Source organism: Ranitomeya variabilis, chromosome 2, assembly GCF_051348905.1.
Source record: "Ranitomeya variabilis isolate aRanVar5 chromosome 2, aRanVar5.hap1, whole genome shotgun sequence".
NCBI lineage: Eukaryota > Metazoa > Chordata > Amphibia > Anura > Dendrobatidae > Ranitomeya > Ranitomeya variabilis.
The window spans coordinates 685,672,028-685,934,174 of NC_135233.1; the positions used below are offsets into that span (position 1 = coordinate 685,672,028).

Sequence of the window (262,147 nt, forward strand, 5' to 3'; positions counted from 1 at the left end):
ATGGACGGTGAATGATTCGAAAACTGATGTTGTAAATAGTTTACACCTTCTTAAAGGTGCTCTCTACTGGTTTTAAACAAGGAAAGGACTCTTTGCGAAGACACTGGTCTAGGAACCAGCACCGGAGTCCTTGCTGCGTACGGACTTGCAGCTTGAGAAGTTGCACTACCTCATAGAGACTTGGTCCCCTCTTAAAGGGGATGTTCATTGATAGTACTTAGAGAATGATGATGCTCTAAAAGAGAAAGTACTAATGCTGATATGTGAAAGTTGAATGTAACTAACTAGTTGATTGTAAGAAATGTTTAATGATGTTGACAGAAGAACGAGGACAGGAAGTGAACCCGTACGGGGTTAGTTAGTGAGTCCTCCTAGGAGCCATACAGAGATGGCTCAGTGATCTTGAACTGAAAGAAAAATGATATGTTCTATACTGTGTATAGTAGTGGAAGGACAGTAGGCCCGGGCGGAAAGGGGCGGTCCTGTACAGAAAGGAGAGGCAGTAGGTCTGGAGCAGTTAGGACAGGCGGTCCTGCAGACGTAAAGTAGGAGAATGCAAAAACGTTAAGTAGCCTTATAATGTCTTATAAGAAGGTCTTTAGTGGATTTAGCGAGTACGTCCTTAAAGGCAATGTTAAATTATTGTTCAAAGATTTTGCACTTAGTAGAATACCCGGTTGGGTAAGAGAAGTTATTTATAATCTGTTATTGAAAGTATTTAACCATGTTTGTAACGTTCAAGTGTCCTCACCTCCCATAAAGGGAAGCTCTGTTAAAAAGTTTACTTGTACTTGCATTTTCAAAATTGTATGTCTTTTTGCTGACATGTATTGTTGTTTTCTTCCCAGTCCAGGAGTACTGGATTTAACCGGGGGGGAGTGCAGCGCCCCAGAGTCCTGGTCGTTGCAGTACTGTTGCTCCGCCGCTAAGGGGGGCTATGGTACGTCTGATGGCACTGAAGGAGTTCATCTGACTAGGTATCACAGACACCAATACATTTCACAGTCTGGCCTTCAGGGGGAGCTAAGGGTTCTATTTATTAGGCCACTCCTCACAATCTGGTAAAACTGGGGGTTAGGCAGGAAGTTAGAGAGAAAGCTGACTGGGTTGGAACCAGGCAACACCTTGTGGCAGAGGGTGTTGTAGGGGAAGATTCAGAGGGGTCCCTGTCAGGGGTGGGATCCTGACAGAGGCCTAGCAACCAGAGAGAACATTATGGGACCACGCCTGCACGATATAGCGGCGGTACCCCAAGAAAGGACAAGAAGCGAGGTATATTGTGCTGAGTGAGAAACGAGATCAACGCAGCAAGGAGAATACCAGTTGGAGTCGTGCTGTAAGACGAGGCAACATCCTATTGAGGCGCATAACCGGTGGCCGGAACGCCGAGGAAGTATAGAGCTCCAAGCCATACTTCAAACCTACGGCAGGACAGTCAGTTACAGGCAGGCTGTCTCACCCAGACCCAGGAAGACACAGGGGGGTAACAACAGGAGTGGGGCGACGCTGGAGTCCCGGAAGAGCTCCGAGCCTCCCCGTCATACGGGTGCGTCCTAACCGTAAGATCAGGGGGACGTAGAGGGAGAACATCAGAATCGAGTTGTGAGGGAACACGAGAAACAGACACAACAGTTGTGGGTACTATCCCATAAGCACAGCAGGGGAGGACCACAACACACAAGTGCAGGAAGGTAGGCACAGATTTCCACCTGCAAAGGGAACTCTGGAGGTGCCATCGGACCGGCCGGACTTGCGCAGCCCGGTTAACCGTATTCCGGATTGAGGACTAAGAAGCCTTCAGTAAAGAGGTAAAGAGACTGCAACCTGGTGTCCTCGTTATTGACCGCGACCGGCACTACACCGCACCATAACATCAGCACCATACCACCACCTTTCATTGTACGCCCCTCAGCAGGGTCACAGACCGGGTCTAGCCACCGTGACAACTCCAGAACAGAGACTCAGAGACCCGGTACCGGGTACCCCTCGGCCCTGCGACAGTGGGGGCGCTGCACAGGTGCTTCTCACAAAATTAGAATATCATTAAAAAGTTAATTTTTTTTCAGTTCTTCAATACAAAAAGTGAAACTCATATATTATATAGAGTCATTAGAAAAAGAGTGATATATTTCAAGTGTTTATTTCTGCTAATAGTGATGATTATGGCTTACAGCCAAAGAAAACTCAAAAGTCATTGTCTCAGTAAATTAGAATAATTAACAAAAACACCTGCAAAGGCTTCCTAAGCTTTTAAAAAGGTCCCTTAGCCTGTTTCAGTAGGCTCCACAATCATGGGGAAGACTGCTGACTTGACAGATGTCCAGAAGGCAGTCATTTACACACTCCACAAGGAGGGTAAGCCACAAAAGGTCATTACTAAAGAAGCTGGTTGTTCAGAAAGTGCTGTATCCAAATATATCAATGGAAAGTTGAGTGGAAGGAAAAAGGTGCATAAGCAATGTGGATAACCGCAGCCTTGAAAAGAATGTTAAGAAAATGCCATTAAAATATTTGGGGGAGATTCACAAGGAGTGGACTGCTGCTGGAGTCATTGCTTCAAGAGCCACCACACACAACTGTATCCAGGACATGGCCTATAAGTGTCGCATTCCTTGTGTCAAGCCACTCATGACCAATAGACAACACCAGAATTGTCTTACCTGGTCCAAGGAGAAAAAGAACTGGACTGTTGCTCAGTGGTCCAAGGCGTTGTTTTCAGATTAAAGTAAATTTTGCATTTCATTTGGAAAGAGTCTGAAGGAAGAATAGAGAGGCACACAATCCAAGCTGCTTGAGGCCTATTGTGAAGTTTCCACAGTCAGTGATGGTTTGGGGAGCCATGTAATCTGCAGGTGTATGTCCACTGTGTTTTATCAAGACCAAACTCAACGCAGCTATCTACCAGGAAATTTTAGAGCACTTCATGCTTCCCTCTGCCGACAAGCTTTTTTGAGATGTAAATTTAATTCTCCAGAAGTGTCCACACTGCCAAAAGTACCAATAGCTGGTTTAAAGCAACAGTATCATTGTGCTTGATTGGCCAGCAAACTCGCCTGACCATAATTAACCCCATAGAGAATCTATAGGGTATTCCCAAGAGGAAGATGAGAGACACCAGACCCAACAATGCAGATGAGCTGAAAGCTGTTATCAAAGCAACCTGGGCTTCCATAACACCTCAGCATTGCCACAGGCTGAACACCTTCGTGCAATGCCGCATTGCTGCAGTAATTGTTGCAAAAGGAGCCCCGACCAAGTATTGAGTGCATTTACTAAACATACATTTCAGTAGGCCAACATTTCAGATTTTAAAATCATTTTTCAATCTGGTGGTATAAAGTATTCTAATTTTCAGAGATAATGACTTTGGGGTTTTCATTGGTTGTAAGCCATAATCATCAACATTAACAGAAAAAAACACTTGAAATAGATCACTCTGTTTGTAATGACTGTCTAATATATGAGTTTCAATTTTTGTACTGAAGAACTGGGCGGGTTTCGTCAGTGTTCTCCGGTGTCTTCCCACCCAGGGGTGGACACAGACAGCTTTGGGCCACTGTGCAAGAAATGTGTCTGGGCCCCCTCATTTTTTTGGAGACAAAGCTACAGATAGATATATGTATAATATATATATATATATATATATATATATATATATATATACATATAGCCACACACACATACATATATATAGCTTACTACATAGTCTCCATCTCTTACATATCAGAATCAGATTATACATAGTAACATAGTGAGGCAGAAAAAAAACTTTTGTCCATCCAGTTCAGCCTATTTTCCGTCAGAATAAATCCCCAGATCTATATCCTTCTAAAGAACCTAATAACTGTAAGATACAATATTGTTACCCTCCAGGAAGACATCCAGGCCTCTCTTGAACCACTGGACTGAGTTCACCATCACCACCTACTCAGGCAAGGAATTCCAGATTCTCACTGCTCTAACAGTAAAGAATCCTCTTCTATGTTGGTGGAAAAACCTTCTCTCCTCCAGATGACCATCACAAAGAAAAATGAGCCGCACAGCAAGTGCAATTATACATCAGCTGCGGTATGTACCAAGCATGGCCGACAGGAAACCTGATGTCCAGGGGAGGTGCTCGCATACACCAGATAAACGCTGAGAAAATCTTGTAGAAAAAAGCGGCAACACTCACCAATCCGGGTGCGGTCCAAATTCTTTATTGGGGTGTACAGAAAATCATCACACCATCCTCATCACGGCACGGCACGGGGTGTTACAAAGGGAAGGAGGTGAGCAGGATGTGACGGCGGCCGTTTTGCGCCTGTATCGGCGCTTCTACGGGTCTGCAATGGCCGTTTCGCGTCTGTACCGGCGCTTCTACGGGTCTGGGGTGCAGAGGAATGACGTGGACGTAAATAGGTCAGAAGGAGACAAAGCCCCTCCCCCCCTCCAGTTCCACGCCCATTCCCTCTTCCATCCCAGGACAAAGTGCAACATGTGTACAAGTAAAAACTTATTAAAAACAAAAACCACACCTATAAACAAGCTTCCTACTATCAGGATCCCGAGAGTCTGTCAGGAATATCACAACTACGGGAGATATTTGGTCATACGAAGTTGCCGCTCACACGCAAAGCACCCTGTAGGCATTACACGAACTCCTATTTCTCAAATAGACACTCTCACGGGGTCCAGAAGGGAGGGAGGAGTGGGAATAGAGAAGGGGGAGAGAGAAACGGGGAACCCATCGCCCAAAGGCAACTCACCCAAAAGATCGTGAATACCTCAGGTCCCCCCAGAAACTTAGAGAAAGACCGACATATCCAACCTGTCATTCAGGCCGGCCGGACCCATCGTGCGCGTGCGCATTATCCATTTGGCCTCCTTTCTTAATAGTAGTTTCTGCAAATCACCCCCTTGTGCAGGTAAAGTAACCCTCTCCACCCCCGCAAATCTAAGAACCTCAGGGTCCCCTGAGTGTACGTCTCTAATATGTTCGATTAACCTGGGTACTCCTTTGCCTGTTCGGACCAATCTGAAATGCTCCCTAAAACGAACACATAGTTGGCGAATGGTCTTTCCTATGTAAAATCTCTTACAAGGACACAATACCACGTAGACAACATAATCGGTCTTACACGAGATGAATTGCTGGACTGTATGACTAACAGGACCTATAACGAGTACTCGTCCGGTAATATGATACCTACAAGAGACACAAAAACCACAACGATAATTACATTTAGGGACTGATTGTTCTAACCATCCCGATCTGGGGTTGGACACACGATTACGGACCAATACATCCCTGATTCGTGTGCTTCTCCTGTTGGAAATGAGAGGCCCGCCCCCCACCCTATCTGACAAATCCTTATCACTCGCTAATATGTGCCAGTGCTTCCTGATAGATGCCCTAATCTCCTGGTCCATTAGACCATAACGAAAACAGAAGGTGAAACGTTGCCCCGCCGGGGTCCTGATCCCATCGACCCTGCCTCGTTCATGTCCATTCACACGTTCAACAGCCTCCTGTAGCATATTAGCTGGATAGCCCCTCTCACGAAGTCTCGCACACAGCTCTCCGGATTGCTCCTCAAAACCCGATTGCGTGTTATTAATCCTTCTCGTACGGAGAAGCTGACTGTAAGGCAGTGAACGCTTAGTATGTTCCGGATGAAAACTATTGTAGTGCAGGAGTGAATTAGTGGCGGTAGGCTTACGATAGACGGAGGTACAAATTCCTCCATCTTGGATTTCAACCGCCACATCCAAAAATTGCAAACTGGTGCCTCCAAACACAGAAGTAAAAGCCATCCCCATGGTGTTGGAGGAATACAGATACTGAACAAATGACTCAAACTCCCCCTCGTCACATCCTGCTCACCTCCTTCCCTTTGTAACACCCCGTGCCGTGCCGTGATGAGGATGGTATGATGATTTTCTGTACACCCCAATAAAGAATTTGGACCGCACTCCGATTGGTGAGTGTTGCCGCTTTTTTCTACAAGATTTTCTCCTCCAGATGAGGTGCAAAAAGATCCTTGGAGAGATATTTGTATTGTCCCCTTATATACTTATACATGGTTATTAGATCGCCCCTCAGTCGTCTTTTTTCTAGACTGGATAATCCTAATTTTGCTAATCTATCTGGGTATTATAGTTCCCCCATCCCCTTTATTAATTTTGTTGCCCTCTTTTGTACACTCTCTAGCTCCATTATATCCTTCCTGAGCACTGGTGCCCAAAACTGTACACAGTACTCAATGTGCGGTATAACCAGGAATTTGTACAGAGGCAGTATAATGCTCTTATCATGTGTATCCAGACCTCTTTTAATGCACCCCATGATCCTGTTTATATTATTATATTTATTATATAGAGCCATGTTCTTTATTACATACCGTCCTGTCTTGTTAGATATATAATGCAATGACAAATGATGGAGCATGGGAAAGCCTGTTACACAGTTAGGCTGTTAAATGGTTCATGCAGCTTTACATGAACACCCGATCCTTACGCTATGGCTGGTCCGAACAACGAAAGCAATTGTTACCATCCACCTCTCGTGTCTCCCCTTTTTCCTCATAGTTTATAAGCTTGCGAGCAGGGCCCTCATTCCTCCTGGTATCTGTTTTCATCTGTGTTTATTGTTATGCTGTAATGTCTATTGTCTGTACAAGTCCCCTCTATAATGTAAAGTGCTGCGGAATATGTTGGCGCTATATAAATAAAATTATTATTAATTATTATTATTATATAAGCCTCTTTTCTAATGGAGGAGCTGATGGACTGGTCGCCTGGTCACTGGCTGCTCCATCAGCTCCTCTATCAGCAGCCATTTTATAACTAACAAGAGAGGGTACTATGTAATAATATATGGTGCTGTGAATAACAAAAATAACAAGAATACACTATGTAAGAGACAGCACTGTACATAACAGCAGAGAAAGCTATCTAATAAGGGACAGCACCATATATGACTAGAGAGGATGGTACCTAATAAGGGAGGTGTTATACATAATAAAAGAGGAAACTATGTAACTAAGGACGGTTATGCATAATAAGTAATTACCCTAGATACTGAGGGACTGTGCTATACATAATAATTGAATACACTATATACTAAGGGACTGTGCTATACATAATAAGTGATTGCACTATATACTAAGAGGCTGTGGTATGCATAATAAGGCTATATTCCTTTATCAGTGTGCAGTGTCAGTGTGCTGCAAGCTTTTACAGACGCATTGAGCATGTCCTATTCTGGTCCTCAAAATCAGACCAGAGTAAAACATTCTCTTACCCTCGCGGATCTCATTCTCAGATCAGCGATTTTCACGGATGTGTGAGTGGACCTATAAAACTCTACGAGCCCGTGTGCCATCTGATAAAAAAATCTAGCACACAAACATTTCACACAGATGTGAGAATGTAGGATAAGGGATTTTACAAATAACATTATCACTCCAAGTCACACAGTGCAGATACAGAATAATATTTACTGGACCCATAGAAGCGCCGTAATAGCGCAAAACGGCCGTCGGCCATCAGGCTTGTTCACCTGCTCACTCCACTGTCTCCTGCATACCGCGCCATGCACTTTATTGAGATGTTGATATCATCCAAGACGGATTAAAGGAAATTCAACAAGAAAGACCTAGTGAGTGTTCCATTTCTATTCTTCTTGTCTGTGCAATATACCATTACTCTATGTGGGAGCACTCACTGAGAAGAGATCTTTAACCCCTTCATGACCCAGCCTATTTTGACCTTAATGACCTGGCCATTTTTTGCAATTTTGCCCAGTGTCCTTTTATGAGGTAATTGGAGCGGCCCCCAGACAAAGGGCAGCGGGGTACTCGGTACCGGGTCTCTCGGTTCTGGGGATGTCACGGTGGCCTGACCCGGTCCGTGGCCCTGCTAAGGGGCGCCCAATTAAAGATGTAGGTGACGGTGCAGGTCGCAGTAAATAACGAGGACACAGGGTTGCAGTCTCTTTACCTCTTTACTGAAGGCTTCGGCATCCACAATCCAGAGCACTGCTAACAGGGCTTGCGGAGACCGGCCGGTCCGAAGGCACATCCAGAGTTCCCTTTGCAGGTGGAAATCAGTGCCTACCTACTAGCACCTGGGTGTTGTAGTACTTCCCTGCTGAGCACCACGGGATAGTCCTCACAACTGTCGTGTATGTTTCTGTTCTTTCTCTCTCCGTCCCCCAGATGATATGGATAGGACGCACCCGTATGACGGGGTAGGCCTGGAGTTATTTTATAGGGACCCTAGAGACGCCCCTCTCCCACAATTGCCTCCGTTGTCTTCATTAGGTGAAAAAGGTGAGACAGCCAACCTAAAGTTAACTGTCCTGCCGTTGGTTTAAAGTAATGCGTAGAGTCTGTTACTTTCTCGGCGTTCCGGGCACTGGCTACACGCCTCAGTAGGATGTTGCTGATCTCGGGGCACGACTCCTACTGGTTCTATCGCCTTTGTGCTGTGATCTCGTTTCTCACTCCTCCACAATATACTTCGCTTCGTGTCCTTTCTTAAGATGCCGCCGCAATGAGGTGCAGGCACGGCTCCGTAACAATCTGTCCTTTCGCTAGGCCTCTGTCAGGATCCCACCCCTGACAGGGACCCCCCTGAATCTTCCCAAGCAACGCTCTCCTCTCACTAGATGTTACCTGGGCAAAACCCAGTCAGCTTCTCCCTAACTTCCTATCCAACCCCCAGTTTTACCAGAGTGTGAGGAGTGGCCTAATACATAGAACCCTTTGCTCCCCCTGGTGGCCGGAGTGTGAAGTGTAATGAATGACTGTGATACCTGGTCAGGTGAACTCCTTTAGTGCAATCAGATGTAACATCGCTCCCCTTAGTGGCAGAGCGACATTACTGCAACGACCAGGACTCTGGTGCGCTGCATAATAACTCAAGAACACTTCAACGGATCGTAGCGATTCTGAGAATGCTTTTTCATGACATATTGAGCTTCATGTTAGTGGTAAATTTAGGTCAATAGTTTTTGCGTTTATTTGTGAAAAAAACGAAAATTTGTCGAAAATTTCGAAAATTTTTTTTGCAATTTTCAAATTTTGAATTTTTATTCTGTTAAACCTGAGAGTTATGTGACACAAAATAGATAATAAATAACATTTCCTTCCCACATGTCTACTTTACATCAACATAATTTTGGAAACAAAATTTTTTTTGTTATAAGAGTTAAAACTTGACTAGCAATTTCTCATTTTTACAACAAAATTTACAAAACCATTTTTTTTAAGGACCACCTCACATTTAAAGTCAATTTGAGGGGTCTATATGGCTGAAAATACCCAAAAGTGACACCATTCTAAAAACTGCACCCCTCCTGGTGCTCAAAACCACATTCAAGAAGTTTATTAACCCTTCAGGTGTTTCACAGCAGCTGAAGCAACATGGAAGGAAAAAATGAACATTTAACTTTTTAGTCACAAAAATGAACTATTAGCAACAATTTTTTTATTTTCCCAAGGGTAAAAGGAGAAACTGGACCACAAAAGTTGTTGTACAATTTGTTCTGAGTACGCGATACCCCAAATGTGGGGAGAATCACTGTTTGGGCGCATGACAGGGCACGTAAGGGAAGGAGCGCCATTTGACTTTTTGAATGAAAAACTGGCTCCAACCTTTAGCGGACACCATGTCACGTTTGGGGACCCCTGTGTGCCTAAAGATTGATGCTCCCCCAAAAGTGACCCCATTTTGGAAACTAGACCCCCCAAGGAACTTATCTAGATGCATAGTGAGCACTTTCAACCCCCAGGTGCTTCACAAATTGATCCGTAAAAATGAAAAAGTACTTTTTTTTTGCAAAAAAATTATTTTAGCCTCAATTATTTAATTTTCTCATAGGTAAAAGGATAAAATGGATCCTAAAATTTGTTGGGCAATTTCTCGTGAGTACATTGATACCTCACATGTTGGGGTAAACCATTGTTTGGGCACACGGCAAGGCTCGGAAGGGAAGGAGCGCCATTTGGCTTTTTGAACGAAAAATTAGCTCCAATTGTTAACGGTTACCATGTCGCGTTTGGAGAGCCCCTGTGTGCTTAAACATTTGAACTCCCTCACAAGTGACACCATTTTGGAAACTAGACCCCCCCCAAGGAACTCATCTATATGTGTGGTGAGCACTTTGAACCCCCATGTGCTTCACAGAAGTTTATAACGCAGAGCCATGAAAATAAAAAATAATTTTTCTTTCTTCAAAAATTATTTTTTAGCCCGCAATTTTTTATTTTCACAAGGGTAACAGGAGAAATTGGTCCCCAAAAGTTGTTGTCCAGTTTCTCCTGAGTATGCTGATACCCCATATGTGGGGGTAAACCACTTTTTGGGCGCATGGCAGTGCTCAGAAGGGAAGTAGTGATATTTTGGAATGCAGACTTTGATGGAATGGTCTGCGGGCATCATGTTACGTTTGCAGAGCCCCTGATGTGCCTAAACAGTAGAAACCCCCCACAATTGACCCTATTTTGGAAACTAGAGCCCCCAACGAACTTATCTAGATGTGTGTTGAGCACTTTGAACCCCCAAGTGCTTCACAGAAGTTTATAATGCAGAGCCGTGAAAATAAAAAAAATCATTTTTTTCCTCAAAAATTTTTTTTTAGCCCGCAATTTTTTATTTTCACAAGGGTAACAGTAGAAACTGAACCCCAATAATTGTTGTCCAGTTTGTCCTGAGTATGCTGATACCCCATATGTTTGGGTAAAGCACTGTTTGGGCACACGTCGGGGCTCAGAAAGGAAGTAGTGACTTTTTGAAATGCAGACTTTGATGGAATGGTCTGCGGGCGTCACGTTGCGTTTGCAGAGTCCCTGATGTACCTAAACAGTAGAAACCCCCCACAAGTGACCCAATTTTGGAAACTAGATCCCCAAGGAACTTAGCTAGATGTGTGGTGAGCACTTTGAACCCCCAAGTGCTTCACAGAATTTTATAACGCAGAGCCGTGAAAATAAAAATCTTTTTTTCCCGCAAAAATAAATTTTTACCCCCCATTTTTTAATTTTTCCAAGGGTAACAAGAGAAATTAGACCCCCAGAATTGTTGTACAGTTTTTCCTGAGTACGTTTGTGCCCCATATGTTTGGGTAAACCACTGTTTGGGCGCACGTTGGGGCTCGGAAGGGAGGGAGCACCATTTGACTTTTTGAATGCAAGATTGGCTGGAATCAATGGTGGCTCCATGTCATGATTGGAGACCCCCTGATGTGCCTAAACAGTGGAAACCCCTCAATTCTAACTCCAACACTAACCCCAACACACCCCTAACCCTAATCCCAACTCTAACCATAACCGTAATCACAACCCTAACCCCAACACACCCCTAACCACAACCCTAACCATAACCCTAAACACAACCCTAACCCCAACACACCCCTAACCCTAATCCCAACCCTAACCACAACCCTAACCCCATCACACAACCAACACTAATCCCAACCATAACCCCTAACCACAAGCCTAGCCCTAACCTCAACACACCCCTAACCCTAATCTTAACCCTAATTCCAACCCTAACTCTAGTTCCAGCCCTAACCCTAAGGCTATGTGAGGATTTTTCCGGACCATTTTTGAAAATTCCGCATTTAAAACGCACTGCGTTTTACTTGCAGATTTACTGCGGATTTCCAGTGGTTTTTGTTCGGATTTCACCTGCGGATTCCTATTGAGGAACAGATGTAAAAAACGCTGCAGATTCGACACAAAGAATTGACATGCTGCGGAAAATACAACGCAGCATTTCTGCATGGTATTTTCCGCACCATGGGCACAGCGGATTTGGTTTTCCATAGGTTTACATGATACTGTAAACATGATGGAAAACTGCCACAAATGTGCAGCGGCCAATACGCACCGTGTGCACATAGCCTAATTCTAACCCTAACCCTAATTGCAACCCTAACCCTAATTGCAACCCTATCCCTAATTCTAACCCTAACCCTAATTACAACCCTAGCCCTAACCCTAACCCTAGCCCTAGTTCTAACCCTAACCCTAGTGGAAAAATAAAAATAAATATATTTTCTTTATTTCATTATTTTCCCTACCTATGGGGGTGATTAGGGGGGGCTTTATTTACTATTTTTTTAATTTTGATCACTGTGATAGAACCTATCACAGCGATCAAAATGTACCAGGAATGAATCTGCTGGCTGGCAGATTCGGCGGGGAGCACTGCGCATGCCCCCGCCATTTTGATAGATGACAGCACCCATTGCTGAAAACGGACTGACACCGGGAGGGACACTGGGTCTCGGTAAGTATGGGGCGGTGGGATCGGACAGCGGGGGTCGGAGGGGAGGCCGGGGGCAGGCGGAGGGGAGAGGAGGGCAGCGCGGAGCACAGAACGAAGGGGAGGAAAGACTGACAGCGGTGGCAGATCGCCGCTGTCAGTCGGTGGAGGGGAGAGATCGCGGTCTCCAGCCATGGCCGATGATATTGCAGCATCGGCCATGGCTGGATTGTAATATTTCATCAAGTTTTACTGGTGAAATATTACAAATTGCTCTAATTGGCTGTTTCACTTTCAACAGCCAATCAGTGCGATCGTAGCCACGTGGGGGCAAAGCCAGCCCCCGGGCTAAAGTACCACTCCCCCTGTCCCTGCAGATCAGGTGAAATTTTAGTTAACCCTTTCACCCAATCTGCAGGGACGCGATCCTGCCATGACGTCACATAGGCATCACAGGTCGGATTGGCACCGACTTTCATGATGCCTACGTGGCGTCACAGGTCGGGAAGGGGTTAAAACTATAAGTGTGAGGTATTACTTGAAGTGGAAGAAGCATAGTCATCAGCCGATATATTTGGGGCCTAATCTTCCAAGTGGACAGAATAATATTAAAAATAGTAATAAAAATATGCACACAAAAAATATGCAAGGTTTTACAGTACAAGTGAAGTGAATGAGATCCCTGAAGTCTCATGCACATGCTGCTTATTTTTTTCCTTGCAGATTTGCAGCTGATTAAAACCTGCATAAAGTCAATTCTTGCAGCGTATTTCACCCGTACTAATGGGTTAAAATACGTAACAAAAGCATGGAAAAATGTGGAAAAAAATAAATGTATTTTACACAACTTTCTTCCTGCCAGCACATTAGGATATGCAGCAGAATTTTCTTCTGCAAATCCTGAACGTGTGCACATAGCCTTAGTCCCTCCCTATCATTTATTATAAGTCCTTGATATCATCATATTGAATTTGGGGGTGGGAGAAGATGCCATCAGGTACACCTTGCAATTCCCTGACAGCATCTTCTCCCACCTTTCAATTCATTATAAAGGGTCCTATGCACCTTATCGCCTCCTCTCCCACTCCCCAATAAATTTTAAGTCGCCAATAGCATCACAATGAATTGTGAGATGGGAGGACGCTATCAAGGGCTTAGTACCCTCCTCCACCACCCAATTCATTTTACATCCATATCTAGCATCCTCCTCCCCCTGTTCGTAAGTCCATTATAAGACGCCCTTCCTCCCATCCCAATCCCCCACATCCCTCATTGTCCTTCTCCCCCCGCATCCCATCATTGTCCTCTCCCCCAACTCCATCATCCCCTCTCCACCATCTCCATCATTGCCTTCTCCACCACCCCCATCATTGCCCTCTCCACCCCCCATCATTTCCCTCTCCACCACACTCATTATTGCCCTCTCATCACCTCTATCATTGCCCTCTACACCACCCCAATCATTGTTCACCCCCACCAGCCCCATCATTGCCTTCTCCCCATCTCCATTATTGCCTTCTCCCCCACCTTCATCATTGCCCTTTCCCGAACCTCCATCATTGCCTTCTCCCCCACCTCCATCATTGCCTTCTCCACCAACTATCATTGCATTCTCCCCATCCCCAACAAGGCCTACACACACACACACACACACCACGGCTCACCTCATTGCACATTCCCCAGCAGCTTTCTATTTGACACAGTCTCACGCTGAATGCAGTCATCATCAAGCTGGGTGGCTGAATCAGACAGAAAGTGCTTGGCAGGAAGTGGAGGACGGGTTCCTGCAGCTCCACTTCGTTGCCATTTTCTCCTGTAGGCAGCAGAGCTGCAGGGAACGGCCCGCTGCACATGAGGGCAATCTGGTCAGGCCCCCCCATAACTTCAGGGCCAGAGAAACAGGCCAGATTGCACTCAGTGTTAGCAGCCTTGCAGGGGCCCTCCTCCATCTCCAGACCCTAGTATGGCTGCAGCGGCTACACATGTGGTATGTCCGCCCCTGCTCCCTCACTCCAAATACATACTGATAGAGAATTTAGATTGTGATCTGCAATAGGGATAGTGATGATGATGTAAATGGTGCTATATGGCCACGTTCACACATTCAGTATTTGTAAGCAGGGAAGGAAAAGTTTAATAGAAAAACGTGTGCCACTTATGAATTTTTCACAAACTCCAGGTTTTGGCTTACAAGTACTGATGTAAAATACTGAAAGTGTGAATGTGGCCTATAAGTGAGTATAATAAATAAATAAAAATGAATCTTGGCTTGGCCGATACCAGGAGAACGTTACCTACTAGACTGTATTGTGCCAACTGTAAAGTTTGGTGGAGAATGGAGAATGCTATGGGGTTGTGTCTCAGATGTTGTCCTAGGTCCTTTAAGCCCAGGGTGTGAAATTCATAATGTTTCATGACATTTTGGTCTATTGTATGCTTCCAAGGCTATGGGAACAAGCCTTCTCATCCAACATCCGCATCTGACTTCACAAATGCTCTTAAAAGCAAATCAGCAAAAATTCCTGCAGACACACTCCAAAATCTTGTAAAATTCTTCACAGAAGACTGGAAATGGCTTAAGTGCCCAGAGGGGTCCATTCCGTATTAATGCATATGGATTTAGAATTGGATATCATAAAAACTGAATGTGTTAGTGTCCTAATATATATATGTAAAAATATTCATATGTGTAGGCAGGGGCGGCCATATTACTGGTGCAGCTGCACTGGGGCCCTTGCAGGGCAATTAATAATTAGATCAATCTGGCCAGAGGCTCTGAGGGGCCCAAGGCTAGATTGTCCTCATCAAAGGCAGCGTGCTGATCCATTGCCTATGGTCAGGGCCGGTTTTAGACAAATTGGGGCCCTAGGCAAAATTAAAAGTGGAGCCCCCATGTCCATATAAAACACGTACATGTTACGCCGATATTGGTGTCGCTAGTGTTTTCAATCAGTGAGCCGTCCATGTGCCATCCGTGTTTTTCCGGTATGGATAATGGAAATGAAATTACAAAGCTTCTCTTATACTTTCCATGTTAAACACAGACGGCACATGGACGGCACACGGATGGCATGTTTACACGGACTCAAAGACTTGTATTGGCCCTTGTCATCTGTGCTGCTGGGAAAACACGGACATGAGCGCAGCATGGTAGGTCAAATAGGGCTGTGAAAAACATGATAGGTCTTGCAAAGGGGGCTGTACAGTCACCTAAGAGAAAACAGCAGAATTGCAGTCTTTTTCTACATCCTACCTCACAAACAGCAAAATAAAAAGAGAATAAATAAAAGTCTTACATGTCCCCCAAGCTACTCTGCTAAATCCCCTCTGGCTCCGTGGCCGATAGTTTGGGGTCCCTGATGGTTATTATTCACTTTGCAGCTATAATATAAGGTAAAGTCACGAGACCCCCGCAGCCCAGTGCTGAGACTGGCGGAGACCCCCGGAGCATTAGTGCTGGAGCCGCGGGGCATTTATCATTTCATGCTCATTATTTTTACATTCTCAGAAAACTCCTGTAGTGTTGGTTCACACCCACCATTTTTGCTGCGGATTGATCTACAGTGTTGGCATTTGAATAGGGAAAGAAACGCTTAAAGACGACAGCAACAGATTTATTAAAAAAAATAAAAAAAAAGTGTCTCCTGGCCAGTTTCCGTGTCTGGCTGCTGTACTGGGACAGCGGGGAATAGTATAGTAGACTGCACTATTCCACACAATAGGATATTAAGCCCTGTTCACACTGTGCTTCTGCAGTGCGTCCGGGGGCTCTGCCTGAATCCCCTTAAATAGGATTCACATAAATCCCCAACTGGGCAACAGACTGCACCGACACAAGCAGAGGTCAAAGGAATTCGTTTTTTTTTCTGAAATTGACTGATTTATTTTCTTAGGCCAGGTGCACCTGATCAGGAATTGACAGCGCTTTGGACGCAGCACATGTCCGCTGCCGGCTACTGAACACAGGTGACTCCTCATGTGACCACTGAACCGTGCGGATTCACTGCATCCAATACATTGTACGGGTGACATTTATCGTGTCTCTGCAAGATAAATAGACATGCTGCGATCTGGAAAGACGCGCCACATGTCCGTCTCCACGGATGAGCTGTGGGCGTTGGTGTATGCATAGTGGGACATGGGATTTCTTGAGATCCCATCCACTATGCTGTAACATCTGGATGTTGCACAAGTACACAGCGTCGTATCCGCAGCGATTACTGACCATGTGCACCTACCCTCAGAGTCTGTTTCTGTTTTTTTGTCTAAAAGTGTCCACTTTTCTGTGGCTATTGGGACAGAAGGACAAGTTCAGAAAAAAAAACATCACATGTGGAATTCATGTGAGCTCCATTCCTGTCATTGCAGTCTATGGTTCTATACAGGATTCAGGCAGAATGCATCGGGAGCAGGCCCTAATGTAAAACACAGGCATTAGACATACCATATTTTTCAGATTTTAAGATGCACTTTTTTCCCCAAAATTTTTTGAGGAAAATGGGGGTGCATCTTATAAAGCAGATATATCTTACCAGCCGCAGTGGAGCAGGGTCCAGGGTCTCTGCAGGCCGCAGGCTGTGATGAAGGGGTGATCACACGTGTGGTGCGCCGCTGCGGGTGTTCAGTGTTGTGGGTGTACGGTGCTGCTGGGACTCTGCTGACATTTTGTGAAAGGCCAGAGTCCCCGCAGCTGCATGGCATGGTTTCCTATGCAGTAGACTCCTGGGAAAATGGCTGTCGGGGGGCGGCGCATGAGCAGATGGAGATCTCGGCACCAAGATCTTGGGAGATGAGATTTCACCACTGAGATCTCATCTCCTGAGATCTTGGTGCCGAGATATTGATCTGCGCATGCGCCGCCCCCGGCAGCTATTTTCCCAGGAGTCCACCGCATAGGAAACCGTGCCATGCAACTGGTCTGGCATGGTGGCTCAGTGGTTAGCACTGCAGCCTTGCAGCGCTGAGGTACTGGGTTCAAATCCCACCAAGGACAACATCTGCAAGGATTTTGTATGTTCTCCCCGTGTTTGCATGGATTTCCTCTGGGTTCTCCGGTTTCCTCCTACATTTCATAGATAGGGAATTTAGATTGAGAGCCCCATTGGAGACAGTGCCACTAATGTCTTTAAAGTGCTATGGAATTAATAGCGCTATATAAATGAGTAAAAATAAATAAACTGCGGGGGTTCTGGCCTTTCACAAAATGTTGGCAGAGCCCCCACAGCACCATACAACAGCAGTGGTGCGCAGCACCAAACACCCGCAGCGACGTGCCACACATCCGAACACCCCCTTATCCCAGCCTGCAGCATCGCCCCACTCTTGCCTTCTCCAGCAGTGAGCCTGGGACCCCTCTTCACCGCAGCCACCATCCCCGGTAAGCAATAAGACGCATGGATTATAAGAAGCACCACCATTTTATTAAAAAAAGTTTTTTTCCTATTTTTCTCCTTAAAATTTGGGATGCGTCTTATAATCCAGAGCGTTTTATAATCCGCAATATAGGATAAACTACTGATTCCTATTATAGCGACACTACAATTACACAACTATATATGCAGCACATATACAGTACAGACCAAAAGTTTGGACACACCTTCTCATTTAAAGATTTTTCTGTATTTTCATGACTATGAAAATTGTACATTCACACTGAAGGCATCAAAACTATGAATTAACACATGTGGAATAATATACTTAACAAAAAAGTGTGAAACAACTGAAATTTTGTCTTATATTCTAGGTTCTTCAAAGTAGCCACCTTTTGCTTTGATGACTGCTCTGCACACTCTTGGCATTCTCTTGATGAGCTTCAAGAGGTAGTCACTAGGAATGGTTTTCCAACAATTTGGAACAATTAATTTCTAAGAACAAGAATAGACTGTTGAGTTTCACATGAAAGTTCTTTTTTTCTGACCATTTTGAGAGTTTAATGGAACCAACAAATGTAATGCTCCAGAATCTCAAATAGCTCAAAGGAAGGTCAGGTTTACAGGTTCTCTAATCAGCCGAACTGTTTTCAGCTGTGCTAACATACTTGCACAAGGGTGGTTTTCAAGGGTATTCTAACCATCCATTAGCCTTCTTACACAATTAGCAAACACAAAGTACCTTAAAGGGAACCTGTCACCCCCCCCCCCCCCAGTCGTTTCAAACTAAAAGAGCCACCTTGTGCAGCAGTAATGCTGCAGTCTGACAAGGTGGCTCTTTTAGTTCTGGGTGCTGTAACTAGAGAAATAATCCGCTTTTTAATTTGTCAGAAATACCTGGTCTTCAGTCAAGGAGGCCGGCGTTTCCCCCCTGCTTCAAACAGCACACAGCTGTCACTCACATCTTCTTGGCGCTGGGCGCCGCCTCCTCCTCACAGCTGTTTTCAAAATAGCCGGCGCCTGCGCTCTTTTCCCCTGCCTGGTGCAGGCGCAGTGAGCGCTGCCCGTCTGTCCTCATATGAAGCCCTTCTGACTGCGCCTGCGCGGCCGCCCTGAATGTGAATGAATCATAAGTCACTGCGGGGCTGGGAATCACAAGCAGGGCGGCCGCACAGGCGCAGTCAGCTGGGCTGCATATGAGGAAAGACGGACAGCGCTCACTCTCAAGAAGATGTGAGTGACAGCTGTGTGCTGTCTGAAGCAGGGGGGAAACGCCGGCATCCTTGACTGAAGACCAGGTATTTCTGACAAATTAAAAAGCGGATTATTTCTCTAGTTACAGCACCCAGAACTAAAAGAGCCACCTTGTCAGAATGCAGCATTACTGCTGCACAAGATGGCTCTTTTAGTTTGAAATGACTGGGGGGGTGGGTGACAGGTTCCCTTTAAGAACACTGGAGTGATGGTTGTTGGAAATGGGCCTCTATACACCTATGAAGATATTGCATTACAGACCAGACATTTGCAGCTAGAATAGTCATTTACCACATTAACAATGTATAGAGTGTATTTATGAATCATTTAATGTTAGCTTCATTGGAAAAAAATGTGCTTTTCTTTAAAAAATAAGGAAATTTCTAAGTGACCCTAAACTGTTGAACGGTAGTGTACACTCACATGCACCACAGATATACACAATCATGCTATACACTGTATAAATGCACACACATGCTATATACACATATACAGACACATACACTGTATACTGCACATATACACACACAGATACACATATCTATATATATAATTGTCTAAGGGTTTTTCTGTCTGTCTGTCTGTCCGTCCCGTTTATTCATTCGCTGATTGGTCGAGGCCGCCAGGCCTCGACCAATCAGCGACGGGCACAGCATGGCGACGATGATGTCATAATGGAAATCCCGCGTCTCTGATTGGTCGGGGCTGCCAGGCCTCGACCAATCAGCGACGGGCACAGTATCGACGTAGATGTCATAATGGTTGCCATGGCGACGATGATGTCAAAAAGGTTGCCTCGACCAATCAGCGACGGGCACAGTCGGAATCATCATTGTCCATATACTACGGGGACATGCATATTCTAGAATACCCGATGCGTTAGAATCGGGCCACAATCTAGTACATATATACTTACCAGGTTCTCAGGCTTCACTTATACAGATCCATTCCCAAGACAGTGCTAGGAGCAGCCATGATGAGGGATCAGAAGGAGATGACACACACACACAGGGCTGCAGGCATCTTCCTGGCCCAGCACTGACCTCTGTCTGCTGTGCTGTAATCAGGCCCCTCCCCCTCACTCTTCTAGCCTGACTGCAGGGAGATAGAGAGAGAGAGGGGGGCTGGAGTGGGTTTTGGGAGAGATGCTCCAAGACTTCAGAGGGTGCACAGCGTTATTCACTGCTGTACACCCTCTGGGCACTTCATAAAGGGGTTGCAGATGCAGGGGACCCCCTTTGTGAGTGGGGGCCCCAGGTGTCTGGCTGGTCTGCCTGCCCCAAACGTTGGCCCTGCCTATGGCAGAAAATTGCAGCGGAGATGCAGGAACATGTCCTTAGCTTCCTGCCTGGCACTTTCATTGTGACACAGGTGTACGGGTCATCACTTTGTGCGCTCCTGTGTTATTTAGAAAGTTCCCTGCAAGAAGAAGAAAGCGATGCTGCAATGGAGGAAAAGACGGAGATGTGAGTGAGTGAATGAGTGCTTGTGTGTGTTATGTTTTTTTACTATACAGTGGAGAGCAATATACTGGGGACTGAAGGCAATACACTGGGGGGAGCAATAAACTGGGGAGGAAATACACTGCTGGAGAAATAAACTGGGGAGGAAATACACTGGGGGAGAAATAAACTGGGGACTGGAGGAAATACACTGGAGTAGCAGTAAACTGTAGAGACAATACAGTGGGGAGCAATAAACTGGTGACTAGAGGCAATACATTGGATGAGAAATAAACTGGAGAAACAATAAACTGGGCGGCAATACATTGGTTAGAAATAAACTGGGGACTGGAGGCAACATACTGGGTAAGCGATAAACTGGTAAAGCAGTACACTATTGGAGCAATAAACTGGGGGGCAAGACAGTGGGCAGCAACAAACTGGGGACTGGAGGCAATACACTGGGGAGGCAATACACTGGGGACCAATAAACTGGGGGGCGATATAATGGGGAGGAATAAACTGGCAAGGCAATACACTGAGGGAGCTATAAACTGGTAAACTGGGGAGGCGATACAGTGGGAGAGCAATACAGGCGGGAGTAATAAACTAGAGGGAGTAATACACTGGAGGAGCAATACAGTGGGCAGGCAATACAGTGGTGGAGCAATATAGTGGGGAAACTACGATTTGGTAGAGGGTTGGGATGGGAGTAAGACACTGATTAATTTATATGTATTGGGAGTTGGAAATTATTTTTAAAGGGAGAGAGAGATAGGTTATCACTTTATATTTTTAATCGTCCGTGGCTGATTGTATATAAATGGTGGGGTACATGTCTGTAGTCAGGGGTGCAATGTGGGAGGAGTCAAATGTATATATGCAATATATGTGACCATGTTATTTTCAGGACTGTGGTGATCATCGTGACAAGATAAGTCATGGCTGGGAGATGTCGACATTAAGGTCCTACCAGATGGAGAAGAAACAACAGAAAATGGCTCTAATCAGATAAGACCTCACTGGTCACTGGATGTAAGTATTATTCTGTATCTGCACTGTATGACTTGGAGTAATACTGTTATTTGTCAAATCCCTTAGGCCATATTCTCACATTCGTGAGAATAGTCCGTGAGCTGCCAGATTTTCTTATTGGACAGTACACAGACTTAGAGTTTCATAGATCCATTCTAATATCTGTGAAGATCACAGATCCGAGAATGAGATCTACGAGACTCACAGCATGTCTTGTTCTAATCTGCTTTTGAAGATCATAATAGGAATTGCTCAGTAGGTCTGTGTGCTGTCTGAGAAAAAAAATTGAGAAGCACATGGATGCAGAACTGCAGTCTTCTATATATATAATGGTCTAAAGGTTTTTCTGTCTGTCTGTCTGTCTGTCCCGTTTATTCATTCGCTGATTGGTCGAGGCCGCCTGGGCCTCGACCAATCAGCGACGGGCATAGCATGGCGACGATGATGTCATAATGGAAATCCCGCGTCTCTGATTGGTCGAGGCCGCCAGGCCTCGACCAATCAGCAATGGGCACAGTATCGACGTAGATGTCATAATGGTTGCCATGGCGACGATGATGTCAAAAAGGTTGCCTCGACCAATCAGCGACGGGCACAGTCTGCCGCGAATTCTGGAATCATCATTGTCCATATACTACGGAGACATGCATATTCTAGAATACCCGATGCGTTAGAATCGGGCCACAGTCTAGTATTATATATAGTGCCATCCCTTAGTGTATAGTGTACTCACTTATTATGTATTGCTGTCCTTAAAGGAGTATTCCCATCTCCAAGAACCTATCCCAATATGTAGTAGGTGTTGTAATATTAGCAAATACCTCCAATTGTGCAGGCTTTGCAGTAGCTTAGTTATCCATGGTTATGGACACACACATAGTGACAGTTGATTAGTTGGTCTGGTCAGCTGTTAGTGGTCGTAACCATGAATACATTGATACTGCAATGCCTACACATGAGGTAAGCCACATAGCTAATTAGGAGAACTATACTACATTTCTAATTGAAGGTATTTGCTACTATTACTACACCTACTACATATTGGGATAGTATCTTGGAGATGGGAGTACCCCTTTAATTACATAGTTTCCTCTTTTACTAAATAAAACACCATCTCTTATTACGTAGCATCCTCTCTTTCTACGTTTGCCGCATCCTCACTAGCCATGTATAGTGCTGTCCCTTATTACATAGTGCCCTCTGTAATGTTCAGCGCTGTCCCATTATTACGTATCATCTCTTTTTATACAGTGGGAACAGAACGTATTCAGACACCTTTACATTTTTCACTCTTTGTTTCATTGCAGCCATTTGGTAAATTCAAAAAAGTTCATTTTTTTCTCATTTATTAAAAAAGAGAAACTGAAATATCACATGGTCATAAGTATTCAGATCCTTTGCTCAGACACTCATATTTAAGTCACATGTGTGGCGCCCCAGGGCACAAAGCACTGCGGAATATGTTAGCGCTATATAAAAATAAAGATTATTATTATTATTATTATTATTATTAATACTTTCCGTACCCACTGTAGCCTTCTCCTGCTTTGTGGGCCTCCACCATTTTCATTTTTAGAGTGCTACGCAGCTGCTTAGAAGAACCCATGGCTGTTGTTTTCCGGCACAAGGTTAGATGAGGCTGGGTTTTTATAAACCTGGGAAATTTGCATTACATGGCCTTCCCTAATGATGATCATGAACAAGCCATAACCCTAACAGGCTAATTAAGGTCTGAAACTTTGGTCAAAGTTATCTAAGTACACATATCTCCAAGGGTGCCCAGACTTTTGCATTGGTCCATTTTCCTTTTTGTAATTTTTCCAATGAAAAAAATGACAAAGTGGAAGATGCGTGTTAAAATAGCAACATCGGAGTGGTAGCCATGACGCATGCAGACTCCATATTTCTTATGGCTGAAAGTAAAAGCACATTGCACTTTAAATAGATCCTGCTAGCTACTTTAGTGTTGCTCACTGGTTATAATTAGCTCCAGGGCAGCAGAATACTCATTGTTTTTTTTTTACTTGCACTTGCACTTTATTTCTATTTTCATTGATATTTCTGCATTGAGATCGATACTTGTGCATTGTATGTCATTTACCTGTGTATATTCTCTGCATGACATCTGTATACTACCATTGGGTAATCCTTCCTTATTTTTAATCTACTAAAATTTTATATGAATTTTCAATAAGGAATGTATATTTTAACAATATGTACAGCATATGTGCCTTCTAAACCTGAGATTGAATGTCCCAGGTAGTGGATTTGACTTCAGTTACGAAGGATAATGCATAATCACGTAAGAATTATGGAGGTCACTGTGCTCTTAGGAACCTTGAGTACTGCAGAAATTCTGTTGTAACCTTGGCCAGATCTGTGTCTTGCCACAATTCTGTCACTGAGCTTCTTGGCCAGTTCCTTTGACCTCATGATTCTCATTTGGTCTGACATGCTCTGTGAGCTGTGAGGTCTTATATAGACAGGTGTGTGCCTTTCCAAATCAAGTCCCATCACTTTAATTAAACACAGCTGGACTCCAATGAAGGAGTAGAACCATCTCAAGGAGGATCACAAGGAAATGGACAGCATGTGACTTAAATATGAGTGCCTGAGCAAAGGATCTGAATACTTATGACTATGTGATATTTCAGTTTTTCTTTTTTTATTAAATTTGTAAAAATTTCTACTTTTATGATTTTTTTCAGTCAAGATGGGGTGCAGAGTGTACATTAATGTGAAAAAATGAACTTTTTTGAATTTACCAAATGGCTGCAATGAAACAAAGAGTGAAAAATGTATAGGGGTCTGAATACTTTCCGTACCCATTGAATATAGCACCATCCCTTTCTTGTTATTTTTGTTAATCACAGTGCCTTCTCTCTGTCACATAGTCCTCTCTTGTTAGATATAAAATGACTGCTGATGGGGCAGCATCTGACCAGATGAACATTCCATCAGCTCCTCCATCAGAAAAGAAGGTTTCCCATGCTCCATCAGCCATCATTGCATTGTATATCTAACAAGAGAGGACGCTATGTAATAAAAAAAAGGGTGCTATAAATAACAAAAATAACTTGAGAATGTAAAGAACAAGAGAGGGAGCTGTGTAAAAATTATATTACATACATATAGCTTTGTCACCACAAAAGGAGTTGAGGCCCAGACACATTTCTTGCACAGGGGCTCCAAGCTGTTAGTGTCCGCCCCTGTGCATAGGGTACCAAGGTTTTGCATATGAGCTCCTAAAATTGTTCAGGATTTATACAAACAGTTAAAGATTTCTACAAACTTTGGCTCTTGTTGGGAACACTGACATCTGGTGGCTAAGTAGGAATCAATGAAGGACTTTGACTACACTCTAAAGTTAGAAGTATATGGAGGTCTTTGATGCTGTTTTCTGAGGTCAGGTGCATATGACGGTGAGCAAAGGGGTATAAACAGAAAAGTTTGTTGGGAGTAGTCCATGAAAACATGAGAAAAGGACAAACATTACTTCACATCAATGTGTTTGACTCCTGCTTCCGATCCTCAAGGCCTGCATGTAAGCAAAACAAAGTGAGGCTTCAAGGCAACTACCACATCCTGTTTCAGGTTTATTTATCAATGTGTTGCTTTGCTTGTTTTACTCTGTCGCTACGCATAGTTGCCAGTATACTCAATTATTTTCCAAGGAAATCATACAACACACTTTTACTGTGGAGTACATTGACCTAAGACCACATCAAGCGATGAAGATTAAAAAAAAATATATATATATCTAAGGCTGCTTTCACACTAGCATCGGTTGCGACGTGTGGCACTGCGTCGCAATGCGTCGCTAATAAAAGTCTATGGAAAAAAACCGCATCCTGCGGGCAACTTTGCAGGATGCGTTTTTTCTCCACAACGACGCATTGCGACGTGCAGTGCCCGACGCTAGTGTGAAAGTAGCCTAATATATAAAGCTGAATGTGTGTGTGTGTGTATGTATGTGTGTATGTCAGGGATTGGCATCTGCACTGTCGCAGCTACAGCCACAAAATTTTGCACAGTCACACGTCTGGACCCCGAGAGCGTCATAGGCTATGTTGTGAGGCGAAATTTTAACCCTGCGTGTTCCAATTTACCAAACAATTTTGCCCCTATCTACATAATGGGTAAAAAGTGAAAGGAAAAGTGTTGGAGGCAAATTGACAGCTGCCAGATGTGAACAAGGGGGACTTAAAGAGTGAGAGCGATGGCACCAAAGAGTATATACTGTACAGTTGCTAAGGTGGGGCCCCGACATGGGATACTCACCACACACGGGGATATGAACACACACACAAAATGCGCCACACACTACCACGTGCTTGAACACATATACCACCCTCAGCACACATTTCACCACACATACACCTCTGTTATGACCCCAATGGCAGAGGGTCTCAGAAATAATTACTAAGTCTGCAAACACAAAAAACCAGCTCATAGGGCAGTGGTAACTGAGCTGACCATATATCTAATCCTAGCACCACAAATAGCAGCAGCCGGGGAACGTGCCTACGTTGGTTCTAGACGTCTCGCGCCAGCCGGAGAACTAACTAACCCTAGAAGGGAAAAGAAAGACCTTTCTTGCCTCCAGAGAAAAGACCCCAAAAGTTGGATACAAGCCCCCAACAAATAATAACGGTGAGGTAAGAGGAAAAGACAAACATAAGAATGAGCTAGGTATTTAGCAAAGAGAGGCCCACTAGCTAATAGCAGAATATAGTAAGATGACTTATATGGTCAGCAAAAACCCTATCAAAATATCCACGCTGGATATTCAAGAACCCCCGAACCGTCTAACGGCCCGGGGGGAGAACACCAGCCCCCCAGAGCTTCCAGCAAGGTCAGGAATCACAATTAGTACAAGCTGGACAAAAATGAGAGCAAGCAAATAACCAAAAAACAAAGAAGCAGGACTTAGCTTAATTTTGCACGAACCCGGACCAGCAGACAGGAGCCAACAGAAAGGATCTGATTACAACGATGCCAGGCACTGGACTAAGGATCCAGGAAGCTTATATAGCAACTCCCCTGGACTAACGACCCAGGTGGGTGCCAAACTGAGGAAAGACAATCCCAGAGTCATATCACAAGTAACCACAAGAGGGAGCCAAAAAGTCTAATTCACAACAGTACCCCCCCCTTAAGGAGGGGTCACCGAACCCTCACCAAGACCACCAGGGCGATCAGGATGAGCAGCGTGAAAGGCACGAACTAAATCGGCCGCATGCACATCAGAGGCAACCACCCAGGAATTATCCTCCTGACCATAGCCCTTCCACTTGACCAGATACTGAAGCCTCCGTCTGGAGAGACGAGAATCCAAGATCTTCTCCACCACGTACTCCAACTCGCCCTCAACCAACACCGGAGCAGGAGGCTCAACAGAAGGAACCACAGGTACAACGTACCGCCGCAACAAAGACCTATGGAACACGTTGTGAATGGCAAACGACACCGGAAGATCCAAGCGAAAGGACACAGGATTAAGGATTTCCAATATCTTGTAAGGACCGATGAAGCGAGGCTTAAATTTAGGAGAGGAGACCTTCATCGGAACAAATCGAGAAGACAGCCATACCAAATCCCCAACACGAAGTCGGGGACCCACACCGCGGCGGCGGTTGGCAAAACGCTGAGCCTTCTCCTGTGACAACTTTAAGTTGTCCACCACATGATTCCAGATCTGCTGCAACCTATCCACCACAGAATCTACCCCAGGACAGTCAGAAGGCTCCACATGTCCCGAGGAAAAACGAGGGTGCAAACCAGAGTTGCAGAAAAATGGCGAAACCAAAGTAGCGGAACTAGCCCGATTATTAAGGGCAAACTCAGCCAACGGCAAGAAGGTCACCCATCATCCTGATCTGCCGAAACAAAACACCTCAAATAAGCCTCCAGAGTCTGATTAGTTCGCTCCGTTTGTCCATTAGTCTGAGGATGAAAGGCAGACGAAAACGACAAATCAATGCCCATCCTAGCACAAAAGGATCGCCAGAACCTGGAAACAAACTGGGATCCTCTGTCAGACACAATATTCTCAGGAATGCCATGTAAACGAACCACATTCTGAAAGAACACAGGAACCAGATCGGAAGAGGAAGGCAGCTTAGGCAAAGGCACCAAATGGACCATTTTAGAAAAGCGATCACACACCACCCAGATGACAGACATGCCCTGAGACACCGGGAGATCTGAAATGAAATCCATGGAAATGTGTGTCCAAGGCCTCTTCGGGACATGGACCATTTTCGAAATTTTTGGCAATACACTTCAGCTTCATCCTGGCCCTGAGAAATAGCCAGCAAGGCTTTTTCTGCCTGAACTTCAAGATTGGGTTCCTCGTAAAGCAATCCGAGCGCCAGAAAAAACGCATCAATATTTGCCAATGCCGGATCTCCTGGCGCTAGCGAGAAAGCCCAATCCTGAGGGTCGCCCCGTAAAAAAGAGATAACAATTTTAACTTGCTGAGCTGAATCTCCAGATGAACGGGGTCTCAGAGATAGAAACAATTTACAATTATTCCTGAAATTCCTAAACTTAAATCGGTCTCCAGAAAACAGTTCAGGAATAGGTATTTTAGGTTCAGACATTGGACTACTGGTAACAAAATCTTGTATGCCCTGCACACGAGCAGCAAGCTGGTCTACACTTGTAATCAAGGTCTGGACACTCATGTCTGCAGCAAGCACAAGCCACTCAGAGGTAAAGGGGAGGAAGAGAGGGAAAAAAAAACAAAAACTCAGAATTTCCTTTCTTATAATCCCACTTCAGCAATGCATTAAACATTCAATGTTGGCCTGGCATACTGTTATGACCCCAATGGCAGAGGGTCTCAGAAATAATTACTAAGTCTGCAAACACAAAAAACCAGCTCATATGGCAGTGGTAACTGAGCTGACCATATATCTAATCCTAGCACCACAAATAGCAGCAGCCGGGGAACGTGCCTACGTTGGTTCTAGACGTCTCGCGCCAGCCGGAGAACTAACTAACCCTAGAAGGGAAAAGAAAGACCTTTCTTGCCTCCAGAGAAAAGACCCCAAAAGTTGGATACAAGCCCCCAACAAATAATAACGGTGAGGTAAGAGGAAAAGACAAACGTAAGAATGAGCTAGGTATTTAGCAAAGAGAGGCCCACTAGCTAATAGCAGAATATAGTAAGATGACTTATATGGTCAGCAAAAACCCTATCAAAATATCCACGCTGGATATTCAAGAACCCCCGAACCATCTAACGGCCCGGGGGGAGAACACCAGCCCCCTAGAGCTTCCAGCAAGGTCAGGAATCACAATTAGTACAAGCTGGACAAAAATGAGAGCAAGCAAATAACCAAAAAACAAAGAAGCAGGACTTAGCTTAATTTTGCATGAACCCGGACCAGCAGACAGGAGCAAACAGAAAGGATCTGATTACAACGATGCCAGGCACTGGACTAAGGATCCAGGAAGCTTATATAGCAACTCCCCTGGACTAACGACCCAGGTGGGTGCCAAACTGAGGAAAGACAATCCCAGAGTCATATCACAAGTAACCACAAGAGGGAGCCAAAGTCTAATTCACAACACACCTCGCCACATAAAAGTCGAAACACAAAAGTCGCCACTCAAAACTCGCCATGGACAAAATTCTCCACATGCAAAACTAGGCTCACGCAAAACTCGCTACACGTGCAAAACTCACCTCATGGAAAACTCGCCACACGCAAAACTTGCACACGTGAAAAAATTGCCACATGCACAAAAGTTGCAACACATGCAAAAGTTGCCTCACACAAAACTTGCACATACTCAAAAAGCACCACACATAAAACTCGCCACGCGCAAAACTCGTCATGCACACAACTTGCTACACTAACCTGTCACATGCAACTCGACACACAAAAAGTTGCTACACGCATGTCACCACATAAAACTAATCTCACAAAAGTCGCTACATACATGTCGCCACACGCAACTCAACACACACAACTTGACACATGAAACTCGCCCTAAAACACACACAAGTCTGGTATTATCCTTCAAAAATAAAAATCTGATTAATAAGCAGACAAACTACAAGAGCAACAAATGTACCATATAGGAAATACGGCAGCTGTCAGTCACATGACCTGTCTATTATGTGTATGTGTGAGCTAATATATGCTGCCAGGGGGGAGGGCTTCCTGTTGGCTGGGGATTTATCAGGTTGCCAATTTAGCTTACAAATACTGAGGTAAAAATACTGACCAAATAACATGTGAACAAGGTCTAATACAGGAGGAGATGACACACATATATACTATATACAGGAGGAGATGACACACAGGTATATACTATATACACGAGGAGATGACACACAGGTATATACTATATACAGGAGGAGATGACACACAGGTACATACTATATACAGGGGAGATGACACACAGGTGTATACTTTATACAGGAGCAGATGACACACAGGTATATACTATATACAGGAGATGACTTACAGGTATATACTATATACAGGAGGAGATGACATATAGGTATATACTATATATAAGAGGAGATGACATACAGGTATATACTATATACAGGAGGAGATGACTTACAGGTATATACTATATACAGAAGGAGATGACATACAGGTATATACTATATATAAGAGATGACACACAGGTGTATACTATATACAGGAGGAGATGACATACAGGTATGTACTATATACAGGAGGATATGACATACAGGTATATACTATATAAAAGAGGAGATGACACACAGGTATATACAGGAGGAGATGACATACAGCAGGTACATACTATATACAGGGAAGATGACATACAGGTATATACTATATATAGGAGGAGATTACATACAGGTATATACTATATACAGAAGAGATGACATACAGGTATATACTATATACAGGAGGAGTTGACACATAGGTATATACAATATACAGGAGGAGATGACACACAGCAAGTATATACTATTTACAGGGGAGATGACATACAGGTATATACTATATACAGGGGAGATTACATACAAGTATATACTATATACAGGAGATGACATACAGGTGTATACTATATATAAGGGAGATGACAAACATGTATATACCGAGGGGAAAATGAGAGGTGTGAGGTGAAAATGAAAAGGTGTGAGTGCAAAATGAGAGGAATGAGGGAAAATAGTGGAGTGATCGGAAAATGACAGATGTGAGGTCGAAATGACAAGTGTTAGGGGGGAATGAGAGGAGGGGGGGAATAAGAGGAGTGAGGGGGAAAATGAGAGGTGTGAGGGAGAAAATGAGAGATGTGAGGGGGAAAATGAGAGAGATGAGGTGCTAAATGAGAGGCGTGATGGGAAAATAAGAGAAGTGAGGTGCTATAACTAACCACAGATATTTACTATGCCCAGGCAATGCCGGGCTCTTCAGCTAGTTTATTTATATATATATATAAAGCAGAAATGTTTCTGTGTTAGAGAGGTGTTGATAACAACCATACCCAAAATTGTACTACGTTTGCTTTCATCTCTTGAAAAAAGTTTAGATGCGTCCATTCACAATTTGTTAAACAGCTCTATATTTCTGACTTATGGCCCAAATGTGAAATGAAAAGAAAGTAAACCAAAGATTGCACAGTTTACATATGGCCTGGTTCTAAAAGAGTTAAAACGCATATAAAAAATGTTTTGCATGGTTTTTTTATTACATGTTATTCATGCATTATTTCTGCCATTTTTGAAACCTTAAAGGGAACCTGTCACCTCGTTTTTTCGGTATGAGATAAAAATACTGTTAAATAGGGCCTGAGCTGTGCATTACAATAGTGTATTTTGTGGACCCCCGTTCCCCACCTATGCTGCCGAAATACGTTACCAAAGTAGTCGTTTTCGCCTGTCAATCAGGCTGGTCAGGTCGGATGGGCGTGGTGTCTTCCCCCAGATCTTGCGTAGTTTTCCGTTGGTGGCGTAGTGGTGTGCGCATGTCCAAGGTCCCGAATCCTGCACAGGGGTGTGAAAATAGCAGCGATGTCCGTTATTCCATTGGTGATCGGTGGGCGCGGCCATCTTGCTTTGGCCGCGCGTGCGCAGAAGCGGCGCTCTGCTGGCCGCGGCTTCAGGAAAATGGCCGCCGCGATAGCCATCTGCGCACGCGCGGATGCCCGCGGCCATCTTCCTGAAGCCGCGGCCAGCAGAGCGCCGCTTCTGCGCACGCGCGGCCAGAGCAAGATGGCCGCTCCCACCGATCACCAATGGAATAACGGACATCGCTGCTATTTTCCCTCCCCTGTGCAGGATTCGGGACCTTGGACATGCGCACACCACTACGCCACCAACGGAAAACTACGCAAGATCTGGGGGAAGACACCACGCCCTTTTGACCAGACCAGCCTGATTGACAGGCGAAAACGACTACTTTGGTAACGTATTTCGGCAGCATAGGTGGGGAACGGGGGTCCACAAGATACACTATTGTAATGCACAGCTCAGGCCCTATTTAACAGTATTTTTATCTCATACCGAAAAAACGAGGTGACAGGTTCCCTTTAAGGAAAAATTAATTGGAAAAAATGCAATACTTAGTGCATACTGGGTTTAAAAAAGAAAAACATAACTGACTCTAAAGGCTCGTTCACACTGGTGAATAAATCAGACAAGTGCAATGCGAGAAAAAGTCAGATTGCACTTGGACCAATGTTATTCAATGAGGCAGTGCAGATCTCCTTTTTGTCCTCACCTGTATTCAGCTTGAGGAAAACTTTGTGTCATGATGTGAGTGGCCGCTTATATCGGCTAAGACTCTCCAATGCAAGTCTATGGGTGCGAGATAAAAAAATGGAAAGCTCACAGACCATGCATATGCTGTTCAATTTGCTCGCAGTAAAAAAAACACAATATTAAATCATGCCATGACAGGAAGTCATCATGTGAGGAAGTGTTTACACCCTCCCCAAATTGACCCCTAATTTCTAGACATGCAAGCCTCTACAAAGACGTAGGGCAAGGGTCTCAAACACGAGACCTGCATGCATCACTTGAGGCTCCGTTGTGGGGAGCACAGGCAACGAGACAATCTCGTCCAGTGAGCCATGGGCCCACCGGTGTCAGCATTTATTTTCAACTGAATGTGCGTCACTCGGACCCACTCAATTGAAACGTATTGCGGCACAGAGACCAGCTCTCTGCACCGCAATACCCATACAAGCCACTGACATCAGTGTTCAGGCGCGGACGCACATGACGTCATTGCTAAGCTCCCTGGTTGTGCATACTGTGGAAGGTCGACTCAGCTGCTCCTCGGGGTAGATACAGGACCACGTTTGGTTAAAGTCTCTGGGTGGTTTATTATTTCATAAACCAAAACATAGAAAATCAGCCTGGCTCAAAAAAAAGTAAACAGTTCGTACACAGTCCTGCCCCATGCCTCTGGGACAATACATATGGCAGCTCTCGCAGGAGCTAGCAGTCTGGAGACTTCCTTCCTCCACACAACACAGACAGAAAAAAAAGCTAGCTGGACAATTAACTCCCTCCAGCCTCACAATGGAGGCAGAGATATGGTGGGTAGGAGTCCCGCCCATCTCTGACCTACCCACCATGAAAGTCAGGCCTATAAAGCGACTGGATTGCTCTCAGCACATATCATGCTGGAGAAAACACTAATGGCTTTTACATCATGCAGGAAAGCAACCTTTGTGACACATATCTTCCTTCACGTATGACACCAGTGACCCTGTGACATATTCCCCCCCTCTGCCAAAAGCCGGGGGCTTTGCCACCTTCAGACACCAAACAGGGAATTCGGGAGAGGGCATCTGCGTTCCCATGTAACTTCCTAGGTCTATGTTTTACATGGAACCAGAAATCCTGGAGGCCTAAGAACCACCTAGTCATCTGGGCATTCTTACCCTTTTTCTCCCTTAACCATCACAGAGGGGCATGATCGGACACGAGTTTAAACCTCCAGCCTAGTAGATAATACCTCTATGTATCCACGGCCCATTTTATGGCAACTTCTTGCTGAAGTCTGGTGAGACCATAACCAGATGTTTGCATAGAGCCTGCTTCAGCTCCTGGAACACCATCTCTGTGTCAGCAGTCTATTTAGCTATGGTCGATTTGGTACCTTTATGAAGATCCATCAATGGTGCGGCGATTATAGCAAAACTTGGGATGAACCGCCTGTAATAGCCAAAATTCCAAGAAATGCCCTCACTTTCTTCTTGGAAGTTGGTCACGGCCACTTCTGAATTGCCTCGATCTTATTTATCTGCAGTTTAATTTTGTCCCTTCTGACAACATAGCCTAGATAATTGGCCTCTTCCTTCCCTATGGCACATGTTTTCAGATTTATGGTGAGTAGTGTTGAGCGATACCGTCCGATACTTGAAAGTATCGGTATCGGAAAGTATCGGCCGATACCGGCAAAGTATCGGATCTAATCCGATACCGATACCCGATACCAATACAAGTCAATGGGACTCATGTATCGGACGGTATTCCTGATGGTTCCCAGGGTCTGAAGGAGAGGAAACTCTCCTTCAGGCCCTGGGAACCATATTAATGTGTAAAATAAAGAATTAAAATAAAAAATATTGCTATACTCACCTCTCCGACGCAGCCTGCACCTTACCGAGGGAACCGGCAGCGTTGTTTGCTTAAAATTCGCGCTTTAACTTCCTTACGTGAAGTCCCGGCTTGTGATTGGTCGCGCGCCGCCCATGTGGCCGCGACGTGACCAATCACAGCAAGCCGTGACGTAATTTTAGGTCCTTCAGTATTTTAAAATTACGTTCCGGCGTTGTGATTGGTCGCGTCGCGGTCACATGGGCGACGCGACCAATCACAAGCCGTGACGTCACGGGAGGCAGGAGACGCGCGCATTTTAAAATGCGCGCGTCTCCTGCCTCCCGTGACGTCACGGCTTGTGATTGGTCGCGTCGCCCATGTGACCACGACGCGACCAATCACAACGCCGGAACGTAATTTTAAAATACTGAAGGACCTAAAATTATGTCACGGCTTGCTGTGATTGGTTGCGTCGCGGCCACATGGGCGGCACGCGACCAATCAGAAGCCGTGACGTCACGGAAGGAAGGAAAAGCGTGCATTTTAAGCAAAGAACGCTGCCGGTTCCCTCGGTAAGGTGCAGGCTGCGTCGGAGAGGTGAGTATAGCAATATTTTTTATTTTAATTCTTTCTTTTACACATTAATGTTGTTTCGATACCGATACCCGATACCACAAAAGTATCGGATCTCGGTATCGGAATTCCGATACCCGCAAGTATCGGCCGATACCCGATACTTGCGGTATCGGAATGCTCAACACTAATGGTGAGCCCCACACATCTTAAAGCATTTAGAACCAACTGTACCTTTGGCAGATGACTAGCCCAGTCAGGGCTAAAGACCACAATGTCATCGAGGTACGCTGTGGCCGAGTCTCGCATGTTAATACCCGGCATTGCCACCATCACTCAGGAGCGGAGCATGCGGCTGCATGTATTGCTATGCGGCCACACGCTCTGCTCCTGAGTGACGGCGAGAATGCCGGGTATTAACATGTGAGACTCGGCCATATTTCTCGCATGTGTGATCCCGGCCTTTGGCTTTGGTACGAGGACAATGGGACTCGACCATCCACTTTTCAACTCCTCTATCACGCTGAGGTCTAGCATCCTATTCACCTCATTGGATATCAACTCTCTCCATACTTCCAGAATTCTATAGGGCTTGAGGTTCACCCTTACATGCGGTCCTGTCAACACGTCATGCTCGACCACCTGCGTATGCAAGGCAAGTCTAAGAATAGGTCCCGGTTCCGCTGCAACAGCTCCTGACACTGTTGCCTCTGGGTGGGTGTTAGAGTCTCTGCAACGGTGACATCGTCCATGGTGACTTTGGGACTGGCTTCCAGGGAAGGGGTGTCCACACTGTCCAGCGATTCTCAATCCCACCAGGGTTTGAGCAAATTTAAATGATAGACCTGGTGTGGCTTCCTTCACCCCGGCTGGTGTACCTTGCAATTAACTTTGCTTAGTTTTTCCACTTGGCTAGGAACTTTCTCTCGACTGTGGGTATAAGCACTAGCACACGGTCCCCTGGCTGGAACTGCCTCAGCCTCGCTGATCGGTTATACACCCTTGCCTGTGCCTCCTGTGCCTGGAGAAGATGCTCTTTCATGATAGGCATCACTTTCGCCATTCTCTCCAGCAGCTGAGCTACATGCTCTATGATGCTCCAGTGTGGCCTGACCTCAGCTTTCCCCGTTTCCTTGGCAATGTCCAGGAGCCCTCGTGGAAGTCGACCATACAGTAGCTCGAACAGCGAGAAGCCAGTAGAGGCCTGGGGAACTTCCCTGATGGAGAAGAGCAAAAACAGAAGCAGGTAGTCCCAGTCTCAACCGTCGTTCTCCATGAGCTTTTTGAGCATGGCTTTCAAGGTTTTATTGAAACGTTCTACCAGGCCATCGGTCTGTGAATGGTACACTGAGGTTCGCAGCTGGGCAATCTGCAGGACCCTACACAGTTCTTTCATTAGCTTGCCCATGAAGGGGGTTCCCTGGTCTGTCAAAATCTCCTTTGGCAGGCCTGTCCTAGCAAAAATATGGACAAGTTCCCGAGTGATATTTTTAGCCAAAGAGTTCCTTAGGGGTACCGCTTCAGGATACCGGGTCACATAGTCCATGACCACTAGGATATATTGGTGACCTCGTGCAGACTTAACTAAAGGACTTACTAGGTCCATGGCAATTCTCTCGAATGGGATCTCTATTACCAGTAATGGAACCAGAGGACGTCATAAGTGAGAAGAGGGAGCAGTTATTTGGCAGGTGGGGCTGGACCTACAATAGTTCAGGATCTGGGACAACACATACTGTATAGCAGCTCTCACAGGAGCTAGCAGTCTGGAGGCTTCCTTCCTCCACACAACACAGACAGAGAAAACTGGAGAAAACACTTATGGCTTTCACATCACACAGGAAAGCAACCTTTGCGACACATATCTTCCCTCACGTATGGCACCAGTGACCCTTTTACAATATGTATATGCAGCGCCCCAGAGTCCTGGTCGTTGCAGTACTGTGGCTCCGCCACTAAGGGGAGCCATGGTGCGTTCGATGGCACTGAAGGAGTTCCTCCAATCAGGTATCACAGACACCAATATGTTTCACAGCTGGGCCTCCGGGGGGAGCTAAGGGTGCTATTCATTAGGCCACTCCCCACCATAGTGGGTAAACTGGGGGTCAGGCAGGAAGTTAGTAGAGAAAGCTGACTGGATCGAACGAAGCAACACCTAGTGAGAGAGGGTGTTGTGGAGGAAGAGACAGAAGGGTCTCTGCCAGGGGTGGGATCCTGGCAGAGGCTTGGCATTGAAAGAACGTAACGGGACCGTGCCTGCTCAGAATAGCGGCGGTGCCCTAAGAAAGGACTAGAAGCGAGATAGATTGTGCTGAGTGAGGAACGAAATCAAGCAGAAGGAGAATACCAGCAGGGGTTTTGTTGAAAGAGGCAGCACCTTGCTGAGGCGCATTACCGGTGGCCGGAACGCCGAGGGAGTGGAATAATATACAGCTTTAAGCCATACTCCAAACAGCGGCAGGACAGTCAGTCTCAGGCGGGCTGTCTACCACATATCACCTATGAAGTCTTGGGGGGCAATTGCGGGAGAGGGGCGTCTCTAGGGTCCCGGAAGAACTCCAGGCCTACCTGACAAACGGGTGCCGTTCTTACTGTAACATCAGGAAGGGACGGAAGATTAGCAGAAGATCAGTTAATCGAGTTGTGAGGGAACTTAAGAAACAGACACAACAGTTGTGGGGTACTTTCCGTAAGCACAGCAGGGAAGGACTACAACACAAAGCGCTAAGAAGGAAGGCACTGATTTCCACCTGTGAGGAGAACTCTGGAAGTGCCATTGGACCGGCCGGACTTGCGCAGCCTGGTGGACCGGATTCTGGACTGAGGACCGAGAGATCTCCAGTAAAGAGGTAAAGAGACTGCAACCTGGTGTCCTCGTTATTTACCGCGACCTGCACCTCACAACTGCACCGCTACACCACCGTTAACAGCACCTATTTGCAACGGACGTCCCCCACTGACAGACAGGGCCACGGACCGGGTCTAGCCACCGTGACAACCCCAGGACTGAGATCCCAGAGGCCCGGCTCCGGGTACCCCTCGGCCCTGCGGCGGTGTGGGGGCGCTCCGCAACTTGGCGTCACGAACAGGATCTACTTAAGCCTGAAGAATCAGGTAATGTGTGCCTAGAGACTGTGATTTGTCGTGCTTGAACTGTACTTTATTGAGAGACTGTGTGCTACCACTGACCAATAGAAGTTCCCGCCAAAAGCCGCCGCCATTGCTACTTTGGAGAAGAAGGAGGGCGTGTCATGGGAGGAGACTACCAGAATGGCGCGAGAAATGGATACCGCCCTCTGCGCTTCGGGCTGCAAGGAGATGACCTGCCCCAAAGCAGAAGACAACCTCCTGATTTGCAACGGCGGGAAGCAGGAGATGGAGAAGCCCGACCTCGGAGAAATGGCGGAGTCAGGTGCATGCACTGCCACTGACTATCAGGCAGCGATGATGAACAGCAAGTGCCTGAGCGAGGAAGATGCGACTCCGGCTTGCCCCTCTTCACCGGAGACGGACTTATGTCCCCTGCAGCCGGAGGACCTGAAACTCCGGGAACAGATAGCAGAGCTGAGTCCACCAACCCCGACCTTGGAGTCCGTGGAGGAGGAACCACAGCGAGCGGAGCAGCGTTCGGGGGCCGCATCGGAAGAGCCGCGGTCCGAGCAGCAGCCGACTCCAGCGTTCTTGTCAGCGGACCGGATCGACATCGGTGGAACCACATCAGGCGTAGGTACGGAAGACGCCCCTGCTCCCCCTCACGAGTCCGCTTCCACGACCCACCTCCATCTCAGTAAAGGTCGACCCTTCTCGGCAGGGTTAATGGTGTTATCCCCTGGTGACCTGGGGAGGATGGTGCCACCGCTGTCGACTAGAGTGGGAGAGCCCGTGGATGTGAGTCTAGATGGAGTAGTTCTTCGGTGGGACAGCCCCTGGGTTGGGACAGATGGATCCCAGGAGAACGGGTCCACTCTTGCGGTGCTTACGTGGGAACAATATAGACAGTGCTTGATTCTACAGTGGAAAGGCCGGAAAGAGGCCGAGCCGATGGGTCCATCGAAAATACAACAATCCCCTCCGGCATGGGATGACAGAGACGTGATAAGGCGGGGCACTGTGTTGGCCTACCATGCAAGAAGGGGGTGGGGCCTCATACACGAGCCGGGATTGGATACTGACGTTTTTGTTGCGCACTGTAACGTGAGGGCTCCCTGCTGTGGCCGAAGTGGAGAACCATTGCAAAAGGGGGATCAGGTGACCTACAGCCGCCACCAGAACCCGCTCGGGTGGTATGCACGGAATGTTCGGCGGTGTATGTTTGGAGCCGCGACCCTTACCACCTCGGACCTGGTCCCAGGAGCACCCGACCTTGTCACCATCGCGACAGTGCGCCTGGTAGCGGCCACCGAGTTGGCCAGTCGAGTTCATTTGCACGTTCGAACCGCGGACACTGGCACCACGGTGGCCGGGGGGCAGGAGCCCAAGCCACCTGAGCAAGAGTAAACCTCGGAAACCTGAAAATGTAAATAGTTACCGTTTGTTCTTTAAGTTGCTGCTAAACCCGTCCAGGGTAAACTTTAAAAAGGTGACCCCTTTGTTGACCCGGGGTCACTATTGTTGTTTTCTTGAAGTTTTGCACAAAGTTACACAAACTGCGAAATCATGGACTGTGCATGATTTGAACTTTCTTGTAAATAGTTTGCACCTTCTTAAAGGTGCTTCCTACTGGTTTTGTTTAAAGACATTTTGCGAAGATACCATTCCGGAGCCTTTGCATGGACTGGTAGGCTGAGAAGAAGAGCTACCTCAGAAAGACTTGATCTCCTCTTAAAGGGGAGGTTAGAATTGAACTTGAAAGTGATACTGTTTTAGAACAGTAATGTCGAGATGATGCTTTGAAGAAAATGTAACTGTTTTTCATGGAAAAGTTATGTGTGTTTAATTTGTTTAAAATGTGAAACCTAGATAATGTTCTTTGAAGAGAAAGATGCAGAAAGCCCGTAGGGGTAGATGTAGAGTTCCGTTTAACTGAAAGTAAAGAAGTAATAACGAAGGTGAGGATAGAAGGTAAACCCTGCGTCCCCATAGAAAGTTAGTTCGTTACTAAGGACAGAAAGTAGACCCGTAGGGGTTAGTGAGTGAGTCCTTATAGGAGCCAAGCAGAGTGTGCTCCATGCTCTCAAATTGAAAGGAATGTTATGTCTATACTATGTATAGTAGAGAAAGGCAGTAGGCCCTGGCTGAACGGGGCAGTCCTGTAAAAGAAAGGAGAGGCAGTAGGTCTGGTGCCATAGGGACAGGCGGTCCTGCAGGTTCAAAGTAGGAGAATGTGAAGTTACCTTGCCCTGTAATGTGATTATAGGAAGGCCTTTGATAAACTAAGAGTGTATGTTTCTTAAAGGCAATGTTAATTTATTGTTCCAGCATTTGCACTTAGTAGAATACCCGGTTGGGTAATGAGAGTAAATTGTAGCCTGTTGCTATGATATTTGATTATGTTTTGTAACGTTAAAGTGTCCTCACCTCCCATAAAGGGAAGCCTGTTCAAGTATGCTTATTGTTTTGCACTCAACAAATTTGTATGTCTTTTTGCTAACCTGTATTGTTGTTTTCTTCCCAGTCCCGGAGTACTGTGTTTAACCAGGGGGGAGTGCAGCGCCCCAGAGTCCTGGTCGTTGCAGTACTGTGGCTCCGCCACTAAGGGGAGCCATGGTGCGTTCGATGGCACTGAAGGAGTTCCTCCAATCAGGTATCACAGACACCAATATGTTTCACAGCTGGGCCTCCGGGGGGAGCTAAGGGTGCTATTCATTAGGCCACTCCCCACCATAGTGGGTAAACTGGGGGTCAGGCAGGAAGTTAGTAGAGAAAGCTGACTGGATCGAACGAAGCAACACCTAGTGAGAGAGGGTGTTGTGGAGGAAGAGACAGAAGGGTCTCTGCCAGGGGTGGGATCCTGGCAGAGGCTTGGCATTGAAAGAACGTAACGGGACCGTGCCTGCTCAGAATAGCGGCGGTGCCCTAAGAAAGGACTAGAAGCGAGATAGATTGTGCTGAGTGAGGAACGAAATCAAGCAGAAGGAGAATACCAGCAGGGGTTTTGTTGAAAGAGGCAGCACCTTGCTGAGGCGCATTACCGGTGGCCGGAACGCCGAGGGAGTGGAATAATATACAGCTTTAAGCCATACTCCAAACAGCGGCAGGACAGTCAGTCTCAGGCGGGCTGTCTACCACATATCACCTATGAAGTCTTGGGGGGCAATTGCGGGAGAGGGGCGTCTCTAGGGTCCCGGAAGAACTCCAGGCCTACCTGACAAACGGGTGCCGTTCTTACTGTAACATCAGGAAGGGACGGAAGATTAGCAGAAGATCAGTTAATCGAGTTGTGAGGGAACTTAAGAAACAGACACAACAGTTGTGGGGTACTTTCCGTAAGCACAGCAGGGAAGGACTACAACACAAAGCGCTAAGAAGGAAGGCACTGATTTCCACCTGTGAGGAGAACTCTGGAAGTGCCATTGGACCGGCCGGACTTGCGCAGCCTGGTGGACCGGATTCTGGACTGAGGACCGAGAGATCTCCAGTAAAGAGGTAAAGAGACTGCAACCTGGTGTCCTCGTTATTTACCGCGACCTGCACCCCACAACTGCACCGCTACACCACCGTTAACAGCACCTATTTGCAACGGACGTCCCCCACTGACAGACAGGGCCACGGACCGGGTCTAGCCACCGTGACAACCCCAGGACTGAGATCCCAGAGGCCCGGCTCCGGGTACCCCTCGGCCCTGCGGCGGTGTGGGGGCGCTCCGCATATATATAAAAAGCAGTCAGTAGAATGGGGGTGTCATGATTCCACCATTTATGGTGGTCCTAGGGACATTCTGAATGCAGCTCTGCTATCTTATGGGGGTCGAGGGCTGACTGAACTGTCAGGATTGTGAGTGACTGCTCTACTGCCCAATCTGAGGCAGAGGTATTAAAATTGTGAATTACAGCTCAGCCATCCTATCTAGCTGGGTCTGTGGGATCTCCTGCCGGTGTCATCCATTCTCGGTGATTAGAGGGCTATTTAGCACTCTGTCAATTGTCAGACCTTTGCCTATTGTAGCTTTACTTAAGTGGTGTGTTAGTGCTTTCTCTGTACTCTGAGTTGTATTCTGATCTCTGTTGCCGACCTGTGATTTACCTTTTTGACCATCTGTCTACCTTACCCCTTTTTTCTTGAGCTGATATCTTCTTGATTCTCTGACTTATCTGACTACTAGTGATGAGCGAACGTGCTCGGATAAGGCGTTATTTAAGCATGCTCGTGTTATAGCAAAGTGTTTTCAGCGTGCTCAAAAATATGCTTGGGTCCTCACGGCTGCATGTCTTGCAGCTGTTAGATAGTTAGATAGCTGCAACACATGCATGGATTGCTTGTTTGTTAGGCGAGACATGCAGTCGTGGGGACATGAACATATTTTTCGAGCACTCCGAAGACACTCTGTTAGCACATTAGTGTAACACCCCAGGTTACCGGTTGTTACAGTGGTATTGCCTTTCTCACAGTGAGGTTGATGCCATGCTTTACCAGGTATTCAGCACATGCAACACTGTTCTGACTCCAGGCCAGAAGGGGGAGCTCTGATCCAGTTTGTGGGTGGCTTTCCTAGATATATTTTGGCTGGAAGAGGAGTTAGTCAGTAAGTCTGAGAGGAGTGAGGAGAGAGGAAAGCTGGGGCCATGCAGACGAGTGATTCTGCAGCTCCTGGGAAGGAAAGAGAAAAACAGAGCAGTCTGTAGGAGAATGGAAGGGAAGAGAGGCAAAAGAGAGTAAATAGCTAGAGGGAAGCTGCAACTGAGCTTCCTCCACGCTGAAGTGCAGAGTACCGGTAGCCGGAAGACAGAGGTTGTGGGGGTAACTTTATGCCCCACGGCAGAAACCGGCGGACAGAAGGATTTCAAGTCACCTGTCCACCATTAACACCCGAAGGCACAGTAACACATAGAGCCCGGGTCATAATTAGAGATCCTGTAAAAAGGCTCGCATTACCTGCCATGCGGGTAGTGTTCTACCACAGGTGGCATCACGAACAAACTTTATTCTTTATTCAATAACCCATTTAAAGACCTTCCCTTTGATTTGGACACCCGGGGCCACAGACCGGGTCACTGCCACCGTGACACATCCCTTTAAGAACCAGCCCGGTTTTGAGTACCCCAAGGCCCTGGCGGGCGCTCCAAAACTTGGTGTCACGAACAGGATGGACCGACCTATTATAATGGGATTTGTAAGCCTCAGAGACTGTGCTTTATTGAGAGACTGTTGAACTGTAAATTGCCACAAAACTGCCGCAATTACCGCAGCATGTGGCGTGCAGGAGGATAAGGGAGTGTTGTCATGGGTGGAGCCTGGATGAACGGCGCGAGAGCCCTGGCCGCCCCTCACCAATACTACTATGTGAGAGAAGTATGCCCATTAATGAGAGAAATCCTCCTTCTGGTCTGGGATGGCGGGAAGAAGAGGAAGAACCACCCACGAAGACAGGCGTGGTGGAGTGAAACCGCGGGAAACCAGACTGAGGAGGAAGTGGCAGAAAGCAGCATGGTGGAGGGAGGTGAGCGAGCATCGGACCATGGGGTGGAGGCGGAGGACTCCCCCAGCTAGGACTCTCAAGAACTGTACCAGCCACCGACGTTGGATCAGGACCTCCTATGTGAGGAAGAGGAGGAACTTACCCGGCAGCTCTTGCAGATGAAGCTGGAAGCTGTTGCTGGGTGGAAAGAGGCCTTCCTAGGAAACCTTACTGGGCGACCGCCAGCAACCTTGTCTGGCCTGAAACGGGAAAGAAGATCCGGCACTCTGGATGAAAAAGTAAGGGGTGCGACCCTGACCCCGGCAGCGGAAAGTCCAATGGCTAGGCCCGAGTCACCCCCACCGCTGTACACACCCGACCAGGGTTTTGGGTCCCTCGGTGAAATGTCACCATACACTGAGGGTACCCCGGCCTCAAGTCCCGCTGCAACCCCTGCACCAGACGACACCCTGATGGGCCCCTTACTGACCCCGCCGACTCCAAGGCCCAGAGGAACAGGCCATTGACTACACTGGGATCGGGGGTATGGCACCTTGGGCCAGATGACAGCCCTGCTAGTTCCAACCAGTGGGCCCCAGTTTAGCTATACTGAACCCGTGGTGTTTGAAGAGGGCCATGGGGAGGAGGATATGATAGCGCTCCAAGGAGAAATCCCCATTATAACGTGTCAGGAGCACTATAGACGGTGGGAGGAGCAAGAGACAGCAATCCCTGGCCCAACAGGCAGCGTATGAGAAAAGGAATATGCAGGCCAAAGCCCAGACCCCAGATACTGGACTAAAATCATTTGAGTCTCCTGTAGTGACATTTGCAGAAAGCTTTTCCCGGTCAGGGAGTAGCAGTCCCCAGGAGCTACCCTGGCAGAGGAAATAGACAGCTTCTGAATGTTATGATAATTGCTGAAAGTTCAAAAAGACTGATGAAGTTTAAAAGTTCATTTATTTGAAAAGACACTGAGGCCATGGACAGTGAATGGCCCACAAACTTTCCACTGTAAATAGTTGGCACCTCTTAAGATGCATTCTACTGGTTTTACAAGTAACCACTGAAGATCCTGTCTGTTGTTTACACTAAAAAAAAATTGTTGCTTGTCTTAAAGTGACCGAGAAGAAAAACCCATTTGGTGTAGCCGAAGAAGTGGTCCAGAGAGGTGGCCATGTAAGCATTGCAGCATGCCCAAGACCTATGTTGGGGGTTTAGAACGGGTCCCCCGCATCAATGCATCATTGCTGATGTTAGTGAGAGAGATCTCACAATTTGCTGAATGAAACTGAAACTGTTATAACTTATAATGTGAAGAACTTGAATGTTTGCACTTTTAAAGGTTGCACTACTTCAGAATAGAAAACATTGACCTTATTGCACTGTATTAAAGTGATAGTGTTAAATATTGCTAAAGAAGTTAACCCGTAAAAGGAAATTGAATAGTAATTTAAATGTCAGATAGGTAAAATATGCATAAGTAATATTTTGTGTTACAGGAGTTTCATATATTTTTTGTGAAGTTAATGTTTTGCACTTTATATATAGTTATGTAATATTTAAAGCAAAATAACCTCCCATAAAGGGAAGCAAAAGTTTATATAACCTGTTGTATGCATTTCAAAAACCATGCATATGTCTTTAACCTGTTGTTGTTTTTGTTTTCCCAGTCCAGGACTACTGGATTTACCAGGGGAATGTAACACCCCAGGTAACCAGTTGTTACAGTGGTATTGTCTTCCTCACGGGGAGGGTGATGCCATGCTTGGAAGCAAGGATGGATACTTTTAACAGGTATTCAGCACATGCAACACTGTTCTGACTCTAGGCCAGAAGGAGGAGCTCTGATCAAGTTTGTGGGTGGCTTTCCTAGATATATTCTGGCTGGAGGAGGAGTTAGTCAGTAAGTCTGAGAGGAGTGAGGAGAGAGGAAAGTTGGGGCCATGCAGACGAGTGATTCTGCATCTCCTGGGAAGGAAAGAGAAAAGCAGAGAAGTCTGTAGGAGACTGGAAGGGAATAGAGGCAAATGAGAGTAAAGACCTCGAGGAAAGCCGCCACTGAGTTTCCTCCACGCTGAAGCGCAGAATACCGATAACCGGAAGACCGAGGTTGTGGGGGTAACTTTATGCCCCATGGCAGAAACCGGCAAACAGAAGGATTTCAAGTCACTTGTCCACTATTAACACCTAAAGGCACAGTAACACATAGAGCCCGGGTCCTAATTAGAGATCCTGTAACAAGGCTCGCGCTACCTGCCATGCGGGTAGTGTCCAACCGAAAGGGGGACAGAGAGAAAGTGAGGACCTTGTGTGAAGCCTAAGGCAGCAAGGGACTACAACATAGTGCAGAGAGGAAAGCTTCCAATCCCACCTGTCTTTGGGCATTCCTGAGTCGCTTCCAGGCCGCTGGACCACACCAGCACCCGTGATCTGTACCCTGGACTGTGGCTGCCTTGCACCAGTAAAGAGGTAAAGAGACTGCAACCTTGTGTCCTCTAGTTCTTTCTGGCACTACACCATCTTTATCTACTACACTGGGAGCCCTGGAGACCCAGCTTCACCTGTGGGGAGCCATACCATCCCTGCTGCCATAACATCACCCCAGTGGACCTCTTTAAGCAGCGCCGGTCATCCCTGACCGAATACCACAGGTGACGTAACGAACAAACTTTATTCTTTATTCAATAACCCCTTCAATAAGACCTTCCCTTTAATTTGGACCCGTGGACCGGGTCACTGCCACCGTGACACATCCCTTTAAGAACTGGCACAGTACAGAGTACCCCGAGGTCCTGGCGGGCGCTCCAGTAGCATGCTCGGATAACACCTTATCCGAGCACATTCGCTCATCACTACTGGCTATGCTTTAGTCTCTACTCTCTATTTACCTCTTGACTATCCTGCCTCACAGTAAGTTTGTGAGTAATGAGTAGTGTCTAGTGTTGAGCATTCCGATACCACAAGTATCGGGTATCGGCCGATACTTGCCGGTATCGGAATTCCGATACCGAGATCCGATACTTTTGTTGTATCGGGAATCGGTATCGGGATTAATATCAATGTGTAAAAGAAAGAATTAAAATTAAAAATAGGGATATACTCACCTCTCCGGCGGCCCCTGGACTTTACCGCCGTAACCGGGAGCCGTTGTACCTAAGAATGCGCGCTTGAAGGGCCTTAGATGAGGTCACTGAGCTCTGATTCGTCCGTAGCGGTCGCGTGACCGCTACGCGACCAATCACAAAGCCGTGACGTCACCTAAGGTCTTTCAAGCGCTTGAAATACCTTAGAAGACGTCACGGCTTTGTGATTGGTCGCTCGGACCAATCAGAGCGCAGTGACCTTATCTAAGGCCCTTCAAGCGCGCATTCTTAGGTACAACGGCTCCCGGTTACGGCGGTAAAGTCCAGGCTGCGCCGGAGAGGTGAGTATATCCCTATTTTTTATTTTAATTCTTTCTTTTACACATTGATATGGATCCCAGGGCCTGAAGGAGAGTTTCCTCTCCTTCAGACCCTGGGAACCATACAGGATACCGTCCGATACTTGGTGTCCCATTGACTTGTATTGGTATCGGGTATCGGTATCGGATTAGATCCGATACTTTGCCGGTATCGGCCGATACTTTCCGATACCGATACTTTCAAGTATCGGACGGTATCGCTCAACACTAGTGTCACATTTAGTAGTGACTAGTGTCACATTACAATTACAATTTGCCCAAATACTTTTTTTGTTCTCTCCCGCCAGTATGGAACCATTTTGCACATTTTGCGATCAGGTGATGAACCTGACCCAGGTGGTTCAGGATCTGACCAGGGAGCATCCAAAATTAAAGAGTCAGTCTCAGCTACAGGGTCCGTTTTCAAACGCGATGATTGCTATTCAGAACCCTATGGTGCAAGCAGTAGCTATGTACCTTCTGATATACAGTTCAGCGATCCTGAACCAGTAATAGCTCTCCCTGATAAATTTTCAGGGGAGAAAGATCAGTTCAAAGTGTTTAGGGAGAGTTGTAGGTTATTTATTTACCTTGCGACCACCGTCTTCAAGGGATGAGTTTCAGTGGATGGGAATAATCATGTCATTAGATCAGAAAAAGTAACAAGAAAAACAGCACTCACCCGATCTTTCTTTCAAGAGGTGGTTTTAATCCATAAAATTGGCTACATAACATTGATATTTGCGGAGGTGCAGGTATCAAGGGAGTTTTTTCATGAATGAGGTCATGAGACCTGCCAGACTACGGCCGTTTCACGCCTTGCTGGTGCTTCTACGGGTCCATTAGCAAGGCTATTTCTGAGGATTTCAGTAGAAATAACACACAGAGAAAAAAAAGGGACTTGGTGACTGAAATAACCCTTCTGTTTTTGCAGCACCCCAGAGTCCTGGTTGCTGCAGTAGTATTGTTCCTCCACTAGGGGGAGTGATATTACGTCTGGAGGCAATAAAGATGATCTCCTGTCCAGGTATCACAACGACACACCACACACTTCACGCTCCAGTCCACCAGGGGGAGCAAAGGTTCTATCTATTAGGCCACTCCTCACAGATAAGTAAAACTAGTGGGTTGGTTAGGAAGTGAGACAGAAGCTGACTGGGCCTCGCACAGACAGTCAGATCCCGACGGAGTTTGGCAGAAGCTGGCTGGAGTGGGTTCCAGCCAGATCCAGACTGCGGTCTGTGGAAGACGAGGGTCCACGGAGCTGCGCCTGCCCCACGTGCGGAAGCATCCAAAGAGAGAGACATTGAAAGGAAGCGTGTTGTAGTGAGTGAGAAACGAAGGCATAGCAACAAGTGGATACCAGAGAGGATAGTGGCTGAGAGAAGTGGCATCCTTCTGGTGCGCGTTCCGGTAGCCAGAACACCGAGGGAGTAAAGTGTTCTACGCCATTGCTTCAGAGACTGGCAGGACAGTCAATTCCAAGTTGGCTGCCCGACCTTAATACCTAAGAAGACAGGTGGCAACTTGTGGGGGTCGGGGCGTCTCTAGGGTCCCTATAAACAAGCCTCAGGCCATCAGTCATACGGGTTTTGTTCTATCCGACCACGGGGAACAGAGAGAGAAGAGTAATAACAGTGAGGAGAGGACCTCATTAGAGCTTAAGCAAGTGAGGACCTACTATGTTGCTGTGTGCATAGGAAGGCTATTGCATTCCACCTGGATAAGGAGACTATGGATTTGCCTTCAGACCAGCCGGACTCTGCCTACCCTGTGATCCGGTGCCCAGGACTGTGGACACTGAAGCCTTCAGTAAAAGGTAAAGAGACTGCAACCTTGTGTCCTCGTTATTCACTGCGCCTCACACCATCCACCACCTACACTCTGGGAAGCCCTGGGGACATACTTCACCTGTGGGAAGGTATACCATCTAGCTGCCATAACATCACCCCAGTGGACCCCTAAGCAGCGTTGGTCACCCTGACCGAATACCACAGGTGGCGTCACGAACATCATTCCTATAAACTCTTGTCCTGTCATAACTGGACGCCCCTCAAAGGGCCACGGGCCGGGTCGGGCCTCCGTGACATTCCCCCGAACCGAAGGACCCGGTACCGAGTACCCCATTGCCCTTGCGTGTGGGCGATCCATCTTGGCGTCACAAACAGGATCTACTTAAGCCTGAAAATCAGGTCATGTGCGCCTAAGAACTGTGTCAGAACTGCATTGGAACTGTGAGTTGCTTAAGAACTGTGTATCGCCATTACCGCCAAAATTGCCGCCATTATAGCGCCACGAGTAGCGCCGGAGAAGAAGAAGGGCGTGCCATGGGAGGAGACTACCAAAGCGGCGCCAAGAGTGACGACCGCCGCCTCCGACTACTGCTATGGGATGACGACGTGCCCAGGAGCCAAGGAGGTCGACCCCCTGATTTGCAACGGCGGGAACCGGGTGGAGAAGAAGCTCCACCCCCAGAAAATGGAGGAGCTGTGTGTGTGGCTACCACAGGTTCAGAAGCAGAAATGGCGACCGGAAGGTACCTGAAAGAGGACAAATCGACCCACAGCAGTCCCGAGCCATTGGAGGAAGAGTGCCCAGGCATACCGCCGTTAGAGGAAATCGACTTCGTGCAGCTATGGGTGGAGCAGCTATGTCGACTGTCATGGCACAACGGCTTTACGGCACCGAGGAAAGCAAGGCCGATCCTACGCCAGGAGAACGCCCAAGCGGAAATACCGGTCACGCCGCCACCAACCCCAGTATCCGAGACCGCGGAGCGAGGCGGCATCGTGGGGACCATGTCTGGTACAGGTACGGAGAATGCCCTCCCCCTGATGACCAAGCCGACTCCAGCGGCCGTACAGCACCCGGGCTCTGACTCGACACCTGCACTTCCGGTACGATGGGGAGTGGTGGTGGTCTCTCCCCTCCAGAATAGGAAGGGCTACATCCAGGAGATAGAACCACCAATAGGGGCCCCCGCCACCGAGAAGGAAGTACCATCCCCCACGGGAACGGACTGTACTGACTACGAGCCATGTAGGGGGGACATAGTCACTTACACCCGTTACTGGACAGATGCCGGTTGGCATACCCGGGAAGTAAAGAAGACTACCCCTCTAATGATGTCACCTAGCGTCAGGCAGATTGATTTAGCTGCCCCTGCAGCTATCAAGGATGTGGCAGTAACTGATATGCGCACGCAAGCCACTCAGACTGCAATTGCGGCCCATGACCTGACAATGCATGAGCAACGGACCCATGGGGTCGACGTAGATGAGGACATATACACGAGTCATCCAAGGCCAAAGGTTACCAGATATCGTATAAGGTCCTGGATGCAGTTTGACCAATAAACGTCGAAGAAACCAGCCATAAAATGTAAATAGTTAACTGTTCTTAGTTTTGCTGCTAAAACCCGTCCTGGGTTAACTCTTAAAGGGATCCCTTTGTTCACCTGGGATCCCTGTGGTTTCCAGTTTTGCACAAGTTTAATCAATGCCTTTAAAAAACAAACAAATTGCTGAATCATGAACTGTGCATGATCACAAACTGTTCCTGTATATAGTTTGCACTTTCTTAAAGGTGCTATCTACTGGTTTTACAAGAAAGAGCTTTGCGAAGAGACTGTTCCTAATGACATCGTGAAAGTTCTTACTGTTTTACAAGTTGATAACTGACTTGCATACTGATTGTTTGCACTACCTCAGAAAAGACTGGAGATTTCCTCTTAAAGGGAATGTTAGTTGTTGCACTTTCTCCAAGAGTGATAATGTTGCCTTAAGAAGTTAGATGGTAATAATGTTTATACATAGCTGATAGTATGTAGCCAAGAGTAGGAAATGTTTAGTGATGTACTTTGAATAAAATTGAAGTTAAAGTAAATGCTAGGTTTGTTAGGAGTAAACTGAAGAAGAATGCAGTGAGCCCGTAGGGGTGGACAGATAGTCCTGCATACGTGAAAGTGAAAGAAGAATAAGGAAAATGTTAAGTTGCACTTTGAAGTTTTATAGTACACCCTTAGAGGGTATTTGCACTTGAATAAAGGTTATACTTGCACTTAGTAGATAGTATACCCATATGGGTGATGGTCATTCATAGCTAGTTAAATTTATAATTGTTATTTAAAGTCGTACGCACAATGTAAATATGTCATTGTTTGCAACGTTCAAGTGTCCTCACCTCCCATAAAGGGAAGCACTGTTAAATTAATTTGCTTTATAGCATTTCAAAAATTTTGTATGTCTTTTTGCTAATGTATTGTTGTTTTCTTCTCCCAGCCCGGGAGTGCTGGATTTAATGGGGGGGGGGATGCAGCGCCCCAGAGTCCTGGTTGCTGCAGTAGTATTGTTCCTCCACTAGGGGGAGTGATATTACGTCTGGAGGCAATAAAGGAGATCTCCTGTCCAGGTATCACAACGACACACCACACACTTCACACTCCAGTCCACCAGGGGGAGCAAAGGTTCTATCTATTAGGCCACTCCTCACAGATAGGTAAAACTGGTGGGTTGGTTAGGAAGTGAGACAGAAGCTGACTGGGCTTTGCACAGACAGTCAGATCCCCACGGAGTTTGGCAGAAGCTGGCTGGAGTGGGTTCCAGCCAGATCCAGACTGCGGTCTGTGGAAGACGAGGGTCCACAGAGCTGCGCCTGCCCCACGTGCGTGTGGCAGCATCCAAAGAGAGAGACATTGAAAGGAAGCGTGTTGTAGTGAGTGAGAAACGAAGGCATAGCAACAAGTGGATACCAGAGAGGATAGTGGCTGAGAGAAGCGGCATCCTTCTGGTGCGCGTTCCGGTAGCCAGAACACCGAGGGAGTAAAGTGCTCTATGCCATTGCTTCAGAGACTGGCAGGACAGTCAATTCCAAGTTGGCTGCCCGACCTTAATACCTAAGAAGACAGGTGGCAACTTGTGGGGGTTGAGGCGTCTCTAGGGTCCCTATAAACAAGCCTCAGGCCATCAGTCATACGGGTTTTGTTCTATCCGACCACGGGGAACAGAGAGAGAAGAGTAATAACAGTGAGGACCTCATTAGAGCTTAAGCAAGTGAGGACCTACTGTGTTGCTGTGTGCATAGGAAGGCTATTGCATTCCACCTGGATAAGGAGACTCTGGATTTGCCTTCAGACCAGCCGGACTCTGCCTACCCTGTGATCCGGTGCCCAGGACTGTGGACACTGAAGCCTTCAGTAAAAGGTAAAGAGACTGCAACCTTGTGTCCTTGTTATTCACTGCGCCTCACACCATCCACCACCTACACTCTGTGAAGCCCTGGGGACATACTTCACCTGTGGGAAGGTATACCATCTAGCTGCCATAACATCACCCCAGCGGACCCCTAAGCAGCGTCGGTCACCCTGACCGAATACCACAGGTGGCATCACGAACATAATTCCTATAAACTCTTGTCCTGTCATAACTAGTGTTGAGCGATACCTTCCGATATTCGAAAGTATCGGTATCGGATTGGATCGGCCGATACCGGCAAAATAACGGATCTTGCCGATACCCGATACCAATACAAGTCAATGGGACACAAATATCGGAAGGTATCCTGGATGGTTCCCAGGGTCTGAAGGAGAGGAAACTCTCCTTCAGGCCCTGGGATCCATATTCATGTAAAAAATAAAGAATAAAAATAAAAAATATGGATATACTCACCCCTCCGGCGGACCCTGGACCTTAGCGATGTAACCGGCAGCCTCCGTTCCTAAGAATGCAGAGTGAAGGACCTTCGATGACGTCGCGGCTTGTGATTGGTTGCGTGACCGCTCACGCGACCAATCACAAGCCGCGACGTCATCGCAGGTCCTACACTCACTGCATTCTTAGGAACGGAGGCAGACGCTTGCAGCGGTGAGAGCCAGGGGCCGTCCGAGGGTGAGTATATCCATATTTTTTTTTTTTATTCTTTATTTTTTACATGAATATGGATCCCAGGGCCTGAAGGAGAGTCTCCTCTCCTCCAGACCCTGGGAACCACACACTGGGAACTTCCGATTCCGATTTCCGATATCACAAAAATATCGGAACTCGGTATCGGAATTCCGATACAGCAAATATCGGCCGATACCCGATACTTGCGGTATCGGAATGCTCAACACTAGTCATAACTGGACGCCCCTCAAAGGGCCACGGGCCGGGTCGGGCCACCGTGACATTCCCCCTGAACCGAAGGACCCGGTACCAAGTACCCCATTGCCCTTGCGTGGGGGCAATCCATTTTTAAATAAGTAATAACCATGTCACTACTGCTAGGAGGCCCTCAGACTTGGGCATTGTCTTTATACCCATAAGCCTCCGAACGGCCTGTGGTTAACACCCTTGACGCATTATGGTTAATCTATGATGAAACTGACAGAATTCAGGTCCTGGATGCAAAAATTATGAATCTGACAAAGGGGGCAAAATCACTGAAGATTACTGTACCAAGTTATGGCAATGATCTGTAAGATGCTAGCAGGTGCGTAGGACGTAGTGACACATAGGAGGCAGAGCAAGGGTTAACAGGGATTTTATGTAACACAATAATAAATCAAGCAGGGTGGTATTAGGCCGGGGTCACACAGGCGACTAAAACGGACGAGTGCAATGCGATTTTTTATCGCATTGCACTCGGACCAATGTTAAACTATGGGGCAGCTCCCAGCAGCTGATTTTTTGTCAGCCGTTTTCCTCGGTCTGATAAAATCGCAGCATGCTGCGATTGTCACGGACACTCGGCTGACTCTCGACTCACTCACACCCATATAAGCCTATGGGTGTGAGACAACGCACATCACTCGGATATCATCCGAGTGATGTGCATTAAGCTCTGACCCCGGCAATGGAGGAGATGGAGAAATTAGTTTCTCCACCTCCTCCGCAGCTGTGCTCCGATCCGCTCTGTGCGATAGGCTCGGAGCACAGATGCATGACACTCAGCTCACGCTCGCAGAAGAGCAGGAGCTGAGGGTCATTAGCATATCGCATCCGATGCTCTCGCATTGGATGAAATCAGCTAGTGTGACTCCGGCCTTATTGTAAAGGTAACAACATTTCAACTTATCAGTCTCTGGGCCTTGGTAGGAGGTGGCTGGAAGATCCCTAGGTGGCGCCGCAGGCGGCACGAGAAGTCTCCAATCCGGTACCTCAGAAAGGCAATGCACTGGCTCCTTGCGGTGGTGAATCCTCCAGGTCCTTCGGCACGTGGTCTCCTGATCCGGGCACGAGATGTTGTAGAGGTGTTGGTCCGCGGCACGGCGGACATAGCAAACAGTTCAGCAGACAAGGCCTCAGAAGTAGTATGCAGTCCAGCGGCCACGGCCACAGGAACAGGCCAGCACTCAGTAGGCATTGCAGGGATAGGACTGAGCGGTGCTTCTGCGGTGGTGAGCGAAACGATGCTCTGAAGTCTGTACTAGTCACTGTACGGTGTGGGGAACTCTCTGGGCCCTGGGTCGTCAGTCGGGATGGCACTGCTAACCGGATGAGAAGGCACAGATAGCTGGCGTGGGTAAGTCGAGAGGGAGTCAACAGTCTCTGCGTTCTCACGCTCATGTAATAGAGTGCAGGGTTGAGTATGTCACCACGGAACAGACAGACCAACTGTTGAGGGGAATTTATTAACAGGAGTAAGATCCTCCTCGCAGGGAGTAAACAGGGGGTTAATAAAGGTAAATCAAACAGTAAACAGCTAAGCGAAAACAAAAGGGTTAACAAGTGTTCTTGTAACTTATCAGTCCAGGGAGGTCCTGACTGGAGGGTACTAATTCCAGCGTGGGTACAGTCACCAGCAGAGTCCGCTTTCATGTACTCACAAGATGAAGTCTTTAGCTTTTACAGCACAGCCAGGAATCAGGGGCTCCGCACTGTTAAGTCTCTCACCAAGAATCACAGTCTCTGTACTGATACTGCGGGGACCAGGGCATCAAAGTCTCTTCTCTGTTTCCTGGAAACTGGAAGCTCCGGGGTTAAGACTTTTCTCCCAGTGAAGCTGCAAGCAGGAAATCACACAGCCACTTTGCTGCGAGTCTCTGTGCACCAGGCTGACAGTCTCTCTCTTTCTGCAGCAAGAATACACACTGAGCAGTTTACTTGTCACACTCAGGGGTCCTGGCTTGTCAGTGTGGTCAACGGGGCTGCGCGCTCAGGTCACTGTAAGGGGATATGTTGTCTCTGATTATGGAGCCTTCCAAGTCCCCACTCTCACTCCAGCCTTAGTGCCCTCACGGGGAGCACTCTATCATGGGGAGCATGGCGCTGCAGCCTGCTTTCTCCCTGGCACGCTGTCCCCTCTGTCTGGCGCGCTCTGCTCTCCCGCACTTTTCTTGCCACGCCCCCCTCTCTTCCTCTCTCCCCCTTCAGTCACATGGTCCCTTCTGTCCAGGGCAGAAAGTCTTCTCCCCGACACCCCAGCTGTCTGACTAAGTGGTTTCAGGTAAGGAGCAGGGAAAGCAACCTCCTTACATTCAATCCCCGCCAAAAGCCTGGTCTTCCTGCGCACACCGCTATTTAAGTCGGACCCGCCCCCATCAGTCAGGTTTCCTGAACTGCTCTGGTCATAAATCTCTTCCCCCCAAAATAATGATGACAGCCCCAACAGTTCCGGCCCAGACATGCAAGAGGGACCATTAGCCTGGCTCTCCTCCCTACAGATCCATCAAAGTGCCGATTAACTCCTCTCAGCACATAGTGTGCAGGAGCAGTTTTTCAGTGGGTACGGAACGTTTTCAGACCCCTTTAAATTTTCCACTGCAGCCATTTGGTAAATTCAAAAAGTTCATTTTTTTTTCATTAATGTACACTCTGCACCCCATCTTGGCTGAAAAAAAAAACAGAAATGTAGAAATTTTTGCAAATTTATAAAAAAATAAAAACTGAAACATCACATGGTCATAAGTATTCAGACCCTTTGCTCAGTATTGAGCAGAAGCACCCTTTTGACCTAGTACAGCCATGAGTCTTCTTGGGAATGATGCAACAAGTTTTTCACACCTCGATATGGGGATCCTCTGCCATTCTTCCTTGCAGATTCTCTCCAGTTCCGTCAGGTTGGATGGAGAACGTTGGTGGGCAACCATTTTCAGGTCTTTCCAGATATGCTCAATAGGGTTTAGGTCAGGGCTCTGGCTGGGCCAGTCAAGAATGGTCACATAGTTGTTCTGAAGCCACTCCTTTGTTATCTTAGCTGTGTACTTAGGGTCATTGTCTTGTTGGAAGGTGAACCTTCGGGCCAAGTCTGAGGTCCAGAACACTCTGGAAGAATGAGTCGCCCGCCAGGGCCGTGGGGTACTCGGTGCCGGGTCCGGTGGTGTTCACAGGGGAATGTCATGGTGGCTGAGACCCAGTGGCGTAACTACAAAGTTATGGGCCCCGGTGCGAACTTCCAAATGGGCCCCCCCCCCTGCAGCCCTGCCATACAACTCAATGTAACCCCCATAGAATACAATGCAGCCCCCCTCATAGTATAATGCAGCCCCTCCATACAGGGGCAGTGAGAAAGACACGAACAAATGGTGATGAGGGGGCAGGGGAGAGGGCACAAGGGGGCTAGGGGAGACAGGCACAAGGGTAACATAGGGGGGCTAGGGAGCAAGGAAGACAGGCACAAGGGGACACATGGGGCTAGGAGGCAGGGGAGAAGGTTACAAGGGGACTAGTGGGCAAGGGAGACTGACACAAGGGGACAAGGGAGACTGACACAAGGGGACTAGTGGGAAAGGGAGCCTGACACAAGGGGCACACGGGGACAAGTGGGCAAGGGAGACTGACACAAGGGGCACATGGGGACTAGTGGACAAGGGATACAAGCACAAGGGGACACAGGGACTAGTGGGCAAGGGAGACTGACACACAGGGACTAGTGGGCAAGGGAGACTGACACAAGCACAGGGGGACAAAGGAGACAGGCACATGGGGACACACACAAACTACGATATCACACACACACACACACACTACAGATATCACAAACACACACACACTACAGATAACACACACTGCAGATATCACACACACACACACATACTACAGATATCACACACACACACACACTACAGATATCACACACTACAGATATCACACACACACACACATACTACAGATATCACACACACACATACTACAGATATCACACACACACACACACACACACACACACAACTCACAATCTCTCTGGTACTGGGGTGGCTGATGTAAAATTGGCTGCAGCTCCTCAGCTTCTCCTGATTAAAGCGGCTCTGTCGCGCACCTCCCCCCTGCTCTCACCTTCTGTCCCGGGGCTGCAGAGCAGAAGCTGACAGTCTCACCATGATGACTGGAGCTGCTTCCTGTCTCTCACGTGCCCCGGCTGCCCCCTCCCCCTAGATACACCTCGGACTGTTGCCGTGCAGGAGGAATCTCCTGCACTGCAACATGGTGTTGGGTGCCTCTGACCTGCCGGGCCCGGGCCCCTGACCTGCCGGGCCCGGTCGCACTGGCGACCACTGCGACCGCGGTAGTTACGCCCCCGCTGAGACTCTGTCCATGGCCCTGGGCGCTCATGTAATGGCGCCGGTTTTGGCTGCAATTTTGGCTGTCTTTTCCGATACACAGTCTCACAAGAAAATACCGTTCAGTTCTGGCACAGTCTTTTAGGCGCACATGACTCAATTTGCTGGGTCAGTCGATCCTGTTCGTAACGCCAAAATGGGTCGCCCGCCAGGGCCGTAGGGTACTCTGTGCCAGGCCCGGTGGTGTTCACAGGGGAATGTCACGGTGGCTGATACCCGGTCCGTGGCCCTGGGCGGTCATGTAAAAGGGGAAGATTTTTAAAGGGAATAAAGTTTGTATTTGTGATGCCACCTGTGGTTTTCGGTCAGGGTGACCGACGCTGCTTTAAGGGGTCCGCTGGGATGATGTTATGGCAGCTAGATGGTATACCTTCCCACAGGTGAAGTATATTACCAGGGCTTCCCGGTGTATAGATAGTGAATGGTGAGTGGCGCAGAGAAGAACGAGGACACAGGGTTGCAGTCTCTTTACCTTTACTGAAGACTTCAGCATCCACAGTCCAGAGCACCAGACCACGGGGCAGGCAGGTGTCATGAATCCCCAATGGCTAGGGATAGCACAGGACAAGCAAGGTACAAATAAATAACGGACGAGCTCTAGGGTGATGGAACCTGGGCTGACCGCTGCCCTACGCCTGACAAACGCAACTAGAGATAGCCAGGGAGCGTGCCTACGTTGGTTCTAGACGCCACGCACCAGCCTAAGAGCTAACTAGTACTGCAGAGAAAATAAGACCTCACTTGCCTCCAGAGGAATGGACCCCAAAAGATATAGTTGCCCCCCACATGTATTGACGGTGAAATGAGAGGAAGGCACACACATAGAGATGATATATATAGTTTTAGCAAATTGAGGCCCGCTGTAAACTAGAAAGCAGAACGATACAAAAGGGGACTGAGCGGTCAGCAAAAAACCCTAATCAAAAAAACCATCCTGAGATTACAAGAACCCATGTGCCAACTCATGGCACATGGGGAGAACCTCAGTCCACTAGAGCTACCAGCTAGCATAGAGACATAATAAGCAAGCTGGACAAAAAACCAAACAACTGAAAATCAGCACTTAGCTTATCCTGAAAGATCTGGGAGCAGGTAGGCAGGAACCAAACAGAGCACATCTGAATACATTGATAGCCGGCAAGGGAATGACAGAAAGGCCAGGTAAAATAGGAAACACCCAGCCTCTGATGGACAGGTGGAAACCAAAGGCCGCAACCCACCAAAGTCACCCAGTACCAGCAGTAACCACCAGAGGGAGCCCACAAACAGAATCCACAACAGTACCCCCCCTTGAGGAGGGGTCACCGAACCCTCACGAGAACCCCCAGGGCGATCAGGGTGAGCTCTATGGAAGGCGCGGACCAAATCAGTCGCATGAACATCGGAGGCGACCACACAGGAATTATCCTCCTGACCATAACCCTTCCACTTAACCAAATACTGGAGTCTGCGTCTGGAAACACGAGAATCCAAGATCTTCTCAACAACATACTCCAATTCTCCCTCCACCAGCACCGGAGCAGGAGGCTCAACCGAAGGAACAACGGGCACCTCATACCTCCGCAACAACGACCGATGGAACACATTATGAATAGCAAACGATGCTGGGAGATCCAAACGAAAAGATACAGGGTTAAGAATCTCCGAGATCCTATAAGGACCGATGAACCGAGGCTTGAACTTAGGAGAAGAGACCTTCATAGGGACAAAACGAGAAGACAACCACACCAAATCCCCAACAAGAAGTCGGGGACCCACGCGGCGACGGCGATTAGCAAACTGCTGAGTCTTCTCCTGAGATAACTTCAAATTGTCCACCACCTGATTCCAAATCTGATGCAGCCTGTCCACCACCACGTCCACTCCAGGACAATCCGAAGACTCCACCTGACCAGAGGAAAAACGAGGATGAAACCCCGAATTACAAAAAAAAGGAGAGACCAACGTGGCAGAACTAGCCCGATTATTAAGAGCAAATTCGGCCAGTGGCAAAAAAGCAACCCAGTCATCTTGATCAGCAGAAACAAAACACCTCAAATAAGTTTCCAAGGTCTGATTAGTTCGCTCCGTCTGGTCATTCGTCTGAGGATGGAATGCAGACGAGAAAGACAAATCAATGCCCATCTTGGCACAAAACGTCCGCCAAAATCTAGACACAAACTGGGATCCCCTGTCAGAAACGATATTCTCCGGAATCCCATGCAAACGAACCACGTTCTGAAAAAATAAAGGGACCAACTCAGAGGAGGAGGGCAACTTAGGCAAGGGCACCAAATGAACCATCTTAGAAAAGCGGTCACACACAACCCAGATAACGGACATTTTCTGTGAAACCGGGAGATCAGAAATAAAATCCATGGAAATGTGCGTCCAAGGCCTCTTCGGGATGGGCAAGGATAACAACAACCCACTGGCCCGAGAACAGCAAGGCTTAGCTCGAGCACACACTTCACAAGACTGCACAAAGGTACGCACATCCCTAGACAAGGAAGGCCACCAAAAAGACCTGGCCACCAAGTCTCTAGTACCAAATATTCCAGGATGACCAGCCAACACAGAAGAATGGACCTCGGAGATGACTCTACTGGTCCAATCATCCGGAACAAACAGTCTTTCTGGTGGACAACAATCCGGTTTATCCACCTGAAACTCCTGCAATGCACGTCGCAAGTCTGGGGATACGGCGGACAATATTACCCCATCCCTAAGGATACCAGTAGGCCCAGAGTCTCCAGGAGAGTCAGGCACAAAACTCCTGGAAAGAGCATCTGCCTTCACATTCTTTGAACCTGGCAGGTATGAAACCACAAAATTGAAACGAGAAAAAAACAACGACCAACGAGCCTGTCTAGGATTCAAACGCCTAGCAGACTCAAGGTAAATGAGATTCTTGTGATCAGTCAAGACCACCACACGATGTTTAGCACCCTCAAGCCAATGACGCCACTCCTCAAACACCCACTTCATGGCCAAAAGCTCCCGATTACCCACATCATAATTGCGCTCGGCGGGCGAGAATTTTCTAGAGAAGAATGCACATGGCTTCATCACCGAGCCATTAGAACTTCTCTGTGACAAAACCGCCCCCGCTCCAATCTCGGAAGCATCAACCTCAACCTGAAAAGGAAGTGAAACATCTGGTTGACACAACACAGGAGCAGAAGAAAACCGGCGCTTAAGTTCCTGAAAGGCTTCCACAGCCGCAGGAGACCAATCAGCAACATCAGCACCCTTTTTAGTCAAATCAGTCAAAGGTTTAACAATACTGGAAAAATTAGCAATGAACCGACGATAAAAATTAGCAAACCCCAAGAACTTCTGAAGGCTCTTAACAGATGTAGGTTGTGTCCAGTCACAAATAGCCTGAACCTTGACGGGATCCATCTCAATAGTAGAAGGAGAAAAAATGTACCCCAAAAAAGAAATCTTCTGGACTCCGAAGAGACACTTTGAGCCCTTCACAAACAGAGAATTGGCCCGCAGAACCTGAAACACCTTCCTGACCTGTAGAACATGAGACTCCCAGTCATCAGAAAGCACCAGAATATCATCCAAATACACAATCATAAACTTATCCAGATATTCACTGAAAATATTGCGCATAAAGGACTGAAAGACTGACGGAGCATTGGAGAGTCCAAAAGGCATTACCAAATACTCAAAATGGCCCTCAGGCGTATTAAATGCGGTTTTCCACTCATCACCCTGTTTTATCCGCACCAGATTATACGCACCGCGAAGATCTATCTTAGTGAACCACCTAGCCCCCTTAATGCGAGCAAACAAATCAGTTAATAATGGCAATGGATACTGGTATTTGACTGTAATCTTATTCAGAAGGCGATAATCTATACAAGGCCTCAGGGAACCATCTTTTTTTGCCACGAAAAACAAAACCTGCTCCCAGAGGGGACGAAGATGGACGAATATGTCCCTTTTCCAAGGACTCCTTAATATAATTCCGCATAGCAGTATGCTCTGGCAGTGACAGATTAAATAAATGACCCTTAGGGAACTTACTGCCAGGAATCAATTCTATAGCACAGTCACACTCTCTATGAGGAGGGAGCGAATTGAGCTTAGGCTCCTCAAAAACATCCCTATAGTCAGACAAAAACGCAGGGATCTCCGAAGGAGTAGATGAAGCAATTGAAATCGGAGGTGCATCATCATGAACCCCCTGACATCCCCAGCTTAACACAGACATTGTTTTCCAGTCCAGGACAGGATTATGAGTTTGTAACCATGGCAGACCAAGCACTAGTACATCATGTAAATTATACAGTACAAGGAAGCGAATCACCTCCTGATGAACGGGAGTCATGCGCATGGTCACTTGTGTCCAATACTGTGGTTTATTCATAGCCAATGGTGTAGAGTCAATTCCCTTCAGAGGAATAGGAACTTCCAGAGGCTCCAGACTAAAACCGCAGCGTTTAGCAAATGACCAATCCATAAGACTCAGGGCAGCGCCCGAATCCACATAGGCATCGACGGAAATAGAAGACAGTGAAAAAATCAGAGTCACAGACAAAATGAACTTAGGCTGCAGAGTACCAATGGCAAAAGATTTATCAACCCTTTTTGTGCGTTTAGAGCATGCTGATATAACATGAGCTGAATCACCACAATAAAAACACAATCCATTTTTCCGCCTATAATTTTGCCGTTCACTTCTGGACTGAATTCTATCACATTGCATAGTCTCAGGTGCCTGTTCAGAAGACACCGCCAACTGGTGCACGGGTTTGCGCTCCCGTAAACGCCGATCAATCTGAATGGCCATAGCCATAGACTCATTCAGACCTGTAGGCGTGGGGAACCCCACCATAATATCCTTAATGGCCTCAGAAAGATCATTTCTGAAGTTTGCAGCCAGGGCGCACTCATTCCACTGAGTAAGCACCGACCATTTCCGAAATTTTTGACAATATATTTCCGCTTCATCATGCCCCTGAGAGAGGGCTAATAAAGCCTTTTCAGCCTGAATCTCCAGGTTAGGTTCCTCATAGAGCAATCCCAATGCCAGAAAAAACGCATCCACACTGAGCAATGCAGGATCCCCTGGTGCCAATGCAAGTGCCCAATTCTGAGGGTCGCCCCGCAGGAAAGATATTACAATCTTGACCTGTTGAGCAGGGTCTCCAGAGGAGCGAGATTTTAAAGAAAGAAACAATTTACAATTGTTCCTGAAATTCAGGAAGGTAGATCTATCTCCAGAAAAGAACTCTGGAATAGGAATTCTAGGTTCAGACATGGGAGTGTGAACAACAAAATCCTGTATGTTTTGAACTTTTGCCGCGAGATTACTCAGGCTGGAAGCCAAACTCTGGACATCCATGTTAAACAGCTAAGATCAGAGCCATTCAAGGGTTAAGAGGAGGTAAGAAGCAGCTAGACAGCAATTAAGGGCTAGGCAGCAAAACTCTGAAGGGAAAAAAATAAAAATAAAAATTTCCCTTAAACACTTCTTTTTCTCCTGCTTCAGCCCAAACAATTAACACTTTGTGGCCGGCTATACTGTCATGAATCCCCAATGGCTAGGGATAGCACAGGACAAGCAAGGTACAAATAAATAACGGACGAGCTCTAGGGTGATGGAACCTGGGCTGACCGCTGCCCTACGCCTGACAAACGCAACTAGAGATAGCCAGGGAGCGTGCCTACGTTGGTTCTAGACGCCACGCACCAGCCTAAGAGCTAACTAGTACTGCAGAGAAAATAAGACCTCACTTGCCTCCAGAGGAATGGACCCCAAAAGATATAGTTGCCCCCCACATGTATTGACGGTGAAATGAGAGGAAGGCACACACATAGAGATGATATATATAGTTTTAGCAAATTGAGGCCCGCTGTAAACTAGAAAGCAGAACGATACAAAAGGGGACTGAGCGGTCAGCAAAAAACCCTAATCAAAAAAACCATCCTGAGATTACAAGAACCCATGTGCCAACTCATGGCACATGGGGAGAACCTCAGTCCACTAGAGCTACCAGCTAGCATAGAGACATAATAAGCAAGCTGGACAAAAAACCAAACAACTGAAAATCAGCACTTAGCTTATCCTGAAAGATCTGGGAGCAGGTAGGCAGGAACCAAACAGAGCACATCTGAATACATTGATAGCCGGCAAGGGAATGACAGAAAGGCCAGGTAAAATAGGAAACACCCAGCCTCTGATGGACAGGTAGAAACCAAAGGCCGCAACCCACCAAAGTCACCCAGTACCAGCAGTAACCACCAGAGGGAGCCCACAAACAGAATCCACAACAGGCAGGGTCCGGCCGGTTTGGAGGCAAGTTTAGAGTCCCCTTGTCCAGGTGGAGAATAAAATAACAAAAGTGCATCTTCTACTTCTTTCATATAATACTATTTAACTTCAACTCCCCATTTTATTATCATTGACTATATTAACTGTAATATATTTACTTTCTCTCTTGCATCATATAAGTCTATCTGGCAAATTGCAACGATTAAACATTCCCTTTAAGGGTTCAAACAGTATTCGAGTCTTTCAATATTGAGGTAGTGTAAATGTATCAATCACATTAATTTTCAAGTCAATCAATATTTTTAGAGCAGCAACAATGAAGCGAGGGACCCATCATTGGCCTTAGACGGGCTACAAGGCGTGTATCCAGACCGGGAATCGTGCCGCGCCAAACGGGTTTTTCTTCAGGTCTCTCGTAAACAAAGCAGTTCTCGCAACTATGTTAGACGCAGTCTCTTGTCTTTAAAATCTTCTTTTGTAAAACCAGTAATAAGCACCTTTAAGAAGGTGCAAACTATTTACAAGCAAAGTCTTGATCATGCACAGTTCATGATTCACAGTTCTTTAAGGCAACTTGTGCAACTTGTGCAAAACATAGGATCCCTTAAAACAGGGGACCCCTTTAAGAAGAAACCCTCTTAGGGTTTGTGAACCTTTAAACAGTAACAGTCATTTTAAATTTGCAGTGAAGAGTTAAATTAACTATGTGCAGTCATTTTCAGACTTGTTTGGTTGTTCTACTGGGGTAGCACTGGCAAAGGCAGTCCCGTTGGATACGGGCGGCTACTGGGCACCACATAAAGTGCGTCTGCACTCCGGATGGGAGTCTGAGTACTCACTGTCTTTTGTTCCAAGACAGCCCGTGTGCATCTCGAGCACAGAACAACATGTGCTCTGTCGCAGATAGGGACGTTCTTCACCTGGCCAGGTGGGGGCAATAATGAGCAATATGGAGCCACTAGTGGTATTGGCTCCAGGCCGCGAGGTGGCGATTTCGGCTCATTTAGCTCACATTTGTGAACATGGAGAGCGTACCATCCCTTGTCTCCCCAATGTCTAGTGTAGGTGACGCGGTCTCCAGAATAGAGGTCACTGTCCGGGTGTCCCTCCATTAGTTGCACCTCTACGTCCTGCCTAGTCACAAAGACTTCGGGGTAAAGGTCTGGCTCCTTGATGAAACCCCAGCCAGAATTTAGGTGGAATGTGACTACGGTTCCACACCTCCGCGGGCCCCGGTCCTCACGACCCACCTTCTGGGCCTGGGCTTTGGCCTGTACGTCTTTTTCATGGGCAACATGGCGTCGGCGCTCCTCCTCCAGCTCTTTCTGTTCTCGTTGGAGCGCCCGCTGCCGGTGGTACTCCTGTTGGCTGATGACCTTGATTTGCCTCCTCTGGGAACCCGATCAGGTCGGTACTGGTATGGGTCCATTTGAAGGTCACCTACTCTCCTTGGATGTCCACGTTCCTTTTAATGAGCTGCAACGGGGCATCAGAAGTCTCTAGAGTCTCCAGGGCCAGTCCCATGCTAGACAGCTACACACCCGTCCAGGTGGTGCTGGTGGGGGCAAGTCTAAGGCCACTAGCGGGGTGGTGTCTTCGGCTACCGGGGCAGGGTCAGTAGGCTTACCCGCTGCCGTGGCATTTCCGGTGCCAGTCTCCTCCTCTGCTGGCTGAGGCTCTGATGGCTGGTTGCACTGCCGCTCCTGGATACTGGCAGCCGCATGGTACCATGAGCTCCGGAGCTGACGACACAGCTCCTCGACATCTGCGCCAAGAACCTCCGGGTTCATGAGTGATGACGGGGCCTTCTCTTCCTCCAATTGGTGCGAAGCGCTGCGGGCTTTCTCCCCCTCCTCCGGGTGACCTCCGCTCACCATCTTACCAGCCAGGTCTGTGTTGGCGACTTCCTGTTGTTCCGGCTCCTCCTCTTCTGGAGGGCAGTTCCTTCTTCTCCCTCAACCATCCCAGACTAGGAGGCGGATCTCTTTTGTTGATGGGCATATCTTTCTGACATAGCAGTATTTGTGAGGGACGGCTTCCATTTTCGCGCCGTTTTTCCAGGCTACGCCCACGATGACACGCCCCACTCCTCCTGCACGCCACATGGCGCTGTAATGGTGGCGGTGTTGGTGGCAATTTTGGTGGTCTTTTTTGATACACAGTCTTACAAGAAAATACCGTTTAGGCACAGTTCTGGCACAGTCTTTTAGGTGCACATGACTATTTGCTGGGTCAGTCGATCCTGTTCGTGACGCCAAAATGAGTCGCCCGCCAGGGCTGTGGGGTACTCGGTGCCGGGTCCGGTAGTGTTCACAGGGGAATGTCACGGTGGCTGAGACCTGGTCCATGGCCCTGGGCGCTTATGTAAAAGGGGAAGGTCTTTAAAGGGAATAAAGTTTGTATTCGTGACGCCACCTGTGGTATTCGGTCAGGGTGACTGACGCTGCTTTAAGGGGTTTGCTGGGATGATGTTATGGCAGCTAGATGGTATACCTTCCCACAGGTGAAGTATATCCCCAGGGCTTCCCGGTGTATAGATGGTGAATGGTGAGTGGCGCAGAGAAGAACGAGGACACAGGATTGCAGTCTCTTTACCTTTACTGAAGACTTCAGCATCCACAGTCCAGAGCACCAGACCACAGGGCAGGCAGGGTCCGGCTGGTTTGGAGGCAAGTCCAGAGTCCCCTTGTCGAGGTGGAGAATAAAAGCCTTTCCTCTAGTGCCGTGGTGGTGTAGTCCCTTACTGCTAAGCTTCTCATAAGGTCCTCACAGATGTTATCTCTCTCTGTCCTCTGGATTGGATAGGACATATCCATATGACTGGTGACTTGAGGCAGTTTATAGGGACTCTAGCACGCCCCAGCCTCTGAGAGTTGTCACCGTGCCTCCTGGGTGTTAGGTCGGACAGGTAACGTAGAGTTCAGCTGTCCTTCCAGTCTCTGATGTAAGTCATAGAGGTCCTTACAACCTCGGTGTTACGGCTACTGGTCTCTGCACCTCAGAAGGAGGCAGCCTGCTCGGGCTGGTCCCCTTCTGATATCCTCTCCTGTGCTTCCTCTCCTGCATGCTCGCTGCAAACAATTCAGCCTTCAAAATGTCTCTTTCTGGGAGCTGCAGCTCTGTGGGCATGCACAGTCCGTGAACCCTCTCCTCTGTCCTCTGACAGGAATTCGCTCCTGCCAGGAACAGCTACCCTCAAGGACTGACTAACTTTCCCTACAGACTACCAGTTATATATGTAGCGCCCCCACCGCCGCAGGGCCGAGGGGTACCCGGTACCGGGCCTGTGAGGCTCTGCTCTGGGGTTGTCATGATGGCTAGGCCCGGTCCGTGACCCTGCCATGGGGCGTACAGTGAATAATAGATATGGATGATGGTGGTGTTGCTGTAGTAGTGAGGCTGTGGTGGTGCGGTGCAGTAAATAACGAGGACACCAGGTTGCAGTCTCTTTACCTCTTTACTGAAGATCTCTGGGTCCTCAGTCCGGAACACGGTTCACCAGGCTGCGCAAGTCTGGCCGGTCCAATGGCACCTCCAGAATTCTCTTCACAGGTGGAAATCGGTGCCTTCCTTCTAGCGCTATGTGTTGTGGTCCTTCCCTGCTGTGCTTACGGAAAGTCCCCCACAACTGTTGTGTCTGTTTCTTAAGTTCCCTCACAACTCGATTAGATGATGTTCTGCTAATCCTCCGTCCCTCCCTGGTGTTCTGGTCGGGACGGCACCCGTTTGACGGGTAGGCTCGGAGCTCTTCTGGGACCCTAGAGTCGCCTATCTCCACAAGTTGCCCCCCCAAGACTGCATAGGTGATATGTGTTAGACAGCCCGCCTTAGACTGACTGTCCTGCCGCTGTTTAGAGTATTGCTTGAAGCTAGATATTATGATACTCCCTCGGCGTTCCGGCCACCGGTTGTGCGCCTCAGTAGGGTGTTGCTTCGGTCTTACAGCACGACTCCTACTGGTATTTCTCCTTTGCGTGATCTCGTTTCTCACTCAGCACAATCTATCTCTCTTCTAATCCTTTCTTGGGCACAGCCGCTACCCGGATCAGGCACGGTCCCGTTACGTACGTTCTTGTTGCCAAGCCCCTGTCAGGATCCCACCCCTGACAGAGACCCTACTGTATCTTCCCCTACAACACCCTCTGCCACAAGGTGTTGCCTGGTTCCAACCCAGTCAGCTTTCTGATCTAACTTCCTGCCTGACCCCCAGTTTACCCACTATGGTGGGGAGTGGCCTAATGAATAGCACCCTTAGCTCCCCCCGGAGGTCCAGCTGTGAAATGTATTGGTGTCTGTGATACCTGATCAGATGACCCCTTCAGTGCCATCAGACGCACCATAGCTCCCCATAGTGGCGGAGCCACAGTACTGCAACGACCAGGACTCTGGGGCGCTGCATATATATGGGGAGTCACCTAGTAAATAGGATCAGAAGCTCCCCCTGGTGGCCTGGAGTGTGAAGTGTTGCATGTTTGTGTGTCATGGTTCCCAATGGCAGGGGAACGTCAGGACACATAAATAACGAACGAGCTCTTGGGTGATGGAATCTCGAGCTGACCGTGAGCTAAACCTATCACACAACTAATAGTGGCCGGGGGGCGTGCCTAAGTTTTATTCCTAGACGTCTCTCGCCAGCCGGAGAACTAACTTACCCTAGTAGAGGAAAAAACAGACCTGGCTTACCTCTAGGGAAATTCCCCCAAAAAGGAGACAGAAGCCCCCCACATATATTGACGGTGAGTTCAGAGGAAAAGACATACGCAGTATGAAGGTAGGTTCAGCAAAGCGAGGTCCGCTTACTAGATAGTAGAAAGATACAAAAGGGAACTGCACGGTCAGCTGAAAACCCTTGTAAAATACCATCCTGAAATTACTTTAAAACTCATGTGTCAACTCATGACACCGGAGTGGTAATTTCAGCCCACAAGAGCTTCCAGCTACAGAGAAAGACTTAACTGTAAACTGGAACAAAAAATGCAAACAAACTTAGGACTAAGAGTCCAACTTAGCTGATCAGTAGTCTAGGAGCAGGAACATGCAACAGAAAGGCTCTAGTTACATTGATGGCCGGCAAGGCAATGACTGAAGAGCAGGATTAAATAGGAACACCCCACTACTGATGAAAACAGGTGAACTGAGAAAGAAAACAGACCCGAGTCACCAGTACCACTAGCCACCACCAGAAGGAGCCCAAAAGCAGATTCACAACAGTACCCCCCCCCCTCAAGGAGGGGGCACCGAACCCTCACAAGAACCACCAGGGCGATCCGGATGAGCCCTATGAAAGGCACGAACCAAATCAGAGGCGTGAACATCAGAAGCAGTTACCCAAGAATTATCTTCTTGACCATAGCCCTTCCACTTAACCAGATATTGTAGTCTCCGTCTGGAAATACGGGAGTCCAAGATTTTCTCTACAACATACTCCAATTCACCCTCAACCAGCACAGGAGCAGGAGGCTCGGTAGAAGGAACAACCGGCACCTCATACCTCCGCAACAACGACCGATGGAAGACATTATGGATAGCGAAAGATGCCGGAAGGTCTAAACGAAAGGATACAGGGTTAAGAATCTCCAAAATCCTATAAGGACCGATGAACCGAGGCTTAAACTTAGGAGAAGAAACCCTCATAGGGACAAAACGGGAAGACAACCACACCAAGTCCCCAACACGAAGACGAGGACCAACACGACGACGGCGGTTAGCAAAATGCTGAGTCTTCTCCTGGGACAACTTCAAATTGTCCACCACCTGTCCCCAAATCTGATGCAACCTATCCACCATAGTATCCACCCCCGGACAATCCGAAGACTCCACCTGACCGGAAGAAAAACGAGGGTGAAACCCCGAATTGCAAAAGAAAGGAGAAACCAAAGTGGCAGAACTAGCCCGATTATTGAGGGCAAACTCTGCCAACGGTAAAAAGGCAACCCAGTCATCCTGATCCGCAGACACAAAACACCTCAAATAAGTCTCCAAGGTCTGATTAGTTCGCTCAGTCTGGCCATTAGTCTGAGGATGGAACGCAGACGAAAAAGACAAATCAATGCCCATCCTAGCACAGAATGCCTGCCAAAATCTAGACACGAACTGGGTCCCCCTGTCAGAAACGATATTTTCCGGAATACCATGCAAGCGAACCACATTTTGAAAAAACAGAGGAACCAATTCGGATGAGGAAGGCAACTTAGGCAAGGGTACCAAATGAACCATCTTTGAAAAACGGTCACACACCACCCAGATGACAGACATTTTCTGAGAAGCAGGGAGATCAGAAATAAAATCCATAGAGATGTGAGTCCAAGGCCTCTTCGGAATAGGCAAGGATAACAACAATCCGCTAGCCCGAGAACAACAAGGCTTGGCCCGAGCACAAACATCACAAGACTGCACAAAAACTCGTACGTCTCGAGACAGGGAAGGCCACCAGAAGGACCTAGCCACCAAATCCCTAGTACCAAAGATTCCAGGATGACCTGCCAATGCAGAAGAATGAAACTCCGAGATGACTCTGCTGGTCCAATCATCAGGGACAAACAGTCTACCAGGCGGGCAACGATCAGGTCTATCCGCCTGAAACTCCTGCAAAGCCCGTCGCAGGTCTGGGGAAACAGCAGATAATATTACCCCATCCTTAAGGATACCTGTAGGTTCAGAATCACCAGGGGAATCAGGCTCAAAACTCCTAGAAAGGGCATCTGCCTTCACATTTTTAGAACCTGGTAGGTATGAGACCACAAAATTAAACCGAGAGAAAAACAACGACCAGCGCGCCTGTCTAGGATTCAGGCGCTTGGCAGACTCAAGATAAATCAGATTCTTGTGATCGGTCAATACCACCACCTGATGTCTAGCCCCCTCAAGCCAATGACGCCACTCCTCAAAAGCCCACTTCATAGCCAAAAGCTCCCGATTACCAATATCATAGTTTCGCTCGGCGGGCGAAAATTTTCGAGAAAAGAACGCACAAGGTCTCATCACGGAGCAGTCGGAACTTTTCTGCGACAAAACCGCCCCAGCTCCGATCTCGGAAGCGTCGACCTCAACCTGAAAAGGAAGAGCAACATCAGGCTGACGCAACACAGGGGCAGAAGAAAAGCGGCGCTTAAGCTCCCGAAAGGCCTCCACAGCAGCAGGGGACCAATCAGTAACATCAGCACCCTTTTTAGTCAAATCAGTCAAAGGTTTAGCAACATCCGAAAAACCAGTTATAAATCGACGATAAAAATTAGCAAAGCCCAAGAATTTCTGTAGGCTCTTAAGAGAAGTAGGTTGCGTCCAATCACAAATAGCCCGAACCTTGACAGGATCCATCTCAATGGAAGAAGGGGAAAAAATGTACCCCAAAAAAGAAATCTTTTGAACCCCAAAAATACACTTAGAACCCTTCACACACAAGGAATTAGCCCGCAAAATCTGAAAAACCCTCCTAACTTGTTGGACATGAGAGTCCCAGTCATCCGAAAAAACCAAAATATCATCCAGATACACAATCATAAATTTATCCAAATATTCACGGAAAATGTTATGCATAAAGGACTGAAAGACTGAAGGGGCATTTGAAAGACCAAAAGGCATTACTAAATACTCAAAATGGCCCTCGGGCGTATTAAATGCGGTTTTCCACTCATCCCCCTGCTTAATTCGCACCAAATTATACGCTCCACGAAGATCAATCTTAGAGAACCACTTAGCCCCCTGTATTCGAGCAAACAAATCAGTCAGCAGTGGCAAAGGATACTGATATTTGACTGTAATTTTATTCAAGAGTCGATAATCAATACACGGCCTCAAAGAGCCATCTTTTTTAGATACAAAGAAAAAACCGGCTCCTAAGGGAGATGAAGAAGGACGAATATGTCCCTTTTCCAGAGACTCCTTAATATACTCTCGCATAGCAACATGTTCAGGTACGGATAAATTAAACAAACGACCCTTTGGAAATTTACTGCCAGGAATCAGATCTATGGTACAATCGCAATCTCTGTGAGGAGGGAGTGAACCAAGCTTAGGCTCCTCAAAAACATCACGATAATCAGACAAAAATGCCGGAATCTCAGAGGGAATAGATGATGAAATGGAAACCAAAGGTACGTCCCCATGAGCCCCCTGACATCCCCAGCTTAACACAGACATTGCTTTCCAGTCAAGGACTGGGTTATGAGATTGTAACCATGGCAATCCGAGCACCAAAACATCATGTAGATTGTACAACACAAGGAAGCGAATCACCTCCTGATGGTCTGGAGTCATACGCATAGTCACTTGTGTCCAGTATTGTGGTTTATTACTAGCCAATGGCGTAGAATCAATACCCTTCAGAGGTATCGGGACTTCCAGAGGCTCTAGATCAAACCCACAGCGCCTGGCAAAGGACCAATCCATAAGACTCAAAGCGGCGCCAGAGTCGACATAGGCGTCCGCGGTAATTGACGATAATGAACAAATCAAGGTCATAGATAGAATAAACTTAGACTGTAAAGTGACAATTGAAACAGACTTATCAACCTTCTTTGTGCGTCTAGAGCATGCTGATATAACATGAGTTGAATCACCACAATAGAAGCACAACCCATTTTTTCGCCTAAAATTCTGCCGTTCGCTTCTGGACAGAATTCTATCACATTGCATATTCTCTGGCGCCTTCTCAGAAGACACCGCCAAATGGTGCACAGGTTTACGCTCCCGCAAACGCCGATCAATCTGAATAGCCATTGTCATGGACTCATTCAGACCTATAGGCGCAGGGAACCCCACCATAACATCCTTAATGGCATCAGAGAGACCCTCTCTGAAATTCGCCGCCAAAGCGCACTCATTCCACTGAGTAAGCACAGACCATTTACAAAATTTTTGGCAGTATATTTCAGCTTCATCTTGCCCTTGAGATAGGGCCATCAAGGCTTTTTCAGCCTGAATCTCTAAATTAGGTTCCTCATAAAGCAACCCCAAAGCCAGAAAAAATGCACCCACATTGAGCAACGCAGGATCCCCTGGTGCCAATGCAAATGCCCAATCTTGAGGGTCACCTCGCAGCAAGGAAATTACAATCCTAACCTGCTGTGCGGGATCTCCAGCGGAGCGAGGTCTCAGAGAAAGAAATAATTTACAATTATATTTGAAATTCAGAAAACGAGATTTATCTCCGGAGAAAAACTCTGGTATAGGAATTCTAGGTTCAGATATAGGAGCATGTATAACAAAATCCTGTAAATTTTGAACTTTTGTGGCAAGATTATTCAAACCTGTAGCCAAACTCTGAGGATCCATATTAAGCAGGTGAGATCAGAGCCATTCAAGGGTTAGAAGGAGAGGGAGACAAAGACTGCAATTAGAGCTGAAATGCAACTGATTCAACTATAGAGCAAACACAGAGGGAAAAAAAAAAATTTGCAGACTTCTTTTTCTCTCCTTTCTTCTGCCAACAGTTTTAACACGTGGCCGGCCATACTGTCATGGTTCCCAATGGCAGGGGAACGTCAGGACACATAAATAACGAACGAGCTCTTGGGTGATGGAATCTCGAGCTGACCGTGAGCTAAACCTATCACACAACTAATAGTGGCCGGGGGGCGTGCCTAAGTTTTATCCCTAGACGTCTCTCGCCAGCCGGAGAACTAACTTACCCTAGTAGAGGAAAAAGGAAAAAACAGACCTGGCTTACCTCTAGGGAAATTCCCCCAAAAAGGAGACAGAAGCCCCCCACATATATTGACGGTGAGTTCAGAGGAAAAGACATACGCAGTATGAAGGTAGGTTCAGCAAAGCGAGGTCCGCTTACTAGATAGTAGAAAGATACAAAAGGGAACTGCACGGTCAGCTGAAAACCCTTTTAAAATACCATCCTGAAATTACTTTAAAACTCATGTGTCAACTCATGACACCGGAGTGGTAATTTCAGCCCACAAGAGCTTCCAGCTACAGAGAAAGACGTAACTGTAAACTGGAACAAAAAATGCAAACAAACTTAGGACTAAGAGTCCAACTTAGCTGATCAGTAGTCTAGGAGCAGGAACATGCAACAGAAAGGCTCTAGTTACATTGATGGCCGGCAAGGCAATGACTGAAGAGCAGGATTAAATAGGAACACCCCACTACTGATGAAAACAGGTGAACTGAGAAAGAAAACAGACCCGAGTCACCAGTACCACTAGCCACCACCAGAAGGAGCCCAAAAGCAGATTCACAACATTTGTGGTACCTGGATGCAGTTATCCTTCCTTGCCTCCAAATGTAGCATCACTCTCGCCGGGAGGAAAGCGACACTACTGCGATGACCAGGACCCTGGGGTGCTGCAAGAAGTTTTCATCCAGGATATCTCTGTACATGGCAGCATTCATGTTTCCTTCAATGGCAACCAGTCGACCTGTCCCTGCAGCTGAAAAACACCCCCATAACATGATGCTGCCACCAGCATTTTTCACTGTTGGGATTGTATTGGGCAGGTGATGAGCAGTGCCTGGTTTTCTCCACACATACCACTTAGAATTATCACCAAAAAGGTCTTCTTTGTCTCATCAGACCAGAGAATCCTATTTCTCATAGTCTGGGAGTCCTTCATGTGTTTTTTAGCAAACTCTATGCGTGCTTTCATATGTCTTGCACTGAGGAGAGGCTTCCGTTGGGTCACTCTGCCATAAGGGCCTGACTGGTGGAAGGCTGCAGTGATAGTTGACTTTGTGGAGCTTTCTCCCACCCCCTACTGCATCTCTGGAGCAACAGTGATCTTGCGGTTCTTCTTTACCTCTCTCACCAAGACTCTTCTCCCACGATTGCTCAGTTTGGCAGGAGGGCCAGGTCCAGGAAGACTTCTGGGGCTCCCAAATTTCTTCCATTTAAGGATTATGGAGGTCACTGTGCTCTTAGGAACCTCGAGTACTGCAGAAATTCTTTTGTAACCTTGGCCAGATCTGTGTCTTGCAACAATTCTGTCTCTGAGCTCCCTGGCCAGTTCCTTTGACCTCATGATTCTCATTTGGTCTGACATGCACTGTGAGCTGTGAGATCTTATATAGACAGGTGTGTGCCTTTCCAAATCAAGTCCTATCAGTTTAACAAAACACAGCTGGCCTTCAATGAAGGAGTTGAACCATCTCAAGGAGGATCACAAGGAAATGGACAGCATGTGACCTAAATATGAGTATCTGAGCAAAGGGTCTGAATACTTATCACCATGTGATATTTCAGTTTTTCTTGTTCAATAAATTTGCAAAAATTTCTACATTTCTTTTTTTTCATTCAAGATGGGGTGCAGAATGTACTTTCATGAGAAAAAAAATCAACTTTTTTGAATTTACCAAATGGCTGCAATGGAACAAAGAGTGAAAAATTTAAAGGTGTCTGAATACTTTCCATACCCACTGTACACAGCACAAACACCTGTGTGACAGCGTGGAAAACAGCAGTGCGGTGGTTCTCATCGGCGGTAATGTTACCACTGGTAGATCGTTACCAACATCAGAGCGCTGCGGGGTCCTGCTGTCAGTTGTTGGCGTGACCCCACAGAGATAAAGTGACCCATGGTAAAAAGCTTACTGAGGCCCTTGTCTCCTATAAAAAATGTAAAATAAAAAAACAACATACACTCACCTACCTTAATGCCCAATCCCCAATGCCCATGTCTCACGGGGGATTTTGGATCCACCCGCACCTGTTAGAGTTACTTGAAGCTCAGTGTTGGAGCTCACATCAAAGGCAGTGACACAACCTTTGACATACCTATACATCAAAGGTTGTGAAGTATTACACTCCAGAGCTCCTTCATAGACTGAACAACCAGCTCCCAAATATTTGCTGGCATTGTTGCTCAGCATCAAGTTCTCAGTTACACAATGTCTGGTCTTGTCCTGGGCTGGCTGGATTTTGGGAAAAGGTGAAAACCTTAATACAAAAGGTTCTATATGTGAAGGTTGAGCTGGATCCTGCTATATACCTACTAAATGTTTCCTCTAGAAGGATGGGGAGGAATTCGACCAGACTGCTGTTACATCTGTTGATGGCAGCTAGATGTTTGATTGCCTCTCATTGGAGGTAGACTATATCATAAGGTTTTGGATAAAATAGCCAAAATCCGCGGGATGGAGCACAGGGCAGCCTTATTGAATGCGAGTTTGGACAGATTTGAGACCGTCTGGGCTCCCTGGGACTATTTTAGGGCCCAAAACAGTTAGGAGCATGTTATGTTAGTTTTTCAACAGGTTTCTTCTTCCCTTCCCTCCCTATGTGTATGTCTCATATTATTTAGTATTGTGGTGTTATAATACAGTGGGGCAAAAAAGTATTTAGTCATTCAGCACAGCAATAGTGCAAGTTCCACCACTTAAAAAGATGAGAGGCGTCTGTAATTTACATCATAGGTAGACCTCAACTATGGGAGACAAACTGAGAAAAAAAAATCCAGAAAATCACATTGTCTGTTTTTTTATCATTTTATTTGCATATTATGGTGGAAAATAAGTATTTGGTCAGAAACAAACAATCAAGATTTCTGGCTCTCACAGACCTGTAACTTCTTCTTTAAGAGTCTCCTCTTTCCTCCACTCATTACCTGTAGTAATGGCACCTGTTTAAACTTGTTATCAGTATAAAAAGACACCTGTGCACACCCTCAAACAGTCTGACTCCAAACTCCACTATGGTGAAGACCAAAGAGCTGTCAAAGGACACCAGAAACAAAATTGTAGCCCTGCACCAGGCTGGGAAGACTGAATCTGCAATAGCCAACCAGCTTGGAGTGAAGAAATCAACAGTGGGAGCAATAATTAGAAAATGGAAGACATTCAAGACCACTGATAATCTCCCTCGATCTGGGGCTCCACGCAAAATCCCACCCCGTGGGGTCAGAATGATCACAAGAATGGTGAGCAAAAATCCCAGAACCACGCGGGGGGACCTAGAGAATGAACTGCAGAGAGCTGGGACCAATGTAACAAGGCCTACCATAAGTAACACACTACGCCACCATGGACTCAGATCCTGCAGTGCCAGACGTGTCCCACTGCTTAAGCCAGTACATGTCCGGGCCCGTCTGAAGTTTGCTAGAGAGCATTTGGATGATCCAGAGGAGTTTTGGGAGAGTGTCCTATGGTCTGATGAAACCAAACTGGAACTGTTTGGTAGAAACACAACTTGTCGTGTTTGGAGGAAAAAGAATACTGAGTTGCATCCATCAAACACCATACCTACTGTAAAGCATGGTGGTGGAAACATCATGCTTTGGGGCTGTTTCTCTGCAAAGGGGCCAGGACGACTGATCCGGGTACATGAAAGAATGAATGGGGCCATGTATCATGAGATTTTGAGTGCAAACCTCCTTCCATCAGCAAGGGCATTGAAGATGAAACGTGGCTGGGTCTTTCAACATGACAATGATCCAAAGCACACCACCAGGGCAACGAAGGAGTGGCTTCGTAAGAAGCATTTCAAGGTCCTGGAGTGGCCTAGCCAGTCTCCAGATCTCAACCCTATAGAAAACCTTTGGAGGGAGTTGAAAGTCCGTGTTGCCAAGCGAAAAGCCAAAAACATCACTGCTCTAGAGGAGATCTGCATGGAGGAATGGGCCAACATACCAACAACAGTGTGTGGCAACCTTGTGAAGACTTACAGAAAACGTTTGACCTCTGTCATTGCCAACAAAGGATATATTACAAAGTATTGAGATGAAATTTTGTTTCTGACCAAATACTTATTTTCCACCATAATATGCAAATAAAATGATAAAAAAACAGACAATGTGATTTTCTGGATTTTTTTTTCTCAGTTTGTCTCCCATAGTTGAGGTCTACCTATGATGTAAATTACAGACGCCTCTCATCTTTTTAAGTGGTGGAACTTGCACTATTGCTGAATGACTAAATACTTTTTTGCCCCACTGTATTTGTAATATGAGTATGGAGATGGAGTCATCATAACTTGTCACTTAGAACTGCTGTTGGACTTTCTGTCTTTTTCTGTTCTATTACACAATATGTTTTGATGCCAATAGGGGGAAACATCTTCCAAGAGTTCATTCTAATTATACTCCATTTTTTCTGATCCTCTAATTTGTAAGCCAAATTGTGATTGTTTTGTTTCATTTACGATTGTAAAATTGAATACAAATTACAGTTAATAAAAAAAGGTTGCAAAGGATATAATCAATAAATCTTTGAATAATAATAATTATCCACAATTGGATGTGTTTAAAAAAAAATGTTCCTGCACTGAGATAATCTTATAAATGGGCAGCGCTTTGGCTTAGTGGTTTGCATTGCAGCACTGGGGTCCTCCTGGGTTCAAATCCCACCAAGGACAACATCCGCATGGAGTTTGTATGTTCTCCCTGTGTTTGTGTGGGTTTCCTCTGGGTACTCCGGTTTCCTCCCATGCTCCAAAGATATACTGAAAGGGAATTTAGATTGTGAGTCGCAATGGGGACAGTGCCGATAATGTATGTAAAGCACTGCGGAATAAGATAGCACTATATAAACAAAGTGGAGCGCCCCCAAGGACCGTTGGGTACTCGGGCCAGGTACGGCGGTACTTAAAGGGGTGGTCACGGAAGCGGTGACCCGGTCCGTGGCCCTGGGTGTCCAATTAAAGGGGATGGATAGTAGTGGGAAATAAAGTCTATGGAGAAATGTTCGTGAGGCCACCTGTGGTACTCGGCCAGGGATAGCCGACACTGCTTAAAGGGGACCACTGGAGTTGATGGTGTTGCAGCAGAGTTGGTATAGCTCTCCACAGGTAGTGCTTATGGATCGCCCCCAGGCGCAGGGCAGTGGGGTACTCGGTACCGGGTCCCTCTGTCTCGGTTCTGGGGATGTCACGGTGGCCCGACCCAGTCCGTGGCCCTGCTAAGGGGCGCCCAATTAAAAGGTGTAGTTTGTCAAGTGTTTCTGACGCCACCTGTGGTATTCGGTCAAGGTGACCGACGCTGCTAGGGGTCCGCTGGGGTGATGGAATGGCAGCTCCTGGCTCCTGACTGAGCTGCTGTTATTCGTCCTACAAAATCACCAAGTCTCAGCATTTTGCAGAGCAGATTTCCTTAATCACTACTCGCACTTTCCTGAGCCATGTGCGCTTGCTCAAAGGTCACTTCTGTTATCTTTCTATACAAATATAGTCATAACAGTGTAGACGTCAGACCAAGGATTGACAGATCATTAATGTTTAACAGTAGCATAAGCTCAGAAATAGGCCAAAGCTACTGAACCAGAACAGTAACTGAAGGTAGCATGTCTGCGCCCCCCAGCAACAGGGAAATAAGGAGACTGGAAAACTGTGCTGCTCTAGACACTTAACTTAAGAACAACCCTTTAAAAGAGAAGGATTTATTTTACCCTTTGCAAATAAAATTAATTACAACCCAAACAAATAAAATGACAATATACCCAAATATATTAATTGAGCATGGAGCCTATAATTACATTTTGCATGTCATTCTACAGACTTTAATGAAGTCATGAAGTCAGAATAAAAGACAAGAAACACATTTTATACAGAAAATATACCAAACAGCAACAAAAGTTACATTTATCACACAATTATGTAGAAAGGCACAAAATAAGACATACATACAAAAACACATTCGTAAATAAGATGGCAACATAATTTTTTTTTTTATTGTATTAAAAGTGCAAAATAAATATCAAATTGTAAAAGTTACAACAAAAATACATAAGATATATTAGGATATATTCATGCGTCATTTTTCTCAGTTTTTCATCATGGTAGGAAATCATAGCAGTGGTGAGCGTAGGTTTGATTTTCAAGGGAAGCTACATTTTTTTGCTCCACAAGTCAGCTCCCGCGAGTCCGATCATATTGGCCCTGTCTTTTTTGCATGTGAAACAGTTGCTCTTGATAAGATTCTATATGGATGGGATGGAGGAGGAGCTCTTCCTGTAGCTCCTCCCAAATCATATCTCCATATCATCTTATCAGTAGCAGTTGTCATCTCTTATCTCAGTAATGCAATATTCTGTTTTCAATGAATACAGATTTTATCCCAGAATTGAGGATTTCGAAAAAGAATAATAAGTCCTGATGGAGGAAGAAGCGGATTTCTCTGATATCACATGTGGCAAAATTACTTCTTTTCATGCATACTATTAGATTATGAAATAAACATTAAAACAACAGTTACTCTTTAACGCTCAAATGTTGCGGCATTTCAGAAAAAAAAATGTATAACCGCCACGGACAGAGTAGAGATGATCGAATTTGCTCGGGTTCCCTCTTATTCCGCAAGCTATAGCGCTTGCTGAATAAGCTGCAAAGGAAACCCGGCTTCCTGGAGCGCTCCCGATAGTCAGTTGATCGGCACCGCAGCTGCATGTGTCGCGGCTGTGTCAGTCACAACACATGCATGGAGAGCCCAAAAAACAGGCTCTCCATGCATGTGTCATGGAAAACCACACAGCTGCCTAAGCTTGGGGTTGCATGATGTCACAGACCTGGCATTGTATTAATTCTAGTTCAGTTTATCAGGGGTTAATCTTACTGGAGGCTTAGCAACAGCTTAAATGAGTTTGTGTTGTTTGATTGGTTCTTTTCTCTCCTCAGAGCAGGTCTGTTATGATTGGGCCAGAGAAAGGGCGCCAAAATGTAAGCTATAAATGGACCGACATTCCTGTCAGGATTGCAGGCCAACTGAAGAATTCTTTAAGTTCCCGCCCGCCCTCCCTGATTTTTATGGATATTATTATTTTATACTGTCGAGGTCCTTTATCAGTGAGAATAAGTTGCCTATAAGGTGGACAAGTTTCTGGTTTGTTATTGGTTACAGGTGAAATCACCCAGTAATCTGGGTGGATTGGATCTGGTAGTTTATTAAATTGATTACTTAATCATTATTTATCCCATTTATGGATTTATTAAATTAAACTCATACTAGTATTTTCAGGTAATCTCTTAATAAAGGCACCTCGGCCAATTTTTGACACCACAGCAGTTGTCCTGTGTCTTATTTCGTATTAGAGTTAAGTGGGGTTGGTGCAATAGGTCTTGTGTCATCATGACTGTCACATAGCCGCGGCACATGAAGCTGCGGCGCCTATCAGCTGATCGGCCAGCGAGATCCAGGAAGCCGGGTTCCCTCTGCAGCTTATTTGGCAAGCGATAAAGCTTGCTGAATAAGAGGGAACCCGAACAAATTCGCTCATCTCTAATTGAGATGCACAGAAAACCAGTGAGACAGGCAGGACCCCTGCCCTCATGTGATAGGTGTCTCGTTATAAACTCATGCATCTTCCCCGGTTTCCAGCACTGCTACGGTCTGGTCCTCTTCTGTGAAATGTGACAACTATTCTTACTAGTCAGCTCACACTGGAGTTTATGTGGGTCCCTATTACAATGTAAACCTATGGAGTCTTGCTCCCATGCACCTTAGACATATTGTAAAAGCCACTTCTGGATCACATATAGCCTTGCATCAGAACTTCAGCCACATGGCTCAGATGAAGACAGAAGTAATTCTGGATACAGGAGAAGACTGCGATTGGCGAGTGTATTAAAACATCTACACCATACTACATTACATATACATTCACACAGGTTTAGCTCATAAAAATGTTGTCACAAGGCAAAAGGGATAGCCAAGCGGATAGGTGAACAAAACATTGAAGCTCCGCATATCTCAATCCCATTGAGAACCTGTGGTCAATCCTCAAAAAAATGGTGGACAAGCAAAAACAAAGAAATTGTGATAAACTCCAATTAGGCAAGAATGTGTTGTCATTGGCGCCAATTCATCAATACAATTTTGTTAGAATTGTGGCATAACTTGCTTTGAAAATAGCAGAATTTTGTGCAGCAAGGAGATGTGCAGAAATGTTGTGACATTTGGCGTTTTCTCGACAGTTTCTCCCAGCTCCAAAATGGACCACATCTCATCTAATTCATGACATACTATGGCGTACCTTACTCCAGGTAGAGGCTGGGGTAAGATTTCTAGAGTGGTGCACAGAGATGCAAGCCACTTGTCAGAGGCTCCTGATTTATTAAGAGCTGTGTGCTTCCTAATGAACCAGGAGCATCTGACTCCATCACGTTCCCTCTTCAAGACCAACGTGAAAATCGCCGATCTTGAGGAATTGGGCCAATGTTGCAAATTATCAGAAAAAATCTTTTTGGATTACAGAGAATGTGTTCAATGGATGTAATTGCAGCAAAATTTCAGGTGTGAAAAGTATTAGGTCTGCGCAGGTTTTTGCCCCATGGATTTATAGAAACAAGCAGAGATCTTTGAAATGGTGAGGAGTTGGACTTAATTCAAAACATATCAGAAATAACTCTTCATTGTATAAAGAACTAACTTTATTTATATAAAACTACAAACATTAAGAACTTTCGAAAATGTGTCAGACATTTGTCTTCATGTCATCAATTACATCTTTACTTATAATAATGAAGGATTGCATTACAGCTTTATGCAACTTCTAGGTTGTATGTAGCCATAATATGGCACCCATATACTTGTATGGGACCTTAGGATACTTCCATATCCCAGTTCTCATGTTCAGTGATGAACAAGTCAAAATAGGTTATGGCACTACTCTAGTAAGAAAGCTTTGGTTTATGGAACTACACATGCTTTTGTGTTGCAGCTTCTTGGACTACAATATGCCATTGTATGACCACATAGCATGTATAAATACTGGAATTGTTTCACAGGGGTGTTATATTCTTGCATTTTAATGGTCCAACACTTCAACTCATGAAAAAAAATAAAAATATTCATTATTTACACTTGGCCACTCTAGCGCTAACTCTCAGCTGGTTCTCGCTGGTCTTTGTTGACATGCCGGCGTTGGTGACTTTACAACTACATTAATTGACCACATCAACTAATCAATGAGCACAATGGTCATGTCTAGGTAGCTGGTTCAAAGTTTGCAATGCTCATGAACAGTGCAACAGCCAAAACCAAGGCATCCCAAAATTCAACACGCTGGCATCTATAGCGGATTTATTTACCCTGAAAAGGCTGATCAAACCAGACATGCACAAACTTGGGAAATGTTTTATCAAGACCAGCGTTGTTCACGCCAGTCTTTATTATGAGGCGTGTTGGAGTCAGATGCTCCTTTTTCATAAAAGGGAACCTGTCAGCAGGATTGTGCACAGTAACCCACACACAGTGTCAGGTTATACTGATTAGTCCGGGGTCACACTTGCGAGAAACTCACACGAGTCTCGCTTCTCAATACCTGACACTGCCACCAGCACTCAGGACCGGAGCATTCAGCTACACAGAAATACATGCAGCCACACACTCCGGTCCCGAGTGCCGGCGGCAGTGCCGGATATTGAGAAGCGAGACTCGTGCGAGTTTCTCGCAAGTGTGACCCGGCCTTAAAATGATACCTGGGTTGATGAAATCCATCTGCTGTCCTTTTTTTTACAATTTATATGTAATATTTCATCATGTAAACTAGGGGACAGTCACTGAGGGGTCAGTGACCTGTCAAAAGCTATTCACATGAATACCTAATCAGAGAACATGAAGACCCCCACAGGCCGCTCCGGATCACGAGAATCTCTAACTCAAAACTGCAAATAAAGATTAAACAACAACCACAAGACGGATTTCATCAACCCAGGTATCATTTTAATCAGCAAAATGGCGCCGACCTTACAGTGTCTGAAGGTTACTGTACACAATCCTGCTGACAGGATCCCTTTTAGAGGCCAACGCTACTTAATGTGTCAGGTACATCTGAAAAATGTGCCACCCCACAAATCTTACGCCAATCCTTGAAGATTTGTAACATAAGTAACACTTCAGCTAATCATGAATTAGACGAGCTGTGGCATCTCAGCTCTGAACTTTTTTTTGTTGTTCATGTTTTTCTATTGAGCTATGGCCAACTATGAACTAAGTTCAAGGGTATGGATGCATTTGACTCACAGAGGATATATTACTGGGCATAATTTCCGAAAATTCACGAGTAACTAAACCTTGATACGATTTTTTATATTTTATTGACCTCTTAACTGCGAGTAGATCAGTGAGGGTTCTGGTTCTAAGACCCCCTTCTATTTCTAAAAAAACAGGTGATGTCTGTGTGCAGCTCAGGAGACAGGCACGCACAGTGCACCTGTGGGGATGCTCACAGAGCAGAGTACGGAAAGCATAGTCTTCTGAGCTGTGCACTTTAAAGGTGTTTTTAAGAGATTGGTAGGGGTTGGGGTCTGGAGTTAAAAAAATAAAGTATAAAATATTTTATTAAAAGTTTAATTATTCTCTAAATTAGTTCAAGATAAACACAACGTTGACAAGGGCTTCTCTAATAAGTACCTGCTGTGCTGATGTACTGTCACCCCCATGTTACCAGCGCAGGCACCTCAGTGTCTGCATCATCACCGAAAGTGTTCGCGCATCGTGAGATTGTCTGATGATATGTTCTTTAGGTCTGCAGGATTTCATGGGTGCAGCGGTCCTGTAACAGGGGGTATGGTGAGTGACTCCCAATGCCAGTGCAGAAAACAAAGTCGCCTCTGTCGGAGCCAAAGAGGGACAGCAGGCGAATATAACATTTCTTGTTATTTTATTCCAATCCAAGCTCAAGGTTCAAACTCAAATTTGTATTCAGTTATCAAAAGGTGTCCATATCTAAAGTTAATGGCACTTCAAATCAATGTTATTCACCGAAGTTTGGACTAGCATCGCTTTATCAATGAAGAGATCCATAAGTATGAAAATTAATAAATCTTTATTAGAATTAATTAAAAACAATATACAATATAGCAGAGTGTCCAGTAGGGGGACACACCAATCTATCCGATAAATATGCTGCTATATGATTAAACCAAACAATATCAAAAAGAGGGTAATATGTAAATTATCTAGATCTAGTAACCTCCTTTTTGGTATAATGCTTATCAGATTTTCAAAATCAGTCATATTACATGGAACTTCGTAATGCTAATGAATTTCTACAAATACGAAAGAATATAATCTGATTAATAGCAGTATAGACTGACACTGAATTAAGCCAATTGATAGAAACAAATATAGACAAAAGTCTATATATATAATACCAAAGTAACTACAGGGTGGGCCATGTATATGGGTACACCTAAATAAAATGGGAATGGTTGGTGATATCAACTTCCTGTTTGTGGCACATTAGTATATGGGAGGGGGAAAACTTTTCAAGATGGTGGTGACCATGGCGGCCATTTTGAAGTTGGCCATTTTGGATCCAACTTTATTTTTTTCAATGGGAAAAGGGTCATGTGACACATGCAACTTATATTCGCCATCAGAGTGTCAAGAGTGGGAGAAGAGGGTTGCATTGGCAATCCAACACAATGGGCAGCACTTTGAACACATTTTATAAGTGGTCATAAACGTGTAAATAACTCATGAAATAATAAAGTTACGTTAAAACCAACTACACTGTTGTTTTTCTTGTGAAATTCTCAATAAGTTTTGTGTGTCACATGACTCTCTTCCCATTGGAAAAAATAAAGTTGGATCCAAAATGGCTGACTTCAAAATGGCTGCCATGGTCACCACCATCTTGAAAAGTTTTCCCCCTCCCATATACTAATGTGCCACAAACAGGAGGTGGATATTACCAACTATTCCCATTTATTTAGGTGCATCCATATAAATGGCCCACCCTGTAGATTAATGTGGCCCAATATCAAATACCTTGACATTTCACTATGATCGAGAGTGATCCTTAATGTGATTAATCTACCAACATGTGAACTATCATCCTACAGCATAGTGATAAGAGTAAAGAGGTAACAATACCTGTATAAGGGATCTATGGCAGTACTGCAGGTCAGGCAAGCAGAATAGGATAGAGTTAGCGTCCCCCCTAACGGTTCTCTTCATTTGGCTAAAGTGATGTTAGTCCAAACTTTAGTGTATTATATCAAATTTGTATTCAGCCTGATCAACCCCTTAAACTATTTACAGACTGTCATACTCTGGATGCAAACAAGTGCTTTTATGTGGTCAAGGTAGATGGCAGAAAACCACAAAGCCCACTGCTTGGCAGCAGTCAACACAGACTAGTAGTGAGATCACCACTACAGCCATAACAACAAAGCACGGGATAATCAATACATTTTGAGCAAGACATTGGACCATCCAAATGCTAAAACTGAGCACCCGATGAACGTAGCACATGTTATAAGCATTATAGGTTGATGCTCGATGAGTAGAAGTAACCCAATGTCTTCTGAAATAAGCATAATGAAAAGTGCTTTGGGGTACGTGATGAAGTTTGTTACAAAAATCACACTAATTGGGCTTACAACTCTCATAAATAACTAGGGAGAAATGTTTTGAGCTGTAAAATTTCAGAAACTGAGAAATTTGTGTTATGAAAGAAACTAAGAGCAGTAAGAAGTTCAATGTCCTTCACACAGGCTACATGCAACTGATAAAGCTCTTCAATCCATTTGATATCTTTTTGGTCCTGTAAAGAAATGCAAAAAAAGACAATAAGCACATTATATTCCAAGAAATTGTATCATTTTAAGAATGTAAGAAAAAAAATCAGTATTCTCGATATTTTATATTAAAGTAAAAGGACAAACAGTCACGTCATAAAGAATTAAAGGAGCCTAGGCTTGAACTTTTTTTTCTCTAAAGCTGTGTAAATGTGTATGTAGTATGTGTTAATATACTCACCTACTGCTGTCTTGCGGTATCCGGCATCGTTCTGCTCACCTTCTGACTTACGAGTAGAGATGAGCGAATATTTCAATGTTCGGTTCGGCTCACAATCGCCGAATTTGCAATATTTGCCGATTTAATAATCAATTAAATCGCCGAATATAGCCGAACATACACAGCACGAATGCTGGTGTTTCCCACTTGCTGCCGCTAAAAACAGTAGAGCAGGAGCGGCAGATGGAAGAATTCATCAGCCACTCCTGCGCTATAAACAAATAAAAAAAAACAAAAAAACAGCAGAACGGAACTGAACCCCATTCACTTGAATGGGGGGCCAACAATACAGTGTTTGACACACTGTCATATGCATGACAGCGCCGCAAACACCACTTTTGATCGGCGGTGAAACCATCCCCGCCCGTCAGAGAGCCACGGTTCCCACGCTGTCAGATTACAGTGTGAGCGCTCAGCTGTGATCGGAAGTAAAAAGTTTACCTCCGGTGACTTGTGTCAGCTGATGGGACTACAGCTCCCATCAGCTGGCACTTGCTGATGCTAATAACAATGAGAGCAGGAGCGGATGATGGGAGTATTCATTAACCGCTCCTGAGCTGTAAATAAATAATAAAAAAAAAAACCATGCATGGGTTCCCCCCTATTTTTGATAATCAGCCAGGCAAAACTCACAGCTGGGGGCTGCAACACTCAGCTGTCCGCTTCAGCAAGAATGGTTATCAAGAATAGAGGGGTTCACACGTCATACTTTTTATTTAAATAAACAATTTAAAAAAAAAAACAGCCTTGCTAAAGCAGACAGCTGGGGGCTGGTATTCTCAGGCTGGTAAGGGGCCATGGATATTGGCCACCCATAGCCTAACAATATCAGCCCGCAGCTGCCCAGAAAAGGCACATCTATTAGATGCGCCAATTCTGGCGCTTTGCCCGGCACTTTCCACTTGTCCTGTAGCGGTGTCAAGTTGAGTTCATATTTGTGGGGTTGATGTCACCTTTGTATTGTCCGGTGACATCAAGCCCCGAGGTTAGTAATGGAGAGGCGTCCATAAGGCACGTATCCATTACTAATCCTATAGTTATATGGTAAATAAAGATACAGCCAAAATAAAGTCTTTTACTTGAAAAAATGACACAGACACTTTTAATAATCTCAATTAAACCATACATACGACCTCGCCTAATTCCACCGAAGCCATCGTTCTCCTGTGATAAACTAAAAATAAAAAAAAACAACAATATACCATACCTGTCCGTCGTTCTGTCCCACGCTGCAATCCTTGTCTGGGGGATAATTAGTTTTCAAACTGGATGGTGCCAAGATGCGACAGTCCAGGCTGAGAACCACTGGTGAATGAGATGCTGCGAGCGCAGCCTCAGTGACTAGCGGTAACATCACTGAGGCTCCATTCCCAGCCGGGATGAACTTCGGTGACCTCGGTGAGATCAAGGTTGAAAACGAATTATCCCCCAGACATGGATTACGACGTGGGACAGAACGATGAACAGGTATGGTATATTGTTGTTTTTTAATTTTTGGTTCATTACAGGAGAACGAGGCCTTCGGGGAATTTGGCAAAGTCATAAGTATGGTTTGAGATTATTAAAGGAGTCTGTGTCATTCTTTCAATTAAAGGACTTTTTTCTGGGTGTCAGTGCTTTTATACAATGTGGATAGTAATGGGGGCATCTTATTGACGCTTCTCCATTACTAACTTCGGGGCTTGATGCCACCTGAGGGTGACAACAAGCCCCCCAACAATTACCCCACTTGCCACCGCTACAGGGCATATCAGAAGAGCGAGACGAAGTGACAGAATGGGCACATCTTAGAGATGCGCTTTTTCTGGGGCGGCTGAGAGGTTATGTTTTTAGCCCTGGTGGGGCAGTATCCATGGCCCTTCCCTAGGCTATTAATATCAACCCGCAGCTGTCTGCATAGCCTTTGCTGGTTATTAATTATAGGGGAACCCTACGTTATTTTTTTAGCATCCCCCATTTTAATAGCCAGTAAAGGCTAATTATACAGCTGTGAGCTGATATTAATAGCCTGGGAAGCTCCATGGGTATTACCCCCTCACAGGCTATAAACATCTGCCCTCAGCCGTCGGCTTTCCCTCTGATAGTTACAAAAATTACACGGGAGCCCACGCCATTTTTTTCTGAAAAATAATCTTTTATTAATTAAATACATGTACAGTAAGCTGCACACACACTGGACCAGTTGTATTTGTCACTGACATCTGTATATCTACCTATTCTATTTGTATTTACTGTATGTAATCCATCTATTCTATCCTGTCGGCTCCTGCTGTGATTTTACACTACCACAGCTGCTGAATTGCCGACTTTTCTTCTATCTGTCTATCTATATAATATAAATACATATATACGTGTGTGTCACTGACATCTATATATATACTGTATTTTTCTTGGGGGGAAAATGGGGGTGCGTCTTATAATGCGAATGTACCTTACCGATACCGTTGTGGCAGGCGCAAGGCTGGGATGATGGTTTGTCCGGCGGTGCTGAGGGTGTTTGACGCTGCTACCCATTGGTCTGCGGGTGTCTCCGGTGCCCGGCGGCGCTACTGCGGGTGTGTCCGGTGGTGCTACTGTGGGTGTCTGGTGTTGCTACTGTAGGTGTCCGGCGGTGCTACTGCGAGTGTCTGGCGCTGCTGCCCGGTGCTCTGCTGGTGTCTCCGGTGCTGTGGGTGCGCGGCCGGCACTGCCCGATGCTGCTGCGGTGGTCTCTTGTGTTGCCGGGGCCCATGATTTCCTGTGCGGTGGACTCCGAGAAAATGGCCGCCGGGGGAGCGGTGCCAAGATCTCCATCCCCCGGCGGCTATGTATTCTATGTGTATATACCTATTCTATCTTTTCTATTCTAACCTGTCATGCTATGATTTCACTGAACGGGTCACATGAATTACAGGCATACTATCTACTACCGAATGTTACCGACTTTTTCCGATTTTAAGAAAAATGCTTGTGTTGCCGACCACATATCTGAATGTGCAATTTATGTCTGTCAAACATTTTTCCTAACATATTCACTCATCTTTACTTATGAGTCAATGTGTGACTTTTACAATGTAAGTGTATAGAGCATCAGAACGAGGAGCCATAGGCTTTCATTGTAAAAGACTTCTGGCTCACATACAGATCAAAGCGTGATTTGGATAGTCTGAAGAGCGGTGATCTCAGAAGAGGAGCAGAACGACACTAGATAAAGGAGAAGACAACATTAAGGCTACGTCCCCACGATGAGAGTTTTTGATGTTGAAAAATATCTTCATCATTTCTGTACCTATTGCGTTTTTTCATTGTGTTTTTGAGTGCGTTTTATTTTTAACATGCATGATAATCATGCTTTTGACGCTGCGTTTGTCTCTTTTTGGACTGTCAAGCTTTAAAGTGGATTTGTTTTTGATACTTCCTAGTATTCTGCTTTGACAAAACATTATTGTTATACTTAGGTGCAGATTACATGCCATGCATTTTTTATGTGTTTCCACTGTGGAAACGCGCTAAACACGAATGTGCTTTTTTTAAAATCCGGACTTTCTGCATTTAATTCAAGTCTAAGGGGAAAATCCACACAGAAAACTGTACCTGCAAGAGAAATTGACATGCTTCTATCAATCCCATTCACCTTGCTAGAACTGCAAGATGCTGCGTTTTGATGCAGCAAAAACAAGCAGCATTAAAAATGCACCAAAGGCTCATCATGGGAACGTAGCCTAAGTGCGTATATTAACGCACATTACATTACATACACATTTACACCGATTTAGAGAAAAAAGTTCATGATTTCACACTAGTATGACACTGATGCAATAATTATAGATCCCATGATGCCATTTAGTTCAGGTCCTTATACCCATGGACTTATTGAGACTTGAGGACATAATACAGGTGTGAAATTAGAAACATGGCCTCATGGTCAAATATGGTCAGCAATTACTTGCCTTGCTTACTGACCTACGCCGTTCTCTCCCTCTGCAGAATTAGGAGGAGTATCATTGTGGGAGATCTCCCAGACCAGTGTAAGAAAAGAGCCCGGATTGGGGGTACCTTTTTCACACCGAGGCCGTAACTGTCGGGACTGTTACCTTTGTTGTCTGGGGAAAAGCTTAAAGACCTGGACCGACCTTTGCACTGGACCACAGGGGGCAGAGTGAGGATAAAAAGGGCAGAGTGCGCGAAACGGCAGGCAAACTTGGCGGGAAGACGCAGTGCGCATTAGAGGTATTTAGGTGCTCCGTCCTCTGAGCACCGTGACAGCGCAGTTCCATGCTACATTGTCCCAGCTGCTCCCTACAAAGACTGTGACCAGAGAACCGTTTTCCACCCGTTGGCCCCTTCTGCTCAAGTAACTACACGTCTCAGGTCACCGTATAACGGGCATGTGCTGCCTAAAAGAAACCAGGTGACTTATCCAGAACTTTACTCTTATTCACCCGCTTACTACTGCCGGCCTGTGCCCAGCCTAGCAGTGCACAGAACTGCTCTTTTCCCTGCTCCTCAGGACCCCAAGACAGACATCGAGGACCCTCCGTCATCGCGAGGAGCCGATCCACCGACGCCTAGAATTCTGCATCGTTTCCATCACGTGCTGACCGTGTCAGCACCACCGTGTGCATCTGAAACTCTTCACTCTGAAGTCGCCGGACAGATAAGTTTACTACTGTTGAACATTGTTAATACCCTTTCCCCTCACTACCTCTGTCAGTGTAACGAAAGTTTTAATATTCCCTGTCTATACATTCTCTTCTCCCTGCGTGGAGTATACCCCTGTTATAGTAAAGTTCATTTTTAACCCTTGCTCAGTCTCTTAACCATGACTGCATCCTGCAACCTGCTCACACCAGTACCAATTAAATAGAATCCGTCGGCAGGATTTCACACTCCAAACTATTTATGCATACATATAGCTCTTTCAAAGACAAGTCAAGCAACACCATTACTGAGAAAACAGCGTTTGAACTGATATGCAAATGAGGCTTAAAACAACTGTAGATCTCCCTGTCACTCCATTTCTATTCTTCACCCAGCGCTGCTTCCTATGGCTTGACTGACAGCCTCTTTGCTATGTGACTTCAGGCAAAATAGCTGTCAGTCAAGCAAGAGGAAGTGGCTGTCAAGGCTCTGTTATCGGATGTCCTTGGACCAGGGGCTCCTTCCCTGTACAGAACGCTGGGTGTGCCCTAGCTTGCCCTGCTCCCCGGATTACTACTGACCTAGGGCCATGTAACTGACCTTAGCTCCTGAATCCGGCCTCAGTCTGTACTCTTCTCCCACCCAGCAAAGAAGGAAGTAGTACTGTACCGTAGTACACCAACCAGACTAACAAGGTAATACGAACAGGGATAAAGAAAAATACCAAACATACAAATATACTCACACATATAGAGTTATATGAAAAAGTTTGGGCACCCCTATTAATCTTACGCTTAATGTTTTATAAAAATTGTTTTTTTTTGCAACAGCTATTTCAGTTTCATATATCTAATAACTGTTGGACACAGTAATGTTTCTGCCTTGAAACGAGGCTTATTGTACTAACAGAAAATGTGCAATCTGCATTCAAACAAAATTTGACAGGTGCATAAATATGGGCACCCTTATCATTTTGTTGTTTTAAATACTCCTACCTACTTTTTACTGACTTACTAAAACACCTTTTTTGGTTTTGTAACCTCATTGAGCTTTGAACTTCATAGCCAGGTGTATGCAATCATGAGAAAAACTACTTAAAGTGGCCACTTGCAAGTTGTTCTCCTGTTTCAATCTCCTTTGAAGAGTGGCATCATGGGCTCCTCAAAACAACTGTCAAATGATCTGAAAACAAAGATTATTCAACATAGTTGTTCATGGGGAGGATACAAAAAGCTGTCTGAGATTTAACCTGGTGGTTAGCACTGCAGCCTTGCAGCGCTGGAGTCCTGGGTTTAAACCCCAAAAAGGACAACATCTGCAAAGAGTTTGTATGTTCTCTCCGTGTTTGCGTGGGTTTCCTCCGGGTACTCCGGTTTCCTCCCACATTCCAAAGACATACTGATAGGGAATTTAGATTGTGAGCCCCATTGGGGACAGTGATGATAATGTGTGCAAACTGTAAAGCGCTGCGGAATATGTTAGCGCTATATAAAAATAAAGATTATTATTTAACTTGTCAATTTCCACTGTGAGGAACATAGTAAGGAAATGGAAGAACACAGGTACAGTTCTTGTTAAGGCCAGAAGTGGCAGGCCAAAAAAAACATCAGAAAGGCAGAGAAGAAGAATGGTGAGATCAGTCAAGGACAATCCTCAGACCACCTCCAGAGAGCTGCAGCATCAACTTGCTGCAGATGGTCACTGTGCATCGGTCAACTATACAATGCACTTTGCACAAGGAGAAGCTGTATGGGAGAGTGATGCGAAAGAAGCCATTTCTGCAAGCCACAAACAGAGTCGGCTGAGGTATGCAAAAGCACATTTGGAGAAGCCAATTTCTTTTTGGAAGAAGGTCCTATGGACTGATGAAACCAAGATTGAGTTGTTTGGTCATGCAAAAAGGTGTTATGCATGGCGGTAAAAAAACACAGCATTCCAAGAAAAACACTTGCTACCCACAGTAAAATTTGGTGGAGGTTCCATCATGCTTTGTGTCTGTGTGGCCAATGCCGGCACCGGGAATCTTGTTAAAGTTGAGGGACGCATGGATTCCTCTCAGTATCAGCAGATTCTTGACAATAATGTTCATGAATCAGTGACAAAGTTGAAGTTACGCAGGGGATGGATCTTTCAGCAAGACAATGATCCAAAACACTACTCCAAATCTTCTCAGGCATTCATGCAGAGAACAATTACACTGTTCTGGAATGGCCATCCCAGTCCCCAGACCTGAATATCATTGAACATCTGTGGGATCATTTGAAGAGGGCTGTCCATGCTCGGCGACTATCAAACTTAACTGAACTGGAATTGTTTTGTAAAGAGGAATGGTCAAAAATACCTTCATCCAGGATCCTGGAACTCATTAAAAGCTACAGGAAGCGACTAGAGGCTGTTATTTTTGCAAAAGGAGGATCTACTAAATATTAATGTCACTTTTCTGGTGAGGTGCCCATACTTATGCACCTGTCAAATGTTGTTTGAATGCAGATTGCACATTTTCTGTTAGTACAATAAACCTCATTTCAAGGCAGTAACATTACTGTGTCCAACAGTTATTAGATATATGAAACTGAAATAGCTGTTGCAAAAAAAACAATTTTTATGAAACATTAAGCTTAAGATTAATAGGGGTGCCCAAACTTTTTCATATAACTTAATAGAGGAATACACCGGAGAGTGGAGGATGGGGTTAAACCAAAGTAGGAGAAGAAAGGAAATTATCACACACTCAAAACCTAGCAACAGTCACAGATAATTCCACCAAATGCCTTTTCCATTAATAACCTACAACAACCTCCAGCCATGCAGCACTAGCCATCTGACAATGAGTGCTAGCCAGGACCCAGATTATATAGGAGATGAAAGTGGCCAACAGTGCACAGCTGAGAGCCTTAACACTCCAGGAGCTCTCAACAGAGCAGATTATGCCTGCACTGCTAAAATAACTTTACACCGTTTAATAAGAAGGTGAAGTGCTTCTAATCAGTGAAGGAGTAGGAGAAATCAGACGCTGCGGTCTACTGGCTCCTCTCTCGCGGTAAACCCATAACAGTGGCACAGAGTGGGGAATAGAGCTGGAGTGATAGAGGCTTCAGATCAATAGCCATATTTGCATATCAGTTCACACACTGATTTCTCAGTTATTGTGGTGTAACAGAGGACTGCAAGCAACATCTACTACATTATCTATACTCAATTATCACTACGTTATGTTATTTTACATAGAATTTCAGGTAACATCTACTATGTTATTTGTACTTGGAGAGTTATCACTGTTATCTGTGGTGTTACATAGGACTGATAGTAATATCTACTATATTATCTGTGCTAAGAGTTCTCACTGTACCGTTTGTGGTATTACTTAGTACAGCAGGTAAGACCTACTACTCTATCTATACTTAGAGCACTATCTCTGTGTTATATGTCTTATTGCATAGGACTGCAGGTGTCATCTACCATGCCATCTGAATTCAAAGAATTATCTTATCTTTGCTTTTACATAGGTCTGCAGGTAAAATCTACAATATTATCTGTAGTCAGAACTATCCATGTAATTTGTGGTGCTCGAAGAAAAGCATAAAACGCTCTACACATTTTTTTGTTGTTACTGACAAGAGTTGCACAAATTGAAAGGAATATCCTAGAATTTAAGATTGATTGCATACTATGTATAGATATTTAGGATTAATAGTGCAGACTCTCTTGTTCCAAAAGTCAGTCCTAAAGTATAAATAGACTCGCGGTCAGATCCTCCGAAAGGGAGATAACAGAGCTGCGCGAGTCTGATGCCGTTATGCTTGGTTGCCCAGAGTTATTTTGTTCTCCCTCTATATTTTACATTACAGGTTGTATCGCCACACTAGATCTGCTACTAATTATATTAAATTAAATTATAGTATATATAGTGCGTAACAACCATGTAGAATGAAATCAATTGTTGATAAATTATTTTATCAGATTCTGACTCAAATACTGTTTAGTATCAGATCTGCTTTTATATTGGATGTGTAAACAATTATAGTGAAATCTTTCAGGTTTCTAATATATAATTGCCTAGAATACTACTTCCTGCAATTTGTGCCAACTTCCGTGGCTTTGTCCGGAGCTAATGTCCGGAGCTAATGTCCGGAGCTAATGTCCGGAGCTAATGTCCGGAGATAAGTGACGTCACCAGTGTCCTACACCCAGGCAGAGCACAGGGGCCCCAGGCAGCATATGGGGCCCCAGGCAGAGCACAGTGGCCCCAGGCAGAGCACAGGGGCCCCAGGCAGCATATGGGGCCCCAGGCAGAGCACAGTGGTCCCAGGCAGCCTATGGGGCCCCAGGCAGAGCACAGTGACCCCAGGCAGAGCACAGGGGCCCCAGGCAGCATATGGGGCCCCAGGCAGCATATGGGGCCCCAGGCAGAGCACAGTGGCCCCAGGCAGAGCACAGGGGCCCCAGGCAGACATGGGGCCCCAGGCAGAGCACAGGGGCCCCAGGCAGCATATGGGGCCCCAGGCAGAGCACAGGGGCCTCAGGCAGAGCACAGGGGCCCCAGGCAGCATATGGGGCCCCAGGCAGAGCACAGGGGCCCCAGGCAGCATATGGGGCCCCAGGCAGAGCACAGTGGCCCCAGGCAGAGCACAGGGGCCCCAGGCAGAACATGGGGCCCCAGGCAGAGCACAGGGGCCCCAGGCAGAGCACAGGGGCCCCAGGCAGAGCACAGGGGCCCCAGGCAGCATATGGGGCCCCAGGCAGAGCACAGTGGCCCCAGGCAGAGCACAGGGGCCCCAGGCAGAACATGGGGCCCCAGGCAGAGCACAGGGGCCCCAGGCAGAGCACAGGGGCCCCAGGCAGCATATGGGGCCCCAGGCAGAGCACAGGGGCCCCAGGCAGCATATGGGGCCCCAGGCAGAGCACAGTGGCCCCAGGCAGCATATGGGGCCCCAGGCAGAGCACAGTGGCCCCAGGCATAGCACAGGGGCCCCAGGCAGCATATGGGGCCCCAGGCAGAGCACAATGGTCCCAGGCAGAGCACAGGGGCCCCAGGCAGCTTATGGGGCCCCAGGCAGAGCACAGTGGCCCCAGGCAGAACATGGGGCCCCAGGCAGAGCACAGGGGCCCCAGGCAGAACATGGGGCCCCAGGCAGAGCACAGGGGCCCCAGGCAGAGCACAGGGGTCCCAGGCAGCATATGGGGCCCCAGGCAGAGCACAGTGGCCCCAGGCAGAGCACAGGGGCCCCAGGCAGAGCACAGTGGCCCCAGGCAGAGCACAGAGGCCCCAGGCAGAACATGGGGCCCCAGGCAGAGCACAGGGGCCCCAGGCAGAACACAGGGGCCCCAGGCAGAGCACAGAGGCCCCAGGCAGAGCACAGAGGCCCCAGGCAGAGCACAGGGGCCCCAGGCAGCATATGGGGCCCCAGGCAGAGCACAGTGGTCCCAGGTAGAGCAAAGGGGCCCCAGGCAGCCTATGGGGCCCCAGGCAGAGCACAGGGGCCCCAGGCAGCATATGGGGCCCCAGGCAGAGCACAGGGGCCCCAGGCAGCATATGGGGCCCCAGGCAGAGCACAGTGGCCCCAGGCAGAGCACAGGGGCCCCAGGCAGAACATGGGGCCCCAGGCAGAGCACAGGGGCCCCAGGCAGAGCACAGGGGCCCCAGGCAGCACATGGGGCCCCAGGCAGAGCACAGGGGCCCCAGGCAGCATATGGGGCCCCAGGCAGAGCACAGCGATATTTTGGACCACTGTGCGGTGTTTCAGACCCCCTGTGTGATGTCTGGGGCCCTGTTCTTAAGTATATTAAAGATTAAAGTAACGTATATTAAAGTATATAATAGATCAAATTTGACACGTTTATGAGCACCATTGAGTGATATACTCAAGAATGACATAATTTTTCAACATTTTATGGTTTCAAACTGTAAACACTCAGAGTTTTTTTTTACTTCAACCAGAAAACCTTAACGGTTCATAAAAAACTTGACTGTTCAGGATATGATAAAAGTCATAGTATTCTGAATCTTTAACTTATAAAGATACCTTTACATGGGGTGATCATTGGTTCCAGAGAGGCTTTCGGCCGATAATCGTACACATGGCTGGTGACAGGACAATACAATATAAACGTTCAAAGGTAAACACTGATAACATTAAAATCTAATATATAATTGCCTAGAATACTACTTCCGGCAATTTGTGCCAACTTCCGTGGCTATGTCCGGAGATAAGTGACGTCACCAGCGTCCTACACCCGCTCAGGGTGGACAAAGATATATGCCTTCGTGGTGCGCGGCACTTTTCTGATTGGTTGCCGCCTGCCGCGAGCGACCAATCAGAAATGTGCCGTACTGTCAAGAATTGTCAAGAGCTGGTGAGTGCAGCCATTTTTTGTTCTTTCTTACTATTATTTATTAATTGTATTATTCTTACATTTGAATAAATAAAGTATATATGGATTCTAGACTCCCGATTCTTTAGAATCGGGCTGCCATCTAGTATAAAATAATTATGTCAAATGAAGTTTAACATATTTCAAATATTTTTGTTATTTTTATATAAATCTATGACTCTAAAATCATCTACTCTGTGAATTTTATTTCGTATCTCCATCTAGCCAAAGTACTTGTTTTTAACTCTTAGTTTGTATTCACTTTCATGTGTCTTCACTTTGCTTAGCAATTATGTTAATCAATTTTAGTACTGGTGTGTTCACCGAATCTTAGGGTACCGTCACACATTGAAATTTCCATCGCTACGACGTTACGATTCGTGACGTTCTAGCGATATCGTTACGATATCGCAGTGTCTGACACGCAGCAGCGATCAGGGATCCTGCTGAGAATCGTACGTCGTAGCAGATCGTATGGAACTTTCTTTCGTCGCTTGATCACCCGCTGACATCGCTGGATCGTTGTGTGTGACAGCGATCCAGCGATGTCTTCGCTTGTAACCAGGGTAAACATCGGGTAACTAAGCGCAGGGCCGCGCTTAGTAACCCGATGTTTACCCTGGTTACAAGCGTAAACGTAAAAAAACAAACCGTACATGCTCACCCGTCGGTGTCCTTCAGGTCCCTTGCCGTCTGCTTCCTGCTCTGAGTGCCGGCCGGAAAGTGAGAGCAGATCACAGCGGTGCTGCGATCTGCTCTCACTGTACGGCTGCACTCAGAGCAGGAAGCAGACGGCAAGGGACCTGAAGGACACCGACGGGTGAGTATGTACTGTTTGTTTTTTTACGTTTACGCTTGTAACCAGGGTAAACATCGGGTTACTAAGCGCGGCCCTGCGCTTAGTTACCCGATGTTTACCCTGGTTACCCGGGGACTTCGGCATCGCTCCAGCGCCGTGATTGCAACGTGTGACCGCAGTCTACGACGCTGGAGCGATATTCATACGATCGCTGCGACGTCACGGATCGTGCCGTCGCAGCGATGAAAATTTCAATGTGTGACGGTACCCTTAGTGTAAAAGTGCAAGACAAGTCACATAACGGATATCATGATTAAGGGTGCTTGTTCACCAGAAACGCGTTGATATCGCTTTTTATTCTTTGTTGCTGCTGATGTTTTATCCTCCACTGAACATGATTTGAAGTGAATAAAGAAAGGGGTTTTTTTCACTACCTCGTTGAGCCTCATCGATTCCTCCACGCCCTGACACAGCGGTTCCGTGCTCCGAGTTCCTAAGGATGCCGATTATGGTGAGCTGGACTTTGTTTTAATTTGTGGTGCTACATAGGACTGTGGGTAATGTCTACTAGACCGTCTGTTAGGACTGCAGACTGTATCTACCATGTTGTCTGTATTCAAAGGGTTGTCATTGCCAGCTATGCTTTTACATAGGTCTGCAGGTAATATCTACTATATTATTTGTATTCAGAGAGTTATCCCCATCATTTGTGGTGTTACATAGGACTGCATGTAATGTCTACTATATTTGTGGTGTTGTATAGGACTGGAGATGACACGATAATGTGTGTTTAATTTATTTTGGTAACAGTTTTATCTTCTAGTGAGAAAGGGGTATGAAAATGGGCAAGAATTGTAAACAAAAAAAGAGGGGGTATGAGGTACGAGCATGGTTTAAAAAACGGTAATTAGTTCTTACCGGTAATTGTATTTCCAGGAATCCACCTGACAGCACCATTGGAGGACGTCCTTCTTATCCGCAGTGGGACAGGAACCACAAGTTAAAAGGACCCTCCCCACTCCACCCACCAGTGATTTTCTAAGTACCACATCTGGATGAATGCAAAAAAGAGAGTTTATTTACAATTACACACCAATGTTACATCACATTAGTCAGTAGTAAAAGTTTGCAGTGGGAGGGAACTAGTAGTGCTGTCAGGTGGATTCCTGGAAATACAATTACCGATAAGAACTAATTACCGTTTTCCAGTCCACCACCTGATAGCACCATTGGAGAATACCAAAGGATGTTAACTAGGGTGGGACTACTGCATGCAAGACTTTTCTACCAAAGGCTAATTGATCTGATACGACATCTAATTTATAGTGTCTAGCAAAGGTAGAAAGACTAGTCCAAGTCGCCGCCCTACAGATTTGCTCAGCTGAGGCACCCCCCTTCTCTGCCCATGATGTAGAAATGGCTCGTGTTGAGTGGGCCCTAAGAGTGTCCGGGGGATCTTTCCCTTGGTTTGTATATGCTAGGCTAATCATGTTTTTAATCCACCTAGCAATGGTTGATTTTGATGCCTTGCAACCCCTATTTGGACCACCGTATTGAATAAATAAGTTAGTGACCCGTCTCCAGCTTTCTGTCGCCCCCAGGTATTTTAGAACAGTCTCCCTAATGTCAAGGTTATGGTAGACCCCTTCTTTTGCGTTTTTAGGGTGTTGGCAGAAAGAAGGAAGGATTATTTCCTGATTTATATTGGTAGATGATACTACTTTGGGGAGGAAAGCTGGGTTGTGTTTGAAGACTATTCTGTCGTCAAAGATTTGAAGATATGGGTTCTGGATAGAAAGAGCCTGCATCTCCCCCAGCCTTTTAGCTGATGTGATGGCAATTAGGAAGGCGGTTTTAAAGGAGAGATTGGCTATGTCCATATCTTCTGACAGTAAGTAAGGGGTTTTACACAAAGTGTTAAGGACCAGGTTTAGGTCCCAAGGAGGAGTTGATTTCCTCACAAGTGGCCTCATTCTCTGTGTGGCCCTGGAAAATCTCGCTATCCAGGGATGGGAGGCTAGTGATGTATCAAAAAATACACTAAGTGCTGCAATCTGTACTTTTAGAGTACTAGGCCGAAGGCCCTTGTCAAATCCGAGTTGCAGGAAATCGAGGATTTTAGGGATATCTGGTTTTGAAGTATCCGCATGACCTTTTCCCAGAAAGAAACAATACCGCTTCCAGATCTTGTTGTAAATCGCCGAAGTCACCGGCTTTCTGCTTGCCTGGAGTGTGGTAATGACCTCTTCTGACAGGCCTCTGGATCTTAGGGTTTGCCGTTCAGGATCCAAGCAGATAGGTGCAGAGAGTCTGGATTCTTGTGGAACACCGGACCCTGAAGTAGAAGGTCCTGCCTGTTCGGTAGAAAGACTGGTTCTTCTGTTGACATCCTGGACAGTAGAGAAAACCAGCTTCTTTTCGGCCAAAAAGGAACCACCAGGATTACAGTTGCTCTCTCGTCTCGTATCTTCCTGAGTGTCTTCGATATCAGAGGAAGAGGCGGAAATGCGTACAGGAGGCCTTCTCCCCAATACTGAGACAAGGCGTCTACTCCTGTGGCTCCATCTAGAGGATTCAGAGAAAAAAATGCTGTGACCTTTGCGTTTGACCTGGCGGCAAAGAGGTCCACCTGAGGTGTGCCCCATTTCTGGCATAGACCGCTGAATACTTCCGGTTTCAGTTCCCACTCTCCGGGATGTACCGACTTTCGGCTCAAGAAATCTGCTAGTTGATTCTTGGCACCTTCCAGGTGAACTGCCGAGATGGATTTGACAGATCTTTCTGCCCACCTGAAAATCTGGTCTGCTAAGTGTTGCAGTGGTGGATGTCTCGGACCTCCCTGGTGTCTCAGAAATGCCACTGCTGTGACATTGTCGGACAGTATTCTCACGTGTCTGTCTCGGACCAATGACTGGGTCTGGCCCAACACTTTCCAGATCGCATACAGCTCTCTGAAATTCGATGATCTTGCCGCAATCTGAGGAGTCCATTCTCCCTGGTAGTATGTTCTTCCTATATGACCGCCCCATCCGTATTGACTGGCGTCTGTGGTAACCGTAACACAGGGATCGAGTACCCACGGTACTCCCTCTCTCAGGTTCCTCGGTCTGGTCCACCAGGTTAGGGATCTCTTCACCGACGGAGACACAAGCATCTTCCTGTCTAGGGAACTCTGTTTCCTGTTCCAGGATCCTAGGACTTCTCTTTGCAACTCCCGCAAGTGGAATTGGCTCCATTTCACACAGGGTATGCATGCTGTCATGAAGCCGAGTATCCTCATTGCATCTCTTATGGAGGGGGTACTTCTTCTGAATTGATGGATGTGCCTGATCAAGGCCTCTTGTCTGTCTTCTGGTAAAAAGGCAGGACTTTTTCCAGTTCACAATCCACCCCAGCTCCTGTAGGATGGAAAGGGTGAAAGTGCAGTCTATCTTGAGGAGTTTCTGTGATTTCGCCATTATCAGGAAGTCGTCCAGGTATGGGACTATGGTCACATTCTGATTCCTCAAATAGGCCACCACTTCCGACATCAGCTTGGTAAAGATCCTGGGCGCTGAAGCAAGCCCGAAGGGGAGACATCTGAACTGAAAGTGATGTACAATCCCCCTGTTCATTATGGCAAACCTCAGGAATTTTTGGTAGGAGATGTGTATCGGGACATGATAGTATGCGTTGCTTAGGTCTAGGGTACACATTACCATGTCTTTGTCTATTAGAGGTGTCGTGGATCTTATAGATTCCATCCAGAATCTTTTGTACCGGACCCATTTGTTTAATGGTTTTAAATTTATAATCGTCCGGGAGTCCCCGGACGGTTTCTTTATTGAAAATAAATGGGAATAATGGCCTTCGCCTCTTTCTGAGATGGGAACTGGCACAATCGCTTCTAATTCTAACAGCTCCTGGATGTTTGTCCACATGGAGGAGTCGGAGAGCGGGCAAGGTCGGGTTACTACAAATCTTTCTGGGGGACTGCCGGAGAATTCTAATTTGTATCCCTGTGCAATTACTTGTAGAATCCAAGGATTCTGGGACACCTTCTGCCAACCCCCTAGAAATTTCTGTAATCGACCTCCCATCTTTATGTCATTTATTTGACTTTGGTGTACCTGCACTAGGGAAGATGGAGTCTCTACCTTTTCCACCCTTGGGATAAGACCACCTCCCAGTCTTCCCTTTCCCCTTGTAGTCTGTCCTCTGACCAGGTCGGGACCTACGAAAGGGCTGATATTTTTTGGTATTCTCCTCAGGGAAACCCTTCTTTTTATCTGAGGCCTTTTCTAGAATATCGTCTAGAATTGGCCCAAATACTTTATTTCCTGAGAATAGGATTCCACACAATTTATTTTTTGACTGGAGATCCCCCGACCAGGTTTTTAGCCATATGGCTCTTCTGGCCGCATTAGACAGGGATTCGCTTCTAGCCGCAAACCTTACAGATTCGGCAGAAGCGTCTGCCATAAAGCCTGTTGCGAGTTTGAGCAATGGCAATGATTTAAGGATAACCTCTCTGGAAGTCTTGGCTTTGAGGTGATCCTCTAAATGGTCAATCCATAAGTGCATTGACCGGGCTACGGAGGTTGTCGCTATATTGGCCCGTATTATTGCCGCGGAGGACTCCCAAGTTCTCCTTAGCAAACCGTCTGCTTTACGATCCATAGGATCTTTTAATGCGGAAGAGTCCTCAAATGGAATTGAGGTCTTCTTCGCCACCTTTGCTAGTGGGACATCGATCTTGGGAACTTCATCCCACACTTTAATGTCTTCAGGGTTGTAGGGCAGACGAAGTCTAAAGTCCCTGGGAATCACTAGCTTCTTCTCCGCTTCCTGCCACTCTTCCAGGATCATGGAACGAATGTGGTTGTTGACGGGGAAGACTTTTGTCACATGGGCATGTAATCCGCCAAACATCTCGTCCTGGATGGAGGTCTCCTCTGGTGTATCTTGTAACTGCATGGTGTTACGCACAGCATAAAGAAGCTCATCTGTGTCTGTTGCGGAGAAGAGATATCTCTTCCCTCTGCCCACAGATCCGTCTCTTTCTTCCTGGTCAGAATCCTCCGAAACCTCACCCTCGGAAGAGGGGCTAGATTCCCTCGGCCTCTTCCGTGAAGTCTGCGGTTCTGACTGAGTAGCCTGGGGAAGATTCAAGCTTGAGATAGAAGCCTGAACCTCCTGTCGAATCATGGTCCTCATACTGGATAGTAGCACTGTCTGCTCATCACCCACAATTTTGGATGTGCACGATTTGCACAATGGTTTCCGCCAGTTTTCCGGAAACTTAGTGGAACATATCGGGCATTTATTTTTCCCCGATTTTTTCCTTTCGGCTGTGGGGATGGAAGGCTCAGCCTAGGGTAAAATAGAGATACGTGGGCACCGTAAGTAGGGAGCAGGGGGAGGGGTGAGCTTTGTGGTATGGCTTTGCATAGCCCACTCACGTGCCCCTGAAGCTGGTCAGTCCCCTCAGGTCTGGCAGTCTCCTCCATTAGTGCAGATGACAGTATGTACGTATAGCCGAGTACTCCCTTTGTCAGGATGGCCGGCGGTATACAGACCCCCCTGGTGAGTTTATATAGGTTTTACCTGGTTGATCCTGCCCTCCTTACCGCCGCTGCGGTGACCGCGCTGTGCCCCTCACCGAGGCCGGTGCTGCTGCCGGCGTCATCCTCCATGCTGGCCGCACCAGAAGTGACGCGGTCGTCGCGACCGGAAGTGACGCGGCCGCTGGACCCGGAAACCGCGGCCGCACGCTGGAACCGGCCGCTGCTGGAAGCGGTCGCCGCACACACTTCCCGGCATACAGGCACCCGGGCCGAGAGCCCCCCGAGGAGGAAACGGACCCGACCCCAGGAGCAGCGCTACACTGGGGAGGCTGAGCGACCCCCCATGGCAGGTATCAGCCGCAGATATCTTGCGGCGGGGAAGGGAAAGGCTGGGCCCCCCGATCCCCACCATCTGCACAGCACCGTCGGAGGACGTCTTGCAGTTCCTATCCGCAGTGGGACAGGAAAAACACTGGTGGGTGGAGTGGGGAGGGTCCTTTTAACTTGTGGTTCCTGTCCCACTGCGGATAAGAAGGACATCCTCCAATGGTGCTGTCAGGTGGTGGACTGGAAAGTGGGTGTTTACATTTACAGCCATTAAAAATGTAGTTATGTTATCTGTATGCTATTTTCTTAATATCTTCCAATGTTCACCCTGGCCACTGAGGCCATTCTAGGTTCATACATCTAATTTCAGGAAATCTGCACATCCTATCTGTTGTATTGTATGTGTTATCATGACACTTGTTGTTCTGCCTGTCATCACAATCAGACTTCTAAAAAAAGTTCCTAAAAAACACAGGAGATAGGAGTCTAAAATGGCCCCAATGACCAGTGTGAAAATTGCAAAATTTCTATTTTATTAATATTTTTTTTTAAAAGGTTGTGTTTATGTGATACATTTGATATGGTTTTTTATTGTAATTTTCCAAAAATGTGATGGAAACACAGACATTTTACCATGTTTTCTGAATATTGCAAAAAAATAAATAAAAAATACATTAGGAAACATTCACACAATGAGCTCCCAATAGAGATTGTGATTAAAAAAAAAAAGACAATGTCGGGCGTAAAAAATAGGTTACTTTCTGATTACATCTCATAAAATTAATTATTTGCAGTAATACAGTAATGTGTAATACAAAGTGGTAAATGCAACTCAGAGAACTGCTATATCAGATACATGATCCTGAGTGTGTCAATGAATAATATTTCACAAAAAGCCTTAAAAATACCGTGGTCAGATTATATACGGAATAGTATACTGCAAATATCAAAATAATAAAAAGGCTCTTCAATTCATTGAAAGCGTACCACACACAGAGCATACAAAGTAAGTGAACAGTTTGAATCTACCTTCACTATTCTATGCTACCCTTTTTTTACCACAAGGAGGCGCCAACTGCACATAATTACATAAATGTAGAACACAAGGACCACTGAGGAGGGCTCATGATGACTAAAGATGAGCAATTCTATCTGGATAAATTTCCCTCAAAATTTGGCTTTGCATTAATCTAGCAAAATAACGGCCACCTGTTCTGCTGGATTCTATTGAAGGACACAAAAGGGTTAAAATTGTAATGAAAAAAAAACACAACGAACTTTATACTCACCTGTTCGGTTGCCTCCACAGCTCCACCCCTCTACACCAGTACTCTTTTCTGCCGGTGAAGAGGCCGATCTGAGTCCTTTGAATGTCTTCACACAGTCATGTGGGGGAACGACACACATCATGGTGTGCATTGACTCCCATGTGACCACATGAGGACAATCACAGGCCTCAACACTGGATGGAATGGAGCAGCAGCGTGAAGGACCAGAGCTTCAGTGGTAATTGAAGTGGTAGAACAAGCGAGAAATGGTGAGTGCAATCGAATTATTAATTTTTAACCACTCCCCTCATAGGACCTCATTTCGATTTGGACCAAGTGGAATCTCCAAGCTGAATTTACGCAAATCTTCCAAATGAAATTTCAGGCCATTTTCTCATCTCCACTCTGTGGCCTACCAATGCTACCAAGGCAAAGCTTACCGCACAACTTTCACTGTAATCCGGCCTGTGTGGTACAATGAAAGATATGACCTCCATGAGGCTAGAGCACAGCTCGGGGGTCTCGGAGGAATTCTTGCAGCTGGTCAATATTGTAAAGTAGTGAGTCGGAATGTAGACATCCGAGTTCTGTGGCATCCTGCAATGAAACATATTGTACAGCTCATAATTTACTACTGAACAATGGTAAGACTGAATTATTATTGCCCAATAATTAAGGCTAGAGGTGTCTAGATAAGATACTGTGCACTGCAACCATAAGGGTACCATCACACAGTGGCATTTTCATCGCTACGACGGCTGAGAATCGTACGTCGTAGCAGATCGTTTGAAACTTTCTTTCGTCGCTGGATCTCCCGCTGTCATCTCTGGATCGTTGTGTGTGACAGCGATCCAGCGATGCGTTCGCTGGTAACCAGGGTAAACATCGGGTTACTAAGCGCAGGGCCGCGCTTAGTAACCCGATGTTTACCGTGGTTACCAGCGTAAAAGTAAAAAAAAACCAAACAGTACATACTCACCATCTGATGTCCGTCAGGTCCCTTGCCGTCTGCTTCCCGCTCTGACTGTCTGCCGGCCGGAAAGTGAGAGCAGATCACAGCGGTGACGTCACCGCTGCGCTCTGCTCTCACTGTACGGCGGCACTCAGTCAGAGCAGGAAGCAGACGGCAAGGGACCTGACGGACATCAGATGGTGAGTATGTACGGTTTGGTTTTTTTTTACTTTTACGCTGGTAACCACGGTAAACATCGGGTTACTAAGCGCGGCCCTGCGCTTAGTAACCCGATGTTTACCCTGGTTACCCGGGGCCTTCGGCATCGTTGGTCGCTGGAGAGCGGTCTGTGTGACAGCTCCCCAGCGACCACACAACGACTTACCAACGATCACGGCCAGGTCGTATCGCAGGTCGTGATCGTTGGTAAATCGTATAGTGAGACGGTACCCTTAGTCAAAGCTTTTTTTTAATTTGCTTCCCCTTTGAGGCAATTCATATATTCATTGAAATGGGAAAAAAAATTCTGGTGCCTAAAAAATAATTAAAAGGAACCTGACACGAGATTCATTTTGCCCGGACCCCCATGAATCAGACACCGGCGGCATTATTGCAGGCATGTACAGGATGTTTTATCCTGAAATGCAATTTAGAAGGGAAAGTTAGGGGGCCAGGGAGCACCACAACTGGGCGAATAGATTACTCCAAATACTTTATGTATTATAATGAGGGGTGCCACTCAATGCATAGCTAAGAGGATTATATGACGGAGGCAAGAAAAGAAACCGTGCATATAGGGCGCACACCCAAAGGGAATACAATATCAATAACAAAATATAACAATCGTTTATTAGAAAAAGAGACAAGTGCACAAGAATAAAAACCATGTTAAAATACAACAGACACACCTCCGGTCCCATAGTAAATGCTAATCAATGGACGGCCCGAATGCAGATAATAAATAACAGAGGCAAAAATACACCACCGATATAATGTTGGAATGAAAAAATCAAACAATGTATAAGAATGACCTGAAGTATAAAGGATGAAATACCATATATCCTATGCGTATATAAGCACTGTATGACCCCCTGCTTGAATAGCCAATATATAGCAGTATATGAATATGGATAGGCACATCGAGTCTGGGCGTCCCCAGACAACCATATGATAAATATAATGCCCTTATGTAGATGGAAATGCTAGAGCCACCAATACGGCCCCAATAAGCCAATTGGAAAAAAATATAACAAGTAGATATATAGTCAAAGAGGGAGTGGCCCAATAGGGGAACAATACCACCACAGCGGTATAGAAGTGCCAAAGAGGTAAAAAACTGTGGCACAATGGTAGGCAGATAAAGAGGGGTAAAGGATAAGTCACCCAGTTAGGTCATCCAGTATGTGGCGTAGGCCATCGGCCGTCAGAAGTCAGCAGTAGGGGAAGGTGATCCCGGGATCCAGGGGGTGTGGGGAAAGCCCCACGCGTATCGCTGCTAACCGCAGCTTCGTCAGGGGAAATGCTGGGGAATAAGCCAGGGAGTCTTAAATAGCGGTAGGTTAGTAAGAAAGAATTGCCAGCAGGTGAGCCAGGAGCGCCTGGGTACATGCCATAATCAGCGCCGACGTAAGCGATATATGCGGGCACCTGCACAAGGGTAAGTAATCGCAAGTGAAAGTGAAAGTACGCGCACAACGCCTAATCCCGGGCATTAGGATGGCGCGTGCGCACTGCACACCGCTCAAGATGAAGCTAGTGTGACGTAAGTAAGGCTGGGTCAGCCCACAAAGAGGAACACAAATGGCGCATGCGCAGAGCGCAACTTACAGCACCATAATCTGAAGCCGAGAACACAGGACACAGCGCCCTGGTATAGCACTGACAGCAAAAAGGGGGAGGGGTAGAGGTGACCAGTCAAACTAAGTTAATAGCAAGGAGTTCTAGCTTAGAAATTTAGAGCCACAAAAATGAGGTGCAAATAAAGCTATAGTATCCCAATGCCATAATATAGCGCGGGCATGAACACAATAAAGGTGGCTAATTGGTACCCAGTCCCATTAGAGAGGGCAGAATAATATAGCATGCTTAACAATACTTCACAATACTTTGATGATGGCATAGCAAATATATATAAATAAATATGTACAATTTGGCATTCACATCAGGACAAGGCCAATCAGACTGAGGACAGGCAAGGGAAACACCAAGGACCGGAAAACCACAGAGATGTGGCCTCAATGATGAAAGAACAGGTCAAAAAAGTAACAACAAAGTATATTTTTGCACATGATTTCAAAATATGGGCTACCAAACATGGTGTCAAGCCCATGGGAATGTGAGCATAAGAAAAAGCCATAAAAAGGACCACGAAGGGTATACAGAGCGTAAATGTGTAAAATATATAATGTCCAAAAAGAGGAGGAGCAATACTGTTGTGTGGGTCCCGGAAGAACTCGTAGTTTCTCTCCTTCATCCATTATTGCTCAAAATAAGGTGCATGAGTCCAATAGGGTTATCCCAAGAAGCTTGTAAATAATAGTTCTTCATTGAGCCCGGTGGGAAAGAGACTCCGAGTGTAAGTTGAAAATCCATCGGGATTCGATTTGGAGCAACCGCTTCTTATAGTTTCCTCCTCTACTGCTGGAAAAGATTTTCTGTAGACCAAAAAATTAGATATGAGCAGAGGAGCCACCATGAACAGTTAGAAAATGCGAAGCAATTGGGGACACCATCCTGCCTTTTTTTATGTCAGTTGCCGCCAGGTGTATTGTAGACAGGTGCTTCTGTGCCCTCTTCCTAAATTCCTGGGAGGTCTGGCCTACATACACCTTGTTGCAAGGGCAAATGATAGCATAGATCACATTGACCGTCCGACAATTGATGTACGACGTTAGTCGGTATGATTTTGAATCCAAGGGATTAATAAAGTAATCTCTGGTGGCTGGGACGTACTGGCAGACACTGCATCCCCCACAGGGGAACGACCCCTGTTTCAAAATCATACCGACTAACGTCGTACATCAATTGTCGGACGGTCAATGTGATCTATGCTATCATTTGCCCTTGCAACAAGGTGTATGTAGGCCAGACCTCCCAGGAATTTAGGAAGAGGGCACAGAAGCACCTGTCTACAATACACCTGGCGGCAACTGACATAAAAAAAGGCAGGATGGTGTCCCCAATTGCTTCGCATTTTCTAACTGTTCATGGTGGCTCCTCTGCTCATATCTCATTTTTTGGTCTACAGAAAATCTTTTCCAGCAGTAGAGGAGGAAACTATAAGAAGCGGTTGCTCCAAATCAAATCCCGATGGATTTTCAACTTACGGAGTCTCTCTCCCACCGGGCTCAATGAAGAACTATTATTTACAAGCTTCTTGGGATAACCCTATTGGACTCATGCACCTTATTTTGAGCAATAACGGATGAAGGAGAGAAACTACGAGTTCTTCCGGGACCCACACAACAGTATTGCTCCTCCTCTTTTTGGACGTTATATATTTTACACATTTACGCTCTGTATACCCTTCGTGGTCCTTTTTATGGCTTTTTCTTATGCTCACATTCCCATGGGCTTGACACCATGTTTGGTAGCCCATATTTTGAAATCATGTGCAAAAATATACTTTGTTGTTACTTTTTTGACCTCTTCTTTCATCATTGAGGCCACATCTCTGTGGTTTTCCGGTCCTTGGTGTTTCCCTTGCCTGTCCTCAGTCTGATTGGCCTTGTCCTGATGTGAATGCCAAATTGTACATATTTATTTATATATATTTGCTATGCCATCATCAAAGTATTGTGAAGTATTGTTAAGCATGCTATATTATTCTGCCCTCTCTAATGGGACTGGGTACCAATTAGCCACCTTTATTGTGTTCATGCCCGCGCTATATTATGGCATTGGGATACTATAGCTTTATTTGCACCTCATTTTTGTGGCTCTAAATTTCTAAGCTAGAACTCCTTGCTATTAGCTTAGTTTGACTGGTCGCCTCTACCCCTCCCCCTTTTTGCTGTCAGTGCTATACCAGGGCGCTGTGTCCTGTGTTCTCGGCTTCAGATTATGGTGCTGTAAGTTGCGCTCTGCGCACGTGCCATTTGTGTTCCTCTTTGTGGGCTGACCCAGCCTTACTTACGTCACACTAGCTTCATCTTGAGCGGTGTGCAGTGCGCACGCGCCATCCTAATGCCTGGGATTAGGCGTTGTGCGCGTGCGCGTACTTTCACTTTCACTTGCGATTACTTACCCTTGTGCAGGTGCCCGCATATATCGCTTACGTCGGCACTGATTATGGTATGTACCCAGGCGCTCCTGGCTCACCTGCTGGCAATTCTTTCTTATTAACCTACCGCTATTTAAGACTCCCTGACTTAGTCCCCAGCACTTCCCCTGACGAAGCTGCGGTTAGCAGCGATACGCGTGGGGCTTTCCCCACACCCCCTGGATCCCGGGATCACATTCCCCTACTGCTGACTTCTGAGGGCAGACGGCCTACGCCACATACTGGATGACCTAACTGGGTGACTTATCCTTTACCCCTCTTTATCTGCCTACCATTGTGCCACAGTTTTTTACCTCTTTGCACTTCTATACCGCTGTGGTGGTATTGTTCCCCTATTGGGCCACTCCCTCTTTGACTATATATCTACTTGTTATATTTTTTTCCAATTGGCTCATTGGGGCCGTATTGGTGGCTCTAGCATTTCCATCTACATAAGGGCATTATATTTATCATATGGTTGTCTGGGGACGCCCAGACTCGATGTGCCTATCCATATTCATATACTGCTATATATTGGCTATTCAAGCAGGGGGTCATACCGTGCTTATATACGCATAGGATTAGCCGGATTACTTACGGTAATGCTCTTTTAATGAGTCCATGACAGCACCCACTGGAGAGATAGGGATCCGCCCCAAGGAACAGGAAACCTACAGAGACATAAAAGGGGGCGGTCCCCCTCTCCTCCTCAGTTTAATTTCAGAGTACCCGGAGGACCGCCAGTGTTAGTCAATCATCATAATGTATCATCAGAATATAAACTTCATAGAAGTAATTACATTGGCTTTTATTAGGGAGGGATGTGACTGGGTGCTGTCATGGACTCATTAAAAGAGCATTACCGTAAGTAATCCGGCTATTTACCCTTCGCCATGACAGCACCCACTGGAGAGATTTCCAGAGACCAACACCTAGGGGGGGACCACCGTGCTGAGGATAGTCCTGCCAAAGTGTAGGTCAGAGTCAGAAGACAGGTCGAGCCTGTAGTGATTATAGAAAGTGGAAGGAGCCAACCAAGTTGCAGCCTTACATATATCTTCGATTGGCACGTTCCCTTTTTCGGCCCAGGAAGAAGCCATGGCTCTGGTGGAATGTGCTTTGATGCCCTCCGGAGGTTCTTCGTTTTTCATGGAATAGGCCAACCGGATAGCGTCTCTTATCCACCTGGATAATGTTGCTCTTGTGACTCCATATCCTTTCTTTTTGCCCTGGAAGGATATGAACAGAGCCCTACTCTGCCTCCAACTACTAGTTTTCTCAATATATTGCAAAACTACTCTCCTGACGTCTAGAGTATGGAATTTTTGTTCTTCAGGAGTAGAGGGATCTTTAAAGAAAGTAGGAAGATGTATCTCCTGTGACCTGTGGAACTTCCCTGCTACCTTAGGAAGGTATAGGGGGTCCGGTTTTAAGATTAGTCTGTCATGAAATGTGAGAAGGTAAGGTTGATCTATCGACAAGGCCTGAATGTCGCTGACTCTTCTAGCCGATGTTAAGGCTACTAAGAAGGCTGTTTTTAACGACAAGTGTTTTAAAGATGCTGTGTCTATAGGCTCAAATGGGGATTCTGTTAGAGAGTCTAAGACTAGATTTAGATCCCACGGAGCTACTCTAGGTATGTGGACAGGAGTAACTCGTTCACAGGCCGTGATGAAGCGGGATACCCATTTATTACCAGCAATATTATGGCCATAGAGGGCACCCAGAGCGGACACCTGGACCTTTAGTGTGTTAACTGACAGACCTAACTCTTTCCCTTTCTGTAGAAATTCTAGTATAGATTTTATTGGGACTTCAGAGGGGTTTGAACTAGTATGGAACTGAAGAAACTTCTTCCATACTTTGGTGTAAATTTTTGTTGTAGATGGTTTCCTGCTAAGCAGGAGTGTATCAATTAGGCCTTTTGAAAACCCCCTGGAATTTAATATCTGCCTTTCAAATTCCAGGCCGTCAGGTGGAGGCTGTCCACCTGAGGGTGGAAGAAAGGTCCCTGGGAGAGAAGGTTTGGGATTGAGGGAAGGACCCAAGGATCCGTCACCGACATCGACCGCAGGCACGAGAACCATGGTCTCTTGGGCCAGAATGGCGCTATTAGTATTATCCTGGCCTGCTCTTCCCTGATTTTCCGTATTACTTGTGGAAGCAGAATTATCGGAGGGAAAGCATACGCCAGCTTGAATTGCCAGGGTGTTTGAAGAGCATCTAGAATGTCCGGGTGATCTGCACGGGACCGAGATGCGAATTTCTGGACTTGTTTGTTTTGTTTTGTAGCGAACAGGTCTATTTGGGGTTTGCCCCATAACAATGTTATCTTGTGGAAAATGCGAGGATTGAGACACCATTCTCCTTGATGAAGAGTGTGTCGACTTAGGAAGTCCGCTTGTTGATTGTCCTCTCCTTTGATGTGGACTGCCGAGAGGGACAACAGATGCTTTTCGGCCAGGATTAAGGTACTGTTTGCGGAAGACATTAGAGCGTCTGATCTTGTGCCGCCTTGTTTGTTTAAATACGCCACTGTCGTAGTGTTGTCTGAACAGATTCGGACGTGGCTTCCTCGTAGCTGTGGGAGAAATTGACGCAGTGCATAGTTTACCGCATTCAATTCTTTTAGGTTTGATGAATATAAATCCTCATTCTTATCCCAGGTTCCCTGGCAGAATCTATCTCCCATGTGTGCGCCCCACCCGTGGGGACTAGCGTCCGTAGTTATCGTGTGGGATGGTGATATTACCCAAGGGACACCCCCCGCTAGGTTGTCTTTATTTAGCCACCATTCTAAGGAGGATAAGACTTTCTCGGATAAAGTTATTTTCGATTCAAGGTGCCCCAGAAATTTTCTCTGTTCCCGAAGTATCTGATGTTGTAATGTTCGGGTATGAAGTTGTGCCCACTGAACGGCTGGAGTACAGGAGGAGAGGGATCCTAGCAAGGACATTCCTGCTCTCAGGGACATTTGAGGTTTGTGAATGGCCGCCACAACTTTACCCTCTATAAGAGATATTTTTTCTTGGGGAAGTAGACATTTTTGCTTTATGGAATCTAGACTAAATCCCAAAAATGTCTGAAGAGAAAGTGGGGTGAGTCTGGATTTTTTATAGTTAACGATCCAGCCCAGGCTTTCTAAGGACGAGACAGTGTCAGCTAATCGTTCCGCACACTGAAGGGATGAGTTTCCTACAACTAAAAAATCATCTAAGTAGGGAATGATTAATGTGTCTCTCTGGCGAAGGTAGGCCATTACTTCTAACATTACCTTCGTGAAGATCCTGGGTGCCGTGGAGAGACCGAAGGGCATGGCTGTATACTGGAAATGATGAATCTCCCCCTCAAGAGTTACTGCCACTCTTAAGTATTTTTGATACCTACTATGGATAGGGAGATGGTAGTAGGCATCTTTTAAATCAATGCCGCCCATTCTACAATTTGGAAAAAGGAGCTTAATGGCCGATCTAATAGACTCCATTTTAAACGTATAATTTTTAATAAACGTATTGAGTTTTTTAAGATTTATAATTGTTCGAAATGAACCATCGGGTTTAGGGATTAAAAATAACGGAGAGTAGAACCCTTTACCCTCTTGTCCCTTTGGCACCCTAACTAAAACATTTTTAACTATAAGACTTCTAATTTCCAGTTCAAGGGCCTTCTGTTGCACTGGTGAGGAAAGGGCTGTTAAAATAAAGGAATCATGGGGAATTTGGAGGAATTCTATTTTCATTCCTTCCTTAATAATATTTAGCACCCAGGAACTTGACGTGATTTTTCGCCATTGGGGAAAGAAAAATTTTAACCTGCCCCCTACTGGGGTGTCTGGTGTTTCAGAATTTGTTGTCTCTACGGAAGGGGGGGCCTTTGAACATAGTGCCACCCTGTTTTCCCTCTCTTGTGGCCCATCGTGACGATCTTTCATTTTGTGTTCTTTTCCCGAACGGCCTCTTCCTAAAGGTCTTCCTATAGAAAGGAATTGAGGGGTCAGGGAAGGCTTTTTTCCTCTCTTTTGCTTTTTTGAGGATCTCGTCTAATGCTTTCCCAAACAAAAACTCACCCTCACACGGAATAGCGCAGATCTTAGCCTTTGACTGCGTATCCCCCTTCCAGCTCTTCATCCATAACGCACGTCTGGCATTATTAATTAGACCGGCTGACCTTGCTGCAAGGCGAAGAGAGTCAGCTGAAGCATCGGCCATGAATGCTGCTGCACCTCTAATTAGTGGTATCGCATCCCGCAATTTTTGTCTGGAGACCCCCTGTTCGATTTGTTGATCCAGCTGATCAATCCACACAAGCATGGATCTAGCTGTGCACGTGCTGGCAATTGATGGCTTAAATATGCCCGTGGAAGCCTCCCATGATCGTTTCAGTGACGATTCTGCCTTCCGATCTAAAGGATCAGAAAGTAGGCCCGCATCCTCGACTGGTAGGGCTGACTGTTTTGAGGTGGAGGCGACTGCAGCGTCCACCTTAGGGATTTTAGTCCATGAAATTAACTCCTCATCATTAAAGGGGTACTTCCTTTTGGAGGCTGACGGGAGAAAACCTCTCTGGTCCTGTTTCTCCCACTCCCTCTTTATCAGAGCCTTAACCGCAGGAATTACTGGGAATGCTCTTCTCTTCCTCTCCGCCAACCCTGCAAACATGATGTCTTGTGCAGTTTGGTCGTCTTTTGTATCCTCACAACCTATAGTATTCCTGATGGACTTTACTAGGTTGTCCACCCCATCCAGAGGAAAACAAGCTCGACCCTCAATGTCGGAATGTGTTGAGGAAGAGGATGACGCCTGCGAGGAGTCTGAGTGGATAACGCCTTCCCCCTCGGACTCAGAGCTGGATATAGCCTTTTCTTTCCCGGATTTTTTAGGGGGGGTACTGGCTTGTGAGATGGCCTGTAATTCCTCTCTAATTATGGCCCGTATATCTGTGACCGACATAGATGGACTCTGCATTGTTTCCGCTATACACTGATTGCAGAGTTTTTTGGGGTGGGAATCTGGGAGAGGCTCGTCACATAACGCACATTGCTTGTGCTTAGATTTCTGTCTTTTTTTGGCCTGGGAGAAGAAGACATTTGTGGAAAAGGGTGTCAGCTTTATAGGCAGAGGGGAAATCACACTCACCCAGTGAAGCTGTACGGTACCGAAATAGGAGGCTGCGACTTTCTGGATCTTGAATCCTTAGTCTCACTCCTGTGGCTGGCATCTGAGGACCTTCTGCTGGCTGGCTCACCTGCTGGGTCCACAGTCTTGCCTGGGGACGACATGTTGCATCGCCTGTGCGTTTGCAACTTCCCCCTTTTTATAGGCCAGGATCCGGTCAGTAAACTTTTTTTTTTTTTTTTTTTTGCTCTGCAGCGGTGCACTGCGCATGCGCGAAACCGCGCTTTCCCCTCCACCGCTGTGTGAGTGACCCGGAAGTGCTCCTCTACTTCCGGGTCATTCTGGGGATTCTTACACCGCTCCACGCATGTGCGGCCGCCATTATCCCGGCCTGCGCTATGGAGCGGTGTACCGGCTGCCGCTGCAGCTGTGCCGCAGATCCCGGACCCTTTTACCTGGTGGTCCGCGTCTGGAGCCTGTTCAAGCCGCACCTCTGCAGCGCTGCTCCTGTGGAATCGGCGTCATCTCTCCCGGACTCAGCCATCCCACATGCCGGCCAGACGAGGGGGGAGCCGTCTAACGGAATCTCCCCCGACGCTGCATCTGGACTGCATCCCCTGCCGTTCGCGCAGAAACCGCACAGGCGGATGCTCCTAGCCCAGGTATGATTTCTGTAGTCTTCAGAGATCCTGTCCCCTGGGAACAGGAAACCTAAACTGAGGAGGAGAGGGGGACCGCCCCCTTTTATGTCTCTGTAGGTTTCCTGTTCCTTGGGGCGGATCCCTATCTCTCCAGTGGGTGCTGTCATGGCGAAGGGTAAAATATGGTATTTCATCCTTTATACTTCAGGTCATTCTTATACATTGTTTGATTTTTTTCATTCCAACATTATATCGGTGGTGTATTTTTGCCTCTGTTATTTATTATCTGCATTCGTGCCGTCCATTGATTAGCATTTACTATGGGACCGGAGGTGTGTCTGTTGTATTTTAACATGTTTTTATTCTTGTGCACTTGTCTCTTTTTCTAATAAACGATTGTTATATTTTGTTATTGATATTGTATTCCCTTTGGGTGTGCGCCCTATATGCACGGTTTCTTTTCTTGCCTCCTTCATATTATCCTGAAATGCTGCTGCACTTCTTACTTTGAAAAGCGGTCCAGTACATCAAAGTGTTTACAACAGGTTTCTTTTTGGGAGAAACATTTTGAATAGTCGCAGCATTTTTGCACCGTGCAGTTTTGTTTGTTTTTCTTCACAACAGTTTCAAACAGCTCTTTCACGGCAGTAACATTTTTTAGAAAGGCACATAAAGATGAACGCCACTGATAAGATTTGCAGAATTCATTAGTTAGAGTGGCCAGATAATAAACTCAGTGCATCTAATGCCTGCATGCCCCCAGTTTTAAAGAAGCACTCCTCCTCCCTTCAAAAATTTGTATCCTTTTAATATATTACAGTCATCATATTATATAGCACTGGGTACTTACAATTACTCATTTTTCCCTTCTACCCAGCTAATTGTTCTCTTTTCCATTAGGTCTATGGAATCACGTGATTAAAAACAAACTAGCTAAATCTTAAGCTTTATGTAGCATCAGGAGGTCAGTTTTCCATGTGAGAGTCATAAGTCACTGAAAAAGTCATTGTCAGGGGGGAGGAGGAAGAATCTGGGTCAGAAGTTGAAGAAAGAGATGATTTTTGCAGGGAAAAACAGAGTTCCTGTTTCTACATAGGATCCAAGAAGTATTGTTTCTCCTTGCGGAGAGTGACATGACATGTTAAGCATGTTGAGATGAGGAGACTTAAACCTGCAATGCTCCTCTGGGAAATATGCAAATTTTCTCTTCAGAGAGGAAGAGGACTAGAACTCTAGCGCCACTTATTGGAAGAAGCAATCCTAACAGTCAATGTTGACCCTTTTATCCTAAGTCATGTGACAAGGCTCGTTAAAGGGAACCTGTCACCCCCAAAATTGAAGGTGAGCTAAGCCCACCAGCATCAGGGGCTTATCTACAGCAGTCTGGAATGCTGTAGATAAGCCGCCGATGTATCCTAAAAGATGAGAAAAAGAGGTTAGATTATACTCACCCAGGAGCGGTCCCGCTGCGGTCCGGTCCGTTGGGCGTCGCGGTCCGGGGCCTCCTATCTTCATCAGATGACGTCCTCTTCTTGTCTTCACGCTGCACCTCTGGCGCAGGCGTACTTTGTCTGCCCTGTTGAGGGCAGAGCAAAGTACTGCAGTGCGCGGGCGCTGGGCCTCTCTGACCTTTCCTGGAGCCTGCGCACTGCAGTACTTTGCTCTGCCCTCAACAGGGCAGACAAAGTACGTCTGCACAGGAGCCGCAGCGTGAAGAAAAGAAGAGGATGTCATCGTAAGAGGCCCCGGACCGGACTACGACGCCCATTGGACCAGAACCGGACCGGGACCGCCCCTGGGTGAGTATAATCTACCCTCTTTTTCTCATCTTTTAGGATACATCGGGGCTTATCTACAGCATTACAGAATGCTGTAGATAAGCCCCTCATGCTGGTGGGCTTAGCTCACCTTCGATTTTGGGGGTGATAGGTTCCCTTTAAAGGGTCGACATTGACTGTTAGGATTGCTACTTCCAATTGGTGGCACTAGAGTTCTAGTCCTCTTCCTCTCTGAAGAGACAATTTGCATGTTTCTACATAGAGCAGAGAAAAAAGAATTAACTGGGTAGAAAGAAAAAATGACCAATTGTTAATACACAGTGCTGTATAATATGATGACTGCAATATATTAAGAGGATAAAATCTTTGATGGGAGGACTGCTTCTTTAATGAATCAGTGACTGTGTGTCTAAGATGCCTAGACTGAGGCTGATCTCCCAAACCAGCTAGAATGACTCCCTATGTGTGGGTATAGGAAGAGATCTGTCATTCTAAGTGAGTTGGGTTCCTAAATAGTGAGTAGTTCATTAGTAGTAGTTTTCCTACAATCAACTTATATTTATCACTTTATTTTTGCATTCCCCTGGATCAACATGTTAGGGCATGTTAGGTTAGGCTATGGGTTGAACTAGATGGACTTAAAGTCTTCCTTCAACCTTAATAACTATGTAACTATAGACCGGCTTACACATTAAAGTTGGCCGAATCCACCAATTTCAGCAGAATTGGCTTGCCATCTAGTGTGTTTCAACGCTCAACTGACAGAAGCCTTAGTTCTCTAGGCAGATTAGGCCCATACAGAAAATGGGAAGACTGAACAGAGGGGAGCAGCCATATGTATGGGGGAGTCGTGAAAGACACCTTGATGATTACTATACAAATATATTAGTGATTGCGGGGTCAAACTACTTTCTATTTAGCACCGAATCTATGGATAGCTCATAAAACCTTTTCAAGGCCATTTTATATTACATCTTGTATTAAAATAAAAGTTTACAGTTTTAGCGAGTTACTGTAATTCTTTTCTTACTGTTTAATGTGCTCTAGAGTGTCAGATCGCCCATCAAAATCATAGTCGAATACTGGACCACTGATAACATTGATGCCATTTTTCTCTTTTGCATATTTTCCCAATAAAACTTCATGAAAATATTTCCAAACCTCTATAAAATAAAAAAGTGGAGATTACAAAACCATGAATGCAATTAAAAGCTGCTATACAATATATATATGGCAGCATGGTGGCATAGTGGTTCTTACTGGTGCCTGCCACAATAGAGTTCTGGGTTTGTATTTGACCTGTGGGGTCTTGCTATGCTTGAGTCACTTCACCTGGGGTATTCTAGCTTTTTACCACATCCCAAAAACATACCTTATGAAATTGCATGTACTTTGTGTTTCTGGGATAGGAACTTAGATTTTAAGTGTCACTGAAGACTGTAAGTCCGCAAGGACAGGGTCCTCTCCCTTCTGTACCAGTCTGTCATTGTAAATTTGCTTACTGTTAACGATATCTATAACCCTGTATGTAAACCCTTTTCACATGTACAGCACCATGGAATTAATGGTGCTATATAAATAAATAATAATAATAATTTGGGGACAGCAATTGTAGGGTAGGGTAGTGACGACAATATCTATATAACCAAGTGCACATCTGATGACATCCCATTCCAATCACCTGACCATTGCAACTAGAGGCCTCAGTGGTCAAGTGAGCAAAAAACGAGACAGACACTGTCACTTCCGGTCCTGGCCGAGAGCACTGGAGTACCCCGCACTGGGGCCAAGAAAATTTTACCCGATGAGTATATAATCTTTTCTTATTTTAAACCACCCTTTTCCAATAACTTTTATTCAACCTAGACGAACTCTTTAAAGAGTATGGGCAAAACAAAAAATAAATGGTGCTAGAAAAAGGTTGAAAAGAGTTAGGACTTCAAATTTAATGAAGCCAAGATGTTAATTGGTGGCATAAGATGCTAGAAAGGTTATATACAGTATTTGACATAATAACTTATAACTTAGATATTAAAGGAATTAAAGAACGTCTCTGAAAAATAATTTTCAAAATGGATATTTCAGTGTGCATCCTGTCCCATGTCGTGCATTGGGACGGAAGGTAGCTTGAAGAAGCTTCTTGAAACATACTGTATATACTTGAGTATAAGCCGAGAATTTCAGCCCATTTTTTTAGGTTGAAATTGCCCCTCTCGGCTTATACTCGAGTCATTCCCAGGGGTCGGCAAGGGAGGGGGAGCGGCAGCTGTCTAATAATACTCACCGGCTCCTGACGCGGTCCCTGCACATTCCTGGCTCTCCGGGCGCTGACAGCTTCTTCCTTTATTGAGCGGTCACATGGTTCCGCTCATTACAGTAGTGAATATGGAACCAACTCCACTCCCATAGGGGTGGAACCGCATATTCATTACTGTAATGAGCGATACCATGTGACCGCTCAATACAGGAAGAAGCTGCCGGCGCCTGGAGAACCAGGGACGTGCAGGGACCATGCCTGGAGCAGCTGAGTATGACGGGGCAGTGCGCGATATTCACCTGTCCCCCGTTCCACCATTGGCACCGCTGTGTTTTCTGCGTCCTCTGCAGTGATGCTCAGGTCAGAGGGCGCGATGACACGATTAGTGTGCGCGCTGCCCTCTGCCTGAACGCCAGTGCAGAGGACGCGGAAGACGCAGCGGCGCCAACAGTGGTACAGGGGACAGGTGACTATAGCAAGTGCCGGGGGCCTGAACGATGAGAGGTGAGTATGTGATTTATTTTTCTTTTAATCACAGCAACAGCATATGGGGCAAATATTTCTATGGAGCATCTTATGGGGCCATAATCAGCATTTGTGCAGCATTATATGGGGCAAATATTTCTATGGAGCATCTTATGAGGCCATAATCAGCATTTGTGCAGCACTATATGGGGCAAATATCTCTATGGAGCATCTTATGGGGCCATAATCAGCATTTGTGGAGCATTATATGAGGCAAATGTGTCTATGGAGCATCTTATGGGGCCATTATCAGCATTTGTGCAGCATTATAGGGGGCAAATATGTCTATGGAGCATCTTATGGGGCCATAATCAGCATTTGTACAGCATTATATGGGGCAAATGTGTCTATGGAGCATCCTTTGGGGCCATAATCAGCATTTGTGCAGCATTATATGGGGCAAATATCTCTATGGAGCATCTTATGGGGCCATAATCAGCATTTGTGGAGCATTATATGAGGCAAATGTGTCTATGGAGCATCTTATGGGGACATAGACACATTTGCCCCATATAATGCTCCACAAATGCTGATTATGTCCCCATAAGATGCTCCATAGACACATTTGCCTCATATAATGCTCCACAAATGCTGATTATGGCCCCATAAGATGCTCCATAGAGATATTTGCCCCATATAATGCTCCACAAATGCTGATTATGGAGCATCTTATGGGGCCATAATCAGCATTTGTGCAGCATTTTATGGGGCAAATGTCTGTATGGAGCATCTTATGGGGCCCATCATAAACTGTATGGAGCATTTTATGGGGCGTATTTTGTATGGAGCATCTTATGAGGCCCATCATGAACTGTATGGAGCATTATATGGGGCTCCTGATTCAATATGGATATTCAAAAATGCTTAACCTACTGATGTCTCAATTAATTTTACTTTTATTGGTATCTATTTTTATTTTTGACTTTTACCGGTAGCTGCTGCATTTTCCACCCTAGGCTTATACTCGAGTCATTTTCCCAGTTTTTTGTGGCAAAATTAGGGGTCTCGGCTTATACTCGGGTCGGCTTATACTCGAGTATATACGGTATATGTCAGAGCATTGTTTGGATCAGTTATAAATGTTATGGTACTGCTATTCAGCCTGACAGTTATTTGTTCTAACAATGATCAAAGACACCCATCTCGAGTAGTGTTTCTTCAGTCTTCATTCTGTCGTACATAGGACTTCATATACTGCATAGGACTCTAAATCCATTGCCTGAGCCTTAAAATAAATATCTTCATGAATATTACTGATCTAGTTAACACAGAAAGCATATTATAAATTGTACTGAAAGAATGAATGAATTTTGTAGTATGTGTGTTGCTGCACAAAACATAACCGTAAGACTTTGCACTCGAGAATTTTAATCATTAACTTATCGATTGCTCAGTTTATCCTTATTTCAACTTTAAGCAATGATAAAAAAGTTGCAGAAATGACATCAATGAAAAACAAGTACATCAAACACACCAGTCCTAAGGTGCAATGCTAACCTTGAAATACAGGATACATTGGAATCATATTGCTGGTTGTAAGTCCGGAATAACCATCATTCTTAGGTGATCTTTTGAGTCCTGAAAAAGAACCAGATATACAAAATTGGTCTGACTGTTCCCCATGATTTTTTAATTTTAAATAGTTGCTTTGTGCTCTGATAGGACTTATTGTAGACTACCATATTGGTGATAGCTTGGGGTCATGTACTGTATCCTAGAAAATGGTTGTTTTCTAGAGGAACACATGCCATGCAAAACTGCAGGTCAAAGGTACTAACCAAAGGATTGTCCAGTGGGCTTAGGTTTCTGGCCTAATAAACTGTCCATGAATGCAACACTATTTGGAACCACTCATTTGTAATTAGCACTTACTCGTTATTGGGCAACTCACAAATATTCTAGTAGAATAGTCAAGTGTTGGCAAATGCCAGTAAAGAGGATCTGAACATGTTCTGTGTAAATATGAGATCCTTTAGAATAATTTTCCTAGTACCAACACTGGGTACAGGACACCTCCTTGTGGACTTTAGCTGAAGAATCGCAGTAGCTTATTTTCTGACTTATCTAAAATGCAGAGGTTCTGAAAAGTTTACTTTCCAAAACATTTAGCAGCTCCAAAATGCTTAAATGAGCTTATCCTGCTTTCCCTAAAAAACTGTTAAGGAATATGATTGTATACACATTCAAATATATACTAATAAAATATAATGTCGTATAAAAATCGGTTAATGATAAGGTTGGAGCTGTGCAGCGACTTTGGCCACAATACAAGCTATACAGCCAATGATTGCAAGGTGTCGCCGATGCAAATGAATGGGGGTTGCACTGTGACCTCGAGGGTACTGCGAAAAGTCACAAAAAATCTAACCAGGTAAGAATTTTTATCATGGTCGCAGTACCCTTGTGGTGGCAATGCGACGCCATTCACTTGCATTGTGCTGAGATGAAGCAGCAACACCTAGTAATCATTGTCCACGAAACAAGTCGTGCTACCAAAGTCGCCATGTACTGTAGCCCCAGCATAAGATAAAATTTATATATGGCCGGAACATAAGACCAATATAACATGGCCTTTGGTGCTCATATATTACATTTTTTCATTTCAGCTCCCACCGGTAGTATCAATTTAATGTCTGTGACCCCAGATGAACACTTTTTATCCTGTTAACTTACCCTTGTCATAGGAACTCTGTATTAATCTTAATACACACTGACATCAGTGTCCAAACGCCAACTGGTCTGAATAATGGTAGTCAGGTGTCTATATGCATAATACATATTTGGTGATTATTTTGTACATAATGCAAAACTGAACAAGGCCAGAGCAAAAGTAAGTGTTGTCATAGGGACATTTACGTTACAGACCCAGTTTGTTCCTATTTCTCTTCATATATTCATTGTGATGGTTTTTCATTAGAAAGAATATTTACTGGTATAATGCACATAATAATGATATATGATGGACTTACTGGGAGGGAAGAGAAATCCAAATTTCAGCGATTGATGCTCATAGTAATATTGGCAACTTTGACTTTGTCCTTGTGGTATCCGAACATCGACAAATAAACAGGAATAATTTTCCACTGAAGCTGGCATAACATCCTACCAAACAGTGCACAACCCAAAAAATCACATTAGTTGACATAAGTGTGGATGTAACTGTCCGACACAAGTGAGCATCAGAAGAAGGGACCCCCCCTTCTCCATTTTTGAAATTTCCTAACTGATTGTTTTCCAGCCTTGCAGTTTGGAAACAAATCTTTATATGGTCCCAAAAGGACATTAGCTAAGGCTGGAGATTTATTAAATCCAGAAGATCTTTCCTTGAACAACCATACAGTAGGTGGTCTGTACCGGAAAGCCCTCCATTCCATCAGGTGTGAATACAATCCTAAGCATATCTTTAATGCTTTCACTGGGAGCTTTCTCCAACACATACACTATACACATGCACTATACACATACACTTTATATACTATATACAGTGGGGGAAAAAGTATTTAGTCAGCCACCAATTGTGCAAGTTCTCCCACTTAAAAAAAGAGAGAGAGTTTGGAGGAGACAGAATGCCGAGTTGCATCCAAAGAACAACATACCTACTGTGAAGCATGGGGGTGGTAACATCATGCTTGGGGCTGTTTCTCTGCAAAGGGACCAGGATGACTGATCTGTTTACATCAGTATTTCCCAAACTCCAGGCCTCACGGACCCCAACAGGTCATGTTTTCAGGATTTCCATAGTGCTGCACAAGTGAGAGGACTCCTGACACTTCCATCACCTGTGCAATACTAAGGAAATCCTGAAAACATGACCCGTTGGGGTCCGTGAGGACTGGAGTTTGGGAAACACTGGTTTACATGAAAGAATGAATGGGGACATGTATCATGAGATTTTGAGTGCAGACCTCCTTCCATCAGCAAGGGCATTGAAGATAAAACGTGGATGGATCTTTCAGCATGATAATGATCCCAAGCATACTGCCAGGGCAACGAAGGAGTGGCTTCGTAAGAAGCATATGAAGGTCCTGGAATGGCCTAGCCAGTCTCCAGATCTTGACCCCATAGAAAACCTTTGGAAGAAGTTGAAAGTCTGTGTTGCCCAGCGACAGACCCAAAACATCACTGCTCTAGAGGAGATCTGCATGGAGGAATGGGCCAACATACCAACAACAGTGTGTGCCAAACTTGTGAAGACTTACAGAAAACGTTTGACCTCTGTCATTGCCAACAAAGGATACATAAGAAAGAAAATATTGAGATGAACTTTTGTTAATGACCAAATATTTATTTTCCACCATAATTTGCAAAATAAATCTTGCCAAATCAGACAAGGTGATTTTCTGGATTTGTTTTCTCATTTTAACTCTCATAGTGGTGGTCTACCTATGATGTCAATTACAAGTCTCTCTCATCTTTTTAAGTGGGAGAACTTGCACAATTGGTGGCTGACTAAATACTTTTCTTTTCCCACTGTATATATGGTACTAATATGATAGAAATCTAGCACTTACCTTTTTTCCAAGGGTGTATGAACTCCACAGTGGCATCTTTAAGTTGTAGCTGAAACCACTCACATATTTTTTATGGTATAAGATACAATAGCTACTATTTTGCAAAACCAATGGTCTTCCATACGGTAGATTAAGCTTTTTAGTGTCGGATTCTGTAAATTGTGGAGATAATAGAAACCATGAATTAAAAATGCTTTAGCCAAAATTGCTATTTTACACACACACACACACACACACACACACACTATCTTGAAAAAGCATTCATAGCCTGAGAATTTTTCCATGTTTTTTCACGTTACACCCACAAACTTCAATGTATTTTCTTTGGATATACCAATACAAAGTGGAAAGTATTTAAGAAGTGTAAAGGAAATGATGCATGGTTTTCTAAATTATTTAAAAAAATATCAATCTGAGAATTGTGACATGCATTTGTATTGTATCAGCCCCCTGAGTAAATACTTTGTAGGACCACCTTTAGATGCAATTCTTGTATTTTGGGGCATGTCTCTACCAGAGGCTCATTTTTTGCCTATTCTTTGCAGACTAGATCTAGCTCAGTGAGATTGGATGGAGACATCTGTGAACATCAATCTTCACGTCTTGCCGCAAATTCCCAATGGGATTTAGGTGTTGACTGTGACTGGGCCATTCAAACACATGAATATGCTTTGCTATAAACCATTACATTGTAGCTCGGGCAGTATGTTCAGGGTTTTTGTCCTGCTGAAAGGTGATCATAGATTGTAATCTTGGGAGCAGGGCCCTCACTGGTATCTGTTCAATTGTGCATTTACCCTATAATGTCTTTATTGTCTGTATAAGTACTCTCTGAAATGTAAAGTGCTGTGGAATTAGTTGGCACCATAGAAATAAAAATTATTATTAATATGGTAATCCTACACCTCAACCTCAAGTCTTTTACAGGTCTAACAGGTTTTCCTCAAGGATTGCCCAGTATTTAGCGCCATCCATTTCCCCCCTCCATCAACTCTGACCAGCTTCCCTGAACCTTTGATGATGAAATCCACTTTGTGGTTCTTCTTTAATCCCCATTTTAAGTTTTCTGCATATTAGATTTTGGTGCACAGGAGCCGGACTGTGCACTGAGTCTTCTCCATGTCAGTGATTACCCAGGCCCCTCCGCCTGCCTCCAGTCTGTAAACTGACAGGTCGCAGCTGGGATTTCAAACTGAGGAGGCAGGAGATTCAAACACTGGAGGTAGGCAGAGGGTCCGAGAATCACTGACGGAGAGGGGAAGATCTGGTGTAGAGTCCTGCCCCTGTGCACTGAAATCTAATGAGCATAAAACTTCAAACGGTGATTAAAGAAGAACCATAAAGCAAATTTCTTCTTCAAAACAGCCATCTGTTTACTTTACATTACACAATCGTGCTGACAGGTTCTCTTTAAGATACGCACAACTATTGTAATATAGATTTATATATTTATTTTCTTTCTGGTTTTTAATAAAATGGCATTTAAAAAAAAAATTAGTGTGTGTCACCAATATCTGAGACATAATTTTATTTTTTACTAAGGCTTGTTTTGGGAAGTTGTAAGGCATAGTTTATTTTGGCAGCACTTTGAAGTACACATGCTACTTTGATCCCTTTTTAATCTATTTTTTGGAGAGATGCAGTGATTGAAAAACATTCTTTTTTCTTTCTGACATTCATCATATGAGTTAACTAATATTATATTTTGATGTATCAGACAGTTACGAAGGCATCAACACCAAGAGTTCTTAAATTTTTAATATTTTATTATGTGGATTTCTTTAAACTATTCTTACATATTTTTAGTCTGCCAAGGAGATTGCAATGTATTGCAGAATATAATGAAATTAATGTTTTGCTCTGAGACCAACATCGAGGCAACGGGGCACTGTGGATTCCTTCCACGCTGCTGTGTATGGAACACATCAAATCTCAGCGATCTATTCAAACATGTGGTTTTTATTCAACTCTATGCATTTCAAAGTGTTTAGCACTTCTTCATCAGGAAATGACCACATACATCTTCTGAAGAAGAAGTGCTTGACAATTTCAAACACGCAGAATAGAATAGAATAAAAACCACATGTCTGAATAAATCGCTGAGATTTGACGTCTTCCATACACAGCAGCACGGGAGGCATCCACAAATTATTTTTTATCTTTATACTACTGGGTAACCATGGCGGCTGGTGAATGACTGAAGGGCCCAAGTTGCCTCGATGTTGGTACTCAACCTGTGGCCAGACATTTTTGTATCCTTGATCACAGCACCACGAACATGAAATTACTTTTATTAAAACCTAACTTAAAATCCCAGAGAGACAAAAGGGTCTGGGAATATAAACTGATGACAACCTTTGGCACACTCAGTGCAGGAATGAATATGCTGCATGGATTTATGTCTTTTTACATCAATTAAGGAATTTGCTCCTCAGACCGTGTGGGGGCATCATAACACAGAACCAGACCCCAATCAGAGGACAATAAAACATTCACACTCCTTATCTATGAACTGTTCCAATATTTATGGTTATCCCTCTTCCATAATGATAGTTTTCTGTTATGATCCGGTGACTTTGGAGCCGCATGAGAGACTCTCTCAGGAGTAGGTGGTACCTATACTGACCGCAAACCCTAAACTAACACCGCAACTAGAAGTAGCCGTGGGATGTACCTAACACGTCCTAGACATCTCGACACAGCCGGAGGACTAAATACCCCTATAGATGGAAATGGGAATTCTATCTTGCCTCAGAGCAGAACCCCAAAGGATAGGCAGCCCCCCACAAATATTGACTGTGAGTATAAGAGGAAAAACACACGCAGGCAGAAAAACAGGATTTAGCGAAAGAGGCACTTCTAGCTAAATAGAAAAGGATAGGACAGAATTCTAAGCGGTCAGTATTAAAATCCTAAAAATATCCACAGCAGATAATACAAATATTCTACATCTAACTAAAGACATAGAAAGTATATCTGCATCTCCTGAGAATCCAGCATGACTGAAAAATCCAAACAAAGTCTAAGCTGGACAAAAACACAATGAATTGCACTAAATTGCAAAGCACACTGCATGTGTGCACAGAGACAAAAAAACAGACACTTATCTTAGCTGAATTGGCAGCAGGGCATGAGGAGCCAGAGAGAGATGCAATCCCTCCAAGTACAATGGACAACTGGCACGGACTCATGGATCCTGCACACCTAAATACCTAATAGAGCTGCAATCAGCAGAAACACCTGCCCTGGATTACAACCCCAAGACAACTGCACTACCACCAACAACCACCGGAGGGAGCCCAGAATTCACAACAGTTTTCCTTCATGTCACATGTCTTATCTATTGCATTATTTTTGTGCTATGTTGTGTATAAATATGTGATTCTTCAGATTTTGCTTTAGTCTATGCTTGATGAAGAGACCTGAGTAGTCTCGAAAGCTTGCAATTTGTTACCATCTTTTCAGTTAGCCATTAAAAAAGGTATCAACCACTGAGGACTCTCAATTCTAAATATTTTTCTATCTACTGGCTAACTCATACAAAGATATATATCTTTCTTGTATCTTCATACTTGTCAGTTTTGAAACCCGTGGATGCGCAGCAGCTGTGCAAATGATTTAAAAATGACTTAAATCATAAATCAGGTTAATACAATCTGATAAAGAACTATATCTGTATGTCAGATAAGACCTTATTGAAGCTACATTCTCCCTAGTATTTTATTATGGATACCCATTGGCACCTCATGTTTGTGCCTTAGGCGGATAGCATTTGATGTGTGCTCTAACAGAACCCCCCACAAGCATAATCATACCACTTAAATGCCACTGTAAAATATGCATCTGACATTTAAATGGAGAGCTCAGCTCTTGAGCCTGCTCCATACAACAGCTTTTGACATGCATGTGACTGCAGACTTGTGATCCTCACAGCTCACGATGTGCACGCTGTCAGTATTCTCTGATGCCAGTGCCGGGAGTGAGTAGGTGGTCATGTGACTGCAAGTATGCTATGTGCATTCTCCCAGCCACATTCTGACTAGACGTATCACTTGAATTGTACAATGCCGTACACATCTAGTTGGCATGTGACTGTGACCACGTGTATGCAAATCGCAACCTTGTGGTCACATGACCGCCAACTCCCAACGCTGGCATCGAAGAATAATGATAGCGCACACACTGTGAGCTGTGAGGATTCACAAGAGTGCAATCACATAGAGTGACTTGTACCTTAAGGCTGAACAACCCCTTAAACTAGATACCAAATTAATTTACCAGAAGAATGTTGGGTGCCTGATGGACAACTGGGGACCTTCAGGAGAAGAGTGAAGGGTTTTCACAGCATTTTTCTTTTCAGTCAAATAAATTAAGTTATTAGACATCACATCGATTCCACCCAAGTTTAGGCCCCACAATCTGACTTTACAGTTTTGAATACTCTTCTAGTTTTTATCATTTTAACTTTAATAAACTTTTAATGTCTACCTTGTTGAGGTGTGAGTGTTAATTGTCTTTTGTATCCAGCTTCTGTCTGCAAGAAAATAAATTGTATTAAGGCATTTACATAAATTAACTTTGCAGTACATGTGGTAGCATTATACTATAGTATAGTGCTCAGTCTAATATTGTACATACGGTACTTCTGTAATTTTATATAGCAGTACAGGGTGGACTGACATGCTCCATCATCTTATGTGACCTTGAAAAAGCATAAGGACGTGCAAAACTGCTGTACTTGCAATGAAGAATGTTGAATGCGACTGTTTAATCTCTCTTTGGATTAGAAACTGAATGCATTATCAGCAAGGAAAATACTCAAATCCAACGCTGCAGAATGTATGTCGATACCCCCCTGATGATCTGAAAGATGAAACACGTCGGGAGACATCAGTTATAGAAAGGATCGGATGATGGGATAATATAGTTCATCGCCGAGTATGAGATCCTGAACACTCTGAGAAGGCACCGCGTATAGATCCGGTCCCATAGATGAGTATAACATTTTTGGTTCTTAAGAAAATACCCATTCGAGCCACTTACTGAACATATGCCCTTGAGTGTAATCCCTGATTGGGAGGCATATATGTATTCTGCTGGAATCTTTGGGTAGGACAATATGATATGGAGAATTTCTCTCCCTATTTGATTTTGAGCTTGCTGCCAGATTGCTAAGATAACAGAGGTCATGTCTGCTGGTTATCTTTATACTAACTAATTAGGACAAGAAGCATCTCCCCTGGTTTAACCAGATGGATGGTATTGTGGCTTCTCGATATATGTGGGCTATTAAGAATGAGAGACTTTGCCATATTAAGATAAGAGGCATTGATGAATATCCCATTGAAAGTATAACCAGTAGTAGCAGGGACCAACTTACAACAGTGGTCATTAAGAGCTGCTATACCTAATTACCTTCATTGCTGGGGGTGGTAGCACTAACTACCTCCAGGATTTGGCATATGTGGTGTTTACAATTGTTGTATGTTTGTTTTTTACCTGCACTTTTTGGTTAAAGCACTCACACTTTGTGCACTTGTTTTCACTTTAGATATTTTAAGAATTAGGATTAAAAGCTAAGTTTTATCATGAACTTTCTAGAAATAGAAACTGAATGCACTTGGACTCATGAGCTCTCTCACTCTTTGGCAGGCTCATAAAATTTATTTTAATATAAGGACTATACAGCCATTCAGACATGGATATTAAAAGCACAGTAAGTAGAAATCAATTCTCAGTATAGATGAGCAAATTTGAGTTGAATTGTATTCTCCTCGAATTTACAAAAATTAGCATTTCCCAAAATACAAATTTTTTTTGTACCGGTAATTCATTCCGTGCAAATTCAGCAATATGTTGGCCAGCTGCTGAGCTGAGCAAAAGAAGGCCATCAAAAGGTGGAACAAAAATGATTAATACATAGTAATAAGATTCACCACCTCTCTACTGTCTAGTCCTCCGTGCCTCCTCTTTTCACCTTCACCTATCGCACGCATCCTCTTTAGCCTGCTTTACTCTGTGTTGGGTCTTCCAGAAAAGTGGATGCCTTTGACGTTATGACACACTTCATGCTGTTGTGGCATATATCTTTCCCCAAGGTGCTAACAAGGTCTTGGGGGATGCATATAATAGCATGACGGTACACAGTGATGTCAGAAGCCTCCTCTGAGCCATAAAGTTAGAAGAGGCACAAAGGACGGTGGGATGGTGGGGTAGATGAAAAATATATTTTTTTAAACGTACAACGATTATTATGCCATGAGGTCTGGAGAATGTTTTCACCAATTGAAATCTTGACAGATTTGCTCATCTCTAGGTCTAAGTCATTTATTTAATAATGTATGCAGTTTGTTAGTTCTCTAACAATGCCAATCTGCTGTACTTACCAGGGAGTCACAAGAGCAGCCAAAACTGTTCACCTTGGCGCCATGGATAACAGAGCACTGGAAGGGTTCAGAGAGCTCTTTTGGTAAGGATGGCTCATAAACAGGCTGCTTAAGTAAATGGTTCAGACTTCCACGGGTTCCATTATTGGGTGCAGGTTGAATTTCTAACAAATCTGCAAAAGATAACAGAAGTGTCTATGTAAAGTGGGCAATATTCAAATAAATCTAAATGTTATACAGTACAATGAAATTACTTACCACACATCAGATTATAAATTTCTATGTTCTCAAATGGCTGTACTTCAATTCCATGCTTTAGCTTAGGTCCATAACCAATGAAAAGAGCCTGCAATAAAAGGAATCAGATAAGATTATGAACTTTATGACATCTTTCCATTTTTTTCTCAATTGTCCTTATCTTAAAATCCATACAGTGGATTGATTTTGCCGATTTCCAGGAAACAGATGTACTTTACCCCGATTGTTAAGGGAATCAATTAATCTTACCTAAGCAACAGATTACTGGTTTTTATGCTTTATGATACTGCCAAATAGTCTGTAAGCATCATAATTACCTTTACTACTTGCACAGTAGTAAATAATTAACCAATATCAGTTATTAAGCAAAGTATTCTGTGAAAAAGCAACAGCATGGACAGCACATGGTCTGGGTCAGGTTACCCAACAATGACTTTTTATCAATCATCATGAACATTATGAAAAAATTACATTCAAAGTGAAAGGACATTCTTATTCACTTTGTATGGGAAAGACCTGATGTGAATAGATATTTTCTATGCTGACTTATCTTAGGTCCTATTATAATGATGTGTCATATGAAGTCACATGCATATTATAATGGAAGTACATTTGGCATTCCGAGTACATTGTCACACCCCAATGCACTTTGTAAGTCATTTGCATTTGACTTGATTTCTCAGCACCGACACATTGGATTACTATAAAAAAGGTGGAATTTTAGCTTTTGTTCTGCAACCTACACAACCATACCACTAGATTCAGTGCTAACATTGTCCTGATAGGTTTCTCCTAGGTGGATGAAATGGATTGCAGAATTTGTAACATGATTGAAAAGAAAAGTTGATAAAAATTCTGCTCAACCAATATCATGGTGAACTATGATCTTACAGATGAAATTACCTGCATGTTGGTAAAAAGGTTGTCAGAACCATGAAAGCCACCATTGCACACTTTTACATCTTCAGGTGATCTAAAATAGATAACACACATGAGAAAGATCAATAATTTATATATTTTTATGAAAAAACAATTCATAAACTGGGAAGCAAATCTGATTTAGTACAAATAAAAGTTACATCAATTAACAGGGCGAAACTTGTTGACACAGAAGGCTGAATCTGCGAAGATTCTTTTTAACCACTAGAAATATTGCAGCAGATCACATTTATCTTCTCTGATTACTAAAAACTTCATTAGACTTTTCAGGATCAGTATCATTAAGGTTGATACCAAACATGTTAAGTTTTTTGTTTTATTTAAGGGTTATCCACGTACTGGCAAAATGTTAAAATTGGATAGTATAAGGACCAGTGTTATTTAATAGGGCAAGAGAATGGCGTGGGATGAGCTTAAAGGGGTATTCCCAGTTCCAAGATCCTCTCCCAATATGTAGTAAGTGTAAAAATAATATTAGCAAATACCTCCAATTAGAAACGTAGTATAGTTCTTCTGATTCGCTATGTTGCTTACCCCATGTGCAGTCCATTGCAGTAGATTAGATATCCATGGTGAGGACCACTCATACAGTGAAAGTTAGTTGTTAGTTGTCAAACTCATGAATTTCTAAGATATTGCAATGCCCTGCACATTGGGTAAGTGACACAGCAAATCAGAGGAAATATACTACATTTCTAATTAGAGGTATGTGCTAATGATATTATTATTATACCTACTACATAACACTCATATAGTGAAAGTTAGTTGTGTGTGGTCATAAGCATGGATATCTAAGCTACTGCAATGCCATAAACATGGGGTGAGTGACCTAGCGAATTAGAAAAACTACACTATTTCTAATTAGAGGTATGTGCTAATAATATTATTATACCTACTACATAACAGTCATATAATGACACTTAGTTGGGAGTGGTCGTAATTTGAGGTATTTGCCAATATCGTTGTTATTATTACACTTACTATATAGTGGATAGGATCTTGAAGCTGGGAATAGCCCTTTAACTCCTGAGTCCATTCCATTCCTCTACAACCGACAGAACATACAAGTACACCTAAGTCAGGCAGTTGTTAATTCCAGTCCTTCCACAAATCCCAAGCCTGTTTATCATCTCTGTACATGGTTGTGACAAATCCTAGTTGCATGTATAGTGAAGGTGTCCGAAGTGGAATTACAAATGCTATGCTTCTAGCGATCAGTCATGATAAGAAATTGTCACAAGAAGGACCAGTAGCGGATTATAATAGGGTCATTCTGGGCGGTAGCCCAGGGCCCAGTGGTGTGGGGGTCCCTGGGCAACCACTCAGATTGACCTCGGCCACCATCAGGGCATTACTGCCCTGACTGGCGTATGGGCCCGGTGGGCAGAGGGGGCCCGCATCGGGCCCTGTGTCATCTGCTCACCAGGCCCCCCTACAGGCGGCAGTAAGGCTATTGATGTGCGGGTGCGGGCCCGCACGTCAATAGTTAACAGCCGCCAGCCAATCGGAGGCTGGCAACTGACGTGTGCCGCAGGGCGCACAACGCCGGCGTCTGACGTCATTGTCAGCCGCTGGCGAGTGCACGCTTCACCTGAGTGGAGGGAGGAAGCTTTGCCTACCAGCCGCCGTAGGAGTGTGGCTTGGTAAGAACTCGTGTTTTTTTTGTTTGTTTGTTTGTTTGTTTTTTAGAGCGACATTCCCAGGGCAGAATGCTGGAGACACTTGGGGCAGAAATACTGGACACGCTGGGGGCAGAAATGCCAGACAAGCTGGGGGCAATATGCTGGACACACTGAGGGCAATATGCTGGAGACACTTGGGGCAGAGATGCTGGACACACTGGGGCAGATTGCTGGACACACTGGGGAAGATTGCTGGACACACTGGGGGCAGGATGCTGGACACACTGGGGCAGGATGCTGGAGACACTGGGGCAGATTGCTGGACACACTGGGGGCAATATGCTGGAGACACTGGGGCAGATTGCTGGACACATTCGGGGCAGGATGCTGGACACATTGGGGGCAGAGATGCTGGACACATTGGGGGCAGAGATGCTGGACACATTGGGGGCAGAGATGCTGGACACATTGGGGGCAGAGATGCTGGACACATTGGGGGCAGAGATGCTGGACACTGGGGGCAGAGATGCTGGAGACATGGGCAGAATGTAGATACGGGGCATGATTGGAGACAGATCGTGCAGGATCATGGGGCAGGATGGATACGATGGAGACTGATGGGGCAGGATGGGGAGATCATATGGGGCAGGATGGATACTCATGAGGGCAGGATGGGAGAACATATGGCTGGAGCCAGGAATGAGATACACGGGGCCAGGATGGGGGATATTATTATTACCATAGGGGCTAATTAAGGGATATTATTACTGCAGTGATGTATTTATTTTATTTTTTAAGGACACTGTTTTAAATGGGGGGCGGTCCTGTTACTGTGTAGAGCAGGGGTGTCAAACTGCATTCCTCGAGGGCCGCAACCAGGTCATGTTTTCAGGATTTCCTTGTATTGCACAGGTGATAATTTAACCACCTGCACAGATAATGATTCCTGCACCTTGTGCAATGCTAAGGAAATCTTGAAAACACGCATGGTTTGAGGCCCTCGAGGAATGCAGTTTGACACTCCTGGTGTAGAGTGACACTATGTCACCTCTTTTTCTTCATGCTGTGTAATGTAGAAGTTGGGAAAAATTAAGTAATGTGTTCTGCAAGAGGAGCTCGAGATAACTGTGTTATTTCCTGCAGAGATGAGTCCCGGCTGAATGAAGTGATGGCAGTCTGTGCTGGAAGAAAGATGAAGGACTTCACCTAGAGACGTCACTGGTGAGTCAGTGTTACCTATACACTGACACTATACACTGTATACTATATACTGAACTGAAGGGTAAATTGACTAGATCAATGGATGTTTGACAGGTTATAGTTTCACACAGCAACTATTTTTCTGGAATAATCTGGTTCAGGTATATGATGACCCTGTCGCATGACCCCGTCACATGACCCCATCACATGACCCCGTCACATGACCGGGGGGCCCACAGTGTCTGAACAGCCCATGGCCCTGGCTACCCTTAATCCACCCCTGAGAAGGACTCTTAAGCAATGATCACAGCTAAGACCAGAAAGTATAGGTCCATTAGGAATGTCAGTCAATCAGGCAATAGGGAAACGGTCATCAATAAGACAGTTGATTTATTAATGACTACCAGTAAATGCACCATAAGTAAATTGAAAAAAAAAATAAAACTGAACTACAGGTGGTAGGAAATATTGCATATGTCAGTCAATCATTAAAACACTTGTTTTACCAATAGCTATTCCTTGCTCGGGTTGGCCAAATGTACACATATGATAATTGGGGAGAGATAGTAGGCCTAAGGCTACTTTCACATATCAGGTTTTTGCTGTCAGGCTCAATCCGGCTAAATTTAAAAAAAACAGATCCGGCGAATGTTGCCGCCGGATCCGTTTTTTTTTCCTATAGATTTGTATTATTGCCGGATTGTGCCGGATGACATTGCGTTTCGTCCGGTTTTCGGTGGATCCGGCAAATCTGCCGTTTCCGGTTTCTGGAAAAAACCATCCATAGCAACGTTTTTTGTCTCCAGCGAAAAAGCGGGAAGAGCCGGATCCGGCGCTTCCGGCTGTTTGCTAGAATGGAACCCTATGGGAGCCGAAAGGTGCCGGATCCGGAAAATGACGGATTCCGGTCACGGATTCCATTTTTTAAAACTGAGCATGCTCCAAATTTTTTTTTTATCCAATTATCTGGATATGCTAGTCGGATCCGTCAAAAAAACGGATCTGTTGCATCAGTTTTCACAATCTGCGTTGGATCTGTTTTTTCCAACATTCGCCGGATTGTGCCTGATGCAAAAAACCTGATGTGTGAAAGTAGCCTAAGGCTACTTTCACACATCAGGTTTTTGCTATCAGGCTAAATCTGACTAAATTTAAAAAAAACAGATCCGGCGAATGTTGCTGTTGGATCCAGTTTTTTTCCCATAGACTTGCATTAGTGCAGGATTGCGCCGGATGACATTGCGTTTCGTTCGGTTTTTGCCGTATCCGGCAAATCTGCCTTTTCCGGTTTCTGGAAAAACGTCCATAGCAACGTTTTTTGTCTCTGGCGAAAAAGCCGGAAGCGCCGGATCCAGCGCTTCCGGCTGTTTGCTAGAATGGAAGCCTACGGAAGCTGGAAGGTGCCTGATCCAGAAAATGATGAATTCCGGCGCCAGATTCCATTTTTTTAAACTGAGCATGCTCCAAATTTTTTTTATCCAATAATCTATATATGCTAGCCGGATCCGTCGCATCAGTTTTTAACAATCTGCGCTGGATTCGATTTTTCCACCATTCTCCGGATTGTGCCTGATGCAAAAAACCTGATGTGTGAAAGTAGCCTAAACCAGACAAGTCTGACAATAGCTTAGCTTCCTTGAAACCCCACATGCCCAATCCTTTTCTATCATTACACAGGATAAATGAACGTAGGTGAAACAGTGGGATAACAGTATACAAGTTAAAAGGAGTGTGCCTGTAAAGAATGCCGGTTCAGTACAGGCGCTCGGTGTACCCATGGTGTGACCAAACATTTAAGTGCACCGTCCCAGCTGCTTATTTTCCCTTTATCTCCACCCCATGTTCTTTGATTAATAACTCTCTCTTTATAGTGCCAAAGAGGGGCAACAATATATGGAAACAAGTAGGTGGGAAGGTGTAAATAAATGATTAGCCACACAAAGGGTGCACCTAGTGTCTGTGCTTGGGTGGAACAGTTATTCTGTGCTGACAAATTGACTTTAAGCCTATTTTTACACCTGTTTTATCGTAAATTCGATATTAGAAGCTTGGCATGCATTTGGTCGTGTTTAGAGGTGCTGGTGGAATGGGGTACGTGACCCCGTTATCGTAGATTCTGCCAAAAATACAATAGCATGCTGCACTATTTTATGTTGTCAACTGCTAGACACCTTGACACCTGAAAGACTCCGCTGGGCACCACTGATTTCTGGAATAAGACAGGTCGACACTACCTGTAATTTTGTTCTTTTGGTCTATGTTGTACTATGTGTAATTTCTACATTTAAAAAAAAGCACTTACTTTACAACTTGCCATTTTGGATCACTGTAAAAGTGGAGTGATTCAATTCTATCATTGTTGGCAAAATGAAAGCGTTTTGGTAAGTATTGCTTGAGAAATGGCTTGAAATGTTGATCAAGTTTTCTGCACTGAGGAAAAAAAATACAGGAATGGGTGTGAAATTTCTCGAAACTTGCATGCAATAATCCCATAATGTTAACAATTTTCTGGATCTCACATTTGTACATGTCAGCATATAGCTTTGGTTTGAAGTGCTGATAATCTAATGCCTATCGCCTCCTTGAATCTTACAAATCTGCCTATTTTGGGCTGTTTAAGAAAATATAAATGCTCCTTGGAAAATGTTAAAAAGTCTTTGTTTTTTTAAAAAAAAAGGTTATATATATATATATATATATATCCTTACATCTAACTATACATGCAACATACTAATCCCATAGTTATATAGACTATGGTCAGATTAAGAGGTGTTCACATAGATATTTTAAAACCAAAATGTCTTTATTATAAACAGCTAAAAATGCATGCAAATACATGAATAGACTTATAGACAAGCTAGTTGAATTATCATGTGAAGTGTTGCCCATTCCCTGTCTAGGGAAAACAGGCTGGGGTAGTATGTTTACCATCTAACTTTACATGTATATGTTTGCACACCTGTTTTACAAGTCCAATTTGACACTCATACAAGCCACAACAATATAGTGGCCTGTCCCTAGCACTTCTTGTTAAATCCTTTTTAGGCCTCATTCACACTTCCCTGTTTAAACACATAATTGTACCGGTGTCAGTGTTTTGGTCAGTATGACATCAGCATTTTTTCACAGATGGATAAAAAAAATACAAAGTTTCTTGTATACTTTACAATGTTAAATATGGATGACACACAAATGTCATCCATATGCTCTACATCTTTTTCATGGACCCATAGACTGACATTGGCCCCTACCAAGAAAAAGAAAACAAAAATATCTCCATGTGTTGTGCAAAAACACGGACATGTAAATAAAACCATAGACTATAATGGATATGTGTTGTATCTGCTAAAAGAATGAGGTAACTGACAGCTGAGATAAGCATGACGATTTTGTGGTGTGCAAGACCTGAGAACTAGATTGGGTTGTTGAGGAGATGATGTCATTAGAGGAAGTGGCATTGGGGCTAAAGAGTGGAACCAAGATTCAGGCAAAATATCTTTCATGGCTGCTTTTTCTACGGTCAGTTAAGGAGCAGGCAATGTCGCAACTGCAGTTTCTGGAGGAGTTTCATCAGCCTGTACCTCTGAACGTGGTAGCAGCAACCTCGACAATTATGCCTGAGATGCCAGGAACTACAGTACAGACCAAAAGTTTGGACACACCTTCTCATTTAAAGATTTTTCTGTATTTTCATGACTATGAAAATTGTACATTCACACTGAAGGCATCAAAACTATGAATTAACACATGTGGAATTATATACTTAACAAAAAAGTGTGAAACAACTGAAATTATGTCTTATATTCTAGGTTCTTCAAAGTAGCCACCTTTTGCCTTGATGACTGCTTTGCACACTCTTGGTATTCTCTTGATGAGCTTCAAGAGGTAGTCACCGGCAGGGCCGGACTGGGACTAAAATTCAGCCCTGGCATTTCAAGTCACACAGGCCCACTTGTCACATGGTGACTGTATAATATCTTTGTACACTTGTAGGCTACAAGAAGTGAGGGGAGTGTAACACGACTATATAACATATAATTACAGCTGTATCCAGCATTACAGCTCAGCCCCCATAGACTGTAATACAGCACAGCCCCCATAGAATGTAATACAGCCAGCCCCCATAGACTATAATACAGCACAGCCCCATAGAATGTAATACAGCACAGCCCCCATAGACTGTAATACAGCACAGCCCCCATAGAATGTAATACAGCACAGCCCCCATAGAATGTAATGCAGCACAGCCCCCATAGAATGTAATGCAGCACAGCCCCCATAGAATGTAATGCAGCCAGCCCCATAGAATGTAATACAGCACAGCCCCCATAGAATTTAATGCAGCACAGTCCCCATAGAATGTAATACAGCACAGCCCCATAGAATGTAATGCAGCCAGCCCCATAGAATTTAATGCAGCACAGCCCCATAGAATGTAATTCAGCACTGCCCCATAGAATATAATGCAGCACAGCCCCATAGAATGTAATACAGCACAGCCCCATAGAATATAATGCAGCACAGCCCGATAGAATATAATGCAGCACAGCCCCATAAAATATAATGCAGCACAGCCACCATACAATGTAATGCAGCCAGCCCCATAGAATATAATGCAGCACAGGCCCATGGAATGGAATGCAGCCAGCCCCCATAGAATGTAATGCAGGCAGCCACCATACAATATAATGCAGCACAGCCCCCATAGAATGTAATGCAGCCAGCCCCATAGAATATAATGCAGCACAGGCCCATAGAATGGAATGCAGCCAGCCCCATAGAATATAATGCAGCACAGGCCCATAGAATGGAATGCAGCCAGCCCCATAGAATATAATGCAGCACAGGCCCATGGAATGGAATCCAGCCAGCCCCATAGAATATAATGCAGCACAGGCCCATGGAAAGGAATGCAGCCAGCCCCCATAGAATGTAATGCAGGCAGCCACCATACAATATAATGCAGCACAGCACCCATAGAATGTAATGCAGGCAGGCAGCCCCCATAGGATATAATGCATGCAGGGAGCCCCCATAGAATGTAATGCAGGCAGGCAGCCCCCACAGAATGTAATGCATGCAGGCAGGCCCCATAGAATGTAATGCATGCAGGCAGGCCCCACAGAATGTAATGCAGGCAGGCAGCCCCCACAGAATGTAATGCAGGCAGGCAGGCCCCACAGAATGTAATGCATGCAGGCAGGCCCCACAGAATGTAATGCAGGCAGGCAGCCCCCACAGAATGTAATGCAGGCAGGCAGGCCCCATAGAATGTAATGCAGGCAGGCAGCCCCCATAGAATGTAATGCAGGCAGGCAGCCCCCATAGAATGTAATGCAGGCAGGCAGCCCCCATAGAATGTAATGCAGGCAGGCAGCCCCCACAGAATGTAATGCAGGCAGGCAGCCCCCACAGAATGTAATGCAGGCAGGCAGCCCCAACAGAATGTAATGCAGGCAGGCAGCCCCCACAGAATGTAATGCATGCAGGCAGGCAGGCAGCTCCCCCCCAGCTCCACAATCCAGTCATCAATCATTGATAAAAAAAACAAACAAACACACTACTCACCTCTCTCCTCGTGCCCCGCGCTGCTCCGGTCTCAGCAGATGCAGTCTGCCCGCCCGGTCACACAGCAGGTGCGCGATGATATGACGTCATCGCGCACCCGCAGTGTCAGCGGCAGGCAGAGCGGGGAATGATGGGAGAGGGGGCGTCAGCGGACGCTCTCTCCTCCATCATTGCATTCAACTGTACCGGCGTCTATGACGCCGGTATAGTTGAATGCGGGGCCGGGAGTGTGCCGCGACAGCGTGGGGAGTGTGCCGACAGCGGCACACTCGAGCGGCCCACTACTGCCATCGGCCCTTCTGGCATTTGCCAGAACTGCCCGATGGCCAGTCCGGCCCTGGTCACCGGGAATGGTTTTCACTTCACAGGTGTGCCCTGTCAGGTTCAATAAGTGGGATTTCTTGCCTTATCAATGGAGTTGGGACCATCAGTTGTGTTGTGCAGAAGTCTGGTAGATACACAGCTGATAGTCCTACTGAATAGACTGTTAGAATTTTTTTTATGGTAGTAAGAAAAAAAAAAAGCAGCTAAGTAAAGAAAAATGAGTGACCATCATTACTTTAAGAAATGAAGGTCAGTCAGTTCGAAAAATTGGGAAAACTTTTAAAGTGTCCCCAAGTGCAGTGGCAAAAACCATCAAGCGCTACAAAGAAACTGGCTCACATGAGGACCGCCCCAGGAATGGAAGACCAAGAGTCACCTCTGCTTCTGAGGACAAGTTTATCCAAGTCATCAGCCTCAGAAATCGCAGGTTAACAGCAGCTCAGATTAGAGACCAGGTCAATGCCACACAGAGTTCTAGCAGCAGACACATCTCTACAACAACTGTTAAGAGGAGACTTTGTGCAGCAGGCCTTCATGGTAAAATAGCTACTAGGAAACCACTGCTAAGGACAGGCGACAAGCAGAAGAGACTTGTTTGGGCTAAAGAACACAAGAAATGGATATTAGACCAGTGGAAATCTGTGCTTTGGTCTGACTAGTCCAAATTTGAGATCTTTGGTTCCAACCATCGTGTCTTTGGGCGACGCAGAAAAGGTGAACGGATGGACTCTACATGCCTGGTTCCCACCGTGAAGCATGGAAGAGGAGGTGTGATGGTGTGGGGGTGCTTTGTTTATTTTTCAACAGGACAATGACCCCAAACACACCTCAAGGCTGTGTAAGGGCTATTTGACCAAGAAGGAGAGTGATGGGGTGCTATGCCAGATGACCGGGTCTCCACAGTCACCAGACCTGAACCCAATGGAGATGGTTTGGGGCGAGCTGGACCGCAGAGTGAAGGCAAAAGGGCCAACAAATGCTAAGCATCTCTGAGAACTCCTTCAAGATTGTTGGAAGACAATTCCCGGTGACTACCTCTTGACGCTCATCCAGAGAATGCCAAGAGTGTGCAAAGCAGTCATCAAAACAAAAGGTGGCTACTTTGAAGAATCTAGAATATAAGACATATTTTCAGTTGTTTCACACTTTTTTTTTGTTAAGTATATAATTCCACATGTGTTAATTCATAGTTTTGATGCCTTCAGTGTGAATTTTCAATTTTTATCGTCATGAAAATACAGAAAAATCTTAAAATTAGAAGGTATGTCCAAATTTTTGGTCTGTACTGTATATGAGCGCATATTTGATGCGGCAGTTCTTTTCCACACTGCCTGCCAAATAATATTTTGTCATGTGCAGTTTCTTTTGGAGGAAAAGAAGCTATAGAAATCCAGGCTCGAATAGACCAACAGCTTAGGCTTTCTCTCAGTACATGAATTGATATTACCTGCTCAAGAAGAAAAAGTAAGCAGGCTAGCAATATGATGAAGGATTCAATTGTGTTCATACCTTCAAGTCTTGCTCAAGTTTCTGGAGCCAGGTTGCATCATCAAGTAGAACCTGGTCCATATAGTTATTATGCACAACTACTGGTTTTTAAACTCCGATTATTCCCCCTCTCCCTTCGGACTGTCAGATATCCATCCCTTTATTTTTTGGTGAGGGAAGAAGCATACATTCCCAGTCATCTGCTTGTGTGCCAACTCAATTCCCACCTGGTCAAGTTGCTGGATGTGCATTTGCTTATGTACTACTTAGTGGACTCCATTTCCTTTTGATAAATGATATTGCAGCGCCCCAGAGTCCTGGTCGTTGCAGTACTGTGGCTCCGCCACTAAGGGGAGCTATGGTACGTCTGATGGCACTGAAGGAGTTCATCTGATCAGGTATCACAGACACCAATACATTTCACAGTCGGGCCTTCAGGGGGAGCTAAGGGCCACTAGGGTTAAACTGGGGGTCAGGCAGGAAGTTAGATCAGAAAGCTGACTGGGTGAGAACCAGGCAACACCTTGTGGCAGAGGGTGTTGCAGGGGGAAGATTCAGTAGGGTCTCTGTCAGGGGTGGGATCCTGACAGAGGCTTGGCAACTTGAGCGAACGTAACGGGACCGTGCCTGCTCAGGATAGCGGCGGTGCCCAAGGAAGGATCAGAAGCGAGATAGATTGTGCTGAGTGAGAAACGAGATCAATGCAAGAGGAGAATACCAGTAGGAGTCATGCTGTAAGACCGAGGCAACATCCTACTGAGGCGCACGACCGGCGGCCGGAACGCCGAGGGAGTATTACCATATTCAGCTTCAAGCAATACTCTAAACAGCGGCAGGACAGTCAGTCTAAGGCGGGCTGTCTCACTTAAATCACCTATGCAGTCTTGGGGGGCAACTTGTGGAGAGGGGCGACTCTAGGGTCCCGGAAGAGCTCCGAGCCTACCCGTCAAACGGGTGCCGTCCCAACCGTAACATCAGGGAGGGACGGAGGATTAGCAGAACATCATCTAATCGAGTTGTGAGGGAACTTAAGAAACAGACAACAGTTGTGGGGACTTTCCGTAAGCACAGCAGGGAAGGACCACAACACATAGCGCTAGCAGGAAGGCACAGATTTCCACCTGCAAAGAGAACTCCAGAGGTGCCATTGGACCGGCCGGACTTGCGCAGCCTGGTGATCCGGATTCCGGACTGAGGACCCAGAGATCTTCAGTAAAGAGGTAAAGAGACAGCAACTTGGTGTCCTCGTTATTTACTGCACCGCACCACTATCCACTTCCACCACGGACTGTGCGCCCCTCGGCAGGGTCACGGACCGGGCCTAGCCACCGTGACAACCCCAGAGCAGAGACTCAGAGGCCCGGTACCGGGTACCTCTCGGCCCTGCGGCAGTGGGGGCGCTACAATATCATATACTCAACTTCGATCTAAGATACTTATTCGCCATTATTTCTTAGAGAAAAGGATACCAACTCAGCAGGAGAGATGTGGGCATGAGCAACCCTCTTGATATTGAGTACAAAAGTGCACTATACAAAAGGCATCTGGAGCAGCAACAAAGGACAGGGACAGTATATGCCTTTCATGGCCCACTATATGAATATTTTGAGTGACATCGATATACCACCTCAAATAGGACAGCTGATGAAGCCTCCATAGCCAAGCCTGGTTTCATTGCTATAGTTATCCACTTCCTCCTACATGTATTGCATCCATTTTCTGTTCTCAGTCTTTTTGTTCTAGTAAGTTTAAAGTTAACCTGTCAGCAGGATTTTGCCAAGTAGCCTACAGACACTGTCAGGCTGGCAGTGTTAAACTGATTAAAATGATACCTGTTTTGAATAAATCTATTTTGTGGTGCTTGTGAAATCAGTGTTAGAAGTTTGCAGCTAATGATATGCTCATGCTCCAGGACGGGACTATAGGCAGAGTCTTATCTTCCTGCTCTAAGAGAAACTAAGGAAAGACCTGCGCACATGCCCGCCCTGAAGCACAAACAGTCTGTCTTTATGATGAGGAACATGTTTGTGCTTCGGGGCGGGCCTGTCTTTCCTTGGTTTCTCTGTCTTACAGCAGGATAGAGCAGAAAGACAAGACTCTGACAGTCCCACCCTGGATCACGAGCATATCATTAACTGCAAACGTCTAACACTGATTACACAAGAACCACAAGACTGATTTCTTCACCCCAGATATCATTTAAATCAGTTTAACACTGCCAACCTGACAGTTTCGCTAGGTTACTTAGAAAAATCCTTCTGTCAGGTTCGCTTTAAGCACTAACAAGCTGTTTTACAGGCAAGCAATACAGTAGACAAGTTGCTACTATGCATCACGCTGAAAATCATACTGGTTGACTCCCAGTGAACTGCTATTTTGCATTTTCGCAAGCAAATCCCTGTCCTCCTCACCTGTTACCCATGTCCAGCAACTAGCGCACCCCCACAGAAACCTCACACACCTAGACGCCCACACACTCTCTGACTCTGTTCTACCACTGGCATCCATATCCTCACTTCATGACACAGACATTGCCACTGCTTTCTACAATGCCACTCTCGCATTAGCTATTGACGAGGTTGCTCCTCTCGCTCATGGCAGAGTGCGACATATCAATAGACAATCCTGGTACAATAACATCACAAAAATAGCTCAGGCAAGTGTCCAGGGTTGTGGAGCAGTGTTGGAAGAAAACACATTCACAAGATGATTTCACTGCACTCAAACAAGCAACGCTCGCTTTCAAATCTGCTCTCACCTCTGCTAAACAGGCCTACTTCACAACCCTCGTATCTTTCCTATCCAACCCCAAACAGTTATTCAACACTTTTAGCTCCCTCCTCCGCCACCACTTTCCCCTCCAACCACCCTCATCTCTGCTGAGGACTTTGCCACACACTTCAAAAATAAGAGACCAAACAGGGCAAGTCTTTTTTGTTCAACCACCACAACCCCTTTGTATACCAGACCAATTGCCAGACCAATGCCCTAACCCCATAACTTCCCTCTCCAAAATCACTGAAGGAGAGCTTAATCATTTCCTCTCCAAATCGCACCTCACCACTTGTGCACTCGACCCCATCCCATCCCACCTCCTCCCAACCTCACCACCACACTTATCCCATCTCTTCAACCTACCACTGACCTCTGGTATCTTCCTTTCTGCTTTCAAACATGCCACACTGATGCCTATCCTTAAAAAGCCATCCCTTGACCCAACCCCTATGTCCAGCTATCGCTCTATATCGCTGCTCTAATTCGTTTCCAAACTCCTGGAGCAGCACGTCCACACTGAACTTTCCTGCCACCTCTCATCTAACTTGCCCTTTGACAATCTACAATCTGGTTACCGTCCCCATCATTCCACTGAGACTACCCTAACAAAAATTACTAATGACCTACTTGCGGCCAAAGCTAACAGACCATTCTCTATATTCCTCCCTCTAGACCTGTGCTCTGCTTTTGACACAGTTGACCACTGCCTCTTACTACAGATCTTCTCTTCCTTTGGCATAAAAAACGTTGCCCTATCCTGGATCTGCTTATACCTTTCCAACTGCACATTCAGATTCTCCAACTTCCACACTGCCTCCTCAACCCACCCCCTCTGTGTTGTAGTTCCCCAAGGCTCTGTCCTAGGACCCCTACTCTTCTCAATCTATACCCTTGGTCTTAGACAACTCATAAAATCCCTTGGCTTCCAGTACCATCTTTATGCTGATGTCACTCAGATCTACCTCTCTGGCCCAGATGTCGCCTCTCTGCTGTCCGGAATCCCAGAGTGTCTATCAGCCATATCCCCCTGTTTTTTCTCTTGCTTCTTCAAACTCTGGACAAATCTGAACTCAACATCTTTCCTCCATCTCACAGATCTTCCTTACCATCTATCACAATAAATTACATCATGCTTTCCCCCGCACTGGAAGTCCGCTGCCTCGGAGTAACCTTTCACTCTGCCCTGTCCTTCAAATGGCACATCCAAACTCTTTCCATCCTCCTGTCGGCTCCAGCTCAACAATATTTCCAGAATCCATCCTTTCCTCAACCCTCAATCTACTAAAATGCTTGTGCATGCCCTCATCTCCCACCTCAACTACTGCAAAATCTTTTTCTGTGGCCTCCCTGTTAACACTCTCGCACCTCTCCAGTCCATCCTTAACTCTGCCAACCGATTAATTAATCTCTATCCTTGCTACTCCTCTGCTTCCCCTCTCTGCAAATCTCTTCACTGGCTTCCGTTCCCTCAGTGTATCAAGTTCAAAATACTAATACTGACCTACAAAGCAATCCATAACCTGTCTCCTCTGTATATATCTGAACTTATCTCCCAATATGTTCCCTCACGTAATCTCTGGTCCTCCCAAGACCTCCTTCTTTCCTCCAAATGTATTCGTTCCTCACCCTATCGTTTCCAAGACTTCTTCCAAATAACCCATATCCTCTGGAATTCTGTGCCTCAACTCGACTGACAATCAACCACATTCGGCTCCTTTGAACGGAACTTAAAAATCCACTTCTTCAAGAAATCTTACAGCCTGCAATGACCTCACTGCCTCCTCACCACTACCGGAGCTAGCACCTCACCAACACCGGAGCTGCTGCAACCCTCCAACCTATTGTCTTCTTCCCCACCATCCTGTAGAATGTAAAGGCCCCGTCTCACTAAGCGACGCTAAAGCGATCCCGACAACGATACGACCTGTCAGGGATCGTTGCTGCGTCGCTATGTGGTCGCTGGTGAGATGTCAAACAGTGAGATCTTCCCAACGATCGCAGCTGCGATCTCACTGTTTGACATCTCACCAGCGACCTGTAGCGACCTGTACAACGATGTCACATGGGAGCTATTATGACGATTCAGTGTCTGAGTCATCAACGAGGTCGTTGGTAAGGTGTCAAACACAGCGATGTGTGCTACCCAGCGGGACCTCAACGATCAAAAAACGGTCCAGGCCATTCCGACATGACCAGCGATCTCACAGCAGGGGCCTGGTCGCTGCTACGTGTCACACATAGCGAGATCGCTACTGAGGTCGCTGTTGCGTCACAAAACTTGTGACTCAGCAGCGATCTCGCTAGCGATCTCGCTTAGTGAGACGGGGCCTTTAGCCCACAAGTGCAAGGTCATCTCCCCTCATATCAGTCTGTCATTGTTAGTTTGTTTACTGTAAGTGATATCCTTAATTTGTATGTAACCACTTCTCATGTACAGCACCATGGATTAAATGGTGCAAAATAAATAAATAATAATATTTTCCTACCCAATCTAATAGTATGCGCGTAACTAACAGACTGTAAGCCAGACACTTTGCACTACAAGTTTTTCAATGGTGGTTTCATCAGTATTTTCCCCCTGTGTTGCCTCCACATATATCTTGGGGTCTGCTACTGTACATCCTGTAGTGCATCAGTTTTGTGACCTGTGTGGGTAAATATGGCTGCCTTTATTGTGCAATGCTTTATCGCTTATGTATTGTGATAGACAATGGTGGATACTTATAAGAATGGAAATAAAAAATTGCAGATAAGAAAATACAGCAAAACTGTTCATATGCTTTAAGTTTTGTATTGTATTATAGAAAAGGTTATAAATATGTGAGAATTTTGTTGTAATTTCCACAATTTGCATAATTTATATACTGTGTAAGGTAAATCAGTTGGATTTGTACTTACTGATAGGTTTTTGGCAAGGTCTTCATAATCAACTAAAAAAGACATTCTTGAAGATTAAATACCTAAAGTTGAAAATATTTTTAAATGTCAAATAAAATAATTTACAAAAAACGGACTACGATCTGGATACTAATCTTTTCTTTAATAAAAAAATGTCCTCCATTTCTAAAAGCGTGTTTTACGTTTCTGGTATTGTGTATGTGTATATATATATATATACACTCACTGGCCACTTTATTAGGTACACCTGTCCAACTTCTTGTTAAGACTTAATTTCTAATCAGCCAATCACATGGCGGCAACTCAGTGCATTTAGGCATGTAGACATGGTCAAGACAATCTCCTGCAGTTCAAACCGAGCATCAGTATGGGGAAGAAAGGTGATTTGAGTGCCTTTGAACGTGGCATGGTTGTTGGTGCCAGAAGGGCTGGTCTGAGTATTTCAGAAACTGCTGATCTACTGGGATTTTCACGCACAACCATCTCTAGGGTTTACAGAGAATGGTCCGAAAAAGAAAAAAAATCCAGTGAGCGGCAGTTCTGTGGGCGGAAATGCCTTGTTGATGCCAGAGGTCAGAGGAGAATGGGCAGACTGGTTCGAGCTGATAGAAAGGCAACAGTGACTCAAATCGCCACCCGTTACAACCAAGGTAGGCCTAAGAGCATCTCTGAACGCACAGTGCGTCGAACTTTGAGGCAGATGGGCTACAGCAGCAGAAGACCACACCGGGTACCACTCCTTTCAGCTAAGAACAGGAAACCGAGGCTACAATTTGTACAAGCTCATCGAAATTGGACAGTAGAAGGTTGGAAAAACGTTGCTTGGTCTGATGAGTCTCGATTTCTGCTGCGACATTCGGATGGTAGGGTCAGAATTTGGCGTAAACAACATGAAAGCATGGATCCATCCTGCCTTGTATGGAGCATCTTTGGGATGTGCAGCCGACAAATCTGCGGCAACTGTGTGATGCCATCATGTCAATATGGACCAAAATCTCTGAGGAATGCTTCCAGCACCTTGTTGAATCTATGCCACGAAGAATTGAGGCAGTTCTGAAGGCAAAAGGGGGTCCAACCCGTTACTAGCATGGTGTACCTAATAAAGTGGCCGGTGAGTGTGTGTGTGTGTGTGTATGTATATATATATATATATATATATATATATATATATATATATATATTAATTATTATGTATAAAACCGTGTGTGTTTGTGTGTCAATGCCTAATTAACACCTTGAAGGCTTAACAGAGCTAAAATGTAACAGTGCAAAGTGATAAAGTAGATTGTCAATTTATGATCATCCTCTTTCTAACAACATAATTTCTGTTTTTTTTATTATCAGCAAACCTAAGACTATTGATCCTTCAGCTATTTTTTAACACATGAAAGTTCAAGGCTACTTAAAGGAAAAAGGAACAGAATAGAGAAATGTAAAGAAAAAATAATAACCAACACATTAGTACACTGTTAGACACGGGTTGCATTTTCCTACATAGATTATACAGTTGTGCTCAAACGTTTACATACCTTGGCATAATTTTTGCTTTCTTGGCCTTTTTTCAGAGAATATGAATGAAAATACCAAAACTTTTTCTCCACTCATGGTTAGTGGTTGGGTGAAGCCATTTATTGCCAAACTACTGGTGTGTTCTCTTTTTAAATCCTACTGACAACCAAAAACATCCAAATGACCTTGATCAAAAGTTTATATTCTCCATTTCTTAATACCGTGTATTGCCCCCTCTAACATCAATGACAGCTTGAAGTCTTTTGTGGTAGTTGTGGATGAGGTTCTTTATTTTCTCAGATGGTAAAGCTGCCCACTCTTCTTGGCAAAAAGCCTCCAGTTTCTGTAAATTCCTGGGCTGTCTAGCATGATCTGCGCGCTTGAGATCTCCCCAGAGTGGCTCAATGATATTGAGGTCAGGAGACTGAGATGGCCACTCCAGAACCTTCACTTTGTTCTGTTGTAGCCAATGACAGGTCGACTTGGCCTTATGTTTTGGATCGTTGTCATGTTGGAACTTCTAAGTAGGTCCCATGAGCAGCTTCTGTACTGATGAGTGCAAATTTGCCTTCAGTATTTGCTGATAAAGTGCTGCATTCATCTTTCCTTCAACTTTGACCAAGTTTCCTGTGCCTTAGTAGCACACACATCCCCAAAACATCAGCAATCCACCTCCATGCTTCATAGTAGGAATGGTGTTCCTTTTTTACCATAGGTCTTGTTGAATGTAACGTCTATGATTGTGGATAAAAAGTTACATTTTTGTCTCATCACTCCAAATTACCTTGTTCCAGAAGTTTTGAGTTTTGTCTTTGTGCTATTTTGCGTATTGTAGGCAAGATACTTTGTGGCATTTGAGCAGTAATGGCTGTCTTCTTGCGACTTGACCATGCAGCTCGTTTTTCTTCAAGTGCCTCCTTATTGTACATCTTGAACCAGCCACACTGCTAGTTTTCAGAGAGTCCTGTATTTCAGCTGATGTTATTTGTGGGTTTTTCTTAGCATCCCAAACAATTTTTCATGGCAGTTGTAGATGACATTTTTGTTGGTCTACCTGACCTTTTTTTTGTTTTTACAGAGCCCCTGATTTTCCATTTCTTAATCACAGTTTGAAAACTGCTGACTGGCATTATCAATTCCTTGGATATCTTTTTGTATGCCTTTCCTGTTTTATACAGTATACCTACCTTTTCCCATAGATCCGTTGACAATTCCTTTGCTTTACCCATGACTTACAATCCAGAAAAGTCAGTGGCTGGATGAAAGATGCAAGAGTCTGTCTGGATCCCAGAAACTCACACAGCTTTTATGCACACACACTGATTACCAGGAAACAAGTCACAGGTGAGGATGTTACCTTTTGGTAGCCATTCAAATCCATTTGTGTCAACTTCTGTACATGTTATCAGGCCAAAACCACCAGGGTATGTAAACTTTTGATCAGGGTCATTTGGATGTTTTTGGTTGTCATTATGATTTAAAAAGTGAAAATACAGTAGTATGACAATAAATGGCTTCACACAACCACTAACCATGAGTGGAGAAAATGTTTTGGTGTTATCATTCATATTCTCTGAAAAAAGGCCAAGAAAGCAAAAATTCTGTTCTATGTAACTTTTGAGCACAACTGTATATTGGCCAGCTAGATTTCACAAGTGTCCATCAATGCTAGTTGTCAAAGGGGGAAAAATGTGGGGTATCTTGAATTTTATCATGGTTGAAGTTTTCTTCTCATGAGACATAAGACGCTGATAGCCAAACCTGACTTTCCCTCCATACCAGATGTCAGGTTAAGGCTATGGTTGCACAATTGTATTTTCTCACTTCCAAGAAAATTGGTCTGATTATGCTAGTCACACTCTTTTTCCAAGGAGTCATTGATTTGCGTGGTCGAATGTGATCTGAGTAGTGGATGCAAATTGTACATGCTGCAATTTTTTTCCTTGGACAAACTCCGTACATGGATTCATAGAATAACATTGGACATCTACACAAGCCCTAAGAGTCAGTCATCTTGAATTTCAACATACTTTTCTTCTCATCTTTTCTATCAACTTTTCTTTTCATGAGAGACAAGCTGCCACCAAGGGTATCTTCCCACTGAAAACACATGCATACACAGCATAACGTGCATGTAAGGCCATGTCCCCACGGTCAGTAATCGGCAGCGCTTTGGGCGCAGCACATGTCCACTCCATCCAAAGCGCTGCCAGCTTCTGAACGTAGGTGATTCCGCATGTGTTCATTGAACCATGTGGAATCACAGCGCCAAATACATTGGACTGGTGATACTTATCTTGTGGAAACTGAGCATCTCCGCAAGATAAATAGACATGCTGCAGTCTGGAAAGACGTGGTGCATGTCCGTCTCCGCTGGGAAGCCGGAGGTGTCCCAGCATGCATAGTGGAGATGGGATTTCTACATCCGCAGCAGCCAACCCGCAACGTTTATTGACAGTGAGAACATACCCCAATTGTTCGGGTTCAGGAGGGAGGGTTGTTGGTCAAATCAAAGTTTGATTACTGACAACTATCCAAGGTATATGACCATTATTATGGCACAATTACGGTATGTATAACCTGGCAGATGACAATATCCAAAGAACTATTAAATCTGAAGAGGCAAAAAATATGTCATGCCTGATGCGTAACAAAATAAGATCATATAATAGAAATAGATAACATACAAGAGAAATACTCATCTGGTAAATGCACAGGTCTCAGACGGGCTGCTGGTCCATATACCACAATGTAGTCATCAGAGGAGTTTACATAAGATTTTAGATATTCAATATTCCCACAACGAGATTCCTCCATGCCTGACAAACAGCAAATATTATGGCATTTATTCAATTCATTAGGTTGAAAATTGAGATTCTAATCAGTTTCTTAGTTCCTATTAAACCATATATACTCTTCTAAAAATTGGGTCATGTCATCAAAAAGTCATCATAAACAATCTATACAGATATTTGACAGTAGGCAATGCTCTGGTTTCACTTGTAAAACCTGCAGAATTATGAATGCTGCTCAGGGGGATAAGCTGTAGCTTCATGTATAAGCAGTACCAGATAACTAAAAATCATTGAAAGTTATTTCTACATGCATACAATAACTGGCCAGCAAAACATTTATGTAGAAACTGAAGCACTCTGACATTTTTGTACTGCAGCATTTTTTATCACTGTTTAATGATTTAGCTCAGCACAAGTCATTTCCATATTGGACAGAAGCCGAAGTCTCCTAGTCAGTACCTGTTTGGCGGCGACTACATGGCACCACCATCACCAGCAGACTTCAGACAATGCGCACAACTAAAGACATTTGTGCAACCTGTCTATGTCTTGCTCTTGTGGGATTATTTAAGAGCTGTAATTCTGCTGTAAATAAAATGGTCATTTCGCATGCAATTTGCATTAAAGTAAATGGCAAGTACCGGTGAGTAGCATGCAACTCGTGGCCATTGTCAGACAACCCAACACATTTGGAAATATTTGCACCTTTGTCACAGTAGTTCACATTTTGAAATGCGGCACAATAGGCTGCAATGCAATACAAGATTTTAATGTCGCCAGACACGTCACCCGAGGCTTATACAGACAATGCAAAGGTCCTTTAATAATTCTGACAGGAAGGTGTGCAGCAGTGCATATTACAAAATTACTCTGGGTCATTGTCTCCACAATGGAAATGAAGCCTTCAACACCGGAGAAGTGTAGAATGCGTTGTTCTGTCAAAACATATGCATTTTGGGGACAGAGGAAGTATTCAAATCTTGAAAAATTGCTTACCATGGTCAGACAAAAGCAAAAGATTAACACACTTGTCTAAATTCATCTGCTTCAATCCATCCATCAACATTCCTACAATTCGGTCTACATTCATGAGGGCTTTTATCACCTGCATTCAAAGTACAATGAAGGATAACTGGTCAGCATTATGGGCGGTATGCATAACATTTTACTAAAAAAGACAAAATCTGACATTACTTTAGATATACACACAAGATATGATACAAAGTTGAAGTATACAGTGGCATGTAAAAGTTTGGGTGACCCTGGACAAAATTACAGTTATTGTGAACAGTTAAGCAAGTTGAAGATGAAATGATGTCTAAAAGGCAGAAAATGTAAAGATGTCATGTTTCTTTTGTACTTTCCGCAAAAAAAAGATATATAATTTTCATATTTTACATTTTGCAAATTACAAAAAGGAACATGGGCCGAGGTCTAAGGGATAACGTGTCTCCTTGTAGAGAGTGACATACTAGCCCTGGAATGCTGATGTAAGGAGGCTTATTCACCGTGCAATTTTCCTCTGGGAAATTAAATATGCAAATTGATTAGATGGTGCAACATGGATGATACTACAGAGCTGAGCTGTCTTGATCCGAATTCAAGCTTTGATGTGAGGTAAAACACTTGCTACAGAGCCCTGCACAATATTTTTCTGTCTCCCTTTCCCTGTTCTCTTCCCTTCCCCTCCCCTCTCCTGCGGTTCATATCCTTTAAACAAGACAGACTTGGGGAAGGAAATTGAGGTCTGTGATTAGATACTTTGTATACATCAAGAGTACAGGCGATAAGAAATTTTTGTAGAGTACAGTTTTAAGAATTAAAGGGAATCTGTCAGGTGATTTCTGTGTAGTATATTAATAGTATCCTGAAATAGGGCTTGAGCCTTTAGGATATGTAACTTAGTTCTCTACCGGTTGTTGTAAGCTTCGGACAAATTTATGGTCTCACACTGGCAAGTCAACAATATGTAAACGGCAAATGAATATTCACCCCTTTCCCCCACCCACCCCTCTGCACTGGTGTCACTGATTCTGTCAGACTGATGTATGCCCGAGGATCGCATCGCAATCCTCGGACTGACAGTCTGCTCTCCTGACCTGAGAGACAGCTGCATAGAAATGGATGCTGTCATGGTCCTGTCAGGAGAGCAGACAGACAGCCAGATGATGCTATCCTTAGGCAAGTAACTCAGCAGTCTGACTGCACCCAATCAGTGACACCGGCCAGGAGGAATGAGCCAGATTGTTGGAGAGGCAAGTTAAGGGTATGTAAACATCAGATGAATATTCACCCCTTCCCCACCCATAATCCTGCCCACCCCTCTGCACCAGTGTCGCTGATTGGGTGCAGTCAGATTGCCATATTATTCGTCTGAGAATTGCATCGCAATCCTCGGGCTGGCCGTCTGCTCTCCTGACCTAAATGTGACAGAATTATATTTCTACAGGGTGGCGCCAGCATGGGTTCAGTCACCGCTCTGAGTATAGAGAGTTCTAAATGACAGCAGCTCAACGTTAGACCCAGCAGTCAGTCAGTGCCAGGGGGCAGTTATAGCTGCTGCTCTCTATACACAGAGTGGTGACAGAACCAGCGCCAGGTCTATGACTTAAGCAAGAACGCTACCGGGAGGAATAAAGTTCAAGGCCCCCGAGGGATGTAAGTGCCAACAACGGGTAGGTTCAGAACACTATGAACCTGCAAATTAACCCCATATCTGCAGGTTAATAGCGTTTTTTTCACGTGACCGATTCCCTTTAACATGGGAGGTAAACCTCGCAGAAACCAAATAAATACCGGCTTAGGCACACCAGCTCTGTCATGCACAGTGATGTGATAAAGATTTAAGAAAACATTTAGGTATTTCACTTACCGCACTGCTGACCGGACCATGCCTGTGTCCTGAGGAATCTGGTTCTTCTAAATACAGAGTGTAAAAGTGTGGTCTAAATCAAACAGTGCCAAGAACGACACACACTTGTCAATTATTTTGAATAAACACACAACAGCATTCTAAAATTAAAGGAGTAAACTAAACATTAAACATGGACGAGCTCCATCATTAAATGTGTTTCTCTTTCTTTTCTTTATTTTTTCTTTTAATTTAAAGTGGGCCAGTCACCAGGTCAAAAGTGGCAAGTTTGTGCTCCATTTTATTCTTGCTGCTCCCCTGGGTATTCCATTTTTTTTTGTTTTATTTTAATGTGGTTATTTTAATGTAGGGCTCTTTTTATTGTCTTTAAAAAAGGTTGTTATAACAGGATTCACTGAGGTATGACATACGACTGTACAATTGACATAGGACTTGTACCATCTTGGCAAAGACTATAAAAAGATGAACCAAATACAATGTTACATATGGCGGATTTAAATAAGAAAAAAGCGTAATGCAGGAGCATCGGTAAGCGTTTGCTCACACTGCCATATAACACGACTGAGTGCTGTCTGCTGTTTTACCGCATAGCACTCTGCCCAATGTTATACTATGGGGGACTGCAGATATGCAAACTTTTTTCTCATACCAATTTGGCATGAGAAAATAATCACAGCATGCTGTGAGTGGCTCCGGCATTTGGATCAAATGCTCCTTTACAAGTTTATGGGTGCGTGTGAAACATTGGACTGCACTCAGATGTCATTTAAGTGTAGGCTGACAGACAAAATGGAGAAGATGGACCAATTATGTTCTCCATCTTCTCCTCACCTGGGATGCAATTATCTCACACTAGAAAATTAGATCACACTCTGATGACATTAGCATAATTGGCCCAATTCTCTTGCATGTAGCAATGCCAGTGTGAGCGAGCTCTTATAAGAATAAAAGTAAATACTGGCCACTTTTGGCCTGATGACAGGTCCTCTTTAAAGGGAATCTGTCATGTACTCAAACATAAATGGGGGCGTGGCTTCGGTCATCGTTCAGTACAGAGAGTGGCAGCTGCAACCACGCCGCGGAACTGACTGACAGCCGGCTCAGCAGTGCATCATCACTACATAACAACAACAACAGAGGAATTAAGTTAATTTACTCAAAATAGCTAAACTTTCACTGCAAGGGGCGCACGGCTGCTATTAATCGGCAGATTAACCCCATATCTGCAGGCAATAGCATTTTTTTATACAGATTACCTTTAAGTATAAATAAATATGCAGCAAGGCAGCTTAGAACTGCAAATACCATAGGTGTAAGGGATTTTACTATTGTACTTTATTTACCCATAACAGGATTCTCATCAATGTAAAATAAGAATAACTGAAACTAGAAATATTCATGGCCCCTTACCAGCCTAAGAATACCAGCCCCCAGCTGTCAGCTTTAGCAAGGCTGGTTGTCAAAAATGGTGGGTCCCCACTCCGTTTTATTTGAAACTATTTATTTGAATAATTTAAAAAAAGCAGATTGAGGATCCCTCTTTTCTTGATAACCAACGTTGCTGAAGCTGACAGCTGAGGATTGCAACCCCCAGCTGCAAGTTTTGCCTGGTTAGTTATAGAAAATACAGGGAAACCTATGCCGGATTTTTTATTTATTTATTTATAGCGTCGTCGGTGGGTGAAGAATACTCCCATCAGCCGCTCCTGCTCTCGCTGTTATTAGCAGGTGTAGGCTGGGAGTAATAGTCCCACATATATTGGAGACAGACTTGTGAAAGAGCCCTTATACTGTAGAATAATATTAAAGCACACTTTTGATCACATGAAAAGATCTCTCACCTCTTATCTTCAGGTAGATGCAGCCATTTGAGAATAGACATTACTCTAGTTTCAAAAGGAATCGATCTGCAGACAGAAACATGCTGTATCAAATATTTATCAAAATGGTTTGAAAAGGTCTATGTAGAAAAAGCAGCTAGCGTAGAAACCAGGTGAAAAACATTATGAAATAACGTGAGTGCATAGCTTCAACTATTACATGATTTTCTTTTTTAAATGACTTTGCATAGGTCATGTGAAACCATAGCTTCATGTGTGCCACCGGTAATAGCAGCACTGACATCACTGGAGCAGCACCATTGCTGGAGGCAAGTATAGATCATTATTACCGCATTTTATATCGGGCCCTGGAGTAGTTGAGCACATGTCCAGTAGAAGACTGAACCCATTGAAACTGCACATGGGTGTGTTTATATTATGAAACATTGGACACTCACAGTTCTACATAGGATCTGTATCTCTACCACTGTAGGACATTATTGATCACGTCTTTCAGCTGTTGCATTTTTATTTTCAATACATTGGGACAGAAATTGTTGACAAAGTGAAAATAGCCTTAAAATGCTCTAAACAGCCTCATATTCAGTGGGGAAAATAAGAATTTGATACATTGATGATTTTGCAAGTCTTCCCCCCCCCCTCTAGATAATGGAAAGGTCTGGAATTTATGTCTTGTAGTTACACTTCACCTGTGAGAGACAGAATGTAAAAAAAATCCAGAAAATCACATTGTACGATTTTTACATAATGAATTTCCATTTTATTGCATGAAATAAAGTATTTGATACAATAGAAAAACAGAACATCATATTTGGTACAGAAACCTTTGTTTGCAATTACAGGGGTCAGACGTTTCCTGTAGTTCTTGATGAAGTTTGCACACATTGCAGCAGAGATTTTGGCCCACTCCTCCATACAGATCTTGTCCAGATCTTTAAAGTTTTGGGGTTGTCGCTGGGCAACATTGAATTTCAGCTCCCTCCAAAGATTTTCTGTTGAGCTCAGGTCTGGAGACTGGCTAGGCTACTGCAGGACCTTGAAATGCTTCTTATGGAGCCATTTTTAGTTGCCCAGGCTGCGTGTTTTGAGTAATTTTCAAGCTGGAAGACGCAGCCATGACACATCTTTAATACCCATACTAAGGAAATGAGGTTGCTGGCCAAAATCTTGAGATACATGGCCCCATCCATCCTCCCTTCAATAACGAGCAGTCGTCCTGTCCCCTTTGCAGGAAAGCACCTCCAAAGTATAATGTTTTCCCCACCATGCTTCACAGTTAGGACTGTGCTCTTGGAATTGTATTCATCCTTCTTTCTCCAAATATGGTGAGTGGGGTTGATACCAAAAAGTTTTATTTTGGTCTCATCTGACCTTATGACCTTCCCTGCCCACTCTGGATCATGCAGATGGTCATTGGCGAGCTTCAAATGGGCCTGTACATTTGCTGACATGAGCAGGAGGATCTTGTGTGCCCTGCAGGATTTTAATCCATGGTGGCGTAGCATGTTACTAACGGTAATGTTTGAGACTGTGGTCCCAGCTCTCTTCAGGTCATTAACCAGGTCCACCCATGTAGTTCTGGGCAGATTTCTGACTTTTCTCAGAATCATCCTTACCCCACAAGGCGAGATCTAGCATGGAGCCCAAGACCGAGGACTTTCATCTTGTGTTTCTTCCATTCTCTAATAATTGTGCCAACAGTTGTCTTCTCACCAAGCTGCTTGCCTATTGTCCTATAGCCCATCCCAGCCTTGTGCAGGTTTACCATTTTGTCCCTGGTGTCCATTGACAGCACTTTGGCTTTGGCCTTGGTGGAGACTGCAGTGTGATTGAGTGTGTGAACAGGTGTCTTTTAGAAAGGCTATGACTCGAGATCAAACATGTGCAATTAATGCAGGTAATGAGTGCAAAGTAAAAGGACTTCTGAAAGAAAAACTAACAGGTCTGTGAGAGCCAGAATTCTTGCTGGTTGGTAGGTGATCAAATACCATGCAATAAAATGCAATTTAATCATTTAAAAATCATACAATGTGATTTTTTGTTTTTTTATTTTTAGATTCTGTCTGTCACAGGTGAAGTGTACCTACGATAAAAATTACAGACCTCTCCATTCTTTGTAGGTGGGAAAAAATTGGCAATGTATCAAATACTTATTTTCCCTACTGTATATACCAGGATAAGGAACATATTTATCAGGATGGGGAGATATATACCAGCATGTGGCCCAGGATAAGGGACATATATACCAGGATTGGGATACCAGGATGGTGCCAGGAAGGGTAACATGTATACCAGGATTGAGGACATATACATGTCCCAGTATGTGGGACATACATACCACGAAGGAGCCCAAGATGGGGGACATTACTACATAATGGGGGAAGAGGGCCAACTTGTATGTCGTTATAGAGATTTATAATACTACAAGGGCCCATACATCTGACCAACATGCAGAAGTGGGGGGGCGTCCAGGTCCAAATCTAGCATTGGGGCCCATCGGACTCTAGTTACGCCACTGATTCCCATCGGTAACACTTATATAAGGATTTCAAACCAATCTTGCAGAAAATTGTTGTTCGGCTTTTAGATAGATCACTTACCTGTCCCTCTCCTAACTAAAAAAAAACAAATAATAATAATTGTCCTGAATAAGATCATTGGAAATTAAAATTTCCATTAAGTCAAGAAAATGTATGGTCATCTAAGTGCAATTCAGGTGAATGACTTTTAGGTATGTTGTTAGTTTTGTCTTGTTATGAATGATAGGAAATGTGTAATTGCCAAGTATCTCTTTTGGAGCCTCTATAATACCGTAAGCTATACGGAACAACATTAAAAAACAATACAGCTTGTAATTACCCATTGTATTCTTTATAATTATTTGGATATGTTCCATTAATCTTAACATCCGATCCTGGCCAGAAGTAAGTCCCAGTCTTTAACCCATGGTTCATGGCAGTTATCCAGACCTACAAATGGAGAATGTTTAATAGGACTAAATACTGTAATTAACTTAAGAATACTTGACGACTCCACTATCGAAATAATAAAATAAGTAGGGCTTATATAGAAAACTGCATTCTGGTAATACGTATTACACGATTTTTAATTATGTCTTTTTTCAAAGAGGAAAAAAAATAGCATGCCTTCAAAATGTTTTTCCTACTGTGCGTAAATCGGATTTGCTAAAGTAGCGCAAATATCCATTTAAAAACAGTACTGCAGCAGCCATAGAGCACATTAAAGTCACAGTATTTATCAATGTGTTTTTCCCTCAGTTTTGATGCAGAAGACCTTGAAATGTTGCTAAATTTTTGTACAACTCTAAGTTGGGTGAGGTAGAAGAGATGATGCCAAAATTTTTTTCCAGTCCCTGAGTACAGTAACATTTCTAGATATCGTGCACGGCAATTGAAGGATATGCTAAATTCATTAAGATGCGGCACATATCACAAGGAGGAGGGGGGGGTGATAGAAGCTGCAGAAAAGTGACTGTGGGGCCATCCTGTGACCTCTAGTTTGAGACTCCTCAAAAGTACATATGGTGATATAGCAGGATTAGGAGAAGAGCAGGGAATTTTATAATAAAGCTAAGTGGTTAGTGGAACTTTGTGCTTAAAGATAGATATTGATAAAGGGCCTTATGGCTATCACATAACTAGAGATGAGCGAACCCAAACTTTAAAGATAGGGGTCCGTTCTGGTGTTGAACTCCAAACACAGACCGTTTTTTTTTTTTTACAGCTCCAAAGTTCAGGTTCCCATTGTTTTCAATGGGGTTTGGGTTCTGGTTATAGTTTGGGTACATATCTGGTGCCCAAACCGAACTTTAGTCCAAAGTTCAATCGGGTACTAGAACCTGAACTTCCACGGGTCCATTCATCACTACAGATAACCCCTTTAATTAAGATAGCAATTAGAATCTGAAAGCATAGAAAGAAGAAAAATTAGAGAACAACATGTTCCACATTAAATGCAGACCATGTATCAAGCTAAAAAAATCTAACCATATTTCCTTTTAATTATACATACAGGTTCTCCTTGGTACCATGAAGGATGAAACTTCTCTGGGTTTCGTAATGTGAAAAATGCATTCCGGTGAGGATCATACATTTTGTTGTCTACAAGCCCATGTGATTCTGGGTAGAGACCCTGTAACACACAAAAAAGAGAAGACGCAGATGATATTTTTTTGTAAAGGTAAAAGCATTTACCTTATCAACATACATAAAGAGTAAATGAAGCATCTGTGCTGAATGTGTCCACGAGAGGAAGCTCTTTTTTAAGGGACTTCCAGCTAAAAAGGTTTTGTGTTTTCATAGGATGAAAAAATAAAAAACACGCAAAATAATACAATTTCTACTCGTTTTGCAATATGAAATTGCAGCTTATTGTTGAAAATGATCGGCAGTCATTTAATAGCTTATTTACTTCTGAAGTGCACGTGACTATCTGAAATAGTCTTGAATGGTTAAAGCCTAAAAAAATACTGTATATACTCGAGTATAAGTCGACCCAAGTATAAGCAGAGGCACCTAATTTTGCCATGAAAAACTGGGTAAACTTATTGACTCGAGTGTAAGCCGGGTATGCGTTGTCCCCTCATCCCTATCCTGGTATGCATGGCTCCCCCATCCCTGTCCTTGTATGCATGGCTCCCTATTCCTGTTCTTGTATGCATGGCTCCACCATCCCTGTCCTTGTATTCATGTGTGGTGCCCCTAAGGGGCCAGTCGCCACACAGTACTGCACCTTATCCAGAGGTGTGGTATTCCGCTCTCAGGTAAGGAGGGGGCATGGCACAGAGCCCTACACCTGCATCCAACACTAGACAATTCAGTCAGGGCACCTGGACGTACCCTAAGGGAGGAAGGTCTCATCTCAGGCTTGATAGGAAAGGGTGTTGGAAGAGTGAGTGGGGTAGGTAGAGCAGGGGAGGAGCTTAGTAAGCAACAGTCAGGAAAGATCTAGAAAGTTAGAGAGTTAGTGAGAGGAGTGGAGCTGAGCTGACATGAGGGTCTGCAGCTCCTGTCAGACAGAAAGACTGAAATAGACAGAAAAAAGTTTCCAGAGAGAGGGAGCTGAAGGAAAGTGAAGCTAAAGAGAGAGAAGCAGAAGGAAGCTCTCAGAAGGACAGAAGGGGTCCTAGGGGAACGAATAGTGAGAGATCCATCTGTGGGGCCTGTATCCACCGGCGTGGTCGGTGGCGGGACCAGGTCGCAGTCAGGGGATCGACCCCATTCTAGTGGAGAAACTAAGGACTCAGCTAGCTAACCAGAGGCTGTGGTATCTGTATGTGCCACAGCAACATCTGCACACATTTGCTGAAAAGGCAGCCATATAGGATCCAGGGGGATTCAGCGCACACCGCCCAACAAGATCCACGGCTGCTGGCTTGGGACACTGTGTGGCAGGCGCAGGGCAGGAGAGGCGAAGCCAGAGCAGAGAGATGGCCAGGAAAGGACATATGAAAGAGGGTTCTAGAAAATGCATCCAAATTGCTTGAGAGCTCGCTGGACCACAAACCTGGAGGACACGGCATCCTGGCTGGGGCAACTAAGAACTGTGCATAAAGCATTGAAAACTGTCCTCACATTTATTTACTGCGCCATCCACCCTGCACCACATCCACCATCAGCATCACCATCATTTACAACCAAAGTGCCCTGGGACTAAAGCTCTGCCTGTGGAGAGCTGTACCAACTCTGATGCATCACCATCAGCCCCAGCAGTCTCATCAAGCAGCGTCAGCTAAAATCTCACATTTGCCGAATACCACAGATGGCGTCACGAACATTTAATCCCATAAACTTTATTCTCCTTTTATTGGATGCCCAGGGCCACGGACCGGGTCACTGCTGCCATGACATGTCCCCTTTAAGAATTGGCCCGGTAGCAAGTATCCCCACGGCCCTGGCGGGTGCACCACATGGCTCCCCCATCACTGTCCTTGTATGCATGGCTCTTTATCCCCTATCCTTGTATGCATGGCTCCCCCATCCATGTCCTTGTATCCATGTCTCCCCCATCGCTGTCCTTGTATGCATGGCTCCTTATCCCCATCCTTGTAGTCATGGCTCCTTATCCCCTATCCTTGTATGCATGGTTCCTATTAAAAAAACAAACATCCTACTTACCTTGTCTGTGCACCCTCGCTGCATCCCGTTCTGGTGCCGGCAGCTCTTCCTGCCGAGCGATCACGTGGCACCGCTCATTAAGGTAATGAATATTCACTCCACGCCTATGGGAGTGGAGAGGCGTGCATATTCATTACCTTAATGAGCGGGGCCACGCGACTGCTCGGTGGGAAATGCTGCTGGCCCCGGAATGAACGAGATGCAGTGAGGGAGCACAGAAAGGTATGTAGGATGTGTGCTGGAAGCTGGCAGCTGTGGCTATCACTGTGCGCTATTAGAGAGAAATGAATATTCATTTCTCTTTAGCAGCGGCACAGGCTTTAGCCACAGCTGCTGACTCCTGCCTCTGGGACCCGCTGCTTCAATGCGCTCCCCCCCCCCTCCCTCTGGCTGTCTGGGACAATGACTTGTGTATAAGCCGGGGGGGCATTTTCAGCACAAAAAAAGTGCTAAAAAACTTGGCTTATACAGAAGTATATACGGTAAATCAATCATCGGTATCGGTTACTTTAGCAGCTTATAAATACATATGCAATGAACAAGTAAGCAAACAACTTAGCAAAGCAAAACATTGTAAAAAGAAATGTGAATTACTTACAGTTACAATGCTGTAATGGTTGGGAAAAGTTTTTGATGGATACACTGGTCGTAAAGAACGTGTATATGTTCCACATTGCTCTGAAATGTAAGCAAAACCCAGGAAGTCAGAGAAATAAAATAGTAATGTCACCTTACATGAAGTGCCATCTAAGATGAAGACAATTGGAAAAAAGGTGTCCTTTTACAGGATGCTTTATCTAGTGAGGACACTGATTGTACATACACACATATACAGTAAATATATATATATTGTGACAAAATCACTGGCAAAGTGCTGGAGGGGAGATATGTTTCACAGAGGCTATTAGCTTCAGTGATTTGAAACACAGAAGTTTGCTCCAGCACACTGTGTTGAGAGGGGTTAATCGCCATTTTAAGGGCTCGGTTTTTGTGGACAACCATAGAGCGCATGAGAGGTTATCCACCTTATCTCCACCGCAGAGTGTGGTCTGGGGTTTAAATAGTCGGCCTTCTGAGGAATTCAAGGTTGAGTAGGCCTGTGAGAGGAACTCCAGTGCTATGTTTACTGACAAGGAATAGGAACCATTATATGTGAATTTTCCTGAACAGGCGGATCCCCGGAACAACACAGACTGTGCTACATGTTTTGTATTTCCTTAGTCTACAAAGGCCTTATTTATTTTTGCTAACTGTGCACTGGCTTATGCAGCACCCTTAATAAACCAATGAGTCTTTTTATACTGTATGTATATATATATATATATATATATATATATATATATATACATACATACATACACTATATATATGTACAGACCAAAAGTTTGGACACACCTACTCATTTAAAGATTTTTCTGTATTTTCATGATTATGAGAATTGTACATTCACACTGAAGTCATCAAAACTATGAATTAACACATGTGGAATTATATACTTAACAAACAAGTGTGAAACTACTGAAATTAGGTCTTATATTCTAGGTTCTTCAAAGTAGCCACCTTTTGCTTTGATGACTGCTTTGCACACTCTTGGCATTCTCTCGATGAGCTTCAAGAGGTAGTCACTTGGAAAGGAGTTCCAAGAGATGCTTAGCACGTGTTGGCCCTTTTGCCTTCACTCTGCGGTCCAGCTCACCCCAAACCATCTCGATTGGGTTCAGGTCTGGTGACTGTGGAGGCCAGGTCATCTGGTGTAGCACCCCATCACTCTCCTTCTTGGTCAAATAGCCCTTACACATATAGAGTACATACATACAGTACACACACACACTGCATTACCCTATTCCTGCCCCTGAAGCCAACTGATTTGTCATGGTTTGGACAGGTTTAATGCCCTGCCCTCTCAGGGTTAATTGTTGTAGCCTCCTTTTGGATCTGGGAGGGATATTTATACCCATGCTGGACTAAGATTCTCTGTCAGGTATGCTTTCGTTTGGTCTGTGTGCCTGACTCCTATGGTGTGCATGAGCATAATGTGTTGTTCGTTTTGCTCTCTGTGCTTGATCTGGTCTGTTTGATCCTGTTGGCTTCTCTGCTTTATCTTTCTATTCATTCATTTACTCGGCCTTCTGACCTTTGGTTCCACCTGACTATCCTTCTGTCTCACCCTCCAGTATCTCGCTTGCCCCCTGGTTATTGACCTCGGCACGTTTTACTACACTCTGGCGGCGTTCGCCTCCTTTGCACCCCGGCACCTGGCTCCGCCCCTGGCGACTCCCCCTCTGTCACATGGTTCAGGTCCTGCTTGCTACCGGGTGAGTTCTCCGCTGTTCTGCTCTGGGCTCCCTTACTGCAGCTGTTAGCCTCCCAGCAGTAGTTACGCCCGGGAGCCTTGACACGATTCACGAATAAAACTGCACATCACACAGTGCAAGTAACATCTGTCTATTGTAATGCGCTAATGTGTTTTGGTGATGTACAGTATATACGGTGTTAGAGCATAGTGTGAATATAGCATAAGGATAAGCTCAGAACAGCATAGGATATAGAACAAGTTATCATGTAGATAGGAAATGGTTAATGTTCGTATTGGTCCAGTGGGAGAGCACTAGTACTGATAAGAAGGGGGGCACTTTCTGGTTAAAGGGAGTTCAGGGTCAGCCAGTGAAGTGTAAAGGAGAGTTCAGGTTCAGGTGGATAGGCTTGCTACGGGCAGAATGTGCCAAACGTTCAGGGCACTGGGTAACCAAATAGAGATCCTTCATGGACATTCCAATAATGTCTGGAGCCTGGGGCTCAGGCCAGATACCATGGAGAAGACTTGGCCTCCCCACATCATGAGGTCTGTGGACATGGAGTTACATTGGGGGCAAGTGGCCGGTCACAGGTGCACTGCCAGAGAGGACAACGAATTCCTAAGGCCAATGGAGTCAGCAGACTTGGGGTAGTCCAGAATGAATGTATGGCAGAACAGAGAAGGAGTTGTACTAAGTAGGAAGTTAGTCTGAATTGCTGTGTCATATCCCACCTGTATCCACCTGATGAACTTGGACTGTTTAGTAAAAGTTTGACAGATGCAAAGAATATGGTGTCCCATGCACTGTGTGTGGTGGGTCCTGAGGATGTAAGCCTTAAGGCAGTGGAGGCCTGCAGCCTAAAAGTGAGTGTGATACACCCCACAGCACACTGGTCCTGGGACACCCCTTGTCTGTAAAGTGCCAGAGCACAACGAGACAACACCTCAGTCGCAACTACCGCACCGCTGCACTTTACTTATAAACACTTCATCCTGTATAAGGACACATATTTAGACTACAGTGCATCTTTACTCATAATATACAATTTTAATATTACACACACACACACACACACACGGCAGTCTCAATGAAGAAGACTTTCCAAACATACTGCAGCAGCTGAGCAGTTGAAGAACCTTCCCAAAACAATTACCTGTGACTGCATTTAATATGAAAATAATTTTGGTATTACTTTGACAAATTAGAGCCACAAGAGATTGTATTCCTTAAATTGACTAAGGGTGTGCATCCCACTCTTAGATAAATTGCAGTTATGAACTATGCTATGTTCCCTGGTGTATTCTGTATGCAGCAGATTCTTTACATACCTAAAGAACAGTTCCATTAATCATATGAAAATATTTCTCAGTTCCTACAAATTTTAGATGAAAGGGAAAGCATTTATTACAGTGGTATCACTGTATATGCACAGTGAAAGGGAACATGCGGAAACTTCCCCAGGTCATGTGATGCTTACATGGGAACACTTTTTTCTAGACTAGTGAGGATTTGATACACAGCACATTAAGAAGTAAAACTTTGCATTCCACAATGGATAATCTTTATTTGTGACAGTAATTTTCACACTGCAAAATGCTTACTTGGTTGAAATGATAAAGTTGCTTAAAATCATTTCCATATTATATTGTAATCACCTTGTGCATTGGCATGGCTATGGCTTCCACAAAATGCTTGACATTTCTTACCAAGTACATACTATAATGTGCAAACATGTTTTAAGACTACTTTTTATACTACTTGCTTAATTTTGATTCATTTTAGTACAATATCCAATCTTAAAGGGGATATCCAGCACTCTGAATAAAAGTGCCTAAGCACTAGCAGGCAGGTAGTTGCTACCTAGAGTACCTGCCTGTTGTGCCCGATGCAATTCTCCACTGGCAGAGAGCAGTCACAGAAATCCACTGATGTCACATTGACAGAGTGGCAGTTTCTTTTCCTGTTGACAGGGCGGGAGACTATGGGAGTCCTCTTGACTGACTGCCAACTCCCCACTGCCTAATTGGGGGGAGCCAGCTGTCAATCAGCATGACGCCAGTAGTCCCGCCCTGTCAGGAAGAGAAACCTCTGCTCTGTTGACAGGGAGCAGCTGAATCTCTGGCAGGAGCGGTCAATAACCGACGCAGGGTACAACGAGCAGGTAGCTGTGCTTATGCACATTCTTTTAAGTCCCGGATATCCCCTATAAGCAGTGCAGTATTTATATATTAAATCAACCGGAATGATTTGGTTCTCATCTGAATGTATCACAGTTTGAAGTGGTGTCACAATAACATTATAATAGTGGCAGGGGGTTGAACCAGTGTTGTGAATTCCGCTCTTGGGCTCCCTCCGGTGGTTGTAAGTGGCACTTTTGTGAATTCTGCTCTTGGGCTCCCTCCGGTGGTTTTAAGTGGTACTGCTGCTCCTTGGATTTAGCAGTCAGCAGCTGCTTCCACTGATTGTCTTTCTGGCTCGGCTATTTAACCTGGTTCTATCCTTCAGCCTGTGCCAGTTGTCAATGGTTCCTGCTTGGATTCACATCTCTGCTTGGATTTCCCTGATATTCTGACCTGTTCAGCAAAGATAAGTCCTTGCTTTGTTCTTTTGCAGTTCACTTGTTGTGGACTTAATCGTTTTGCACTTTCTATGTTTTTTCTTGTCCAGCTTGTCAGTATGGATTTATTCAGTTAAGCTGGAAGCTCTGGGAAGCAGATTTACCCTCCACACCTTTAGTCAGGTGTGGAGATTTTTGTAAACTCTGTGGTGGATTTTTCTAGTTTTTAATAATGACCGCACAGTATTCCGTCCTGTTCTATCTATCTAGCTAGACTGGCCTCCTTTGCTACATCCTGGTTTCATTCTGCGTATGTCATTTCCCTCTCCACTCACAGTCAATATTTGTGGGGGGCTGCCTATCCTTTGGGAATTTTCTCTGAGGCAAGATAGCTTTCCTGTTTCTATCTCTAGGGGTAATTAGTCATCCGGCTGTGACGAGGTGTCTAGGGAGTGACAGGAACATCCCACGGCTACTTCTAGTGTTGTGTTAAGCTCAGGAACTGCAGTCAGTACAGGTACCACCTCCTCCAGAGCACGTCCCATGTTGCTCTTAAACCACCAGTTCATAACAGACCAGATGACCCAGGAGGTCCCTTCCAACTCTAACATTCTATGAATAATCTTCCACAACAGGTTTGGTAAACCACTCACATTCTCTCACTGCAGTTTATCCTATAAATGTTATTTTATAACCAGTGGCGTACTGCCCATGGTGGCAGTGCACATGAGATCAATAGGATTTGTGAGCAGGTGGAGCCCAGAGCCATATGGTGCCCACTCACTTCTCCCAACATTTGCCATACAGTATATATATACAGATACATCTGCAGTCGGGAGAATTTGTACAGAGCAGAATCGTGCACTGAACCTCCTCCACACTCAGTGGCTGTTTTACACAGCCGGCATGTGCAGTTACTAGAGCTAGCTCTGATTGCAGCAGTTTGACTCTTAAATGCCACTGTGAACAGAGAATATGTAATCTAAGTGATTAGACAATATGACCCTCTAGGAATCTGTTGGATTGTCTAATGGCAGAAGCGGGCCAATGTGTGGCTTACAATTTGGACTTTTGCTATGGGGACCTTGGAATTATATGAGGTTCGGGGGAGTAACCCATAAGTATAAGTATTTACACCTAGAATTCCAATATAACTTCAATATTATTTCATCAAAGGTTAGAACTGTAGCTCAAGTTGGATAATTAGGTTATTTTAATTTGCAAGAAAAAGTTTCTTGTGGCACCCATTTTTACAATGGCGATTACTGGAAGTGCAGCCAACTGGTCCTTGCCTTGAATTAATTTCTCAAAATTGAGCATCTGTTCATTCAAATCCAAAATGACAAGAAAAGCCAATTCGAAAGTGACAACCAATATGGCTTCTTTTAATGCTGTCACTATTGAAAAAAAAAATAGGAGAAATAATTGAATAGCTTACATTCAAGCGTTGGCAGCAACTGATTTACTGGCATGCAGTAATATGTACAAATGATGAATTGTACATTTTTTGACAGAAAACCTTTTTTTTATTAATAAATGCTTTATTGAAATAACAGAACAATTGTACTTATAACAGTAAAAAAGATACAGAGCCAATTGTCTTATTTCAATCATAATAATCACACATTATAAAAGGCTAGAAGCAATTAAAACCACATAAAACACAATGCAGATAGTCATTTCTTATCAGGGGACACAAGCATGAACACCCGAGAAATACATTGTTCGGATGATGCAAAGTAGAAAGTAGTCCGTTTTTACACCAATATCTGAGATAAGTAAAACTATGACCATTGCTGGCCAACATCAGCACAAGTTACAGCACCACTCTAATATTTTTTCCAGCACTGGAGTGGCACCTTAAATATAAGCCCCCTGCCCTCGTTTTTATACTTTTCGGCGGCTTCACTTTTTACCGTCACCACTCCGGTTTCGCAGCGACATCTTGTGCTCACAACGACATCTTGCACTCACAACTTCTGACTGGTCAGAAGTTACATCTAACGAGCTCAATGCAACTCTGAGAAGCAGAATGAGACTCTCATAGAAATGTATTGGAAAGTGACCTCTGGCCTGCTCCATGAAATACTGGACCTGCCAACAAGTCACTTTTCGCCGGAGACTGACAGAAGTGACATTTCAAAAACCAATAACAGAAACACCTCTTCTGCTGCTAAACATTTCATTTTTGTCATCACAGATAGAGATGGGTGGACACCTAGATGTTCGGGTCCAGCCATCTCTAATCATAGACAATTATCTTCTTTTCAGGTCTTCGGTCTAGAAAGAGTGAGGGAACCACTGTGTGGCGGTGATACTAGGAGATTAATATTGACAAGGGAGGCCTTTTGGATATTCAGTTTGGGAACTAGGTTTCCTAAAGGTCTGAACTTGCACTGAGATACTATGTGTCAATATTAATGTTTCTATATCTTCATCATTATGTTTTCTTTTAATTCATTAATGTTTTTATTGCATTGATATGTATTTAAATGTATTTTTCATTCATGTTTGTGTGTCTATCTCAGATCAGTTTTGCATCTATTTTAAATATCACATGATTGTTACCCTATTGGAGTTGCCCACACTTGTTTATAGAATTGATGGGAAATTTTTCCCATTAGGCTTTGAAGAAAAACGCCTTCCTATGTTCGAAACACGTGGCCATGTGCTCTCCTGCTCCTCACTTTAACTTTATGGACTCTTAATGTTTTGAATAAATGGAGGATTTTTATATTTTTCAACCAGAAGCTGGACTCCCTACCTTTTGTTCCATTTTCCATTATTCCTATGCTGGTCCGAGCATTGTCCTCTGCATGCATGACACGTTGAGTTGGAATTTTTTTTTTTTACTGGTGCTTTAATATCTCAGATACATAAAATTGCTATCATGTTACTGGTTTTTGTCTAAATTCCCCATATTTCTAATTTACAGTGTGAGTGGAATCAGACCAAGGCTCCCACACTGCATAATACCGGTCTGGAATTTCTCAATGTAGATATATTAACCTCTTAAATGATAATAGTGTAGTTATGGAACATATCCACTGGACAAGAGACGCTATATTTTCACTCATCCATAATCACGCTATTCATTTATTTGCCTTAAACATTGTCTCAAAAAAAGGTGGAATTAGCTGCTGATAAGTGGGTTAGGTTAAAAAGACCCAGTAAGCAGCATCAGGGTCTACTGCTATCCACTAACTTCAGCGCACAAGGAGAACATTCACAGTATAGCTGTATCCCTGAAGAGTCTATATAATATCTTATATGTAATTTGTAATGACAAGGCGTATCACTATATGCTAGAATTGGTGGTTACCACTTCACTTGCTTATCCTACAGAGATAGAGATTTGAGCAGGTCCAAAGTCCCTACAGCAACTGTAGTTGCCTATTAACACTTAGGGTATGTTTCCACGTTCAGGAAACGCTGCGTGTTTGACGCTCCGCAGAGCCGCAGCGTCAAACACGTAGCGTCCAGATGTTACAGCATAGTGGAGGGGATTTTATCAAATCCCGTCTCCACTGTGCGTGGTAACATGCACCCGGCGGCCCTGCAATTCCGGACATACGGCGCGTCTTTTAAGATCGCAGCATGTCCGTGTACCTTGCGGTGACGCTGCACCGCCGTAAGGTATATCACAGGGCCCTATGTGTGGGGTGCAATGATGCCGGATGTGTGCAATGAACACATCCGGCATCATCGCATCACAGAAGGGGGTGGAGCTTAGGGCGGAGCGGGTTTGCCGCTCTGTCCAAACCGCCGGCCATCCTGAAGGTGGACACGTACCCTTAGTCTCTGAGGTAAATATGCAGGATGTTTTATATATTTAAAGGAAATCTGTCAACACATTTGACCTATCTAAACTATTAATATAGTCATAAAGGTTATAGACTGCTCAATAAAGTCATACCTGCATGCCTCATATGAAATGCCTTGTGGAAAAATCGCCTTTTAACTTTTATCACTTTCTGTAAATGACCCCTTCCAGTCTATGGGGAGGATGTTGCCTGGAAGATAACTATGCCTCCAGAGCTTATTTTTCATGAAGGGGAAGTTACCAGTGTGATGTGTGATGGCCGCTCTCTGCTCTTCTGATCTTACTGCAGAGCTGTGTGTAGTTATAACCGACTCATCTGCAGGTTCCTCTTAGCTTAGCTGAGAGAATCAGTCAGTAGGATCAACCCTCCTAAGCCATCTATATGGGCACGCAAATCATAGGAAGCTAAATAAAATTATTTCTTGATATCTGTAAAGTGATGTCTCATTCCCAAGAAATCCATGTGCTTGTATGTAAATGACTTCATAAGCTGCCTCTAGCGCTTATTTTAAAGGGAACCTGTCACGCCCAAAATCGATGATGAGGTAAGCTCACCGGAATCACGGGCTTATCTGCAGCATTCTGTAATGCTGTAGATAAGCCGCCGATGTTACCTGAAAGAGGAGAAAAAGACGTTAGATTATACTCACCCAGGGGTGGTCCCGCTCCGATGAGCGTCTCAGGTCCGGTACAGCGCCTCCCATCTTCATTCCATGACGTCCTCTTCTGGTCTTCACGCCGCGGCTCTGAGGCAGGCATACTTTGGCTGCCCTGTTGAGGGCAGAGCAAAGTACTGAAGTGCGCAGACGCCGGAAAGGACCGAGAGGCCCGGCGCCTGAGCACTGCAGTACTTTGCTCTGCCCTCAACAGGGCAGACAAAGTACGCCTGCGCCGGAGCCGCAGCGTGAAGACCAGAAGAGGACGTCATGGAATGAAGATAGGAGGCGCCGGAGCAGACCTGAGACGCTCATCGGACCGGACCGCAGCAGGACCGCCCCTGGGTGAGTATAATATAACCTCTTTTTCTCCTTTCAGGTAACATCGGGGGCTTATCTTCAGCTTTACAGAATGCTGTAGATAAGCCCCTGATGCCGGTGAGCTTACCTCACCATCGATTGGTGTTACCAGTGTGATAATGGCTGGTTTCTGCTTGACTGATCTCACTGCAGAGCTGCATGAGACTAAAATGGACACATCTGCAGGTTCCTTTCTGCGTTTCAACTTCCATCTCAGAGGCAGAGCTGCAGCAACTGTATTTATTAGAAGAAAAAGTTCAGTTCTACTGTGCTGTGTGAGATGTAACTTCCCCTTTCATTTAAAATAATCTCTGGAGGCAGTTTCTCATACACATCTGTGTCCGGCCCATAGTTCTTAACAGATCATTAACATATAGGAAAAATGTGGAATTCTCTGGAAGGAGACATTGGATTGCAGATATCAAGGTATCATTTTATTCAGCTTCCTATGACCCACATGCCCATATAGATGGCTTAGGAGAGTTAATAATACTGACATTCTCTTTAAAGAGAATTATTCAGCTTTATTTTGCAAGTGATAGTAAAGACTGTGGTGGTTCTTTAATAAAAAGTTTTCTGGTAATGAGATTGGTGTGATTACTCATTGAGTATTCAACTTTACCAGCCCCTCCATCTGCCTCCAGTGTTTGAATGACAGCTAACTGCTTTTTCAGTAACCTGCCTACCATCTGAGACTTTGTGCCTCAAGGTATATTCACGTATTGCATTTTTGCATTTTTTTTTCGGCTTTCTTAATGCAAAAAAAGCTGCTTTTTACACTACCCCAGGTGAAGCAGTTGCAAAACACGAGTCAGGTAGATGGTGTTGAGCCCATGCACTCTTTGTTGCCCTCTTTTGCATTGTCTTCCAATCTTTACCTTACCGGGGTACTATTGATGTTGTCCTCAAGGACTTTAAAATTCATTTTCTTGCCTGGTTTACAATACTAGCCGTTTTGGCTCTACATATGTATTTTGTGTAGGATTCCTTAGTGCTCACATGACGGTTATCCTTTTCCTATAAGTTCAATATACCTGTTTATGTACTTTTTGGCTCACTCACTGTGAAGATCTGAGGTTGTGGGTTATAACAATCACCTAAGCAGGTTAATGATGCAACTATTTTTATTCCATACATCCATGGTTGTACAACAAATCCAGGTAGATGGCCAACATACAATGTCCTCAGTCCACAAGTTCCCAATCTGAGATCGGTAGTTCAACTGGCCCAATACCAGGCAATACCCACTGTCTCCCTACTTTTGTTTGGCCCACAGCTTTTGATATCTCCAGACGGTATAGCGTACAGTCACAGCCTTTGTTCCTCCAGAGGATGGATATCACGACCGTAGCTCATGGATACCCCTCTAGCCAACAATCAATCTCCAAAACTCCATAGATCATCCTTCCATCCCAGCTTGGATCCTCTCCCTTTGAAGTCACTCCAACAACTGCCTGATTCATCCCATGTGTCCTTTTCCACCTCCCTCTTAAACATTTTTCTTTAGCTCACACAATGAAGCATATTACATCACCTGGGACTGCATGTGAGACCCCCCCCCCACCCAATTATCACACTCACAACATGTTGTCCTCTGTGTCTGTTTATTTTTGGCATTTTACCCATTTGTATTTTCTTGATGAGATTTAATAAAAAATATATATTTGATCATGATTTTGTTGCATTTTGCACTCTCTCTTTTTAGTTTAATTTGCTATATTAGTGCAGTGGAATGATTTAACCCCCAGCCTAGAGCCACTGCCTCTCAGTTTTGTTTCTACAGTACCAGCAAAATCATGAGATTTCAGAAATGTAAGGCTATGTGTACACGTTTCCGAATTGCTGCGGAAATTTCCGCGGCAATTCCGCAACTCCCTGCCACGGGTAAAATGCATGCGGAATTGGCATGCGTATTCCCGCTAAACACTAGTGTTTTGCAAGTGTAATTAGCTTGCAGAATGCTAGCATTTTCCAAGCGATCTGTAGCATCGCTTGGAAAACTGATTGACAGGTTGGTCACACTTGTCAAACATAGTGTTTGACAAGTGTGACCAACTTTTTACTATTGATGCTGCCTATGCAGCATCAATAGTAAAAAGATATAATGTTAAATAATAATAAAAAAAATAAAAAATCGTGATATTCTCACCTTCCGGCGGCCCCCGCAGCCATCCCGATCCTCGCGATGCTCCCGGCAACTCCAGTTCCCAGTGATGCCTCGCGACAATGACCCCAGATGACGTAGCATCACGCGAGACCTCTGCGTCAACACAGGTCATTGTCACAAATCATCACTGGGAATGGGAGCTACCAGGAGCATCGCTAAGGCCTGGGCTGGATCCGGGGGCTGCCAGAAGGTGAGTATATAACAATCTTTTCTTTTAGTTCTTTTTTTTAACAGGGATATGGCACCCAGGGCCTGGAGGAGAGTTTCCTCTCCTGCACTCCGGGTACCATCCGCACATGATCCGCTCACTTTGCACATGGTGAGCTTAGCCCCCCATGCGGAAAGTAAGCGGATCAATGCATTCCTATGTGTGCAGAACCGCCGCGATTCCGAACAAAGAATAAGCATGCTGCGTATTTTTCAGCGATGCGATTCCGCCAAAATACACAGCATTAGCACAGCACAGGAATCCCATTGAATTCAGTGGGCTGTGTTGTGTTTTCACAGTGTTTTCGCCACGAAAAACCGTGGCAAAAGCGCATAAAATCCGCAACGTGTGCACATAGCCTTATACATACATTTGTTTTGTTTTTTTTCCTTACCGAATTGGAAGACTGATGTGTTTTATTTTAAATCTGCAGCATGTCATTTCTTTCAGCACTTTTGCAGTTTTTTACCCATAGAAAACAATAAGAAAGTGAAATACAACAGTGTTTTATAGCGGCCCTTTCAATGTGCTTTTGGCAAATAAAAGTAAATGTACGTCATTCGCACCCAAAAAAATTTCAAAAATGCTAAATACAGGTGTACTCCCGCCAAGAAAGGAGGTTTTGGCTACAGAAAAGTACACCACTACAGCGCTCCAAATGAATACAGCATAATATTATGGGCATCACTAATTTGCTATAAGTCAGACTTCATCTATGTAACTGGTTCCCTATACAAGCCTCATCATCCTTGTACATTTCTTATAATAGGCGACCACCCCCTCCATTACTTGATAAAGGTAGCATCAACACAAGCGCAAAATACTGACAAAACAACCACTCTCAAGCCTACCAAGGGTGAGTGCTGCATCCTATAGTTCATTAGTATTGTGAAGCATGTCGGTAAATGCAATTGCTTTTTTTCTGTTATGGTTTATTAATTTTTTTGTGTGCTCTAGCTTTTTGCTTTATCACCAGAATTCTGGCATAATCGCTTTGATGAATCAGGAGCTGAGTTTGTGGCGATAAGATGACACTGCTTGAATCAAAGCAAATTATTTCTGCTGCCTGTGAGTCGGAAGGTTAGTCAGGCTGTTTTGTAGCAGATTGACTTTTGTATCAGGATAATTATAAAGTAGTTTAACAAGGCAGGAGCTCACGAAGCAAACGTCTATCTTCTTTGACCACTAGGTTCCACCTGGTACAAATTCTTTTTAGGCCTCGTGCACATGACTGACTTTTCTCCTACAAAGCAGTATCCGTGGTCTTCATGGATGGTACTTGTGCCTATAACAGTCTATGGGCTGTTCACATGTCCAATTTTTTTTCCTCAGACCAAGTGGTCTGCGGAAAATTGTCAGAGACATGTCCAATTTTGATCTGAGCAATGCATCGGATGACATCTGAGTGTGGTCTGATTTTCAGTCTGACAGAATGATAAAGGTGGAAAAGTCTTTTTCTTATCCACTTCAGACAAAAATGGAAACCACTCTAACCAAACTCGATCAAATGAATTAATTGAACCATTTTTCTCAGATGTGGAGACATTGGTCGGGTAAACCTACCCTTAACCACCAAGCCAGTTTTCACCTTCCTGACGAGGCCAAAAATGTTCAATTCTGACCAGTGGCACCTCATGTGGTAATAACTCTGGAACATTTCAACGTATTCGTGATTCTGAGATTGTTTTTTCGATACACATTATTGTACTTCATATTAATGGTAAATTTAGGTTAATATGATTTGTGTTTATTTATGAAAAAAAATGTAAACCTGTTGAAAATTTTGATAAATTCTACAGTTTAAAACTTTGAATTTTTATGCCCGTAAAAGAGATGGTCACGCCGCTAAAAATAAATAACATTTGCCACATGTCTACTTTACAGCATTTAAAAAAATGTTGTTAGGAAGTTAAAAGGATTAAATGTTTCCGCAACAAACAAAATTCCAACAAAATAACATTTTTTTTTTAGGGACCACATCACATTTGAAGTGACTTTGATGGGTCTATATGACAGAAACTATCCAAAGGTGATGCAATTTTAAAACTGCACCCCTCAAACCACATTCAAGAAGTGTATTAACCGCCCTTTAGGTGCTTCACAGGAATTAAAGCTATGTGGAAGGTAAGAATTAAAATATTACTTTTTTTCACAAAACTGTTGCTTTAGCCACAAACTTTTAATTTTCACAAGGATAATAGGAGACATTGCACAGCAAATTTTGGGGTCCATTTTTTTCCTGAGAACACAGATGCCCCACGCATTTTGTGTAAAACTACTGTTTTGGCACATAGCAGGGCTTGGAAAGTAAGGAGTGCTATTTTAATTTTTGAGTATCATTTTGGCTGGAATAGATTGTGAATGCCATGTCACATTTGAAGAGCCATTAACATGCGAAAACATAAACCCCCACAAGTACCCCCACTTACGAAACTAAACCTCTGGAAGAATTCATCTAGGGGTGTAGTGATAATTTTTAACCCTTAGGCAATTCACAGAATTGTAAAATATTGGGCTGAGAAATTTAAAAATTACCATTTTCTTTATCTAAAATGTCGCTTTGGCCTGAATAATAATAATAATAATAAATAATAATAATAATAATAATAATAATAATTTTTATTTATATAGCGCCAACATATTCCGCAGCGCTTTACAAATTATAGAGGGGACTTGTACAGACAATAGACATTACAGCATAACAGAAATCACAGTTCAAAATAGATACCAAGAGGAATGAGGGCCCTGCTCGCAAGCTTACAAACTATGAGGAAAAGGGGAGACACGAGAGGTGGATGGTAACAATTGCTTTAGTTATTTGGATCAGCCATAGTGTAAGGATCGGGTGTTCATGTAAAGCTGCATGAACCAGTTAATATGAAATGTTTATAATCTTCAAAAGGGGTAATAGGAGAAAATGAATGGTATAATTTATTACTCAATTTCTCCTGAGTTCACCAATATGCCATATGTGGTCAAAACCTGCTAATTGAGGCACAGTGCAAATAATAGAAGGGAAAAAGCACCATATTCGAGATTTTGCTGAAATGGTTTGAGGGTGCCATGTCACATTGGCAGAGCACCTGAGGTGTCAGAAGAGCAGACCCCACCATAAGTGACCCATCGTCACAAACTGCACCCTTCAATTCATCTAGGGGAGCAGTGAGCATGATGACAACCATACGTTCCTCTCAGAATTTTATACCATTGGATGGTGAAGAATGAATAATTACATTTTAACCACTAAAATGTTATTTTGGCCTCAAGTTTTTAATTTTTATAAGAGCCAACATGAAACAATGGAGAGAAAAGCTCAGAAGGGAAGAAGCACCATATTATAGTGCAGATTTTGCTTTTAAGGTTTGCAGATGCCATGTCACATTGGCAGAGCCTCTGGGGTGCCAGCAGAACACCCCATAAGAAACAACAGTTTGCAAACAGAAGAACACATTATACAGAAGAAGGCAAAAAGTAGTATAAAAGACACCAGACAGTATGAGGTAGTAAATGTTAGTTATAAAGTGGCATGTGCTAATGAGTTGGAAATAAATAAAGTACCACGTGGTGCTGTTTGCTGCTGCTTACCCGCTCTCTCCGCCGTGCTCAAAGTGCATTTTGCTGCAGCTTTAGCCAGGGACTTTGAATTACTTTTTGCCTTCATCTGCATAATGTGTTCTTCCATTGTGGACACTAAATCTACAGGGTGGGCCATTTATATGGATACACCTAAATAAAATAGGAATGGTTGGTGATATCAACTTCCTATTTGTGGCATATAAGTATATGGGAGGGGGAAAACTTTTTAAGATGGGTGGTGACTACGGCGGCCATTTTGAAGTCAGCCATTTTGGATCCAATTTTATTTTTTTCAATGAGTAAATGTGTTCAAAGTGCTGCCCATTGTGTTGGATTGTCAACGCAACACTCTTCTCCCACTCTTGACACACTGATAGCAACCCACAGTGGATAGATCCATCCAAGAATGTTGAAAAGCAAATATTGATGGTATGGTGTGGTATATGGGGTACAAAGATAGTGGGGCCATTCTTCATCAATGGAAACCTCAATGCCACTGGATATCTGAAGTTGCTACATGATGATGTGTTGCCCATTTTAGGCACTGAAGATAGCACATTCCCTGAGTTTTTCCAGCAAGATGGTGCACCACCACATTATGGGTGTCAGGTCTGAGCATTCCTACATGAACAGTTTCCTAAAAAGTAGATTGGTCATCGTCAGCCACTTGAATGGCCACCTAGGTCTCCAGATCTGACCCCATTAGACTTTTATCTTTGGGGTCATTTGAAGCCAATTGTCTATTCTGTTAAGATACGAGATGTACAGCATCTGAAACAACGGATACTGGAAGCCTAGCATTTTTTCTGCAGTGTGTCAAGAGTGGGAGAAGAGGGTTGCATTGACAATCCAACACAATGAGCAGCACTTTGAACACATTTTATAAGTGGTGTGGTATAGCGACCCCTGTGGCAGCTAGGGGGCGCTGTTTGTGCTCCTTGAGGTATGCATTGAGGCATATACAGTATATGGTGTGCAAGGACCTGTGGTGACATCACGCTCACCTGACTAGCCAGGTGACAGGTACCTGGGTGTGGTTACACCTATGTAAAGGAGGTGTGTGGAGCACATGGTGGAATGTGAGTGTTAGTGGGTAAGTGTCCGTCAGGGTGGACACACTTCCGTGTGTCCTGGCAGGACACTGCAAAGTGGCCTGTGTGCTGGACGGTCCCAGGTGGGGACAGACGTCCTGGAAGCACACAGTGACCATTCCAGGCTGGAGAGCCTGCGTGCTGGACATAGCACGGACGGTTGGTGTTGGAGGCTCTGGTGAGTGGAGTCGTCCTGGAAGCACCTGGAGACCGTAGACCTGGGAGGTCTGTGTTGAGGACCTGGGACTGACCTGAAGTCAGTGTGAGTGAGAAACGTCTGATGGATACCTCTGGAGAAGAGGGATCCGGGAAACCTGTGCGGCACCAACAGGTAACGGGAAGGAACCGTGTGACACTGACCGGGGTCAGAGTGAGAGACGTTGTGTATGGGCACCTCGGAGGCCAAGGGGTGTCCAGGAACCTGTAAAGGTTGCCAACGGGTAACGGTCTGAAAACCGTGTATAATGCTGACCGGGGTAAGAGATGAACTGTGGTAAAGATGAATATATGCAGACTGTGTTCAAACTGTTACCAAGTTCCTGTGGATGTGGTTTACATTATGTGAAATAAGACTGTTTTTGATAGAAAACCGTGCCCGAGTGCTTTGATTCTGCTGCCAAGCGAGTGTTCCCCAAGACACGTAGTAGGCGCTATGCTACAGTGGTCATAAACTTGTAAATAACTCATGAAAGAATAAAGTTACGTTAAAACCAAGCACACCATTGTTTTTCTTGTAAAATTCTCAATAAGATTGATGTGTCACATGACCCTCTTCCCATTGAAAAACAAAGTTGGATCCAAAATGGCTGACTTCAAAATAGCCGCCATGGTCACCACCCATCTTGAAAAGTTTTCCCCCTCCCATATACTAATGGTGCCACAAACATGAAGTTGATATCACCAACCATTCCCATTTTATTTAGGTGTTTCCATATAAATGGCCCACCCTATACATTTAAAAAGTTTCTAACATCCGGAAGTATTTCTCTGTGTTCCGGGACATACTGCGCTGGCGCAGTAATGTTTTTCGGCTTTGCCCGCAGATGGGAAAAGCTTACTGCGCGTGCGCAAGATAAGATTGCATTGCACACACGCGAACTCCAGAAAATATTGCGGACAGTGGGGAAGGATGGGGTGGAGGAAAAAAGAAGAAACACCACCCATCGGACCGAAAACAGAGCATTTGCATAGCCTGCCAAATTCAGGTGACAGAGTCCCTTTAATATTATACTGAAATATTTTGTTTATTTCTATCTAAGGCCACTTGCACAATTTCAGTATTTTGTCAGTATTTTTCATCAGTATGTGTAAAGCCAAAATCAGGAGAGGAACAGTCAGAGGAAAAGTATAATAGAAACTCATCACCCCTTCTGCATTTCTCACCCGCTCATGGTTTTGGCTTACAAATACTGATGTAAAATACAGTGCAAGTACTAATAGTGCGAGCATGGCCAAATGGTTTCATTAGCACTTGTTGTAACAAATAATAGAAATCAGACATTATCAAAAATATAACCTGTGAAAAACATTAATCTTATCTTGAATATCTCGGTTCACAGGAAACGGGGTACTTACTTAACTTGCTGATGACTGGAAGAAGACCACCCCATGTCTGTAAATACTCTGCTCTAAACCCATCCAATGAAAATAAAATGACAGGTGACCTAGAGAATCTATGAATAGAAGAAATATGTATAAAAAGGTTGCACGGGGTAAGCAGTGCTTAGCTACTTTCTTTCAGGAACAGTACCACAATAGTCAATACATTGTATCTGATGTTGCAGCTCAGGCCAGTTAAACATGTCCACATTTTAAGTTTAACTGGAGACCACATAGACATATATTAGGCTGTTAATTTGGGTCAGGAGACTTGTGGATGGTCTGGACATTGTTAGGGTATTTGCACACGTTGCAGATTTCATTGCGGATTTTTCCGCGAGGATTCTGCAGAATGCGCAGGTAAAATGACCTACGTTTTACCTGCGGATTCCATGCGGGTTTTCTGCTGATTTTGTGCGGTTTTCACCTGCGCTTTTACACCTGCAGATTCAAATTATGAAACAGGTGTAAAACGCTGCAGAATCCACACAAAGAATTGACATGCTGTGGAAAATAAACCGCTGCGTGGAATTTTCCGCAGCATGTGCACAGTGGATTTGGTTTTCCATAGGTTTACATAGTACTCTACACCGCATGGAAAACTGCTGCGGATCCGCAGCCAAATCCACAATGTGTGCATATACCCTTAATAGTAGACATGTGCAACTGGGTTCAAGTGACGTAAATGCTAAGCTCACATCTACGTCAGAGTCTTTCTGCAGATTCTGTGATTATGGGAGCAGATCTGCATGCAGTGACATCTAAAGTGTGTGGCAGAGGAAGAGTGCTCTCCCTCTATCAGTCCTTCTACTCTCAATGTCACAGTATATGCCAATCAGTTTCCTGACGAAGATCTCAGATCTAGACAAGACATTTCCCTTTTAGGCCATGCTCTCTAGTGGGGTAAAAATAAAAGTTTGTTTATTTAAAATAGCTCTGTCCCCAAAAAAAAGACAAAAAACTAAGTCAATAAAACAAAAGTACCTTAAAATGTTATAAAAAAACAAACAAATAAACTACATAAGCAACAACGAAAACAAGCTATCAGTTATGCAGATGGTCATCCAAAAAAAAATAAATTTGCATACAAACTGGCACAAAAACAAAAGCACTTTTCCACTGCTTATAAAACACACCCTAAAACATGCCTTTTTGTACTAAAGTACTATAATGTAAAAAGAAAAATATATATTATTATATGGTATTATATGGTATATTTCTGCATATCTGCATTCTTGCATACTGCAATGTATATAACTATATCATCTCCATTATTTTGTAGAATATGTCTTTATAATAACATGTAGAACTTAAGAGAACCTGTCACCAGCAAAAACGCCATTAAGCTGCAGATATGGGCAGAATCTGCAGGTCAATAGTGTGTTACTAAACCGCCTGGCATTTGCACGTAGCCAAACAATGCGGACAGAAAATGAACTTTATTCCTCCCGGCAGCGTTTGGTGAGTGGCACCAATGCAAGTTCAGTCACAGCTCTGAGGCTGCTGTCACACTAGCAGTATTTGGTCAGTATTTTACCTCAGTATTTGTAAGCCAAAATCAGGAGTGGGTGATAAATGCAGAAGTGGTGCATATGTTTCTATTATACTTTTCCTCTGATTGTTCCACTCCTGGTTTTGGCTACAAATACTGATGTAAAATACTGACCAAATACTGCTAGTGTGACGGCAGCCTGAGAGTACAGAGCGGCGTCTGTAACCGCACCCCTGACCCTAACTGACACTGGCTCTGCATTAGTTTATTTCCTCCCCGCAGCATCCAGGTACGTGCATGTGTCGGGCAGGTTAGTAACACTATTAGGGCTCTTTCAGATGTCAGTGTTTCCGGTATATGTGGTGACAGTTTTCACACATACCAGAGACACTCACACATGTAGACCCAGTCAAGTGAATGGGTCTGTGCACATGTCATTGCATTTCCAAGAACCGTGTGCAACACACACTGACATGTCCATCTATTAGATGTGCCAGTTCTGGCACTTGTAGGCTTGATGTCACCTCTGTATAGTCCGGTGACATTAAGCCCATGGCTTATTAATTTAAAGGAGTCTATAAAAAGCTGCTTGTCAAAAATGGGGGGACCCAACGCCGTAAAAAATACGGCTTGAAGACCTCTCTATTCTTGATAACCAGCCTTTCTAAAGCTGACAGCTGAGGATTGCAGCCCACAGCTGTCAGTTTTGCCTGTCTGGTTATTAAAAATACAGGTGAACCACTCGTTATTTATTTAAAGCACAGGAGGCGGCTGATGAATACTCCCATAAACTGCCAACTGCTATTGCTGTTAACAGTTGAACACAACTCTCAACAATGTCCCTTGCAGCGCAAGCAGGGGACAATGATGAGAGCTGTCTTCAGCACCAGGCACCGGGGAAGAGCATGAACAGTACCGCTGATTCACAGGCACCGGTACGTGTGATACTGATGCTGCGATGGTTGCAACACATGTGCCACAAGTATTAAACACTCGTGCACTGGTTTTTACAGTACCGGAAATATCAGTACTTGTGAAAAAGAGAGATATGTGCAGCTTAATAGCGTTTGTTATTGCTGGTCACAGATTCCCTTTCAATATATAACCAATCTTGAATTCCACAAAGAAATTGCAGAAATTAACTTACCCAGCCGGGCAGACTGGAGTTTGGATATCTTCACATTTCTCTTCTACCCAGCTTTTATTTCCTAAAACAATGGATTAAAATCAATCGCACAGGTAAAAAATACTGTTAATAAATGAAAGAAAACTAATATATTTGACATAGAACACACAAAGTGCAACAAAAAGCAAGTAACCTAATGCTAGGGATGATCAAATCGAATCAATTTTACTGAAATTCATAGGTGCCGGTGAATTCAAACAATCTGCGATTTGATAGGATTGTAAGAAAAAAAAAAATTGTACTAATTTTAACCAATAGACTAAACAGAGTACCAAATGTTTTGGGGTTCCCTTAGGTAATAGTGATCATAAAATATCCCTTAGATCACAAAATATTAAGTTTTTACTTATCCTTTAGGCCGGGTGCCCACGATGCAGAAGTAGCAGTGCTTTGGATGCAGTGCATGTTTGCTGTGTTCAAAGCGCTGCCTTCTTTTGAACGCAGGTAAATCCACATGAGTTCACTAATGAATGCGGATTTACTGCATTCAATACATTTCTATTGATGTAATTTCTCTTGCAGAGACTAGTGTCTCCCCAAGAGAAATTGACATGCTGCAGTCTTTATAGACCCCTAGTCAAAATTGCTGTTATTGTGAACAGTTAAGCAAATTGACGATAAAGTGATATCTGAAAGGCCTGAAGTTAAAGATGATACATTCCTTTTGCATTTTATGTTAAAAAATATATTTTGTTTACATTTTAAAAATTCCAAAAAAGGAAAATAGGCTGATGCAAGTGTTTGAGCACCCTTAGAGATATGTGTGCTCAGATAACTTTGACCAAGGTTTTTAGATGTTAATTAGTCTACTAGGGTTATGGCTTTTCATTATCATTAGGAAAGGTCAAGTGATGCCAATTGCCCTTCTTTATAAAAACCTGGTGCCAAAAACAGCAGCCAGTTCTTCTAAGCAGCTGCCTAGCACTAGAAGTCCCGGGAATTTCAAGATCCCCCCTGAAGTCCTGAGAGAGGGTCAAATGACCTTCAGTCCATATTGACACCTTAATTAGCATCCTTTCATTTGTAAATGTTCTCTTGCCTGAGGAATCTGCAGGGGGGATTATCTAAGATAAGAGTGTGTAAACAGAAGAATGCAAGCTATTCCTGAGTGTGGGGGTTGCTGCTCACAAGAAAGAGATGCTGGCTTCACAGTGCCTTTTTTTGCCTGATCGTTTGCATCCTGTTTTGCAGGGGTTGGTGCAGAGAAGGTACAGTCATCCAGAGAATGGCCCGGGGATCGCCTCTGAACTACAGGCTTCAAGTTTTGGGTGGCTTGCGACTTGAAATCAAAGTACATCTGTAATGTCCTCTCATATCTTGGAAAAGAACCCCAGTCGTCCCAGCGGGGAGAGACTGTCCGAAACTGTAGTGATGAGGCTGATGGAACCATTCATGGACAAGGGCAGAACTGTAACCACGGACAATTTCTTTACATCATTGTCACTTGCACAACGACTGCTTAGCCGGGAAACCACTATCCTCGGCACAGTCAACAAGAGTCGCCGGGAAATTCCTCAATCCGCTAGACAGATGGACCGCACTGAATTCACCACTCAGGTGTTTTCAACCACTGGTGCCACACTGACAGTGTATGCACCCAAACGAAAGAAGGCCGTCTACATTCTCAGCAGCATGCACAGCGTGGTTGAGACTTAGGATACCAACAAAAGGAAGCCAAACACGGTCACACAATACACAAAGTGCGGTGTGGATGTAATGGACCAAATGGTGCGGGAGTACAGCGTGCGTGCAGGAACACGGAGATGGCCAGTCGCCGTGTTCTACAACATGATTGACATGGCAGCACTCAATGCTCATGTTCTTTATCAGGCATGCACTGGGGTGCAGGAGAGACGGGTGGACTTCCTGGTTGAGCTTGCAAAAGAGTTAGGTGGCCGTCATGTGACTGAAAAGAAGGCATGCAAGGAGAAACTCCTTTGGCAACTTCCTTCCACACCCAGCCCTGGCAAAAGGGTGAAGTGTCAGGTCAACCATCGATGCACGAACAATTGTGCAACTGAGAGATGTGTTGACTGCTACAAATACACGTGTGGCAAATGTACCAGGGACATACCCAGGCAGTGCCAGGTATGTTCTGACATGTTCAGACAGACTGCTGAGTGAGTGCTGAAATGCTAGTCACACAAGGACATGCCACTCACACACACACAGCCCCCCACTGCAGCCTATTGAAAATATGTGTGGAATTGTTTTATTCCTTGTATTTTTTTAACATTTTTATAACAAAAATAAAAAGCATCCTTTGATGCGTGCTCCTTTACTCCCCTACTCCCATGTATTTGTCTTTACCCTTTCCCCCCTCCCTTCTTCCCACTCCTCCACCAACATCCCTCCCTGTTGTATAATTTGATTATATTGTTTTCTTGTTCACTGTTTTATCACATTTGTTTGGCCATGCCGCTTATACACTGCTCATCTTGAAAATGTGACTATTTGTTTGATGTTGGTGTGAAATAACCCTTTAGTGAAAAAAAATCTTATTGGTTTTTAAAAAAAAATAAAAAGCATTGAAACAAATAACAGTTGTTCTTTTGTATATTTGTCACACTAAAATTTCAGTCCTCTTGTGCGAATTTTTTTCGCGCCAAATTTGCACAAGAATGAACATGCTGCGATTTTTTTTCACTAGTGTGATTGAGGCCTAAAGGTACAGTTACACGTTACGATCTCGTTGACGATATCGTTTGAAAATGTCACGTGATCACGTCGTTCATGCGATGTTGTTTTCACATCGTTGCGTGTAACGTGAAGATATCGGACAAACACATCGTTGGATCGCTGATCGCAGATTTGAGGTCAGGATCTCACATCTGACGATCCTCGTCCAATTATGTGTCAGAAGATGTGCAGCATCGTTCAGTGTAACGCTGAGATGAACGATGTCGGTCTAAATTCTCCTATTCCTGCTATTGTGAAAAATCGTTCTGCAAACGTTTGCAATGAGGCTAACGCGGAGCCAAAATTTACATCGTTAACAAGATAGTTGCATGTGACGCCTCTTGGACGATGTGAAACTGATTGCACGAACGATGTGATCACGTGACATTTCTAACTATATCGTCGACGAGATCGTAACATGTAACGGTACCTTTGACCGCTGCGGATCCGCAGCAGTTTCCCCTGAGTTTACAGTACAATGTAAACTTATGGGAAACAAAAAACTCTGTGCACATGCTGCGGAAAAATCCGCGCGGAAACGCTGCGGATTACATTCTGCAGCATGTCACTTCTTTTCTGCGGATTTTCACCTGCTCCAATAGGAAAATGCAGATGAAAATCCGCAGAAGAAACCGCAGTAAAAAACGCGATAAATCCGCAGTAAAAACCGCAACGGGTTTTCACTGCGGATTTTGGAATTCCGCTGCGGAAAAATCTGCAGTGGAATCCGCAAAGTGTGCACAAAGCCTTAGACACAAATGCTTCTGGTCATTACTCACAGCTGTACCTTGCTCTAAAATTTCTAATTCTCTATTTAAAATATATAAAAAATGATTCATTGTTTCAGCGCTTTTTTGCTCAAATAAAACTAAACTAAATACAATATGTATAGTCTTTATATTATCAAATACAATAAACTGAACAGAACTAACTTGAAACTTGAAACTACATGGGTAAACTCGATGGAAAACAGCAAACAACCTCCTGTGGTGCAACAGTAATGGCCTTAATTACAGAACAAAAGACAGTGAATAGAAATAAGATAAGCTATAGATAAAATCCTTTAGGTCATTTGACCCTTCTCTGGGTTTCAAAGGTAGAAATGTCAAATGACCCGTCTCTGGGACTTCTAGTGCTAGCATTCCGAAAATGAAAATGGTGGAGGCCCACAAAGCAGGAGAAGGCTATAAGAAGGTAGAAAAGCGGTTTCATGTTGCCATTTCCTCAGTTCGAAAAGTAATTAAGAAAATGGCAGTTAACAGTGGAGGTCAAGATAAGGACTGGAAGACCAAGCAAAATTTCAGTGATATGTGTTCATAGGATTGTTAGAGAGGCAAATCAGAACCTCCACTTGACTGCAAAAGACCTTCAGAAAGATTTAGCAGACTTTAGAGTTGTGGTACATTATTTTACTATTCAGAGACACCTGCACAAATATGGTCTTCATGGAAGAGTCAGCACAAGAAAACATCTCCTGTGTCCTCACCATAAAATTCAGTGTCAGAAGTATGCAAAAGAACATCTTATCAAGCCTGATGTATTTTGGAAACATGTCCTGTGGATCGATTAGGCTAAAATAGAACTATTTGGTCACAATGATGAAATGTATGTGTGGAGAAAAAAGGGCACAGAAATTCAGGAAAAGAACATTTTGCCAACCATTGAGCATAGGGGTGATCAGTCACACATTTGGGTTGTTCAACTATATAAGTAGCAAGAGATTAAAAAATGATAATGTTGGTCACATCAAAAATGATCTGTGTGAAATGGTGGAAGAGAATAAGGGAAGGGCCTTCTTCTCAACAGTGTTTATATAAGAAAATCTCATGACAGTGAATATGATCATTGACACCATAAATTTTCCTTTATATGTAATCCATTTACCCCAACATGAAGTATGGTTTAGAGTCAAAAATATTAAAAAAGACAAACAACCAAGCCCATATGATATACACCCCGAGTACTCCAGTAATTAACCGAGATAGACTTGGCTTTTTACCTACAGGTGCATCTCACAAAATTAGAATATCATCAAAAAGTTAATTTATTTCAGTTCTTCAATACAAAAAGTGAAACTCATATATTATATAGAGTCATTGCAAACAGTGTGATCTATTTCAAGTATTTATTTCTGTTAATGTTGATGATTATGGCTTACTGCCAATGAAAACCGAAAAGTCATTATCTCAGTCAATTAGAATACATTATAACACTAGCTTGAAAAAAATATTTTAAAATCCAAAATGTTGGCCTACTGTTCAGTAAATGCACTCAATACTTGGTCAGGGCTCCTTTGGCATCAATTACTGAATCAATGCATTGTGGCATGGAAGCGATCAGTCTGTGGCACTGCTGAGGTGTTTTGGAAGCCCAGGTTGCTTTTATAGCAGCCTTCATCTCATCTGCATTGTTGGGTCTGGTGTCTCTGATCTTCCTCTTTACAATACCCCATAGATTCTCTATGGGGATAAGGTCAGGTGAGTTTGCTGGCCAATCAAGCACAGTGATACTGTTGTTTTTAAACGAGATATTGGTACTTTTGGCAGTGTGAACTGGTGCCAAGTCCTGCTGGAGAATGAAATTTCCATCTCCAAAAAGCTTGTCGGCAGAGGGAAGCATGAAGTCCTCTAAAATTTCCTGGTAGACGGCTGCGCTGACTTTGGTCTTGATAAAACACAGTGGACCAACACCAGCAGATGACATGGCTCCCGAAACCATCATTGATTGTGGATACTTCACACTAGACTTTGGAAATCAAGGTCCCAGAGTCTGGAGGAAGAGTGGAGAGTCACACAATACAAGCTGCTTGAGGTCTAGTGTGAAGTTTCCACTGGTGGACAGCAGGGACTCTAGAGGTACAGGGGGGGTGCTCGGGAGACCCTATTTCTCACTTCTCTGATGTGCGATCACATCAGAGGAAAGAGAAATTAAATTGAAAATCTCACTCTTTTTTGCTGCCGCCATTATACTGTTAATAACGGCGATCACAACACTGGGGTTGGTAAAAACTGACCTGAATCGTGTTCTCTTGGGTCTCAGCTTCCCCCGTTAGCCAATACCCCAGAGAAATTCCGACTCTGAGGGGCGCTATAACCTTAAATCTTATTGTCGTTAAATAGCAGCGCTGTGGTTTAAGTACCCTTAACTGCCGCCATTAAAAGGCGTATCGGCTGTCGTTAAGGGGTTAAATATTTTTGTAATCCAATTATGTGTGTGATGCATCAGCACTAAATAGTAAAAGTTGATGAAGTGAGAAAAACGATCGCAAATTTAATTTATGCCTATAAATAACTAAAAATTGTGACGTTCATATGTATTCACGCCATTAGCTATGAAGCCCCTAAAACTTTCTAGTGCAAGCAATAACCTTCATAAGTCACATGCTTAGTGAAAGGAAATACACCTATGTGCAATCTAAGTGTCACATGGTCTGTCTATATATACACACACTCCCAGCCCAGGCAAGGAAGGCACTAATCAGAGAGGCAGTACAAAGACCAAAGGTAACCCTGAAGGAGCTGCAGAGTTCCCAAGCAGAGACTGGAGTATCTGTCCATATGATCACAGTAAGCTGTAAAGTTGGCCTTTATGGAAGAGTAGGCAGAAAAAAAGGTTTTACTTACACATAAAGATTGTAAGGCTCATTTTTTAGTTTACCAAAAGACATGTTGGAGATTTCCTCCAATGTCTGGAGGAAGGTGCTGTGGTCAGATGAGACAAAAATTTAACTTTTTGGCCATCAATGTAAACACATTGTCTAGCGTCAAACCAACACAGCTCATCCTCAAGGGCACCATCCCCACAGTGAAACATGGTGGTGGGAGCATCATGTTGTGGGGATGTTTTCGTCAGCAGAGACAGGGAAAATAGTTCGCGTCGAGGGGAAGATGGATGTGCAAAATACAGGGATACTCTTTAGCAAAATCTGTTTCAGTCTGTCAGTGATTTGAGACTGGGATGGAGCTTCACCTTCCAACAAGACAATGACCCAAAGCATACTGCTAAGTCATTTGGGTGAAACATGTAAATGTTTTTGAGTGGCCTAGTTAAAGCTCAGGCCTTAAGCCAATTGAGAATCTGTGGTCAGACTTGAAGATTGCTTTTCACCAGAGGAAACCATCTAGCTTGAAGTAGCTGGAGCAGTTTTAACTTGGAGAATAGGCAAAAATCACAGTGGCAAGATGTGGAAAGCGACTTGTAGCTGTAATTGCCGCAAAAGAAGGTTATACAAAGCACTGAATTTAGGGGTGGTGAATAGTTATGCACACTGAATTTTTCAGTTATTTTGTCCTATATGTTTGAACAAATTAAAACTATTGGTAAGGAGCAGAGAGGTCTCAAATATTATGACTAATGTGCAAACCCCTACTATTAAAATAAATACTTTATTTATCAATAATTAAAAGTTGGACTAACAGCCCATAAATAGACACACCAACAAATAACACACTATATAGATATATACACAGTATATATAGATAATATAGATAATTCTTGAAAAATAAATTCACCCTATTATTATTTACCCCTAACTACAAAAGAAGAAAAATCCTCCACTTTTGTAGACAAAAGTTGCCATCTTTACTTGGGTCTGCTGCACCCTGATAGTGCATTTGTTTAGAGGCCTAGACAGGTAAGCACCTTTGCCTGTGTTCTGTTTTTTTTAGCCTAGATGAACGGTAGTGGCGTCGCGCTCCTCAGTGGCTGTCCCCAGTGTAGCCTAGTGCACCCTAATCTATATGCACATGAATATTTACAATAAATCTAATCATACATGACCAACACTATTGTGTGACAGGGCAAAATGTTCTACAAACAATATTTTTATATATAAAAAGGAGGGGCTCATATTGATCCAAGTGTGTTGCTACACAATCTTGAAATTAGTTTATGCTGGAAAAGTACCAAGTGCACCTTGATAAGTACCTGTTGACATAACTTCTACCTAGCAGCGGAGGTTGGTACCCTAGACAAGCCAAAATGGCTCCTCCATTCCCAGGCGGCTGTCCCTGGGATGCCCTAAGGTGCCCTAACCTGCAAATATAAGGATAGAAACAAATGTATTTATGGATAGACAATGTACAAAAGTATTTATGGACAAATAATACCAGTGTCTATGTGGACTAGACGTTCCCCTAACTACACATAGACAGCATTATAATCTCATAACATATTTTCTAAGATGAAGTGTGGTACTTATCAAGACACGTCTTCTGTCGCCTCAACGCATTTTATTGTTCGGCTCATCAGGAGGCCTGATAAATGGATATCAATTCATGATGTCCAGAATTCGTATGTGACTTGATAAATAAACAATTTGCTGCTTGCTTTATTAAAAAAAACTAAATCAAATGTTAATAGATGTAGGCATGTTCTTTACATGAACTGATACAAACCCTCAAAAAAAAAAGTGAAATTCCAGGTTGTGAGGTAGGAAAACATGAATAATGCCAAGGGGGTGAATACTTTCACTAGCGACGGTATTCAAGTTTTCTATAATAACAGGGTCTGCACCATAGGTCTGGCACATAGCAAATGTAGTGCCATTACTCAAAAACATCTCAAAAACGGAGCATAGAACTTATAGACCAGTAAGTTAAACCTTTTCTTTGGGCAAACTCTTTGAGGTTTTGAAGAGAAGCTATCCTAGAACATTTCACTAAAAAGAACCATATAACCTAACATCAACATAGGTTTATAAGGGATTGGCCCTGTGAAACTGATCATCTTCTATGAGGAGGTAAGTTCACGATTGCACAAAGATAATGCCATCGATGTTGTCTATCTGAACTTTTCAACAAGGCATTCAATACGATGCGACATAAAAAGGCTGGTACATAAAATGAGAACAAGGGGACAGCGTCTCCATTTTCTTTGTCCTTCATGTTATTCATACTGCAGCTGCCAAATCCTATAAAGTAAACGTGCTAATACATTTGTATGGGGTGTTTAGAATGAAAACACGATAGAATAAAAAAAGAACAAAATAGAAAAGACTAAACGTCCTGTGTGTGCTATGATTAAGAGCAATGGCTTCTCCTGAAATGCTTAAGAAGGACTTTTTTGAAGTAAGGTATGCTTTTAATATTTTTGCTAGATAAAGGAATGCTTTTATCTTTGGCGCGTCCAGCGCTCCTTTCAATGCAAACTGTTCAGGAAGTGGTAAGTTTTAAGTCTTTATACAGCATGAAAACATAGGAAATGTAAAAAAAAGGCAGATGAGAAATATTTGCCTAGAGTGTCTACTCACATTAGGCTTTTATTATGTAACCTCTGGAAAACTTTAAAGGGGATTTTCTCTATTGGCACAGGGAAGGATTTATCATTGTCAGACCACACTATAAGCTATACTGATCTCTATGGAACCCAAGGATTCCCAGTAGGAGGTGTTGGATGGCACACTTGACCGTTTTCACATCTCCCAGTTATGTCGATGAAGAGTGGACATGCATAGGCTGGCAATGGATGCCCACAAGCAGCTTAGCCTTGACCAGGGAGGCTAGATGCAGGGCTAGGGTTTGCTATTTGAAATGTCCTCAATGTCCAGAACTCTTTATATTGATTACTACTATTCTTTACCAACAATTACTAGAAGATAAAAAAGAACCATTAACAAATATTACTGTAACTATTGTACCACTAGAGAAACTCACCTCTGCATACAGCATCATAATTAACACAGCACTGATTTGTGTCCTTGCAATCATCCGAACAGGAGCAGAGACTTCCATTAAGTTTTTTCTCTCCACATCTTAATTTGTCACATGTCCAGATGTGAGCTACATAATAAGAAACATCAATAGGATAGTCAATTTATAGGGTAGTCAATTTTATAGGTTAGTCAATTTTACAGCATAGTCCGAGCATAGTGTCTCTTTCCATTGAAATAACTTCAGTTGGTTTGCTAAAAAAATATTTTGCTTCTACTCACTCATGATCACACCGCATTCTTATTATTCTAAAACGCAAACATCCTCAGCTATTATCACTGAGAGCATTAGATGCTAAGTCAATATTAATGAGGCAACCCGCAGTTCTCATCAAATTCACAGGAATCCATGTAGCCAGCGGAAATGACAGTCATATAGAATTTCGCCCTTTTAGCAGTAATAAGAGTAGGTTCAGATAACATTATTTAAAAAAAGTCAGTTTCATCCAGAAAAGAGTGATTTTTTTTCTCACTTTCTCATCCATGTGCACTCTGTGTACAATCCATATTTTTACACCAGCTGCTATTAATCATTTACAGGACAATTGACAGCTTCCTATGTTAAAGAATTGCAATGTAGCTGTAAAAATTGGATGCTATACTGTGGCTCTGTATGGCACAATTTTTTTTCAGGCACTCAGACTTGAATGGGTGAGTATTTCCAGAGGAAAATCACACACACAGATGTATTCAGTGAAAAAAAAAAATTGTTCAGCGCAAGCGTGGTGGGAAAATTTCTAAGGCTAAGTTCACATTTGCGTTTTGCGGTGCAGCGTCGGCGACGCAACGCACAACGCATGCAAAACGCATGCACAACGCAGCATTTTGTGATGCATGCGTCCATTTCTGGCATGATTTTTGGCGCAAAAAAACTGCATCATGCAGCGTCCTCTGCGCCCTGTCGCTTGCGCCAAAAATGACGCATGCATCACAAAACGCAAGACAACGCATGTCCATGCGCCCCCATGTTAAATATAGGGGTGCATGACACATGCGTCGCTGAACCTGCGCCCGACGCAACGCAAATGTGAACGTAGCTTAGAGATGTGCCTTTTCTGGGGCGGCTGAGAACTGATGTTTTGAGCCTGGATGGGTCAATATCCATGGCTCCTTCCTATTCTATTAGCATTCAGCCCACAGGTGTCTGCCTATCCTTTGCTGGTTATTAAATATAGGGGGACCCCCCATTTTAATAGCCAGTAAAGGCTAAGTATACAGCTGTGAAATTAATAGCCTGGGAGCTCCATGGGTAGTACCCCCTTCCTAGGCTATAAATATCTGCCCCAGCCGTGGGCTTTCCCTCTGCTGGGTTGGAAAATTATGTGGGAACCCACGACATTTAAAAAAATATATATATTAATTAAATACATGTACAGAAAGCTGCAAAAGCACTGTACGAATTGCATACGGTATGTCACTGACATCTTTATATCTCTCTATTCTATGCGTATACTGTATACTGTGTGTAATCCATCTGTTCTGTCGGATCCTGTTGTGATTTTACTGTACACGGCTGCTGAATTGCCAGCTTTTCAAAGGAAATGAGTGTATAAAAATCGGACGACACTCACATGGTCCGTATGCCTTACAATTTTTTTGCTCACACCCATCGACTTGCACTGGCGAGTTGCGTCTGAGAAATGCTGCAAAATCGCAGCATACTGCGATTTGTTTTCTCAGTGCAATTTCAGCTGAGAAAAAAATTGCAGAAGAGATGCAACCCATTGAATAACATTGGTCCGATTTTTTATCGTATTGCACTCGTCCGTTTTTCTCGCAAATGAGTATGAGCCTTTAAGGGAAGCATCAGATCAAACGAGTATCACAATGCAATGCTTAAACTGGCTGCCGGCCGTCCCAGCCTGAGTATGACAGCTGCATAGAATTGAATGCTGCCACGCTCAGGTTGGAGGAGCCAGTTCGAGCATTGCGATCCTTGTCCGAGTTATACAGCCAAATGACTCTAGGGAGCAATTTACGGTGTACTAAGTGGAGGACGCCTATATCATCCCAAAAATATAATTACATTTAAATGCACAGTTTGACGAAAAAGTACTTACAGTGCCTCAACAAGGCAACAAGGGGCCGAATAATATTGCACACCCCACTTTTCAGTTTTTGAATTTCCACAAAAATTTAAAATAACCAATAAATTTCGTTCAACTTCACAATTCTATTCCACTTGTTGTTGATTCTTCACCAAAAATTTACATTTGGTATCTTTATGTTTGAAGCATGATATGTGGGAAAAGGTTGAAAAGTGTTCCAGGGGGCTGAATACTTTCACAAGGCACTGTACATGCAAGATATCATTTTATCAGAGCAAAATATTTAAAAACCTAATTTTGCTGAAAAAAAAAAAGAAAAAATCTGTAGATTAGAGAAAGGTGCTACACATTGATAGAACTATTTCAGGGAGTTTTCCATGTGTAATAAAAACTATGCACTTTTGGCAGACAGCTATTCCCAGTGCAGTCTTGTTATCTAGTAAAAATCCAGCGCCTCAACATTCCCTGAAGCTTAAAATATGTTACCATGGCCAGTAACAAATGTATTAGTACACAAGCTAAATAGCTGACTGACCTATTTATCTACATTCAATAAAAGACAATATCATAAATCACATTTAGCAGCTGAAAAGCAAAAGGATGTTTAGTTCAAGATTTTTCTTACCTGGTTGTATACATACATCTTCATAATCTATACAGCAGTTTCCAAGTTCAACACAGGCAGCATCGCAACGGCAGCTCCCAAATTTACGCTCAAAGCAACGGTTTTTGCAGGTACTTACTAGAATTGAAATAAAATATAACAGGTTGAAAATCCTGGTAAATTATTAAGCAGGACAAAAATGTATGACTACTGTCAAGATTCCACCCCTGTGTCTGGGATGCAGTTATTGAAACTCAGCCATCCAATCTGGTACAGGGGCATGCTGAAGCTGTTGGTGCTTTGATTGACAGCTCAGTCATCCAGTCTGGTCACAGGGGCATGCTGAGCTGTCAGTGTGTTGACTGAAAGCTTGGCTATCCAATATGATACTGGGAGGCGCTGGATGTCTCCAAGTGTTCATTATTCCAAGTGATTGCTATGATACCTAACTGAGCTATTTCTCCCAGATGTGCATTCAGCTAGTGAGTAGGGATGAGCGAGTAGTGAAATATTCGGATTCGCTATACTCGTACCGAGTATACCGTAATAATCGGGTATTCGGTAAGAGTTGCGATTCCAATGTTAGTCAATGGAAAATGCGAGTAATTGTCTGCTGGACCCTACAAAGCAAACTGGGGGCTGAAGAAAAGGCTAATAATATGATAATATAAACTCTGTAGCGTGGGAAAATTTCTGAATATTTTCCCATGCTACAGAGTTCATATGAGGGCAGCACGGTGGCTCAGTGGTTAGCACAGCAGCCTTGCAGCGCTGGGCTCCTGGGTTCTAATCCCACCTTGGACAACATCTGCAAGGAGTTTGTATGTTCTCCCCGTGTTTGCGTGGGTTTCCTCCAGGTACTCCGGTTTCCTCCCACATTCCAAAGACATACTGATAGAGAATTTAGATTGTGAGCCCTATAGGGGACAGTGATGATAATGTGTGCAAAACTGCAAAGCACTGCGGAATATGTTAGCGCTATATAAAAATAAAGATTATTATTATTATATGAGTTCATGTCGTCAGGGGGCGCAGCTTCGGTGACGGCACTGCTAGTCACCGAAGCTCCGCTCCCTGGATTTCATTCATTCTCCAGTCATTCACAGCCGGGAGCGGCAGCATTAGCAGCGCTCTCAGTTGTAAAATGTAAATTCCCCCAGATATGAATTACTGCACGGGACTTGACTGTACGGCGGACAGGTATGGGATATTGTTGCTTTTTTGTTTTGGAATTTTTTACAGGAGAACGAGGGCTTCGCTTGGATTGAGCGTGCAATAAAGATATTAAAACCTGTGTGTTTCATTCTTTCATTAAAATACTTTATTCTTAGTGTGTGTCTGTATTTTTAACCCTTTCATACTATTTGATTATTAATGGATAGGTGTCTTATTGACACCTCTCCATTATTAACCAGGCTTAATGTCACCTTACAATAGCAAGGTGACATTAACCCCTTATTACCCCACATGCCAATGATACAGGGCAGTGGGAAGAGAGAGAGGCTAAGTGCCGGAATCTTACAGATGCGTCTTTTCTGGGGTGGCTGGGGCAGATGTTTTTAGGCAGGTGGGGCAATAACCATGGTCCCTCTCTAGGCTATTAATATCTGCCTTCAATGACTAGCTTTCTGCAGCACCCCAGAGTCCTGGTTGTTGCAGTGCTGTGGCTCCGCCACTACGGGGAGCCATGGTGCGTCTGATTGCACTAGGGAGTTTCTCTGATCAGGTACACTCACACCACACTTCACACTCCGGCCACCAGGGGGGGTGGTCCTATCTAGTAGGCCACTCCTCACAACTCTGGTAAAACTGGGGGTTGGACAGGAAGACAGGGAGAAGTAGCTGGGAAGAGCTAGTGAGAGGACCTGTCAGGGATGGGATCCTGGCAGACTCCTCAGAGCAGAACTAACCAGTAAACAACGGGAATACAGAAAAGGAGAAATACCAGAAGGGGTCTTGCTGTTAGACCGAGGCAACATCCTTCTGAGGCGCAAACAGTCGGTGGCCGGAACGCCGAGCAAGTAAGAGACTTTAAGTACATTGCAAACCACGGCAGGGCAGCTAACTACAGGTTGGCTGTCTCACTTAACACCTAAGCAGACAACGGAGGCAGCTGTGGGAGAGGGGCGACTCTAGGGTCCCGGAAGAAATCCAGGCCTACCCCGTCATACGGGTGCGTCCTACCATATCAACTGGAGGACGGAGAAGGAACAGTAGAGACAGAAAGAAACAGTTGTGAGGACTATCCCGGGAGCTCAGCAGGGAAGAACTACAACACACAGCGCTAGAAGGTAGATACTGATTCCCACCTGTAAAGAGAGCTCCTGATGTGTCGTTGGACCGGCCGGTCTCTGAAAACCCAGTTAACAGCGCTCTGGACTGAGGTCTCCCACATCTTCAGTAAAGAGGTAAAGAGACTGCAACCTGGTGTCCTCGTTATTTACCGCGACCTGCACCGTTAACAGCACCTATTTGCAACGGACGTCCCCCACTGACAGACAGGGCCACGGACCGGGTCTAGCCACCGTGACAACCCCAGGACTGAGACCCCAGAGGCCCGGCTCCGGGTACCCCTCGGCCCTGCGGCAGTGTGGGGGCGCTCTGCAACTTGGCGTCACGAACAGGATCTACTTAAGCCTGAAGAATCAGGTCATGTGTGCCTAGAGACTGTGATTTGTTGTGCATGAACTGTAGCTTTATTGAGAGACTGTGTGCTACTGCTTGCCGCGGAAAGTTACCGCCAAAATTCGCCATTGCCGCGCGCGGAGGGAGGAGCCTTAGCTACGTGGGCGGGATCGGCCAGAAGAAGCGCGGAACGGAAAGCGCGGTGAGACGCCAATCCCGGAAGAGGAACTCCGACCTCCAGCAGGTTAGTGGGAGGAAGGGACGGCCATGTCCGAGTCGGGAGGAGAGGAGGTGGCGGTCGCAGCCGCGGACGCAGGGGCAGCTCCGGTCCCCGCAGCGGGCGAAGCCGCGGCCCTAATACCGCCACTGGCTGCCGCAGAGCCCGCTGCCCCCATCAGCCAGTCGGACACCGCCGCTAACGCAAAAGCCATAATGCCCTTCTCCATGCCCTACCTGCCCGGAGCGACCTGGCTCCCACGATACTCTGGGGAGGCGCATACATTCACTGACTTTAAAGAAGGGCTCTGCAGCCTACTCGAGTTCTATCCCCTAACCGAGCCTCAGAAAGTCCATATGATAACCGGTCAACTCTTTGGGGCGGCTCTGAGAGAAGTGAAATCCTGGCCCGCTGAGGATAAAGGAACTGCACAACAGATTTTTGCCAAGCTTAAAGCCACCTTTGATACTCGCACTGCCACAGAGATTAAACTGACTTTCTATGGATGCAAACAGAGGTCGCAGGATAGCTTACGGGACTATGCCCTTAATCTCCAGGAAGCGATGCGGGCCATTAAGCAGAGTGACCCCGGCAGCATGCAGGATGAGGATAAAATCCTGAAGGAGCGGTTCATCGAGGGGCTCCTGTGCAGTCACCAGCGGGGCCAATTGCACTTCCTGGCCATGCAAAATCCAGACTTGACTTTTGCGCAGTTTAAAGATAAAGCTATCCAGGCATTGCAGGAGCGGCAGCCCAGCCGCGCAGTGCCACCCAGGCGCCCCGCTCTCACCTACCACCAGGAGGTGGCATCGGATACCCCAGTTGCCACGGAGGCTGACGCCCAGAGCTTCGAGGACGACTCCCCTGCAGGACTCCGTCTCCAGATGCAAGAGCTAACCAAGAGCGTTGCTGCCCTGGCCCGGACGGTGCAGTCCCTACAGGAGGCCCCCAAAGAGAAGATCCAGTTGGCTTCCAGCCCGGAGGATGTCCCTTGGATGCGACGGAGGAGGACTCCGCCGACCAGGAGCCGGCCCGACGATCGCTTCCACCAGGATGGACGACCCATCTGCCGCCGCTGTCATCAGGTGGGCCATCTTGCAAGGTACTGTCCTTTAAACGAGCAACCCCTGGGGCAAAGGGCCAACCCCCAGGAGTAGGACGGTCAGGCCCGCAGCATTGGAGAACCAAGTATATTGGAGGACGACCAGTTCTCCCTGTAGTGATTGATGGAATCCCCTTGAATGCTTTGCTGGACACCGGTTCTCAGGTGACGACTATACCTTACGTGCTCTACAAACGGTATTGGGAGGACGCTGATATTACTCGTGGCCCTGACGATGATTTCACCATAATCGCCAGTAATGTTCAGCCGTTGCCACAAGTGGGGTATAAGGAGGTCACCATCAAAGTGGGGCGGGTGGAATTGAAAGCCCAAGGGATTGTGATTGTAGATATTGATCGTCGAGAATGTAATCCCATGATGACTCTTGGTACTAATGTTATAGAAAATTGTCTTGCAGAAGTGATTGTTTTGTTGCAACAGGTGGCAGAAAACGCTGGCCACAGTGAGCAACGTGCCCTGCAGAAGGAAATCAGAGCTCTGATGCAGAGACAGCAGGTAGAGCTGACTGGTGGTGAGATTGGTCGTGTCACTGTAAGTGATTCAAACCCCATCGCGATACCTCCCAAGAGTGAAATGTTAATATGGTGTCGAGCAGCCATAGGCCTCAGGGGTAAGGACTACCAGGCCTTGGTGGAACCTGTATATTCAGACAATAGGCCTACTGTTCTGACAGCCCGGGGGGTGGTTGACATCCGACAGGGGAGAGTGCCCGTACGTGTCCTCAATTGTGGGGAGGAAGAGGTCCACCTAACCAAGTATACCACGCTCGCCAAATTGTTCACTGTCAATAATAGTGTAATACAGACACCTGAACCCTTGGTCCCGTCAAACGTGGCGGAGAACAAAGGTTCAGCAGAGCACTCGAAAGACTGGTGTCGGGAACTGCATGTGGGCACTGACTCCACCCCGTCTCATCAAATACAGGGGGCTTACAGGGTGGTACACGAGTACGAGCAGGTATTCAGCAAACACCCCTCAGATTTTGGGCAGGTGAAAGGGATCCAACATCACATCCCCACGGGAGGTCATCGACCCATAAAAGAGAGATATCGCCCTGTACCCCCAGCTCATTACCAGTGTGCCAAGGACATGTTGCGGGAAATGAAGGAGGCTGGGGTGGTGAGAGACAGCTGTAGCCCCTGGGCAGCTCCGTTAGTCCTCGTTAAAAAGAAAGATGGTACAATGAGGATGTGTGTTGATTACAGGCAGTTGAATCGCATTACACATAAGGACGCATACCCACTGCCCAGGATAGAGGAATCTCTGGCTGCTTTAAAATCTGCTAACTACTTCTCTACCTTAGATCTCACCAGTGGGTACTGGCAGGTTCCTGTAGCGGAGGCGGACAAGGAGAAGACGGCCTTCACGACACCAATGGGTCTCTGCGAATTCAACTACATGCCCTTCGGACTGTGCAATGCTCCAGGAACGTTCCAGAGGATGATGGAGTGCTGCCTAGGACACATGAACTTTGAAACTGTGCTGCTGTATTTGGATGATGTCATTGTCTTCTCTAAGACCTACGAAGACCATCTGAAGCACCTGGCCGAGGTGTTCGAAGCCCTGTCCAAATTCGGCTTAAAGGTGAAACCGTCCAAGTGTCATCTGCTCAAACCTAAAGTGCAGTACCTGGGCCATGTGGTGAGCGCTGAAGGAGTGGCCCCAGACCCCGACAAGGTCACAGTGATCAAGGACTGGCCAAAGCCTAGTGACCTCCACGAAGTCCGGCAGTTCCTCGGGTTGGTAGGTTACTATCGGAGATTCATTAAGGATTTCACCAAGAAGGCCGCACCCTTGCAAAATCTGCTGGTGGGCCAACCAAAGAAGACCAAGGGGAGGAAAACCCCCTTTGATTGGAACGAAGAGCTGGAGGAATCCTTCACCTGTTTGAAGTCGGCACTGACGGGGGAAGAGATACTGGCTTACCCCGAATACGATCAACCGTTTGTGCTGTACACAGATGCCAGTAATGTGGGATTAGGAGCCGTGCTGTCCCAGGTTCAGAACGGCAAAGAAAGGGTGATCGCTTACGCCAGCAGGAAACTCCGTCCCACGGAAAGGAACCCTGACAACTATAGTTCCTTTAAGCTGGAATTCCTGGCCCTCGTCTGGGCAGTGACAGAGAGGTTTAAGCACTACCTGGCCTCCGCGAAATTCACCGTCTTCACGGACAACAATCCCCTAACGCATCTGGGTACTGCCAAACTCGGGGCTTTGGAACAGCGGTGGATGGCCCGGCTGTCCAACTATGATTTCACCATCAAATATCGGGCAAGACACCAGAATGCCAATGCCGATGCTCTGTCCCGAATGCCCAATCTACCAGAAGTGGGAGAAGACCCGGAGGCACTTGAAGAGGTGGAGCTGCCTGCCTTCCATCGCCCCAAAGCCACTCAGAACTCTCACCATGTGAAGAACAGGCACAAGAACCAACCGGATGCCACGCTGAATCCCCTGCCCCACCACAGATGGGCAGAAACCCAGGATAGTGACCCCGCGGTCCGTCAGGTGAAGGAACTCTTGACGCAGGCTGGGTTGCACCCTGGCCCAGATGATCCACAAGAAACTCAACAGCTGTGGAAGGGGAGAAGCAAACTGTTTATCCATGATGGCAAGTTGTGCAGGAGGAGCATCGACCCACGTACTCATGAATTGGTGTGGCAGATAGTGGTGCCAAGGCGAGATGCGCCCATGGTTCTGGGAGCCTACCATGATGGAGCCGGACACTTCGGATGGAGGAAGCTGGAGAAGCTGCTCCGAGGGAGGTTCTATTGGATTGGCATGAAGAGAACCATTGAGAAGTGGTGTCGAGAGTGTGGTCCGTGTAGTCTGCGAAGGAAGGACCGTGACAGTCAACGGGCTCCCCTGCGGCCTATCATCACCAAACGGCCGCTCGAACTGGTCGCGCTGGATCATGTGAAGCTGACGCCTAGCCGGTCGGGCTATATCTACGCCCTTACCATCGTGGACCACTACTCCAGGTTTTTGGTGGTTGTGCCTGTCAAGGATCTAACAGCTAGGACTGCCGCCAGGGCCTTCCAGCAGCACTTTTGTAGACCCCATGGCTACCCCGAGAAAGTACTGACCGATCAGGGGCCTGCATTCGAAGCGGAAGTGTTCCAAGAATTCTGCCAGCTGTACGGGTGTAAGAAGATCAGAACTACACCGTACCACCCCCAAACCAACGGGATGTGCGAGAAGATGAACCAGGTAGTAATCGATTTATTGAAGACCTTGCCTGTGGAGGAACGGAACCTGTGGCCGACAAAGTTGCCTGACTTGGTGGATATGTACAACCACATCCCAGTAAGTTCCACCAACTGTACTCCAGCGTACCTGATGCGAGGAAGGTCTAGTCGGTTACCCGTTGATCTGGACATGGGGGTCCTAGTACCCGAAGATACCTCGCCGGAGGCAGATTGGGATACAGAAAGGCAGCGAAGATACCGCGAAGTACAGGAGTGTGTGGAGAGAAGTCTCGCCCAGGCTAGGCAGAAACAAGAAAGGGACTACAATCAACACGCTCCTGCGATTCCCCTGTCACCTGGTGAGCAAGTGCTTAAACGAAAGAGGAGGTTACACAAGCTTGATGACCAATGGGAAGCGGAACCGTATACCATCTTGCCATCCGACTTCGACAACACTAAGGTCTGTCTCATCAGCAAGGACAGAGGGGAGACCTCGACAGCGGTATCCAGGGATCACCTTAAGGTCTGCCCCGATAAGTTGAAAGAGAGGGGCACGGCCCCAGAAATCTCCCCGCCGGTAGAAAAGGAGAAGATGTTCCATACTGTCCTTGGTGACTTTCCCCAGTCCTGGACTCAGATAAATCAGGCCATCGCGGTACCTGTTCTAACGTTTCCACAGCCGGACCCACCAGAAACAATGGTGGTACCAGATCATCCGGTCGCGCAACCTCAACAAGCCTTGCCTGAAGAAGCCATGCCAACCGTTGAACCGGCAAATCCTCCCTCTGCTATCAGTGAGCCTGCCGTACCCACTGTTGATAGCAGCAGCTCTGAGAGCCCCAACCTGCCAGTGCTACCCAGACTCACTAGAAGTGTAGTTAGAAAACAGCGCACTACACCAGCGGTAGCAAGCATAGCGGGCCCTGTTAGACCAATAGCAACCCCTGCGCTGCGAAGGTCCACACGCAGCACTCAAAATCAAACTCCCCTCCGCTACAAAACTTGGAGGTATTGATAGGGCTGCTATGGAATTGAAAATGTTTGTATGCATATCCTTTTGTTACAGGTTTTTAAATGGACACTAGAGTAATGGACGGTGAATTGCTCAAAAACTTCCACAAGGGGGGCCCCTTTGTTTACCCGGGGTCCCCGCTGTTTCAACCACTGAACTGAGAGTCATAAACTGTGCATGACCAAACTTTCGCAACGTTCAAGAATCCTCACCTCCCGTAAAGGGAAGCTCTGTTATGTTCAATTGTTATGCTATTTCAAAAATTTGTGTGTTTTCTGTTAACATGTATTATTGTTCTTGTTTTCCCAGTCCCGGAGTACTGGATTTAACCGGGGGGGGAGTGCAGCACCCCAGAGTCCTGGTTGTTGCAGTGCTGTGGCTCCGCCACTACGGGGAGCCATGGTGCGTCTGATTGCACTAGGGAGTTTCTCTGATCAGGTACACTCACACCACACTTCACACTCCGGCCACCAGGGGGGGTGGTCCTATCTAGTAGGCCACTCCTCACAACTCTGGTAAAACTGGGGGTTGGACAGGAAGACAGGGAGAAGTAGCTGGGAAGAGCTAGTGAGAGGACCTGTCAGGGATGGGATCCTGGCAGACTCCTCAGAGCAGAACTAACCAGTAAACAACGGGAATACAGAAAAGGAGAAATACCAGAAGGGGTCTTGCTGTTAGACCGAGGCAACATCCTTCTGAGGCGCAAACAGTCGGTGGCCGGAACGCCAAGCAAGTAAGAGACTTTAAGTACATTGCAAACCACGGCAGGGCAGCTAACTACAGGTTGGCTGTCTCACTTAACACCTAAGCAGACAACGGAGGCAGCTGTGGGAGAGGGGCGACTCTAGGGTCCCAGAAGAACTCCAGGCCTACCCCGTCATACGGGTGCGTCCTACCATATCAACTGGAGGACGGAGAAGGAACAGTAGAGACAGAAAGAAACAGTTGTGAGGACTATCCCGGGAGCTCAGCAGGGAAGAACTACAACACACAGCGCTAGAAGGTAGATACTGATTCCCACCTGTAAAGAGAGCTCCTGATGTGTCGTTGGACCGGCCGGTCTCTGAAAACCCAGTTAACAGCGCTCTGGACTGAGGTCTCCCACATCTTCAGTAAAGAGGTAAAGAGACTGCAACCTGGTGTCCTCGTTATTTACCGCGACCTGCACCGTTAACAGCACCTATTTGCAACGGACGTCCCCCACTGACAGACAGGGCCACGGACCGGGTCTAGCCACCGTGACAACCCCAGGACTGAGACCCCAGAGGCCCGGCTCCGGGTACCCCTCGGCCCTGCGGCGGTGTGGGGGCGCTCTGCATTTCCCTCTCTGGCGGAGAAAATTGCTCGGGAGCCCATGCCAGTTTTTTACATGAATTAATCCTTTAATTTAACCCCTACAGCTCCCAAATTTTACACACACACACACACACACACACACACACACACACTACTAACATTATTAGTGAGGGACATATAAAAATCTAACTGTTCTGCAATGGTTTACTGTATGTAAACCATGTCTCATATCCTGTCGGGTTCTGCAATGATTTTACAGAACCCGAAAATTGAATTATCGGCTATTCTGCTACCTAGCACGGTAGTTCCAGTGCCCAATGTGCACGCATAGCCATAGTGTCTTCAAAACATTTGCCCTAGGGGCTGTATCATGGTTGATGCAGGAAGGAGGCCTCAAGAGCCAGACAATTATGAACGTAGACTACTAGCACGGTAGTTCCAGTGCCCAATGTGCAGGCATAGACATAGTGCCTTCACAACAATAGCCCAAGGGGCTGTATCATGGTTGATGAAGGAAGCAGGGCAGGTCTGAAGGGCCAAGCGATTATGAAGGTAGGACTACTAGCACAGTAGTTGCAGTGCCCAGTGTCCAGGCATAGCCATAGTGTCTCCAAAAATTAGCCCAAGGGGCTGTATCATAGTTGATGAAGGAAGCAGGGCAGGTCTGAAGGGCCAAACAATTATGAAGGTAGGACAACTAGCACAGTAGTTGCAGTGACCAGGCGTAGCCATAGTGTCTCCAAAAATTAGCCCACGGGGCTGTATTATAGTTGATGAAAGAAGCAGGGCAGGTCTGAAGGGCCAAACAAGTATGAAGTTAGAACTACTAGCACAGTAGTTGCAGTGCCCAGTGTCTAGGCATAGCCATAGTGTCTCCAAAAATTAGCCCAAGGGGCTGTATCATAGTTGATGAAGGAAGCAAGGCAGGTCTGAAGGGCCAAACAATTATGAAGCTAGGAGTCGGACTACTAGCACAGTAGTTGTAGTGCCCAGTGACCAGGCATAGCCATAGTGTCTCAAAAAATGAGCCCAAGGGGCTGTATCATAGTTGATGAAGGAAGCAGTGCAGGTCTGAAGGGCCAAACAATTATGAAGGTAGGACTACTAGCACAGTAGTTGCAGTGCCCAGTGTCCAGGCATAGCCATAGTGTCTCCAAAAATTAGCCCAAGGGGCATGATACCATGGTTGATGAAGGAAGAAGGGTCTCATCACAAGTGCCTCCGATGGGAAATATTAATTAACGGAACATTGTTTTTAGCTTATTGACCATGAGGTACATGTGGCAGAAGCAGGATTTGAAAACATGTGTAAGAAGAAGAAAAGGGGTTTGTATGGGAAGGGATGGGCGTGATGACCAGTTGCAAAAAAATTATGTTTTGGGTGACTTTAGGTAGGGATACTGTCATCTGGAGGGCTTAAATACTGCTGTGAAATCCAGTCCTTGTTAAATTTTATCAGAGTCAGCCTGTCTGCATTCTCTGTAGTCAACCATGTGCATGTATCTGTGATGATTGCCCCAGCAGCACTGACAACACGCTCTGATATCACACTAGCAGCAGGGCAGGCCAGCACCTCCAAGGCATATAAGGAGAGGTCTGGCCAACAATGCAGCTTGGATACCCAGTTATAAAAAGGAACAGAAGCGTCAGGAAGGACGCAGGTATGGTCACTTAGATAGTCGTTGACCATCTTGTTCAACTTCTCCCTCCTTGACCTTGTTACTGTTCCAGCTAGTCCTTGGTGATGAGCCGGTTTATTGAAGATGGCCCCGTTTGTGGACATTTTACCACCACCTCTTTTGGACATGCTTGACATGTCTCTCCCCATTACTGCATTCTGTTGCACAGAGCTGGCAACTCTGCTACCAGCAGTGTCTGAGGGTGCTGTTGCCATCAATTGATCGACAAGGGCCCTCTTGAAGGATTCAATTGTGAATCCCCTTGGTGACTGCAACAGTAGCGAAGGAAATTTGTCCTTGTACCGTGGGTCTAGAAAGGTGGCCAACCAGTATAGGTTGCTATTGAAAATGTGGATTACGCGAGGGTCTTGGCACAGACAGTTAGATATCAAGTGTGCCATGTGTGTCAAGCTGAAAAGAGGCAAATCTTCTGTGACCCCAGAAGGAGGAACAATACCCATCCTCTCCTCACACTGACTCTCCTCCTCCACCTCCTCCTCTCCAGCCCACTCATGCTGGACAGACATGACGCTGGGGTTGGGATTCCCCTCTGTAGCATGAGGTGTCCCCTCAGTACCACTGAAAAAGAAGTCCTCTCCCTCCTCATTTTCGTCATCATCTTCATCCCCCAATCATGCCTGACGATATTGGCTGGGCTGGGTAGGATCACCCATTGTGTTTAAGGTGAGATAATGCACCCCAGTCACAACACAAGACAGCGGTGCTGGCTGCATGTCAGTTGTGCAGTATGGAGCGCCCCCACGTACAAGGGCAATGGGGTACTCGGCACCGGGTCCTTCGGTTCGGGGAATGTCACGGTGGCCTGACCCGGTCCATGGCCCTTTGAGGGGTGTCCAATAAAAGGAGTAGTTTGTATAATGTTCGTGATGCCACCTGTGGTATTCGGTCAGGGCAACCGACGCTGCTTAGGGGTCCGCTGGGGTGATGTTATGGCAGCAAGATGGTATACCTTCCCACAGGTGAAGTGAATCCCCAGGGCTTCCCAGAAGTGTAGATAGTGATGGTGGATGATGTAAGGCGCAGTGAATAACGAGGACACAAGGTTGCAGTCTCTTTACCTTTTACTGGAAGCTTCAGCATCCACAGTCCAGGGTACAGACTACAGGGTAGGCAGAGTCAGGCCGGTCCGAAGGCAAATCCAGAGTCCCCTTATCCAGGTGGAAATCAGCAGCCTTCCTACTAGTGCCTGTGTGTTGTAGTACCTCCCTGCTGAGCAACTCGGTAAGGTCCTCACAACTTTCGTGGATGTTTCTGCTGTCCTCCTCTCTGTCCCCCAGATGGTGTGGATAGGACAAACCCGTTTGACTGATGGCCTGAGGCTTGTTTATAGGGACCCTAGAGACGCCCCGACCCCCACAATTTGCCACTGTGTCTTCATAGAAATTTAGGTCGGGCAGCCAACTTGGAATTGACTGTCCTGCCGGTCTCTGAAGTAATGCGTAGAGTCAATTACTCCCTCGGTGTTCTGGCCACCGGCTACGCGCCTCAGAAGGAGGCAGCCTTTACAGGGCAGAACTCCTCCCGGTGTTTTCTCCTAGTTCTGTGATTTCATTTCTCACTCTCTACAACACAGTTCTCTTCGTGTCCTTTCTTAGGATGCTGCCGCACGTGGGGCAGGTGCAGCTCCGTAGCTTTCTATCCCGCTAGGCCTCTGTTAGGATCCCACCCGTGACAGGGACCCTCTGTCTGCAGCTCAGATGTTTCTCCTTCTCCCCCTGTCTGCCTGACAGGTCCTCTCTGGGTCAAACCCAGGCAGCATCTAACTTCCTATCCAAACCACCAGTTTTACCCTTCTGTGAGGAGTACCCTACTAGATAGGAGCATGGCTCCCCCTGGTGGATTGGAGTGTGAAGTGTGGTGTATGTTTGGTGATACCTGGAAGGATGGACTCCTTTCTTACCTTCGGACGTAATATCACTCCCCCTGGTGGAAGAATGACATTACTGCAACGACCAGGACTCTGGGGCGCTGCACAGTACCATGCGTCCTATTCGCTGTGAACACAGCACCACCACAGCACAAAAAAATTGCCCTGAAGGGGTAAATGTGACCCCCAAAATAGCTGGGAAAACTGTCACTACTCAGTGCCTGACCTTATACTTAGCTTTTGGGTTTTACAGAGGATTTCTGGACGATTTGCACAAACAAACACAACTCTCCCTAGCAGTTGCTTACACTTTCCCTACACTAGCTGTGTTCTGCATGCAATGTGCAGAAAAGGGTGGCGGCAGGGCTTATATAGAGCCAGGCTATGACTCATAGGCTATGTATGACGCTGGGCGGCCAGCCAGTCATAGTATTGCCACCCACAACCAAGAACCAACCAAGAAGACTGCGGCATTACTGTGATTGGCATATGCTGGGTGGGAGATCCGAATAGTGTGAGGCAAGTAGTTCTGAGAACCGTGAGTACTTTATTACTCGCCGAGCACCGAATACCCACAATTTATCTCACTCATCCCTACTAGTGAGGTTTGTTCTCTCTGTGCCTTGAGTTCTGTAAACTTGATCTTTCGTTGTCTGACCTTGGACCTCGTTCTGACCATCCATTTGTTTAACCTCTTCTGCTCTGATCCATTATTCTCCTTATATTCTGACCTCGGAAAGTAACATGACTAAGCTTTTGTCTCTTCCGTCTGTTTATGCATACTCTCCTGGTTTCTGACCTTGGACTCCTTGACTACTCAAGGCCATGAGAAGTGATTAGCGACATTACATTTAGGCGATGGAGCTTCAAGGCAGAAGCTTAACTACAATGGTTGTCAGGTTGCAAACAAGCTCTAAAATCTGAAGGGGCCTAAACGGTCCTTCTGCTCGATTGGAGAAGATCAATGCTATAAGTGATCCCCATCTATTATAGCCATTACAGGTTTTGCATTGTAGCCCAAAAAACGTTTTGCACTTCCATCATAGATGATAGGCTGTCTGACAGTAGAGTCCAATCACTAAGGTCAATAGGAGTTTGAAAAGTAGTGAGAAAAAAAATATCAAGATAAAACAGGCATCTTTTACCTTCTCTGGAGCAGCTTGGCTTTAGTCCAAATATGCACCCGAGGATAGCGGTTAATATGCACACACAGATTACCTAGTGAAAGAAACAAAGAATCTTGTGGATTTTGTAACCAAACACTAAGGAGATCATTGCATGCTTTACGTTCCCTTTTTTCCTTATATTATTGAAGTATCTGTACAGATCATTTCATGTGGTGTCACAATCTACAAATAAACCTTGTAGATAATCCAACTCTAATCTGTATTATCCTATATTTCCCAGCACTACAGAACATTATAACTCTATATGAACTCAAAATAAATCATTAATGCAGCTGTATAGCTAAAAATAGCCATGTAGAATTACATTTCATGCATATATTGAATCAAAGCCCAGATCAAATCATGCTTCAATTACTCACTGCCCATTTGTTTAAATAGCTAAAAACAACTTAAAAAGTTCAATGGGCCAGACACTGATCTGCATGAGAATCTGCCCCCAGAGACTATTATAAATAAAATGTGGAGTTACCAGTGTGATATGTTATGGTTACAAGTGTGATATGCAGTAGCGTAGCTACCGGGGGGCAGAGGGGGCCATCGCCCCGGGCCCGGTGCTTAGAGGGGGCCCACCCGGATACAGTTACCTTCTGCGGCAGAGCAAGGAGAATCGATCCCCCTACTCTGTCGCCCACTATGGGGCCCCTGAGCAGGCCGGGGGGGCCCGGTGCTAGTAGTAGGCCCCCGTCCATCACCACACTGATGAGGGAAGGAGCGCTGCGCTGCGCTCCTTCTCCCATCTTCCCTGTCAGTGTCTGGTGTAAAGGGGTGCTGACTTATACTTCAGGATCTGCCTATAGGGGGGCTGCCTTATACTTCAGGATCTGCCTATAGGGGGGCTGCCTTATACTTCAGGGTCTGCCTATGGGGTGCTGTCTTATATTACAGGTTCTACCTATGGGGTGCTGTCTTATACTACAGAGTCTGCCTATGGGGGTGCTGTCTTGTGCTATAGAGTCTGCCTATGGGTACTGCCTTGTGCTATAGAGTAGGCCTATGGGGAGTGCATTATACTATATGGAGTCCTATGGGGAGTGCATTATACTATAAGGAGGCTTATGGGGAGTGCATTATACTATATGAAGACCTATGGGGAGTGCATTATACTATATTTAGGATGATCTGGTGCATTATACTATATGGAGGCCATCTAGTGGGCCATCATACAGTGTGGAGATTACAGTGAAGGGGCCATCATACAGTGTTGGAGCCATCAAACAGTTTGGGGGCTCCTAAGGGGTCAGTATACTGTGTGGATGGTACTATACAGTGAGGGGTCATTGTACTGTATAGGGGAGCTATACAGGGGGCAGACTCGGGACATTATTAAATGTAAAGTGGGCACTTCTTGTTATAGGGGATCTCAGGTTACTGTGACTATCAAAGGGGCACACATGGCAATATTACTTTCTAGGGAGCAAAATGTGGGCACTGTTTTCTAGGGCACTTGCACCTGGCATTACTATATTATAGAGGGTTACTTTAGAATTTAGAGGGTACAGAGAACCGCACAGCAGGTGCAGGAATAGGGACACATACGGCAGCAGCGGCACAGTATTGGGGTATCAGCAGGATAAGGGGTTTGTGCAGGTTGGCAATAGATTGTGATGGGGCTGGAATATGAGAAGTGCATTGTACCTTTGTTGTATTTTCTGCAGACAAGTGCTGGCTGGAAGAAGTTGTCATGTCGGTCTGTGCCAGATGGAAAAGACATGAAAAGAGACGATTCCATCAAAGAACATCAGCGGTAAGTCGCTATCTGTAACTGTGCTGTGATCTCTTACATGTTCTATTGGACTGGTATTTACAACTGACCATATGGCGGTAATATCCATGGTGGTCGTTATATAGAGATTATCTTCAGTAATAGTGCGGTCATCTGCTGAGGTTCTCCTCCACTATTAGGGAGTGTCACCGAATTGTAATGAAGGTTACCTGGTTAGGAGCCCACTCAGAAGCTTCGCCCCCCCTGAACCAAAACCCTAGCTACGCCGCCTGATATGTAATGGCCACTCTCTGCTCTCCTGATCTCCCTGCAGAGCTGTGTGTGATTATAATTGACACATCTGCAGATTTCTCTCAGCTTCAGCTTCCATCTCACCGGCAGCCAACATTGCAATACAGCAGAGCTCTGAAAGCTGCAGCAAATGTGTTAGTAGAGTACAAGTGAATTTTGTCTTCTTACAAATATTTGCTGCAGCTCTCACATTTCTGCCTTATTGCAACAATATTGCAACACTACCAGATTGTGAGATGGAAGCTGAAGCACTGAGAGGACACCTTCAGATGAGTTTAAAGGGCACCTGTCACCCCCAAAATCGCAGATGAGCTAAGCCCACCAGCATCAGGGGCTTATCTACATTTTGTAATGCTGTAGATAAGTCCCCGATGTATCCTTAAAGATGAGAAAAAGAGGTTAGATTATACTCACCTGGGGGCGGTCCCGCTGCGGTTCGGTCCGATAGGCGTTGCGGTCCGGTCCGGGGCTTCCCATCTTTTTACAATGACATCCTCTTCTTGTAGTCACGCTGCGGCTCTGGCGCAGGCATACTTTGTCTGCCCTGTTGAGGGCAGAGTAAAGTACTGCAGTGCATAGGTGCTGGGAAAGGTCAGAGAGGCCTGGCACCTGCGCACTGCAGTACGTTGCTCTGCCCTCAACAGGGCAGACAAAGTACGCCGGAGCCGCAGCGTGAATACAAGAAGAGGACGTCATTGTAAGAAGATGGGAGGCCCCGGACTGGACCACAACGCCTATCGGACCGAACCGCAGCGGGACCGCCCCTGGGTGAGTATAATCTAATCTCTTTTTCTAATTTTTCAGGATACATCGGGGGCTTATCTACAGCATTACAGAATGCTGTAGATAAGCCCCTGATGCTGGTGGGCTAAGCTCACCTTCGATTTTGGGGCTGACAGGTTCCCTTTAATGCTGTCCTGTGTCAGTAAGGGTAAGTGTCCACGGGCCGGATTACATTCGGATTAGCTGCAGATTGAACCCTGCGTTCAATCCAGCGTCCAGATGTTACAGCATAGTGGAGGGGATTTTATGAAATCCCGTCTCCACTATGCGTGCGAACACGCATCCGGCGAACCTGCCGATTTGGGGCGGTGATTTGGGCGTAGCTGGTTTTCCGCTCCGTCTAAAGCGCCGACAATCTGGACCGTGGACACGCACCCTTAGGCTATGTGCGCACGTTGTGTATTTACTTGCAGAAATTTCTGCATGGTTCCTGCATCTCTTGGCAGAAAAATGCAGCTGGAATTTCGCGTGTTTTTTATGCATTTTTGCATGCATTTATTCATACATTTTTGTAAATCCATAGAGCTAAATAAAGATATATTATTTAAAAAAAAAAAAGAATTGTGATGTAATTTCCTTGCTCAAGCTCAGCCAGATACCCTCATTAATATTAAATAAAGACACACACAGGCACACACGCCTATGTAGGAGCATTAAAATAAATTAACCTACATATGCTGAAACAAAAAAGCAACTGTCAGAAATCTGCATAAAATGCAATATGTTTATTTAAAAAAAAAAATAAATTGCGCGGGCTCCCGCATAATTTTAATAACCAGCAGAGGGAAAGGCTGAGGGCAGATGTTAATATTCTAGGAAGGAGCCAATAGACAAAGGTTCCCAGGCTATTAATATCAGCTCACAGCTGTTTGCTTAGCCTTTACTGGCTAGTTTACAGGGGAACCCCAGAAAAAAAATTGACATGGGGTCCCCCTATAAAATCGAACCAGCATAGGCTAGGCAGAAAGCTGCGGGCTGATATTAATAGCCTGGGAAGGGGCCATGATATTGGCATCCCGCAGGCTAAAACATCAGCTTTCAGCTGCCCCAGAAATGGAACATCTTATAGATGCGCCAATTGTGGCACTTAGCCTTGCTCTTCCCACTTGTTCTGTAGCTGTGGCAAGTGGGGTTCATATTTGTGGGGTTGATGTCACCTTTGTATTGTCAGGTGATATAAAGCCCACAGGTTAGTAATGGAAAGGCATCTATAAGACACCTATCCATTACTAATCCTATAGTTACATGATAATAAAGACACGGCCAGAATAAAGTCCTTTCTTGAATCTAAATTTACCATACTTACTGAACGATTAATCCCCGATGCCCTCGTCTCCTGCAAACAATCAAAAAAGAATAAACCAACATATAATACTATCCTGTCCAACGTAGTCAATTTAATACCGAGTTTCCGATGACGATCTCACGTGTAGAACAGTCCTATCAGGAGATGTGACCGCTCTGCCTGGCCTCCGGCGATACACTGACAGGAGATAATCGCTCACACAGTGTATCACTGCGCTGCCCTGAGAGTTCACCAGAGTTCATCAGCTCCGCTGCCCTCACGTACGGCACTACGATTGTGTGAGAACTTTCCCACGCAGCGGTGCTATAAGTGGGAGCACCGGAGCTGATCAGCTGATGAACTCTGGTGAACTCTCACTGCAGCTCAGTGATACACTGTGGGAGCGATCACCTCCTGTCAGTGTATTGCCAGCGGCCAGGTGAGATCGACATGAGACACTCTGCATTAAATGGACTATGGTAGAAACGTAAGTATATGTTGGTTTATTATTTTTGATTGTTTGCAGGAGACACGGGCAACAGGGATTAGGTGTTCGGTGAGTATGTATTTTGTATGTAAATATGTAAATGTTTAGATTTTTTTTACAATTGAACACTGATGATGATGACACTATTCTCCCATCATTGGGTCATGCTGTCTTTTTTATATGTGACAAAACACATAGCCGGATGGGAGTAGTAGCCCCATCAGATAACGCCTGGGTACACACGTCGCATTGGGTACACACACAGGCAGACACACACAGACTCACACGCACATATTCTCTGCCCACACACAGAGACACACATATTCTTCACCCACAAACAGAGACAAACACACATATTCTCTGTCCACACAGAGACACACACATTCTTCGCCCACACACGGAGATACACACATATTCTCCACCCACACACAGAGACACACACACATATATTCTCCGCCCACACAGAGACACACACACATATTCTCTGTCCACACACAGAGACACACACATTTCTTCGCCCACACACAGAGACACACACATTCTTCGCCCACACACGGAGACACACACATATATTCTCCACCCCCACACTGAGACACACATTCTTCACCTACACACAGACACACACACACATGTTCTCCACCCACACACAGACACACACACATATATTCTCCACCCACACACAGAGACACACACATATTCTCCGCCCACACACAGACACACACATTCTTCGCCCACACACAGACACACACATATTCTCCGCCCACACACAGAGACACACACATGTTCTCCACCCACACACAGAGACACACATGTTCTCCACCCACACACAGAGACACACACATGTTCTCCACCCACACACAGAGACACACACATATTCTCCGCCCACACACAAAGACACACACACATATATTCTCTGTCCACACACAGAGACACACACATTCTTCGCCCACACACAGAGACGCACACATATTCTCCGCCCACACTTTTCCTCCTTCTGACATCATTTCCCTTTAACAAATTGCAGCGTTTTTGGCAGCAAATCTGAAACAAATAAGCAATCCTTTTTACACCTGCATTTTTGCTGCAGATTTGACTGACTCAATTGAAGTAAATGAGTCAAAAACACTGCAGAAATGCAAAAAGAAATTACATGCTGCAGATATGGACGGAAATTTACAGATCATGTGCACAGCACTTCAGGATTGTTATTGAATTACCTTGCTTTAGTATTTCATTGCATTTTTTAGCATTTACTCGCGTAAAAAAAACGCATCGTGTGCACATGGCCTTATAGTCACACACAGCATCTCAGTGCTCCTCCCTAAAAACAACTGTATTTGATTGGACACACCGTGGTAATCTGGAGGTAAGTACTGCACTGAACATGTTCAACCGTCTAAATGAAAGAGCGAGCGGCTATGGGAAGAAAATAAAGATATATTTCCATTGCAGCCACTAATTTCCAGTCAACAGGAGGGGAACTGATGCAGTTACCGCTAATCACACAGTCACGGTATTTTTATTATTCTCTCTTCATTTATTCTCCACTATGCTGTAACATCTGGACGCTGCGGATTGGATGCAGCAGATCTATGCAGCGTCCAATCCGCAGCAAATCCTGATGTAATCCTGCACGTGGAAACATATCTTTAGGTGCAAAGAATGACAAGTTGGGTTCAACTAGTTAAACAAAATTTTCTTCTTTAAAAGCTGTCCACAAACAAGATATGCCCAAGATAAATTAAAAGGAGTTCTGTGGATATAATCTGCGCTGCTGAAAAAATGCAGGTCCAGAAGTGTTAAAAACTGGAAAATAGTGGTTTAATGTATGTGGTAATGTCATGATGAAGAAGTCATTAGGACTTTGAAACGCGTAGATTAAACCACTATTTTCCATTTTCTAACACAGCTGGACCTGCATTTTTTAGCAGCGCGGATTATATTCACAGAACTCCTTTTAATTTGTTTGCTACGGTCACTAGCTGACCCGTGGATCTGATGCAGCTGATATCTCTTCAATATCTACACGCTTTATCAAAAGCCTGTATCAGGTAAGTAGAGTCTAAGTGTATGCTTTATATATCCACTGGATAAGACCCTATCTGCGCTGATCTCTCCTGCAGTTTTATCGTCAACATAGCAAGAGCATACCTCTCAACTTTTGAAGATCAGAAAGAGGGACAAATTATGTGGCACACTAAGCATGCCACAGCAATTTTGGCCACATCTGTCTGTAAGGCCATGCTCACATGTAGCATAAATACTGTGTTTTGTTTTCTGCAGGTAGCCACAAAAAACTACACAATAACAATATTCTCTAATTGCTGCTTTTTATTTTTTATTTTATTTCCCCTTATTTAATGCATTTTTAGTGCAGATGTGAAGCCAGGGTTTTAAGTGTTTTTTATAGTACAGAAAAGCTTTAATTCTGCACTTAAAAAAGTAACTGCAGTTTTTTACATGCATTTTGTAAAGCTCCACAGAAAGACTCTAGAGAAAAAAAGCACTAAAATGGCACATTTCAATGTTTTTAGAAGCACAGGGCACACAGTTCTTGTGAAATAACATTTACTTTGCTTAGACAGTTAAACACAGAAGAATTTCTGTTTAAAAAAATAATAGGGATAATTCAACCGAACGCCCGCTTTCCCTTTAACGTTGGCAAAATGCTACTCAGACAACACAGGGTGAGGGTAAAACAGTGGGGCAATGCATTATTGAACCACAAAATAGGCAGATACCATGTAGAACAGACCCAGCACAGTACCCCAAGATGGTGCACATTGCAGAGTCCCACCCTTCCACTAACTTGCCTTGATAATAGCAGCTGTTACTTCAGATCTTCCAGAGCCGATTACCCCACCTGTTGTACACACACAGAGGAGGTAACAACAAGCATAGGAAGATTACAGCGCTTTCAGATATAAGGCCAGTTGACCAGGGGGTCTCAACCTGGCTTCATCTTCCAGGGTCGATTAACCCACCTATGGCATGCACACAGAGAGGAGGTATCATCAAGCTTAGGAAAATGACAGTCCATTGAGGTACAAGGCCAGTTGAACTGAGGGTCACAACCTGGCTTCTTCAAACATCTCCATGGAGCCAGGCGACTGTCTGGTCCCAATCTTGGCTTTCTCAAAATGTACCCATGGTTCAGGGATGGTCAATGGAGCAGATCTGCATTCTTCCAGCTGGGGCCGAAGTCCCCTAAGCCGGCATCCTGTAGAATAATGAATCTGTATCTCTTGTGATGGACCCATGATGTATAGGCTGCTGTCCTGTCACTAGATGTCTTGCTGAATCTCTGGCTCTCTCTCACACTGTCTCTCTATACAGAGGCATGTGACCTATTTTTATATTTTACAAGTGTCCTCCATTCAGTATTTGCATACAGGGTAAGAAGGGAGATGAGATCAAGTAGCATTACTTGGTTATCCAATTTATTTGCATAGTTTTTCCTCCTCTGTTTTCGAAGACAACAAACTATCTGGCCTACACAATGCATAAGTAGCATATCAGTAAATAAACATCACTAGTCATCAAGGATAACAGCACAATATGTTATATCAAATGTCAGCTTACAAGTCTACAAATACTAACCGAGATTCATTTCCCACGTGGTGCTGCTGCTACCCCACACTCCAACGCGCGTTTGACACGTTGCTTCGTTACTCCCTGACTCGGTTAGTATATGGATGTGCTTATTTAGTTCCAGTTACTCTCCTATTAGGGATTACTATAGGTGATTTATTTATGTGCACTTTATAATATATTCTGGGGCCATATGTACCCTGTTACTTATGTACGTTATATTATACTACTTGGATTATGATATATATTTATAAGCACTTTATAAATTTATTATGAGATTGTAAATATGAAATGTATGCTTCCCTATTTACGGTAGTTGGATTTTTATAGCATCATATGCTATTTTGGCAATTTGTTCAGATTATGGGTGGTGCTCTGTTCCCCTCGTTTTTTAGATTTGTCGTATATGTTTTTTAATTACTTTGTGTGTTAAATTGGATTGGTGTCCTTAAATACATTTATTTATATCTTGAATATATTTGTTTTTGTGATTATTTTTTGGTTTTTTCATTTTTTATATATATTTATTCAAGTGGTTTTTCTTTGGTATATTATAGTCAAGGAAGGCAGAGGTCGATATCAGGAACAGCAGTGTCTTTTGAAGGAATAGCAGGTGAAAGGACGCTTGACTAGTGGCTGGTAGATCAATAATCACGCAAGGAAAGGAAAGCAAGACCTGGTTTAACTAGGGTGTGCAAGTGCAGCGCCCCAGAGTCCTGGTCGTTGCAGTAATGTCATTCTTCCACCAGGGGGAGTGATGTTACGTCTGAAGGCAATTAAGAAGATCACTTTACCAGGTATCACAAACCACACAACACACTTCACACTCCAGTCCGCCAGGGGGAGCTATGCTCCTATTTATTAGGGCACTCTTCACAATTAGGTAAAACTGGTGGGCTGGATAGGAAGTTAGGCAGAAGCGAGCTGGGCTTCACCCAGTAAGCTGCTATCTGAGCTCCACTCAGGTAGTGGGTCTCTGGCAGGGGTGGGATCCTGTCAGAGACCTAGACAGAAGGCCACGGAGCTGCGCCTGCCCCACATGCGGCAGCATCCTAAGAAAGAGACATTGGAAGGGAATTGTATTGTAGCGAGTGAGAAACGAGGTCATAGCAAAAGGAGAGGAAACCAGAAGGAGTTCTGCCCTGCAAAAGGCTGCCTCCTTTCTGAGGTGCAGGATCCGGTAGCCGGAACACCGAGGGAGTCATCGTCTCCAGGCCTGGCTCCAGAGACCGGCAGGACAGCTAATTCCATATTAGTTGCCCGACCCATACCCAGGAGGCACGGTGGCAACCTGTGGCGGCCGGGGCGTGATAGAGATCCTGTAAAAAGCCTCAGGCCATCAGTCATACGGGTTTGTCCTATCCTTACCATCAGGGGGACAGAGAGAAAGAGACTTAACATCTAGAACACCAACATCAGTTGTGAGGACCTTACCGAGAAGCTCAGCAGGGAGGTACTACAACACCAAGGCGCTAGAGGAAGGCTACTGATTTCCACCTGGATAAGGGGACTCTGGATTTGCCTTCAGACCGGCTGGACTCTGCCTACCCTGTGATCCGGTGCTCTGGACTGTGGACGCTGAAGCCTTCAGTAAAGGTAAAGAGACTGCATCCTTGTATCCTCGCTCTTCACTGCGCCTCACACCATCCACCATCTACACTCTGGGAAGCCCTGGGGATACACTTCACCTGTGGGAAGGTATACCGTCTAGCTGCCATCACATCACCCCAGCGGACCCCTAAGCAGCGTTGGTCACCCTGACCGAATACCACAGGTGGCGTCACAAACACTATCCCTTTAAAGACCTTCCCCCATTTACAATGGATGTCCCTAGGGCCATGGACCAGGTCAGCTATTGTGACAACCCCACAGAGAACCGAAGGACCCGGTACCGAGTACCCCACTGCCCTACGGGGTCGCTCCACAATCAGGATGAGCCTATCAGAAACTAAGGGTGGTGATCAACAGGAGATCAGGGTCAAGACATCCGCAATAACATAGGTACATGGAGCTGCCAAGTGAGCTGAATAGCTCAGAGGGAAGAGCTGCCGTCTGGTGCACAGTAGCTGCTCGGTTCGAATCCTAACAGGCAGTCTCGGGCCTAAGGCCCAAAAGACATATTGAGTGCCATATATCCGTCTCCCGTGAGGAAGATGTCAGCCAGGTCTCAGCTAAAGGGAAAAATGGTGGGCCTCAGGGAAGCTGTTATGCTCGAAAAAATGCTTTCTTGTACCAACTGGAGCTGTTGAGGCTATGGCAGATAGGGCAGAATGGAGTCAAGGACAGATAGTACACAGGACAAAGGGAACATCATCCAGAGGGGGATTCTATCTCAGTCTGTATGCCGCAACTCCGTGTATCCGAATTGCACAGTAAGGTTGAACTGGACCTAAGATCACCTGTCATATCTGTAGCTGTAGCCGGTCCCAAGGATGGGGAGGGAGAAAGAATCCCGACCAAGTCAGTAAAGAAAGCACATCACACTTTAACTCTGATTCCTGTTTAGATGAGGGGTTTCAGGGAAAAAGAGAACTCAATTTCGGTCCACAGCAACTGGCCCCCCTTTTAATAGCATCTATGATGTGGAATTAGGCAAGTTCTTGGACTTTTCCTTTTAATAATTTTCTCCTGGCAGAATAGTTTCCTTCCGTTTGTGGGTATAAATGGTCATGGATTTACCCATGAGTTTTACGGTATTTATCTTTATGGTTATATTTGTTAAAAACAAAACAGTATGGAACAATGGTTCACCATAGCAGGAAACTAATGTGTGGATATTTCTTTCCAGAGTGGGATAATTACAATTTCCTTAGTTGTGATTCAGAATTTTAAATCCCTGCCATTCTCCGGTTTGAGGAAAACCATCAAAGCCTTTTACAGCTGCCATAACTACCACAAACCTCAGCAGTCTTAGTTCTCTCCCTTGATATAGAAAATCTGATCATTCAGTTTCTATAGAGCATCTTTCTTGTGAAAAGAGTAAGATGCATATAAGGAGTGTGAAGTGGTTAAACTGGGGAATCCCCATTTGCAGCCTTTTACTTACCCATGTATTCTTTACTGTTGCCTGTTCCTTCAAAATGAGCAGGGGAAGCAGAGAAACTATAAATTTATATTTTTATTGTACAGTGTGTAGTGCGGATTTTGCAAAGGATTAAGTAGGTTCGATATCTGTAAGATACATATACACACATAGAAGCAGGTTTTGGTATGCAGTAACAGACCGGAGGCAGAGCAAGGGTTAACAAGTTTAATAACAGGGGAATACTCCACGCAGGGAGGCAATGGTTAAACACGGGAATAAACGGTTCAGTTTGCAAAGGATATGCAGAGTTCAGAAATAAAGGATAAGTTAACAGCAGTTCTTGTGAAACACTTGTATCAGAAGTTCCTCAAACTGTGACTCCTGTTGGGAAGTCATTGGCGTCGGCAATGGCTGACGTGGTATCATTTCCTATGGGGTCCTATGGTCAACAGTGCCCCATCTTCTAGCGGCAGCGGTCAGTGTCCAGTACCTTCCGCTAGGCCTAGTCTATATGCTATAGTGGCTGATAGAGTGCAAGCCAAGGACTGTACGAGCCCAACGTGGCTCAGCAAATATGCACTAGCAAAGTCAGAGTCTCCTGTGAGTGGGAAAGTATGAGCTGATAATGTGGGTAAGGCCTCTTTCACACTTCCGTTTTTTATAATCAGTCACAATCAGTCAAAATGTTGAAAAGATGGATCCTATGCAGGTCCGTTTTTTTGACAGACTCGTCGAGGCTATGTGCACACGTTGTGTATGCGTCTTCGGCGCATTTTTCCACTGCGAAAACGCATACACAACACGACCCAGGTTAAAAATAATAAAAAAAATTTAAAAATCGTGATAGTCTTACCTTCAGGCGTCCCCCGCAGCCTTCCCGCGGCCTTCCCGATGCTTGCGATGTTGCCGGCAGCTCCCGTTCCCAGTAATGCCTTGCGAAGGCCATCTGTCACAATCCGTCGCTAATACAAGTCTATGAGAAAAAACGGATCCAGCAGAAACATTTGCTGGATCCATTTTTTTCCACAAAAACGACATATTGTGACTGAAAAAGAAAGACGGAAGTGTGAAAGAGGCCTAACGCAAGTCTATCCAGCACTCGGCTCTTTCTTTGCGGAAAGTGCACTGTACTCACTGTCATGAAGCACAAGGCACCTCAATCTCTGTGCTGCGCCCTGCCTGCTCCTGCCAAGACTGATGCACCGACAACCAATGGCGCGCTGCTTCTCTGGTGGGGTACTCCACCCAATCTCTCTCTGGCAGCACGCTCTCAGTGCTCACTCGCCCGAAACGTTTCACACCTCGCTCCATGCTGACCAATGGGCACCCTGCGCGTCTCTTCTCACAGTCTCTGTTGGCGGTGGCGGTGCTTGTGCACGTGCCCGAGCTGTACGGATGCTCCTGGGCCGCAGCACTCAGTGGTCCCTGCCGCGCACTCTCTGTTCCCACCAAGTCTTTCTCTGAGCTGCTGCTGAGCGCACGGCTCCCCTCAGCGCAGCGGTCCCTCTCTCTGGACTGCTGCAGAACACCTGGCTTCTCTCCTGGCAGCGGTCCCTCTGTAGACAGTGGGACCCTGTTGCAGCACCGGGGCTCAGTGGGGAGGGGAAGCGGAGCACACCACTCGCCTGACTGCGCACTGCCCTCCATTCACGCCAAACTGCTCTGCTGCTCGTGCTTTCCCTTTTTATATCCCCGCCCCTTTGGTCAGGAGGAAGTATGCAGCCTCAACCGTTCCGGACCCAGCTTAAGGCCGGAGTCACACTACAGCGAGATACGGCCAAGTCTCGCAGGTTAAAAACAAGCTCTGGCACCGGCACTCCGGAGCGGAGCGTGCGGCTCCATGTATTGCTATGCGGCCGCACGCTCCGCTCTGGAGTGCCGGTGCCAGAGCTTGGTTTTAACCTGCGAGACTGGGCCTTATCTCGCTGTGTGTGATCCCGGCCTAATACAGGTACTTGCAGCTTGGTTTTCCTCCTCCTTACACACACACACAAACGCTGCTAATGAGATTATCCCCTGAAATGATCCAACAGGGCAGGTGCAGTATTCAGCTGGCAGACTTCAGCGTTAACTAAGCAATAGAGGAGGAATTTCTGCACACAAAAAACACACATAAAGGGGAACATAAAAATGACGCGTTTCGAGTGATCCAACTGCTGTAATTCTTAGCTAAGAATAAGAGCGTTTGGATCGCTCAAAACACGTCAGTTTTTATGTTCCCGTGTGTGGGTTTTTTTTCATTTTTCAATAGATCAATAAAAACTTTTTTATGCTATCCATGGATGGTTGTGCAGAAATTCCTCTTCTATTGCCACACACAAAGACATCTGTGACTCATACTCGCCTCCCCCAGTCCAGCTACTGATGGGGGACTGTGGCAAACATGCTACCATCAGAACACCACACTTAGGCAAGCACCACAGGATCTTAGGTAAAACCCTTTAAAATCACCTTATTTAGAAATAAAACGACCTTGGGATTTTCCATTTTCACTTTTGCTCCCCTTCTTCCCGAAGCCATAACTTTTTTATTTTTTGGTCAATATGGCCGTATGAGGGCTTGTTTTTTGTGGGACAAATTGTTCTTTTGAATGACATCATTAATTTAATATATAGTGTGGCAATATTGCAAAAAAGTGAAATCCCATATATTTTTTTTTTTACCATGTTCACTAAATGCTAAATCTGACCTGCCATTATGACCTCAGGTCATTACAAGTTCACATGTACCAAACATGTATAGTTTCTTTTTTAGTCAAGTGGTGAAAAAAAATACAAAGTTAGTAACAGGAAAAAAAAATGGCACCATTTTCCCCGGAGAGTCTTTATTTTCCTGGACCTGGAGCTAAGTGAGGACTTATTTTTTGTGCGTGGAGCTAATGTTTTTATTGATACTATTTTGGTATAGATACGAAGTTTGGATCACTTGTTATTGCATTTTAACACAATGTTGCAGCAACCAAAAAAACAATTCTGTCACTTTCTTTTTTTTCCTCATTTATCTCATCTCGTTTACAGATCGGATTAATTTAGTTTATATTTTTTTAGATCTGATGTTTCTGAATGCAGTGATAAAAAAAAATTAAAATACACGTTTGTTATTGTTTTATTTTGAATGGGGCAAAAGAGGGGTGATTTGAACTTTTTATGTTTAAAAAAAAATAATAATATACACTTTTCACTGACTTTAATAGTTTTATTAGGCTACTTTCACACTAGCGTCGTTTTGCCTACGTCGCAATGCGTCGTTTAGGAGAAAAAACGCATCCTGCAAAGTTGTCTGCAGGATGCGTTTTTCCCCATAGACTTACATTAGCGACGCATTGCGACGTATGGCCACACATTGCATCCGTCGTGCGACGGATGTGTCGTGTTTTGGCGGACCGTCGGAATGAAAAAACATTTTTCTTGTGCGTCGTGTCCGCCATTTCCGACCGCGCATGCGCGGCCGGAACTCCGCCCCCTCCTCCCCGGACATAACAATGGGGCAGCGGATGCATTGAAAAACTGCATCCGCTGCCCCCGTTGTGCTTTTATTTCACAGCATGGCGACGGCCCCGTACCTACGCTAGTGTGAAAGTAGCCTTAGGAGATTTGAAGCAATTGTCTGACAGCTTGTGCTACACAAAGCAGAAATAATCATCTCCTATGAACACCAGCCACAGGCCGGCATCCATAAGAGATCTCCAATGACAGGCACGGAAGTCTTCTGCAGACCCCCTGCTGGCATGCCAACACATCGGCACCCCACAATCAGGTGACAGGTGATCAAATCCGCTGTCATGCCTGAAAAAAATGCGGCTCAGCGCCGAGCTTGCCTCAAAGGGATGGAGGTAACCTAAGATGTACCAATATGTCATAGAGTAGGTCGTGAAGAGCTAAAAGGGACAGTTCAATGACAGCTGATGCCAAGGGAGAAAAATGAAAAGGCCTTAAGCTAGTATTACTATGACATTGATGATACATCTTAATGATTTCCTATAATTTTCTTTGATGGGTACACGCATTTATAGAGGTGGTTCGGATTGACCACATCAGTAATAGAAGCCCCAAAATCCACCCTTTGAGCTACAACATCTGCGACTCTTAATTATTGTGTTTGGCGCAACGTCATATTTGCATCACATCACAACAATGACGTTGTACTAAGCCATACTAATCAAAATAGGAACTGAGGATGTACAGTCATGGCATGTGCAAAAGTGTTGGCACCATTGAAATTGTTCCAGGAAATGAAGTATTTCTCCCAAAAAATTATTGCAATTACACATGTCTTGTTATATGCATGTTTATTTCCTGTGTGTATTAGAAAAAAACAAAGCAAAAAGAAAGGCAAATTTGACAATTTTAAACAAAACCCCTAAATCAGGCTGGACAAAATTGTTGGCACCCTCAACTTGATATTTGGCTGCACATCCTCTGAAATAAATAACTGCATTCAAGTTGCTTCCTATAACCATCAACCGTTCTTTTGCAAACTGCTTCAAATCTCATTTTTGAAGGGTGCCTTCTCCCAACAGCAACTTGAAGATCTCTCCACAGGTGTTCAATGGGATTTACATCTGGACTCATTGCTGGTCATTTCAGAACCCTTTCGGAACACCTTGTTTCCATCCATTTCTGGGTGCTTCTTGAAGTATGTTTAGGGTCATTGTCCTACTGGAAGATCCATGAACTTGGATGAAAACCCAGCTTTCTGACACTGGGCACTTCATTGTGATCCAAAATCCTTTGGTAACTTTAACATTTCATGATGTCCGGCACACAGTCAAGGCACCCAGTGCCAGAGGCCTCAAAACAACCCAAAAGCATATTTGAACATCCACCATATTTGACTGTAGGTACTGTGTTCTCTTTGTAAGGCTACTTTCACACTAGCGTTAACTGCATTCCGTCACAATGCGTCGTTTTGCCGAAAAAACGCATCCTGCAAAAGTGTTTGCAGGATGCTTTTTTTTGCCATTGATTAACATTAAGCAACTCATTGTGACGGATTGCCACACGTCGCACCCGTCGTGCGACGGATGCGTCGTGCAGTGGCGGACCGTCGGGAGCAAAAAACGCTACATGTAACGTTTTTTGCTCACGACAGTCCGCTTTTTCCGACCGCGCATGCGCGGCCGGAACTCCGCCCCCACCTCTCCGCGCTTCCCCGCACCTCACAATGGGGCAGCAGATGCGCTGGAAAAATGCATCCGCTGCCCCCGTTGTGCGGTGGAGACAACACTAGCGTCGGGAACGTCGGCCCGACGCTAGTGTGAAAGAAGCCTAAGCCTCATTCTGTTTTTGGTAAACAGTAGAATGATGTTCTTTACCACAAAGCTGTATCTTGGTTTCATCTGTCCACAAAACGCTTTCCCAAACGGATTTTGGCTAACTCATATACAGTACATTTTGGAAAACTGCAGTCTAAGTTTTTTATATCTCTGTGTCAGCAGTGGGGTCCTCCTGGGTCTCCTGCTATAATGTTTAATTTCATTCAAATGTCTACAGATAGCTTGCACTGACACTGATGTACCCTGAGCCTGCAGGACAGCTTGCTTTTCTTTGGATCTTGATCAAGGTTGCCTATCCACCATCCGGACTGTCCTGCGTTGCAACCTTTCATCAGTTTTTCTCTGCCATCCATGTCCAGGGAGATTAGCTACAGTGCCATGGGTTGTAAACTTCTTGATTTTGTTGCATACCATGGACAAAGGAACATCAAGATCTCTGATGATGGACTTGCAACCTTGAGATTGTTGATATTATTTAACAGTTTTGGTTCTCAAGTCCTCAGACTATTCTCTTCCCTTTCAGTTTTCCATGCTTAGTGTAGCACACACAGACATGCAATGCAAAAATTGAGTCAACTTCTCCCCTTTTTACTTGGTTTCATGTGTGACTTTTATAGTACTTACACCCGTTACTTGCCACGGGTGAATTTGACCGAGTATCACATGCTTGAAACAAAGTTGTTTACCCACAATTTTGGAAAGGTGTCAACAATTTTGTCCAGCCCATTTTGGATGTTTTGTGTATAATTATGTCCAATTTGCCTTTTTTCTCTGTTTTTTTTTATTGTTCTAATACACAGAAATAAAATAAACATGTACCGTATATAACAAAACATGTGTAACTACAATCATTTTCTGGGAGAAATATTTAATTTTCAGGAACAATTTTAAGGGTGTCAAGTACTTACCATGACTGTAAGAAGCGGTTATTAGGGCTCCAGTTCAGTGGCCACAGAGCAGTGATGTGACTGATGGACAGGGTCCTGCAAATCGATATGCACCATCTCTACTCCTTGATCTCCAAATTCTCACGTGGTTTCAGAAGCAAATTATAAACAAAACTGATTTCCCAATCTTCACTGAAATATAGAATCATAACAGCAGTGACTGCAAAAAAAAAAAAAAAAAAATGACCTAGGACATCTCATCATCACCCCTGCCTGTCTGATCACACAACGAGGAGAAAGAAGATGATTCAAGTCCTGCTGATGTCACCAGGATTATACTGATGTAATAAGAACAGTGACCGATAGGAAGGTTTGGGACAGTCTCCCAATGCCACCAATGGTTTTTCCCCACTGCCATGACTGTTATCCATTATAGCCACTGTATGAAGAATGGCATAGGTGTCCAAATAATGAAGACATCTCATCTAGGGAGGGTTTGTTTTATTGTAAAAAAAATGCTGGTGTTACGTTGTTTCATAGAGGGGAGTTAAAGGCCTTAGTTTATGGATGGTAGTGGCATCTGGATAATGGAAAAATACCACGGATAATAAAAAAAATACTTGCCTTATGACGTACAATGGTCACTGGTGTAGTGATGCCAGCATGTGGGTCGTAGAGGCTCCATCAATATTACCCTTTCACTTGAGTGGCCTGATTTAAAAGCTGCCAGATAGTATTATATGTCTTGTTGTACAAACCCCAACCCGTAAATATGACAGGGGTGCATAAGCCAGTAGCAATAATAAAGCACAGGATAAGTGTGGATACAGAAATGTTTTTCTAGCAAGTTGTAAATGGCAATGCCGAACTTCTATTTTTTTCTCCTTTGCTTATGAAGGACTGCTGGCCAAGTTATCAGGAACAGATTTTTTTTCTGATAATCCTATTCAGAATGAAGCTTAATATCATTTCCAATACTTCTTTCATGTTTGGCATTGCTCAATATATTATTCTGTTTTGTTTTACGCTACTATACCACATTATGTGATGTAAAACGTCTTTAGAAGAGCTTTAGGCAATCTCACTTCCTAAACCATAAAGCTATTTTGGGTCGGTAGCCACAAACCCACATATTCTTCCTTTTTCTACAGCAACTATGTTTAACTGATTTCGAACCATTTTTATTGAAGTAAACAAAATAAATGGAGTGAAAAATTTTTATGGATGAGCTAGAACTGCAATTCTCAATTTAACTTTATTCAAAATAATTCACTCAAACTAAAAACGAGATTATTACCATACACTGCACATTAAATGTGCTGCAAATTCAGTAAAACTCAGAAGGGAGCTAGGGTGCAGAGGATGAGATGAACCCCAGGCCGGTCAATTAGTGACTATGTAAGGAGATAGACCGGACCGCGGGTACCAGCATTCCGGGTCCAGAACTGAAAGGGCTCCATCCTCTGTTTTTGATGGGAGGTGGACCTTCCCCTGCTGCCAGAGGGAAGCCTGAGAGAGACAGAGCTTCCTGCTGACAGGAAGGGGCGGGGAGAGCCTAGAAGGAGCGCGTAGCCACAGGAGTATAAGAAGGAAAAGTGAACGCTGCAGCGGAGGTTAGCGCCAAGTAAGTGCAGCGCGTAGAGTGGTGAACAGCGTGCTCTGCTTCCTCCACTTGAGAGTGCTGGGCCTGTGACAGGCTGTGCTGCTGCTGTCCAGGATAAGAGCTGTAGTGCTAGGGGGAATAGCCGTGCCAGCAGTGAAGAGCCGAACCAGCAGAGCAGAGCCATGCCAACAGAGCCATGTAGAGCCGTGCCAGCAGAGCGGAGCCATGCAGAGCTAAGCCAGGTGCCGTACCTGGCGTGATAGTGAGCACCACACACGCTCTGCCCAAGAGTGACCGCATACATGACAGACCCCTGCATACAGGTCCACCATTTGTGAACGACCGACTGTCAGCTCCCCGCTACCCTCCATGCTAGGAGGTGACCCTAGTTGAAGGCAGAGTGTGCAGAGAGAGACAGATGGCTAGGCCAGAGCCTCTTTATCAAGGACTTGGGTACACCGCGGAGCGAAGTCCCATTCCGGCGATTCCCCATACTAGACTCAGTACCGTGCTAGATACGTTTTGAGCACGGGGAAATCTTCCTACCTCCCAGAAACTGGGAAACCATCATTTTTTTGTTGTACTGCCTCCAGTTTTTGCCTTTTATTGGATAGATGCTTGTGAACTTAGCCTCAGTGCCATTTGTTTTCTGTGTTATGGTTTTGGATTCCACTTTACAACAAATCTCTTATGCTTATTTTTATGTTGTCACAGCAAGCGGTTATGTTTTATTCTGTCAATAGCATTTGAAGGAATACATGCCAACTGCCCACAGTAAAATTTCTAATGAATGAATGGTTATATTTGAAATAAAGCTGTGATTTTCCACTTAAAAGGTCTTGTACAAGTTTTTTTTTTTTTTTTGTTTGTTTTTTAAAAAGCTGTTTTCTACCTAAAACAAGACCACACTTGAATACCAATACCTGACAAAAAGAACATGTAGGTGCCATTATTTATGTTGTTTTGTGCTTTGCTCCCTGACTAAGGCCGGGGACACACTTAACGTATAAAAAAAACGGTCTGTTTTTCACGGCCGAGAATCGCACAAATGTTTCAAAAACAGTGATCCGTGTGCAGTGCGAGGATGCAATTTCCTCGCATCAAATGATCCGTGCGACATCCGTGTGACATCCGTATGGCATCCGTATGCCGAGATTTTCTCGCAAGCTTGCAAAACCGACATCTAATGGATTTATGTGCTCAAATGTTCGGGAAAACATATATACAGTATATATATATATATATATATATATGTCATTGAGACACATATATATATATTCTGTATTTATATTTCATTCAGCGCGATATCTGTGAAAAGCCGGTAATTCAATTGCCGGCTTTGCATTTCTCCTTCACAAACCCGACAGGATATGAGACATGGTTTTCATACAGTAAACCATCTCATATTCCCATTTTTTTTGCATATTCCACACTACTAATGTTAGTAGTGTGTATGTGCAAAATTTGGCCGCTGTAGCTGCTCAAATAAAGGGTTAAATGGCGGAAAAAATTGGCGTGGGCTCCCGCGCAATTTTCTCCGCCAGAGTGGTAAAGCCAGTGACTGAGGGCAGATATTAATAGCCAGGAGAGGGTCCATGGTTATTGGCCCCCCCGTGGCTAAAAACATCTGCCCCCAGCCACCCCAGAAAAGGCACATCTGGAAGATGCGCCTATTCTGGCACTTGGCCACTCTCTTCCCACTCCCTGTAGAGGTGGGATATGGGGTAATGAAGGGTTAATGCCACCTTGCTATTGTAAGGTGACATTAAGCCAGATTAATAATGGAGAGGCGTCAATTATGTCACCTATCCATTATTAATCCAATTGTTGGAAAGGGTTAAAAAACACACACACACGATTTAAAAGTATTTTAATGAAATAAACACAGCGGTTGTTTTAATATTTTATTGCTCTCTCATTCCATTTTCAGACCCTCGCTTTGCAAAACAATAAACACACAATATACATACCCTCTCTGATGAACTGTCACGTCCCAAGAAGTAATCCATCTGAAGGGGTTAACTAATATTACAGGCAGAGCTGCGATAATCCACTCGCTCGTGCCTGTAATCCCCGGGTGCTGAAAGGAAAGCAGTGATCTATACTTACATTCAGTCGCGGTGATGCGCCCCTGCTGGATGTTCTCATGAACTGCAGCCTGGGAACTTTTTCCCACGCTCCAGGTCATATGAGGACATCCACCAGGGGGCGCATCACCGCGACTGAAGGTAACTATAGGTCATTGACCTACATTTCCTTCAGTCGCGGTGATGCGCCCCCTGGTGGATGTCCTCATATGACCTGGAGCCTGGGGAAAAGTTCCCAGGCTGCAGTTCATGAGAACATCCAGCAGAGGCGCATCACCGCGACTGAATGTAAGTACACATCACTGCTTTCCTTTCAGCACCCGGGGATTACAGGCACGAGCGAGTGGATTATCGCAGCTCTGCCTGTAATATTAGTTAACCCCTTCAGATGGATTACTTCGTGGGACGTGACAGTTCATCAGAGAGGGTATGTATGTTGTGTGTTTATTGTTTTGCCAAGCGAGGGTCTGAAAATGGAATGAGAGAGCAATAAAATATTAAAACAACCGCTGTGTTTATTTCATTAAAATACTTTTAAATCATGTGTGTGTGTTTTTTAACCCTTTCAAACAATTGGATTAATAATGGATAGGTGTCATAATTGACGCCTCTCCATTATTAATCTGGCTTAATGTCACCTTACAATAGCAAGGTGGCATTAACCCTTCATTACCCCATATCCCACCGCTACAGGGAGTGGGAAGAGAGTGGCCAAGTGCCAGAATAGGCGCATCTTCCAGATGTGCCTTTTCTGGGGTGGCTGGGGGCAGATGTTTGTAGCCACGGGGGGCCAATAACCATGGACCCTCTCCTGGCTATTAATATCTGCCCTCAGTCACTGGCTTTACCATTCTGGCGGAGAAAATTGCGCGGGAGCCCACGCCAATTTTTTCCGCCATTTAACCCTTTATTTGAGCAGCTACAGCGGCCAAATTTTGCACATACACACTACTAACATTAGTAGTGTGGAATATGCAAAAAAAAGGGGATATGAGATGGTTTACTGTATGTAAACCATGTCTCATATCCTGTCGGGTTTGTGAAGGAGAGATGCAAAGCCGGCAATTGAATTACCGGCTTTTCTATAGAACACCGCTGCGTATTTCTCGCAATGCACACGCATGGTCCGTGTGTAATCCGATTTTTTCTCGCACCCATAGACTTGCATTGGCGAGTCTCGGCCGAGATACGCTGACAATCGCAGCCTGCTGCGAGTTCCCTCGGATCCGAAATACGGTGGAGAAAATATCGGATGATGGGAGCTGCACCATAGATTAACATTGGGCCGAGTGCTATGCGATTTTTTATCGCATAGCACTCGTCCGTATTACGGTCTAGTGTGACCCCGGCCTAAGTCCTTTCCCTGAATAAGTTTTTGCACACTGAAAGTATCAAGGTTTTCATGGATCACACACCTCATAGATGGAAAGGTCTATGACGTGTAAATACAGTTTGTTTTAGAATGTTTATCTACATAGTCTAGACTCGACGGAGAAATTATAGAAAGTTACGGCCAAAATAAATAAACACCAGCATAATATGCGTTAGAATTACCAAAATAAAGTGTTGATCTAATGTTTCTTGGGGCCAAAATACTCTGCTTACTCATACTATCCAGGATTCTCATGGTGCTAGCAATGTGCAATACATGTGATCAGGGCCGGCTCCAGGTTTTTGTAGGCCCCAGGCAAAAGAGTCTCAGGGCGCCCCTTTAACACATACCAGAATTCATGAAGCACAGATACGGCAGAGGAATATAGGTATACATGAGTGATATCTATTGTACATTCTACTAGAGGTCAGAAACCATATAGTATAGTCCTCCACACAATATTATGGGCACCAGATAGTGCTCCATTCAGAATGAGCCCCATATATTGCTCCATACAGTATTATGGGCACCACATAGGGCTCCATACAGAATAATGGACCCCATATAATGCTCCATACAGTATATTCAGCCCCATATATTGCTCCATACAGTATATACAGTGGGGAAAAAAGTATTTAGTCAGCCACCAATTGTGCAAGTTTTCCCATTTAAAAAGATAAGAGAGGCCTGTAATTGACATCATAGTTAGACCACAACTAAGAATCAAAATGAGTAAACAAATCCAGAAAATCAACTTGTCTGATTTGTCAAGATTTATTTTACAAATTATGGTGGAAAATAACTATTTAGTCACCTAAAAACATGCAAGATTTCTGGCTCTCACATACCTATAACTTCTTCTTTAAGAGGCTCCTCTGTCCTCCACTCATTACCTGTAGTAATGGCACCTGTTTGAACTTGTTATCAGTATAAAAGACACCTGTCCACAACCTCAAACAGTCACACTTCAAAATCCGCTATGGTGAAGACCAAACAGCTGTCAAAGGACACCAGAAACAAAATTGTAGCCCTGAACCAGGCTGGGTAGACTGAATCTGCAATAGGCAAGCAGCTTGGTGTGATGAAATCAACTGTGGGAGCAATAAAAAGTAAATGGAAGACATACAACCCATTGATAATTTCCCTTGATCTGGGGCTCCAAGCAAGATCTCATCACGTGGGGTCAAAATGATCACAAGAACAGTGAGCAAAAATCCCAGAACCACATGGGGGGACCTAGTGAATGACCTGCATAGAGCTGAGACCACTGTAACAAAGGCTACCATCAGTAGCACACTACGCCACCAGGGACTCAGATCCTACAGCGCCAGATGTGTCCACCTGCTTAGGCCAGTACATGTCCGGGCCTGTCTGAAGTTTGCTAGAAAGCATTTGGATTATCCAGAAGAGTATTGGGAGAAGGTCATATAGTCTGATGAAACCAAAATACAGTAAAACTGTTTGGTAGAGATAAAACTCGTCGTGTTTGGAGGAGACAGAATGCTGAGTTGCATCCAAAGAACACCATGCCTACTGTAAAGCATGGGGGTGGCAACATCATGCTTTGGGGCTGTTTCTCTGCAAGGGGACCAGGACAACTGATCCGTGTACATGAAAAAATGTGGGGCCGTGTATGAGTGAGATTTTGAGAGCAAACCTCCTTCCATCAGCAAGGGCATTGAAGATGAAACGTGGATGGCTCTTTCAGCATGATAATGATCTCAAGCACACCACCAGGGCAATGAAGGAGTGGCTTCGTAAAACGCATATGAAGGTCCTGGAGTGGCCTAGCCAGTCTCCAGATCTCAACCCCATAGAAAACCTTTGGAGGGAGTTGAAAGTCCGTGTTGCCCAGCGACAGGCCCAAAACATAACTACTCTAGAGGAGATCTGCATCAAGGAATGAGCCAACATACCACCAACAATGTGTGCCAACCTTGTGAAGACTTATAGAAAACGTTTGACCTCTGTCATTGCCAACAAAGGATATATAACAAAATAATGAGATGAACTTTTGTTAATGACCACATACTTATTTTCCACTATAATTTGTAAAATAAATCTTGCCAAATCAGACAAGGTGATTTTCTAGATTTGTTTTCTCATTTTGACTCTCATAGTTTTGGTCTACCTGTGATATCAATTACATGCCTCTCTCATCTTTTTATGTGGGAGAACTTGCACAATTGGTGGCTGACTAAATACTTTTTTCTCCACTGTAATAGGCCACATGTATTGCTCCATACTGTATAATGAGCCCCATATACAGGTGCTTCTCACAAAATTAGAATATCATCAACAAGTTAATTTCAGTTCTTCAATACAAAAAGTTAAACTAAATATATAGTTATTACAAACAGGTACTGTATCTATTTCAAGTCTTTATTTCTGTTAATGTTGATTATTATGGCTTGCAGAAGTTGCAGCCAATGAAAACCCAAAAGTCGTTATCTCAGTAAATTAGAATAATTAACAAAAAACACCTGCAAAGGCTTCCTGAGCATTTATAAAGTTCCCTCAGTCGGTTTCAGTAGGCTCCACAATCATGGGGAAGGCTGCTGATTGCCTTCTGGACATCTGTCAGTCATTTACACAGTTCACAAGGAGGGTAAGCCACAAAAGGTCATTGCTAAATAAGCTGGCTCTTCACAGAGTGCTGTATCCAAACATACTAAAGGAAAGTTAAGTGGAAAGAAAAAGTGTGGTAGAAAAAGGTGCACAAGCAACAGGGATAACAATCCTTTCAAGGCTGCGGTTAAGAAAAGGCTATTCAAAATTTTGGGGGAGATTCACAAGCAGTGGACTGCTGCTGGAGTCACGGCTTCAAGAGCCACCGCACACAGACGTATTCAAGACATGCGCTACAAAGTGTTGCATTCCTTATGTAAAGCCACTAATGACCAATAGACAACACCAGAAGCGTCTTACCTGGGCCATGGAGAAAAAGAACTGGACTGTTGCTCAGTGGTCCAAGGTATTGTTTACAGATGGAAGTACATTTGGCATTTAATTTGGAAATTAAGGTCCCAGAGTCTGGAGGAAGAGTGGAGAGGCACACAATCCAAGCTTCTTGAGGTCTAGTGTGAAGTTTCCACAATCAGTGATGGTTTGGGGAGCCATGTCATCTGCTGGTGTAGATCCACTGTGTTTAATCAAGACCAAAGTCAGCGCAGCCATCTACCAGGAAATTTTACAGCACTGCATGCTTCCCTCTGCCAACAAGCTTTTTGGAGATGGAAATTTAATTCTCCAGCAGGAATTGGCACCTGTCCACACTGCCAAAAGTACCAATTCCTGGTTTAAAAACAATAGAATCACTGTGCTTGATTGGCGAGCAAACTTGTTTGACCTTAACCCCATAGAGAATCTACTGGATATTGTCAAGAAGAAGATAAGAGACACCAAACCCAACAATGCAGACAAGCTGAAGGCTGCTATCAAAGCAACCAGGGAAGCTTCTATAACACCTCAGCAGTGCCACAGACTGATCCACTCCATGCCATGCCGCATTGATGCAGTAATTGATGCCAAAGGACCCACGACCAAGTATTGAGTGCATTTACTGAACATACATTTCAGTAGGCCAACATTTCAGATTTTAAAATGATTTTTTCAAGCTGGTGTTATAAAGTACTCTAATTTAGTGAGATAATGACTTTTGGGTTTTCATTGGTTGTAAGCCATAATCATGAACATTAATAGAAATAAACCCTTGAAATAGATCACTCTGTTTGTAATGACTCTATATAATATACGAGTGTTACATTTTGTATTGAAGAACTGAAATAAATTAACTTTTTGATGGTATTCTAATTTTGTGAGATACACCTGTAATTTAAAACATAGGTCTAAGGTGACACGTGTGCAACCATGCTTAGCATATGGCGTGCATAAAGAACACATTACTGCATTTTTGAAGTTGAATTTTTAATCTCTTTCTGGTGTGTCATGTTTTAATGAAAAGAAAAAAGGGTTTAGTGTAGTATTAGCTGGTTGAAAAAAGAATGCTCTCGGTGGGAAAAAAAGATAATTTTTTAGTTATGATACTTTTTAAGGGCTAATAAAAATATAAATGATGTGACAAAGCAAGCTTTCTAGATTTCTTAGGTCTCTTCCTCAGGTCTGGTATGACAAAGTATCTGAAAAAACACAAATAAATGCACAAAAAAGAGGCATGGCATAATAAATAGACAGTTAAATATACAAACAAACTGAGCTCAAAGAGTGAATCCTAAAATTTGATTAGATTAGTTGTTCACACCACTAAAGGTACCTTCACACTAAACAACTTTACAACGAGAACGACAACGATCCGTGACGTTGCAGCACCTTGGATAGCGATATCGTTGTGTTTGACACGCAGCAGCGATCTGGATCCCGCTGTGATATCGCTGGTCGGAGCTTAAAGTCCAGAACTTTATTTGGTCGTCAGATCGGCGTGTATCGTCGTGTTTGACAGCAAAAGCAACGATGTCAGCAATGTTAAACATGGAGCTAACGACCTGTGAGAACGATAAGTGAGTCACCGTTACGTCACAGGATCGCTCCTGCATCGTGTTTGACGTCTCTACAGCGACCTAAACAGCGACGCTGCAGCGATCGGATCGTTGTCTATATCGCTGCAGCGTCGCTGAGTGTGACGGTACCTTTAGTTTTATTGTCCGGATATCCATGTAAGATCACAGGCCTGGTGCCCTCACAGTGTCTAGAGCGGATTCTTCAAATTTTGTAGTGAGTCTAAACTCTGTTTTTTCTTTGTGCATATATTTGTGGTATCAGCTTTTGTTGCGTTTCTAGTGAAAAAACGCATGCACAGCAGTATGTGAAGTCCATTTTTTAAGTGATTTTTACAAACTTTAAACCATAATGTCTTCATGTTCATGGCAGTTGAGAATGGCAGTTTAAGGTACCGTCACACTCAGCGACGCTGCAGCGATATAGACAACGAGCCAATTGCTGCAGCGTCGCTGTTTAGGTCACGGGGGAGCTGTCACACAGACAGCTCTTTCCAGCGACCAACGATCAGGGGAACGACTTCGGCATCACTGAAACTGTCTTCAACGATGCCTTAGTCCCCCTGCAGCACCCGGGTAACCAGGGTAAACATCGGGTTACTAAGTGCAGGGCCGCGCTTAGTAACCCGATATTTACCCTGGTTACCATTGTAAAAGTTAAAAAAAAAAAAACACTACATACTCACCCTCTGATGTCTGTCACATCCCCCGGCGTCCACAGGTTTACGCGCTGCTGCTCAGAGCTTCCTGCACTGAATGTGTCAGCTCCGGCAGTAAAGCAGAGCACAGTGGTGACGTCACCACTGTGCTCTGTCGGAGCTGACACATTCAGTGCAAGAAGCTCTGAGCAGCAGCGCGTAACCCTGTGGACGCCGGGGGACGTGACAGACATCAGAGGGTGAGTATGTAGTGTTTTTTTTTTTACTTTTACAATGGTAACCAGGGTAAATATTGGGTTACTAAGCACGGCCCTGCACTTAGTAACCCGATATTTACCCTGGTTACAAGTGAACACATTGCTGGATCGGTGTCACACACGCCGATCCAGCGATGGACAGCGGGTGATCAGCGACGAAATAAAGTTCTGGACTTCTAGCTCCAACCAGCGATATCACAGCGGGATCCAGATCGCTGCTGTGTGTCAAACACAACGAGATCGCTATCCAGGACGCTGCAACGTCACGGATCGTCGTCGTTCTCGCTGCAAAGTCGCTTAGTGTGAAGGTACCTTAAGGGTTGGTACAATTTAATAGGATCAGTACAGTTTAATTAAATTAGTGATGTTTAAGCAGTAAACATTGGCCCCAAGGCATGAAATTGAAGAATGCCTGTGGCTGACCAAAGTGTGAAAGTAAATAGTGTCCTACAAACTCAATTGTCTGTCAATGTCTTAAGGTACCGTTACACTAAGCGACGCTCCAGCGATATAGACAACGATCCGACCTAAACTAGATCGTTTAAACTGGAGCGTCGCTGTTTAGGTCGCTCTAGAGACGTCAAACACAGAACGATGCAGGAGCGATCCAGTGACGTAACGGCGACTCACTTATCGTTCTCACAGGTCGTTAGCTCCATGTAAAACATCGCTGGTATCGTTGCTTTTGCTGTCAAACACGACGATACACGCCGACCTGACGACCAAATAAAGTTCTGGACTTCTAGCTCCGACCAGCGATATCTGTTATGACCCCAATGGCGAGGGTCTCAGAGGAACGTGGAAGTCTGCAGAATACAAAAATCCAGCTCATAGGGCAGTGGTAACTGGGTTGACCATATATCTACTCCTAACGCCAACACTAGAAGTAGCCGGGGATCATTCCTACGTTGATTCTAGATGACACGCGCCAGCCGGAGAATCTAGCTACCCCTAGTAGAGGAAAACAAAGACCTTTCTTGCCTCCAGAGAAGGGGACCCCAAAGCTGGATAGAAGCCCCCCACAAATAATGACGGTGAGGTAAGAGGAAATGACAAACACAGAAATGAACCAGGTTTAGCACAGAGAGGCCCGCTTACTGATAGCAGAATAAAGAAAGGTAACTTATATGGTCAACAAAAACCCTATCAAAATCCACACTGGAAATTCAAGAACCCCCGAACCGTCTAACGGTCCGGGGGGAGAACACCAGCCCCCTAGAGCTTCCAGCAAAGGTCAGGATATAGATTTGGAACAAGCTGGACAAAAATACAAAACCAAAACAAATAGCAAAAAGCAAAAGGCAGACTTAGCTGATATAACAGGAACCAGGATCAGTAGACAAGAGCACAGCAGACTAGCTCTGATAACTACGTTGCCAGGCATTGAACTGAAGGTCCAGGGAGCTTATATAGCAACACCCCTAACTAACGACCCAGGTGCGGATAAAAGGAATGACAGAAAAACCAGAGTCAAAAAACTAGTAACCACTAGAGGGAGCAAAAAGCAAATTCACAACAGATATCACTGCGGGATCCAGATCGCTGCTGCGTGTCAAACACAACGAGATCGCTAACCAGGACGCTGCAACGTCACGGATCGTTGTCGTTCTCGTTGGAAAGTTGCTGAGTATGAAGGTACCTTTAGGAAAACTACTTCAATTCACCTAACCACACTGAGAGCCTGAGAAACCCAGCAAAACCTGCTGTTTGTAAGCAGCTTTTTAAGGTACCTGCCCACGATCAGGAAATAGCAGCGCTTTGAACGCATCGTGTTTTCCCTGTGTTGAAAGCTCTGCATTCTAATCTTGCTGTTAAATCCGCATGTGTTCACTGAACTGTGACGATTTACCGCATCCAATGCATTTCTATTGTGGAAATTTCCGTAGCAGAGACTAGCGTCTCCACAATATAAATTGACATGCTGCTGCTTATAAACCCGCACCACAGGTGAGTTTACGCAGCGTCAAATAGAACCACAGTGGGCAAAGGATTTATAAAAATCCCATCTACTGTTCTTGTAACCTAGAACGCATTGTTATGAATGCAGCCCAAATGCGTTGCATCCAAAATGCTGCTCTTCGTAATTGTGGGCACGTAACCCTTAGGGTATGTGCACACGTTGCGGATTCTCTGCGGATCCACAGCGTTTTTTGAGGTGCAGAAACGCTGCAGATCCGCAAATGATTTACAGTACAATGTAAATCAATGAGAAAAAAAAATGCTGTGCATGCTTTGCGGAAAATCCGCTGCGGAAACACTGCGGTTTAAAAGAAGTAGGATGTCACTTCTTTTTTGTGAATCTGCAGCAGTTTTGTACCCACTCCAATATAGAAAACCGCAGAGGTAAAAGCCGCAGCAAATCCGCAAGAAAACCGCAGCAAAAACGCACAAAAAACGCCGCGGAACCGCACAAAAAACACGACAAATCCGCAGGTGCGTTTTCTGCCAGGAGAGGCAAAATCCGCACCAGAAATTCCTAAGGCTAATCCGCAACGTGTGCACATAGCCTTACTGCCATGAGAGCAGATTTTCCTGCAGAAAAAAAGCATAGTGTGAACATAGCCTGAAAAGTCTGATTTTCATCAAAAATGCGGAAATCTAACCTATAATCCAGCGATCGCTCTCCTCCAGATCAATATGATATCTGAATGGCAATTGGAGCATTTTCTTAAATTATTCAGGTAGTTTAGACATCAGCCACAGACAGTCCTGGTAAAAGTCTCTTCACATGCAAACTCTATGGTGCAATTCTAAAGTTCTTCAGCAACAAGGTATCAGTTCATATAGCCAGGCACAACATCTGACTACAGTAATGATTAACAGGGCCTATTCTTCAATGATGTACTTACCCTCTCCTCCAGTGTGTACTAAAGATAAATAGTAAGAATGAGATTCTTACCAGGGAGAGAACTTTCCATGTGCTGGATTTCTTCTTTCTGACCTGAGCAGCTTTGACTGGTTCTTCAGCCAGATCCAGTGAATTCAGCATGGGCTCAGCTTGCATTTCTCTGCCTGTGCCTCCATTCTTTGCCTCACTGTCCATGGCTCAGTAGGTTATTACAATGCCCAGCCTGCAGCAGCTATACTCACTGTGCCTGCAGCTGAGCGAGAGAAATCGCTTGCCCCTCCTGCTTCCTGGCTAATGGTATACACATGGAAAAAGACTCGGTTTCCAAACTAATCACTCATGTTTCCTCTGCACACAACCATCCTCCCCTGTATTTACACAGTTAGCCTTTTTTTTTTAGAATTGAAAAGAAATTGTTCTTGAATAGTTATTTGATCATATCCCTTATATGCTCACCCCAAATTAATATTTATAGGCTTATAGCGTCTAAGGAGATATATATATATATATATATATATATATATATATATATATATATATATATATATATATATATATATACATATACATCACATTTGCGATATTCAAAGAAAAAAAAAATTGACATGCACAATTATTTCATAAGGGGAGAAACTTCAGTCCCTGCCCTTCCTATCATGGCCTATGCAAGCTTACCAACTTCGGAGCGTTAAAGGGTCAAACAAAGCAGTGCACAAGATTTTTGGCCCATGCCATTTATACAGGACACAGACCTACTACACTTACAGGAATTGAATTATATCTGATCCCTTCAGCACACCCTGCGATGAATACAAAGATCACACTTTAAATGCATTGAAGGGGTATTCCCATCTCAAAGATCATATCTCAATATGTAGTAAGTGCAATAATAATATTAGATAATGCCTCCAATTAGAAATGTAGTGTAGATTTTCGGATTTGCCATGCCATTTACCCCATGTGAACGGGTTTGTAGTAACTCCATGGTTACGACCACACGACCACCGCTTCAGATAAATACAGACCACACAGGCCCAGGCACCTTTAACCCCTTCATGACCCAGCCTATTTTGACCTTAATGACCTGGCCATTTTTTGCAATTCTGACCAGTGTCCCTTTATGAGGTAATAACTGAAGAATGCTTCAATGGATCCTAGCGGTTCTCAGAACGTTTTTTCGTGACATATTGGGCTTCATGTTAGTAGTAAATTTAGGTCAATAATTTTTGTGTTTACTTGTGAAAAAAACAGAAATTTGGCGAAAATTTTGAAAATTTAGCAATTTTCAAATTTAGAATTTTTATTTTGTTAAACCAGAGAGTTTATGTGACAAAAATAGTTAATAAATAACATTTCCCACATGTCTACTTTACAACAGCACAATTTTGGAAACAAAATTTTTTTTTGCTAGGAAGTTGTAAGGGTTAAAATTTGACCAGCGATTTCTCAATTTTACAACAAAATTTACAAAAACATTTTTTTAGGGACCACCTCACATTTGAAGTCAGTTTGAGGGGTCTATATGGCTGAGAATACCCCAAAGTGACACCATTCTAAAAACTGCACCCCTCAAGGTGCTCAAAACCACATTCAAGAAGTTTATTAACCCTTTAGGTGTTTCACAGCAGCAGAAGCAACATGGAAGGAAAAAATTAACATTTAACTTTTTAGTCACAAAAATGATTTTTTAGCAACAATTTTTTTATTTTCCCAAGGGTAAAAGGAGAAACTGGACGCTGAAAGTTGATGGCCAATTTGTCCTGAGTACGCTGATATCCCATATGTGGGGGGGGACCACTGTTTGGGCGCACGACAGGGCTTGGAATGGATCGAGCGCCATTTGACTTTTTGAATGAAAAATTGTCTCCAATCTTTAGCGGATACCATGTCACGTTTGGAGAGCCCCTGTGTGCCTCAATATTAGAGCTCCCCCACAAGTAACCCTATTTTGGAAACGAGACCCACTAAGGAACTTATCTATCTGCATAGTGAGCACTTTGAACCCCCAGGGGCTTCACAAATTGATCTGTAAAAATTAAAAAGTACTTTTTTTCACAAAAAAATTATTTTAGCCTCAATTTTTTCGTTTTCACATGGGCAACAGGATAAAATGGATCCTAAAATTTGTTGGGCAATTTCTCCTAAGTACACGAATACCTCACATGTGGAGGTAAACCACTGTTTCGGCACACGGCAAGGCTCGGAAGGGAAGGAGCGCCATTTGACTTTTTGAATGAAAAATTAGCTCCAATCGTTAGCGGACACTATGTTTCGTTTGGAGAGCCCCTGTGTGCCTAAACATTGGAGCTCCCCCACAAGTGACCCCATTTTGGAAACTAGACCCCCCAAGGAACTTATCTAGATGCATAGTGAGCACTTTGAACCCCCAGGTGCTTCACAAATTGATCCGTAAAAATGCTTTTTTTCACAAAAAAATTATTTTAGCCTCAATTTTTTTCATTTTAACATGGGCTACAGGATAAAATGGATCTTAAATTTGGTGGGCAATTTCTTCTGAGTACACTGATACCTCATATGTGTGGGTAAACCACTGTTTGGGCGCACGGCAGGGCTCGGAAGGGAAGGAGCGCCATTTGACTTTTTGAATGAATAATTAGCTCCAATCGTTGGCAGACACCATGTCGCGTTTGGAGAGCCCCTGTGTGCCTAACCATTGGAGTTCCCCTACAAGTGATCCCATTTTGGAAACTAGACCTCCCAATGAACTACACTAGATGTGCGGTAAGCACTTTGAACCCGCAGAGCCATGAAAATAAAAAATCATTTTTCTTTCCTCAAAAATTATTTTTTAGCCCGCAATTTTTTATTTTCACAAGGGTAACAGGAGAAATTGGACCGCAAAAGTTGTTGTCCAGTTTGTCCTGAGTACGCTGATACTCCATATGTGGGGGTAAACTGTTGTGAACTCCGTTTTCAGGCTCCCTCTTGTGGTCACAGATGGTATTGTGTGACTTTGGTTTTTTGGCTCCCCCTGGTGGTTTGGTTTATTATCCTGCTGGATCAGCTGCCTCGTTATTCATTATTATTATTGGTGGTCTTGACTGATCACAAGAATTTGATTTATCTCGAGTCGGCCAAGCGGCTGAATCCTAGACAGGCTCGTTGGTCGTTGTTTTTCTCTCGTTTTGATTTCGTGGTCTCATACCTGCCTGGTTCGAAGAATGTGAAGGCTGATGCTCTTTCTAGGAGTTTTGTGCCTGACTCTCCTGGTGATTCAGAGGCAGCTGGTATCCTCAGAGAAAGGGTGATTTTGTCTGCCATCTCCCCAGATTTGCGACGAGTGCTGCAGGAGTTTCAGGCGGATAGACCTGACCGTTGTCCACCGGAGAGACTGTTTGTCCCGGATAGATGGACCAGCAGAGTTATTTCCGAGGTTCATTCTTCGGTGTTGGCAGGCCATCCTGGGATTTTTGGTACCAGAGATTTGGTGGCTAGGTCCTTCTGGTGGCCTTCCTTGTCGCGGGATGTGCGTTCCTTTGTGCAGTCTTGTGGAATTTGTGCTCGGGCTAAGCCTTGCTGTTCTCGTGTCAGTGGCTTGTTGTTGCCTTTGCCTGTCCCGAAGAGGCCTTGGACGCACATTTCCATGGATTTTATTTCAGATCTCCCTGTCTCTCAGAGAATGTCGGTCATTTCATCCTCGTTTTTCCTCGGGTCAGGTGGAGTCTTCTGACTGTCCTGGAGTGGATGTTGTGGTGGATAGGTTGCATCAGATTTGGAATCATGTGGTGGACAATTTGAAGCTGTCACAAGAGAAGGCTCAGCGCTTTGCCAACCGCCGTCGCTGTGTGGGTCCCCGACTTCGCGTTGGGGATTTGGTGTGGTTGTCTTCTCGCTTTGTTCCTATGAAGGTCTCCTCTCCTAAGTTTAAGCCTCGGTTTATCGGTCCTTATAAGATTTTGGAAGTCTATAACCCTGTGTCATTTCGTTTGGACCTCCCGGCATCGTTTGCTATTCATAATGTGTTCCATCGGTCGTTGTTGCGGAGGTATGTGGTGCCTGTGGTTCCTTCGGTTGAGCCTCCTGCCCCTGTGCTGGTTGAGGGAGAATTGGAATACGTGGTGGAGAAGATCTTGGATTCTCGTATTTCTAGACGGAGGCTTCAGTATTTGGTTAAGTGGAAAGGCTATGGTCAGGAGGATAATTCCTGGGTTGTCGCCTCTGATGTTCATGCGGCCGATTTGGTTCGTGCCTTCCATGTGGCTCACCCTGATCGCCCTGGGGGTTTTGATGAGGGTTCGGTGACCCCTCCTCAAAGGGGGGGTACTGTTGTGAACTCCGTTTTCAGGCTCCCTCTTGTGGTCACAGATGGTATTGTGTGACTTTGTTTTTTTGGCTCCCCCTGGTGGTTTGGTTTATTATCCTGCGGGTCTGCTGGATCAGCTGCCTCGTTATTCACCAGGGAGGCTCCTATTTAGCTCTGCTTCACTTCCACTTGTTGCCGGCTGTCAATGTATTCAGTGCTATTCTGATTACTCCTGATTATCTCGTTTTCTGCCTCTTCAGGATAAGCTAAGTTCTGTTTGAATATTTTTTGCTCATCTGCTTGCAATATGATTTCTGTGTATGATGAGTCTAGTCCAGCTTGCTAACATGTGATTTCTTTTTGCTGGTAAGCTCTGGGGTACGGAGTTGCTTCCCCCGCACCGTTAGTTGGTGCGGGGGCTCGAGCAATCTCTGCGTGGATATTTTGAATAGGGTTTTTTATTGACCGCACAGTTTCCTTCCTATTTTCTGCTATCTAGTATTAGCGGGCCTCATTTGCTAAATCTGATTTCATCTCTGCGTTTGTGCTTTCCCCTTAACTCACCATTAATATTTGTGGGGGGCTATTCTATATCTTTGGGGTCATTCCACTGAGGCAAGTGAGGACTTACTTTCCCTCCAGGAATAGTCAGTTTCTCAGGCCGTGACGAGACGTCTAGGATTTTTAGGTAACATTCCACGGCTGCCTATAGTTGTTTGCGGATAGGATCAGGTTGCGGTCAATCTAGTTACCACTTCCCCAGAGCTAGTAGTCTGTTCAGTTACTTAGCTAGTCCGACCTGCGATCCTTGCCACTAGGATCATAACAGTAAACCACTGTTTGAGCGCATGGCAGTGCTCAGAAGGGAAGTAGTGATATTTTGGAATGCAGACTTTGATGGAATGGTCTGCCGGCATCATGTTACGTTTCCAGAGAACCTGATGTGCCTAAACAGTAGAAACCCCCCACAATTGACCCTATTTTGGAAACTAGAGCCCCCAAGGAACTTATCTAGATGTGTGATGATGATGAGCACTTTGAACCCCCAAGTGCTTCACAGAAGTTTATAATGCAGAGCCATGAAAATAAAAAATCATTTTTCTTTCCTCAAAAATTATTTTTTAGCCCGCAATTTTTTATTTTCACAAGGGTAACAGGAGAAATTGGACCCCAAAAGTTGTTGTCCAGTTTGTCCTGAGTACGCTGATACCCTATATCTGGGGGGGAACCACTGTTTGGGCACACGTCGGGGCTCAGAAGGGAAGTAGTGACGTTTTGAAATGCAGACTTTGATGGTATGGTCTGCGGGCGTCACGTTGCGTTTGCAGAGCCCCTGATGTACCAAAACATTAGAAACCCACCACAAGTGACCCCATTTTGGAAACTAGACCCCCCAATGAACTTATCTAGATGTGTGGTGAGCACTTTGAACCCCCAAGTGCTTAACAGAAGTTTATAACGTAGAGCCTTAAAAATAAACAATATTTTTTTTCCTCAAAAATTATATTTAGGCCGCAATTTTTATTTTCACAAGGGTAACAGGAGAAATTAGACCACAATTGTTGTTGTCCAGTTTGTCCTGAGTACGCTGATACCCCATGTGTGGGGGTAAACCACTGTTTAGGCGCACGTCGGGGCTCGGAATGGAGGGAGCACCATTTGACTTTTTGAACGCAAGATTGGCTGGAATCAATGGTGGCGCCATGTCGCGTTTGGGACCCCCTGATGTGTCTAAACAGTGGAAACCCCTCAATTCTAACACAAACACCAACCCCAACACACCCTTACCCAAATCCCAACCCTAACCATAACCGTAACCACAAGCCTAACCCTAAGCCCAACACACCGCTAACCGTAATCTTATCCCTAATTCCAACCCCAACCCTAATCCCTACCATAACTCTAATTCCATCCCTAACCCTAAGGCTATGTGCCCACGTTGCGGATTCGTGTGCGGATTTTTCGGCACCTTTTTGAAGGCGCGGATTTCCTGCGGTTTTTGTACGGATTTCACCTGCGGTTTTACACCTGCCAATTCCTATTGAGGAGCAGGTGTAAAACGCTGCATAATCCACAGAAAGAATTGACATGCTGCGGAAAATTCAACTCATCGTTTCTGCATGGTATTTTCTGCACCATGAGCACAGCAGATTTGCTTTTCCATAGGTTTACATGGTTCTGTACACCGCACGGAAAACTGCTGCGAATCCGCAGCCAAATCCGCACCGTGTGCACATACCCTACTTCCAACCCTAATTCTAACCCTAACTCTAATACTAACCCTAATTCTAAACCTAACCCTAATTATAACCCTAACCCTAGTTCTAACCCTAACCCTAATACTAACCCTAACCCTAATTATAACCTTAATTGCAACCCTAACCCTAGCCCTAACCCTAACCCTAGTCCTAACCCTAAGGCTTCTTTCACACTTGCGTCGTGTGACATACATCGCGATCTGTCGTTTTGGGGAAAAAAAGGATCCTGCAAATGTGCCCGCAGGATGCGTTTTTTCCCATAGACTTGTATTGACGACGGTTCGCAACCTATGGCCACACGTCGCGTCCGTCGTGCACTGGATCCGTCGTGTTTTGGCGGACCATCGTCACAAAAAAAGTTCAAGGGAACATTTTTCATACGACGCGTCCACCATTTTCTACCTTGCATGTGCGGCCGGAACCCCGCCCCCTCCTCCCCGAACTTCAGAATGGGCAGCGGATGCGTTGAAAAACTGCATCTGCTGCCCATGTCATGCACAAATTTCACAACGTGCGTTGGTACGTCGTGCTTAGCAATGGAGCCGTACCGACGCAAGTGTGAAAGAAGCCTAACCCTAGCCCTTACCCTAGCCCTAACCCTAACCCTAGTTCTAACCCTAACCCTAGTTCTAACCCTAACCCTAGTGGAAAAATAAAAATAAATATAATTTCTTTATTTTATAATGTTCCCTGCCTATGGGGGCCATAAAGGGGGGGCTATTTACTATTTTTTTTATTTTGATCACTGTGATAGGATGTATCACAGTGATCAAAATGAATGAACGAATCTGCCGGCTGGCAGATTTGGCAGGCGCACTGTGCATGCGCCCCCCATTTTGCAAGATGTCGGCACCCATCCTGGAATCCAGACGGACCCCAGGACTCGGTAAGTATGGGGGGTGGGATCGGACAGCAGGGGGGGGCAGAGGGGAGAGGAGTGCAGTGGGGACAGAACGGAGGGTAGGAAAGGCTGACAGCGGCACCAGATCGCCGCTGTCAGTCGGTGGGGGGGCAGATTGGGGTCTCCAGCCATGGCCGGTGATATTGCAGCATTGACCATGGCTGGATTGTAATATTTCATAAATTTTCATTGCTGAATAGTGTTGAGCGATACCTTCCGATATCCAAAAGTATCTGTATCAGATTGGATCGGCCGATATTCAAAAAATATCGGATATCGCCGATACCGATACCCGATACCAATGCAAGTCAATGGGACCAAAATATCGGAATTAAAATAAACCCTTTCTTTCCTTGTAGGTTAATTCTACATGAAGGAAAACAACTAAGAATAATGTAGAATGTATTGGGGAGATGGAGCAGACATTAAAGGCATAGGGGTTTATCCCAATCAAATGAAATAATAGGAATTAATTTTTTGTTAAGACGTTCGGAGTTACAAAGATATTGACTATGTTAAGATTTTTTATATTTTGTCAGATATTTATGTTTCACTACTTTCATGCTGTTCACCTTCTTTTTTACTTCTCCCACACTTTCTTCTTCATCATCCTCAGCAGCAGCATCTTTTTCATCAACTTCTCCTTCACCTTTTTCATGTTCTTCTTCTTCACCTTCTTGCTATTATTTTTTTTTCATTCTTCATATTCTTTTTATTCAACTATTATTATTCTTCGTATACTACTTCTTCATCTTCTTCATATTCTTCTTCTTCATCATATTCTTGTTTGTGACAGGCCTTCCTGTAGTTGTTATCTATAAAAGTTTGAAGATTACACCTTCCGTTCTGCCTGTCCCAAAAGATTTACAACAGGATTTGTCCGCGTTCAGTTTGGCCTGCAGCAGCAGGTTTTTTTCCAGGGGCACCACGAGGAGGAATGGACTCACCCCCATACACTGCTTAGTCTTCTTCTGCTTATAATTTAGATAATAACTTTTGTTCTCATTTTTAGTCTTATGCTTAATGTTCTTCTGCTTTTTGTTCTTCAGCTTCTTGTTCTTCTGCTTCTCGGTCATCAGGGTTGTCGTCTCCAGGGTCGTCGTCTCTGGGGTCGTCGTCTTCTTCGGTGTGGTCTTCAGGGTCATCGTCTCCAGGTTCATTGTCTCAGGGGTCGTCGTATCCGGGGTCGTCGTCATCTACGGGGTGGTCTTCAGGGTCGTCGTCTTTAGGGTCTTGAACTTGGAAAGGTAGCAGAAGGTACAAGAAGGCTGAGGAACTGCCGAGAACCAGCTGACGGTACTGGAACTCAGATGGCTAGCCGAAGGTACAAGAGCCAATGGAACTACCGAGGACCAGCTGATGGTACTGGAACCCGGTTACTAAGCAGGAGGTACTTGTGCCACAAAGCACAACCAAGGACCACCAGACGTTGGTGGAACTCGGAAACCCAGAAGGAGGCACCTAAGCCAAAGGCTCTGCCCGGAACCAGCTGACGGTACTGGAACCAGGGGGACCTATTCAAGCTTGTCTTTCTAAGAACCAGGTAATGGTGCTGGAACTCAGATAGGCAGCAGAAGGTCCACAGGATGAAAAAAAATTGCTAGGCTGCGAGCCGCTATAGTTACCGAAAAACCAGAGTCCTACAGCGGGAGCTTGTCCTATTGGCACTACGGAACCAGCCTTCATTGCCAGTTCCTGCAGCCCACATAGGAAGCACCTAAACTGCAGGCACCATAGAGTCGGCTAACCGGACCGCAACACGACAGGACAACGTATTGGAGGCAAAGTGACCTTGACACTACCCGGAAACAGCTGGCGTGCTGGAACCGGGCTGGGCAGGAGGGAGTACCCGTGCCAAAGACACTTCTGAGCAGCAACTGGCGGTGTTGGAGACCCGGGAATAAAGGAGAAGGAGAGTGTAGGCTGAGGCCTAATTGGAGCAAGTAGAAAGGGAACCTTTAACCCCCCAGGTGTTTGCAACTAAAAGAGCCAACTTGTGCAGCACTAATGCTGCACAAGAAAAAGGTGGCTCTTTTAATTATGCTCCTTGCACATGCTGAAGTTAACACTTATAAAATGTGTCCCCTCATACCCTGAAACCGTCCCGGAGGCGGGACTTTCCTTCTTAATGAGACGCAGCACAGCCATTATGCACACCCTCTTGGCACCATGCACCGACTCCTCAACATTATTTGAATCTGTCCCGGAGCCTGCGCTGTTATGTTATCCCTTGGCCATGCGCAGTTAGCGCTGCCCGTCTTTAGACATCATTTGTTGTCAGGCTGGCTGCGCCTGTGCGGCCGCCCTGCCAGAGATCCCGCCACGCAGTGTCTTCTGATTTATTCACACTGCGGGGCTGGGATTGATGGGCATGCGCAGTGCATGTCTTCACCTCTCACTCATCTCCTTCCGCCTTCTTCAGACTGTGCCGTGTCAGCTGATCCCTAATCGCATGAGATGGCCATGACACGGAAAAGTCTGAAGAAGGCAGAAGGAGATGAGTGAGAGGCGAAGATATGCACTGTGCATGCCCATGAATCCCAGCCCCGCAGTGTGAATAAATCAGAAGACACTGCGTGGCGGGATCTCTGGCAGGACGGCCGCACAGGCGCAGCCAGCCTGACAACAAATGATGTCTAAAGACGGGCAGCGCTAACTGCGCATGGCCAAGGGATAACATAACAGCGCAGGCTCCGGGACAGATGTGTGGGGGTTCTTGAATTCTCAGCGTGGATATTTTGGTAGGGTTTTTTACTGACCGCACAGTTCGCTATCTGTTTTCTGCTATCTAGTATTAGCGGGCCTCATTTGCTGAATCTGTTTTCATTCCTATGTGTGTCTTTTCTCCTTACCTCACCGTTATTATTTGTTGGGGGCTTCCTATATCTTTGGGATTATTTCTCTTGAGGCAAGTGAGGTCTTGCTTTCTCTTTAGGGGTAGTCAGTTTCTCAGGCTGCGTCGAGACGTCCAGGATTTTAGGCACGTTTACCGGCTACCTTTAGTGTGTTTGTATAGGATCAGGTTTTGCGGTCAGTCCAGTTACCACCTCCCTAGAGCTCGTGTCTATGTTTAGTTACTTAGCTAGTATTTCCTGTGACCCCCAGCCACTGGGATCATAACACCTGCTTAATACGAACAAGATTATATGCCCCCCGAAAGTCAATCTTCATAAACCAACTAGCCCCCTTAATCTTAGCAAACAAATCGGAAAGCAAAGGTAAAGGGTATTGAAACTTGACCGTGATCTTATTCAAGAGGCGATAATCAATACAAGGTCTCAAGGAGCCATCCTTCTTAGCAACAAAAAAAAAAACCTGCTCCCAACGGTGAAGAAGATGGCCGAATATGCCCTTTCTCCAAAGACTCCTTAACATAACTCCGCATGGTGGTATGTTCAGGCACAGACAGGTTGAAAAGTCGGCCCTTAGGAAACTTACTGCCTGGAATCAAGTCAATCGCACAATCACAGTCCCTGTGCGGTGGAAGGGAACTGGACTTGGGCTCATCGAATACATCCTGAAAATCCGACAAAAACTCTGGAATTTCAGAAGAGGAAGAAGAGGAGATTGACATCAAAGGAACATCATTATGAACCCCCAAACAACCCCAACTAGTCACAGACATAGACTTCCAATCCAACACAGGATTATGTACCTGCAACCACGGAAAACCCAGCATGATAACATCATGCAAATTATGCAACACCAGAAATCGACAATCTTCCTGATGGGCTGGCGCCATGTGCATGGTCACCTGGGTCCAAAACTGGGGCTTATTTTTAGCCAAAGGTGTAGCATCAATCCCCCTTAAAGGAATAGGGTTCTGCAAAGGCTGCAAGGGAAAACCACAACGCCTAGCAAACTCAAAATCCATTAAGTTCAAGGCGGCGCCTGAATCCACAAACGCCATGACAGAAAATGTTGACAATGAGCAGATCAAGGACACCGATAACAGAAATTTAGGTTGTACTGTACTGATGGTAAATGAACTAGCGATCCTTTTTGTCCGCTTAGGGCAGACTGAAATGACATGAGAAGCGTCGCCACAATAATAACACAACCTATTCTGACGTCTGAATCCTTGTCGTTCCGTTCTAGACAAAATCCTATCACACTGCATTGGCTCAGGACTTTGCTCTAAGGACGACGCCACAGCGCGCACAGTTTGACGCTCCCGCAAGCGCCGATCAATCTGAATGGCCAGAGACATAGAATCACTCAGACCGGAAGGCGTGGGAAACCCCACCATAACATCTTTAACGGATTCAGAAAGACCCTTTCTGAAAATTGCTGCCAAAGCATCATCATTCCATTTAGTCAACACAGACCATATTCAAAATTTCTGACAATACAATTCTGCCACCTCTTGACCCTGAGACAGGGCCAACAAGGTTTTCTCTGCTTGATCCACAGAATTCGGTTCATCATATAATAATCCTAAAGCCTGAAAAAAGGAGTCTACATAAAGCAAGGCCGGATTCCCAGATTCCAGGGAAAATGCCCAATCCTGTGGATCGCCACGCAGCAGGGAGATGACAATTTTAACCTGCTGAATGGAATCACCGGAGGATCGCGGTCTCAGAGCAAAAAACAGTTTACAATTGTTTTTAAAACTCAAAAATTTGGACCTATCACCAAAAAACAAATCAGGAGTAGGAATCTTCAGCTCTAAAGCAGGAGTCTGAACAATATAATCAAAAATACCCTGTACCCTAGCAGCAAGCTGGTCTACACGGGAAGCTAATTCCTGAACATCCATGCTGGCACAAGACTCCTCAGCCACCCATAGATAAAGAGGGAAGAAAAGACAAAGCAGACTGCAGAAAAAAAAATGGCTCAACACCTTTCTTCCCTTCTTCTGAGATGCATTTAACTCATTATGGGCCAGTTGTAATGTTGTGATCCGGTGACCTTGGAGCCGCATGAAACTTTCTCTGGAGTTGGTGGAACCTGTACTGACCGCAAATCCTGAACTAATACCGCAACTAGAAGTAGCCGTGGGGTGTGCCTAACAAACCCTAGACACCTCGACACAGCCGGAGGACTAAATACCCCTATAGATGGAAATAGGAATACTACCTTGCCTCAGAGCAGACCCCCAAAGGATAGGCAGCCCCCCACAAATAATGGCTGTGAGTAGGAGAAGAAAAGACACACATAGGTAGAAAACAGGATTTAGCAAAAGAGGCCACTCTAGCTAAATAGGAAAGGATAGGACAGATTACTAGGCGGTCAGTAATAAAACCCTTCCAAAAATATCCACCGCAGATAATACAAAAAATTCCACAATCTAACTAAAGACGTGGAATGAATATCTGCAACCCCAATCCAACAAGACTGAGAAAATACTGACACAATCTAAGCTGGACAAGAAAACACAAAGAATAGCACTGAATTATGAAGCACACAGCATGTGTGCCACAGAAAAAAAACCCAGACACTTATCTTTGCTGATTTGGCAGAAAGGCAGGAGGAACCAGGCAGAGGTCCAACACCTCCCAACAACAATTGACAACTGGCAAGGACTAATGAATCCTGCACACCTAAATACCCCAGTCAGAACTGCAATCAGCAGACACACCTGACCAGGACTGCAACCCAGGGACAACTGCATTACCACCTACTACCACCGGAGGGAACCCAAAAGCAGAATTCACAACATTACGAGCAGCAACTGGCGGTGTTGGAGCCCCGAAATTGAGGAAGGAGCAGACTAGAGGTATTGCCGCACACACAGCAGGGAATCAGCTGACGTTACTGAACCCCAAAACATAGGAGCAGGTGTTGACTGTGCAGACAGCACTTCCGGGCAGCAACTGGCAGTGTTGGAGCCCAGAGATTGCAGGAGGAGCAGACTAGAGGTAATGCCGCACACACAGCAGGGGATTAGCTGACGTTACTGAACCCCAAAACACTGGAGCAGGTGTTGACTGTGCAGACAGCACTTCCGAGCAGCAACTGGCAGTGTTGGAGCCCAGGGATTGCAGGAGGAGCAGATTAGAGGTAATGCCGCACACACAGCAGGGGAGTAGCTGACGTTACTGAACCCCAAAACACTGGAGCAGGTGTTGACTGTGCAGACAGCACTTCCGAGCAGCAACTGGCGGTGTTGGAGCCCAGGGATTGCAGGAGGAGCAGACTAGAGGTATTGCCGCACACACAGCAGGGGATCAGCTGACGTTACTGAACCCCAATAACACTCTGTGCAGACGGCACTTCCGGGCAGCAACTGGCGGTGTTGGAGCCCAGGGTCAATCAGGCTGTAGGCCGAGGCCTAATTGGAGCAAGTTTAATATCGGATGTATTTTGACTGTGGAGGGAGCAGGAACAATTGCCGGACACACAGCAGGGGAGCAGCTGACGTTACTGAACCCCACTAACACAGGAGCGAGTGTTTTTCTCTGTGAAGACGGCACTTCCGGACAGCAACTGGCAGTGTTGGAGCCCAGGGAATGCAGGAGGAGCAGACTGGAAGTATTGCCGCACACACAGCAGGGGAGCAGCTGGCGTTACTGAACCCCAATAACACGGCAGCAAGTGTTGACTGTGCAGGAAGCACTTCCGAGCAGCAACTGGTGGTGTTGGAGCCCAGGGAATGCAGGAGAAGCAGAGTGTAGTCTGAGTGCTAATTGGAGCAAGCTGAAAAGGAATCTTTAACCCCCCCCCTAGGCGTTTGTAACTGAAAGAGCCACCTTGTGCAGCACTAATGCCGCACAAGGAAAAGATGGCTCCTTTATTCATGCTCCTTGCAAACGCAGATCTAAACACTTATAAAATGTGTCCCCTCATACCGTGAAACCGTCCCGGAGGTGGGATTTTCTGTTGTAATGAGACTCAACACAGCCGTCATTCCTACCCCCTTGGGGCCGTGCGCCGCCTCCTCCGCGTTGTTTAAATCTGTCCTGGAGCCTGCGCTGTTATGTTAAACTTTTGGCATGAGCACTGAGCGCTGCCCGTCTTCTGACATCATTTGGTGTCAGGCTGACTGCACCTGTGCGGCCGCGCTGACCAAGATCCCGCCTCGCAGTGTCTTCTGATTTATTCACACTGGGTCCATCACCCCACCCTCGCTCTACATACTGACTATTGGATATTTGTGTAACTCCCTCCTCTGGACAGATGTCTTCCTCCTCCATTGACTCCTCCTCATCCTCCTCACAAAGTGTCCCCTGCCTAGACCTTTGTGAGGAAATACGTTGCGTAGACTGTCCAGAAGCAGAGTTTGTTACTCCTCATCCTCCACCTCTTCCACAACCTCCTCCCTTAGCGCTTGCAGTGCTCTTTCAAGCAGGCAGATAAGGGGGATAGTCTTGCTGACTAGTGCATCATCTCCACTCGCCATCCGCATGAAATCATCGAAGGCACAAAAAACCTGGCAGATGTCTTTCATAGTGGCCCACTCAGTGGTTGTGAAGTCTGAACGGCGCGCAGTGCGACTTCTTTGCGCCTGATGCAGCTGGTACTCCATTACTGTTGGCTGCTGCTCACACAGCCACTCCAACATATGTAACGTAGAATTCCACCTGGTGGGTAGGTCACATATGATGCGATGTTCCGGAAGCAGAATCGGCGCTGCAGAGCTGCAATGCGTGATCTTGCCATGCTGGAATGCCGCAAGTGAGTACACTCTAGGCGGACCTTGTGCAGCAGTGCTTCCAGATCCGGATAGTCCCTCAAAAAACTCTGCACGAAAAAATTAAGCACATGTGCCAGACATGGGATGTGAGTGAGTTTGCCTAGGGCCAGAGCTGCCACCAGATTTCGGCCATTGTCACACACTACCATGCCTGGCTGGAGATTCACTGGCACAAACCACACGTCGCTCTCCTGCTTGATGGCATTCCAAAGCTCCTGCGCTGTGTGGCTTTGATTCCCCAAAGAAATTAATTTCAATACGGCCTGTTGACGTTTGGCCACGGCTGTGCTCATATCGGTCGTAACAGGTAATCGTTCACGGGTCCATGTGGAGGTGGACTGTGATGGCTCCAGCAGCGCTGATTCTGAGGAACTTGAGTATGAGGAGGAGTCAATGTGTACAGACTGGTTTCCTGCAATCCTTGGAGTTGGCAGAACACGTACAGCGCCACTCGCATGATCTGTACCCGGCTCCACAACATTTACCTAACGGGCAGTGAGGGAAAAATATCGTCGCTGTCCATGGTGACTGGTTCACGCATCGGCGGTGAGGTGGACCTTGCTACTGACAACGTTCAGTAGCGCATGTTTTGTGTTTCCCTCCACATGCTTTTGCAAGGCAGGGACGGCTTGCCTGCTGAAATAAAAGCGGCTGTATTGTGGGACTGCCAATGCCATCAAGTTACGGAAGGTGTCATTCTCCACCAGCCTGAATGACAGCATTTCAAGGGACAGTAGTTTTGCAATGCCAGCATTCAGAGCCTGTGCTCGGGGGTGGTTTGCCGAGAATGGCTGCCTTTTTCTCCCATGCCTGTGCTACCGATGGCTGTAGACTGGGCTGGGAGTGTGAGGATGACTGGGAACGTGGTGCTGTGGGTGGAATTACACTGGGACTCTGGACAACAGTGCCAGAGGTTCTTCCATGGCGATCCTGTGAGGAAGCCGAACCAGCTGTGTGTGAGCTGGAGGAAGAGGCTACAACACGAGCTGAAGAGTTGGTAGGTGCCGCCGGAGGTTGGCCTAGGTGTTCAGTGTGTTATTGTAACTCCACCGCATGCTTGGTCCGCACATGTTTCCACATATTTGTGGTATTGAGGTTGCTGACACTTTTCCCTCTTTTGACTTTCTGATGACACACCTTGCATTTGACTAAGCAAATGTCATCTGCAACTGTGTCAAAAAAGGACCAGGCACTGCAAGTCTTGGGAGCGCCCGTTTTGGCTTTTGGAAGAGGCATGCTCCTAACGGGTGCCGAAGTGGAGGCTGCAGGCAACGCAGTCTTCCCCCTCCCTCTCCCTCTTTGGGCCGTTCGGGGAATCTCTTCCTCATAGCTTCTCCCACCACCTTCCTGTACCTCACGCCATGATGGGTCAAGGACCTCATCATCTACACTACCCTCTTCCACCAACTGCTTCTCCTGGGTAGTCTCGGCAGCACAGTACGCACGGGAAAGTGGCACCTGAGTCTCATCATCAGATGCGTACTGATGTGTGCTGACCGGAGGCACTGGCCCACCCGTCTCTTCAGATTCAGAGAGACAAAGCTGTTGGGCATCACTGCATACTGCCTTTTCTTCCATTTCTCCAATGCTGCTTGGCTGGCCCCCTCTTTCCAAGCCAAGAGATTCAGAGTACAGAAGTAGAGATGGCTCCTGTCCTGGGCTCTCTGACTGCCTGGGCAATTTGGCAGGTGGTGAAGAGACAGATGGGTGTGCGGCGCGCCCCCACACCGCCGCAGGGCCGAGGGGATACCCGGAGCCGGGCCTCTGGGTCTCAGTCTCGGGGTTGTCACGGTGGCTAGACCCGGTCCGTGGCCCTGTCCGTCAGTGGGGGACGTCCGGTGTAATAGGTGGTAGTAATGATAGCGGTGGAGCGGTGCAGTTGTGGGGTGTAAGTCGCGGTAAATAACGAGGACACCAGGTTGCAGTCTCTTTACCTCTTTACTGGAGATCTCTGAGTCCTCAGTCCAGAACACGGTTCACCAGGCTACGCAAGTCCGGCCGGTCCAATGGCACCTCCAGAGTTCTCCTCTCAGGTGGAAATCTGTGCCTTCCTTCTAGCGCTATGTGTTGTAGTCCTTCCCTGCTGTGCTTACGGAAAGTAACCCCACAACGGTTGTGTCTGTTTCTTAAGTTCCCTCACAACTCGATTTGATGTTCCTCTGTAATCCACCCCTTCCCTGTATTCAGGTTGGAATGGCACCCGTTTGTCAGGTAGGCCTGGAGTTCTTCCGGGACCCTAGAGTCGCCCCTCTCCCGCAATTGCCCCCCAAGACTTCATAGGTGATATGTGGTAGACAGCCCGCCTGAGACCGACTGTCCTGCCGCTGTTTGGAGTATGGCTTGAAGCTGTATTCTAATCCACTCCCTCGGCGTTCCGGCCACCGGTATTGCGCCTCAGCAAGGTGCTGCCTCTTTCAGCACAACCCCTGCTGGTATTCTCCTTCTGCTTGATCTCGTTTCTCACTCAGCACAATCTGTCTCGCTTCTAGTCCTTTCCTGAGTCCCGCCGCTTCCAGGAGCCTGCGCGGACCCGTTACGTTCTTTCAATGCCAAGCCTCTGCCAGGATCCCACCCCTGGCAGAGACCCTACAGTCTCTCCCTTCACAACACCCCCTGCCACAGGGTGTTGCTCCGTTCAATCCCGTCAGCGTTCTCTCTAACTTCCTGCCTGACCCCCAGTTTACCCACTATGGTGGGGAGTGGCCTAATGAATAGCACCCTTAGCTCCCCCCGGAGGCCCAGCTGTGAAACATATTGGTGTCTGTGATACCTGATTGGAGGAACTCCTTCGGTGCCATCGAACGTACCATGGCTCCCCTTAGCGGCGAAGCCACAGTACTGCAACAACCAGAACTCTGGGGCGCTGCACTCCCCCCTGGTTAAACACAGTACTCCGGGACTGGGAAGAAAAACAACAATACAGATTAGTAAACAGACATACAATTTTGTTGAGTGCAAAACAATAAGTATACTTGAACAGGCTTCCCTTTATGGGAGGTGAGGACACTTTTAACGTTACAAACATGGTCAACATTATAAATTACAGGCTATGCATAACTCCTGTTACCCAACCGGGTATTCTACTCAGTGCAAATTCTGGAACAATAAATTAACATTGCCTTTAAGAAACATACACTCTTAGTTTACCAAAGGCCTTCCTATAATCACATTACAGGGCAAGGTAACTTCACATTCTCCTACTTTGAACCTGCAGGACCGCCTGTCCCTATGGCACCAGACCTACTGCCTCTCCTTTCTTTTACAGGACCGCCCCGTTCAGCCAGGGCCTACTGCCTTTCGCTACTATACATAGTATAGACATAACATTCCTTTCGTTTAAAGAACTCTGAGCCCGCTCTACTCGGCTCCTTTAAGGACTCACTCTCTAACCCCTACGGGTTCACTCTTTGTCCTTAGTAACAAAGTAACTTTCAATGGGGACGCGGGGTTTACCTTCTATCCTCACCTTCATTATTACTTCCTTACTTTCAGCTATGCAGATCTCTATCTCTACCCCTACGGGCTCTCTGCATCTTTTCTTTCTGCAAAACATTATTTAGACATTTCAACAAATTCAACACATATAACTTAGCATGTAAAACAGTTACATTTCTTTTCAAAGCATCATTATGGCATTACTGTTCTGCAACAGTATCTCTCTCAAGTTCAGTTTCTCACATCCCCTTTAAGAGGGGACCAAGTCTTTCCGAGGTAGCTCGTCTTCTCAGCCTACCAGTCCATGCAAAGGTTCCGGCATGGTATCTTCGCAAAGTGTCTTTGGCTCAAACAAATAGGGCAAATATCTTCGCAAAGTGTCTTTGGCTAAAACCAGTAGGGTGCACCTTTAAGAAGGTGCAAACTATTTACAAAGGAAGTTCGAATCATGCACAGTCCATGATTTCTGCAGTTTGTGTAACTTTTGTGCAACAACTTCAGAAAAGGAAAACAAACAAAGAGGATCCCGGGTTAACAGAGGGATCCATTAACCCTGGGCGGGTTTAGCAGCAACTCAAAAGAACAAATAGTAACTATTTACATTTTCATGGTATCGAGGTTTATTCTTCTTCTGGTGGCTTGGGTTCTTGAACCCCGGCCACTGTAGCGCCAGTGTCCGCGGTTCGAACATGCAGATGAACCCGACTGGCCAATTCCGGAGCTGCTACTAGGCGTACCGTTGCGATGGTGACAAGTTCGGGTGCTCCTGGGACCAGGTCCGAGGCGGTAAGAGTCGCGGCTCCAGACATACACCGCCGAACATTCCGTGCATACCACCCGAGCGGGTTCTGGTGGCGGCTGTAGGTGTTATGACCCCAATGGCGAGGGTCTCAGAGGAACGTGGAAGTCTGCAGAATACAAAAATCCAGCTCATAGGGCAGTGGTAGCTGGGTTGACCATATATCTACTCCTAACGCCAACACTAGAAGTAGCCGGGGATCATTCCTACGTTGATTCTAGATGACACGCGCCAGCCGGAGAATCTAGCTACCCCTAGTAGAGGAAAACAAAAGACCTTTCTTGCCTCCAGAGAAGGGGACCCCAAAGCTGGATAGAAGCCCCCCACAAATAATAACGGTGAGGTAAGAGGAAATGACAAACACAGAAATGAACCAGGTTTAGCACAGAGAGGCCCGCTTACTGATAGCAGAATAAAGAAAGGTAACTTATATGGTCAACAAAAACCCTATCAAAATCCACACTGGAAATTCAAGAACCCCCGAACCGTCTAACGGTCCGGGGGGAGAACACCAGCCCCCTAGAGCTTCCAGCAAAGGTCAGGATATATATTTGGAACAAGCTGGACAAAAATACAAAACCAAAACAAAATAGCAAAAAGCAAAAAGCGGACTTAGCTGATATAACTGGAACCAGGATCAGTAGACAAGAGCACAGCAGACTAGCTCTGATAACTACGTTGCCAGGCATTGAACTGAAGGTCCAGGGAGCTTAAATAGCAACACCCTTAACTAACGACCCAGGTGCGGATAAAAGGAATGACAGAAAAACCAGAGTCAAAAAACTAGTAACCACTAGAGGGAGCAAAAAGTAAATTCACAACAGTACCCCCCCCTTAGTGAGGGGTCACCGAACCCTCACCACGACCACCAGGGCGATCAGGATGAGCGGCATGAAAGGCACGAACTAAATCGGCCGCATGAACATCAGAGGCGACCACCCAGGAATTATCCTCCTGACCATAGCCCTTCCACTTGACCAGGTACTGAAGCCTCCGCCTGGAGAGGCGAGAATCCAAGATCTTCTCCACCACGTACTCCAACTCGCCCTCAACCAACACCGGAGCAGGAGGCTCAGCAGAAGGAACTATAGGCACAATGTACTGCCGCAACAAGGACCTATGAAATACATTGTGGATAGCAAACGACACAGGAAGATCCAGACGAAAAGATACAGGATTAAGGATTTCCAATATCTTGTAAGGCCCAATAAAACGAGGTTTAAATTTGGGAGAGGAGACCTTCATAGGAACAAAGCGGGAAGAAAGCCATACCAAATCCCCAACGCGTAGTCGGGGACCCACACCGCGGCGGCGGTTGGCAAAGCGCTGAGCCCTCTCCTGTGACAACTTCAA

General features: G+C 45.0%; 1 protein-coding gene across 1 annotated transcript; it reads right to left on the reverse strand.

The window, feature by feature from the left end:
- Positions 1–84,862: 84,862 nt before the first annotated feature.
- Positions 84,863–241,724, reverse strand: ENPP1 (ectonucleotide pyrophosphatase/phosphodiesterase 1). The gene is made up of 25 exons (XM_077289349.1): positions 241,553–241,724; positions 210,773–210,845; positions 196,621–196,737; positions 193,892–194,017; positions 184,521–184,581; positions 181,858–181,955; positions 164,146–164,225; positions 161,443–161,562; positions 160,270–160,379; positions 157,411–157,476; positions 155,570–155,642; positions 153,694–153,802; positions 152,590–152,721; positions 148,394–148,425; positions 137,643–137,770; positions 132,483–132,552; positions 131,580–131,667; positions 131,322–131,494; positions 129,424–129,469; positions 124,936–125,087; positions 123,394–123,526; positions 121,922–122,002; positions 118,673–118,805; positions 105,337–105,493; positions 84,863–85,710 (listed from the first exon to the last, which is right to left on the reverse strand). The coding sequence occupies exons 1-25, from the start codon at positions 241,694–241,696 to the stop codon at positions 85,552–85,554; spliced, it is 2,661 nt and encodes an 886-aa protein (XP_077145464.1). The 5' UTR covers positions 241,697–241,724; the 3' UTR covers positions 84,863–85,551.
- Between the last annotated feature and the right edge of the window lie 20,423 nt (positions 241,725–262,147).

What these genes read in the sequence shown, in the direction of transcription:
- ENPP1 (XM_077289349.1), bottom strand. Translation starts at nt 241,696, where the DNA reads ATGGACAGTGAGGCAAAGAATGGAGGCACAGGCAGAGAAATGCAAGCT. An exon ending in GCTGCTCTTGTGACTCCCTG is followed by an intron (nt 129,470 to 131,321) that starts GTAAGTACAGCA and finishes ATTTTCTTGCAG; the next exon opens with ACAGAAGCTGGATACAAAAG. An exon ending in TGGATTTCTCTTCCCTCCCA is followed by an intron (nt 122,003 to 123,393) that starts GTAAGTCCATCA and finishes GTTCTTTTTCAG; the next exon opens with GACTCAAAAGATCACCTAAG.